The sequence below is a fragment of the Equus caballus genome, chromosome X, assembly GCF_041296265.1.
Source record: "Equus caballus isolate H_3958 breed thoroughbred chromosome X, TB-T2T, whole genome shotgun sequence".
NCBI classification, from domain to species: Eukaryota; Metazoa; Chordata; class Mammalia; order Perissodactyla; family Equidae; genus Equus; species Equus caballus.
In genome coordinates this window covers 76,057,148-76,345,505 of record NC_091715.1, presented here as the reverse complement: position 1 = coordinate 76,345,505, position 288,358 = coordinate 76,057,148, and the positions used below count along the sequence as shown (strand labels likewise).

Sequence of the window (288,358 nt, the reverse complement as noted above, 5' to 3'; positions counted from 1 at the left end):
CCTTCCTCCTGCCTAAAGCTAATCCTTCCATACCTATCTCTGATTGTATATCCTCCCAAATGTCTAGACATTGCTCTATCAGGTAACTCCTTTTCCCCTCACATATTCAACCTCTCCTCTTCTACTGCTTCTTCAGCTATAAATTTATCTATCTCCCATCTTATAATCCTCGTCTGTTGACACTATGTCTTTTTCTGGTAAGTACTTCTAAAGACTACGTTTAGCTATTCCTTTCTTCTCATCTTAATATATTTGATTCTTGTTATTACCACTTTTGCATCATCATAGTTAATTCCAATTTGCTTCCATCCCCATCACTCCATTCACCAAAGTCACTAATGAATACTTGTCAATGAAATAGTTACTTTTTGCATGTTATCTTTCTGGATGTTTTCCAGCATTTGGCTCTGTAAATAAAGCACTAAATACTGAAACTCTCTTTTCCTGATTTTCATGACATCAGACTCTCCTGGATCTCCAATTCTTTCTGACAACTACTCTTCAGCCTCTTTCATAGGCAAGACTTGCATAAATATTATACTTTAAATGGAATTGTTCCTAAAAAGGACATAAATCAAATTGAAACATTTCCCAATGGCCAAAAATAGAGCAATTTGAGCTAAAAAATAACAATAGTATGGGATTATAATCCAAAGAATAAAATGTTTTCAAGTATATAGTGTAAATAAGTGATTGAATAAATGAATAATAAGTAAGAAAATATAGAAAAATTCTAAATAATAAATGTAAAATGAATGAATTAGAAAAATGCCATTAGGACATGGCAATAATTGTTACTGCAGGCAAGATCCATTGATGGATGCTAAAACTTGTAAGTAAAATTTTAATAAATTTTCATAGCCTCAAAGTACTTCCCTCAAAATATTTACTAATTACTGGATGGTTTTAACATATGTCCGTGAATTATTTGATTCTCCTCCCTCTAGGAGGTAAAGCTTAGTTACTCTCCCCTTGAGTGTAGAATAAATTTAGTTAGTTGTTTCCAGAGAATAAAATATAGAAAAGGAAAATAATTTTACAGTGGCGAAACTTGAGAAATGTTACCTTAAAAAATGAACAATGTTAATATCATCAGTCATAAGTCATGTTAATATCATGTAATTCTTGATATTACATGTTAAGAAAACAGTACACATATGTGGTATTTTTCCCAAAAATCTCTAACCCCAATATAATCATGAAAGAACATCAAGCAAAGTGAAACTGAGGAATACTGTACAAAGTACTTTTCAAAGTTGTCAAGAACATGATAAATAAGGAAAGACAGAGAAATTATCACAGATCAAAGGAGACTAAGTAGATATGAATAATAAATTAATGTGGGAAATATCTTGGATTATATCTTGGAACAAAAAAAATAGTATAAAAAACAATTGAAATTCAAATCACGTCAGTAGCTTTGTTACTAGTATTTTACCAATATTAATTTCTTAGTTTTGATAAATGTATCATCGTTATGTAAGATTTAACAAACAAAACAAAGAAGGAGTAATTATTCTCCAATGTTTTATCTTCTACCTACAGCTGTTATCATTCTTCATGTTCTACTTGGGCAATATCGTTCAATACAATGATTTTAAATATCATTTATGTGCTGATGAAACCCAAATCTCTGTTTTCAGTCCAGAACTTTAGTCTGGGTTTCCAAATTTAATAAAATGTCTTGACTAAATAAACAAATTAATAAGTGGCTGAATAAAATTTCAAAGGCTTAACCGAGAGGTTCTTAAAGAAAACTAAGAGAAGCAACATTTTATAGTAAAAATTGTCAGGATTTAGAGCAAGACACTAGAGTTTTGCATTTTATATCCATTTATCTCTGTGTTAGTTGGGCAAACTGTATCAAATCTATAATCTTCTGTATCCTTATTTCAAAAATGGTGATGATAAAACAACTCACCTCACAAATTTTTTATAAAAATCAAATAAGTCAATGTGTTTAGAAGCACTCTGTGGTGATGTTTTTCGTAAATTCTGCCTATCATTCTTGTCAATCTGCAGTTTGCTCCAATTTAGTCATAAAGAAGCCCATTTCACTTTAAAATTTTGGACCAGGAAAATTTTTTTAAAGCATGTCATGTTTATGGCTATAATTATTGGTGTATAGGACTAATTGCACCCATGAGTGGTTAACAGCATCTGCTAGGGGCTTTGAGAGCAAAATTGCCCACTTGTACCTTATTTTAAAGGTGCAATTAACTGCCTTCAAACTAATTGAGGGCATAAAAAGAGAGAAAAATTGAGCTCAGTTAAAGCTTCAATGCCTTCACTCTAATCTCCTTTGCATTGGAAAATGGAGCCTTCAAATGGGCACTTGCCTTCACTCTAATCTCTTTTGCATTGGAGAACAGAGCCTTCAAATGGGCCGTCTTGATTCTACACACTGCTTAGAAAGAACGTGATTGATTCACCAGCTGCCATTTCCCAAATACAACAAATGTCTTTAAGGAGACTTCAAGAAACTTGAATGTACAGAAGCTCCAGTCACAAGATATACGAAATGCCTTGTGTCAAATGTGCCTGACCTCAGAAAGCCTTCCTCAGCTCCCTAAAAATATCACATTATAATCATTAAAAATGACAATATAAACAAAAGTAAAATTGAAGTAAAAAAATTGTTTCAATCTTAGTTCCACTACCTCTTTTCTGAGTAATCTTGGGCATGTGTTTTACCGCATGAGCATTAATTTCCTCCTGTGTAAACTAATCTCGCTGAATTGTTGTAAAGATGGGAAAATATGAAAATATTTTTTGTAAACAAATATCACTGTGTGAGCAGACTGTCCCTACACAGGGTCTTTCCTATCCTAATGTTGTTGTTTTTTTTAAGCAAGCCCTCTAAAGAGGCAGTTATTTTCTTCATACCCAAAACCCAGACCTTGGAGCGATTCATTCCAGAATTCCAATTATGAAACAATAGTTCTGAACCTAAACAAGATGGTAATGAGAATATGGGGTCAGATCCAAAGCATCTAATACTTCATAGCATTAAAAATCTTCCCTACACCTCAGAACACCATGCAGATACTTCTGTGCCTGATACACCATACGTTCATTAGACAATAGATTTCTCAATTTTCACTCTATGATAGGCAGATGTACTCTATATGTTCTTCAAGTTGTTTCAATGCTAAACTAGACTTTATATATCATGTTATTTATCACTTATTTTCAAGATAGAAAATCTGGGCTCTAGACAGGTTAAATGGCTTTCTCAAGGCTGAATTTTCTCTTAGAGCTGGGATCAAAATGCATATCCCTTGATGCCCTTTCAGAAGCTCCTTCAATACAATAAGATCTGCTCAGTGTATTAAAATTGCCTTATTCTAGGACCTTTACCTCTAGAAAGGAAAACATGTCTGCTATCTTAGTTTATTCCAAGACTGGAAAAATGCTCTGCTGATTGTTGTCTTTCCTGGAAAATCATGTTTTTGGATAATTTGACAGTGATATCACCTCAAGACAAGAAGAGGTGTATGAAAGTATTTTATAAACTATATAAAGCCGTTATTACTACTACTGCTAATAATAAACCACTTATTGAGCATTTTTGTCCTAGGCACTATGCAACTCATTTTAATGAAAGACCTCATTTAATTCTCACAAAAGCACAATGAGGCAGATACTATTTTTATCCCAATTAAATAGAAAGGGAAATTGTGACTCATAGATATTAAATAACTTACCTAAGAACCTATAAAAAAGTAGAGGATTCAAACTCTTTCTTATTAAAGACTTAATAATATTAATCAAGTGGATAGATGGGTGAATGTGTGGATGGATACATGGATTGGCAGAAGGATGGACGGATGGGTGAGTGGGTGGATGCACAGAAAGTGTACCTATAGTTGCTGTCTTTAATAAACATCCATAAATTTTTATACTGTTGATTGTGGGATAGACTTCAGTTATTAATGGACTCAGAGAGGAGAGATGAAGCAGAGTTTTCTCTTCTTCCTATATAATTGAGAATCAGCAGGAGTATATCCCTATTCTGCATCCTCCATAGGGCCAAACATATACACAAGGTGAAGTAACAGTTACATATAGTGTAATTCGGAGTTAAAATTAATTGCTAAAAAATTTCACTCTCCTCTCTCATTCTTTAAGTCTATCCTCAGATGTGATATTAAAAATATTATCAACAGGTAATAAGCAGATATTTAACAAAAATAAAGAGTCTGACATTGGCTATAGAACTGGAAATGGATCCTGGAAAACTCTCAACTTGTAACACATTTACTCTTTTTCTGCTGGATCCTGGGAAGTTCCAGTGGCCCAGGAGAAGGGCCTAAGTTGACCTGGACAGCACTGGGGAACTCAGAGAACTGGGTTTTTACAATTAGTACAGAAATATTTCAAATTTTTTTAGCAATTGATATAGCTGTACTGACATGTACTGGACGAATATCATCACTGGCTATGCACAAGTCAGGACCTTCACGTTGAGAATCTAGGCTTAGAATGTCAACAAGAGTGACTTTGACATTGAGGGGAGAAATGAACTTAGAGCTTTTCCTGGGAGAAGTTTTGGGAAGGGATGAGGTACTAGAGGGAAAAAAAACAGCATTAGATATAATTTTTTTTTTTTTTTTTAAAAAGGCCCAGAAAGGGAAGATGTAAAGAGCAAAGACAAATATGTTATCTCAATTACAGTTTTTCCAGAAGCAGATCTTGTTCATTTCTTTCCTCCTCGTCATGAGTTCGAAAGCCCCTAGAGCTTACAAATAAGAAAGGGAGATGAAAGGAGTTGGTGATGCAAGCATAATACTCCCTGAAAAGTCACTCTTTGAGGAGTCCTCTTCGGACATATTACAGTGTTTCAAGGAAGGCAATGAGGAACGTTTCTCTTCCTCAGTTTCTTCTCCGACGTTCTCAGGAAATGGCATCAAGAATCAGAGTATTGCTGCTTCCAGTCCTTTGCAGAAAGTGACAGGATATTTTTTATAAATGTTTTATATACTGAAAAGAAAACTAATTCAGAAACCATTTAGTCGAACACTTTCCTTTTTCAGATGAATAAACTGTTCTAGGAATAAAGGGAAATATCTAAATTATACAATTTATAATTGGCAGAACCAAGACGTCTTCAATCCTAATCTATTTTGCTTTCTTACCGGTCTATGTAATTTCTCTCTGATTGAAACTTCAAAGATGTCAGTTGCAATTTATTAACTGTTATTCCCATTCTCAAGGTTCTTCGTGGTAATGGACTATGCTACCCTTTAGTCCAACAGCCCAACTCCTTACGTTTTAAGGTATTTTTGGTAAATGTAGCCCTGGTTCTAAGACAATTTGTAAAGGTGACCTCTAATATGCTAACACAATTCCACAGTCCCCTGGGCAAACTCTTGAATGATTTGTGCTCATTTTCATATATTAAGGCAGCATGTCTTTCTAGCCTGGAAAACAAGCATTTTAAGTTTAAATTTGATTGATGATTTTCATAGTTTATGTAAACACACCTGTACGTTGGGTAATGAACTGTAAAATTGGAGGTCATGAAGACAACGAGGCTTGGTAAATGATAAACAAGTGCCACAATTTATAGTGTTACTAATGGATACCCTTTGTTAACACTACAGTAGCCACCTAATCTATACCATGGAAAATAAATGATACTTTTCTGTGTTGTCTGTCAGAATTTTACCAATCTCAGAGATCTGCAATTTCTATGAAAATTTACTGCACTATTGTGAGTATTATAGAGTATTTTATGTCTTTTGTTACCCTATTCATTACCGAATGGTTGGCTTGAAGTTAAAATCTTAGTCACAACAGTTTTTCACCTTAACCCCTCATCTCAAACTTAAGGCAATAGTGACACACATGCTAAAGTGCTTATGCTCAAATTAACCACTTCTTTTTGAGTGTTTTATATGACTATAATAATAGCAAGCACTTGCATATTTATAATTCATTAAAGTTACAAAAATTGGATTTCATATACATTATTTCCAAAATCCCATATTTTTAAAAAATTTAAAGTATATTACCCTATAATTCACATATATTAAAATTCACTCATAAACTGTACAATTTAGTGGATATTAGTATATTCATATAGTTGTGCAACTATCACCAATAATTCCAGAACATTTTCCTCATCCCAAAAATAAATTCCATACCCATTAGCAGTCACTCTAAACAGGCCTCTTCCCCCAGCACCTGGCAACCACTGATCTACTTCCTGGCTCTATGAATTTAACTGTTATGTACATTTCATATAAATGTAATTACACAATATCTAGGCTTTTCATATGGCTTCCTTTGCTTAGAATAATGTTTTCAATGTTCATCTATGTTATAGCATGCATCATTACTTCATGTCTTTTTAGTATCAAATAATATTCCATTGTATGGACATACCACAGTTTTTAATCCATTCATCTGTTCATGGACTTTTTGTCTATTATGAATAATAGCTATGCTATGAAAACTCATGTACAAGTTTTTTTTATGGGCATATATTTTCATTTCTGTTGAGTGTACATATAGAGGAGAATTGCTTTGTCATATGGTAACTCTATGTTAAACATTTTAAGGAACCACCAAATTGTTTTTCAAAAGGGCTACAACATTTTATATTCCCACCACCAGTGTATAAAGATTCCAATTTCTCCACATCCTTGTCAACATTTGTTATATCTGTAGATATATAGATATATAAAATATAGTAAAATATATAGCTATTATAGCTTAGTGTGGAGTAGTATCTTATGGTTTTGATTTGCCTTTCCCTAATAACTAGTGATAGTGAGCATCTTTTTATTTGTTCATTTTTTTTCTAGGTTCCTTTTTTTTAAAAAAAAATTGGCATCTGTACTAGCATCTATTGCCAATCTTTTCTTTTTTATTCTCCCCAAAGCCCCCCAGTACATAGTTGTATACTGTAGTTGTGAGTGCCTGTGATTGTGTTACATGGGACGCCAGCTCAACATGACCTAATGAGCCGTGCCATATCCACACCCAGGTTGCAAATAAGTGAAACCTTGTGCCGCCGAAGCAGAACATGCAAACTTAACCACTCAGCCATGGGTCGGTCCCCTATTTGTTCATTTTTAATTGGATAATTTCTCTTTTTATTTTTGAATTGTAAAAGTTCTTTATATATTCTAGATACTAGATACTTATCAGATAAATAATTTGCAAATACTTTCTCCCATTCTGTGGGTTCCTTTTCACTTTTGATGGTGTCCTTTGGAGAACAAAAAGTTTTAATTGTGATGAAGTGTGTTTTTTATATATTTGTGCTTTTTGAGTCACATCTAAGAACCATGGCATTATCCAAAGTTACAATGATTAACACCTATATATTCTTCTAAAATATTTAAAGTTTTAGCTCCTATATTGAGGTCTATAACTATTTTTGATTTAATTTTCGTATATGATGTATGGAAGAAGTTCAATTTCATTCTTATGCATATAGATATACAGTTGTTCCAGCACAATTTGCTGAAAAAACTATTTCCCCTCATTGAATTGACTTGACAACTTTGTTAAAAATCAGTTGACCATAAATGTGAGGGTTTATTTCTGCACTCTCAATTCTAATCCATTGCTCCACATGTCTGTAATTATGCTGGTACCACACTGTCTGGATGTCTGGAGATTTGTAGTAAATTTTGAGAACAAGAAGCACAAATCCTTCCAATTTGTTCTTCCTGTTCAAGGTTTTTTCATCTATCCTGGGTCCCTTGCATTTCTATATGAATTTTAAGATTACCTTATCAAGTTCTACAAATAAGACAGGTGTGATTTTGACAGGAATTACATTGAATGCAGAAGTAAATTGGGAGAGTATTGCCATTTAACTTCACTAAACCTTCAGATCTATAAAAATTGGTAAAAATTTAAAAAAATGGGATAAAATTTTCACTTAAAGACCTTTTTAACTTCTTTACCCAATTTTTTTTTTAGTTTTCAAAGTATAAATACCAAATGTCTTTTTTTCGTTTGAAGTATGCTTTTTTAATTAATTTATTTATTTTGGTGAGGAAGATTGTACCTGAGCTAACATCTGTTGCAATTCTTACCCCCCTTTTTTTTCCCCAAAGCCCAAGTATGTTGCTGTATATCCTAGTTGTAAGTCATTTTAGTTCTTCAATGTTGGATGCTGCCACAGCATGGCTTGTTGAGTAGTGCAAAGGTCTGCACCCAGGAACCAAACCAGTGAACCCTGGGCTGCCAAAGTGGAGTATAAGAAATTAACTACTTGGCCATGGGGCCGGCCTCCACATTTCTTTGTTTTACAATTTATGTCTCTTTGATGCTATTGTAAACAGAATTGTTTTTACATTCAGTTTTACATTGTTCATTGCCATTGTTTAGAAACACAATAGATTTTTGTATACTGATGTTGTACTCTGAACATTTTCTAGCTTATTTGTTATACTTTTGTGTGTGTGTATTTCTCAGGTTTTTCTGTATACAAGATCATGTTATCTGCAAATAGAAATAGCTTAAAAGCTTTACTTCTTTCTTTAACTGATGCCTTTTATTTATTTTTCTTACTTCTAGTACAATGCTGAATAGAAGGTGAAAGCAGAAATTCTGCTCTGGCTCCTCATCATAGGAGTCTTTCAACCTTGATTATGACATTAGCTATTAGTTTTTAATAGATGTTCTTTACCAGATTGAGGGAATTCTCTTCTAGTACTAGTTCACTAAGTATTTTTATTATGAAAGTTATTGGATTTTGTAAACTCCTTTTTCTTTGTCTGTTGTGATGATCACGCAGTGTTGTCTTTTATTCTACTAATAAGATATAGTACATTAATTGATTTTCATCTGTTAAAACAGGCTTGCATTCCATGAGTAAATAGCTCTTCACTATGGGGTAAAATTCTTTTTTAATGTCTTATTGAGTTATAATTTTGCTAATATTTTGTTAAAGATTTTTCCAACTATATTCATAAGGCTTGTCAGTATATGGTCTTCATTTATAATTTAATTTGTTAAAAATAAAAAAAGAAAAACAGTTTACCCAGTTCTGCCATCCCCTATCTCCTGCCTCTGGCAACTGTCAATCTGTTTTCTGTATTTATGAGCTTAATATATGTGTGTGTGTGTATACATACACATTGAGATTCCACGTATAAGAGAGATCATATGGTATTTGTTCTTCCTTATATGATTTATTTGACTTAGCATAATTCCCTTGAGGTCCATTCATGTTGTTGCAAATGGCAAACCTTTATTCTTTTTTATGGCTGAATAATATTCTGCTGCATACATTTATATCACAATTTCTTTATCTATCCATACATTGACAGACACCTAGGTTTCTTCCATATCTTGACTATTATAAATATTGCTGCAGTGAACGTGGGTTTCATATATCTTTAGAAATTAGTGGTTTTGTTTTCTTCAGATAAATACCCAGAAGTGGAATCGATGGATCATACAGTAATTCCAAGATAGTATTGGAAATCTTACAGGGAGCAATGAAGCAAGAAAAAGAAATAAAAGGCATCTAAATTGGAAAAGAAGAAGTAAAACTGTCATCTTTCATGGATGATACGCTGAAGGAGCTGGAATTGCATGTAAGTGAAACTAATAGAAAAGCTAATTACATCAATGAAAAAGACCTTCCCTAAGGCATATATAAGTAAAATGACAAAAGTCAATGACAAAGAAAAAATATTGAGGGCATCAAGGCAGAAGAAAATAACCTACAAAGGAGCCACTATCGTGCCTTCTGTTGGTTCCTCAGAAGAAAGTTTACAGGCTAAGAGAGAGTGGAATAACATATTCAAAATGCTGAAAAACAAAAGTTTTCAGACAAGAATACTCTATCAGGCAAAACTATTGTTCAGGTACAATGGAGAAATAAAAATTACTCAGGTAATCAAAAGTCAAAGGAGTTCATTGCCACGAGACTCCTCTAGAAGAAATGATCAAGAAGACCCTCACACCTGAAAAGCAAAGAAAGACTTTACTGAGCCTTGAACAAAGAGGTAAGCAGACAGAAATATCAGAAAATTGCAGCTCTCTACCAGAACAGGTTAGCAAACAATTATAATATTGAAGATAAAGGGAATGAAAGCGTGAAAAATAACTATAATCAGTTTATTTTAATCACAAACTCACAAAACAAAATGTGACAAGTTGTGACAACAATCACTGAGCCAGGGGAGAGGAAAGGAAGGAAACTTCTTAGGATCAGGAGATAAGAGACTATCAGAAAATGGACTATCTCATCTACCAGATCTTTTATACAAACTTCATAGTAATCACTAAATGAAAAAATAGAACAGACACGCAAATGATTAATAAAGAGAAAACTGAGAATGTCATCATAGAAAATCAACAGATTGAGTTGACAGTTAGAAATACATGGGATGAGAAACAAGAGAAATACAGAACAACCAGAAAACAAGAGATAAAATGGCATTATTAAGGCCTCATGTATCAATAATCACTCTAAAAGTAAATGGTTTGGATTCTCCAATAAAAAGATAGAATAACTGGATGGGTTAAAAAACAAGACCCAACAATATGCTGTCTTCAGGAAACACATCTCAGCTCTAAAGACAAACAGAGGCTGAGACTGAAGGGATGGAAGATGATACTCCAATCTAATGACAAATGAAAGAAAGCAAGTGTTTCCATAATTATGTCACATAAAGTAGACTTCAAGATTAAAAAAACAAAGAGACAAAGAGGGGCAGTATGAAATGATAAAAGGGACACTTCACCAAGAGGACATGGCACTTATAAATATATAAGTACCTAACACAGGAGCACCAAAGTACATAAAGCAACTATTAACAGAACTAAAAGGAGAAACAGCAACCCAATAATAGTAGGAGATTTCAACACCCCACTTACATCAATGGGTAGATCATACAGACAGAAAGCCAAAAGGAAATAGTGGAATTAAACAAAAAACTAGACCAGATGATATTGGTCACTCTCCTAGCTTTTTTCTAGGGTTGATATCTAGTTTCACATATATTATGGCTGGAAAAGTTACTTGATATGGTCTCAATCTTCTTAAATTTATTAAGGCTTGTCTTGTTTCCCAGCATATGGTCTACATTTGAGAATGTTCCATGTGTACTTGAGAAGAATGTGTAACCTGCTGTTTTTGGATGGAGTGTTCTATATATATCTAAAAAATCTTCAAAGAGGATTTAATATTTATCCTTCTCAAACTATTCCAAAAAGTTTAAGAGGATGGAATGCTTCCTAACATATTCTAGGAGGCCAACATCACCCAGATATGAAAACCAGCAAAGGACAATGCAAAGAAGGAAAATTACAGGCCAATATCACTGATGAACATAGATGCAAAAATCTTCAACAAAATATTGGCAAACAAAATACAGCAACACATTAAAAGGATCATACATCATTATCAAGTGGGATTTATACCAGGGATGCAGTGATGGTTCAATATCCTCAAATCAGTCAATCTGATACACCACATTTACCAAATGAGGAATAAATATCACATGACCATCTCAATAGATGCAGAGAAGCATTTGAAAAGATCCAACATCCATTTATGGTAAAAACCCTCAACAAAATGAGTATAGAAGGAAAGTACCTCAACATAATAAAGGCCATATATGATCAAGCCACAGCTAAAATCATACTCAATGATGAAAAATTGGAAGGTATCCCTCTAAGAACAGAAACAAGACAAGGATGTCTGCTTTTCTCACATTTATTCAACATGGTGTTGGAAGTCCTAGTCAGAGAAATTAGGCAAGAAAAAGAAATAAAAAGTATCCAAATTGGAAAGGAGGAAATGAAACTCTTATAGTTTACAGACAACGTGATTTTATGTGTAGGAAACCCTAAAGAATCCATCAAAAAACTATTATAAATAATGAACAACTACAGCAAAGTTGTAGGGTGCAACATCAACTTATAAAATTCAGTTACATTTCTCTAATAACAAACTAACAGAGAACTAAAAAATACAATGCATTTACAATAGTAAGAAAAAGAATAGAATATCTAGAATAAATTTAACCAACGAGGTGAAAAACTTATACAATGAAATCTATAAGACATAATTTAATGAAATTGATGATGACAAAGAAATGGAAAGATATTCCATGCACATGGATTGGAAGAATAAGCATAGTTAAGATGCCCATGTTGCCTAAAGCAATCTACAGATTCAATATAATCTCAATCAGAACCCCAATGACATTCTTCATGGAAGTGGAACAAAGAATCCTAAAATTCATATGGGCTAACAAAAGACCTTGAATAGCTAAAGCAATCCTGATAAAAAAGAAGAAAGCTGAAGGCATTAGAATCCCTGAATTCAAAATATACTACAAAGCTATAGTAATAAAAACAGCATGGCACTGGTACAAAAACAGACACACACATAAATGGAACAGAATTGAAAGCCAAGAAATAAAACCACATATCTATAGACAGCTGATCTTCAAGAAAGGAGCCAAGAACTTACAATGGAGAAAAGAATGTCTCTTCAACAAATGATGTTGGGAAAACTGGCATCCCATGCACAAGAATGAAAGTAGACCATTATCCTATGCCATACACAAAATTTAACTCAAAATTGATCAACGACTTGAAGGTAAGACCTGAAACCATAAGACTTGTAGAAGAAAATATAAGCAGTGCACTCTTTGACATTGTTCTTAGAAACATCTTTTCGAATATCATGTCTACTTAGGCAAGGGAAACAAAAGAAAAAATAAATAGGGCTACATGAGACTAGAGAGCTTCTGCAAGGCAAAGGAAGCCAGTATCAAAACAAAAAGACAGCACTCTCACTGGGAGAATATGTTTTCAAGTCATATATCTAGCAAGGGATTAATCTCCCTAATATATAAAGAATTCATACAACTCAACAATAAAATACAACCTGATCAAAAAGTGGGTAAAGGATATGATCAGACATTTTTCCAAAGAAGATATACAGATGGTCAACAGACACATGAAAAGATGTTCATCACTAATCATTAGAGAAATGCAAATCAAAACTATGATGAGCTATCACATTACACCTGTTAGAAAGGTTATCATTACCAAGAAAAAAAATAACAAATGTTGGAGAGGATGTGGAGAAAAGGGAATCCTCACACATTACTAGTGGGAATGCAAACTGGTGCAGCCACTATGGAAAACAGTATGGGGATTTCTCAAAAAATTAAAAACAGAAATACCATATGACCCAGCTATCCCACTACTGGTTATTTATCCAAAGAATTTGAAATCAACAATTCAGAGAGACTTATGTATCCTTATGTTAATTTCAGCATTATTCACAATAGCCAAGATGTGGAAGCAACCCAAGTGCCTATCACTTGTTGAATGGATAAAGAAGATGTATTATATATATACAATGTAATACTACTTAGCCATAAAAAGGACAAAATTGTCTCTTTGCAGAAACATGGATGGACCTTGAAGGTATTATGTTAAACAAAATAAACCAGACAAAGACAAATACCATGTGATTTCACTCATATGTGGAAGATAAACAAACACATGGACAAAGAGAACAGAATAGTGGTTACCAGAGGAGCAGGGTGTTGGGGGTTGGGCATAAGATGTAAAGGGGCATATGTATGAGGTGTCTGAGAAAAAATAATGTACACCTGAAATTTCACAATATTATAAACTATTATGACTTCAATAAAATAAATTTTAAAAGAAGAATCAGTACCAAGGAATAAATTTAGCCAAGGAGGTAAAAGACCTGTATATTAAAAACTACAAGAAATTAATGAAAGAAATTGAAGAACACACAAATAAATGGAAAGATATTTCCTGATCATGGATTTTAAGTACTAATATTATTAAACATCCATACAACCCAAAGCAAGATACAGATTAAATGCAACCCCTATCAAAATTCCAATGCTTTTCTTTTTGCAATGTATTCATCCCATTCTTGATACCAGTTCTCAACTCTTCTGATTTCAGAAAAAAAAAATTAATACTATTGGTGTTATTTTTTTCTTAAATATATGGTAGAATATATCAGTGAAGCCATGCAGACCTGGATTTTTCTCTGTGGGAAGTTTGTAAATTTACTAGTTCAATCTATTCATTTTCATAGATTTGTCCATATTTTCTATTTTTTCTTGAATCAATTTTGGTAGTTCATATCTCTTTGGAAATTTATGAATTTAACCTAGGTTATCTAATTTGTTTACAAGAATTGTTCATATTATTCCCATATAACACCATTTTATTTCTGTAAGGTTGGTCGTGATATCTACTTTTTTATTCCTAGTTTTATTTTGTAAAATCACTCTTTCATTTTTTTTCTTGGCCAATCCAATGAAAGATTTGTCAATTTTGTTGAAAAATTATGATAACCAATGTTTCATTTGTTAATGTTCTTATTTGTTTCTTATTTTCTATTTCATTTCATTTTTCTCTAATATTTACTATTTCCTTCCATCTGATTGATTAGGTTTAGTTTACTTTTTCCAGTGTTGGAAGGTGGAAGGTTAAGTTATTGATTTGAAATCTGCATCTTTCTTAATATAGGCATTTGTAACTATAAATTTTACTCTAAGCACTGATTTAGCAGCATATTTTTAGTATTCGTATGTTGCCTTTCATTTTCATTCATCTCAAAGTACTATCAAAATTCCTTTGTGATTTACTTCTGGATCCATTGGTTATTTAGGACTGTGTTGCTTAAATTCCAAAATTTGTGTAGTTTGTACATTTCTTTTTGTTATTTATTTCTAATCTCATTACACTGCAGTAGGTAAACATATTTTGTTGTATTTAAATTATTTTAAATCAGTGATAGTAGATTCCTGCATTCCAGAATTTCCTGAAGTTCTAATTAAATGGGTAATTCATTTTCTAAGTGTGTTTCCTTGTTTATAAAGTAAAAATTGATAATATTATCAGCCTCACAGATTTGTTAAAGAGATTAAATGAGATATCATGGCACCATAAGATGCTCCCTGTGTCTCTCCCCTTCAATCTCCAATGAGTAAAACATCCATAACTAAACAAAAGGCTACACCACCTGACACACCAGGACACAAACAGGTACACATATCAGTACCTATGATGGTGGGTGGATTGGAGCACATAGAGGAGATGAACTGGAGGAAGATCAGAGACAGTCCCTAAGAGCCTGACCCCTTGTCTGTGGCAGCTAATCCAGCCGCCCTCAGTCCCAGAGAACCTGGTAAGCAGCACTGGAAGCATGCATGCAACACTGGTCTCCTGGCTTCAGTGGGATGTGTGGCCACAGGGAATGAAGCAATAGTGAAGGTGGAGCACCATGACCCCAAACTCTTGGCCATGGCTCAGAACCTGGTAGCAGCAGAAGAGGCATGCAAACAACTCAGGACTCCCAATTGCACTGGGGTCTATGGCCATAAGAAAAGAGATGCTGTTTCCTGTGAACCCAGCTCCCTCCCCCACCTTCCTGATCCCCCTACCATGGCAGAGTTACTTGCAAGCCAGGTGATCCTGAATATGCCAAAGGCATCCGCCATCCCTGTATCCCTGGTGGCAAAACTAGTGACCACAGTGACACCAGCAACAACAAGGCATCAGTGACCCCTGGAGGAACAGGCAGCAATGACAGGCGTACCTACAATAGCCCTAAAAGAGACAATGGAAGGTGGAAAGTGTTGATCACTAGATACAACCAGAGGTAGCACAGGTAAGAGAAGCCATAAATTGGTGCCATAGCACCACCTCATGGAAAACAAAAGAATGGTCTCCAATCTCCAACTGATTGAATAGTTAGATTCAAAATAAACAAATATATACCTTAATAAGAAAAAAAAAGCATGCTGTGATAAATGTGCTGGTAAAGGAATAATTCACTAATTATAAAGAGAAGCCATGGCAACAGGGCATCACAAAAGGAAAATGACAGTTCTCCAGAAACCAAACATAAAGTCATGGAACTCAGTATGCTACAAGCAAACTTAGAAAGGCGATTTAATGAGCTCAGGAATAAAATTAATGAACAGAAGGAATACTCTACTACAGAGACTGAAACTTTAAAAAAGAACCAAAATGAAATTCTGGAGCTGAAGAACTTAATAAATGAGAGGAAGAATGCATTAGAAAGCATTAGACATAGAGCAGACAATATGGAAGAGAGAATTAGTGAACTTGAAGATAGAGACCTAGAAATGGTACAGGTAGAGGATGAGAGATAACCAAGAATTTTTTTAAATACAGAAATTCTACAAGAATTATCTAACTCTATTAGAAAATACAATATATTGGGTATCCTACAAGGAGAAGACAGAGAAGGGACTAGAGAGGTTATTTAAAGAAATAATACCTGAGAATGTCCCAAACCTGGGGAAGAAACTGGACATACAATCCATGAAGCTAATAGAACACCAAATTATCTCAATGCAAAAAGACCTTCTCCAAGACATCAGGTAATAAAACTGTCAAAAGTCAATGAGAAAGAAATAATATTCAGGCAGCTAGGGGGAAAAAAAGATAACATACAAGGGGACCCCCATGTTGTTATCAGTAAATGTCTCAGCAAAAATTTTACAGACTAAGAAAGAGTCGAATGTTTGGTTCAAAATACAGTATGGCACTGCTTAAAAACTAGGTTACGTTCTGAGAAATATGTCATCAAGAAATTTTGTCTTTGTGTGAACATTGTAGAGTGTATTTACACAAACTTGATGGTATAGCCGACTACATACCTAGACTATGTGTAACTAATGTTATGGGACCACCATTGCATATGTGGTTCATAGTTGACTAAAACATTATTACTCAGTACATGAGTGTATTGAAAGATAAAAATAACCAGTCAAGAATGCTCTATTCAACAAAGTTATCTTTCAGATATGGAAGAAAAATAAATGATTTCCCAAAAAAAAGCTGAAAGAGTTCACCACCACTAGACCTACCTTATAAAAAATGTTGAAAGTAGTTCTCCTATCTGAAACAAAAAGGCAAAGCTATACAAAACTTTGAGCAAGGTGATAAATAGACAGGAATCAGAGAATTCCAACTATATTTCAGAATAAGTTAGTAGACAATTATAAAAGTTAAAGGGAAGGGAAGCATTAAAAGTAACTATAATCACTGTAATTTGGTAAGGAACTCACAATATCAAAAAGGATAACTTATGACAATAAAAATATAGAAGTGGAAATGGGAAAGGATGGAAACTATACAGAAATGAAGATAAGATGCTATTATATAAGAAAAATTACTGTCTTTCAAATGAAGTCTTTTATACAAAGCTCATTGCAACTACAAAACAAAACTTCAGAGCAGAGTCAGGAAACATAAAAAAAGAGAAAACTGAGAAATACATCACAGAAAACCACCAAACTTAAATGGTAGACAGAAACACATGGGAAAAAATGAATGGAAATATACAGTAATCAGAAAACAAAAGATAACATTGCAGTATTAATTCTTCCAATATCAATAATCACCCTAAATAAAAATGGATTGAATTCTCCAATCAAAAGATACAGAATGGCTGGATGGATTGAAAAACAAGACCAAACAATATGCTGCTTCCAGAAGATCTATGTCAGCTCTAAAGTCAAACACAGGCTCAACATCAAGGGATGAAAGATGATACCCCAACCATTTAAATGTCAAGGAAAAGAAAGCAGATGTAGTTATACTTATATCAGACAAAATAGACTTCACGACAAAAATTATGAGACAACAAAAGACAGTATATAATGATAAAGGGGATAAGCACTTAAGAAGACATAACATTTGTTAACCTATATGCACCTAACATAGGAGCACAAAAATATATAAGGTAGTTATTAACAGACCTAAAAGGAGATATTAAAAGCAATGCAATAAAAGTATGAGGACCTTAATATTTCACTTATGCCATTGAATAGATCTTCCAGATAGAAAGTCAACAAGGAAACAGTGGCCATAAATGAAAAACTAGACCAGGTGGACTTAATAGATATATACTGAACATTCCATCCAAAAGAAGCAGAATACACATTCTTCTCAAATGCACATGGAATATTCTCAAGGAAAAATCACCTGTTGGAAAACACAACAACTCATAATCAATTTAAGAAGATTGAAATTATATCAAGCAACATTTCTGACCAGAGTGATATGAAACTTAAAATCAACTATAAGAAGAAAGCTTGAAAAGTCACAAATATGCTAAAAATAAACAACATGCTACTGAACAAGTATTGGATCAATGAAGAAATCAATCAAAAGTTCAAAATATACCTGGAGACAAATGAAAATGAAAACATAAAATACAAAAACTTATGGGATGCAGCAAAAGCAGTACTAAGAGGGAACTTTATAGCAATACAGGCCTATGTCAAGAAATGAGAAAAGTCTCAAATAAAAAACCTGACACTACACCTAAAGGAACTAGAAAAAGCAGAACAAATGAAGCCCAAAGTCAATAAAAGTAAAGAAATTGATGTAGAGATAAATGAAATAGAAACTAAAAAGACAACAGAAAGGATCAATGAAACTAAGACCTGGTTCTTTGAAAAGACAGACAAAATTGAAAACCTTTACCTAGGCTAACACTGAAAAAGATAAAAAAGAAAAGACAGAAAAGACGAACAAGAAAAGAAGACACAAAAGAAGGAAGACATATAAATAAAATCAGAAAGGAAAAAGGAGAAATTACAACAGATACCACAGAATTACAAACGGTTATAAAAGAATGCTATGAACAATTGTATGCCAGCAAATTGAATAACCTAGAAGAAAGGCCAAATATTTAGAATCACATAACTATCCAAAACTCAATCAAGAAGAGACAAGAATCTGAATAGACTAATCACCCATAAGGAGTTTGAAACAGTATTCAAAAACCTCCCAATAATTGAAAGTCTAGGACCAGATGGATTCCCTGCTGAACTCTACAAAACGTTTAAAGAATATTTAATATCCGTCTTTCTCAAACTCTTCCAAAACATTGAAGAAGAAGGAACACTTGATAAATCATTTTACCATGCCAAAATTAACCTGATACCAAAATTAGACAAAGACAACACAAAAAAAGAAATTTCCAAGCTAATATCACTGATAAATTATAGACACAAAAGTCTTCAACAAAATATTGGCAAACCAAATGCAAAAATAAAGTAAAAGGATCATACACCACAATCAAGGGGATTTATTCCAGGGATATAGGGTTGGTTCAACATCTGCAAATCACTGAATGTGAAGCATCACATTAACAAAATGAAGAATAAAAATCACATGATCATCTCAATAGATGCAGAGAAAGCATTTGACAAGATACAGCATCCATTTTTTTTATAAAAACTCAAAATGGGTGTAGAAGGAAAATACTTCAACATAATAAAGGCCATATATGACAAACCCACAGGTAATATCATTCTTAATGGAGGAAAACATAAAACTATCCCTCGAAGAACAGGAACCAGAAAAAGATGCCCACTTTCACCAGTCTTATTTAACATAGTGTTGGAAGTCTTATCCAGAGCAACAAGGCAAAGAACAAATAAAAGATATCAAATTTGGAAAAGAAGAATTGAAACTGTCACCATTTGCAAATGACATGATTTTATATACTGAAACCCCTAAAGAATCCACTAAAAAACTTTCAGAAATAATAAAGGAAAGCAGTCAAGTCACAGGATAACAAATCAACAAACAAAAATCAGTTGCGTTTCTATACACTATCAATGAACTAGCAGGAAATTAATAATACAATCCCATTTATAATTGCAACAAAAAGAGTAAAATATCTTGGAATAAACTTAACCAAAGAGGTGAAAGATCTGTACACCAAAAACTATAAAACATTGTTGAAAGAAATCAAAGAAGACACACAGAAATGGAGATATTCAGTGCTCTTGGATTAGAAGAATTAACACAGAATATCCATACTTCCTAAAGCAATCTATAGATTCAGTACAATCCCTATGGAAGTTCCATCAACAATTTTCACAGAAATAGAACAAAAAATCCTAAAATTTAGATGGAACAACAAAAGAGCCCGAATAGCCAAAGGATTCCTGAGAAGAAGAAACAAAGCTGGAGGTATCACACTTCCTGATTTCAAAATATACTACAAAGCCATAGTAACTCAAACAGCATGGTACTGACACAAAAACAGACACACAGATCAATGAAATAGAAGAGAGAGCCCAGAAATAAACCCACACATTTATGGGCAGTTAGGGTTTGACAAGGGAACCAAGTGCATACAATGGATAAGGAGAGGCTCTTCAATAAATGTCTTGGGAAAACTGGACAGCCACATGCAAAAGAAGGAAAGTAGCCCATTATCTTACACCATGAACAAAAATCAACTCAAAATGTATTAAAGACTTGAATTTATGACCTGAAACCATTAAACTTCTAGGAGAAAACATAGACAGATGCTCTTTGACATCGACCTTAGCAGTATTATTTGCAAGTACCATGTCTGACCTGGCAAGAGAAAAAAAGAAAAAATAGACAACTGGGACCACGTCAAACTAAAAAGCTTCTGCACAGCAGAGGAAACCACCAACAAAATGAAAAGACAATTTAACAATTGGGAGAAGATATTTGCAAACCATATATCTGACAAGGGGTTAATATCCAAAATATACAAAGAACTCATAGGTCTAAACAACAAAAAAAACCAACAACCGAATTAAAATAGACAAAAGACCTGAACAGAGGTTTCTCCAAAGAAGATATACGAGTGGCTAACAGACACATGAAAAGATGTTCAACATCATCATCTATCAGGGAAATGCAAATCAAAACTACAATGAGATATCACCTCACTCCTGTCAGAATGGTGATAATTAACAAGAGAGGAAACAACAAATGTTAGAGAGGATGTGGAGAGAAGGGAACCCTTGTTCACTGCTGGTGGGAGCACAAACTAGTGCAGCCACTATGGAAAGCAGTATGGAGTATATCCAGCTATCCCACTGCTGGGTATTTATCCAAAGAACATGAAAACACGAATGCATAAAGATACCTGCACCCCTATGTCCATTGCAGCATTATTCACAATAGCCAAGACTTGGAAGCAACCTAGGTGCCCATCAAGGGACGAATGGATAAAGAAGATGTGGTGTATATATATACAATGGAATACTACTCAGCCATAAGAAATGATGAAATCTGGCCATTTGTGACAACATGGATGGAACTCGAGGTGTTATGCTGAGTGAAATAAGTCAGAGGGACAAAGTCAAATACCATATGATTCTCACTCATAAGCAGAAGATGAAAACAACGACAAACAAACACATAGCAACAGAGATTGTATTTGTGGTTACCAGAGGGGAAGGAAGGAAGGGAGAGAGCAAAAGGGGTGATTAGGCACACATATGTGGTGATGGATTATAATTTGTCTTTGGGTGGTGAACATGATGTAATCTGCATAGAATTCAAAATATATTATGATGTACATCTGAAAGTTATTTAATGTTATAATCCAATGTTACTGCAGTAAAACAAATAAATAAAGGAACAACTTAAAAACATAGAAAAATGAAGAATCCCAGTTATGTTCCTCTAAGGTGAATGTTTCAGTTTCAATGGTCAGTTGAATTTCAGGAAAGCCTTTGAAAGAAAAATAATTTTATTTTCTTCATACGTTTGGAAAGAAGGCATTTGATTACTAATATAAAATCATATAAATTTAATTAAAAAATTAAACTGAGGACTAAAAGCACAATGATAGCTATTGATTCAAACACACTTCTCAACCAGTTTCCTCAACTATGTTCAATAGATCAAAAATGTCCCAAGTTGGGAGCTTGGCCTACTTCTGCTAACAGTTTTATATTGTCCTTCATTATTTTTAGTTCTTGTGTTATTTTTTCTGACTTATTAACATAACACCAACATTCTTTACCAAGTAGGGCACAGGTTCTCACCTGCTGAGTAGTGAGGAGATTTAGGGCTCTGTGGTTTTTTTTTTTTTTTAGGACTGCTTCTGCAAGGCTATCTATTCAGATTTGTTAATATTTAAAATCTTGGACAAAACCATTGAAAGTGGCTCACACAACTATAGATATTTGTGAACTGCTTTTTTAAGGTTTACTACTCAAACCCAAGGAAAAAAAATCTTTGGCAAAAGCATGTTCAAAACCCTTTCTATCTACTCTGGGGTAGTCATCCATCCAAATTTATAACCTTCCCACTTTCAACGTGTCCTTTTAAGGTGATAGGAGAAAGATTCCAGATTAGGCATTATATAGCTTATAATAGTAGAGGGAAGAGTTTTTCTAATTTTGCCATTAGAGGTGAGGCCAACAATCTCACAATATCCCTTCCAATTAAGGTAAAGTGTAGAATATATGTTTCTCCCACATAAAAGAAATACCCAACGTCTTTTAAGGATAACGCATAGTTGAGTCTCCTTGTCCAGATTTTTCTCCCTGGAATGAAAGAGGGGATATAACGACCAGAAATATAATCATTTATACAGAACACTTGGTAATCTGATTTACTAGCATTCTGGGAATGGTTATATGAGCACCACAAATTTCTATAGATCTGATATAACAAATGAGCTGATCCAGTATGTTAGATTTTGATGCAAGTCTGGAATATCTCTAGGGAAAATGTAAGTTGAAGTTATTTTCCACCATTAACCATTTTTGGTCAATTTTCAATGAAGTACCATTAAGTGGGAGCACATCAGCTTCCCACTTTCCAGTGTTATGGTTTTCCTTGCCTCACCATAGAGAAACATTAATGGAGGAGACAGTATACTCTTCTGGATTCCAATGGGGAGTGAATTCATGTTCATCTGGGTCATGTAAAATAGCACAGTTACAAATATTTAATGAGAGATATCCTAGAGCTTTGCTATTCCTATCATTGTTTTTGAAATATAAATAAAGATTTTGAATATGAGTCCAGACCTGGGTTAGGAGTATCCCCTTATGAGTGGGTGTACCCGATGGAGAGCAATAATATTTGGTGCCAATCTTGTGGAAGGGGTGACACGCGTGGTTTCAAAGCTACCAAAGCAAAATCCTACATCTTTATGAGATAGGTTTTACCATCCTTCTAAAGATAGTTGCCAGGCCACCAATTCAGGTTCACCATGAGTATTATTTGCTGTGGCACAAACCCAACAACCAGTTTAGCAGGATCAGAGAGTGTTTGTAAGGTGGGTAGGAAATGATATGTTACAGCTAAATAAATGATCGTAGGAAAATAAGAATTGAAGGCCTGAATGGCACGATTTAACTAAACATAGAATGAGAAGAGAAAAAGGAAAAATTAAACAGGCCTTGTCTGAATATCTTGGGTAAACTGATCACTTCAGATGTTGTCTACTTCCCCTCCTAGAAATTTTCAGTTTCGGGTCACCAGTTAGTGTCCAGGTCCATTCAGGTTTTTGGGCTTTCTTTTTGACACATGAATCCAGGAATCTATTCCTTGAAATTTGGCTGCACAGGAGTTAGTTAACAGCACCTAGTAGAGATTTTTCCAGCAAGATTGAAGAGTCTTTTTGGAGATGTATTTTCCAATAGGCAAAATCTCCAGGCCGTAAGGTATGATGTTCAATGCTTTTATCTCCCAGGAGCACTCTGTGGAAAGAGTGTTTTATCAGAGCATGATTATTTTCTATGGACTTGATGAGGCTTTTGTGAAATTGAAGTACATCCCTCTTTATTAGTTGTGAGTCAAAAGAAGTCAGGGCAAAGTGCATTGGTCATCCTGTAATTATTTCAAAAGGCAAAAGTTTATGTATCTCAAAGGGAGCAGATCTAATGTTTAGAAGAACCAATGGTAATGCTTTGGGCCAGGATATTTGGAGGGTTTCGACTAACTTAGCTAATTAAGTCTTAATAATTCCACTTGTATGTCAGACCAGTCCTGAAGACTGAGGATGATAAACACAATAAAAGTGTTGCAGAACTGGCCAGACAGCACAGACGTGTAAAAGTATTTGACCAATAAAGTGGGTTCTCTGATCATTATGAAGTTGAAGGGTGGTTATCCAAGTGGGAATAATCTTTTCTAATAAGATTTTAGCTACAGAAGAGTCAGTCGCCTGTCTATATGGGAAAGTTCTGTCCAATATGAAAATATGAAAACCATTACTAGAACATACTTATATCCATGAGATGAGAACAATTGTATGAAATCCATTTGCCAAACCTTGAATGGTCCTTTGGGTAAATCTGTCCAAGGGTGGTACAGATAAGCTTCCTTGTGTTAAATTTAGGACAGATGGAAAAAACAAGCTAAGTTTGAAGCCTTTATAATGTTTCCCAACCAATATTGATTCATTATTGTTATCATTTTATCAGTTGACCAATGATTTAAGTTATATATGGTAGTTAATAATGAAAATTTTAGATTTTATGGCAGGCCTGGTTTGTTACTGCATCTGAAACAGAATTTCTTGTCTTCATAATACCAATAACCTTTAGATCTACAATTTTGTTTTTCCTTTCCAAGGGCCAATTGTTGTATTTCCCTGATTAGTTCTCTTAGGTTATCACCAGGGGAAGCAGTTTTTTGGACCGTGACAGAAGTTTGGAGTATGGATCCCATAAAAGCAACATCTTTTGTAGAGAAATCAGTAAGGTGGGTTCCTTAGCTCCAGAGTGTCAAACTTAGAATGCCCTGAGATCTTAATAATAGCCAGAACTGCTGGCAGGAGTATAACATCTAAGAATATTGGACATAAAGACCATTTAAAACTTTATCTCCACTGGAAGTAAGGAAACCCTGCTGTTTCCACAGCATTCCAAAACTATGGGCTACTCAAAAAGCATATCAACTATCAGTGTAGATGTTTTCAGTTTTATCTTTCACTAGAATATATGCTCAAGGAAGAGTGGGCTGAAGTGGCCAAAGATAAGGATGAAGCCTTAATGAATTCAAAAGGAGTTGATATTGGATATCCAGCACAATATTTACCATTTTCATACAATAGCCATCAGTAAACCATGAGAAATAAACATTTGTCGAGGGAGTTTCCTGTAGGTCATCATGAGGAGTTTATAGGTGATTCATCAAAGTCAAACAGTCGGGGGTTGTTGTCCATGGAAGAGGAAAAAGGGTAGCAGGGTTGAGATTATCACAATGAATGAGAGTAAAATCAGGGGTGATTAGCGAGAGAATTTCATAAGGGGTAAGATGGCTTGCTGAAAGGTATTAGGTATGGTGTGAGTTCAAGAGAGCTTAGACAGCATGAGGTACAAAGATGGTCAAAGAGGATCCCATGACTATTTCTTGAGTGACCTTTGCCAGAAGGGAAGTCTCAATGATAGCCATAATGTATAGGAAGTAATCTAGAGCCGTGAGATCTAATTGTTGGCTGTAGTAAGCTAAAGGCTGTTGGTAGCTCCCATGTTTTGGGGTAAGTATCCTGATGGCATTTCCCTCTTTTTCACATACAAAAAGGGTAGTTGATAGTTCAGATATCCAAGGACAGGTGGATTTATTAATCTTCCCTTCAAAGTTTTAAAGGCCAAATAATCTTGATTTCCCCAGATAATGGGGTCAGATTAAGCAGTTTTTAGTAAGATAAATAAGGTCTGGGTCATTAAGGAGAAGTTTGGAATCCAATTGTAACAATAACCAGGTAGCCCAAGAGGATCCTGTAATTGTCATTTGGTTTTAGGTTTTGAGAAGCTCAAGAAGCCATGAAACCTATCAGGACCTAGGTGTAATTCTGGTTCTGAGACTAAATATCCTACATATTGGACTTGAGTTTGAGAAAATTCTAATTTTTTCTTTGAGATCTCGTGTCCCTTTAGCAGCTAACTGTTTTAATAGGTGACTGCTGTCTTCTTGTGAGGAGACTTGGGTAGGTGGGCAGAGAAGTAAATCATGTACATATTGTAGTAAGGTGAAGCCTCCAGAAAATTTTATATCATCTAGGTCGTGTTTTAAAATTTGTGAGAAAAAAGAAGGACTTTCAGTAAAACCCTGGGACAATTACTATCCAGTTATATTGTTGTTCTTTCCAGGAAAAGATAAAAATATGTTGGCCAGCCTTATCAACTAAAATGCTAAAGAATGCCCTGCACAGATCAATCACAGTGAATGATTTGTTTTGGTAGGAATGGGTGTTAATAATGTATGGGGATTAGGAACAACAGGATGGAGGGGAATAACAATGCTATTTATTGCTTGAAGATCTTGGAAAAATCTCAATCCTTGACCATTAGATTTTCTTATGGGTAAAAAAAGGATATTACAAGGATTGGCACAAGGGGTAATAAGTCTCTGTGCTTTAAAGTCTTCTATGATATGTCGTAAGCCCTGTAAATCTTCTTTGTCTATATGCATTGATTAATTCTGGGCAGAGGTTTTGAGGGATCGATTTGAATCTTAATGGGGGAGGTACTATGAATTCTGCCTGTGTCCATGGGAGATTTTGCCCATAGAGTAGGAGACACTGAATCTAATAGTGAGGATGAATCTGAAGTTTGATCTTCCCTGGTTTGTAAAGTATATGTGAAAGAAAAAGATTTTAGATTTTCTTCAGGATTAGATTCAAGGGATTTAAATTCAGAAGATCTGAACTCAAGTTATCTTTCCCTTTCAAGACAAAGAAATAGCAGCATAATATTTTTCTTGTCTTAATAAGTGGACAGGAGCTCATTCACTGAGGAGAAATAGATGTTTATCTTAAAAGGTCCCAAGCAAAAGGGTATATGTTTAGAAATAGGGACACATTGAGATCTATTTCAACTCCTATGATTTAAATAAATGTATTGCTCCAAGGAAAGGACTGTTTAATTGCAGTAAGGTTGATCACCAATAGAATAGCTCTTGTGTCAATTAATATTGTAAGGGATTTGTCCCCTGTCTGGAGAGTAGTTCCTCCAGCTTATTTAATGGTAGAATGGGAAAAATTCTCTGTGTATCCTAAGAACCACATCATTGGGATGAGTTTGACTCTTGGCTCCTGGAAAGCTGTAATTCTCCAGACATTTTTTCATTTCTAGCAGTCCTTTTTCCAATAGCCAGGTTTTTTACAATGATGACAAAGTCCAGTAGAGTGAGTTTGCTTGGGAGATTTCATCTGTTGAAGTTGCAGATTTAAAATTTTAGTTGCTCTTCTTTTGGAATCATCCTCTAGGGTGCAAGCTAACCGATTAGCTAGATCAGCAAGATCAGGGGTGGACATTATTTCCTATTCTATGTGGGTTCTCTTGACTAATAGAGATAGATCTCTGTTTAAAACATTTATAAACATTAAATTAAAGACCACCCTGGTGGATTCAACATTTATAGGGAGACCAGAGTTTTAGAAAAAAAACAATTTGGAGTCTACTCTAGTAATCATGAACAGATTTGACAAGCTTTGGGGTGCAAGATTTGGCAAGCTTTGGGGTGCAAGCTTAAATTTAGTTTCAGACGTCTGGTTTAGGGAAGGCCCTTGGGGTGGTAAAATGGAGCCTTTTGTCTATGGCATGAGCTTGATCATATAAAAGAGCTGGTGGTTGACTTACTTGGAATTCTAAAGATTGTTTGTGGCTTTCTCAATTAGCAATTTTCATTCAATATTGGACTTGACCTTCTTCACCAAGCATGTGGGCTAACTGATAAAGATCAGAGAAGCCAGGTTGATAAGTTTTAATTACAATATTGAATTCTTCAGGGGCACAGCAGTTAAGAGTGCATGTTCTGCTTCAGTGGCCCAGGGTTCACTGGTTCGGATCCCACGTGCAGACATGGCACTGCTTAGCAAGTCATGCTGTGGTAGGCATCCCACACATAAAATAGAGGAAGATGAGCATGGATGTTAGCTCAGGGCCAGTCTTCCTCAGCAGAAAGAGGAAGATTGGCAGCAGATGTTAGCTCAGAGCTAATCTTCCTCAAAAAATTAAAATAAAATAAAAATGAATTCTTCAGCAAATCTATGAGGATCCTCAGTTACCTTCATAAAATCTTTTACTGTAGCTATAAGTTCAGGTTTGGTCAATGGGATGTATAAAATTAACGGTTTAGCAGAATCTCAGAAGTCCTAATTTTAAAAAGGAGAATTTTAACAAGTTCAATTGGTAAAGTTTCAGCTCTAGAAAAGATGTGTTCAGATTAAAAACAAGGTTAAAAGAGGGCAAAGGTGGACATAGAGAAGGTAGAGCATAGAGTTAGGGGAAACTTTGGTTAGTGCTGCTGAGGAAGAGGCTTCGATGCTTTTATATCTCCTTTCAGTTGCTTATTTGCTTCAGTCAATTTAGAAATGGTATTTTGTAAAGAAGCAATTTTAAAATACTAAATACATTGAGAAGCTCTAGGTCCCAATTCAAATAGTTATTCTACTCAGAATAGTTCTATTTAGTTCTATTGTCGTGGTCTTCTAATTTAATCTGGAGAAAATAAGTTTGGGGAGATCAAAAATTTCCCATAATGACCACTGAAGTTCTAAATTATCTTTAGTGGCAAATTCACATGAGGAGAGACCATAAATTTTGAACATAAAACCAGCTGGGGTCCCTGAAGGAGGGCCACCCTTAGAGCATTTACATGGCTGAGATTCCATATATCAGAGGTTTTCTAGAGAGCAAAAGAAAAAATCCTAAATAACCTGATGGTTGTCCTTTCAGGGTTTGGGAGTTGTGTTTTGTTTTACAGTGTGAATTTCACAGGACACCTTTTGTTCCTGGCAGACAGCCTTTGCCCTACTTATCTGACCCATGATCAGGTGTTCCTAGTTACACAAAAATCAGCTTTCAGTTGGCAGGTGGCCTAATGTCAAATTGCCCTGTCCACAACCAACTTATCCTCTCACAGGAGTCTTTTGTTACTGGAGACCAAAGTCTCTCACAAGGAGAGGGCAAGTATTCTAGTGATATTTATTTTCTCAACCTGTGCCCATTGATATTACTTTTAATTTTTGCTCTCAAGAATTCCAAAGGAATTTTACCAAAATTCTAGTGCTCTTCCTATAAGAAAACAAATGAGTACTCACCAAAAAGGATAATGTCTTTAAACAAATCCCAAACAAATTTGAAGAGCTCAACCAAAGTGAGGGATCTTGGAATCTGAGAGGAGACTTGCCAAACCAAAAGTAGATGGAGACTCACAGAAGCGATGAGTGCAAGCGTCTTAGGCAGGTACCTCCCTTGATTCTGAGGGTTGTTGTCCTTCAGGAGTTTCCCTCTTCAGATCCCACTTCTGACACCAAGGAATATCAACATAAATAAAAAGGTGAAGTGAGGCAAGTTTAAAATTGCCAAACAGATGAGTTTATTCAGGAATAGCAGTGGAATTGCAATTTGGGACACACAAACTTAGCAAGCAACAGGCAAATCCATTGTGATTTTTGGTGTAGGCTGTATTTATGGGCAGAGAATGTAAAGAGGGGAGAGTTTAGTTAGATTCTGTTAATATCAATAACAAACAGAGGCCAGCTTTGAAAATTCCCTGAGCAGACAAATAGTCTAGTCATAGAAACAAAGCTCAAGTCAGCTTATTTTGTGAGACCAACTTGACCTGTGTCATTTTTTTTTTTTTTTTTGAGGAAGATTAGCCCTGAGCCAACATCTGCTGCCAATCCTCCTCTTTTTGCTAAAGAAGACTGGCTCTGAGCTAACATTTGTGCCCATCTTCCTCTACTTTATTTGTGGGACGCCTGCCACAGCATGGCTTGACAAGTGGTGTGTAGGTCCCCATCCAGGATCAGAAACAGCGAATCCCGGGCTGCTGAAGCAGAATGTGCAAACTCAACCATTGTGCCACTGGGCTGGCCCTGACCTGGGTCATTTTTTGTTCATGTGTCTGGAAACCATAAGGAAAATTTTCCAACGTTGATGTGAGGCAACCCCTGACCAACTCTCTTATCATTTAAAAAAATTTCAATATTAGCAGTTTTTCTGTAAGTAAGGCATATTTGGGAAATTAGCCTTTCAGTCCCTATGTCTTGTTTTCCTGAGGACAAATGCATGAGATTTTCTATTTTATATCTTGCTATTCTATTTTAGATTAAAATTATTTCACAATAGAGAGCTCAGAAATAAATCCAAACATAGATGATCATCTAATATTTGACAAGGGAACCAAGAATATTCAATGGGAAAGGGATAATCCCTTTAATAAACAATACTGGAAAAACTGCATAACCAATGTAGAAAATATGAAATTAAACTCTTATTTTACACCACTCACAGAAATTAACTTGAAATATAAGACTTAAATCTAAGATCCAAAACTATAAAACTAGGAGAAAACATAGGAAAAAAACTCCTTGACGTTGCTTTTGGCAATGATATTTTTGTGTATGATACAAATAGCACAGCCAAGAAAAGCAAAAATAAACAGGTGGGACTACATCAAAAGAAAAAAGCTTCTGCACTGAAAAGAAACTATCAACAAATTGAAAAGTCAATCTACAAAATGGAAGAAAATATTTAAACAATTATCTAATGAGTCAATATTCAAAGTGTATAAGGAACTCATGCAATTCAATAGCAAAAAATAATCCCAAATAGTCTGATTAAAAAATGAGCAGAGCGGGGCTGGCCCGGTGGCACAGCGGTTAAGTTCGCACGTTCCGCTTCTCGGCGGCCCGGGGTTCGCTGCTTCGGATCCCGGGTGCGGACATGGCACTGCTTGGCAGCCATGCTGTGGTAGGCGTCCCACGTATAAGCTAGAGGAAGATGGGCACGGATGTTGGCTCAGAGCCAGGCTTCCTCGGCAAAAAGAGGAGGACTGGCAGTAGTTAGCTGAGGGCTAATCTTCCTCCAAAAAAAAAAAAAAAAAAAATGAGCAGAGGACCTGAATAGACATTTTTCCAGAGAAGACATGCAAATGGCCAACAGTTACATGAAGAGATGTTAAACACCACTAATCATGGAATTGCAAATCAAAACCACAATGAGATAACACCTCACAACTGTTAGGATGTCTATTATAGGATAAACAATGATAGCAAGTGTTAGCAAGGATATAGAGAAATTGAAAAGCTTTTGCATTTTTGGGGGGAATGTAAAATGGTGCAGCCACTATGGAAAATAGTATGGAGGTTACTCAAAAAATTAAAATTAGAACTACTATATGATCCAGCAATCCCACTTCTGGCGACATATCAGAAGGAAATGAAATCACTATCTCGAAGAGATATCTGTACCTCTATGTTTATTGCAACATTATTCACAACGGACAAGACATGGAAACAACCTAAGTATCCATCAATTGATGAATGGATAAAATATAAATATAAATATATATATATATGATGTATAATGTAATATTATTGATATATAATAAAAGAAGTAAATTCTGCCATTTGCAACAACATAGATGGATCTTGATGGCATTATACTAAGTGAAATAAGTCAGACAGAGAAAGATAAATTGTGCATTATATCACTTATATGAGCAATCTCAAAAAGAACTCATACAGAAGGTAGAATGATGGTTGCCAGGGACTAAGGGGTGGTGGAAATAGGGAGATGTTTGTCAAAGTGTATAAACTTCCAGCTATAAAATAAGTTCTGGTGATCTAATGTACAGTGTGTTGACTATAGTTTACATTTTTTGTATTATATGCTTGAAAGTTACTAATAAAGTAGATCTTAAATGCTATCAACACAAAAAGAAGGTAATTACATGTGGTTATGGAGATGGTAACTAACCTATTATAGTCATTATTTTGCAATATACACATGTATCAAATCATCATTTTGTACACCTTAAACTTACATATGCTATATAAATCAATTATATCTCAATAAAGCTGGGTAAAATAATTGTGTAAGAATAATATAATTCTTGATTTTAAAGCATATCTTATTCATAGAAAAGTTAAAGTTATGAATCTCCAGAGACATTTTGGGTATGTTTTCCTTAAGATTGACATTCTTTCAAACAAAATATAGTCTTGGGAAAAATCAAGTAGAAAGAGCTACTGTATCCACTGGAAAACCCACTAACTGTGTTATGGAATTTTTTCTAGAAGCTACTTGGTTGCTTCTGACCAAATTTGAGAAAGAACAACATGATAAGTTTAATTTTTGGAATTATTAATCTTAATGTATTTAGTCAGGATGGCACTTGTGAAAATGAAGATCCTGGAGGTGAATTAAAGTTTGGAAACTATTATTAACAATCAAGAATTGAGGTGAAAAAAAATATACATGTTTTCATTTTCTCAATTTTATTTAAATGTTTATCAATATATTACATAAAAGCTCATTTTGCTCATGCCTTTCTCTTACTAGATTGTGAGCCCTTAGGAGAGAAGTATTGTGTCTTTTCACCCTTGCAGTCAATATTACTTGAAAGAATGAGTATGTAATAACACTTTTTGCCTCTTCTATCCTTATTTTGAGTGAGAAAATTGCTAGAGGACTTATACACCTCTCTTCATGGAATGGAAAGAACAGCACAAGAAATCCGCAAAGGCTATTTCTCCAAGTTAGACAAATACAAATTCAAATTCATTTAGTCAGTATCTCAATATCCCAATTATGAAATACTTTATAGAGGCATAGGAGCAATTATTTTTGATAAGTATTAGAGGCAATCTGCATGAAATCAAAGGTCACATCTCAATTTATTCCCTCAAACCAAAACCCTTAAATAAATGCTCTACATTTATCTTATCTATTCAGTAAAGCAAAAGAAGTTTCTCCTTCAATATGCGATACATATCTGATTCATCACCAAAAATTTAATTTTTTCAATATTTGTTTATCTAGAGTCTAATTATGCTTCCACCTCAATAGAGATCACAAAGTAAGTCTACTATTATCACAAATTCTTTTTGCAAAGAAACTTTACAATGTTCATGTAATTGTGAGGCACTTTGATGAATTTAAATAGTAAGAATTAGCAACTTTTGACCAAATTTAAGTGTGTTTTTCCATAACCACTGTATATATTATCTCATAGTTTAACATGATCTGAAGCAGAACATAAAGTAAAATTTAAAGAGTTTTATTGATATCTGACAAAGAAATTTAAAAATTACTTTTTGAATGTCAATGCGCGATTTAATAGTTAGAAATCAGGCAGAATAATAATTTGAAATAGCAACTATTTCCCCCCATAATATGATCTTGTACACTTTGCTTCATCTTTCATCTATCCAGCTAGAATCTTATTTAATTGCCAAATAATGGGATAGCAGCATAACAGAACAAACGAACAATTTTTTGTCTTATTATTTTCAAAATCTTCAGTGGGAAAACTGAAAGAATTCAGAATTTTGAGACTTCCTGTGGATTAATAAGACCCTAACTGCCTGATTTCAAGCTACTTAAAGGTCCCGCTGAAAGAGAGAGAGAGCCAAATGAAAGGAAAAAAAAGCATAGACATTGAAAGTCCCTGAGAAAGGGGATTTATATGTCATGCCATGATACATGCCCTAGATAAACCCTGTTAGGGATGCTGGTGGTAGTATTGATAACACATTACTCTGATAAATTTAGGAAATCTAAAAACAGAGAAGACCAATTCTTCTATTTCTGGGTGAAGCCTCAGGGAGGTTTTAAACCCTCAGAGAAAAATTGTCTGTAGGTTATATCTAGGCAGAAAGGATTGTAAACAAGATTCATAGAGTTTGCCATTGCCCAACAGGGCAAACTAATAGCAGAATGTTACACACACACACACACACACACACACACACACACACACACACACACCTGTTGATTATGGGAAAGGCTAAAAGAGAACCAGACCCAAGGATGTATTGTTTCATGTAATCGCAGCCAACGATTCAATCCCAGAATTTAGATGCAAACCTTGGGAAATAAAAGAGACTGCAAATTGACTAAGATATCATTTCTACTGTTAAGAAGAGCTATTCAAAACGTTAAAAGTAAAGCCAAAAGATAAGTTTGTGCTCTTTCAATAACATACTTGACCAGTGCTACTCAAAGTGCAGGTCTATAATAAAATAAGGATCTTCACTAGAATGCAAACTTGCATATTGTTCCTTCACTGAGAGTCTTGCTAAAAAATAAAACGCCAGCCCAACTAAATAATGTGCTTAGTAGCATAATTAATTTACATACTGGCAAAAGCTTCTCATTCTCTTGCAGACAGTAACAAACAGTTCATGGATTCGCAGCTAATTCACATACCACACTTCATGCAGTGCTGTACTAGATCACTGTCTAACAACTTAGCCAAAGGACTTCTGTTAATTCTTAAGGCCTGCAACTTTGTTCGACTTACTCTGGCCTATTGAGTAAAGCCTAGATTGTAAAGTTAACTTATAGAAGATTGATATTTGGAAGTTACGTTTTGTGGTAGAAATGAAATTTATTTCTGTACAACCTTTTTTTTTTAAATCCGCAGTGCTTTGTTACGTCACCATCATGGTGGCATAAGTCATTCTTCTTTTCTCTCCCCCTTTTTAAACAATTAATTAGACATCCATAACTGGAAAAAACTACCTGTGCACCTTAAAATAAGGGACCTGGGAAGATTCTTTCCCATCTGTGCATCCAAAAATAAACAAACAAGACCTTGTTAAGGGCTGAAGATTCAAGAGAGTTGGTCAACCTGCCCTACCCTAACTCACTGGGATCAGAGGAAATAACCTGGCTACTGTAAACCTGGGCAGATACCCACAGGTGTGATAAAATTTGCAGAAGTCTAGCCTCACTGAAGGGAGATTCCAGCATGCCCTTAGAGCAAGGTATACGTGAATCTGGACACAGAGGAGAGGGACTCACTAGAGCTATCACCCCCCCCCAGGGAAACACTGTAAGGGGTTAAATTGTTTGGCGGCAGCAGCAGCAACCTCTCCCACAGAGAAGGTGGAAAGCAAAAGTGGTGAGTGACTGCGAGGTTAATCCAGTTGTGTGGATTGCTTCTAAATAAATTTGTTTCTCTCCAGAAGCACCCAGATTTCTGTAAAGGGACCTCCATGACTGGGGGAAAGGAGGGGAAAAGTAAGGAAGCAGATAAGAATATCAAACGGTATTAAAGGAATGTTGTTCCTGTTATCTACTTCAGGACTTCAGGAAGAAATCTGCCCATAAGCCTCTAGGAGTACCTCACATGAGGATGAGCATCTCCCCACCAGGCTTTTGGGTACCTCCAAAGCCCCAAGGGCTAAACCCACACATTCCCCTACTCTATTGCTGGCTCCTTGTGCATGCTCCTGAGTCCATCTGAAAAATTGAGCTCCAGTAGACACAGAGAGTACTCAGATAGTAGGCCAAGGTCAGTGGGCAAAGGAAAAATCAAAAATTTGAACAATAGTGCCATATTCTGAAATACAAAAGCAAAATTTCTAATAGTGAGCCATTGAATTGTAAGAACCAAAGAACACATAAAATCTTACTTAAAGAGGTATATGATACTTCAAATGTGAAAGCAGAAGTGCATACATAAAAACACTATGAAAAATCAAGGAACTATGGTATCGTATAAAGAAATTCTTAGCAACCAAACTCAAATGCATGGATATTACAATCCAATTGATAAAGAATTCAAAACAGCTGTTAATAAGAAATTCAATGAGCCACAAGAAAACTGAGAAAGGCAATTGAATGAACTCAGGAACAAAATTAATGAAAAGAAGGAGTTCTTCATAAAAGAGATTGAAATTTTAAAAAAGAGCCAAACATAAATTCTGGAGCTGAAGAATTCAATGATTGAGATAAAGAATGCAATAGAGAGCATCTGTAGCATGGTAAATCAGATGGAAGAAATAATAAATGACTTAGAGCATAGAAATATAAAAATAATACAATTAAAAGAGGAGAGAGAACTAAGATTTTAAAAGAGTGAAAAAACCCTACGAGATTTGCTGAATTTGATCAGAAAGGAAAATATAAGAATAACTGGTGTACCAGAAGGAGAAGAGAAAGAGAATGAGGCAGAGAGTTTATTTAAAGAAATAATTGCCAAGAACTTCCCCAACTAGTGGGAAGACTTGGACATACAAAGCTATGAAGCTGATACAACATTTTTTAATCTCAATGCAAAAATACCTTCTCCAAAACACATTATAAGAAAATTGTCAAAAACCAATGATAAAGAAAGAATCTTATAGGCATCCAGGGAAGAAAGAAAAAGAAAAAATCAGTAACTAACACAGGAACCCCCATTTGACTATCAGCAGATTTCTCAGCAGAAACTCTACAGTCCATAAGAGAGTGGAATGACATATTCAAAATGTTGAAAGATAAAAATTACCAAGAATACTTTATTTGTAAAAGTTATCCTTCAAATATGAAGGATAAATAAAGGCTTTCCCAGACAAATAAAAGCTACAGGAGTTCACCATAATTTGATATGCCTTGAAAAAAATGCTGAAAAGTTTTTCAATCTGAAATGAAAAGATACTAACTAGTGACATGAAAACACATAAAAGTACACAACACTCTGGTAAAGGTGAAAAATAGTCAGAATTAAAACACTATATTTCTATATTAGAATGGTGTGTTAGCTTACCTAGGGTATAAATGTTAAAGGAAATGAGTACTAAAAATAACTATAGTTACTATAATTTATTAATGAGTATGTTTCATAAAAAGAGGTAAATGGTGACATCACAAATACAAAACAGGAGGAGTAAAAGAGTAGAGTCTTTATAGGTGAACAAGGAAACTTTCTATGAGTACAAAATGGGCTGTTTCATCTATGGGATGTTTTATGTAAGCCTCATGGTTACCACAAAGTAAAAATATAAAGTAGATTCACAAAATAGAAAAAAAAGAGGATTCAGAGCATACCACTTTGGAAAACCATCTCTTTACAAAGGTAGGCAGAAACAGGGAAAAAGAAACAATAAAGATGCAAAACAACCAGAAGGCAAACAAGAAGATGGCAGTAGTAAATCCTTATACAACAATAATTACTCTATACGGAAATGAAGTCAATTCACCAATCTAAAGGCACAGACTGGCTGGATGGATTAAAAAAAACAAGGCCCCACTATATGCTGCCTGCAGAAGACTCATTTTAGCTCTAAAGAAACACAGGCTCACAGTTAAGGGATAGAAGAAGATATTCCATGCAAGTGGAACCAAAAGAAAGTGAGCATAGCCATACTTACATAGACAAAATAGACTTTAAGCCAAAAATGACAACAAGAGACAAAGTCATTATATAATGATAAAGGGATCAATATGTCAAGAAGATATAACAATCATACATAGATATGTACCCAATATTGGATCACCTAAGCATATTAAGCAATAACTAACAGATATGAGGGGAGCAATAGAAAACCATACAATAATAGTAGAAGACTTCAATAACCCACTTTCATCAATGGCTAGACCATCCAGACAGAAAATCAACAAGAAAACAATGGAATTGAACCATACTTTAGATCAAATGGACTTAACAGACATATAGAACACTCCATCTAACAGCAGCAAAATCCACATTCTCTTCAAGTGCACACAGAATATTCTCCAGAATAGTTCATATGATAGGACACAAAACAAATCGTAGCAAGTTTAAGAAGATTAAATCATACCAACTATCTATTCTGACCATAAAGGTATGAAATCAGAAATCAAAAAGAGACAACTGCATAACCTAACGCATTAGCTAACAGAGAAGGAATGGATAATTTTTTAGAAACACTCAACCAACCAGTACTGAATCAGGAAGAAATAGAAAATCTGTACAGACCAATAATGAATAAAGAGGTCAAAACAGTAATCAAAAACCTGCCAACAGAGAAAACCCCAGAACCAGACAGCTTCACTGGGAAATTCTTCTGAACACTAGAGGATGAATTAACACCAATATTTCTCAAATTCTTCCAAAAAATTGGGGAGGGGGAAGACTTCCAAAGTTATTTTATGAGGACAGCATGACTCTGATAACAAAGCCACATAATAACACTACAGTAAAAAAAAAAAGACCAATATTTCTGATGAATATAGACGTAAAAATTATCAACAAAATATTAGCAAACCAAATTCAACAGCACATTAAAAGGATTATGCACCATGATAAAGGGGGATTAATTGTTAGGATGCAAGGGTGGTTCAATATATGCAAACCAATAAATGTAATATATCACATTAATAGAATGAAAGATAAAAATCACCCGATTATTGCAATAGATGAAGAAAAAGTATTTGACAATACAACAACCTTTCAAGATAAAAATCCTCAGCAGATTGAGTAGAGAAGATTCATACCTCAGCATAATAAACACCATATTTGACAAATACACAGCTAGCATTAAACTCAGTGGCGAAAAATTGAAATCTTTTCTTTTAAGATCAGAAATAAGAAAAGGTTGCCCACTCTCACCACTCTTATTCAGTTTAGTACTAGAAGTCTTAGGAAGTAACTAAGCATGACAAAGAAATAAAAGACATCCAATGGGAAAGAAAAAAATGAAAATTGCCATTATTTGCAGATGATAGAATTTTGTATATAGAAAGTTCCAAAGAATCATCCAAAAAGAAAAAAAACTGTTGGAACTAATCAACACATTCAGTAAAGCTATGGGATATAAAGTCAACTTACACAAATAAGTTGTATTTCTATAGTAATAAACATTCAAACAAGAAATGAACCATACCATTCATATTAACATTAAAAACAATAAAATAGAAATAAATTTAACCAAGGAATTGAAATATCTGTACAAGAAAAACGATAAGGCTTTGTTGAAAGAATTGAAAAAGACACAAATGGAAAACATCCCATGTTCATGGGTCAGAAGAATCAATATTGTTAAAATATCCACACTACCTGAAGCCATCTATAGATTCAATGAAATCCCTATCAAAATTCCATGGCATTCCTCACAGATACAGAAAAAACAATCCCAAGCTTTATACATAACCACAAAAGACTCTGAATAGCCAAAGCAACACTGAAAAAGAAAAAAACCAGAAGCATTACACTTCCTTATTTCAAACTGTACTACAAAGCTATAATAATTAAAACAGAATTTTACTGGCTTATAAATAGGTACATAGACCAATGGAATAGAATAGAGAGCCTAAAATTAAATCTTGTCATATACTGTCAACTAATATTCAATAAGGAAGCCAAGAACACCCAATGAGGATAGGATAGTGTCTTTAACAAATGGTGTTTTGAGAACTGGGTAAACACACGCAGAAAAATGAAATTGGACCCCGATCTTACAGCACTTACAATAGTCAACTTGAAAAGGATCAAAGACATACGTGAGACCTGATACCATAAAATTGCTAGGAAATTATGTAGGGAAGAAACTCCTCTACATTGCTCTTGGCAAAGATTTTTTTAGATATAACAGCAAAAGCACAAACAATAAAAGCAAAAAATAACAAATGGGACTACATCAAACTCAAAAGCTCCTGCACAGCAAAATGAACAATCGACAAAATGAGAAGGCAATCTACAGAACAAAAGAAAAATTTTACAAACTGTATATTGGATAAGAGGTTAACATCCAAAATATATATAGAACTCATACAACTCAATAATGACAACAAAAAATCCAATTAAAAAATGTGCAGGTAAACTAAATAGATATTTTTCCAAAGAAGGTATCCACATGGCCAACAGGTACATGAAAGGATGCTCAGCATCGCTAATCACCAGGGAAATGAAAATCAAAACCCCAATGAGATATCACCTCACACCTGTTAGAACAGCTATCATTAAGAAGAAAAGAGGTAACAAATGTCGGCAATGAAGTGGAGAAAATGAACACTTGTAAAGTGTTGGTGAAAATGTTAATTGATTCAGCCAGTGTGAAAAAAAATAGAAAGGTTTCTCAAAAAATTAAAAATAGATCTATTATATGATCCAACATTGCCACTTCTCAGTATATACCTAAAGGAAATGAAAAGAGGTTATCAAAGATATGTCTGCACTCTTATGTTTATTGCAGCATTATTCACAAAAGCCAAGATACGGAAACAATCTAAGTGCCTATCAATGGATGAACAGAGAAAGAAAACGTGATATATATATATGTATATAGACTATTATTCAGCCATGAGAAAGAAGGACATCCTGCCATTTGTGACAACATGGATGAAACTTGAGGGCATTATGCTAAGTGATATGTCAGACAGAGAGAAAAAATACTGTAAGGTATCATATATGGAATCTAAAAAAGTCAAACTTGTGAAAACACAGAGTACAACGTGGTTACCAGGGGCTGGGGTTTGAGGGATAGGAGAGATGTTGTTTAAGGGTACAAATTTGCAGCAAGTAGTTAAATAAATCTTGGAAATTTAATGCATAGCATAGTGAATATAGACAATATTGTATGATAATCATCAAACTTGCTAAGTGACTATACCTTAATTATTGCAACCACTATAAAGAAATGATTATGTGACATGATAGAGGTGTTAATTATTGCTACAATGGTAATCATATTATAATATATAAATGTATCAAATCAATATGGAGTACACTTTAAAGTTACACAATATTATGTGTCAAATATTTTCATTAATTAAAATTTCCAAAGCTTATGGCTTTATTGTCCTGTAGGACATCAAGCAGTTTTGTATCTAACAGTTTTATTCCAGATATTTTCTTTTCTACTGATTATATATATAATCATTAAGAATCATAAAAAATCATACATATGATTTTCAGTGAAATTGTATTAATAGAGAGAGCATAGACACTGTCAAGTAGAATATGGCTGGAATTCAGGTAAGGACACCAAGTTTACACATTACAGACAGTATCAAAGAACAAAACTGTATTTTGGCAGTAGTTGCCTTTGAGCCCCTGAATACTGGTGACCATCTTTAGTCATTTAGAACTTATGTCTTTTCATGGAATTTTGGATAGTGACGTTAATTTATAATGAAACTATAGGGGTAGTAATTACACTTATTCATTAATCAAGTATGCTGGCCCTAGATAACTATGTTCTGTATGGAATAAAACCCTAGTTACACATAATTGGACCAAGGGTAGTTAGTGATTACATAAGAAGTCCAAGTAATCTATGAATTGGCATGGTGAAAAAACTACGACTAATTAGAGATGATAGTCAGTAACTGAGCCCACTTGTTTTTTATCTCTACTACAGCCATGCCTTGTTTTATTGCACTTCACTTTATTGTGTTTAGCAGATATCATGGTTATTACAAGACCCTCCACCAGCAAAAAGATTATGATTCACTGAAGGCTCAGATGATGGTTAACATTTTTTATCAATGAAGTATTTTTATTAAGATATGTGTATTTTTTAATAACTTTTTTCCTGAGGAAGACCAGCCCTAAGCTAACAGCCACTGCCAATCCTCCTCTTTTTGCTGAGGAAGATTTGCCCTGAGCTAAAATCTGTATCCATCTTCCTCTGTTTCATATGTAGGACGCCTGTGACAGCATGCCTTGATAAGTAGTGCGTTCATCCATGCCCAGGATCCAAACTGGTGAACCTTAGGCCACCAAAGGGGAGCAAGTGAACTTAGCTGCTGCACCACTGGGCAGGCCCTAAGATATATGTATTTTTAAGACATAATGCTATTGCACACTTAATAGACTACTGTAAACCTAACTTGTATATGCACTTGGAAACCAAAATTCATGTGACTCACTTTATTGCAATCTTTGCTTCATTGCAGTGGTCTAGAAGTGAACCGGCAATATCTCCAAGGTATGCCTGTATTCAGAACTGGAAGTACAGAGATAAAGTCAATCATTTGACTGTAACAAAAAAAAAGAGAACCTTAAACCAAGGAATAGTGGATCATGTTTATGACAGATGGCTAAAGTGGAAATCAGTAGTACCATACAATAATCTGATGCCTAGCACTGACTTTACTCTTGAAAGACCTTCCTGGTCTAGTCTCTTGGAATACTGGCTATATTAGTGTTCCTCTTTTTTAATGAGGTTCATAAGTACCTGTGTGATTTCCTGTCTCTCTTACTTCCTTGTGTCCTAAGATACTATTGTGCAAAACTTCCATTTATCCCAAGAAACTTCTTTTGAAGCTCCCTTGTGTTACAAAATACCCCACGCACAAGCTAGCTTGTGTCAAAAGGTACCCTTGTCATGTACCACCTCTATATCCAAGGAAACGCTGACCACAGAAAACAGACAGTTCTCAGTAAAAGAAATCTCGAGCCCACCACAGATAAAGATATTTCTTGTAAAAATACTCTATCCTCTTGCTCAATTTACTAAACTAATTCCATGTGAGTGTATGAAAGAACTTTTGTAACTCCAATATATCAAAAAGACTGGGGAGTTCAGACATATCTATTTCCTTCTCCCATCTACTCTTCCTGCATGAAGATTAACAGCAAAAATCAGATTTTCTAGAATTATTTTGAGTTCATGGTATTTGTTTCCACAACAATTTAGTCTTGGTAGGATTTTGAGCAAGAGCAATCTGAAGTAGAGAAAATAGATGTTTACAAGATATGGCTCATATATTACCTTTAGTTTCTCCTTTTGTACTTCCCTTTGATGCATGGGATTCAGAAAGCTTTGTCTTTTTTAGGTATCATAAATTGATGCGTGGGATTCAGAAAGCTTTGTCTTTTTTATGTATCATAAATTGATCTTGTTTGTATTTCTGTCTTCTGTATCATTTCTTATCTCCACTTATATATTTCCCATAAAACCTTGTAAGATTGGATATATTCTCTTTACCCCTAATGGGGAACAATCTTCTATGTGTTCTCCTCAGTCTAAGCATCTAAAAGAGAGCCTTACACCTGCTCAGTGTGTGTTGGACCATTATGCTTCCTAGTTTGTAAACTACAGTGGCTTAGACCAGTTTCCCATTAAGACCCCAAGAAACTTATGCCTGTGCAAGTGATTTAGTAAGAAAGCACTCTCAAGATAAATTGATAACAGAGTAGAGGAAACCAGGAGAGGAAAGAAAGAGAAGGCAAGCAAAGTTATTATTTCAGGCAAAGTCTCAAACTCAGTCAGCCTCACTCTGTAGGCTCACTCAAGCATAAATTACACATCAAAATTTGTGCCCCTGTATCAACTAGGATTTCACAGTCTTACTCCAATCAATTGTTTGCAATGCGCTGCTCCAGATGGGTGAGAATTTCTAGCCACTCACTTCTGGCTCTTTGCTGTATGCTGACGAAACAACTTCAGATGCCCAAAGGTGGTCTTCTAAAGAGAGTTCTCGTAGATGCAAGTCATTGGATCCAAAGTACATAGAACTAGAGAATGGGTTCACAGGACTAATAAGGAGATCTGGTGTAGGCATAGATGGTCTCCCTAAGGTACATAAAAAAGTAGAATAGATATACCAGAGATGGCCCAAAGTTTTAATTTTCATTCAATGGATCCGTGGACTATGATTTCTCAAAGGAACTAAGGTAAGATATGGAAGACTCTTATCTTGGACAGATAGATTCATTATGTGTTGGAATATGAAGTTTACCACACAAAACCCAGAAGACACTGCAGAAACATGTTAAAGACCTCAGGGGAAAATTCAGAGAGAAGTCTTCTCAAGTACCTTTAAAAAGCCTTCTGCAATGTGTACTCCCCAATGTCCTGCCTGAATATGACCCCCAAGAGAATACTACAGTGTCCTCATCTGAATAGCACTCTAAGATCTTTTAGATGATTAGATTTCTCCTCATATTTGGCCACTGAAATCACCTAAATCCATCAGATTAATGAATCACCACAAACTTGATGAGTCTGTACTCTTGAGATGTCAGGAACCACTTTTTAAGATTGCTTGGATATATGATTAAACCCTCAAGAGGATATTACTGAAGCACTAAAGCTCTGTAGGATGACATGTCTGGAAATAATGGACTGACAAAAGAAGGACCAAAATTAACCTGATTTTAAAGGCAAAGTATTTGAACAAATAGGAAATAATCAAATGGATTACTTGAACCTCATAGTCAACCTAGACCATAAAAATCTGGAGGACAGAGGAATTGTTTGACTTTAAACTAAAACTCTTAGTTTATCAAAAGGCATTGAGGAAAACAAAGAAAATAATATAATGTTTGATAGGGAACAAGGTATTTACAAGTAGATATGTGGAAGATTTGTGACTGAATCTTTTGCTGCAATGTGTACTATTTTATCTTTGGATATGGGTAAAATTATAAGGTTCATACTCTTTGTAATGTAATAATTAGTCTTAAAAGAAAATTAAACTTTGGGGCTTATAAGAACTGTCTGCAGGCCAAAAATCAAGGAAAAGACTTAATGACTAAACCTAAAGTATTTGGGGTGAAAGTATCAGAGTTTGAAATCCTGGCATATATAAAAGCCTTAGTTTTAAGTAAGAAAAATGTAGGATGCAAACTCACTTTGTGATATGATCTTACTGGCTACAGAATAAGTTTCCATCATTTCTTGGGTTCTAGATTTTTTGCTTGTGATGATTTCCCCCATATCCTTTCATATGATTTGTTTATGAGCCCCACTAAAATATTCTTTATAACGTATAATTATTTTCCATATCTTTGTGTCTCGGCAAATGTCTTCTCCACCCACTGGAATGCTTTTTGTTCCCACTTTTCATTTGAGTAGCAGAAAAACAGCAGTGTCCTATTCCATGGTAAGGAAGTTGAGGAGACTTGGGGAAAGGGGAGAAAGAAGCATTAGGTAATGCTGGGAGCGTATCTCTACTGCAATAATTTCCCTACTAAATATTGCTATTCTTACTAACAGTGTATGATTCTGGTATTGAAATGATCCCTTATCTGTAATAGCAAACCACTTCCAGAAACATAACAAAACCAGTTTGGGAGAGAGTAAATAGACCTGTGTTCTCAATTTGGATTTTTTTTTGAGTGAGATTGCACTATGGTTGGTTTTTGGCAAAGACCCAACTAGTAATTTGGAAAGTGTGCTACCGGCGTTGCTAATAATCCTTGAGTATAGAAGCATTTCAACTCCTCCGGATATAACTTTATGAAAAGAAAGGCTTAAGCAGGTGCCCTCTTCCTACACTCTGCATGTTGGCAAGACACCATGAGTAATAAACAAGGGAATGGATTAGTTTTCTCTATTCTTTTATAGTACTGAATAAGCCATCAAGGAAAGAGCCAGGCGATGTATGGTCAGAGGCCCATGTTGCATATTCTACCTGCATCCAAGCTCTTCAGGTAAGGGATCACTTATATTCACCTGATTTAAAATGAAGAATGCTAGCAAACAGATGCTGTTTTCAAGTGATACATTTTGTAATCCTAAAAACTTTGCTAAGGCGTTTTTAAAAATCTCTTTAAGTGATAGACTGAATGAGAAACTGCCAGAGAGAGTAACACCGCCTGGCATTGTAGGCAAAACTCTTTCACTTATTGAATGTCAATTTGTTCATGTAGAAAAGTTAACAGTTAGATATAGTGCTGTGCAATAGAAAGCGCTGGAGCTTTCAAGTCAGAGGATTCAAGCTCCAAGTTCCAGCTCTAAAAGTTTGGAAACTATATGTCCATTATTACGGAGCTAATTAAATAAATTAGTTATAATATATACATTTTATTTCATAGAAAAAAAACACGTGGCAGCCTTTAAAAGGAATACTGCATGTATGTAAATAGCTATATAGATGCTGATATAAAATATTTCTCCAAATATAATGTCAAGTGGTATAGTATGTGGGTGAAGAGGGTTATAGTTTGATTTCTGGTTTAATTTATCTATGATCTGCATAGATATAGAGTATTTCTGAAATGATACCGAACAAAATCTTAACCCAAGTTTCTTCAAAGGAAAGGGACTAAAAGTCTGAGGTACTATGGCAGCTCACTTCATATGTTATTACATCTTTTACAGTTCATATTTTTCTGTGGGCATGAATTATTGTTTCAGTTTTAAAAAAACAGCTATGTTATTTACTGTGTAACTTTAGGTGAGTACATTCATCCCTCTGGGATTTAATCCCCTAATCTATAAATTGAGAAAAATTATTGTACTGATCAGGTGCAACAGTTATAGCTTCCTTGTAAGAAAAAATATCTTGTTCATAACATTCTGCAGTGGTATATGACCCTATACCGCTCCTTGAACAGGGAGAGAAGTGTCCTCCTGTACAACACAAATCACCTAACCACAATCAAATTGGCTAGAAGTAGGCAAGTGTCACATGAGTACCAAATCCCCTTTTTGACCAGCAATTTATGGCTTAAAAAACCTACAAATATGGTGAAAAATGGTGGTGAAGGGCTTCTCCCCTCCCTTTGCTTAAAACATTTTCCTTATTTGCTATTATCCTATGATTCAATTTAAGGTACTGTGCCTATAAAATAATCTTGTTAAAATGCAAATATATTGTTTGGTAACGAGAAATATCATTGGTTTACTTTGTAGACATTTTCAAATCTTGATATCAAGTAAACTTTTATCAGTGTCTTCCACCTCCGACTTTGACAATAAATGAATGTTTGATGTGTGTTAACCAAATATCCAGAAGTTCCTAATATATAGAATTCATAAAGTAAATTGCTAAATAAGTTACAACAATTTGGTAACAAGTGAACAGATGCCCCATCTAAAAAGACTTAAGTTAAAGGAAATTTATTGGCCCATGTAACTAAAAAATCTGGGAGTCAGTGTTAGTTTCAGGTACGGCTTGATATAGAGCATCAAATAATGTCAAAGAATCCAGTTTCTTTTGTTTTTACTTTGATAAGTTTATATATTATAGTATGATTGCCATTGCAGCAATATTTATCACATTACATGATTATAGCAAAATATTATTTCTATAATCATTATACCGTGCATTAGATCGCTATGACTTATCTACTACTTGTTGCAAGTTTGTGCCCTTAAATAACATCAATCTTATCCCCCATCCCTCATAACCTAATAACCACGATTTCAACCTTTTTTTACAAGTCTGACTTTTTTAGCTTTCACATATAAGTGATATCATACAGTACTTGTCTTTCTCTATCTGACTTGCCTCACTTAGCATAATGTGCTCAAGGTCCATCCATGTTATTGCAAATGACAGATACCTTCCTTTCTCCTGGCTGAATAATATTCCATTTTGTATTGATATATATGTATAAATGTATCAATATATACGTATATACATGTATATGTGATATACATATATATCACATTTTTAAATCCATTGATGCACATTTAGGTTATTTCCATATCTTGGCTGCCATGACTCATGCTGCAATAAACATGGGAGTGCTGATATCTCTTTGAAATTCTGTTTTCCTTTTCTTTGGGTATATACTCAGAAGTGGAATTGCTGGATCACATAGTAGATCTCATCTCCAACCTCTCATCTCCTGATAACCTCCATCTTATTCTCTGTTTTTTACAGGTTTGATTTTTTTAGATTGCACATGCAAGTGATATCATACAGTACTTGCCTTCCTATCTGACTTATCTTGCTTAGCATAACGTGTTCAAGATCCATCCATGTTGTTGCAAATAGCAGGATATTCTTTCTCATGGCTGAGTAACATTCCATTGTGTATATATGCCACATCGTTTTTATCCACTCAGCCTTGATGGGTATTTGGATTGTTTCCATATTTCGGCTAATGTGAATAATGCTGCACTAAATATAGGAGTGCATATATCTCATTGAAATCCTTTCTTTTCCTTTGAGTATATAGCTAGAGGTAGAATTTCTGAGTTGTATGGTAGTTCTATATTTAATAGTTTATTTTAATAATAATTTAATAATAATTAATTCTGAGAAACTTCCATATTGTTTCCCACAGTGGTTGGGAAAATTTACATTCCCACCAACAGTGTATAGGGGTTCCCTTTTCACCACACCCATGCCAACACTTGTTGTCTTTTGTCTTCTTGATTATAGCCATTCTAATATGTGTAAAGTGATATCTCATTGTGGTTTTAATTGGCATTTCCCTGATCACTAGTGATGTTTAGCATCTTTTCATATGTCTGTTGTCCATTTTTATGTCCTCTTTGGAAAAAATATCTTAGTTCTTCTGCCCACTTTTTAATTGAATTGTTTGGGTTTTTTTGTTATTAACTTGTACATGTTCTTTACATATTTTAGATATTAATCCTTTATCTGATATATGGTTTGCAAAAATTTTCCCCCATTCTGTAGGCTTCCTTTTCATTTTGTTGTTTCTTTTGCTTTGCAGATGCTTTTGAGTTTGATGTAGTCTCATTTGTTAATTTTTATTTTTATTGTTTGTGCTTTTGGTTTCATGTCCTAATAAACATTGCCAAGACCCATATTCATTAGCTGCTTCTCCACATTTTCTTCTAATAGTTTTATGGTATCAGTTCTTTTAAGTCTTTGATCCAATTCAAGTTAATTTTTGTGAGTATTGTGAGATAGGGGTCCAATTTCATTGTTCTGCATGTGTTTCTGCAGTTTTCCAAGCACCATTTGTTCAAGAGACTCTCCTTTCCCTATTGGGTGTTCTTTGCTTCCTTGTCTAATATTATTTGATCATATATGCTGAGATTTATTTCCAGGCTCTCTATCCCATTCTATTGGTCTATGTGTCCATTTTTGTGCCAGTGTCATAGTGTATTTATTACTATGACTTTGCCATGTAGTTTGAATTCAGGAATTGTGTTACCACTGGCTTCCTTACTTTTCTGGACTGCTTTGGCTAATTGGGGTTGTTTGGGTTCCACACAAATTTTGAGATTGATTTTCTATTTCTGTGAAGAATGCCTTTAGTATTTTGATGGGAATTTTATTGACTCTGCAGTTGGCTTTGGGTTGTATGTCCATTTTAACAATATTAATTCTTCTGATCAATGAACACTGGATGTCTTTCCATTTGTGTGTGTCCTCTTCGATTATTTTCAGCAAAGTCTTGTAATTTTTATTGTAAAAATCTTTCACTTTTTTGGTTAAATTAATATCTAAGTATTTTATTGTTTTTGATACTATTGTAAATGAGATAGTTTTCTTTATATCTTTTTCAGATGCTTCAACATTAGTGTAAAGGAATGTAACTGATTTCTGTGTGTTGATTTTGTATCCTGCCACTTTACTGAAATTGTTGATTAATTCTGTTTTTTGATTGACTTTTCAGAGTTTTACATATATAAGATCATATCAAAAAACAATTACAATTTTACTTCTTCCTTACCAATGCAGATGCCTTTTATTTCTTTGTTTAGCCTAATTACTCTAGCCGGGACTTCCAATACTATTTTGAATAAGAGCAGTGAGAGTGAGCATCCTTGTCTTGTTCCTGATCTTAGAGGAAAAGCTTTTAATTTTTCTCCATTGAGTATAATGTTAGCTGTAGGATTGTCTTATATGGACTTTATTATGTTGAGTTATGCTCCTTCAATCTTTTAAGGGTTTTTATCATGAAAGGATGTTATATTTTATCAAATGCTTTTTCTGTGCCTATTAAGATGATCATGTGATTTTTTATCTTTCATTTTTTTATGTGATGTATTACATTTACTGTTTCACATCTATTGAAACATCCTTGCATTCCAAGGATAAATTCCATTTGATCCTGGTGTATAATACTTCTAATGTGTTCTTGAATTTAGTTTATTAATAATTTGGTGAGAATTTTTGCATCTATATTCATCAGGGGTATTTGTCTATAGATTTGTTTTCTTGTGGTATCCTTATCTGGCTTTGGTATCAAGGTAATATTTGCTTTGTAGAATGAACTTGGAATTGTTCCCTCTTTCTCAATATTTTGGAAGAGTTTGAAGATGACAGTATTAATTCTTCTTCAAATGTTTGGTAGAAATCACGAGTGAATTCGTCTGCTTCTGGAGTTTTATGTGTTGAGAATTTGTTAATTACAGTTTCAATCTCTTTACTCATTATTGGTCTGCTCAGATTTTCTATTTCTTCCTGATTCAGTCTTGGTAGGTTGTATGCTTCTAGAAATGTACCCATATATTCTAAGTTATGTAATTTATTGGCATATAATTGTTCATAGTAGTCTCTTATGATCCTGTGTATTTCTGTAGTACCAGTTGTAATGTCTCCTCTTTCATTTTTAATTTTATTTGAGTCTTCTCTCTTTTTTCCCTAGTTAGTCTAGCAAAGGTTTGCCAATTTTTAAAAATATTTTTAAAGAATATGTTCTTAGTTTTGCTGGTCTTTTCTATTTATTTTCTGGTCTCCCTTTGATTTATTTCCTCCCTGATCTTTATTATTTCCTTCCTTATGCTAACTTTGGACTTAATCTGTTCTTGTTTTTCTAGTTTCTTGAGGTGTAAACTTAGGTTGTTTACTTGAAATCTTTTAAAAATTTCTTAATATAAACCTTCATTGCTATAAACTTTCTTCTTAGAGCTGCTTTGGTTGCATTTCACAAGGTTTTATATGTTGTAGCCATTTCCATTTTATTTAGATCATTTTTATTTCTACCTTGGTTTCTTCTTTGATCATTGGTTGTTTAAAACTATGTTGTTTAGGTTTTACATATCTGTAGACCTTCTCACTTTCCTCTTGTTGATTTTTTGTTTCATATTATTGAGGTCAGAAAAGATACTATGATTTTAATCTTCTTAAACTGAATAAGATTTGCTTTGTGTTCTTTTATATGCTCTGTCCTGGGGAATGTTCCATGTGCATTTGAGAAGAATATGTATTCAGCTGCTGTTAAATGGAATGTCCTGTATACGTCTGTTAAGTCCATTTGATCAAAAGTATGGTTCAATTCCAAATTTCCTTGTTGATTTTCTGTCTGGACGATCTAGCCATTGCTGATAGTCAGGTGTTGAAGTCCTCTACTGTTATTGTATTGTCTATTTCTCCCTTAAGATGTGTTAGTATCTGCTTAACACATTCTTGTGCTAGGTTGTGGGAAGTGTATATATTTATGATTGTTTTGTCTTCTGGATGTATTTACCCCTTTATCATTATATATTGACCTTCTTTGCCTCGTTATAATTTTGTCACTCAGTCCATTTTATCTGACATAACTATGGCTTTGCCTACTTTCTTTTGATTTCTACTTGCTTGCAGTATCATCTTCCATACCTTCACTTTGAACCTGTGTGCCTTTGGAGTTGAAACAAGTCTCCTGTAAGCAGTATATAATTGGGTATTGCTTTTTTTTTCTCAATCTATCCAGCTACTCTTTGCCTTTTAATTGGTGAGTTAAATCCATTTGCATATAGGGCGGTTGTTGATATGTAAGGACTTACTATTGTCATTTTATCTTTTGCCTTCTGGTTATTTTTGTCTTCACCATGTTTCTTTATTCATTAGTTTCTGTTTACCTTTGTAAGTTGTTGGTTTTCCATGGTGAACTGCTCAGTCCTCCCTTTTTTATATTTTGTATCTCTGTTCTATATTACTTTGCAGTTAACATGAGGTTTACATAGAGCATCTCATAGACAAAACAGTCCATTTTCTGCTGATAGAAGTTTATCTTCATTTGTTTTTAAAGATTACATACTTTTCCTCCTCCCCTTTTATATTTTTGATATCACAACTTATCTTTCATGTTGCGATTTCATTATCAAATTGTAGTAGCTATAGTTATTTTTAATGCTTTTTTGCTTTCACCTTTATGATATAATTAAGTGTTTAGTTACTGTTCTAAAATAGAGTTACAGTTTTCTGACTATCACATTAATCAGAGTTTTGTGTACTTTTGTCTTTTCAGCTTGGGGATCTTCTTTCAGCATTTCTTGTAAGGCATGTCTAGCAGTGATGAACTCCCTCAACTTTTATTTGTCTGAAGGATAACTTTGCCAGATAGAGTACTCTTGGCTGGCAATTTTTGCCTTTGAATGTGTCATTCCACTCGCTCCTGATCTGCAGAGATTTAGCTGAGAAATCTGCTAATAGCAGTGGGAGTTCTTTTGTAGGCAATTGTCTTTTCCCCTGGCTGCCTTTAGAATTCTTTCTTTATCATTGACTATTGATAGTTTTATTAGACTGTGTCTTGGAGATGATCTTTTGATTGAGATAATAAAGTGTTATATTAGCTTTGTGGACTTGTATATCCAGTTCCTTCCCAAGATTTAGGAAGTTCTCTGCTATTATTTCTTTAAATAAATGTTCTATTCCCTTCTCCCCTCTTCTCCTTCTCTTATTCTCTTCAATCTTCTCTTGGCTTTTCTAATGGAGTCAGGTAATTCTCACAAGATTTCTTTACCTTTTTAAAATCTCATTTTTCTTTCCTCTTCCACCTGAATCATTTCTAAATTCTTATTCTCAAGCTCTCTTGTTCTCCCTTCCGTTTGATCTGCTCTATTTCCAATGCTTTCTAAAGCATTTTTCATCTCATTTGTTGAGTTCTTCAGCTCCAGATTTTGGTGTTTTTGGTTTTTTTTAGAATTTCAATCTCTTTGATAAAATACTCCTTTTATTCTTTAGTTTCCTTCCTGAGTTCATTGATTTGCTTTTCTGAGTTTTCTTGTAGTTTGTTGAATTTCTTCATAACAGCTATTTTGAATTCTTTATCAGTTAGATTGCAATATTCCATGTCTTTGTGTGTGATTGCTGAAGAATTGTCATTTTCTTTTTGTGATATCATATTGCCATGTTTTTCATAGTGTTTGATGAAATGTGTCTCTGCTGCCACATATGAAGTAATAAACACCTTTCTTATTTTGGTAAGACTTTGTTTACTTTGATTTTAACAATTCAACAGGTTGACAGATGCTTTTCTTCTGCTTTCCAGAAGGTTGCACTATAGTACAATTTTTCCTTTCTCTAACCAGAGTTGAGTTGCTGCTAAATTTGAAAACGTGTATATAGAAAAGCTGGTGAAAAAAAAATAGCTGGCAGCAGAGTGGAAGAAGGTGTGTACTTAGCACTTGGGGCTTTGGGTGTTCCCACATCCTGGTAGGGGAATCCTCGATTGAGGCAGCTTCAGAGATCTGTGGGCAGATCTCTTGCAGGAATCCCAGAGCAGATAGTAGGAAACATGTTTCTTTAGTTCTCTTTGTCTGCCTTCTTCCCTTTCCCTCCCTTCACCTCAGTCATGGAGGTTTCTCCTCAGAAATTCAGGTTTTGCTGTAGAACAATGGGACCCTCCACCAGTAGCCAGGAAGACTTTCACTCACTCCTTTCACTTTTCACCTCCTCTGCTAGAGAGGTCAGCACCGACTTTGGTGCTGTTGTCACCATGTCACAGGTGACACTGCTACTGCTGCTGTGACTCCCTTGGCTTCATAGTCTTCTCCAAGATCAAATCCAGCCACTTTCAGATGCACAGATTGATAGACATCTTGGGCATCCTGATGTGTTATATAGAGGTGCTTTTGTTTGGTTGTGGATGTCCAATTTGTTGTAAATCAAAAGAGAGAGAAAAAAAAAGAATGACTTATGCCACCAAGATACTGATGTCACTCCAAATCCAGTTTGTATATGTCTCTTCGCTCCACTTTCTCTGGGCTAGTTTCTATCTCATACAGGTTTTTTATTCATAATGATAAGACGAGTATGTTAACTCTAGATGAATTCCAGTGTAAAGAAAACGTCTGATTTCCTGATTGTGCTAACAAAAGTCCGTTAATTGAGTTTCATTGTTTCTAATTGGCCTAACATAGGTCATGGACTCAGTCCTGAACCAAGGACCCTAGACAAGATGATGGAAGGTAATGATTATTATAAGCCTAGGTCATTAGTTGCATCCTTAGAGCTGTATTGGAGTAAGTTTCACCTGAATTCTATGGTTTGAGAGTAAAATCATGGTATCTCAAGAAAGCAGGATATCTGGGTGGCAAAAATCAAGCAATTGTCCACTACAAGATGTGCAGTCTAATTGTTTCAAACTCATGTCAGTTTTTATAACACGAAAGCCTTTCTGATACTTTGAGATTTATTAATTAAATAAAAATGATGTTATAACTTTGTTGGCTTATCATGTACACAAACTGAGCACTCATTTTGGATTTCCATAAGCTCTCACATCTATCTGATTGTATTTTCAGTGTTAATAAAAATACCACATACCAAATGTTGTTTTTCCTCACAGGCTATTTACATGTATATGGTGTTTTAATTAACCAGACTATCTTTCATGGGAAGCTTCCGGTAGTGTTTTCAACAAGTATCTCCCTTTGTCTCATCCAGGCTTCAGAATCCCGACATTGAATCTTTCAATCCACCCATATTTTCCAGTCATAGACTTAAACCTGTAAGTATTGCTGGAGAAAATCATACAACAATGCTCAAAATATTATCCATATCACTAAAATCATGCAAATATGGGAAACATGTATACTTTTGAGTACCTCTATGATAGACTTTATCCAAAAAATTGGATCAAGACTTCTTCCAAAATTTCTAACAGAATAGCATTCAATTTGGCATCTTAAGGGCTCCAGGGCCTGTGCTGTAGTTGAAGGATATGGTTTTTATAAAAGATGCTGAAGAAACCCAGTTCATGACCAAAAGAAGAGAGAGATGTAGGAATCGTCACAATGCAAAGAAAATATTCAAAATCACATAAAAAGCTTAATTATGAAGACGTTCTCTGAGAATACCAAAGATCCTAAGAAGGTGTTTTACATTGACTTAGGTACTATGTGAATTGGTAAGAACAAAAGCCAGTAGAATTTGAGTTATTATTAACATTAGTTTACAAATTGGTGAGCTTAAGGAAGACTGGCTTATTTTCATGTCCGTTCTTTCATTCTCAGAGAAAAATGTGACACTTTTTCTCCATTAGGGTCATATCTTTTGTCAATAATCTTGATATGATTCTTATCCTTGAATCCATCAAAAAATTTTTTTATATCTTCAACCTCTCCCTCTCTATTAGTACTTTCCCCCTAACAAATTAGTCTAGTCAAGTATGTTCTAATCTCTTTCATTAAAAGAAAACAAAATATAATGAAAAAAAAAAACTTCTATTACCCTGCGTTCTTCTTTAGCTCCTACCTCACTTACTGAAATACGACTTCGGTTTACTTGCCAACTACTCCACTGAGACCATTCCCGCAAATATAAGTGCCCTCCAAGTTGATACATGTAATTATTTAGTTCTAGTATTCTTGATCTCCTTCTATTTGATGTGCATTTTGTATAAAGCCCTCTTCTTCATTTACTTCAAAGAGAAAAATCACTACTGGTTCTCCTCCTCTCTCCCCATTCCTTGTTTCCTCATCTATCTTCTTTTGTCCATTTATTAAATTCTGAGATTTCCCCAAGTTCTATATTTGATCCTATTCTCTCTTCATTCCATATGCTTCTCTAGGGGATCTCATTCACTTTAACGATTTCAATCATACTTTACATTTTGATGATTTTTAAATGTCTCTAGCATAAAATTGCTTCTTGAGCTCTTGACCTATGTTCAGTTGCATACTAGGCATATCTACCTGGGCTCCTACAGGAATCTCAAATGCAACGTGTCAAAATTTACATTTTCCATCAAGTTCACTCCTCCTGTGTGTCATATTTTCCTCAAAGCACATAACACTATCAACAACCACTGAGTCCTCATACCAGAAATCTGAAAATGAAACATCATGTTCCTTAAACATCCACATTCAGTTTCTTACTAGTTCCATTAGGTTCTACTGTAATTTCTTGACTCTACCTTCTGTACTACATCATCATTGCTAGCAATAATGCATATAGGGACTGTTACACACACTTTGTTTCAATGTTATTTCTAATTCCATTTTAGTCAGACCCTCACTATCTCTCAACTGAAATTATTGCAATAGTTTTTTAACTGGACTCTTATCCTTAGACTTAGCTCCTCTACAATTCATTTTCTATACTATTTCCATATTTGATGTTCTAAAAAGTTAAATCTAATTGTATTATACATCAGCTTTAGACCATACAATGGATCACTAACATAAAAAGGTTAAAGTCCACTATCTTTAGCTTGGTTTATTAAAGTCTCTCATTTCCTGGATCATGATTATTTTCCCAGTCTCATCCCTCACCACCTTTGCATACTTTTTTCTCCAGCTGTATTATATAAGTTAGTTTATTTCCCAGAATGTACTTGCAGTATATATAGAATGTGATAATTACTCAATAGATGTTTGGTGGATGATTAAATACTATCAAGTTGTGAACACATAATATTATCTGCAACAATAATGATCTTAAATCAACATTAAGCCTTTGTTAAAAATAGGCAATGTGTTTTCCTCCTTTTGACCTCTGGTGCCAATTTGAATTCATAAGCGCTGCTTTGTAATACATCCTTATTATTGGTCCATGTGTGGCCCTCTTTTATTTGTTTGTTTTTTATTCATGCAGTGAATGCCTGAGAATTCACTACTCAGCACAGGAACTAGAAAAGTGATAATAATTTATACTGTAATTAAATTATTTCCCCCCACTTTACATCAACATGCATTTATTTAATCAATGTTTTCAGTGTATCTTTATACAAATTGACTTCTGTTTGAAGTGTGTATTTTTAATGTGGCAAAAACCATCCACTTTAATCAGTAGCCATAATATTGTTCCATGAGGTTATTGAGAAGAAATAAATAATTGTGAAAATGTGATTAGACAAAAGATACTTCTCTTCCACTTCACAATAGAACTGGATGTTTTCAAGGCTAAGAGCAAGGAATGGTCGTTAGCTTATACATGACATCTTAGCGTTTGTGATGTCATTTCTGAAATCTCCTCCTCTTCTAATAATGAAAGCATAAATTTTGCATACAGGTGTTTTTTATGTGGTGATACTACTATTTACATTCTTCACCATTCAAAAGCAAGCATCAATTTCTCCAGCATGCTTAGGGAATTGGAGAGTTTGGCTAATCAATATTTGTATTCTAGACCATCTCTACTTAAATAGAGTCATAAATTCTAAATTTTAAAAAAATTATAAATTTTAAATGTGAATCTAATTGAAATAGAAAATTCTATAACTTTAAAAGTCACTCTGAAATTTATACTGCACTTTGTGAGCAACCATCTCACTTACTATTTCCCCCATTTTGTTGGTGAGAAATTTGAGGCTCAGAGAGAGTAAATGATTTGCCCAAAGAAAGCCATTTGGCTCATTAGTGCCAGATCTGGGACTCAAAGTTCATCACCTCTATAAGTATAATTTACTTTTTGATAATTAAGAAGACAAGTTTATTCAGGGCTTTATTCATTGATTGATTCTTTTATATATAGTATATATTTATTTATTCAATACATATTGACAGAGTGTTTTATATGCATCAGGCACAGTGTAAACTCTATATGTACTATTAGCAAAATAGACATTGTGTCATGTCTGATGAAGAAGTAGAGGAATCAAGTAGAAGGGGTAGCAAATTAGCACTTGGGTAATATCTTGCCAAAACTGAAATCTAAATGTGAAAAAAAGTCTGTTATGTGAAGCTAAGTGTGGATGGGTGGATAGAGATGTGTATCTTAGATTTGAAAGGGACTACAGGGGTTATCTACTCCAAATCTCCTCTCAATTTAACAATTCTCTTTATAGAAGTCCAGCTTGTGCTTCAAAACCTTCAGAAAAGGAAAGCTCACTATTTCACTATCTTGTTGGACTGATGGTTGGGAAATTCACTTATGTTTCATACTAGTTCTTACTTTATAAAACTAAAGATGTTGAAAGAAGTAATTATAAACATCCTCTGAATGGAGTTCCAGCTTTTATACTTAATGACTGTGAGACTTCAGGAAGTTAGTAAATATCTTTAAGTCACATATTTGTGAAGTGGAATTACAGTGTCATGGTTAGTTTGAAAATTACATGAAGCTTTATACTATAAGCATCTCCCCATAAACACACAAATACACTTAACACAGTGAACACTCAATAAGTATTAGCTATTATTCTGGAGGTAAGAAAGCTGAATCTCTATGGACTATATGTCATATCAAAAGATGATTTTTGAAATACATCTCTGAAAATTGCTTTATCACTACATATTTTCTAGCACAATATAACAACAATATTTAAAAAGTTAATTATTTGTATTCTTTTTGGTTGATTCCAGAAAATTTAGTTTCCCATGTTAAACATATTAATTTCTCATAATTCCTGAACATATTATAAAGTAAATAGACATAATTTACTAGAATATATGCTCCAAGATTGCATCAATCTTATTTTCCACTGTATCCCTGGAATTTGAAACAGAAGGTACTCTAAAAACTTGTTTAATGAACAAATGACTTTCAGAAATATACAATATAGACTAAGAACATAGATCTGAGTAAGACTTGAGCAAAGAAGCAAATATGTAGTGTGAAATATTACACTGTCATTCATCAGCAGACCCAAAATATCCCAGTGTTTGAATTTAGCACAAAAAAGTAAACTGGTGATGAGAAAATGTAGGTTCTACAACTGTGGCTCTCCTTGTGTTCATTGTCACAGTTGTAATCATATCATTATAGCAACAAGTATTGAGCATTTTTTATCTGCCAGACAGAGTGATAAGTGCTTTTCATGTATTAAATCATTTAATTCTCACAATTCCCTGATGAGATAGGTATATTATTATTATTGACTCCATTATATAGATATGAGGCCTTGAGAAACTAAGTTGTGCGAGGTCACATGTATAGAAAATTGCAGAATTGGGTCTCAAATGCATGCTGTCTTTGATTCCAAATCTGACCCTCTAAACCACTATTCTTATTACCTCGCATGGGCAAATCATTTCCTATTTCTATGCCAAAATATCTCTCTCTGAAAAAATCAGAGGTTGAGCTTTTTCTAGACGATGTCTCCTACTCTGATATTATGGCTTTACATCCCAAAGTGTTTCTTTTTATAGATCATGATCCAGCTTTGAAAATATAGTCTTGAGAAAAAGTATGCACTACATATGCAATCTAGAGGTTTAACATTTTGAAAGTAATATCTGAATTTATTCTAGTACCAAAAAAGTATTACTGAAAAATGAGACAAACCAGTCATGTCGTACAACACTTGATCACTTAAAGAACAAGTGAAATTTAGAGATCCATAAAGGAGAATGAAGAATTATCCCGAGAATTTACCTCTAATTCATTTCTGTCATCCAGGAAACCAGAGAGATGGTAATGCTAGCATAAATTAGGAGGATATATGCCAATGACTACCTTTTATTTCTTGAGGCCACTCAATAAAGATGGCTATTTGATAAGACAATTACTAAGGGACAACCTCCTTGAAATGGGTTTCCCTGGTTAACAGCATGAAAGAACTAGTTGCTGTGTGCCATAAATTCTGTCCATTCAACAGTCAAATATGATTACCCCATTACACAGCTGGAAACTGCAGCTAAGAAAGTTCAAGTGATTCACTAAAGGCCATGCACCTAAAAGTGGCAGACAGAATTCATATCCACCTTTCCATAATATAAATCCCATGCTCTTTTTCCCTTCCTAGTTTCTTCTGAAGCATTGGGCAGGCAGTCATCTCAACTTCAGCCAAAACACCTCCTGTACTTACAAATGATTATATTCCAATTTTCCACTTGTAGGCCGATTGCACTAGGACTCACAGTGCATCTTACCATACACACTGTATTATGGCAGTTAGATCCCTAGGCTAGCCCACAAAAGCTTAATTAAGCCTCATGTAGCTGAATTAAATCATTTGAAAACCTAACCACCACCACTTCTTTAATTCAAATCTCAAAATATTTTGTTTATGCCAGTTATGTGGTATTTAACAGTGTCCTGTCCTGTATTATAGTTATGATTACATCTGAAAGCAGGAACCATGTTTTATAATATCTCTCTTCCTGATTGTACGTAGCACAGTACGTTGCGTGTAGAAGTCATTCAATATTGGTTGAATTGACCAATAGAGGCTGGAGAAGGAATGATTTACTTTCTTGCCTCAAAAGCACCATTGTTCAGTGAACTTTGTAGTCAGACAGAGCTGGACTTGAATCCCAGTCTTAGAACTTTTTGAGTAATAGCCAGCAAGTTCTTCAAGCTTTTCCATCCTTCTGAATTGAAGTTTTCTTATATTTAAAAGTGGGAGTAATATATGGATTAAACAAGATCCTTTAGTGAAAATTCTTTGCACAGTACCTAGTGCATTGTAGCTTATTAATAAATATTAATTTATCAAAAGAACATATACATAAATTTATGTATACTTGCATGTGTATATATGTTATATATTTATTTAATTTTAATTAAACGGATTGAATATTTTATGTGAAACGTTCCATAGAGTTCACTCAGGGACACCAGGCACTTGTCTGTCCTTGCTGCATAACACTTCTTTCATTCTCAGAGCTTGCATTTGTGGGAGAGAACACTCGTTTAGCTATCCAGCCCTTTCTTCTTTTTCATATAAAATCTACAACAAAACAAGGGAATAATAACAGCTACTATTTATGGAGTGACTACCATGTGTCAGTATAGTGCAAAGCACTTTGCACCCATTATATCATTTAATCTACACTAAAACTCTTACAAGGGAGATGGCATTAACTCCATTTTACAGAAAAGAGAATAGATTATGAAAGCAATTATAAAATTTCCCGATGTCAGAGAGATTGTTTGTGGCAGAATCTAGGTTTAAACTAAGTTTATTAGATTGTGAAGCTTCATGATCTTTCCACTACATCCATTGACATATTCATGGGCAATAATCATTATATGCCTAAATAAATAAAGATTAATTTACACTTTAAAAACAAAATCCATACTCATAGTTAGCTACCTATTCTTGACATTTTATACCAAGGAATAGGGGATAAGCTGAGGTATGAGGATAAGGATTCTCTAAGTAGAGACATGTGGTAAGTTTCTGGGGCAAAGGCTTGATATAAAACAAGCTAGTAACAATGGTAGAAGAAGAGGAGAGAGTCTTTTGGGTTCCCCCCCGATTTTAATTTCCAGGAGCTACCCTGCCATGGAAAAATATGTCTAAGATTTAGGACTGGAGCATAAGGTTGCAGGTTCAGACAAAAAGGAAAAAGAGGGAAAGAGGACTAGGAGACACAAACTTCAACTTCTGAAAACAAAAGAGGAATGGGAGCTCCTGGAAGATAATATAGTATTTAAGTACGAGTACTTTGGAATCATGTAGACTCAGTTGTAATCTTTGGTTTGTTACTTTTTAGTTAAACGACTTTGGGGAAATTACTTTATTTCTCCAAATCCAATTTTCTCATCTGTAAGATATCATAAATAATAGTACCCACAGCATTAGATTATTGTGAGGATTAAATTAGATAGTGAATACAAATAATTTAGACAGAACCTTGTACAGAATAAACACAATAAATGTTAGCCATGATGATGATGATGATGGTGATTACTGTTATTGTTATTACTACTACTCTTTTAAAATGGCATCCCAGGATTTGTGGAAGTCATTTATATGGAAGGGACACAAATCTAGCATAGGCAATACTTGAATGAAGCCTTTATATAAGATTTTCTATGTTTACATTCTCTGAGTATCCATAAAGCCGGGAAAAGTACAAAAGAAACCAGGAGGAAAGCTAAAATGAGACCCTAAATTTGTCCATGGAGATTCCATAAAGTCAATAATTACTTGTTGGAGAATTCACGAGCTAACTACAGTATTAAGATCAAATTTCCTAAAAAAGTAAGAAAAAAAAGCTCTAAATCTTTCAAAGTACCGAATATTCCATATTGCCCAAAGATGCAGTGATAGGAGAGGTGCAGCTATTTGAATGAACTACAAGCTCACAGAAGATAATGTCATGAGATGAATTTTATCACTGCAAGTGTGTAGTAACTTATTTGCGTCTTACGTCAGGTATAAACACATTCTGACATCCAGCTCTTGATAGAAATTGCAATATAATCTTGTAATAACTTTCATGAATTATGCTGTAATCATAGTTTCATTAATATGAGGAGTGACATTTGAGGTTGCTTAGTGTCTAACACAAATGATAGACAAAGTCAAGGAAAATAAGTCACTTAGAGGGCTTACATATTCAAGCTGCCCATCATCTCTTAAATTTAGTGAACTTGTCACTCAGCCCTACTCTAAAGGGATACTTTTTGGAACAGGGGAGGGAAATAGGGAGAATGAGACTCCCTGATACTGTCCACACATTGCTGCAAAATTACAGTTATTGTTTCCCCTCCACACACACAAACACTTCACACAGCTTTATAGAGTCCATGCCACAAAACATACCAAGCAAACAACTGACACATTAGTTAAGAGGCCTTCCATTTTACTTTGACAGTTCATGATAATGGAATTTAATTGTAGAAAAGCAGAATAATTTCAGCTGAATGTCATTTGGTTCATTCAAACTGGGAACCAGGGACATTTTTAACAAAGGTTTTGAAACTTCTTTTGAAATCAGGAAGCTGCTATGCACAGATAAGAGGAGAGGTTTGAGGATTCTCTATCAGAAATTTCAAGGTTTTTTTCATCTGCTTTTTCACATTAACTGGTAATTATCCAGAAAGGCACATAATAGTGCAGAAATGACAGAAGCCAACAAAGGTTTTCCTAAGATATGTAAATTGTCAGTGATCGGCAAGGTGAAATAGAAAGGCTTTCTACAGCACAATTATTTATGCCAGTTCAGTTTGCTTTTAGGTAACTGTGATGGTCTGCTACAGAGCAGCTCCTTATCATGGGTCCTGCACATTAGCTTCTACCAGTCACTAAGAAAATGTGGCAAAAAGGTTGCTTAAAAGGCTGGTGGTTGTCCCTTATTTAGAAATTGTTTTCTGAAAAACAGCATTTTGATGACAAGCCTGTCACATTAAACAGTAAAAGTTTCATTTAATTTTCCAGCATGGCATAACGATTAGAGACTTTCTAGTCAATATATACGTATGAGTTTGATCACACTATGAATGTGAAACTTATCAGGACCCTATAGATAATCAAACCACGTATCCCACGGGTAAACCATGAAGGATTTGGGGGACTTCTTTAGTGTACACCGAAGTTTGTCTTCTTTACAGAACCTCTCCTGGCCCATAGAGATTTCCCAGGGCCCCATAACAGGCTCGATAAATCTGACTTATCCAGAACCCTGGCTTGATTGACTTCATACTTGTTCTGGTCTCTTACCAGTGCCAAAGGGTTGGCAAATTTTCTTATATACAGAAAGAGCCCAACAAGTAATATCAATAATATGTAGAATAAAAATAGTAATATTATTATTTACAACTATCATATATTGTTTATTAAAAGCCAAGATATTAACTCATTCCATCCTCAAAACAACCCTGTGAGATGTTTATTCTCCCAAATTTACAGATGAAGAAAGAGACTCAGAAAAGCTCATTAACTCGTCCAAGAACACACCTTGCAGATAACAAATGAGAGTTTAGATTTTAGGTCTGTTTTGTTTCTGAGGTCTATTCTCTTAATCATTAGATGATATTTCTACAATGATTATTGGTTGAATGAATAAATAAATGATGACAATCCCTATCACTTACCACTCTCCAGAAGTCCCTTATTTCTACCTCTGCTTGTTCTCCATTTGACTACCACATTTGTTTACTCTCTACTCCCAGCCTTAACTCTATCTCACAGTTCTGGATCTCTCCTCAGCAAAATGATTCTATGGTCAGCCTTCCAGATAAAACCTCAAACTTGAGATGACCCTTGAAGTCTCTCCTCTTGAATCCTGTCCACATAGGTTGCCACATGGCATTCCCAACTCTTGTATGTAGAGTACACATATTTACTGAAAATATATCTGTTTCCCAAGATAAATGTTTTGAATTTATATTTTCCATAAAAAAAATATTGTGGGCCTGCCTGGTGGTGTAGTGGTTAAGTTCACGTGCTGTGCTTCAGTGGCTTGGGGTTCACAGGTTAGGATCTGGGGTACGAACCTATGCCCAGCACATCAAGTCATGCCAGGTGGCATCCCAGATAGAAAATAGAGGAAGATTGGCATAGATGTTAGCTCAGCAACAATCTTTCTCAAGCAAAAAGAGGAATGTTGGCAATAGATGTTAGCTCAGGGCTAATCTTTCTCACAAAAAAGAAAAAAACAGAATAAAAGAAAAAAACTGAGCAAACTGAACTCTTCTGCATTGCCCCTCCTAGGAGGTAACCCTTAATATACAAACGTTTATCTTCAGTTGAAAACACTTATGTAATAGTTTCGCAGTTTGCTCTGCCAGGACAAGATATTGCCACAAAAATTGATGTACTTTTTGTTTCTTCTCCCTCGTTTCCTCAAATATCACCAGCTCTAAGGATATCTCAAATGTTTCTAGGGGGAGAAACCAAAGAATTAAGCGTCAGGGTAAACTAAAGTCAGCTACACATACGGTTCCTCCCTAATGGAGTAGTATTTGAGGATCTCCCTTCCTGCCCAAAACTCTCTCCATTTTTATGGTACATTTGGCCCTCCCGAAATATTTGAGTTGAAAGGATAATAATTATCAACTCCAGTTCATTTAAACTTTTACAGATGAGGTAAGTGAATTCAATATAGGCAAAGCAGCACAGGTCATCAGTGGCTTAAAGAGGAATGATGTCCAGAGCATGTCAGTTATAGTATTTGACATGCCTGAAAATTACATCTACCTGCAATTGCCCTACTCAGATTTTCTTCCAAAGGAGGCAATGCTAGGCTGCTGTTTTTGTATTGTGCTTGGTTGTACAAGGATGACCACAGATGGAGCCAGAAGTGGTTACGTGAACCGAGAGAACATAAACTATCTGGTAAACCATGAAGTAATCTGACAAAGGGAGATTCGACAAATTAGAGTAATGGCATTTAAGCCAATTATATTAAATGTGTCAAATTCCTGAACTGAGACTGCAGAATATAAATAGGATTGTTGAGTTGCAAGTGATCGAATAGAGCAAACAGATAAAAAAAGGATTTTATGACAAAAGTAGCAATGCTGTGAAACCGACTACAACAGGAGAGAGAGAGAAAGAGAGAGAGATATTGAGAGATCTAGAGGCTGAGAGAGAGAAGGAGAAGGAGGAAACGGGGAGAAGGAGACTTAAAGGTGGAGGTCAGGAGGAAGGGAGGGAGAGAGAGAGGTGGAACAAACAGTAATGCATAGTCATTCTGCTTTGGAATCTGAAGGCTTTTTATTTCCAGTGAGATTCATATGGATTTTGATAGCAAATTCAGTTTCTTAAGTTGATGTCAGTGACTTTCTTGGATCTCAATGGGTTTAGGAAGCGCATATGCAAAGCAAGATCACATAATTTTGTGGATATAAAAAGATGAAACTTCCTAGGATTTCTAATACCACGTTAAATAATATTGGTGATAGTGAGTACACTTGTCTTGTTCCTGATCTTAGAGGAAAAGCTTTCATTTTTTTCACCAATGAATACGAGGTTAGCTGTGGGTTGGTTGTATGTGGCCTTTACATATTGAGGTATGTCCCTTTTACAGAGTGTTTTTATCATGAAAGGATGTTGTATTTTGTCAAATGCTTTTTTGCACCTATTGAGATGAGAATATGATTTTTATCTTTTATTCTATTAATGTGTTTTTTCACATTTATTGGTTTGTATATGTTGATCCATCCTTGCATACCACGGATGAATCCTAGGGCTCATTCCAGGGATGATCCTTTAAAGTACTATTGATTTCAATCTGAAAATATTTTGTTGAGAATTTTACCATATTCCTCAGGATATTGGTATATAGATTTCTTTCTTTGTAGTGACTTTATCTGGTTTTGGTATCAAGGTAATGCTGACTTCAAAAGTGATTTTAGGACCATTCTCTCCTCTTCAGTTTTTGGAGGAGTGTGAGAATTGTCATTAATTCTTCTTTAAGTGGTTGGTAGAATTCACTAGTGAAACGTTCGATCTTGGGCTGTTCTGTTGGGAGGTTTTTGATTACTGATTCAATCTCCTTATTATTGGTCCGTTCCGATTTCTATTTCTTCATGACTCAGTCTTGGTAAGTGACGTGTTTCAAGCTTTTATCGATTTCTTCTAAATTATCCAATTTGTTGGCACATAATGGTTCAAATAGTTTCTTATGATTCTTTGTATTCTCTGATGTCAGTTGTAATGCTCCTCTTCCATTTTTGAGTTAATTTTTCAGTCTTCTTTCTTTTGTTCGTTAGTTACTCTAGCCAGAGGTTTGTTAATTTTATGTTTTCAACAAACCATCTCTTAGATTCATTGATATGTTCTATTGTATTTTTGGTCTCTATTTTATTTATGTCTGCTCTTGGCTTTGTTATTTACTTCATTTTGCTAACCTTTGAGTTACTTTCTTCTTTTTCTAGCATCTTGAGGTGTAAAGTTAGGTTGTTTATTTAAGATCTTTTTTTTTTTTTTAAGAGTGGCACCTGAGCTAACAGCTGTGGCCAATCTTTTTGTTTTTAAAGATTGGCACCTGAGCTAACAATTGTTGCCAATCTTTTTTTTTTTATGCTCTATCTCCCCAAATACCCCTGGTACATAGTTGTATATCTTAGTTGCAGGTCCTTCTAGTTGCGGCACGTGGGACGCTGCCTCAACATGGCCTGACGAGCAGTGCCATGTCCGTGCCCAGGATCCGAACCAGCAAAATCCTGGGCCGCCGCAGCGGAGTGTGCAAGCTCAACCACTCGGCCACAGGGCCGGCCCCAGATCTTTCTATATTAATATACATTTATTGCTATAATATTCCATGTAAGAATTGATTTTGCAGCATCCCATAAATATCGATATGTTATGTTTCCATTTTTATTTACTTCAAGATATTTTTTTGATTTTCCTCTTGATTTCTTCTTTGACTCATGTGTTGTTCAGGAGTGTGTTGTTTAGTTGTGACATGTTTGTATATGTTCCAGCTTTCTTCTTGTTGTTCATTTCTAGTTTCATATCATTGTGGCCAGAAAAGATATTTGGTATGATTTTAGTCTTCTGAAATCCCTAGTTAGAGCAATAATGTAGATAAAGAAATAAACATCATCCAAATGAGAAAAAAGAAATAAAATTGTCTTTATTTGTGTATGATGTGATCTTTTATATATAAAATCCTAAAGACTCGATCAAAAAAAGATAGAACTAATAAACAAATTCATTAAAGTTTCAGGATATAAATCAACATAAAGAAACAAATTGCGTTTCTATAAATAACAATGAAATATCTGAAAAATAAATGAAGAAAACAATCCCATTAACAATAGCATCAAAAACAATAAAAACTTAGGAAGAAATTTAACCAAGGAAGTGAAAGATCTATACAATGGTAAACAAGATTTTGATAAACAAAACTGAAGAAAATACAAACAAATAAAAAAATCCTGTGTTCATGGATCAGAATAATTAATATGGTCAAAATGTCCATACTACCCAAAGCTGTCTATAGATTCAATAAAATCCCTGTGAAAATTCCAATGACATTTTTCAAAGAAATAGAAAAAAATATTTTAAAATTTTTATGGAATCTCAAAATACCCTGAATAGCCAAAACAATCCTAAGAAAGATGAACAAAGCTAGAGGCATCATACTTGTTGATTTCAAACAATATTACAAAGCCATAGTAATCAAAACAGTACAGTACTGGCATAAAAACAGACACTTAAACAAATGAAACAGAATAGGAAGCATAGAAATAAACTGAAGCATAGACAATCAACTAATATTTCACAAGGGAGTCAAGAATACTCAATGGAGAAAGAATAGTCTCTTTAATAAATGGTCTTGGGAAAACTGGATAACCACATGCAGAAAAAATAAAATTGGACTCCTATCTCACACTACTCAAAAAATTAACTCAAATTGCATTAAAGACCTAAGCATATTACCTAAAACTGTAAAACTCAGAAAGAAACAGGGAAAAAGCTTATTGACAATAGTCTTATCAATGATTTTTTGGATATGATACTAAAAGTACAGGCAACAAATGCAAAAATCATCAATGAGACTACATTTGACTTACAAAGTTTCTGCACAGCTACAGAAACAATCAGGAAAACAAAAAAGCAACCTACAGAATGGGAGAAAATATTTTCACACCATATGTCAGATAAAGGGTTAATATCCAGAATATACAAAGAACTCATATAACTCAATAACAAAACAAGCAAACAATCTGATTAAAAAATGGGCAGAGGAATTGAAATTTTTCCGAAGAAGACATCCAAATGGCCAGCAAGTAATAAAAAGTTGCTTAACATCAGTAATCATCAGGGAAACACAAATCAAAACCACAATGTGATATCGTATCACATCTGTTAGACTGGCTATCATCAAAAAGACAAGAGATAAGTGTTGACAAGGATGTGGAGAAGAGGGAACCCTTGTGCACTGTTGAAGGGAATGTAAATTGGTTTTGCCACTATTGAAAACAGTATGGAAGTCCTCAAAAATGTTTAAATAGAACTACCATATGATCCAGCAATCCTACTACTGAGTATATATCCAAAGAAAATGAAACAGAATATTGAAAAGATGTCTACACACCCATGTTTCTTGCAGGATTATTCACAATAATCAAGATATGGAAACAGTTTGTGTCCATCAATAGATAAATAAAGAAAGAAAATGTGGTGTGTGTGTGTGTGTGTGTGTGTGTGTGTATTAGAATGGAATATGAATCAACCATGAAAAAGAAGGAAATGCTGTCATTGGGGAAAAAATGGATGGGCCTTAAGGGCATTATGCTGAGATATGTCAGATAGGAAAACAAATACTGTGTGATATCGTATGTGGAATCTAAAAAAATGAACTTCTAGAAATGGAGAGTAAAATGGTAGTTACTAGGAGCTGGCAGACGGTGAAATTGAGGAGATGTTGGTCAAAGTGTACAAACAAAACTGGAAAGTAAATGTTTGGAGATCTAATGCATAGCATTGTGATTGTAGCTAACAGTATGGTATTATATACTTCAAAGTTGCTAAGAGACTAGATCTTAAATGTTCTTACCGCAGAAAAAGAAATAATAATTATGTTATGTAACGGAGGTGTTAGCTGAGGCTATAGTGGTAATTATATTGCAATATATAAATGTATCAAATCAACATGTTGTACACCTTAAACTTACATGGTGTTATACATGAATTATATCTTCATTTATTTAAAAGTGGTAAAAACAAAAACAGAGCTTGCTTCCAGTGGTTTCAGAAAAAAAAGTATGAAACTTGTTCTATCTTAAAACTGATATATACTGACCTTTGTTTTGTCACAGTGTATCTTTTATTTTTACAGCCTATGATTATAATCAAAGTCTTCCTTTACCCACAGCCTGTACTCTGAAAGTGGTAATGGTAGTATATCAAAGCCATATATTTGATATGATTACTGTAACACAGAGAAAACAAATAAGACAAAATTATTTTAAAAATTATCTTAGCCAAAAGTAGGCTAAGTCTAAGTTGTTTTTTGTAGGGTAAGCAATGACAAAATTGGCAAAACAAATTAGAAATGATGATTTTTGCCAAGGCCTGTAAAATAAAATTTCAAGGACACATGAATTTGTGGAATATGAACTTTAAAATGACTGGAGTAAAGGATTTTGTTATAGGAGAAAGAGTAGTCTTGAGTTTTTCAACTATTATGTATACAATTCCAATGAAGTTATGCTTACATCATATAGATTCTTTTAGTACTTTCTAGGAAAATGACACTTTGTATTTCTATGGGACTTTCATTTCAAAGCAACTTCACTTGAATGTCTCTTTGAATACAAAACAGAACTAAATAAAATAAACCCATATTATTAGTATCTTAGGATCTAGGTAATGATTCAGATTACCTCATTTAACCAGAACTCTTAATGAACCTGAGTTCAAACTCCTCATATTCCAGTGCAAATATTATGTCTCGCCTTTTGATTTCTTCGTTTGTGCTTTAATAGTGATATATTTACTCTTCTCTTGAGAAATTACTATATCAAATCTATTAATAGTTATAACTCCTAGTAGGTGTTAAGCTCCTTAAAAGCTAAAAATTAGTTATCAATATGTGTATCTGTCCTGGAAACTACCACGACAATTATCAATGTTGTTTCAATGAACTTAATTGGTCAGCAAAAATATTAAATATGTATTTTTAAAATAAAAAAATAACACATATACACTGTTAACATGTTGAAGTTTCTTGGGTGTGTCAAATGGTATTATAAAATATTCATAACAAATATATACCTGGGGATAAGGACATCCAGAATGGCTGTGTGAGGAGCTTAGTAAGTCTTCTTTTAACAGACAATAATGAAGCTGGACAAAATAGTAGAAAATAACAATTTAAAGTCTCTAGATATTGACCAAAGGACATATGACAAATTGAGAAGTATTTATTCAAGATACCTGTTGAATGTCAGTAAGAACAGCAAAAGTCTGTAGCATGTTTTTCAAGGAGATGCTCCAACACATCCTTCAGTTTCTGTGATGTGGAAGTATGACCCCGAGCCAGGGCAAGTATTACTGCTGAAACACAGGGGACAAACTTTATTGGAAGCAAATCAGGAAAGAATCTAAGCTTAGGAACATTGTTGAAAAAAATCAAGATCTCACATGCACAGAATCATAAAATGGTAATATCATAACAGCAATATTTGAGACAATCAATAGAACAGCAGACCAGATAGAAATTTAACAGAGGGATCCAAGAAAAGTGAGAGTCAAAGATGGGTCTGATAAGATCACGCTTACCTCTGGTCATCTAGAAGGCTGTGCCAATGTGCAAGGCTGTTTCTGCTCCAGAGATACTGGAAAGGACCTTTGCAAGCTACTAGTTCCTAGATGAATACAGAGTGGACTTGTAAACTCCTTGAACTTTGAAATAATTCCCCAAGTCACAAACAGATCTGACAGCAAAGGTGAAAAACTTGACTGGTTCAATGTGTTTAAGAATTATCTCTGAACAACCAGTGACTAACCACTATGAGATGCTAAACCAGGGGTGCTCCCTAAGAAGCCAATCTAAAGTTAAATACAAAGAAAAACTGAGCAATGACATCAGAGACTCACAGTGGGAGAAACGGAATCAACAGAATTAGTCCAGGTAAGTCACTAAATGAATGAACAGGTGAACAGAAAACAACAAAAACAAAAACAGCTATAAAGATAAGCCCCAGAGGGAGGGAAATCAGAATCTAGAGTTGCTATGATACATTATATAAAATTTTCAGTTTTCAAAAAGACATTAAGAGAAATATAAAGAAACAGGAATGTGAAACTACACTGCTGAAAAAGCATGCAATAGAAACTGGCTATGAGAGGGGCGATGACTACAAATCAGGAGCTTCCTTTACCCTCAGAGCCCATCTCAGGGCTATGTTTTCAACGCAGGAGAGGTTGTTGGCATTTCTCATTTTTCTCAGCTCCAGGCTGAAGAAGCTCTATTCTGGACAGCGCTCCTGAGAGCACTGGAGGTCCTTTCTTCCACACAGTCCTAATACATATGGTAGAAGTTCTACCCTAGGTATGGCAAGCCAAATATACTGGGATTCCAAATGCTGTAGCCTTACCTTGATTGTAGGCTGGCTATTCATGCCAGAAGGGGCAAGCCAAGACCAGGAGATATTCTCTTATGTTTCCACTAGCAAAGCATATTTATCAATCTAAAATAAGTAGTTCGGTGTCTCTGTTCCCAGCTCCTGTGAAGCGGCATAAAAATTCAGCCTAGGGGTAGAGCTAGGCTTTAAGGATGAAGAGCTCTGGAGCTTTGTCTGAAGGAACTGATTTATTTGGTATAGAATGTGAAAAATTTGTGACCAAAGCATCGTTAAAACAGTGGAGATCTTGGTATACAATAATTAAGTCAGAGCGTCTGGTAGCTCCATGATACTTGGAACAATAAGAGAAATGATAGATCAGCTAGAAATTTATCAGAGAGTACTTGGGAGGGATATAATCTGAAACATACTTCAAGAATCACACTCAGTCTTGCAGGTTAGAAAGTCGGTGTGCAGGTATTAGGTAGTACCCACTCAGGAGCAATTAGAGCAGTACTTAAGAAAATCTTTTATAAATCTTTCAAGTTATACACAGTACCATCAACAAAGGATATAAGCCTTACCACCACAAAGGGCTTTATTACAAATTCTGACCAAACACTGCCTGAACAATAAACTATTTTGACCTGGAGATGATTTTTAGAAAGTCAAGATCAAAAATGAAATTACACTCAACCCTCTTTTTCTTGACAATGGTACACTTACCCAACACAACGCCCTCTCAGGAATGATCACAAAGGGAGACTCCAAGGTAATAGTCATGGCTTAACATGGGGAAAAGTCATAAACTTTTAGAACTGTGAAGAAGCCTACAAGTGCACACACATTTAATGGCAAAAAAGTAAAATTCTAGCTAGCTAAGGAAGCTTTGGCAAACATTTTGGCCAACAAGTGGATAGGTTGAACCATGGGCAAAAGCAAAGCATCCAGGATTGAGGAATTAAAAAATGAAAAATACCAGAGTGAGTGCACTGGAAACTGCTTAGGTACAATTCACCCAAGTTACTAAACAAATAAATCATTAATCAAGAAAACAACAACATATCCTGGAAGAGGGTTAGATTAGCACCCAAATTTGCTACAATATATTATTTAAAATATCCAGGTTTCAACAATTATGAGATATGCAAAGAAATAGAAACATGTAACCCAAAAAAGGAAAAAAGCAAGCAATAGAGACTGCCTTTGAAAGAGACCAAATGCTGGACTAAGAAGACAAAGTACCTGCTGTAAATATGTTCAAAGAATCAAAGGAAGCACTGTCAAAAAATTAAAGGACAGTATTATGAAAATATCTCAACAAATAGAGATTATCAATAAAGTGGAATAAATTATAAAACAGAAAAAATAGAAATTTAAAAAAATTGCTAGAGGGGCTTAACAGTAGTAGATTTAAGCTGACAGAAGAAATAATCAAGAAATTTGATGATATACAAATACAGACTATTCATTCTGAAGAATAGGGAGTAAAAAGAATGAAGAAAAATAAAAAAGTCCCCAGGAAAATGTGGGACACTACTAAGTGCACAAATGTATGACTAACACAAAGACCAGAAGAGGAGAACGAAAAGATCTGAAAACATATTTGAAATAAAATGGCTAAAAACTTCTCAAATTTGATGAAAAATATTAATCTACATACTCAAGAATTCAAAAAACTCCAATTAGGATAAGCTCAAAGAGATTCGAACACAGAAATATCATAGTTAAAATGGTGAAAGTTAAAGACAACGAGAAAATCTTGAAAGCAGCAAAAGCAAAACAACTCACCATGTGTAGAAGACAATGAATAAGATTGCAGTTGATTTCATCAGAAATATTAGAGGCCAGGAGGGACATCATCGTAACAGTGATATAGGAGTTTTCTACCATCTTCTCCATAAAGAACAAAAATTTTGACAATTACCCACAGATGAAAGTGTTTTTGTGGAAGTCTGGAAATCCATCAGCGAGGTCCCAGGACACTGTTGGAGAACAAAGCATACCTGAGATTTGATGCATTCAAGAGAGTAAGGGGAATATTTTCACTTTAGCTATGTCACCCCTCTCCCAAAGTGGCACAGCTCAGCGCCAAGAGACATTTTTAGCTTGTGATTTTTCCCACAGGGAAAAGTCAGAACATATGAGTGAGCATCCAATTTCCCCAGCTGTACAGAATGCTGCCAAAGAGTCCCACTTCTTTCTCACCCATCCAGAAAATTGAGGTGTGTTCCATGACTAGCAGGCAGGGAGCAGCTGGAAAAACAACAGTAGAGCTATTGAAAGCCATCAAAGGGGCTCAAATCTTATTATCTGATAAACAAACTCCATCTGGAAGCCCATCCACAAGATGCTGGGGACACCTTGCCTACAAATACTCCCAAGTGGCCCACTGGTACTCCCAATACTCTATATCCTCACCCACACAAGTGAAAATGGAAGCAAAACATACCCAAACTTATGGGATACAGCAAAAGCGGTACTGAGATCGAAGCCTATAGTGATAAACACCTACATTAAGTAAAAGAAAGATGACAAATAAACAATCTAACTTTATATCACAATGAACTAGGGGAAAAAATCTAAGCCCAAGGTCACCAGAAGGAAAGAAATAACAAAGAGAAGAGAAAATAAATGATATGGAGACCAGAAAATCAATAGAGAAGATCAAAGACACTAAAAGATAGTTTTTTGAAAACATAAACAAAATACACAAAATTTTAGTGAGACAAACAGAAGACAGTCCCAAATTAAAATAAAAATAAAAAATGAAAGAACACACAGTAATACAAAGAATCATGAGAAACTACTAGGAGCAATTATACACCAACAAACTGGATAACCTAGAAGAAATGGATAAATTCTTAAAACTATACAACCTACCAAGACTGAATTATCAAGATAGAAAATCTGAACAGATCAATAACAAATAAAGAAAACTGAATCACTCATCAAAAACCTCCCACCAAAGAAAAGCATACGACTGGATGGTTTCACAGGTAAATTATACCAAACTTTTAAAGAAGAATTAATGTGAATTCTCTTAAGCTATTTCAGATAATCGAAGAGTAATGAACACTCACAAACTTATTTTATGAGGCCAGCGGTACCCTTATATCAAAGCCAGATAAGTACACTACCAGAAAATAAAACTAAAAAACAATATCCCTGATAAATATAAAAGTGAAATTTCTCATCAAAATACTAGCAAACTAATTTCAACAGCATATGAAAAGGAACATAAACCATGATGAGTTCAGATTTATCACTGGGATGCAAAGATCTTTCAAGATATGCAAATCTATAAACATGATAAACCACATTAATAGAATTAAAGATAAAAATCACATGATCCCCTCAGTAGATGCAAAGAAAGAATTTGACAAAATTGAACTTTCTTCCCTTATAAAAGATCTCAAGAAGGAATGTACTTAAATATGTAGATCAAATATTAACAGACCCAAAGGGAGAAATAGCAGTACAATAATAGTAGGGGGCTTTAATATCCTAGTTACATCAATGGATATCATCTAGACAGAAAATCAATACAGAAACATTTGTCTTAAATGACATGTTAGGCCAGATGGATTTAACAGATATTTATGGAAAATTCCATCCAAAGCAACAGAACACACATTCCTGTAAGTGCACATGGAACATTCTCCAGGATAGATCATATGTTAGGCCACAATGTGAGTCTTAATAAATTTAAGAGGATTGAAATCATGTCACGTATCTTTTCTGACAGTAATGATACAAAACTAGAAACCGATTATAAGAGGAAAATTGAAAAATTCACATATATGTGGAAATTATCATGTTACTAAACAACCTGTGGGTCAAAGAATAAATTTTTAAAATCCAAAAATACCTTGAGACAAACAAAAATGGAAATACAGCATACCAAAAGTTATAGAATGTAGCAAAAGCCTTTCTAAGAGGAAAGTTTACAATGATAAATGCCTAAATCAAGCAACATGAAAAATCTCAAATAAACAACCTAACTTTACACCTCAAGGAACTAAAAAAAGAAGAAGAAACAAAGCCAAAATTTAGTAGGAGAAAGGAAACAACACAGATCAGAGCAGAAATAAATGAAATAGAAACAAAAAAATAGAATAGGGCAACAAAACTTAGAGCTGGTTCTTTGAAAAGATGAACAAAATTGAGAAATATTTAGACAGACTCACAAAGAAAAAAGATAGAGGACTCAAATAAAATCAGAAATAAAAGAGGACATGTTACCACAGATATCACAGAAATAGAAAAGATCATAAGAGACTACTATGAACAATGATATTCCAAAAAATTTGACAACCTGGAAGAAATAGATAAATTCCTGAAACATACAACCTGTCAAGACCGAGTCATGAAGTAGTAGAAAATCTGGACAGATTGATTACTAATAAGCAGATTTAATTAGTAATCAAAAAACCTCCCATGGAACAAAAGTTCAGGACCAGGTGGATTCACTGGTTAATTGTACCAAGCTTTCAAAGAAGAGTTAATACCAATCCAAGACTCATAACCCATAAACTCTTAACAATAAACCAAACCAAAACTGATAAGCAATAAATCCAATCTCAAAAAAGAGAAGAAGAGAAATTTCTAAAAATTATACATGCTTCCAAGCTCATTTTATGAGGCCAGCATTACCCTCATACCCAAACCAGACAAGGATGCCACAAGGAAAAAAAATTACAGGCCAATATCCCTGATGAACATTGGTGCAAAAATCCTCAACAAAACGTTAGCAAACTGAATTCAAATATATATTGAAAGGATCATACATCACAATCAAGAGGGATCTATTCCAGGGATGCAAAGATAGTTCAACATCTACAAATCAATCAATTAGATGCACCACATTAACAACATGAAGGATAAAATCATATGATAATCTCAATTGATGCAGAAAATGCATTTGACAGAGTTTAACATCCATTTATGATAGAAAATCTCAACAAAGTGGATATAGAGGGAACGCACCTTAACAAAATAGAAACCATATATGACAAACCCAAAGCTAACATCATACTCAATGGTGAAAAGCTAAAAGCAGTTTATTTAAGATCAGGAATAAGGCAAAGATACCTACTCTCTTCACTTTAATTCAATATAGTATTGGAAGTCCTAGCCAGAGAAATTAGGCAAGACAAAGAAAGAAAGTCATCTAAATTGGAAAGAAATAAGTAAAACTGCTACTATTTGTAGTTGACATAATATTATGTGTAGAAAACCATAAAGACTTCACCAAAATCTGTTAGGACTAATAAATAAGTTCAATAAAGTTGTAGGATACAAATTCAATACACAAAAATGTGTTGTGTTTCTACACACTAATAACAAACTATTAGAAGGAGAGATTTAGAAAACAATCCCGTTTAGAATTTCATAAAAAAGAAAAAAATAACTAGGAATAAATTTAATCAAGGAGGTAAAAGACCTGTACACTGAAAATTGCAAGACATTAATAAAAGAAATTGAATAAAATATAAATAAATGGAAAGCTATTCTGTGCTCATGAATAAGAAGAATTAATATTCTTAAAATATCCATACTACCCAGAGCAATGTACAGATTCAATGCAATCACTATCAAAATTCCAGTGACATTTTTTTTTCACAAAATAGAGGAAATAATCCTAAAATTTGTATGGAAACACAAAAGACCCCAAATACCTAAAGAAATCTTGAGAAAGTAAAACAAAGCTGAAGGCATTATGCTCCTTGATTTCAAATTGCATTAAAAAGCTATAGTAATGAAAACAGTATGGTATTCACATAAAAACGGACATATAGATCAATAGAACAGAATAGAGAGCCCAGAAATAAATCCACAGTTATATGGTCAATTAATTTATGACAAAGGAGCCAAGAATACACAATGGAGAAAGGATAGTTTCTTCCGTAAATGGTGTTGGGAAAACTGGACAGCCGCTTGCAGAAGAGTGAAACTGGACCACTGTCTTACACCATACACAAAAATTAGCTCAAGATGGATTAAGGACTTGAATGTAAGACCTGAAACCATAAAATTCCTAGAAGAAAACCTAGCTGGTAAGCTCCATGTCACAGGTCTCAGAAACGACTTTTTGAATCTAACACCATAAGCCAAAGCAACAAAAGCAAAATTAAACAGGTGGGAATACATTAAATTTAAAAGATTCTGCACATCAAAAGTAATCACCAGCAGAATGAAAAAATAACTTACTGAAAGGGAGAAAATATTTTCAAATTATATATCTGATAAGAGTTTAATACCCAAATTATATAAAGAACTGATACAACTCAATACCAAAAAAACAAACAACCCAGTTTCAAAATGTGCAGAGAATCTGAACAGACATTTCTCCAAAGAAGACACATACATAACCAACAGGTATATGAAAAGATGCTCAACATCACTAATCATCAAGAAAATATAAATCAAAAGCATAATGAGATATCACCTCACATCTGTTAAAACGACTATTATCAAAAAGACAAGTGATAGTAAGTGTTGGCGAGGATTTAGAGAAAGAGGAACCCTTGTGCACTGTTGGTGCAAATGTAAACTGGTGCAGCAACTATGGAAAACAGTATGGAGGTTCCCTCAACAATTAAAAATAAAAGTTTTGTATGATTCAGAAGTTCCACTTCTGAATATTTATCTGAAGAGAATGAAAACACTAATTCAAAAAGATCTAAGTTCTCCCATGTTCGTTGCAGCATTGTTTACAATAGCCAAGATATTGAAACTACCTAAGCATCCGTCAATGGATGAATGGATAAGGAATATGTGGTATATATATATGCAGTAGAATATTATTTAACAATAAAATTAAGCCAGGTAGAGAAAGACAAATACCATATAATTTTACTTACATGTGGAATCTAAAAAAAAAAAAACCTACCAAGCTCATAAATACAGAAAACATATTGGTGGTTGCCAGAGGCACGGGTTAAGGGGTGGGAGAAATGAGTGAAGAGGATCAAAAGTTACAAACTTCCATTTACAAAATAAATGTCATGCTTATATAATGTACAGCAGGGTGACTACAGTTAATCATACTATATTGCATATTTGAAACTTGCTAGCAAGTAGATCTTAAAAGTTTTCATTACAGGAAAAAAAGTTTTGTAACTCCACATAGTGATGGACATCAACTTACTGTCATGATCATTTCAAAATATATACAAATACTGAATCATTAAGTTTTACACCTGAAACTAATATAATCTTGTATATCAACTATACCTTTATAAAAATACTACAGCAAAAATTAAGGTGAACAAAATGTAAAAATAAGCATTAAAAAATTAATACTGTACTGCATATTAGAAAGTTGTTAAGAGTGTAGGTCTTAAAAGTCTTCATCTAAAGAAAACATTTTTAAGTATGTACGGTGAAAGGTGTCAACTAGACTTATTGTGCAGATTATTTCACAGTGTATCCAAATATTGAATCATTATGTTGAGAGGAAAAAGCACCACCAACCAGGAATTCTGTACCCTGCAAAATTATCCTTCAAAAGTAAATGGGAAATAAACTTTCTCAGACAGACAAAAATTCAGGGAAATTGTTGCCTTACAAAAATGTTAAAAGAGAGAAGAAATAGGAATATTTTGTTATTATAAGCAACTTACACTACCCATGGAATAATATAGTGATATTTGAAAATTGACATGGATGAGTTGCAAAAGTACATTGCAAACTCTAAGGCAACAACTAAAAAATAAGTAAAAAGGGGGCTGGCCCAGTGGCGCAGCGGTTACGTTTACATGTTCCGCTTTTCAGTGGCCCGGGGTTGGCCGGTTCAGATCCTGGGTGCGGACACGGCACTGCTTGTCAAGCCAAGCTGTAGTAGGCATCCCACATATAAAGTAGAGGAACATGGGCACAGATGTTAGCTCAGGGCCAGGCCTCCTCAGCAAAAAGAGGAGGACTGGCAGTAGTTAGCTCAGGGCTAATCTTCCTCAAAAAGAAAAAAGAAAAATATAATACTGATATGCTAAGAATAGAGAGAAAATGGAGTTATATAAAATGCTCAACTAAAACCACAAAAAAAGAGAATTAGGGCCAGCCCTGTGGCCGAGTGGTTAAGTTTGCACGCTCCACTGCAGGCGGCCCAGGGTTTTGCCAGTTTGAATTGGGGGCGTGGACATGGCACTGCTCATCAAGCCATGCTGAGGCGGCATCCCACATGTCACAACTAGAAGGACCCACAACTAAAAAAATACACAACTATGTACGGGGGGCCTTTGGGGTGTAAAAGGAAAAAAAATTAAAAATCTTAAAATAAAAATAGAATTATAGTGGAGGGTAAAAATAAGGAAAAAGTATTAAGTCAACAAAAACAGTTGCAAAGATAGTAAATATTAATTCAACTATATTAATAATCACTTTAAACCTCAATGGTCTAAATGCACTGATTAAACACAGAGACATTCAGAGTGGCTCAAAAATAAGACCCATTATGTGTTGTTTTTACTAAATCCAATTTAAATATAAAGATACATATAGATTAAAAGTAAAGGGATGAAAAAAGATATATCATGCTAACACTAACAAAAAGAAAGTTGTAGTAACTATATTAACTTCTGACAGAGTAGAATTCATAAGAAGGAATATTTTCAGGGATAAAGAAGGGTAATGCATAATGATAAAAAGTTCAGTTCCCCAGAAGACACAGCGGTATTTAATGTGTATACACCTTATAGCAGAGCATCAAAATACGTGACTCAAAAACTGATAGGAGAAATAGATGAATTTACTGTTATAGTTTGAAACATAAACTCTCCTCTTTCAGAAATGGACAGACCCACTAGGCGGGAAACCAGTAAGAATATAGATGAACTGACCAATCTCTTGAAAGACACAATCTGCCAAAACTCACACCAGAATAAATAGACAATCTGAATAAGCATATATATGAAATATATATATATATATTAAAAATTGAATCAATAATAGCATTCCAAAAGAGAAACATCAGGCCAAGATTGATTTACTGCTGAATTCTACCAAACATTTAATTAAAAAATTATACCAATTCTCTACAATCTCCTCCAGAAGATATAAGCAGAGGGAATAATTCTTAACTTATTCCTTGAGGCCAACATCACTTTAATACCAAAACCAGAAAAAGATATTACAAGAAAAAAAATTATACAGCAACATCCCTTATGAACATAGGTACAAAAATCTCCGACAAAATATTAGCAAATTGAATCCAACATTGTATAAAAATAATTATACACCAGAACTAAGTGGGATTTATCCCAGCTATACAAAGCTGATTTAACACTTGAAAATCAATTACTGTAATCCATCACATCAGCAGGCTAAAGGAAAAAATATCATTATATCTTATGCATAAAATCTATTTCACAAAATCCAACACCCATTCAAGACAAAAACTCTTAAAAATTAGGAATAGAAGAACTTCCTCAACTCAATAAAGAACATATTAAAAAACTAATTAACATCATACTTAATAGTGAGAAAGTAGAAGCTTTGCCACTAAGATCAGGAATAAGGCAAGGATGTCCCTTGTCACCAGTTCTTTTCAGAATTGTACTGGAAGTCCTAGCTAAGACAATAAGAGAAAAAAAAGAAAAGAAAAGTAATACAGATTGAGAAGGAAGAAGTAAAATTGCCTTTGTTCACATATGACATGATTCTCTATATAGACTATCTGAAAAAATTACAAATTATTCCTGGAATTAGTAGGCAATTTCATCAAGGTTCCAGATGCAAGGTTATATACAAAAGTTAATCACTTTCCTATATACCAATAAATAGAAAAATAATTTTTAAATTAAAAATACAATACCACTTAAATTAGAACCTCAAAAATGAAATACTTAGGTATATATTTAACAAAATATGTACAAGATTTATATGAGGAACACTCCAAAACTCTGATGAAAGAAATCAAAGAAGAAACAAATAAATCAAGAGATATTCCATGTTCCTGGATAGGAAATCTCAATATTTTCAAGATGTGAGTTTTTACCTACTTGATATGTAGATTTAATGCAACCACAATCAAAATCCCAGCAAGTTATTTTGTGGCTATCAACAAATTGTTTCTGAAACTTATATGGAAAGGCGAAAGACCCAGAATAGTCAACTCAATATTGAAGGAGAAGAACAAAGTCAGGATTGACATGACCAAACCTCAAGAATTACTACCGCAATCAAGACAGTGTGATATCGGTGAAAGAATAAACAAATGGATCAATGGAAAAGAATAGAAAGCCCAAAAGTAGACTCACATAAATATAGTCAACCGATCTTTATCAAAGAAACAAAGGAAATAAAATAGAGCAAAGATAGTCTTTCAACAAATGATGCTGGAATAACTGGACATCCACACAGAAAAAAAAAGTGAATCTAGATACAGACTTTACAAACTTCACATAAATTATTTCAAAATTGATCAAAGATCTTAATACAAAATGCAAAACTATAAAACTCCTAGAAGATAATATAAGAGAAAATCTGGTTGACTTTGTCTATGATGATAACTTTTTAGATGCAACACGAAAGGCATGATCTATGAAAAAACTAATTGATGAGGTGAACTTCAACAATATTAAAAATGTCTGCCTTGTGAAAGACACTGTCAAGAGAATGAGAAGACAAACCCAAGACAGGGAGAATATATTTGCAAAAGACATATCTAATAAAGGACTGTTATCCAAAATGTAAAGGAACGCTTAAAATTCCACTATAAGAAGATAAACAACTCAATTAACAAATTGGCAAAATATATGAACACCAAACCTCACCAAAGATGTACAGATGGAAAAGAAGCATATGAAAAGATGCCCAATATCACCTGCTATTACGGAAGTGCAAATTAAAACAAAAACATGCCATATACATCTATTAGAATGGAGAAAACCCAAAATGCTGACGACAACAAATAGTGGAGAGGATATGAAGCAAGAGGAACTCTAATTGCTGGTGGGAATGGAAAATAGTACAGGCACTTTGGAAGACAGTGTTCCAGTTTCTTAGAACTGAAAATACTTTTACCATATGATGCAGCAGTCATTTTCCTTGGTATTTAATCAAATAAATTGAAAACTGATGTCCACACAAAAACCTGTACTTGGACTTTATCGCAACTTTATTCATTGATGCCAAAACTTTGAAGGAAAGAAGGTGTCCTTCAGGAGGTGAATGGAAAAATCAATTGTGGTACAACCAGACAATGGAATAACATTCAGCACTAAAAAGAAATGCGCTGTTAAGCCCATTCTCTTGAGGGAGAAACTTAAATGCATATTATTAAATGAAAGAAGCCAATATGAAAAGGCTACACACTCTGATTCCAACTATATTGCATTTTGTAAAAGACAAAACTATTGAAGCAAGATCAGTGGCTGTCAGAGGCTAGAGGGGAAGGAGGGATAAATAGGCAGAGCACAGAGGATTTGGGGGGCAGTGAAACTATTCTGTATGATACTATAATGGTGGATACATATCATTATACTTTTGTATACACCCATAGAATATACAAGATCAATTGTGAACCTTCATGTAAACTGTGAACTTTGAGTGGTAATTATTTGTTCATTCAGGTTGATCCATTTTGACAAATGTACCACTCTAGTGTGGGATACTTATAATGGGGGAGTCTGTGCATGTGTGAGTGCAGGGGGTATTTAGGAACTCTCTATACTGTCTGTTCAATTTTACTCTGAATCTGAAACTAGTCTGAAAATAAAATTTGAGTTTGATGCTGGTAGGTTTTTGAGCTAACATGTCTCAGACTGCAGTGAATAAACAACCTAGGGGCCAATATATAGAGCTCATCTTTGCTTCATTTAAATAGTGTCTTTGTTAGATTTAGTCATTAGTATTTGTCTTGATGCTACTATAAGTAAGATCATCTTTCAAATTATATTTAATAAATGTTTCCTGCTAGTGTAAAAAATATGTTTTTGTTTTGAATTTTTATACAGTAATTTTTATAAATTAACTTAACTGTCATTATTTATCTCTAGACATTTTTAAATTCTCTATGCACATAATTTTGTTGTCAGTGAATATTTCTTTCTTTCTTTTTAAGTTTTATATATATATTTTTCCCTTTCCTTGTCTCATTGCTCTACCCCGGAACTTCATTAAAAAGGTGAATAGAAGTTGTAAGAGTACTAAAAGTTACCTTAATTTTTAATCCCAGAATGAAATCCCAGTATAATATCAAAGCACATTCTAATTAGAAGTACTTTCTCCCTTATGAGACTTTAAATTATTTACCCATGTTTTCTTTTCACACTATTATGAAGACATTTTTACATTTAAACTATTGACCCATTTGATATTTACCCTGATGCACAGTGTGAAGATAAATTCAAAATCTCCTTTTGCAGGTGGCTATATTGATTATCTAACAATATGTGCTTAAAAGCACATCTTTACAATAGCTTTTATCAAAAAGATAAGAAATGACAAGCGTCGGAGAGGATGTGGAGAAAAGAGAACACTTCTGCACTGTTATTGGGAATGTAAACTGGTGAAGCCACTAGGGAAAACAATATGGAGATTACTCAAAAATTTAAAATTAGAATGATGAGGGGCCAGCCCCATGGCCGAGTGGTTGAAGTTCTGGGTGCTCCGCTTCAGTGACAGGGGGTTCGTGGGTTCAGATTCCGGGTGCGGACTTGCTCCACACGTCAGCTATACTGTGGAGGCATCCCACATATAAGGTAGAGGAAGATTGGCACAGATGTTAGCTCAGGGCAAATCTTCCTCAAAAAAAAAAAAAAAATAGGATGATGATATGATCCGGTAATTCCACTTCTTGGTATTTAGTCAAAGAATATGAAAACACTAACTCGAAAAGATATATGTACCTCTATGTTCATTGCAGCCTTATTTACAACAGCCAAGATATGAAAACCTAAGTGTCCATCAATGGATGGATAAGGAAAATGTGAGATGTATGTGTGGGTGTGTGTGTGTGTATATATACGGGAGTACTAGTGAGCCAGAAAAAATATGAAATCTTGCCATTTGTGACAACATGCATGAAACTTGAGGGCACTGCGCTAGGCGCAATAAGTCAGACAGAGAAAGAAAGACACTGCATGATCTCACTTATACGTGGAACCTAAAAAAAAACCAAGTTCATAGATACAGAGAACAGACTGGTGGTTGCCAGAGGTGGGGGTGGGGAGTGGGCAAAATGGCTGAAGGGAGTCAAAAGGTACAAAATTCTAGTTATAAAATAAATGTCATGTTGATGTTATGTACAGCATGGCCACTGTAGTTAATAATAACATATATTGCATATTTGAACGTTGCTAAGCAAATAAATCTTAAAAGTTCTCACTACAAGAAAAAATTATGTATCTATATGTGATAATGGATGTTAATAGACTTAATGTGGTGATCATTTTGCAATATGTGCAAATAGTAAATCATTATTTTCGTACACCTGCAACTACTATAGTTGCATGTCAATTATACCTCAATAAAAAAGTACATTTTTACCTCATGATTTGAAAACCCACTTTTATGATATACTCCATCTCCAAATATGTACAGACCTATCTCTGGACTTTCTATTCTTTACCAATTCTCCATAAGACTTTGTATCCATCTGAGTCTAATAAGAAAATAGGAACTGTTCAACTATCTAAACAGTGGAAACAATATAAACAATTATTCAACTATGATAAAATACTAAGTATAAGATATAAAAGAACCCTACCAGGTACCCTAGAGCTGAGGGAGAATACTCAAGAAAAGTCAAACTTGGAAGTGGACTCCTTTCCCGAGGCAGGTTCAGATCTTGTTCAAGAAAGTGTAGTAGTAGCCCACTGGATAACAAGGTTCACTGGATTATCCAGGCCAGAGATATCTAGGCTATATCTCTGCAGTTTCCGAGAAAGCAGAGAACAAATTTCTAGGATGCAAGCAACCACAATCCATGGCTGGCATAAGGACATGCACAGAGAATGAGGCTGCCAGTGTGAGAAAAAGGCCTGAAGCGCATAGTATTCCTGTCAGGAGAATGCCCTCATGGCATAAAGAGGGTCATTGGAAAGAAATCTCAAGGGAGGAAGTTGATAAAAGGTTGTTGAGACCTAGTGGAGGTGGGATATCTAGTGCATAAAGTATTCTTTTCAGAAAGCCATAAGAAGGTGATCATCAGGCTAGGCCAGGGCTGCAAGGTCAAGGGATCATATAGTCTGAGTGCACAGCAGGGGGAAAGCGCCGCCAGATGTCCTCACATCCACAACACTGACTGATGTGCAGCCACCAAAACAGGTAGAAGACTCCCACCATTTTCAATCTTCCTCTACTGGTGTTTACTGAGAAAGCTTAACATTATGCTTACTGTAAAGTAGATATGCTTAAAGGAATTGCATACATTATTATCAAGAAGATATTGAAAAGTAAATTGGAGTGGAGAGGCAATAAGTTGGTAACTGGCACAGTACATGTCTTTGGTTGCTCAGTTTCCATATGCACTTTTTACACACGTTTGAACTGCTTTACATCAAAACAAGTTTATATTTCTACCTAAAAATTGCAGCTACCCTTCTTACAAGTGAAGTTCCCACTATTCCCCAAAAGAAGAAGATGCAAAATCTTAAGAGTCATTGTGCCCATCACTAGCTACATTAACTTTTCCACAAATTTTGTCACATTTCTACTCAATATTTTGTTAGTTATAGATTAATTTGGAAATTTAACCTCCAATAACTTTGTTATAAAATAAAAATGGAAAGAAAGAGAGAAAAGAAGCAAAAGGTTAATATATTCAAATATACGTATGCATATACCAAGAACAGAGAAATCATGCAAAATTTTTGTTATGGGCTAAATTGTGCTCCCCCAAAATTCATATATCAAACCCCTAACCCCTGGTACCTCAAAATGTTTGGAGATAGGGTTTGGAGATAGAGCCTTTAAGGAAGTAAATAAATGAGGTCTTTAAGGTGGGCTCTAATTCAATCTGACTGGTGTCCTTATAAGAGGAGAAAATTCAGGCACATAGAGAGAAATGCAAATGATATACATACACAGAGGAAAGGCCATGTGAAAACACAGGGAGAAAGTGGCTATTTGCAAGCCAATGAGAGAGACTTCAGGAGAAATCAAACAAGCTGACTCCTTGATCCTGGAACTTATGCCTCCAGAACTGAGAGAAAATAAATTTCTATTGATAAGCCATCCAGTCTTTGGTAGTCTGTGGTATTTTGTTGCGGCAGCCCTAGCAAACTAATACACTTTTATGATCACCATTTCTTAAATTGACAATGAAGTTATCGTTGGTATCTATGGCTTTCTTTTTCAAATACTCATTTCCTATTTCCTTTCTCATCAGCAAGAACCTCAGTTGATGTGGTTTCTTTACCTGGGAGAGTGACTCAAACCTTCCTTCCCAAAGGATCTGAGTTCTCATTTGCCAGCTTTATTTTGTTTCCTGTAGCTTTCCATTAATCTTTAGTATTGGTCAAAGTACATAAAGAGACCCTGAAGAATCCTCCGGGTTCCATTCATAGACTTTCTTGCCTCCATTGTGTAGCAGCAAACAAATTTCCTCTTAGTGATCATGATCAATTACACCTACTAGTAGTTTAATTCCTTTTTCTGTTAATTGATTCAATGGCATAAATAGCCCATAATGGCCAGGTGATAGTCTCATTTTCCCATTCAATAAAACCATTATGTCCGTTGGTGGAAGTTTATCCTCATTTTGGACCAAGTTCCCCAAGCCGGTGGAGATGAAAGTTGCTTAGAAAGGAAGAAATAAATCTTTGAATGGGTTGTTAGCTAGTGAGAACAGCCACTAGCACTTCCACCTATGGATTCCTGGACCCACGTATTCAGGCTATGGAGGACAGAGCACCTTATAATTGTCTCTGATTCAAAGCATAAACTGCATCGTGTGAGAGAACTCTATTCTTTCACAGCACTATCTGTTAGTTGGCACCATAACTGAGTCTTCAGTAAGCTATCTCACTTTTCCATTAAGCCAGCTATTTTCAGGAGATGAGGTATATAGATATATATCTGCAGAAGAGGCTTTATATTTGCTCCAAAATTCCAAAACTCTCCACTAATTCCCCAATTGGTGCTTGCCAGAGGCTCCATATAGCACCTTTATTTACCAGGGGCACTTCAAGTTATCATTGGATTTGATGGATCATAAGGACCAAAGTGATAGAGTTGTTTATAGTGCAGCCTGAACTTGATAGAGAGCCTTCTCTTGCTCTGGCCCCCACTCAAAACTGGAAGTCTTATAGGTGACTTTGCAAATGAATTCAAGTAACGCATTCAAATAAATATGTTTCTTCTACAATCCAAAAAAGCCTATGAAGTGTTGTGCTTCTATTTAGGTGATGTGAGATGCAGCAACTTGTCTTTCACATTGGAGGGGATATCTTGCCATGCTCCATACCACTGAATGTCCTGAAAATTTCCTGATATGAAGGGTTTATACAAGCTACTTTCAGGCTCAGAATGGATTGTGCATTCAAAGCTGTCAATTTCATCTGCATCCAACCATTCCAATTTTCACGATCTCATTCTTTCCCAGTCTATACCTTAATACTCACATGAATAACTTGACAAGACTGTGAATCCAACCGTCATTGTAAAATAACAACCCGCAAAATTAGATCTGTTTGGTTTTCAGCAGTAACAAGAAATAAGACATTCTTTTAGTGCTGTCATAGAAGGTCTCTAGTTTTCAGAAAATTAATTGAGCTGTGAATTATCAGGTTTGAGCCTGACATTTTTTTTTTTCTCTATAGGTATTTAAGTGCATCCAAAGAATCCATTGTACAACCTCATCCTTATAGTCATCAATACTACCATAATTGTTAAGTGCATCAGCCAGTTGAACCCACAAGGTTGGAATTCCATCATATTCAATCCAGCCGTTCTCGTACAAGAGCAATTTTGACTCATTCACCCAAAGGACATCAGGCAAGGCCTGAAGACATTTTTAGTTGTCAAAATTTGGTGGGGGTGCTACTGGCATCTAGTGGGCAAAGATCAGGGATGCTCCTAAACATACTTCAAGGCACACAATAGCCCCCCACAACAAACAATTATCTGCCCCATAATGGCAATAGTGTCAAGATTGAGAAATGTTACCAACTACAGATGACAACTGATTTTGTGATGACGCTGCATATCATAGGTTGCTAACATTGTACTTCCTGTTGTCAAGGAACTCAGCATGGCACTTAAGTCCAACAAAACAACCCCCAACTCTCATCTTAAGTGGAATATCTCTTGAGACAACTTCAGGTACTAATTCTGTATTGCTTTAGTTCCTATCAGGATACAAGAATTTCTCAGTTATCCAAACATGCAGAAATTTCTTATAGAGAATTATTAAGCTATAATAAAATAGTAACTAGGAGATGTGACAGGACTCTATAGGATACATTACAGCTGAGGAACAATGTCCAAGGAAGGAGAAATTTCAATAGGAAACCCCTTCCCCAAGGGTGTTGTTCAGATTTCACAGCATAAAGTGTAGTTTCACCCCACTGGATAGCAGAGAAGTTTGCTAATTTTTCCAGGCAAGAGTTGTTCTACAATCACTGAGCTGAAACAACTCTCTGTGGTGCAGGTGAGCTGAAGTGAGTGGCCAGGCAGGGAGGCATGTAGAGGGAGTGAGGGTGCCAGTATGGGAGGGAGTCCCAGAGCATTCAGTGTCTATGTTGGGGGGACTACTGCCTTGGAAGGGCCTTTTGAAACTACCTCCAGAAGACAGGTGATCAGAATGTGTCAATGTGCCAGCGCCAGCAGGATGCCTAGAGTGTGTAATGTCCATGTAGTTCACAAGAAGGTGATCAACTTCCCTGGCCAGAGATCAATGGCAACCAAGAGACCACCCCTTCTGGACATGAGGTTGGGTAGAGTAGCACTGGATATCCTCTTGCCTATACTGCTGACTCACAGTGCAGCAACCAGAACCAGAAAGAGAGGTTCTTCATCCTGTAATGTCCCTCTAGTGCTGTCCACTGAGACAGCTTAACATTTTCCGCACTGTAAAGGAAAACTACTTAAAAGAATTTCTTCCATTCTAACAGAGCAGGTATTGCAGGGCAAATTTGGAGCTATGAAGAAATACATTGATTACTGGCACAGATTTCTACAATCTTAGTTATTTAAGCTGTACATTTTGTGTCTATGGTAGACACACACACGCACACTGCTCTTCTCTTTTACTGGATTATCAGTTTTTCCACATGAACTTTTTAATTAATTTATCTGATTCCAGAAATAAAGTTTTTATTTTTATTGAGATTATATTACAATGTAAACTGAGATAAGAGATATGTCCTTAGGAAAAAATGACACCTAATTTTGGTCCTTTCAGAAATGTTTTATAATTTTCCTCATTAGGTCTTTAACATTTTTCTTTTGTATTCATGCCTTTGTTTTTTGTTTATTTTTGCTATTATAATTGGGTTTTCTATTTTGCTATATCTTTTAATTGGTTTTCATTTTTATACATAAAATCTTATTTCCCTGTAAGAATTTTTTATCCTGCTAGTTCACAACATTTTCTTAACATTTCAGGCACTTTTTCTACCTAAACTTACGGTTTCCTCAATATATAATGATATAGTCTCTAAGTAGAAATGGCTTTATCTTCATTTTTCAATTCTTATGCTTCTAATTACACTAACTAATACCTCCACTATAATGTTAAACAGTAATAGTGATAGTCTACTATATTCTAATTAAATATGACATTCTTTGGTTAATATTTTAGTGTCAATACTGATATATTTTGTATTAAATCTATCAAAGTCCATCTCTGTTTTCTATTAATCTCCCTTTTCATACATATCTTTCTTCTCTTCTTTTGTACTGCCTTTTGGATCAATTTAATATTTTTATCATTCATTTTTTATTTAAGTATGGATACCATATTATCTGGTTCTGTTATTATATTGCTTACCATAGAAATACAGTACTATTATGATTATGAATATAAATCTTTGTATAACAAAATGTCTTTAAAGGAAATGTAGAATACTGAATAAAGAGTTTTCAGAGAAAATTATAGAGTTTAAATAACAAATAAAAATACATGTATGAAACTAAGTAAATCAACACACAGTAAACCAAAAGAAAGAAAAAGGACAAATCAAATTAAGATAAATGCAGACATTAAATTGTCCTGTAGACTTATCTAATGGTTCTTTCTTGCTCATTGCATTCTTATGATATATTTACCATATACATATCCTTTTTATTTACATTAAATTGGTAGTTGTATCAGGGGGCTTAATTTGATTTAGATTCAAACTTTTTGGAAGACTATTTCAAAAGTGGTGTAGTAATCTTTGATTTCATCTATGTGATAAGTTGCACACTCATTTATCATTTTTATCAACAAAATATGTAACTTTGATCTGCATTTACTCTTTTTCTTAATAGTATTTACTCACTCATGCAGAAAAAACTAATAAATGAATACCAACACTCTTTTAAAAACAACATATTAGATAAATTATTAGCCATCTTTATTTTTAAAAAATGAAACCAAGAAGAAGAACAGAACATTAAAAATTATGATGAGAAAAAGTATTGAAATAGAAATTTAAAATCAGAAGAGATTATTTGGAGAAATGCATGCAAATAAATTTTAAGATTGATATTAAAATATAAATTTCTGCATTATACAGCTTACCAAAATTGACCACAATACAGACAGAATATCTAAACAGACAAAAGATTATAGAAAAAAATTAAGTAATTTAGGAGATTCAACATAAAAAAGTATAAGGTACACATAGTTTTACAGAGGAATTATTCCAAACCTTTCAAGATCAGACAATCTTAGTCCTATCTAAACTATTTTAGAGAATAGGAAAAAAGGGAAAATTTATAAAGCCATTTTATACAATGCATATAACATTCATCCCAAAAGATGACAAAATTTGTACCAAAATTGAAAACTACAAATCATAATCATTTGCAAATAAATTAAAAATATAAGCAAAAAGAATGGAAGATCACATTAGAAATTAATACATCATATACTGAATACTAGGAAGTAGTTTGTGTAAGAACAATATTTTTTATGAGAACAAGAAAGGTTTTAAAATTTAAAAACCTTCTTCTTAATAGAATCATAAAGATGCTGCAACTATAAGAAACAGAGTGTTAATATCCTGGAGAATGGATAACCTTAGAAAAGTGAGCCAATTTCTGGAGCATATTTCTCTCCCTGGAGTTATTTGTCAATTCTGGGAATTCCAAGAAGCCAATAATCCAGGATTTGCCAAGTTACAAGGCCAATTCTGGGAGACATAGAAACAAGCAGAGATTTTGGAACTCTCACATGGGTGAAATTACAAAATTGGATACTAGAGAGGCTTCAAACACATGGTTACTTTCTATACAATACATTTGCCAAATTTTGAAGCTTTATGGGGAATGAAGTTAAAAAAGTGAGAATAAAGCCAGTAAAAGGGAAAATGTTTTATATAGACTTGTACCCAGAGAGGAGAAATATTAGAGTCCAAGAATCAGTAGAGATAAAATCCACAATTAACACCTCTAACTCACAGCTAAAAAGCCCTGGAGGATTATTCTTTAGAAATAGAGAGTGATAGTAGGAGAAAATTTACAAGGAATCGGTTTACCAAGTTCCAGCCTCAAAGCAGCTCAGTTTCCCCCTGGTTTGAGGAAGAGCCCCCACTCTGTCTACTTAGCAGAGAAAAGGGACATTCTTCTCTAGAGGAATATAATGTCATACAAGCCATTTACAGTCTTTATCTGTTATGCTTAGCATTCTCACGAGTAAATTGGCATGCCAAACAAAGGTCCAAATGACTAAAATACAAAATAGTTAAATGAAAAAGACCCAAAGTTATGCAGATCTTGACGTTAAAAGACAAGGATTTTAGGATAATTGTGATTAATATGTTAGATAAAATAGAGGAACAGATGGAAAATTTCACCAGAGATTTGAAATATTTTGTTAAAAAGTCAAAATCTTGTAGTGGTTGTTGCATAAGTCTACAAATATACATAAAAGGCACTGAATTGTACCCTTTAAATGGGTAAAACTATCTCAATAAAGCACTTTTAAAAAGAATCAAGTAGAAATTCTGGAAGTGAAAAAAAAAATTAGGAGGTTGGTGTCAAGATGGCAGTGTAGGCAGAATCTAAACTCACCTCATCCCATGAACACAACCAAGTTACAGCTATCCTTGGAACAATTACCCCTGAGAAAGAACTGAAAACTTGGTAAAAAGAACCCCTGAAAAAATAGACATCCCTGACTGTGGTGGAACAGGCTTAAATTCCTTTCTGAAGAGAAAAAAGTCACCTTCACAAACCACTGCACTTCACAGCCAGCCAGGAAGAATTGTAAGGTATGCAGCCTTCCCTGGAGGAGTGGGGGACCTGAGTGGGGGAATGTTACCACTATAAACATCCTTCAGACTCAGCACAACTGAAATGAGTGTCATAATATGTGACTTTGCTGGCTATTAACTACAACAGAGAATACCCCTAGAAAATTTATCAAACATAAGCAGAAAAAAACAACTCTTAAAGAGCCCATGCACAGGTTCAGCCATTTTGGAAAGCAACCTAAAATCACCAGAAAAAAATGTAGGTGATCCTTTGGTGAAAAGAGACTCACTTGATAAGCTATGAGTTCATCTCAGTGAGAAATGAGACCTCTCCAGGGACTAAGACATTGACAGCAGCCAATATTGTGACCTAGTACAGGCATGCTGACACAGACGCTGGCAGATGATATTGGAGTACTTCTCATAGGCTGTTAGCCCAGGGTCTGCCCCACCCAGTAGAGCACTGATGTAATACAGCTCAGCTAGGGCAGGTGGGTTGCCCTAGGGACTAGGCCCACCCATTAGCAAGCCCTCAGGCAAATTTTTGGATAGCATAGACTGGGTGCCTAGATCCTCTGCAGGCAGATGAGCTCTCCACTTTTGCAGGGCAGGGCATGCATGAGAAGCAGGTGGAGTGGGTGGGGCATTGGGATGTTGGTGGAGTGTGTGGGGGCCTCTGCAGTGAACAACTGGGTATGCTCCAGGGGTTTGGGACATGTGCATGGGCCAGGACTGTGTTGAAGGTGTGTGTAGACCTGTGGGCCATGGAACTTCTCAGTGACAGAAGACCTGTGCTTCTCAAAAGCCACACGGGGGATTGGTCCCACGTTACAAAGCCTGAAACAATTGGGTGTTCCCATGCCTGGAGTCAGCCCCACTCAGCTGAAATCCTGAGAGAGCTGACAATAGCCTTTCATTCCTGAGGCCTATAGTGATTGTAAGCCCTTGAGCCTAGCAAACAGCCACACTGGGGTCTTACTCACTTAAGAGAAAAACTACAACAGGAATGTACTGTTAGACTTTGCAGCCAACTATGCTGGGGCTCCCCAAACACAATAAAGTGACTGAAAGATCCATAGTAGGCACACGCAGCTGAGCATTACAGCCAGCTAGTCAGGGGAACAGCCTAGACTCCCTAGGAACCTGCAGCAACAGAAACCCTGCCACAACAGAAAAACATGTGTAGACCACACAGGGGTCATTCCTTGAACATTTGGAACTGGTGACAAGAGGGAAGCACATTGCTGGGCCTCAAAATGCATCTCTTACATAAGGTTACTTCTCCAAGATCAGGAGACATAGCTGACCCATCTAATACATAGATATAAGCACAGAGAAAGAGGCAAAATGAGGAGGCAAAGGAATATGTTCCAAGCAAGGGAACAGGACAAAACCCCAGAAAAAGAACTAAATGAAACAGAAATAAATAATCTACTTGACAAAGAGTTGAAACAAAAACTCATAAGGATAGTCACTAAACTTGGGAGAAGAAGGGATGAACACAGAGAAAACATCAACAAAGAATGGGAAAATATACAAAAGAACCAATCAGAAATGAAGAATACAATACTGGAAATGAAAAATTCTCTAGAGTGACTCAATAGCAGAATAGATGATATAGTAGAATAGATCAGCAAGCTTGATGAAAGACTAGAGGAAATTATCCAAGATGAGCAAATAAAATACAAAAAGAATTAAAAAGAATGAAAATAGTCTAACGGACCACTGGGACAACATCAAATACACTAAGGTTCATATTATAGGTGTTCCAGAAGGAGAAGAGCGAGACAAAGGGGTAGAGAATCTATTTGAAGAAATAATAGCTGAAAACTTTCCTAACCTAAGAAGGAAACAGACGTCCAAGTACAGGAAACAAAGAGAGCACCAAACAAGATAAATGCAGAGGCCAACACCAAGACACATTATAATTAAAATGACAAGAATTAAAGATAGAGAATCCTAAAAGCTTCAAGAGAAAGGCAACAAGTGACATATAAAGGAAACTCCATAGGCTATCAGCTGACTTACCATATATGTGCTGCATATGAGACATTCACAAACTGAAAGTGAAAGGATGGAAAGAGATACTACATGTAAATGGCAAAGAAAAGAAAGCTGGCAGAGTAATACTTGTATCAGACAAAATAGACTTTAAAACAAAAACTGTAACAAGAGACAAAGAAGGGCAGTACATAATGGTAAAGGGAACAATCCAACAAGAGAATTTAACACTTGTAAATATCTATGAACCCAACATGGGAGCATCTAAATATACAAAGCAATTATTAGCAGACATAAAAGGAGAAATAGACAGTAACAAAATAATAGTAGGGGACTTTAACACTCCACTTACACCAGTGGATAGATCATCCAAACAGAAGATCATTAGGGAAACCTTGGCCTTAAATGATACATTAGACCAGATGGACTTAGTAGATATGCATAGAACATTCCATCCAAAAACCACAGAATACGTATTCTTTTTGAATGCACATGGAACATTCTCCAGGAGTGATCACAACATATGTCTCTATAAATTTAAGATTGAAATAATACCAAGCTGAACAACAGTTGGGTCAGTGGAGAAGTCAAAGGAGAAATCAAAAAAATGTGGAGACAAATGAAAATGAAAATACAACATTCCAAAATCTATGAGATACAGCAAAAGTGGTCCTAAGAGCAAAGTTTAAAGCAATTCAGGCCTACCTCAACAAACAAGAATAATCCCCAAAAAAACTAACAATGCAAATAAAGGAATTGGAAAAAGAAGAACAAACAAATCCCAAAATCAGTAAAAGGAAGGAAATAATAATCAGAGCAGAACTAAATGAAATTGAGACTAAAAAATACAAAAGAAGAAATCAATGAAACCAAGAGCTCATTCATTGAAAAGTTAAACAAAATTAACATTTAGTTAGACTCCCCAAGAAAAAGGAGAGAAGGCTCAAATCAACAAAATCAGAAATGAAAGAGGAGAAATTACAAAGGACACCTCAGAAATGCAAAAGATTATAAAAAATATTATGAAAAGCTATATGCCAACAAATTGGATAATCTAGAAGAAATAGATAAATTCTTATAATCAAGCAACCTTCCAAGTTTGAATCAAGAAGAAATAGAGAATGTAAATAGACAAGCCACCTGTAAGGAGATCGAAACAGTAATCAAAAACTTCCCAAAAAAATAATCCAGGACCAGAGGGCTTCCCTGACAAATTCTACCAAAAATTCAAAGTCTTAATACCTATCCTTCTCACACTCTTCCAAAAAGTTGAAGAGGAGAGGAAGCTTCCTAATTAATTATACCAAGCCAACAGTGCTCTGATATCAAAACCAGTCAAGGACATCACAAAAAAAGAAAATTATAGGCCAATGTCAGTGATGAACATCAGTGCAAAAGTCCTCAAGAAAAACTAGAAAATCGAGTACAACAATACATTAAAAAGATCATACACCATGAGAAAGTGGGATTTATTCCAGGGATGCAGGATGATTCACCATCCACAAATCAATCAACATGATACACCACATTAACAAAATGAAGAATAAAAATCACATGATCATCTCAATGGATGCAGAGACAGCATTTGACAGGACACAGCATCCATTTATGATAAAAACTGAATAAAATGGGTGTAGAAGGAAAGTACTTCAACATAATAAAGGCCATAGATGACAGATCCACAGTTAAAATCATTCTTAATGGAGAAAAACTGAAATCTATCCCTCTAAGAACAGGAAGCAGACAAATATGCCCACTTTCACTGCTATTATTTAAAATAGTGTTGAAAGTTCTAGCCAGAGCAATCAGACAAGGAAAAGAAATAAAAGGGATCCAAATTGGAAAGGAAGAAGTGAAACTGTCACTATTTGCAGATGCCAAGATTTTACATATATAAAACCATAAAGAATCCACTAAAAACTTTTAGAAATAATAAATGAATATGGTAAAGTTGCAAGATACAAAATCAACATACAAAAATCAGTTGCATTTCTGTACACTAAGAACAAAGTAGCAGAAAGAGAAATTAAGAATACAATCCCATTTACAATTGCAACAAAAAGAATAAAACATCTAAGAATAAACTTAGCCAAAACGTGAAATATCTGTACACTGAAAACTAAAAAACGTTGTTGAAATAAATTGAAGAAGATACAAAGAAATGGAAAGATATTCCATGCTCTTGGATTGGAAGAATGAACATAGTTAAAATGTCCATACTTCCCAAAGCAACCTACAGGTTCAATGCAATCAAAAGCAGAACTCAAATGGCATTTGTCATAGAAATAGAACAAAGAATCTTAAAATGTATATGGAGTAATAAAAAAGACCCCAAATAGACAAAAGAATCCTGAGACAAAAGAACGAAGCTAGTGTCACACTCCCTGATTTCAAAATATACTGCAAAGCTATAGTAACAAAAACAGCTTGGTACTGTCACAAAAACAGACACACAGATCAACGGAACAGGAGTGAAAGCCCAGAAATAAAATCACACAACTACGAAAAGCAAATTTCGACAAGGGAGCCAAAAACATGCAATGGAGGAAGGACAAATCTCTTCAATAAATGGTGTTGGGAAAACTGGATGGCCACACGCAAAACAATGAAAGTAGACCATGATCTTACACAATGCACAAAAATTAACTCAAAATGGATTAAAGACTTTAATGCAAGACCTGGAACCATTAAACTTCTAGAAGAAAATATAGGCTGTACATTCTTTGGCATTGGTCTTAGTAGCGTATTTTCAAGTATCATGTCTGACTGGGAAAGGGAAACAATAGAAAAAATAAACAAATGGGACTACATCAATCTAAAAAGCTTCTGCACAGCAAAAGAAACCATCAACAAGATGAAAATACAACCTAACAACTGGGAGAAGATATTTTGAAACCACATATCTGATAAGGGGTTAATATCCAAATTATACAAAGAACTCATACATCTCAACAAGAAAAAATATAACAACCCAATTAAAACATGGGCAAAAGATCTAAACAGACACTTTTCTAAAGAAGATATACAGATGGCCAATAGGCACATGAAAAGATGTTCAACATCATCACCTATCAAGGAAATGCAAATCAAAATTACAATGAGATATCACCTGACTCCGGTCAGAATGTCTATAATTAACAAGACAGGAAACAGCAAGTATTGGACAGGATGTGGAGAGAAGGGAACCCTCATACACTGCTGGTGGGAGTGCAAACTGGTGCACCCACTATGGAAAACACTATGGAGATTCCTCAAAAAACTAAGTATATATCTCCCATATGATCCAGTATTCCACTGCTGGGTATTTATCCAAAGAACATGAAAACAACAATGCGTAAAGATACATACTCCACTATGTTCATCACAGCATTATTCACAGTAGCCAAGACTTGGAAGCGACCTAGGTACCCATCAAGGGATGAACAGATAAATAAGATATGGTATATATGCACAACTGAATACTATTCAGCCATAAGAAATGAAATCTGGTCATTTGTGACAACATGGATGAAACTTGAAGATATATTAAGCAAAATAAGTCAGAGGGAGAAAGTCATATACTGTATTATCTCACTCATAAGTAGAGGATAAAAATGACAAACAAACACATAGAAACAGAGATTAGATTGGTGGTTACCAGAGGGGAAGGGAGGAGGGAGGAAGGGCAAAGGAGTGATCAGGCGTGTGTGTGGTGATGGATTGTAATTAGTCTTTTGGTGGTGAACATGACGTAATCTACACAATCGATTAGAAATCCATTAGAATGGCTATAATTAACTAGACAGGAAACAACAAGTGTTGGAAAGGGTGTGGAGGGAAGGGAACCCTCATACACTGCTGGTGGGAGTGCAAACTGGTGCAACCACTATGGAAAGCAGTATGGATTATCCTCTGAAAATTAAGAATAGATCTACCATATGATCCAGCTATTCCACTGCTGGGGATTTATCCAAAGAACTTGAAAACGCAGAGGCATAAAGATACATGTATCCCTATGTTCATCTCTGCATTATCCACAATAGCCAAGACTCGGAAGCAACCTAGGTGCCCATCAAGGGACGAATGGATAAAGAAGATGTGGTATACATACACAATGAAATACTACTCAGCCATAAGAAATGATGAAATCTGGCGATTTGTGACAACATGAATGGTCCTTGAGGGTATTATGCTGAGTGAAATTAGTCAGAGGGAGAAATTCAAATACCATATGACCTCACTCATAAGTAGAAGATAAAAACAACGACAAACACATAGCAATGGAGATTGGACTGGTGGTTACCATAGGAGAAGGGCTGAGGGCAAAAGGGGTGATTAGGCTCACATGTGAGAGGATGGACTATAATTAGTTTTTGGGTGGTGAACATGATGTAATGTACACAGAATTCAAAATATATTACGATGTACATCTGAAAGCTATATAATGTTATAATCCAATGTTACTGCAATTAAAAAAATGAAAATTTAATGAAAAAGAAATTGATTAGAAATCAAAATAGGTAATGATGTACACTTGAAATTTACATAATGTTGCAAACAAATTTTACCACAATAAAATAAATAAATAAATAGAATGATAAAGGTTGAAAATCATCCTTCTGAAGGAGTAAAGAACAGCAAGCTGAAGTTAAAAACATTGTAAAAGAAATTAAAATTTTGATTATTAGCATAAGCAGAAATTAATGTAATGGAAAATAAAAATTAGTGGAAATCCATGCCAAAATGTGGTTATTTGAAAATATTATTAAAATCTATCAGTATTAACAGGACAATGAAAAATACAAAAGAAAAAAGAATGAATATAGCAGTATCAGAAATGAAAAAAAGGAGACCTCACTAAAAATCCACAACATTGGAAAGATAAGAGGATATGATAAACAACTCTAGGCCAAAAAGTTTGAAACTTTAGGTAAAATGGAGAACTTCCTAGACATATACACCTTATCAGAACAGAGACAAAGAATTGTTTAAAATCTGAATAAAGGTGTATTAAAGGGATTGCCTCTGTAATTTGAAATGTTCACTCAAAGAAACGTCTAGGCCTAGTTGGCTTTGTTGGTGAATTCTTCCAAATGCTTAAGGAAAAAATAATATCAATCATAGACAAAATCTTGTATCGAATATGAAATAGAGGAACAGTTCTCAATTTATCTTATGAGCGCAGGTTAACATCAATACAATGACATTGTAGTCTCTTACATGGACATAGATAAAAAACCGTAAAGAAAATATTTGCAAATTAAATTCACTGATATATGTAAAGCATAATATATCATGACCAAGTTTATTCTATGAATGCAATGTAGGTTTTATACCTGAAAACATTTCGCATTAACAGAATAAAGGAAAATAGTAATGATGTTCTCGACATATGGTAAACTTTTTTAAATAAAAACTCAGCACCTTTTCATGACAAAATGCAGAGGATACCAGGAACATAATAACACCTTCTTCTATTTATTTCTCGATCTCACAGAGAATATCTTAGAAAACCTAAAGAACAGATCATAATTAATAGTAAATTATAGAAAACTTTCATGCTGAGTAGGAAAAAATACAAAGATGTCCACTATCACCACTTCTATTCATCATTATACTGAAAGTACCAGACAGTGTTATAAAGGAAGTAAATATAAATAGAAGTCATAAAAATTGTAAAAGTATAAGTAAAATCATCATTAACCACAGACGATATGTTTGTGTACATAGAAAATCCAAGAGGTTCTACAGAACAGTTATTAGAATTAATAAATTAATTTAGTAAGGTTGTTAGATATAGGGGCCATATTTTAAAATCAAATAAACTTCTATATCTTAGAAATAAATAATTATAAAATGATATTTCAAAAAATAATATTTGTAATTACATTATAAAACATCAAGTATAGCTACATTTTAATTGCTTAGACTACAACTCAGTTCCCAAAATATTTAAAAATTTAATATCTATAAGTTCTATTTTCTGTTCTCACTGTTATTGTTGTTTATATCATTTTAAAACTATATGGAAAGAAGGAAATTCAATCAAATTGTTTCTAGGTTATTTTTGAAATTATATAACTTAGTTTATCTATAGTAATAGTTGTAGGATAACTCTGATGCACTTCTACATGGAAAGTAATGTGTATGACGTTGGGTTTTTTTTTTTTTTTTGAGGAAGATTAGCCCTGAGCTAACTGCTGCCAATCCTCCTCTTTTTGCTGAAGAAGACTGGCCCTGTGCTAACATCCATGCCCATCTTCCTCTACTTTATATGTGGGACGCCTACCGCAGCATGGCGTGCCAAGCAGTACCATGTTCGCACCCAGGATCTGAACCGGCAAACCCCGGGCCGCCGAAGTGGAACGTGTGCACTGACCCGCTGCGCCACTGGGCCGGCCGTGACTTTGTTTATTTATTGACCAATAATAACTAGAAAATGCTATTCCATAACACTATCTTTTTAAACAGAAAAAAAACTAAGATGTAATAAAAGATGTGAAATTCACATATATACAAAATTATACTTCATTATTGCAGTAAAGGAGATTGAAATAAATGGAGGAAAATATGCTCATGAATTGGTAGTTTCAGTATTGGAAAGATGTCAATTATTCATAAATTAGTCTGCAGATTCTCATAATCTCAATCAATATCCGAGAATATCTTTTGTAATAATTAACAAATTTAATCCTAACTTTGCATGAAATTCAAAGGTCCAAGACTAGCCAAGACAAACTTGAAGAATGGATATCAAGTGTTCTACAGTGACTTTAAAATAGAATGGTATTGGGACAGGGAAAGATGGTTAAATTAACCAATGGAAAACAATGAGCCTAAAAGAGAGGGCAAGCTGTTGCAGGCCTTTGCAATCATTGTGCCCCCTGTTTAGAATGCTCTTTTCCCAGATTGCTAGTTTCTTCACTTTCTTCATTTCTTTCATTCAAATGTCGTGCTCAGTGAGGATTCCCTAAACTACTCAAATATTGTAAGTCCCCCAACATTTCATATTCCTTTTCCCTGCTTTTCCTTCTTTAGCACTTACTGCTATCTAACATGATATATGTTTTACAGATTTACTATGTTTATTTCCTATCTCCTCCATTAGAATATTAGATCCATGAAGTCAGGGATCTTTGTCTATTTTGTTCACTGATGAACAAGGTCTCAAGTACAGTAGGCTGTCAATAATTATTTGATGAATGAATTAATTAATTCTTTTAAGCTTCAGACCTCCCAATGTGGGATTCACATTAAATACATTGAAACATGTTATCAGGTGACTTATGGATGGAACTCATCTTATGCAAAATCGTGAATTAATATTTGTCATTTCAAAGAAATGATGTTTTTGTGTTTCCCCTCAGATGTCCAGAGCCCCAGACTAAGCGACTCACTGGAGTCTATTCTACAACTCTTTCTGCATACTCTTCACTTATTCTTTATCCACTATCAAAACTGACCGGTCCTAAAATCCATTTACTGTTTGTTTTTTTTTTCCTAAAGAATCTTTTTTTTTTTAATCCTATGACTTAATTTATTTTATAACTGGAAGTTTGTAGCTTTTGACTCACTTCACCCATTTTGCCCACCCTCCACTCTCTGTCTCTGGCAAACATCTATCTGTTCTCTATATCTATGAGCTTGTTTTTTTTTAGAGTCCAGATAGAAGTGAGATCATAAGGTATTTGTCTTTCTCTGTCTGAAATATTTCACTCAGCATAATGCCCTCAAGGTCCATCCACATTGTGGCAAATGGCAGAATTTAATTCTTTTTTATGGCCAAATAACATTCCATTGTATATATACACCATATTTTCTTTATCCGTTCATCCATTGATGGAAACTTAGGTTGTTTCCATATCTTGGCTATTGTAAATAATGCTCCAATGAACATAAAGGTGCATATACCTTTTTGAGTTAGTGCTTTCATTTGCTTAAGATAACTACCTAGAAGTAAAATTGCTTGATTATATGGTGGTTTTAATTTTAATTTTTAGAGGAACCTCCATACTGTTTTACATAGGGTCTGCATCAATTTACATTCCCACCAACAGTGCACAAGGGTTCCCTATTATCCAAATCCTCACCAACATTTGTTATTTCTTGTCTTTTTAACAATAGCCATTCTAACAGGTATGAGGTCCTAAAGAATTTTTAAAACTAATTTTGTAATGTCATTCATAAAACAGATTTGCATGTTAGTGATCTTCTGGAGACACGGCCTTAATCATAAAAGAGAGATTAGTTGTGACAATATTTAGGGATCGACATGTGCATTCATTGTCTCTCAAATCATGTAATGCTTTCAAAATTCCATCTATGTTTGTCTCCCCAAGTATCCCTTGTAAATTTCTATTTTCTCTTCATAGAACTTATCACAATTTTGTGTATATGGTCAATAGTGTTATTATTTATAAAATATCTGTCATCCCACTGATCTATAAGATTCTGAGAGTCAATAAGTGTGTCTGTCTTGACCACTGCTATATCTGCAGTGCCTGATAAAAAATTCTTTAATTAATTCATTCATTATTCCATGGACTCGAGTCTGAGTCCCATAATGAAAGGGAAGAAAGCGTTATGACTAAAAACTGAAAAAGCTGTCAACTTCAAACTCTGGAAACACTTAGGAATAAACACTGCCTTGCTAACCATTTGGAAAAATATAACACTGAAGAAGGCAGAGACAGATAAATGACAAATACCCCTACCCAGGCTTTTGAGTGGAATATGGTGCTTTTTGATCTACCCGGGGCTCCAAAGAACACAATGTTACTTTCAATCCTTGGTATCTTTAGCTATCAACACTGGCAGTACCCAGCAGAAGCATTGGTGTGGTCCTGTGGGAGCAGAAGTACCTGGAAAGATGCAGCAATAATAATTAGAGAAAGGCTGATATAGGAAAGCATCCTTTAAAATATAGATTATTACGGTATCTAAACACATGTGCTATATAGCCCCCCAAAATTTGTGGATGAGTGGATAACTTTTCAGGGGAATAGTGCAAGCTTCTATGATAGAATATGAATGCAACAGTCTGTGAAGAATGTTAAGTACTATTTTGAGCTATTCCTGGTGCTTTAACATCGGTTATCTCATTTAATCCTCACAACAACACTGCAAAATAGACATTTGTATCTCATTAAAGACAAGGATTGTGTCATATTTACTCCACAGCACTTAGTCCAGTGACTGGTGCATAGTAAATAAATGTTTATCAAATTAAAATGACTAGAATTCTACAAAGAATAGGGGGATCCTCATTTGAATCAAGGAAAGGAGATAAAAACAGACTCTGCGACTCCAAATGTAATGTTTGATAATCTCACAATTTTACCACAGGCTTCTTTGATGGCAACCAGGAATTGGCCTCCAATGCTGTTAGATCTCAGAAACTCTGCCCATGAAATTAGCCTGAATCTGTGAGATAGCTTCTTCTTCTGGTTAAAATCACATTTTTAATTTTCTCAGTCTCAGCATCTCCTTGTGAGTCTTTTCATGTGCTCTCCTACTATCGAATTATTGATTGATAAGGTATTTCCAAGCTCAAATGTGTGACTGAGAAAAATCTGATTCGTAAAAAAAATCCATATTATCCCCATGTGAGTGAAGTTTTTGATAACATGTTTCATATAGATTGGTGAGCTTTGGATAAGTTGCACACATCTGGTTAAACCAGCTGTGTCTGGAAGCTGAGGTGGAGATCAAACTTATCCACACCCTCCCCTTGTGATAGAGGAGTCACATAATAAAAAAGCAGAAGTCTTTGCTCAATGTACCCATGATACTATCAGGGTACTAAAAAGAGTATTCAATAATGCAAAAGGGAATTTGCAAAACTATAAGGAAAACATGAAATAGCTCCCTGGTACAGCAGTTTTTCTCACATTTTGTGACACTATGGATAATTAATTTATGTGTTTACAATAAATACACAGATACACAGTGGAGCATAATTTAAAATTGGCATGATTTTTTAAAAAGTGAAACAAGAGTTTCCAAAGAAAAATAACTCTCTTAGATGAGTAGCCCCCACTCTCAAGGAATATATATTCACTTCCCTCTGACATTTGAAGCACTTCAGTGGGAGAATTCACTAAATATAACAATAACTAAAAATAATAGTTCTCATGTACTGAGAGCTTAATATACTTTATATGCATTATTTCATTTGGTCCTGTTTACAGGTGAGGACACTGATGCTTAATAATGTAAACTAGTCTGCACAAAGTTACACAATTATTAAGGGGTGGAAACAGTATGCAAACCAATTCAGTAGGACTTTGGAACTCATAGTCTGTTTTTATTTAATTAAATTTTTATTGAAGTAACATTAGTTTATAACATTATATAAGTTTCAGGTGTACATCATTATTCTTAATCAACCCGTATTCTTAATCACTATCCTATACAACTTTAACTTGTATTACCTTGTAAATATTCAGGTGTCATTCACTGACATAGCAACATCTGCCCCTACAAACAGGTGAAAGAGGCAATAACTATATAAACACATAGCGCTCAATCTTAGCTTCACATTAATATCACCTGGGGAACTTAAAAAAATCAATAATCCAGTCTCTTGGTCTCTTAAAATTATGTGTGATATCAATATTGATATTATTAAGTGATCATTATTAAATATTGATGTCATTAAAATATTAATCCTCTAGATCCTTTCTGCTCAAGGTATGTTCCCTGGACCAGCAGCATCAGCATCACCTGGAAGTTTGTTGGAAATGCAGAATCCTACCCTGGACCTTCTGTATGAGAATCTGCATTTTAAGAAGATTCTATGACAATTTATGTCACATTAACATTTAAGAAGCACTAACACAAAGCAGTGCTTCACAAACCTCGGTGCATGTGACAACCACCTGGATACATTATGAAAATATGAATTCCTGGGACACGTAGAAGTCCTACTAAATTAGGATATTCAAATCAGTGTACCAAGCTGGCCTTCATTCCAAAAGTACCTCCAACAGACTCCATGTAGCACTACCATCACCACCATGGGCCTACCTGCTGTTAGATGGTCCCACCATCAAAGACCATTTATTTTATTTAAAAGAAGAAAAAATAATAAAATGCCAGGAAAAGTAATACACGATGAGCAAGTCGACCTCAAAATTATTTGTTTCCCAGCACAGATGAAAGATCTCTGGGGATGAAACGCATAAAGAACCGTTTCAATGGGTAATAAAGAAGGGAAGGGAAATAGCAGAAAAAGACATCTCCTGAGAATGGAACATTGCCTCAAGACTAAATAGCCAGAATGAGAGAGTAGTCTTTGTGGGAAGGAGTAGCTGAAAGGAGAAATTAGAGACTAAAGACAACTTGTCTTCCATTACAATTTTGCCAGGAACTGATGTTTTGAAGTGGAATTATTATCAAGACCATTTGGCAGAGCTTTCTGGAAAGGCACAGCTTAGTCAGACTGCTCATGCCCATCTTCAGTTACTTTCTGAGATCCTAGGACTTTGGGAAATGGCCCTTGAAATGGGAGTGTCCAATGTACCAATAGGCACTCATTTTAGTTGCTAAAATTGTAGCATATCTTTTTCAATCAAGCCCTGGAATAAGAAGGTTGTGCACTGAGCTAAAGAGAAATTTCATTATTGATAAGACTGAATAGATAACTTTTCATTACCTCATGAAATAATGATCTTTACTGTGAGAATTGTACATTTTAATGTGATAGGCATCATCTCTAACTTATAAAACATGATTTTCCTTATCTAAATAATTGTACAGTGGAACCCATTCTGATGATTAATACTGCTAATTTAGCAGGTCTTTTATACAGTTTGAAAGGTTTTCTACCCTTTCCATACATAGAAATACCAGCTTCCAAACAATGGCTCTATTTCCACGTCAGCTAAATCATACTTACTGTATGTGGCAGCTTTTGGTTTGTGGCATGAAAGAACAAGCAAGTTTTCCCACAGATACATGTTATAGAAGAGAAGGCATTCATCTGAGTATGTAGTATTCCCCCAGCGTTCATATTCATCTAACTTATATGAATATTATTCAAAATTATACCTAACCTGAAGAAGAATATGAAGGGTTGCGTGAAAAAGTAGTCAAAATACAGCAAACAGGCCTTGGGGGCTTTGGAAGCATGTAATGGGGTGTCAGTGGCTTGTTTGACTAAAAAGAATCTCTAAGAGTTAATACAGTTTTAATAAAAGTATGAGAAATTAGATGTAGCATTTGTATGGTCTCTTTATCATTAAAGAGAATCAATGAATTGCATGTCAGTTTGGAATAAATACTGAATATTTCCTATTTCAACTTGCCCTACCAATAAGATGATTGAATCCTTGCTTAACATCCCCACTGATTAGTTGTCTAGCCTATAAAGTTTCTCCCACCTGAGACAGTTCAGTCTCCTGTCAGCTGTGCCTCTTTCTTCCTTAATTTACAGCCACGAATCTCCCTCCCTTTATCTTCCACCCACTAGCCCTCATTCTACCCATCCTAGAAACCTAATCTTTCATCCCCCTGAACTTTTGAATAAAGTTATCATGAACATTATTAGCTTTACCTTTTCCAGTCCACAGATCCCTAGTTTGTCCAACTAATTTTTCATATTGTAAAGTTTCAAATCCTTACTCAGTCTTAATCATTCTCCTGTGAGTATGCTCCTACTTGGCCCTCTTAATCTCAAAATCTGAAGATAGTACAGCAATTCATACCTCACTTATGTCATGACAATATTAAAGCAGAAAAGATAACTTTTTGAAAATGTAGGGATTGATGTCACCCCTTTTTTGTTGCCAACTGGTGGACAGCATAGTGATATGAACAACCTACTACTTTTAAATGGCCACTAACTATACTCAATACATTATGGCAAACAGATCCTAGCCGGTATTAAATGACTATATGACGATAGCTCTTGAAACTGTTTCTTTGCAGGTGACCATGGGAAAGTCAGAAAGAAAAAATGATAGAAACTCATCCTCAAAGGAAACAGAATTTTTTTTAGAAGACCTCATTCCACAATGTTTTCCAACTTCCAGGTGTTTACTGATCACTTGAGTGCTCAACACTGTGCAAGATACCATTGGGATATACAACTATTCATTGTCCTAGCTCTAAAGGCAACTATGGCCTATATGTGGGGTTGGATACATGTCCATGTTTGCCCAAGACAGTACCTTAAATAAGTAACTGCCAACTGTCTCAGCATAATTAATAGCATCCCTTTTAAGAAAAGTATCCTATTTTGGACAACAAATTATACAATCACCTTACTTGTCTGAAAAACAATACAGAGGAAACACATATTTCTGTATAACAAGGTATGGTAGTCAATATTGCAAGAGTCCCAAGTGGAGAATTTATTTCCCCCAAGGAAGAGAGTGAAGCAGAGCTTCACTAGTTGTTTACCAGATGTTTCTCTTCTGTTCCTGAACCAACAGCTGAACTACATTTCCTAGCTTCCCTTGACGTCAGGTGCAATCTTTATCACTGAGTTCGTGGCAATAAAATATGGATGAAAGTAATATATACCACTTCTAGACCTAACTAATAAAGGCCTCTCACACAATACCCCATGTTCTCTCTCTTTACTAAGCCAGGTGAATGGAGAGTACTCTTGGAATCTAGAAAAGAATGGAATCACAAGTTGGAAAAATGATTGTTCCCTGGATGACTGTGCTGGGAATATGCCCCACCAAACCCACTGAATCACATGAGCATATAACATGAAAATTGAACATTTATTGTATTAAGCCAGTGAGACTGAGAATTGTTTGTTACAGTAGTTAGCCTACTGTGATGAAGACAGGCAGCATGAATGTTAGTTCTTGATGAATATTTCCTTATTATTGGACATCTTCCTAGTCTAATACTTTCAAGTTGGCTAAGACAAAAAGAACATGAATTGGGAAACGAATATGTTCCCTGAGTAATACTTCCATTCATGAACATTAAGAGGGAGATTAAATTTAAGCCTTAGGGATTTGTGAACTCCTTATAGGGCCAAGTATGACTATAGTAACATAAGAGGCCAATTGCTTGTTCCTTAAGCTACAGAGAGTATACAAAGACCACTTAGAAGACCCAGTTCACTTTCTCAAATTGTTGGCTCTTCCTTCCCAGAGAACTTACAGGTTTGTCCATCTTTGTTTGACGTTGAACGTGCTATTCTTAATTTTCATTTTGTAAAATTTCTTGTAACTTTTTAAGTTGCTAAGTATCTCTTTGGAAAGAGGTAGTGAAGGAAAGAAAGAGGGAAAAAGCTTTCATTTTCATTTGTTGATCTGTCTCACAGTAGGTATTCTTCTAGGTTCATCACTTGTTTGGATCCACCACCAGCATTGGATTGTAATGAATGGGTTCTCATTATGTTTTGAGATCTTTCCTTCAAGGCAAATTCATGAAATAATTGTAAAGTTTTAACTCACTTAGGAATTGATGTCTTTAAAATATATATGTATAACTTTAGCTGCTTCTGGTCAGTCTTTCCTACAAACAGGTAAATTAAAAGAATAGTATATAGTATCACCAAAGTTGAAGAGACAAAAGGAAATTATAAATTGTTTATTAAATGACAGTCAAATGGAAATATCTTTATGTTGCAACCCAATTTTTTAAATCTCAAAATACACTCAATCCACTTCCCTGCCTCAGTAATTTTGGTCTACAAATCATTATCATATTTTTTCTTTGATAACTGAATCATTCACAGGTACCCAGGGTCATTATTCTCTACATTAGATTTGTGTATGGAGATTGAGATTATTAGGCAGTTAGGTTGACTGTGTCCTGAATCTGGATAGCTGTATTTTTAACTAAATCACAGATATGAGCTCCTTTTTATAAAATTATTTTATACTAAAAACAGATACAGCTCAAATTTATATTAAGCAAGGGTTTGATTTGTCTAGGCTCTAGTTAACCTTTCATCTACATTCCTAATCCACCTCAAAACCCCTTGAAGCCCAGCAATAGTCCGACAAAACTGAATTACTACTCTCTCATTTTCTAGCTATATCACCTGACAGTTCTGCCACTTTGGAAAACTGAGTCTGAATAAAAAACAATTTAGCTCATAATTTGTTTTTTAGCTAGTATATGCTGTATGGCCCAAGAGAAATAAGGCACAGTATAGGATTGACATGTTAGTACCAGACTGGTTTCAACTAGAATATATTACATTTTACTGTATATTTTAATAGAAATATATGTCAAGTCATGAGTTTTCTAAAAAAGCAAATGTTTTAAACTATTACTAGTCTTAAATCAGGTATAGAATGACTAAATCTCTAATGATGGCTCTTTCTCATGCCATGAATACCTGATTGAGGTAAAAATTCCATAAATGTTTTGATAGTTAGTGTAACTTTTTAAAACGAAATGATGGGGAAAAATAATCAACATATTGTCTAAGAGAGAATTCACTTTCATAGTTACAATTTCAGGCCCTAGTTACTAATTGTTTTGGATATCAATAAGCCATAGACTTCAGGTTGCTTTCCGTTGCTTCTGGGCCCTGTTTTCCTTTTGGAGATACCGTTTCTACATGCTCAAGTTGTTTTATGGGAAGAATGAGAGGTAAGGGACTAAATCTTGACCTCTTCTGCTTCTAAATTATATACTTTTATTCTATTTAATCATACAATTTCATCTCTATATTTAACAGCTAATTAAATGACAAAAATATTATCCAAAGAGACAATTTATGGGAAAGAATTACAATTTGGAGTGCCAATGGAACATAAGTATAATCTAAGAGGTGTCATTTAAAAACATGTAAAACTGGGCTTAAATAAAACCTTTGAATATGAGTGTATTTCAAAGTGTCAAATGACTTAGTTTTCAGTGCTTTTGAGAGAGAGGGGATTCTATTGTTATATGTACAGTCTTGGTGGGCCCTCCACTGGGTGCAATTGGTAAGTCTAAAGTGTACTTAGTCTTTCTGTAGAAGGATAAATAAACAGTGGTGGCTGTCATTTTAAAACCCACTACCAAGAATGTAATACAAAAATAAAGTGTATGCTTCATTGCAACAATCACTGATTTGTCATTTAAAAATTTCACAGATGATCTTCACTAAAAGAGAAGTAATTCTAAGCTCCAAATCCTCATTCTACATACAGCATCACCTACCCTATTTAACTCCCCACTTCTCTCTTCTATATTTATCCCTATGTCTCTACCCCAATCACCAGTCTGTTTTAAACATTAATAATGAAAAATAAAATGCTTTGAAATTCCAATATACAATGCGGCAAAAGTGTAGATATTAATTTTGATAAAATTCATCAGTAATAGGATCTTCAAATCTCATCCTCTCAACTTTTATAGTCAAAGCTACTCCTGCTAAATCACTGAATTTAAAATGTGTATCAGTGAAATGTCAATGAATGTAAAATGTTTACTACTAACTCTCTTTCAGTTCCAAACATTTATGCACATTTCCTTTCCCCAGAAAACCACATTTATCTACAAACAAAAGCAAAGATGCACTTTGTCCAGAATTGGCAGAAATAAGTGGTCTCAATCAAAAATAAAGGGAGTCACCTTATCGGCCCTTTCACTCTATGTTCATGACCAAAATGTGGCACTGGAGATCTTACCAATCCAAAGTTCAAAAGCTACATACAACATTAATTCAAGGAGAAGACCAGCAGCAGCAGCACATGCTGGAATTCCTCCAGGATGAAAGATGTAGAAGGAAAGAGAGACACTTGTGTAAAGAGAAAAGAAACATGACCTGACTTTAAAACTTGCCTTTCTCCTTTTCTTCTCCACATTCTCAAGATAAGAGGAATAGTGCCAAGGATACACATTCACAAGATAATAGGAGATTAATGTATTTAGGAGGAGGTGTGCTATTCTCCCTTATTCACAAACTCTGCTCCTTCTTCCCACTACCTTCCATGGTACAAACACACAGCACCATCTACTTCTGAACCTTAAAATAGTCCCAAAGCTATGAGCAGATCAGGTGAGAAGAATCGTTTGGTAAGCTCATTCAGTATTTCTTGAGTATTTTATAAATTATAGAGTAGGAAGATTAACTATGGATAATTTGGAGACATTATTAAGTCTGTTTACCCTAAAAATCTGGTCAGCTAAGAATGAATTATGCCCTCTCTGAGTTCCTCTAAGATGTAGCTATCCCACTTATGAGGAATGGCTTAGCTCAAGTCATGGGCATCCTCATTCTCCCTCTATACAACCGATATATCTTAACAAGAGCCTGTTGATCCACTGAAAAGTGAAAACTTCCCTGCAAATTGTGAAATTTAGGCTTGTTGTCCTACACACTATTTAGTTGCCACTGGCTTGATTCACATGGAAATCAATTGACATTCTAAACTTCAAAAGAGAATAGAATTTTGTAGTATAAGCCCTGACAGTTGTTGCTGTTTTTTTTTTTCTTTTTTGTAATGCAAGTGCCTGACTTAAGCTTTGATTGCCAAGGCATCTACTTCAAAGAGGCATCCACTTCAAAGAGGGCTATCTCAAAGGAACACATGGCCAGGGACACAATTAGATAAAGAGCCAGGCCACCTCCTCCCCACTGAGTCTCCTTTGTTTTAGAGATCTTGGTTAATTTTAATAACTGACCACTTGGGCCGCTTATTTTTTCTCTTTCCATGCTTTAAATTCCCACTCTTATGTTTTAAATTCAGCAATAAAGAGTGAGCCTGCAAAACCCTAGGCCCCTACCCTCAATTTCAATAAAAGGAGAACTTCAGGCTTATGCACCCTCTCTCTATATATACATATACCTGCGAACTCACTGTGTGGCCCCAGGTGTACTGTGCAATTTCCAGGTCTTGTAAATAATAAACCCTTACTTTTTCAAAGTTTCCTGATAGCTACTGTTGCAGTGTGTCTTGCAATCATCATAAGAGCCACAAGGGCCAGTCAAACCACGAGATTGCTTATTGATAGGCTGAGACTGGAACAAAACAAATTTGAGTTTCCAGGTCTGATAGTCATATATACATGTCTACGCAAGACACTTCATCTCTCAGGGCCTCAGTTTTTTTCATGTGTAATACTGAGGGGTCATGACTAGATGATCTTTAAGATCCATTCACTTTGAAGACATGTTACACTTTTTACTCCCTTTCAGAATTTCTGCCTTACCTGTGAAAGAGATCATATATGTGCAACAAATATACCAACTGATACACCAAGTGTTCATAGTTTAACATGCATTTTATTAGTAAAATTTTAAAGTGTACAAATCCAATAAAATAAACAAAAGGTATCATTTGGTACAGATAATTGGACAATTCTAAAGTATTATCCATAGTAATTTGGATCATACTAAATAAAATTCATGTAAATCTTACGTAATAATGATTGAATACGTACCAGTAACCACAGCATGGAAGGAAAATTAGCAGTTACTGGAGCTTTTATTCTGGTAGCATAAGTATTAGAACTATCTCAGAATATTGACTGAGTCCGGGTCACTACAAATGCGCTCAAACCTTAGGAAATTAAAACATATCAGTGATACATTTTCATTAATAGTGACCACTCAAGTAGTTCCCCTTATGAAGTTCACAGCCTGACCAGAGCCCGTAAGAATCCTCAAAAAGACCTATAGGCTGGCTTTTACCCTATTAATGATTTCAATGTGTGAGTCTATATTTTTATTTTAGATTTTGGTACAAATTAATAATTAATCTAGGAGAATTTTGCCCCCATGGATGTCCCCTTAAATTATCTCCAGGTTTTTCATTAACTCTGTTCAGATTTTTTTAAATGATAAATAGCAATGGTTAAAGAGCACGTGGATGTGGTTTAAATTGTGAAGTATTTTGAGTTAACAATACAGGTGAAAACAGGATCCAATTAATGAATATGTTAACTATTTTTCCTCATTACTACAGTTTAACACAGTTGACTTTTTAACAAAGGTGAACAAAATTATTCACAGAAATAGATTCATACTTTCCTATCCTCCAGGCTAGAACTAACTTTCTCTGGATGCAAGTCATCCTCTTGCTATGATAGAACTGTTTTTCCTTTTGAAACTATGATCTTTAATTGCATTTATTCAAATGGAGCATTCTAAGTTTTTAATATTTTTATAAATCTCCTGCTCAAGTACAGATCTCTTTGTGTTGGAAGGATACAAATAAGGGACATGAAGATATAAAAACACTTTTCCTTTCAGATGTAGCTGTTTCCTGTTCAGCCCATTAAAATATGCATGTATAACTCAGTGTCCACTGTTTAAAGTCTGTCAGCTGAGGGAAATGAGGCAAAAAATGATCTGTATGTCTCCTGGCAGATTCATGAGCTTTAAATTGAGAAATAATAGTTTCTGGTCAGGTATGTTAGTTATGGTTAATCAGTTATTTAAAAAAAAAATGGACTCGACCAATTGCAGAAAAGAAACACCTTACTGTGAATTAGATCAGCTTTGGAAAGACTGAAAATGAAATCATGGTACCAAAGTTTGAAGTCACTCTCTTGCTGACTATTTATAAATGCATGAAGGAAACCAGAGCTAGTCTTTTTGTCTCTGTAAACTGAGACCAAATTAACTCATTCTAGTCACCTTTGAAATGACTTTTCTTAAGTGTTCTTTTACTGTTATAGCACCACTCTTCAAATTTCATTCATTTGGCAATAACATGTAATCAATATTTACTCATCAGTAAATAAGTAATGCTCTGAGCACTTGACAAAGGTCAAAACCTGAGATTTTCTTCACCTTTATTCAAGTGTCCATCAGTGATATGCCCAGAGAATTTCACTATGGTCTTTTGGCATTTTATTTTGTTCACTTATGAAATTCATCAAGCTCCCGACCAATGAAATGAAACATAATCCCTGACATGAACACAAAGGGAGTACCAAAAGCAGCAAACATGAATGACCATCCATACTGCACATCAATGAAGACGTTCTCTGGGACACACCTGTTGCTCCTTTCTATAGATATGTATTTTGGGAAGTCAACAGCATATTCCTTCCATAGTACAAATAGGCTGAGGATCAGGCTAAACAGGGCCCCTGCAAAATAAAGGCAAATAACTTTTAATTCCTATACAAAGGTAGAATCTTAAACTCATTTCCACAAACACAGAAAAAATTTTGACAGAATATTAACCTGGCCATTTATTTCATAAATATAGAAACACCTCTTATAAACACCTCTGAAATCAACAAACTCAATAGTATCAAATGTCTAATGTTGTCTGCATGGACAAGGTCAACTTTTACTTTGAAATAGAAAGGTTTGCCTTCTCCCTATAGAGCAGCATTTTAATGTCCATTATCATCCCAAATTGAACTAGACTTAGGCCCCATCAAAGCCAGAACTAGTAAAATGGTTAGATAATCTTTCTTTTGTACTCACTCTCTTTCCCAGCAGCCCAAATGTTCATAATTTATTCAATCAATACTTACAGTTATCAAATGCTTACTCCATATATCCATACGCATTTTAATATGACTAAAAATAGCTCACCAGTTAAATTAATGCTTCCCAAAATCTTCAAAAAAATGAATTCAAAGGAAAGATGCCATGTGCAGCTATAGCTGCCACAGACCCTTGTTCACTGCTATATGCTGTTAAGGTAACTCAGAATACAATGTGATAGCACAGACTTCCAGCATAGCCTAACAATATTCTATACTACATAGGTACTAAAAATATTCAATGACTTCAAATGAGTTTTTATTAATTTTAATTGATCTATTAATGTAGGAATAGATTATCCTTATAAACATTACAACCATTAAAGAAAGGTAGAGAATCCCCACTGATTAAAAGCCCCAAACTTTGTACTGTACCATTGTTATCAGGTTGATATGTACCCTTTCACACCATTTTAATTGAAGTTAAAAAAGAATCCCATATAGCTGACACAAGCCAAAAGCCTGTACCCTTAACAACAGAATCCTAGACACTTATGGAGTATTCTTTTGGGATATAAAAGAATACCAGACATGGGAATGCAAACTTGTACAGCCACTATGGAAAACATTATGGAGATTTCTCAAAAAACTAAAAATAGAAATACCATATGACCCAGCCATCCCACTACTGGGTATCTATCCAAAGAACTTGAAATCAGCAATTGCAAAAGTCTCATGCACCCCTATGTTCATTGCAGCATTATTTACAATAGCCAGGGCTTGGAAGCAACCTAAATGCCCATAAACTGATGATTGGATAAATAAGATATGGTATATATATGTGTGTATACATATATATATGTATATATATATACACACACACACACACACACACACACACACATATATAGATATACAATGGAATACTACTCAGCCATAAAAAAGGATAAAATCGTCCCATTCATAACAACATGGATGAACCTTGAGGGTATTAAGTGAAATAAGCCAGATAGAGAAAGACAATCTCTGTATGACTTCACTCATATGTGGAAGTTAAACATGTAGACAAAGAGAATAGATGAGTGGTTACCAGGGGAAAAGGGTGGTGGGGAGTGGGCACAAAGGGTGAAGTGGTGCACCTCGCCTACAACATCACCTACAACAAGACTGACAAACAGTAATGTACACCTGAAACTTCAGAAGGTTGTAAACTATCATAATCTCAATAAAAAGTAAAAAAAAAAAAAAAGAATACCAGACAGAAATTTCTCTCAAATTTTATTGAGATATTGGCTCTAGGACAAAGATTTCTGAACGTCTATTGAGAAGCCACATCCATAAGGACATCTACAACTTCAGGTAAACAATATCAATCTCATTAAATAGATCACTACCATTTCAGGCCTGGCACTTTCAGAACTCCTTTTTTACTTATCCATTACTTTATTAGATATAGTTACATATTAAGTAGCATACCATTCAAAGGGAATTTTGTTTTGATTTTTTCCTTTTGTATTTAATGAATCCCTATCCTATCTGATCATTAAGTTGCTTTTAATATCAAGACTGAGATAGTATACGTAAAAGACTGAAAAATATTAAGTATTGTACAAAATCACAAGGCTTGTATTATTAATAATAGAATTCAAAAATCATTATTTATCTAAAATCATAAGAGTTTAGAAGGGTATGTAAAATTAAATAAAATGTTCAGAGATCCTAAATATATTTAAACTACTTGGAAGTTCTAGGCATGTAGTAGTCATTCAACTCATGGTAGCTATCACCAGCATCATAATTACATTTGCATATTGCAGCCCAATGAATTGAGTTGGGCCATATATATATATATATATATATATATATATACACACACACACACATACACACACACGTTATATTAGCCTAAAAGAAAGAAATTCTGTCATTTGCAGCAACATGGAGGGCATTTTGCTGAATAAAATAAGCCAGACAAAGTCAAATACTGCATGGTTTCACTTACATGTGGAATCTAAACAGAGAAAAAAGGTCAAACTGATAAAACAGAGTGTAGAAAATTAGTTTCCAGGGTCCTGGATGATGAAGGAAGAGGGAGAGGCTAATAAAAGGGTACAAACTTTCAGTTGTAAGAGCAACAAAGTCTGAGAATCTACTATATAACATGATGACTATAGTTGATGACATTGTATCATAAAATTGAAATTTGCTAATAGAGTAAAACTTAAATGTTCTGATCACAAAAAAGGTAAATATGTGAGATGATGAATGTGTTAATTAACTTCATGGAGGAATCCTATCACAATGTATATGTATATCAAATTATCATGTTGTACACTTTAAATATCTTACAATACCATTTGCTAATTTTAACAAAATAAAGCTGGGGGAAAAAGAAAAAATTCACTTTGTGGGCAAAACCCATTAGCTATAAAGTTATTATTTGAAAAATATTTTTATTTGAAAAGATAAACAAAATTGAAAAACCTTTAGCTACTCTAACCAAGGGAAAAAGAGAGAGGACCCAGATCAACAAAATTACAAATGAAAGAGGAGAGATATCATCAAGATGGCGGTGTAGGCAGGCTCTGAATTCATCTCCTCCCATGAACACAACCAGGTTACAATTATTTTTGGAAAAATTACCCTGGATAGGCAAATGAAAACAGGATAAAAATAACCCCCACAACAAGGGACAGTCATGACTAAGGCAGAAGAGGTAGAAATTCCTTCTGGAGAGAAAAAAGGCCACCTTCAAGAGCAGCAGAATTTCTCAGCTTGCCAAGCAGGAGCCACCATAAGGTATGCAGACCTTCCTGGAGGAGTGAGGTGCTGAGTAGGGGCCTGATACTGCTGTAAACATCCTTCAGACTCGGCACAACTGAGAAGAGGGTCTTACTATCTGGCTTTGCTGGCTATTAACTGCAAGAGGGAATACAGCCAGAAAAGCCATCAGATCAAAGTCAGAAAAATCTTGGTCTTAAAGGGTCCATGCACAAACTCATCCGAATCAGAGAGCAACCTAAAATCACCAGAAAGAAGTGTGACAGTCCTTTGGTGAAAAGAGACTCACCTGGTAGGCTCTGGGTGCATCTCAGTGAGAGGAGAGACCTCTCCAGAGACTGAGACATTGGTTGTAGCCATTGTTGTCAACTAGTCCAGGCAGGCTGAGATAGACCCCAGCAGACGCCATTGAAGTTCTTCCCCTGGCCTGTTAACCCAGGGGTCTGTCACATCCACTAGAGTGCAGATTTAATCTACTTCAGCCAGGGCAGGCAGCCCACTTTAGGGACTGGAAATGTTCAACAACAAGCCCTCAGGCTACTGTTTGGCCTGCATTGACTGGGTGCCTTGATCATCTACAGGCAGGCAAGTGTGTCCACCTCTGTGGGTCAGGGCCTGTGTGAGGACCAGGTGAACTGTCAGGGGCATTGGTGGAGAGGTGGGGGCCTCTGCAGTGGGGCATTGGGGTATTCTCCAGGGGGTTGGGAAGGGTGCGTGGACCAGGATTGTGTTGACAGTGTGTGTGGTCCTGTGGGGGGTGAAGCTTATCAATGGCAGAAGACCTGTGCTTCACAAGTAGCCATAAAAAGAATCAGCACCACCTTCCAAAGTTTGAAACAAATGAGTACTCCCATACTTAGGGCCAGCACCACACAGCTGCACCCCTAAGAGAACTGAAAACAGCCTTGTAGGCCTGAAGCCTATAGCAAGTGTAAGCCACACTGGGTACCTACCCAATTACTGGGAAAGCTGCATTAGGAGTGTACTGTTAGACCTTGTAGCCAATGGTGCTGAGGCTCCCCAAACCAGATTTACAAAGAGCTGGCCAGGCAAGGAAAGACTAGACTTCCTGGGTACCTGCATTAAGAGCAACCCTGACACAGCAGAAGGACACAAGTAGCCCACAAAGCGGTCACTCCTGGATCATTTGGACTAGTGACGAGAGGGAAGCATACTGCTGGGCATCAAAAGGCATCTGTTACATGAGGCTACTTCTCCAAGATCAGGAGACGTAGCCAACTCACCTAATACATAGAAATAAGCACAGAGAAAGAAGCACAGTGACGAGACAAAAGAATACATTCCAAACAATGGAACAGGACAAAACCCCAGAAAAAGGACTAAATGAAACAGAAACAAGCGACCTACCTGACAAAGAGTTCAAACAAAAACTCATAAGGATGCTCACAGATATTGGGAGAAGACAGGATGAACACAGTGATCTCATCAACAAAGAACTGGAAAATATAAAAAAGAAGCAATCAGAAATGAAGAATACCGTACTGGAAATGAAAAATTCACTAGAGGGACTCAATACCAGAGTAGTTGATACAGAAGAACTGATCAGCGAGCTAGATGAAAGACTAGAGGAAATCACACAAGCTGAACAGGTAAAAGAAAAAAGAATTAGACAGCATAAGAACAGTCTAAGGGAACTCTGGGACAATATCAAGCACACTAACATTTGTATTATAGGTGTCCCAGAAGAAGAGAGAGATAAAGGGGCAGAAAACCTATTTGAAGAAATAATAGCTGAAAATTTTCCTAATCTAAGGAAGGAAAGAGACATCCACATACAGGAAGCACAGAGAGCTCCAAAAAAGGTAAGCCCAAAGAGGCTCACACCAAGACACATTATAATTAAAATGTCCAAAATTAAAGATAGAGAATCCTGAAAGTGGCAAGAGAAAGGCAACAAGTGAGATACAAAGACTATCCCATAATATTATCAGCAGACTTCTCAGCTGAAACCCTACAGGTGAGAAGAGAATAGCATGACATATTTAAAGTGCTAAAAGGAAAAAATCTACAGCCAAGAAGACTCTATCCAGCAAGGCTAACATTCAGAATGGAAGGAGAGATAAAGAGCTTCCCAGACAAGCAAAAATTAAAGGAGTTTATCACCAAGAAACCGGTTCTACAAGAGATTCTGAAAGGGACTTATTTAAGTGGGAAAAAGATGACCCCAATTAGGGCTAAAAATATTATCAAACACCAAGAAAAAAAAACCAGGCAATAAAATCACTGGTAAAGGTAAAAATATAGGAAAGGTAGCATATCAACCACCTATGAAGACAATATGAAGCTTAAAAGACAAAACTACTAAAATTACCTATTTCAATGATAAGCGGGTAATGCATAGGAACACAAAAAACAAGAGATTAAATACGATTTCAAAAACAAAGTATGGGAGGAGGGAAGTGAAAAATTAGAGCCTTTGTTAAGAGGTCAAGTTAAAGACTCTATCAACTCAATATAGACTTCAATATACATAGAATATTATATAGGATCCTCAATATAATCACAAACCAAAAACCTATAAGTAAGCAAAGAAATAAGACAAAAGAAATCAAACATGTTACTAAAGAAAATCACCAAACCACAAAGGAAAGCGCAAGAGAAAAGAAAGGAACAGAGAATAACTACTAAAACACCCAGAACAAAAAGTAACAAAATGGCAATAAAAACATATTTACCAACAGCTACTTTAAATGTCAATGGAATAAATGCTCCAATCAAAAGACATAGGGTGGCCAACTGGATAAAAAAACAAGACCCATATACATGCTTCATACTGGAGACCACACTTCAGACCTAAAGACACTCACAAATTGAAAGTGAAAGGATGGAGAAAGATATTCCATAAAATGTGAGAAAAAAAGAAAGTGGGGATATCAATATTTATATCAGACAAAACAGACTTTAAAAGAAAAATTGTAACAAGAGACAAATAAGAGCACTACATAATGATAATGGGAGAAATCCAACAAGAAGATATAACACTTGTAAATATCTATGCACCCAACATAGGAGCACCTAAACATACAAAGCAATTATTAACAGACATAAAAGGAGAACTACTCAGTAACACAATAATAGTAGGGAACTTTAACACTCCCCTTACACCAATGGATAGATAATCCAAACAGAAGACCAATAAGGAAACACTGGCTTTAAACAACTCATTTGACCAGATGGACTTAGTAGATACACATAGAACATTCCATCCAAAAACCACAGAATACACCTTCTTTTCAAATGCACGTGAAACATTCCCAGGATTGATCACATATTAGGCCACAAAACAATTCTCAATAAATTTAAAAAGATCAAAATAATACCATGTATCTTTTCTGACCACAGTTATGAAACTAGAAATCAACTACAGGAAGAAAATCAGAAAAGCCACAAAAATGTGGAAATTAAACAAAATGCTACTGAACAACGATTGAGTCATTGAGGAAATCAAAGTAGAAATCAAAAATTCCTGGATGCAAATGAAAATGAAAATACTTCATGCCAAAATCTGTGGGATACAGCAAAAGTGGTGCTAAGAGGGAAGTTTACAGCAATTCAGGCCTACATCAACAAAGAAGAAAAATCCCAAATAAACAGTCTAACAGTGAGTCAAAAGGAACTGGAAAAAGAAGAACAAAGCCCCAATCAGCAGAAGGAAGGAAATAATAAAAATCAGAGCAGAAATAAATGAAATAGAGACTAAAAAAAAATAGAAAAAAATGATGAACCCAACAGCTGGTTCTTTGAAAAGATAAACAAAATTGACAAACCTTTAGCGAGACCCACCAAAAAAAAAAGAGAGAAGGCTCAAGTAAATAAAATCAGAAATGAAAGCAGGGAAAATAAAACAGACAACCCATAAACACAAAAGATAAGCGAATACTATGAAAAGCTATACGCCAACAAATTGGATAATCTAGAAGTAATGGATAAATTCTTAGAACCATCAACCTATCAAAACTGGACCAAGAAGAAGTAGAGAATTTGAATAGACCAAGCACCAGTAAGGAGATCAAAACAGCAATCAAAAATCTCCGAAAAATAAAAGTCCAGGACCAGATGGCCTCCCTGGTGAATTCTACCAAACATTCAAAGAAGCCTTATTACCTATCCTTCTCAAAATCTTTCAAAAAGTTGAAGAAGAGAGTAGGCTTCCTAACTCCTTCTACGAAGACAATATTATCCTGATACCAAAAACAGACAAGGATAATACAAAACAAGAAAATTACAGGACAATGTCACTGATGAATATTGATGCAAATATCCTCAACAAAATACTAGCAAATCGAATCCAACAACATATTAAAAAAGCCATACATCTTGATCAAGTGGATTTCATTCCAGGGATGTAGGGATGGTTCAACATCTGAAAATACGTCAATGTGATACACCACATTAACAAAACGAAGAATTAAAATCACATGATCATCTCAATAGATACAGAGAAAGCAATTCACAAGATACAGCATCCATTTATAATAAAAACTCTAAATAAAATGGGTATAGAAGGAAAATACCTCAAGATAATAAAGGCCATATATGACAAACCCACAGCAAATATCATTGTCGATGGAGAAAAATTGACAGCTATCCCTCTAAGAAGAAGAACCAGACAAGGATACCCACTGTCACCACTCTTATTTAACATAGTATTGGAAGTCCTAGCCAGAGAAATCAGTCAAGGAAAAGAAATAAAAGCGACCCATATTGGAAAAGAAGACGTGAAACTGTCACTCTTTCCAGGTGACATGATTTTATATAGAAACTCTAAAGAATCTGCTAAAAAAACTTTTAGAAATAATAAATGAATACAGTTAAGTCGCAGGATACAAAATCAACATACAAAAATCAGTTGCATTTCTATACACTAACAACAAAGTAGCACAAAGAGAAATTAAGAATACAATCCCATTTACAATTGCAACAAAAAGAATAAAATGCCCGGGAATAAATTTAACCAAAGAGGTGAGAGATCTGTACACTGAAAACTATAAAACATTGTTGAAGGAAATTAAGAAGACACAAAAAAATGGAAAGATATTCCATGCTCTTGGATTGGAAGAATTAACATCGTTAAAATGTCCATACTTCCTAAAGCAATCTATAGATTCAATGCAATCCCTATCAAAGATCCAACAACATTTTTCACAGAAATAGAACAAAGAATCCTAAAATTTAGATGGAACAACAAAAGACCCCGAATAGCCAGAGGATTCCTGAGAAAAAAGAACAAAGCTGGAGGTATCACACTCCCTGGTTTCACAATACACTACAAAGCCATAGTAACCGAAACAGCATGGTACTAACACAAAAACACAGACACAGATCAATGGAATGGGAGAGGGAGCCCCGAAATAAACCCAAAGATTTAGGGACAGCTAATATTCAACAAGTGAGCCAAGAGCATACAATGGAGAAAGGAAAGTCTCTTCAATAAATAGTGTTTGGAAAACTGAACAACCACATGTAAAAGAATGAAAGTAGATGATTATCTTACACCATGCACAAAAATCAACTCATAATGGATCAAAGAATTGAATGTCAGACCTGAAACCGTGAAACTTCTAGAATAAAACATAGGCAGTACACTCTTTGACATCGCTCTGAGCAGCATAATTTCAAGTACTATGTCTGACTGGGAAAGGGCAACAAAAGAAAAAATGAACAAATGGGACTACATCAAACTAAAAAGCTTCTGCACAGCAAAGAAAACCATCAACAAAACGAAAAGGCAACCTAACAATTGGGAGAAGATATTTGCAAACCATATATCAGATAGGGGGTTAATATTCAAAATATACAAAGAACTCATACATCTCAACCACAGGAAAACCAACAACCCAATTAAAAAATGGGCAAAATATCTGAACAGAGATTTCTCCAAAGAAGATATATGGATGGCCAACAGGCACATGAAAAGATGTTCAACATCATCATCTATCATGGAAATGCAAATCAAAACTACAATGAGATGTCACCTCACTCCAGTCAGATGGCTATAACTGACGAGACAGGGAACAACAAGTATTGGAAAGGCTGTGGAGAGAAGGGAACCCTCGTACACTGCTGGTGGGAGTGCAGACTGGTGCAGCCACTATAGAAAGCATTATTGAGTATCCTCTGAAAATTAAAAATAGATCTACCATATGATCCAGCTATTCCACTGCTGGGTATTTATTCAAAGAACTTGAAAACACAAATGCATAAAGTTATATGCACCCCTATGTTCATTGCAGCATTATTCACAAGAGCCAAGACTTGGAAGCAACCTAGGTGCCCATCAAGGGATGAATGGATAAAGAATATGTGGTATATATACACAAAGGAATACTACTCAGCCGTAAGAAATGATGAAATCCTGTCACTTGTGACAACTTGGACGGGCGTTGAGGGTATTATGTGAAGTGAAAGAAGTCAGAGGGAGAAAGTCAAATATCACTCATATGTAGAAGATAAAAACAATGACAAACAAACACATAGCAACAGAGATTGGATTGGTCCTTACCATAGCAGAACTGGGGAGAGCGGAGGACAAAAGGGGTGATTAGGCTCACATGTGTGGTGATGGACTATAATTAGTTTTTGGGTGGTGAACATGATGTAATCTACACAGAATTCAAAATATGATGTACATCTGAAAGCTATATAATGTTATAATCCAATGTTAATGCAATAAGAAGAATATACAAAAACAAAGAAATTAAAGAGGAGATATTACAAATAATATTATAGAAATGCAGAGGATCATGAAAAGCTCTGAACAACTATATACTAATAAACTGTACAACCTAGAAGAGTTGAAAAATTCTTATAAACATGCAATCTACCAAGATTGAATCAGGACAAAATAGACCAATTACTAGTAAGGACATTGAATCAGTAATCAAATATTTCCCAGTGAAGAAAAGCCCTGAACTAGATGGCTTTACCAAACATTTGTGAATTGTACCAAACATTTAAAGAAGAATAAATGTCAATCCTTCCCAAACTTTTCCAAAAAATCAAAAAGAAAGGAACACTCCTCAACTCATTTTACAAAGCCAGCATTACCTTGATAACAAAGCCATAAAAAGGTACTACAAGAGAAAAAAACTATAGGCCAATATTCTTAATAAATATGGAGGCAAAAATTCTCAATAAAATACTAGAAACCCAGATTCAGCAGCACATTAACAGAATCATGCAACATGATCAAGTAGGATTTATCCCTGAGATGCAAGGATAGTTCAACATATGCAAATCCATAAATGTGATACTCCACATTAATAGAGTGAAAGATAAAAATCGTATGATCATCCCAATAGATGCAAAAAAGCATTTGACAAAATTCAACATTTGTTCATGATAAAAACTCTTAAATTAGGTATATAAGAAATGTACCTTACCATAATTAAAGGCATATATGACAAGCCCACAGCTAACATTATACTCAATGGTGAAAAGTTGAAATCTTTTCCACTAAGATCAGGAACAAGACAAGAGTCCTCACTCTCACCACTCCTTTTCAACACAATATTGGAAGTCCTAGCTAGAGAAATCAGCCAGGAAAGGTAATAAACGCATCAGAATTGGAAAGGAAGAAGTAAAATTGCCTCTATTTGCAAATGACATGATTTACATAGAGAAAATCCTAACGACTCCTCAAAAAAACTGTTAGATCTAACCAATGCATTCAATAAAGTAGCAGGATCCAAATTTACATACAAAATCAGTAGTGCTTCTATACACTAACAATGAATTATCTGAAAAATAAATTTAAAATGATTTTATTTACAATAGCATCAAAAACAATAAAATATTTAGGAATAAATTTAACCAAGGATGTGAAAACTACACTGAAAACTATTAGACATTGATGAAATAAATCAAAGAAGACACAAATAAATGGAAAGGTATTCCCTGTCACAGATTGGAAGAATTAATATTGTTAAAATGTCCATACTACCCCAAAACATCTATAGATTCAATGCAATCTCTATCAAGATTCCAATGGCATTTTTGCAGAAGTAGAAAAAACAATCCTACAATTCACATGGAACACAAAAGACCCCAAATGGCCAAAGCAATCTTGAGAAAGAAGAACAAAGCAGAAAGTACCACACTTCCTAAGTTCAAGCTATATTTTAAAGCTTTAGTAATCAAAAAAGTATGGTACTAGCATAAAAACAGATACATAGGCCAATGGAACAATATTGAAAGCCCGGAAGTAAATCCATGCATATAAAATCAATTAATATTTGACAAGGGACCAAGACTACTCAATGGAGAAAAGACAGTCTCTTCAATAAATGGTATTGGCAAAATTGGATATTCATATGTAAAAGAATAAAACTAAATCCCTATTTTACACCATTCGCAAAAGTTAACTTGAAATGGGTTAAACACTTAAATGTAAGACAAGAAACCATAAAACTAGAAGAAAATATAGGATAAACCTCCTTGACATGGGTCTTGGCAATAAATTTTAGGTATGATGCCTAAAACACAAGTAACAAAATAAAAAATAAACAAGTGCAACTATACCAAACTAAAGAGTTTCTACATAGCAAAAAAAATGATCAACAAAATGAAAAGACAACCTACAGAATCGGAGAAAATATTTGCAAATCATATATCTGATAAGGGGTAAATATCCAAAATGCATAAATAATTTATACAACTCAATAACAAAAAAAAAAACCCACAAATAATCCAATTTAAAAATGGGCAAAGGACCTAAAGAGACATTCTTCTAAAGAAGAGATAGAAATGGGCAACAAGTACACAAAAAGGTGCTTAAAATCACTAATCATTAAGGAAATGCAAATCAAAACCACAATGAGATATCGCCTCATGCCTGTTAGAATGGCTATCATAAAAAAAAAAAAAAAACAGGAGATAAATGCTGGTGAGGATGTGGAGAAAGAGAACCCTCATGCACGATTTGTGGGATTGTAAATTGATACATCTACTACAAAAAACAGTACAGAGTTTCTTCAAAATATTAAAAGTAGAACTACCATAGGATCCTAAAATTATGCTTCTGGGAATGTATCTGAAGGAAATGCAAACACTATGTCAAAGAGATATCTGCACGCCCATTTTCATAGCATCATTATCTATAATAGCTAAGACATGGAAACAAGTTATGTGTCCATCAACAAAAGAACAGATAAATAAATGGTGGAATATTATTCAGCCATGAAAAGAAGGAAATTCTGCCATTTTAACAGGGATGGACCTTGAAGGCACTCCACTAAGTGAAATAAGTCAGACAGAGAAAGAGAAATGCTGTATGATATTACTTATATGTGGAATCTAAAAAAGAAGTCACACTCATTGAAAAAGAGATAAAATGTGTGGTTAAGAGGTATGGCATGGGTGCTTGGGGAATTTAACGAAAGTGGTCAAAAGATACAAATTTTCAGTTATAAGATAAATAAGTACTGAGGACATAATATACAACCTGATGACCATAACTAGCACTGCTGTATGGTATATTTGAAAGTTATTAAGAGGGTAGATCCGAAGAGTTTTCATCAAAAGAAGAAAAATCTTTTTAAAATTTTTTTGTATCCATATGAGAAGATAGATGTTAAAATTATCATGGTAATCCTTTCACAATATATATACATATATGTAAAATCATTATGCTTTACACATTAGATATAACAGTGCTGTATGTCAATTATACCTCAATAAAACTGGAAAAAATGTTTAGAAAAAGAAATATAATCACCAAGAACTAATTTACTAAATTTATTCATTTAAAAAATTTCCTCTTAATCATTTACAATAGTACAACAATTCATACTAGATGAAATAGTTTTAACAGTGTTTGAATAAGTCTTCAAAGTTTTAATTGACCAAGGGCAGGGAGAACAGAAATAAAGAAGCAGAAAGTCTGAAGGCCTCAGAATTCTGGATTTTTGGTGTCCCACAGGCCTTTTTCAAACCAACCTTCATAAATTCTATGCATGTCTTAAATAATAAAAAAGAAACAATTTCTAAAATATATATAAGAAAACTTATTAAATTACCTGGATTACTCCTTGGATAAATTATTTCTTCAGTGAATGGTTTTTCAACAAATCTGCTTCAGGAAATCTTATCTAGAAACTTATGGCTACCCTCTCTCCAAATCTCCCATTTTACTAGGTCATTATTTATTAAAGAATAAATGTGGTATTAATGCAGTAAAAATGGTCATTCATTGTATATTTAACTGGAAAATAATTCATAAGTTAGCCTGAAGAAAGATTTTGCTAAAAAAGTGGAAAACTTCATGCATCCTTGTCTTGTTGATGTTGGGAAGAAACATTAAATATATATTCACACATGTATGTACATATAAATGTATTTATAGATTTATTTGTTATGTGCATGTGCATATATGTGTCTTTATGTATGTGTAATATTTTGTTTGGTCTCATATGGCAAAGAAAACTCCATCTTCATCTCCTGACCCTGCATTTGGAACAAATGTGCCATGGAAGAAAAGAGGAGAGAAACTAACACTGTAATTGAAGAGACTGAATTTATACACATTGGATAACTTCCGTCAGAAAATAGATGGTCTAATCGAGAACTAATTGATTTAATGGAGACGTCAAATGAAGATAAGAGAGAGCTCAACTTGGGCCAAATATTTGGGAATAGATGGTGAGAATTGAAGGACGTATAGGACTTGGTCTGGCTCTGGAGGATAGGAAAGTGTGTTTCTGTAGCAGAGGAATCTGCTTATATCATCCAGAAGTTTCTTTGGTTGAGAGCAACACTTTAAATTAAATAAGACTAGCAACAGATATATAAGACAGCAATTGGGGGGGTGGGGAATACTTTTATTGCATTCTTGTAATTACACTGTGTAATTTTGCCTATCTATGGGGGAAATACTGACATACCAAAGGCAGACCATAACAAATTCAGATTTGAAAAGAGCCTAATTAAAATTGTAAAATGATGGTACATATCACTGCACTGAACAAGATATTCAGAGATGCCCAATATATTTTATAAAAAGAATCAAGAAACTGAGTTTGTACACATTCATCAAACACTTACTCTTTATATGAGTAAATAAAGTAACTATAATTTGATAAAATCAGGGCATGACTAGAATCAGTTGCTATATTATAGGGAAATTCCAAGTCACACTCTCTGTAGATGAATCATGGGCTCATGGAACTAACATTTTGTATTCATGGAAAAAGAGAAACTAAGTTTGATGAATGTCTACTATGTGTAAGGCCTTTTATTTCAAAAGTTATATCATTTAATCTTCAGAAAACACTTGTAAGATAGCTTTAATTGTATCATTTTAAATATTAGAAAACTAAAACACAAAGAAGTTAAATAATATTCCTAATATGACACAAACATACTGATGCTTAGATTTGAATCAAGATTTGTCTAACTTAAAAGTCTACATTTCTTCTACTACACATTAAATATTGGCAATTAACAAAATTCAGCCCTAATTTTCTATTCTCCTTACTATTCCAAGGTATGTGTATTGTTCAAGGGCCAAGAAAAGCCCCCTCATTCCACTGAAACCACCCCTTGACCACAAGAGTTCACATTGATCTTTCCCACCTCTTAATTTCTATAGCATTTAGAATTCACGTTGTTCATTTATAACCTGATGCAAATTATTTTATATGGTTCTTTAAATGTTTTCTCCATTTGCTCTTACTAGATGGAAGTTTCACTAAAAGCATGACATTTGCAGCACATATTTTCTCTTCCCACCACTCCACCTCCAGTCGATCCTAGCATACATATGGGCACTTGTTAGATTCTCAGTACATATACCATAGCTGATCTCTTTAATATATTTGTGTAAACATAAATTTGAAAATGTACTACCTAAGATTAAGTAAAATCTAAATGAGAACTTCTACTTCTAGCAGTGACTTAGTACTAGGCAACACATGTCTGTCCCAATGAGAAACACATAAAAGATAAAAGACAGAAATATATGAAACAATGCTTTCCAAGACATTCGGCATCAGGCAACAAAGGATAGTGACCTCTGATAAACTTGAAACAAATAAAATAAATTTAAAAATTGTCTCAGCTTACTTCCTTGAGTTTCCAGGTCATGATGCAAGAATGAAAACTGAGAAGGAGTTTGATGAACTCATTGAGTTAAAGACATAGAGCTGAAAATCAGGCAAGACCAAAGTGATGAGCAAGCACAGAACAAAGTACTAAAGAGGAGATAACCACACAAAGAGAGAAATTTAAGAGATCTACAGAGGGTCCTGATCAAATATTCAGGAGAGCAATAATCAACACATGAATGTGAAGAAACTACACAAGACTGAGGACAGAACTAAATTAGAGTATTGCAGGTAGCAATGCCTAGCATTCAAACAGGGTCAGAAATACTACGCATTCTCACCAGGCAGAGTAAAAAACTTCATTATTTGGGAGCATTTGATGTAGTATTCAGGAGAGTTTTGTCTCTGTAGTGGAAAATGCTTAGTACTAGAAAAAAAGATGGCTTTGTTTCCACCTAATAAATTTTGAAAAAACATGGAACAGTTTAAAAGTTGTTTAACTATATCTTAAAGAAAGCTCAGTAATACAAGAACACAAAATATTGAGCATCCACAAGGATAAAAATCACAGTATCTCGCATCTAATCAAAAAGTACAAAGTGAGCAAGATGGCAGATTAAGAAGCTCCAGACCCTTGTATCTCCATAAAAATATCAACTATACAACAGCAGACTGATCAAAATAGCTTTCTGAGAGCTCTGGAAATCAGTCAAGAATCTATAGCAACAAAGTGAAAGACCAATGAAGAAAAAGGCATACTCAAAGTTGCAGGAAACTTTGAGTATTTTTGCTTGCCTTTGCCCCACACTCTCTAAAGCATGCCATGGCATGGAGAGAAGGAGCCACTCAATTCTTTGTCCCTCTATTAGGAGAGAATGGAAAGAGACTTGCTTACAATATTCTGTCTTTCCTTGAGGATTCATGAGGGATTGGATTTTGTCTAATCTGACTTGGAGTGTTGATGGGAATGGTGGCATACTTTGGATATGAGGATGGAGGACACTACAGGCAATGGAGGGTACATTGGCGTGTGAAAACTATGGGAGAACTTTATACCTGCAGAGAATGCCTTGAGAAGAAGCAGGGTCTAGACTCTTAGGGAAATTAAAGCGTTTAAAAACAACTGTGTATACAAGGGAATTGGGAAAAAAAGCCCATGAACAGGCTCAAGGAAAATGCATGCCAAGAAAATGCCTGAGGAGACTTTAAGCTATGAGGCCAGGCTGATTAGTAAAAAGAAAATTTTAGCTATACTGACTAAGAAAAAAAAGAAAAGACTCAAATAACTGGAATCACAAATGAAGAGGGGACATTTCTACCAATTTTACAAAAATAAAAGGAATATAAGAGAGTATTATGAACAATTGTATACCAACAAACTAAATAACTTAGATGAAATGGACATATTCCTAGAAATACACACCTACCAAGGTTGAATCATGAAGAAATAAAAAATCTGAACAGACATATAACTGCAAAATACATTGAATCAATAACCAAAAACCTTCCAACAAGGAAAAGCCCAGGACCAGACGGCTTCACTGGAGAATTTAACCAAACATTTAAAGAAAAAAAATAATATCAATCCTCCTCAAACTCTTCCCAAAAAAGAGGAGAGAACCCTTCCAAACTCATTCTATGAAGCCAACATAACCCTAATACCAAAGCCAGGCAAAGATACTGGAAAAGAAAACTACAGATTCATATCCCTGATGGATAATGTAAAAATCCTCCACAAAATACTAGCACAGTGAACTCCACAGCACATTAAAAAGATTATACACTGTGACCAAGTGGGATTTATTCCTGAAATACAAGGATGGTTCAACTTATAAAAATCAAACAATGTAATACACCACATTAACACAATAAATGAGACCAAAGTGGCAAACTAGAGGAACCCAACCTCCACCCCCAACAAAATTCAACAATTAAACAGCTATCTGCAAACAAGAAAAGCTCTGGGAGAACTCTAGCGTCCACTTAAGATTTTCTTTATCAAAACTGTGAAACAAAAATTCTGTGAATAACCACACAAGAAGTAAAGGAAGACAGCTTAATTTTACCTGCATCATTCCACCCCTTAAGCCAGCACTGCTCAGTATCAAGAGGGAACTTCCCAGATAGAAAGAGTTCTCCTCTCCAGGAAAGTAAGAGTGAGGTGAATGATCAGCTTCCCTGGCCTTGTAGGGCACCACATGAAGGCCCCACTTTGGGTTCACTCCACCCAGAACAGCAAAGCAGAGACACACAAAGATGGCTAGGAACAAGGAAGAAAAGCAGAGGATATCAATAGCAGCCATGCAGGGAGAGAAATCATGGTTCACAGTGACCTGCTATGCAAACAAACCCAGCACATTTTACCCCTGCTGAAAGAAACCTCCAACTCAGCTGCTGCAGACCCCCTGCATATTACACCAGATTTCCCCCCAGGGATATTCACATTAACTGATGCCAGTCACCCAAGGCCCTTCTTGCTTCCTCCACCCTTCTGCCCCCACTGGAGCCAAGGAATTGAAATGACAACTGACTCAGACCTCTTCAGCTGTGGGAATACAAGATGCCAGCCTAGAATTTGCAGCTGACCCCCACTACTGTGCACACACTTGGGACTAGCCCCTCTAGCTGTGCACTTGCACACCCCAGGTCTGACATCTATCCCCAGCTTCCACTGCAGTGTGCATGCCTGGAGGGAGACTGTGCAGACACAGATGAGTACATCAACAGCAAGGGACGCTGAAGCTCCTTAAGGTCCCAGGTCAGGCCCTGTCTTCTGTCACTGCCTGCACCATCATGCTCACTTGCAGCTAGCCCCTCCATCTGTGCACCTTGTGTATCCTCAGCACAACCCCTATCACTGGCCCCATTTCAGTGCACACAACCAGAAGGAGTCTGGGTAGCACGAGAGAGTACAACAAAGCCAGGGCACCCACAGCTGCCAGTGAGTCTACAGTTGGCCCCAACCCTTGCTGCCTGTCTTGAGCCTCACAAATACGTGTATGTCTGCAACTGACCTCTGATGCAGAGACAACATAGGCACCTGCAGCTGTCCCCCACAACCAGGTGTGTGCACATTGTTAGCTCTGGCCACCAATGCTGTCTGCCATGGTCTGTAGCCACTGGGCCAAGAAGCACCCTCTGAGGATCCCAACAGCCCTTGATGACACTGGAGACCCGCTGAACTTCTCACCAAGGACTACACAGATGTCAATGCTGTGGACCCCAGCAGCCTGATCTGAAAGACATCACACACACCCAGAACTGGTGCCAAAACATACCTTTACATTTGACATGCTGCACTACTAGATGCAGGGTCACAGCACTCTCCAGAGTGCCCCTACCCACAGGCAAAGTATTCCCTTGCTGAAACCAGTTCATAAAGTCTGGAAGAGGTGACTGCTTGTTGAAAGGCACAGATACCTATGCAGGGTCACAGGGATCACAAAGAATCAGGGAAGCATGACTCTACTAATACAGTAAACCTCCAGTAAACTGGCCCCAAAGAAATGGAAATCCAGGAATTGCCTGACAAGGAATTCAAAATAACTGTTTTAAAGATGCTCAGAAAGCCATAAGAGAGCACACATAAACAACATAAAGGTATCAGGAAAACAATAAAAGAACAAAATGAGAAGTTCAACAAAAAGAAAACATAAAAAAAAAACTAAAAAATGTTGGAGCTAAAGAATACAATGTAGAACTGAAGTATTCAATAAAAACCTTCAACAGCACACTTGAACAAGCAGAAGACCGAATCAGTAAGCAAGAAGACATCAATTGAAGTTATCCAATCAGAAGACCAGGAAAAAAAAGAAAAGAAAAGGAACAAAGAAAACCTATGAGATGCATGGGAAGTCCATCAAAAGAAAACATATACTCATCATCAGAGTCACAGAAGGAAGAGAGAGGAAAAGTGTCAAAATATTATTTAAAGAAATAATTGTTGACAACTTCTCAAAACTGGGGAAAGACTTGGAAACACAAGTACACAAAGCTATTAGGTCAAAACAAAATTTCAATCCAAAACAATGTTTTCCAAGGCACATTATAATAAAACTTTCTAAAATCAAAGACAGAGAGAATTTTAAAATCTGCAAGAAAAGTATTATCTCATTCAAAGAAACCCCGATAAAGCTGGCAGAGGATTTCTCAGCAGAGTCCTTTTAAGGATAAGAAAGCATGGAATATATATTCAAAGTTCTGAAAGAAAGAAATTGCCAACAAAGAATACTACACCCAGCAAAGTTGTCCTTCACAAATGAAGATGAGATAAAGACTTTCCTTAATGAACAAAAGCTGACAGAATTCATCACCACTAAGCCTGCCTCCCAAGGAAACTTCAAAGGAGTTCTTCAAGCTGAAATGAAAGAACACATATTAGTGACATGAAAACACTTGAAAATATAAAACACACAGGTAAATGTAAGCATATATTCAGATTCAGAATACACAAATTCTGTAATATGATGGAGTGTTAACTTCCTTAAGTCTAATATAAAGATTAAAAGGCAAAAGTATTAAAAATAGCTATAATTATAATGATTTGTTAATGGAAACACTATAAAAAGATGTACATTGTGACATCAAAAACATAAAAAGAAGGTTAAAGGGTAAAGTTTTGGTATGTCAGTGAAGTTAAATGGTAATTAGTGTAAAATAGATCGTTATATATATGAGATGTTTACATAAGCCTCATAATTTCCACAAAGCAAAATCCTAGAGTAGATTAAAAAAATATAAAGAGGGAGGAATCAAAGCTTACCAACACAGAAAATCATCAATTCACAATGGAAGGCAACAAATGGGGAAGAAAGGATCAAGGAAAATACAAAACAGCCATAAAACAATGAAGAAGATGGCATAAGTAAGTTCTTAACTGCCAATAATTACTCTAAATGTAAATGGATTAAATTATCCAATCAAAAGACATAGAGTAGCTGTATGGATAAAAGAAAAAAAAAACCAAGATCCTCTAGCTCATTTTAGTTAGCATAATGTCCTCAAGATCCATCAATGTTGTTGCAAAAACAAGATTTCTCGATTTTTTTTGCAGAGGAAGATCTGTCCTGGGCTAACATTCACGGCCAACCCTCCTCTTTTTTAGCTTGAGGAAGATTAGCCCTGAGCTAACATCTGTGCCAATTTTTACTCTTTTGAATGTGGGCTACTGCCGTAGCATTGCTGGTGAGTTGAGTAGGTCTGCATGCAGGATCTGAACCCATGAACCCAGGCCACAGAAGGAGAGCATGCAGAACTTTACCACTCGGCCACAGGGCCAGGCTCAAGATTTAATTTTTTATGATTGAATAATATTCCATGGGATATACATATCAAATTATCCATTCATCCATTGATTAACATTTATGTTGTTTCCATATCTTGACTATTCTAAATAATGCAGCACTAAACATAGGCATGCATATATGTTTTCAAGTTAGTGTTTTCATTTCCTTTGTATATAATTTCAGAAACAATGAACAAATCAAGAAAGTGAAAAGGTAACCTAGAGAATGGGAGAAAATATTTTCAAACTATATAACTGAAAATATTTTGTTAAAATCCAAAAAGATATAAAGTACTCATACAACTCAATAGCAAAATAATAATAATCTAATGATAAAATGGGCAGAGGTCATGAATAGACATTTTTCTAAAGAAATGTACAATGACCAAGAGGTACATAAGAAGATGCTCAACATCATTAATAAACTGGGAAATGAAACTCAAAATAACAATAAAATATTACCTCACATCTGTTAGAATGACTATCACCAAAAAGTTAAGAGATAACAAGTATTAGTGAGGATATGGAGAAAAAGGAACGTTTGCATGCTGTTAGTGGAAATATAAACTGATAAAGCCACTATGGAAAACACTATGGAGGTTCCTCAAAAAATTAAAAATAGACACATTTATCTGGAAAAGTTCCTACAGGGAGGAGCTCCGTGGGGTTTTACTTTGAAAGGTGGCCTGGAGCATGGAGAAACATTAATCATATCTGAGGAATAAAAGGTGCTAATTACTGACCATCACAGCAGAGACTACTCTCCCCTTAAACTCTCCCCTGTAAGATACAATGAAAAAGACATTTATATACAAATAGAGGATATCCACACAACACAAAAGACATCTGAGAGCCCCATTTCTGAAAGCAGAGGTGCGTGACCCAAGGATGAAGTGAAAAGAGGTAACAAAATCTCCTCTATGTCCTGAATTTGACGTTGGGACTGCGCACAGCTCAGAGAGGAAAGTGGGGAAGGGGAGGCCCTCAGTGGGAACACTATCACTCTCTGAGGTCCCTCATAGACTTAGGGAAAGACCCATACATAGGTAACTAGCTATCATGGAGGTGTCAGCAAGCTAGTGCCCCAGGAGAGCACACAAAAAGGGCAGAGTGAGAAGTCCCAGAGATCATGCAGGCAAAAGAAAGCACCCCTCCACCCATCCTTTGCCCCAGATGAGCTGATCCAGAAAAGCAGCAGCTGTGAGCCAAGCCACAGACTACTCCAGGCTCAGAATACGCAGCTCTTGACTGCTTCCCAGTGGCAGCAGGTTGAAGCTGCAACTACATATTACCACTATGTTGAGGCATAAATACATGCCATCCAGTAATATGAAAAAATATATTAAATCTTCAGACCAGAATGAAAACAAGTATGCAAAAATTAATCCCAAAGACACAGAAACCTATAATCTAAATAACTGATAATTCAAAAGAGCTATCATAAAAAATTTCAATGATTTACAAGAAAATACAGATAGTTCAATGAAATCAGGAACTTCTTCACAAAAGAGATTGAAGCTATAAGGAAGAACCAATCAGAATATTGGAGATGAAACACAGTAGATGTGATTAAGAAAAATAAGGACTCCCTGAACAATAGAGCTGATATTATGGAGGAATACCTCAGCAATTTTGAGGACAGAAATATAGAAATGCTTCAGATGGAAGAGGAGAGAAAACTAAGATTAAAAAGAAATGAAGAAATTCTCTGAGAAATGTCTGACTCAATGAGGAAATGCACCATAAGGATTATAGGTATTAAAGAGTGAGAAGAGAATAAGAATGGAGCAGAAAGCTTCTTCAAAGGAATAAAAGCTGAGAACTGCCCAAACCTTGGGAAGAAACTGGAAATAAAAGTGAAAGAAGCCAATATGTCTCCTAACGATATCAATATACAAAGACCTTTTCCAAGGAATATAGTAGTAAAGCTGGTAAAAGTCAATGACAAAGAAAAAAATTAAGGGCAGCAAGGAAGAAGAAAATAACTTACAAATGAATGCCTATCAGGTTTTCAGTGGATTTCTCAGCAGATACCTTACAGGCTAGGAGACAGTGGAATGAAACACTGAAAATTCTGAAAGACAAAAATGTACAAGCAAGAATACTCTATCCAGTGAAAATATCCTTCAGATATTATGGAGAAATAAAAAGCTTTCCCAGATAAACAAAAGGTAAGGGAGTTCATCACCACAAGACCCCCACAAAAAAGAAATGTTCAAGAAGGCCCTAATACCTGAAAAAAAAGAAAGCAGTTACAAAGCCCTGAGCAAAGAGATAAATAGGTAGACAAAATTTGAAAGTTGCAGCTCTCCATCAGAAGAGGTTAGCAAAAATTTAATTATAACATTAAAGATAAAGAGAAGGAAAACACCAAAAAAAGTCTTGTCATTTTAACTAGAAACTCACAACACAAGATGGAATAAGATGTGACATTATAAACTAAGAAGGGGTAGAGGAAAGGGATGGAATCGGCTTAGTCTGAGAAAATAATAGGCTATCATAAAATGGACTATCTCATCTACAAGAATTTTTTTACAAATTTCATGGTAACCACTAAATAAATAATTAGAACAGAAATACAAATGATAAATAAGGAGAAGACTATGAAAACAATCACCGAAAAGTACCTAACAGAATGGGTAGTCCAAAATACACAAGACGAGAAACAAAGGAAATGCAGCAGAGCCAGAAAATGAGTGATAAAATGGCAGCATTAAGCCCTCATATATCAATAACCACTCTAAATGTAAATAGATTGAATTCTTGAATCAAAAGACACCGAATGGTGGGATAGATTAAAAAACAAGATCCAACAATATGCTGCCTCCAGGAAGCACAGCTCCAAAGACAAACACAGACTCAGAGTGCATGGGTGGAAAATGATACTCCAAGTGAATGGCAAACAAAAGAAAGCAGGTGTTGCCATACTTATATCAGACAAAGTAGACTTCAAGATAAAACAGGTAAAGAGTGACAAAGAAGGGCAGTATATAATGATGGAAGGGACACTCCAACAAGAAGACATCACACAGAAATACATATGCACCCAACTCAGCAGCACCAAAGTACATAAAACAACTATTAACATACCTTAAAGGAGATATTAACAACAACACAATAATAGTAGGGGACCTGTACACTGTGCTTACATCAAGGGATAGATCATGTATACAGAAAGTCAACAGGGAAATAGTGGAATTAAAAAAAAACTAGACCAGATGGACATAACAGATATATATAGAACAGTCCATCCAAAACCAGCAGAATACACATTCTTCTCAAGTGCAAGTGGAACATTCTCAAGGATAGACCATACATTGGGAAAGAGGGCAAGCATCAATAAACTTAAGAAGATTGAAATAACATCAAGCATCTTTCTGACCATAATGCAATGAAGCTAGAAATCAACTATAAGATAAAAGCTGCGAAAGAGACAAAGATGTGGAGAATAAACAATGTGCTACTGAACAACCAATGAATCATTGAAGAAATTAAAGGAGAAATAAAAAATGTCAGGAGACAAATGAAAATGAAAACACACTATAGCAATTCATATGAGATGCAGCAAAAGTGGTCCTAAGAGGGAAATTCATTGCAATACAGGACTACCTTCACAAACAAGAGAAATCTCAAAAAAGCAATCTCAAACTACACCTAACAGAATTAGAAAAACAGGAACAAACAAAGCTCAAAGTCAGTAGAAAGAGAGAAATAATAAAAATTAGGGCAGAAATAAAAGAAATTGAAACAAGAAAGACCTTAGAAAGGATCAATGGAACAAAGAGCTGGTTCTTTGAGAAGATAAAATTGACAAGCTCTTAGCCACACTCACTAAGAAAAAAAGAGAGGAGGATCAAACAAATAGAATTAGAAATGAAAAAGGAGAAATTACTATGGATACCACAGAAATACAGAAGATTATAAGAGAATACTATGCAAAACTATATGCCAAAAAACTGGACAATCTAGAAGAAATGGATAAATTCTTAGACTCTTCCAATTTCCCAAAAGTGAATCAAGAAGAAATAGAGAGTCTGAATGGAACAATCACAAGCAAAGAGGTTGAAACAGTAATCAAAAACCTTGAAAAAAATAAAAGTCCAGGACCAGACAGCTTGTCTGAAGACTTCTGCCACACATTCAAAGAAGATTTACTACCTACTCTTTCTCAATCTATTCCAAAAAATAGAGGAAGATAGAACACGTCCTAGCGGATTCTATGATGCCAACATCACTCTGATACCAAAGCCAGACAATGACAGCACAAAGGAAGAAAATTACAGGCCAACATCACTGATGAACATAGATGCAAATGTCCTCAACAAATTATTGGCAAACCAAATACATTAAAAAGATCACACACCATGATCAAGTGGGATTTACACCAGGGACACAGGAATAGTTCAACATCTACAAACAAATCAATATGATACACCACATTAACAGAATGAGGAATAAAACCCAGATAATCATCTCAACAGACACAGAGAAAGCCTTTGACAAGATCGAACATCCATTCATGATAAAAACTCTCAATAAAATCGGTATAGAAGGAAAATACCTCAACATAATAAAGGCCATATATGACAAACCCACAGCCAACATCATACTCAATGGGGAAAACCTGAAATCCATCCACCTGAGAACATGAACAAGACGAGCACGCTTACTCTCACCACTCTTATTCAACATAGTATTGGAAGTTTTGGCTGGAGCACTTAAGCAAGAAAAAGAAATAAAAGGAAGCTAAATGGGTAATGAAGAAGTGAAACTCTCACTCTTTGCAGATGACATTATTCTAAATATAGAAAACCCTAAAGAATCCATCTGAAAACTACTGGAAATAATCAACAACTACAGCAAAGTTACAGGGTACAAAATCAACTCTACAAAAGTCAGTTGCACTTATAGAGTCTAACAACGAACTAACAGAAGGAGAACTCAAAAATACAATCCCATTTACAATTGCAACAAAAAGAGTAAAATATCTAGGGATAAATTTAGCCAAGGAGGTGAAAGACCTATATAATGAAAACTATAAGACATTACCGAAAGAAATAGATGATGACATAAAGAAATGGAAAGATATTCCATGCACGTGGATTGGAAGAATAAACATACTTAAAATGTCCGTACTACCTAAAGCAATCTACTGATTCAATGCAATCTCAATCAGAATCCCAATGGCATTCTTCACGGAAATAAAACAAAGGATCCTAAAATTCATATGGGGCAACAAAAGACCCTGAATAGCTAAAGCAATCCTGAGAAAAAACAAAGCTGGAGGCATCACAATCCTTAAATTCAAAATATACTACAAAGCTATAGTAATAAAAGCAGCATGGTACTGGCACAAAAACAGACACACAGAACAATGGAACAGAATTGAAAGCCCAGAAATAAAACCACACATCTAAGGAGAGCTAATCTTTAACAAAGGTGCTAAGAACATACAATGGAGAAAGGAAAGTCTCTTCAAGAAATGGTGTTGGAAAAACTGGACAGCCACATGCGAAAGAATGAAAGTCAACCATTGTCTTTTGTCATACAGAAAAATAAACTCAAATGGATCAAAGACTTGAAGGTAAGATGTGAAACCATTAAACTTCCAGAAGAAAATATAGGCAGTACACTCTTTTACATTAGTCTTAAAAAGATTTTTTCAAATAGCATGTCTACACAGACAAGGGAAACAAAAGGAAAAATAAACAGTGGGACGCCATCAGACTGAAGAGCTTCTGCAAGGCGAAGGAAACCAGGATCAAAATGAAAAGACAACCAACCAATCTGGAGGAAATATTTGCAAAGCATATATCCAACAAGGGGTTAATCTCCATAATAATACAAAGAACTCACACAACTGAACAACAACAAAAAGAAGCAACTGGATCTAACATGGGCAGAGGATATGAACAGACATTTCCCCAAAGGAGATATACAGATAACCAATAGGCACATGAAAAGATGTTCAACATCATCAAATATCAGGGAAATGCAAATCAAAACTACACTAAGATATCAGCTTACACCCGTTAGAATGGCTATAACCACCAAGACAAAAATAACAAATGTTGGAGAGGATGTGGAGAAAAGGGAAACTTAAGATCTCCTTTCCTGTTGCTTCCACTCTTCTTTCCTCCTTTTACCACCCTGATCTTCTCTCTTTTCCCTTGAATCCTTTGATATGTCGACCTTCAAACCCCTACCTCTTACATCTCTCTGTTTGTATGTCCACCTCTGCCAGGCTTTTACCTTCCCACTGCAGCTTAGAACAATCACTTGAACTTCAGGCCTCTTTCCACCATTGGAGGTTCTCAAGGGAGACAGGGTCCCCCCAAATCAACTACCTAAGGCTGAAAAAGTCTAATGGAAATGGACTGAATCTTTATGGGTCTTGGAGACATCCAAATAGCCACCAGAGGTATCCTTAGCCAAAAAATATGTAGTCCATAGCTTCCATAAGATTACACATCAGGGCAAAAGAAAAATCTTAAAAGTCTTCTCCACAAATATTAATTCTCAAAAAGCTACACTATTGAGTAGTTAACTTTAATCTGTCCCACTTTTTCAGAAGCACAATTTGAATAAAAATATCAAAGATGAGAGTGTCTTAAAATTTTACAATGTAATCTATACAATCTCTACATGTGTTTGTATATTTATGCATGTATATTTATGTATGTGTGTTATGTATATGTGATATTATTCTCCCTCCGGATAGTATTACCAAATTAATTTAGAAAATCCCTAAAAGGAGTTGTATTCAAAGTGGATTAGAGATAAGCAGGCACTTATGTAAATTAAATCTTACTAAAAGCCCCCAAAATACACAAACTACCACAAATGTTTTCCACGTTTATGCAATTTGAGTAAATATTTTAAGAACAGTTTAATATTGTTGGATTAACAAAAACAGCTATGTCTTCTGAGTTACCAGCTTCAAGTATGTGTAAGTGTACATTTTTATTATACCTGGGTTTACTAGTGAAATAAGGTTAAAAATACTTAGGAAAATAAATCGAGATGATGGCTCACCTTTTTTGGTGTTATAATATGTCTGCCTAAAAATAGTATCCAAAATTTTTCTGGTAACTTGAAACCTTTGAGTTATGCTAAATTAAATTAAGTAATAAGTATTCACTAAATGTCCAGACCATTTCCAAGCAATATAGACTACTGAAACACTAATTACTGAACCTAACTTTAAATTTATATACTTTTTGAATCTTTTCTTTATATGATATAGAGAAGCTAAATATATTTGGGTTTGTTAATAAATATGAAAATTATTCAGTAAGGAAGTGTATGCCTCTAGAAATTGTGAAATGGTATATTCATAAATTTCTTACTCTGCTCATAAGGAATCCTGGTATGTGACAGACAAGTCACAATTGTCTACTTCCTAGGTTTCTTTGTGAAAGAAAGGTTATTACTGCTAAAATACCTGTAATCCATATATGTAACTAAAAATACTAGAAATAGTGAGGGTGATAAGAAACAACTTTGTATGCAAAGTATGCAAGGAAAGTAGGATATGTTTTTGATAAGTAAAAATATACATGGTATGAGGGATATGTTTTTAAGGGAAAAAGAGAGTGACTTTGTCCTATAGTAACCTGACTCACTCCAGAATGAGAAAGAAGAAAAGCATAGGACAAAAGATTGAATGGATATAAGAAAGTTATAAAAAAGTTTGCAGAAAAGAGATCCTATCTCATGCAGTCAAGCTAAGATTTCAGCAGATTTATAAGTTTAAAAAATATGAGCCTTAATATGGAAAGTACACTGATGCAAAATTAGAATTTGGTTTTCTCTTTGTTAAAACAACAGTTTTCTTGGATTATTGGCCAGCTTTTAATGAGAGACTGTAAAAGGTTTTCCTTTACCTTTTGAGAAATCTGCCTAGGAAACCAAGATTCTTTCTCTTATCATGATAATTTCTGTGCTTTATATCATGTCCTTAATCGTTTAAGAGAACTGAGACTTCTTGCTTTTAAAAGAGATAAAGTTTCTTTACATTTTTGACAATTTGCCTCATAAATTCAAATGCAAAATGAAATATTCTTGTGCTCAAACTGACCTTGAAACTTCCCAGAGTGCCCCTGGAAAATCAGAAGATTTTTTCTTTACCTCATAAAGAGAAATTTCAAAAATAATTGTTTATCTGAAATAATAAATTGGATAAAAATATTGTTAAGTAAGAAGAGGAACTTAAATTTCCTTATGTTACATTTGTATGGATAAATATTATTAATATAGATATTTCGTAAATTGTATGGAGTTCCTAGAAATTTATCAATCCCCTTGCTGTCCATATTCCCTGGTGTCATGCTATCAGTCATAATTTTGTTATTTTTTCTTGCTGTATGTCAGAGAAATAATAAAAGTCCCTTGTCAAATGAATGCTCATATCTTTGACCATGACCATTTTAAGTTCTTTATTTTGTCATCCACAGATACTTTTCATTTTACTCCAATGCTTTCCTAAAAATGCTTATAAACAAAAGTGAAACATTTATCTTTTCTTCTTGCCTGATCCCTCTAGAATTTGGAAACTCTTATTGAGTATTCTTGTTTTCATGGAAACATCATTATTTGCATAAGTTCAAAAAGAATCTGTTCTCCTTATAGCAGGACACAATTGCATAACCCATTGGTTGCATAATTGAGGCTTTAACTGACATGTCTTATTTTCAAATATGACTAGGCAGTTTTAAGGAACTAAGGTTGACTTTATGGAGCCAGTGCTTACAAAGCCCCATTTGAGAAACTGGTTTATAGAGTTCCTAGCCTTACAAATGAGTGACAAAGGTCACTTCCTGGAAGGCCCAAGAACCTTGGGATACTTTGGGAACATTGAGAAGACAGGAATTCATCCAAATCTATAGGTATTGCAGGCAAAACATGGCAGTGAGTTCCTTGTTTGACTTCCTAGCCTCAAAAGGCTATTAAAAGTTTGATCTGAGATTGCTTAAAAAAAATCCCAGCAAAGCAACTCAAAAATGCCTATGTGGTCAATTACCATTTTTGTTGCACTTATGCAAATAATCAGGCCACATCTAATGAGGCCAGACTTTTTCATAAACAAGAATCAAGGGGACTGACTGTAAAAGAGGAATTTTATTTCAGTGTAAAACAATAGTACCCATATGGATTTTCAAGTCTACTTTCCTTGAGTATCTGGCTACAAATCTTCAAATTAATGTTTTCAATTTCTCACCCACCCACCTGACTTGGCATCACTGAGAACTAAAATTGCCTTTTTCTCAAAGCCCTGCAAATCAAAGCTGGATAACATGACATACATTTCAAAGAAATCACAAAGATCATGCATGGGCAAACTTTGTGCCTGCTACTGTGTTTTCCATTGAGAAAATTCACCAGAAAACCTAATGCTATCACCAAAGACGGTCACACTCCAAGCCAGGAAATTTTTCAGATTGCCACAATCCTTATTTCACTATCCTCAGTCCACCATCTATGTATGCTTTGAGCTGAAGTCTAGAAATCTTCTCAGTTGGCTACCCTCTGGACTGAGAAATTGTGTTTCCCACCGTTAGTGTTTGTTTTTATTTTATTTTCATAGTAATTCCATGTATTAAATGCTTGACTGCTCACATCATCCAGCAAGTATCCTCTACTACCAAGTCCCAAAAGATGGTTCAAGTCATCCTTAACGAACAAAAGGCAACCAAACAAGAAATAGATGTATATTGTTCAAAGGAAAAAGTAATGTCTCTTCTTTCCTTGAACAAGACAGGAGACTGACAAAAAGTGTCTCCTTGAACAAACTTTAGACAAGTTTCTCCAAACTATCTTCTTAATGAGGCCCTGATTTGGGGGCTTTCTTTGTTTATCTCTACATTGTCCAATTTCAGCAAGAACCTTGCTAAGTCAGTGTAGTCAAAATCCCCCACCCTCGATATCTGATCATTCTTGATATCTGATGAGGTTCCTCTTCCTCCACCACCCCCCAGGGTGTCTGATCACCCTGACATGCTTTCAGCAAGAATCCTGTTAGGTCAGAGTAGCCAGAATCCCCCCATACACCAGATGTTTTCTATGTATAATTTTTCATTCACTGTCCCCCAACATGCTCCTTGGCTATAAATTTCCACTTATCCTTGTGGTCTTTGGAGTTGAGCCTGATGTCTCTTTGCTACTACAAAACCACTTTGTATTATCCCCCTTGAAAGTTAAGACATGCCCATGCAACAGCTAAGGAACAAAGTAGCCTATAATTAGTAATTTATTAACATGAGGAAATAACTTTGTACCACGGTCAGTTTAATCTCGGGCAGAACCAATCAGTCGTAATGAGCCATGCTAAGAAATAATCAACAAAACATCTGCTACAACAGTAATCCAGATAACTGAAGCAGAGGTCAAGTATTGTTTTCTTAAGGGGTTTCCTAAGAGAAAGAAAGAAAAGTTAAATTCAGCTCAGTATTTTAAAAATTATAGCCCAAAAATCATAAAAATCAGAAATCAAAATGATTGTGACCCTTTGATACTTGATATTAGACCAAGAAATAACCAAACCAGTTATTTCAAAGACACTTAATGTAAAAGATTAACGACAGATTTTGCATCCATGTGCTATCCACATTCAAAATTCTATACTCAGATCTCTAAAATTCAGCTCCCTGGGGGCTGGCTCCGTGGCCAAGTGGTTAAGTTCGCATGCTCCATCCTCGGTGGCCCAGGGTTTCACTGGTTCGAATCCTGAGCGTGGACATGGCACTGCTCATCAGGCTATGCTGAGGTGGCATCCCACATGCCACAACTAGAAGGCCTCACAACTAAAAATATACAATATGTACCGGTGGGCTTTGGGGAGAAAAAGGAAAAACAAAATCTTTAAAATTCAGCTCTCTCTAATGTACTGTTTCCTTTAATGCCAGTAGAATCTCCCATAGAAAAAACTATCTACATTAGAATCCAAAATAAAGATCTGAGAGAACATAGACAAAATCATAGTTAAGAAACTTAAGAAGTTCTTGTACACTTTAAACATCAGTAACAAGTAATGTTTGTTATAGCTATGATAAAAAAGTAAATAATTAAAAAATCTAATTGATTAAAGTGTTAGGTAAACCACATTAGACAATTTACCAAATAAAATTTTTATTTCCTATCTGCTGATAAGTGGTAATAAACAATGTTCTGTAGTCACACAACTGAGATCTGTATCAGCTGCAAAAAGAAAATTCAATTTGCCTTTAAATGTCATTTTCAGATTGTTTCTGTTATGTCTGCATCCTATTATTAAAGTTTAAAAGTCTTTAAAACTATAAAATGACTTCATAAAGACCATTTTGTATGTTGAAACTTCAATTAATCATAACCCATGGGGGCTGGAAATTCTGATCACTTATCTATTTCAGATTTGTTATTGAGAATCTGTATAAAATCATACCATGATAGATTTGGAAGGAAGCTTAGAAGTTATCTAGTACAGTGGTTCTCAAACCTGGACAAACATCAGAATCACCTGGGAATCTTGTTTAAAATAGAGATCTCCAGATCATAGTTTATAGAAATATTAATTTCGTAGGCTGGGGTGGAATCTGAGAATCTGTAGTTTTTAAAGCTGATAGAATCTAATTTCCTACCCATAACAGAATCCTTTTTTATTACATCCTGGACAAGTGATTCATTAACCCTGTTGAAAGCAAAAGTGTTGTGCACCTCAAATGGAAGAAATTGTATTTTTTCTTTAAAGAAACCTGGCTATGCAGTGCTATGCTAGAGATCTCTGAAACAGTGATATAAATATGAAAAATCTTCCTTATTTGAAAATTTAATTTTTTCAGTAATATGGATTAGAATGAAAATTTCCATAAATTTTAAAGAAAAGATACTGGAATTCAAAGACATTTATGCTAATAGCAGTCTGCTTCAAGTTAAGCTGTCAGAACTTCCAGAAAAATTATTTACTTCCCTCTGCCTTTAGGTGTACTTTAGTGGAAAAAAAAATTGATAAGCATTACTCAGTAAAAAATGTACCTACCTTTTCCACAAGGCCTATTTATTCTTTTATCATTATAAGAAATTAATTGTTTTCACCCTGCTTTAGTAAGTAGATTAATTGAATTTTGCTCTATTTAAGTAAGCATCTTGTGGAAACTGAAGTTATCTTTAAACTTACAAATTTTCAAAATTTAGCCCCAAATACTGAGGTATAGAAGCTATAGGATATCAGTTCTAGTACATTAGAAGTTGCTTTATGTCAATCAGCATTATTGTCCTGATATGGTTTGAGTTTGTTTTCACTTTTTGCTGAAAGTCAAGTATAGAAAAAATAAAAATGAAGGAAAGAATGAAGAAAGGGAAGGAAAGAGGGAGGCAAGGAAGGAAAAAGGAAAAGAGAGGAAAGGAAAAGAAAGAAAAGGTAAAAAGAAAACACTTCTGTTAGCTAGGATTTAACAGGTAGTGAGGTTCTAGTTAATTAATGTTGCCCTGTTTAAGAATTTTCTGAAGCACCCTATCATGCAGGTTAAAGAAAACAGGTCCTTAATACCATTTTTCGTTTCCATATTTTTTTTGTTATTCTCCTTTCCATTAGAAGGAGACAATCAATGAGAATGAATAAATTGACTCTCGCTGTAGCTGATAATGTGAGTGCTGCTCTTTTTAGATATGGCCAATAGGGTCTTAGTGGCAATCCCATCCAGTCTTATAATTATATAATAATAAAAATTCACAGTTAAAAATCACCTCTGAGTACCCAATCTTCTGTTTGATGCAACAACCCCCTCCACATTATCCCTAACAAGCTGCCATTTAATCTGTTTAAACACTTTCACTGGCGGAGTTCACTATCTCAAAAAAGAGAACAGTCTGCTGTTTTACATTTTTAACAGGATATTCTTCCTTAACTTGTGTGAAATCAGCCTCCTTATAATTCCCACATATGTGTCTTACGTTTGACCTCTACATCTAACGGGTATTCTGCAGAATAGTAGGCTTATGAGATGCTTTGGGGAAAAAAATGAGAAGTCTTGCAGTTTAATATATTTATACTGTGCTATATTCTTCACCCCAACTTTGGTAATTGAAAATAATCAGTATATTAAAGCCTCTGTGAAATCATATGGTAAAGATACCAACTTAACTTTGTTTAAGCTAGCATTTCTCAAACTTAATTGACTATGGGATCCTTTTATTCTAGAGATACATATTAGCATATTTTGGAACTATGGTTCCTTGGAACACATTTTGGGGAATACCACTTCACAAAAAATAGAACAAATCCATTCCTTTGTCCTTGTGATGGCTTTAAAACAAGAATCATAACCTTGGCAAGTCAATTAACATTTTGTCTAGACTTTTTCCTCCTCTATTATAGGATATAGATCTAGTATTCTTTTAGTAACATGGTTTTGAGCCAACTTTACCATCCCAGTTGTTCCTTTCTGGATGTACTCCAGTTTACCTACCTAGTTCTTAAATTTAGGAGGTGCCCACAGTAGCCTGTAACATCTTGAAAGGTAAATTATGTTGAAATTCAACTAAGTTCTTTGTTTATACTTCCGTTTATTGATAGGATTTGGGGTAAACTCTTATCTTAAATCCCAGTAGATCTGCTAATTTGGTCAATACATTTATTCATTCACAAATATTTATTGTGCCAGGCACTAATCCAGGTGCTTGGAATATAACAGTGGAAAAAAATGAACTAATATCCTTGCCCTCATAGAGCCAATGTTCTAGCAGGAGGAGGCAAACAATAAAAAATAAACAAAATAAATCATTTATATAGTATACTAGAAGATGACAAGTGCTATGTAATAAAGAAAAAGTAGGGTAGAATATAAGTTATTGGTAGTCATGGGTGGTGATGGGGAACACTGCAATTTTAAAAAGTTGGTCAGGTTTGAAGGCTACATTTGAGAAAAAGATTTAGAGATGATGAAGTATTTCCTCAGAGTACTGGGAAGAGTATTCTAGGCAGAGGATACAGCCAGTGCAAAGACCCTAAAGTAGGAGCCTGTCTGTTGTGTTCAAGCAACAACAAGGAGGCCACTATAGCTGGAGCTGAGTGAGCAAGGGGTAGTTGTACGAAACAAGGTTAAAAAGGTAATGAGGGGAAAGGCATTAGGGTGGCAGATTATGCAGGGTCTTGTAGTTTATTCTAAGGACATTAGCTCCTTTTCTCTGAGTAAAATTGGAAGCCATTTAAATGTTTGAAAAGAGGAGTGATGTGATTTCAGTAGGTTATTGTGTAAAAGTGTCAAACAAACAGGCAGCTGAATATATGAGTCTGCAGATCAAGAGGGTGATCGTACCAAGATGTATAAATCTCTGAGTCTTCAGCATAGAGATGATCTTTAAATTCATGAGACAGAATGAGATCATGAAGGAAGTGAGTGGTGAGTCTACCTAGAAAAGAGGCCTATCTAAGGATGAACTCTTGGGCATGATAAAATTTAGTGGTCTAGAAAAGGAGAAACAAATAAAACCGAGAGGAATCTTCTATATTTCCTTTATTACATTTTAATGATAGATATATAGGGTAAAAACCTGAATGAAAAACATGGACTCAGTCTGCTGTTCCAAAAAATGGTAAAAATATTACTTATATGTCATTTGTGATACTGACATTGAATTAATATTCTCTTACCCTTATCAAAACCTGCTCTCCAGTTTTTTTGTGATAAACATAAATATAAATGATAATCTAAAATACGACTTTTCATGGTAGGTTGTCACTTTTATTTTTTTATTTTTTCCACATACACAAATACATGTATCACACATAACTTGCACATTTTTTTGCTTTATTTATTTTATTGAGGTCATATTGGCCTATATTATTACATTTCACATTCTCTGTAGACTGCATCGTGTTCACTCCCAATAGTCCAGATTTTGTCTGTCACCATACATATAGGCTCCTTTACTCCATTTGCTCAACCCCCTCTCCTTCTGTTCTGGTAACCATCAATCTATTTTTCTTATCTGTGCGTTTGTTTGTTTGTCTTCCACATATGAGTGGAATCATACAGTCTTTCTCTTTCTCTGGCTTATTTTGCTTAGCATAATAGCCTCAAGGTCCATAAACAAATGAATGGATAAAGAAGACGTGGTATACACAATGGAATACTACTTAACCATAAAATAACACTTGTTATTTATTGTCTTGTTAATTATAGCCATTCAGATATGCATAAGTTGATATCTCAATGTAGTTTTGATTTGCATTTCCCAAATAATTACTGATGCTGAATATCAAAAATTTCATGTGCCTGTTGTCCATCAGTACACCTTTTTTGGAAAAATGTTCATATCCTGTGCCCATTTTTTGATCCAATTGTTGAATTTTTGTTGTTGACATGCATGAGTTCTTTATATGTTTTGGAAATTAAGCCTTTGTTGGATCTACTAATTGCAAATACTTTCTCCCAGTTGGTGGGTTGTCTTTTCTTTTTGTTGACAGTTTCCTTTGCTGTGCAGAAGGTTTTTAGTCTAATGTAGTCCTATTTGTTTATTCTTTTCTTTTGTCTCCCTTGCTTGAATAGACGCGGTATTAAAAAAGATACTGTTAAGACTAATGTTAAAGAACGTACTGTCTATGTTTTCTTCTAGAAGTTTTATGGTTTCAGGTCTTACATTCAAGTATCTAATCCATTTTGAGTTAACTTGTGTATGGTGTAAGATAATAGTCTACTTTTATTCTTGTGCATGTGGCTGTCCACTTTCCATAGCACTATTCGTTGAAGAGACTCCTTTCTCCATTGTATGTTCCAGACTACTTCATCAAAGATTAGCTGTCCATAGATGCATTATTTTATTTGTGGGCTCTGAGTTCAGTTCCATTGATCCATTTGTCTGTTTTTGTGCCACTGACATGCTGTTTTGATTACTGTAGGCTTGTAGTATATTTTAGAGTCTGCTAGTGTGATACTTCCAGCTTTGTTCTTTTTTCTCATAACTTGTTGTTGCATATAAATTTCAAGACTCTGTTCTATTTCCATGAGGAATATCATTGGGATTCTGATTTGGATTGCATTGAATATGTAGATTGATTTGGGTAATATGGGACTTTTTAATTATGTTTATTCTTCTAATCCATGAGCACAGAATATCCTTCCATTTCCTTGTGTCTTCTTCAATTTCTTTTAATAATGTCTTATAGTTTTCAATGTATAGGTCTTTCACCTCCTTGGTAAAATTTATTCCTAGACATTCAAATCTTTTTGCTGTGATTGTAAATGGGCTTGTATTCTCGATTTCTCTTTCTGCTAGTTCATTATTAATGTATAGAAATCCAACTAATATTTGTATGTTGATTTTTTACCCTGTAATTTTACTCTATCTGTTAATTATTTGTAGTATTTTTCTGGTGCATTCTTTAGAGTTTTATATACATAGAATCATGTCATCTGCAAATAGTGAGAGTTTTACTTCTTCCTTTCCAATTAGGATCCCTTTTATTTCATTTTCTTGCTTAATTGATCTGGTTGAAACTTCCGGTACTATGTGGAATAAGAGTGGAGAAAGTGGGCATCCTTGTCATGTTCCTGTTCTCAGAGGAATAGCTTTCAGTTTTTCACCATTGAGTACGATGTTGGATGTGAGTTTGTCATATATGGCCTTTATTATGTTAAGGTAATTTTCTTCTATATCCATTTTGTTGAGAGTTTTTTATCATACATTGATGTTGAATCTTGTCAATTGCTTTCGCTGTATCTATTAGGTTGATCATGTGATTTTTATTCTTCATTTTGTCAATGTGGTATATCATATTGATTGATTTGTGAATGTTGAACCATCCCTGCATCAATGGAGTAAATCTCACTTGATCATGGTTTATGGTACTTTTAATGCATTGTCATATTTAATTTGCTAGTATTCTGTTGAGGATTTTTAGATTGATGTTCAACAGTAATATTGGCCTGTTAATTTTCCTTTTTGTGTTGTCCATGTCTGGTTTTGGTATCAGGGTAATGTTTGCCTCATAAAATGAGTTAGCATTCTCTCCTCTTCAATTTTCTGGAAGGGTTTGAGAAGGATAGGTATTAAATCTTCTTTGAATGTTTGGTAGAATTCACCAGAGAAGCCATCTGGTCCTGGGCTTTTCTCTTTTGGGAGGCTTTTGATTAGCATTTCAATCTCTTTACCTGTGATTGGTCTATCCAGATTCTCCATTTTTTCTTGTTTCAGTTTTGGGAGGTTGTGTGATTCTAGGAATTTATCCACTTCTCCTAGGTTATCCAATTTGTTGATATACGGCCTTGGTAGTATTCTGTTATAATATTTTATATTTCTGTGGTGTTTGTTGTAATTTCTCCTCTTTAATTTCTGATTTTATTTATTTAAGTCTTCTCTCTTTTTGTCTTAATGAGTCTGGCTAAGGGTTTGTCATTTTTTTCTGTCTTCTCAAAGAACCAGCTCTTAGTTTCACTGATCCTTTCTACAGTTTTTTATTCTCTATTTTGTTTATTTCTGCTCTGATGTTTATTATTTCCTTCCTTCTACTGACTTTTGCCTTTGTTTGTTCTTCTTTTTCTAGTTATTTTGAGTGCAATTTTAGATTGTTTATTTGAGATTTTTCTTGCTTTTAGAGGTATGCCTTTGTTACTATACACTTCCTTCTTACTACTGCTTTCACTGCATCCCATAAGTTTTGGTATGTAGTGCTTTCATTTTCACTTGTCTCCAGGTATCTTTTGATTTCTCCTTCGATTTCTTTATTCATCTAATAGTTGTTCAGTGGCATGTTGTTTAGTATCCACATACTTGTGACTTTTCCAGCTTTCTTCTTGTAGTTGATTTCTAGTTTCACACAACCATGGTTAGAAAATACACTTGGTATGATTTCAATCTTAAATTTATTGAGGCTTATTTTGTTTGCCAATATATGATCTTCTTTTGATAATGTTCCATATATGCACTTGAGAAGAATGTGTATTATGCTGCTTTTGGATGGAATATTCAATATGTATCTATTAAGTCCATCTGGTCTAGTGTTTCATTTAAGGCTACTGTTTCCTTGTTGACATTCTGTCTGAATGATTTATCCATTGATGTAAGTGTGGTTTTATTTTTTTTATTTTATTATTTTAAAGATTGGCACCTGAACTAACAACTGTTGCCAATCTTTTTTCTTTTTTCTTTCTCCTTTTTCTCCCCAAATCCCCCCAGTATATGGTTGTATATTATAGTGGTGGGTCCTTCCAGTTATAATACGTGGGACACCACCTCAACGTGGCCTGACAAATGGTGCCATGTCTGCACCCAGGATCCAAACCAGAGAAACCCTGAGCCGCTGTAGCAGAGCCTACGAACTTAACCACTCAGCCACGGGGTTGGCCCCCCGTAAGTGTGATTTTAAAGTCCCCTGCTGTTATTATGTTACTGACAATTTCTCCCTTCAGGTCTGTAATAGTTGCATTATATATATTTTTTGCATCTGTGTTAGGTGCATATATACTAATAACTGCAATGTCTTCTTGGTAGAATGTCCATTTTATCATTATATAATGTCCATCTTGGTCCTTTGTTATCTTTTTTTGAATTATGATCTATTTTGTGTGATATAATATAGCTACACTTGCTTTATTTTAGTTGCCATTTGCTTAGAGTATCATATTCTATCCTTTCACTGTGAGCCTTTGTTTGTCTTTAGAGCTGAGATAAGTCTCCTGGAGGCAGCATATTGTTTGATCTTGTTGTTTAATCCATCCAGCCACTCTCTGACTTTTGACTGTGAATTCAGTCCATGCCCATTTAGAGTAATTTTTGATATATGGATGCTTAACACTACCATGTTATTGCTTTTTCTGGTTGTTGTACATTTCCATTATTTCTTTCCCCTTGTATTTCTGTCTGACATTTCAGTGTGGTGGTTTTCTGTGATGTTTTTCTCCGTTTTTTTCTTTATTTATGGTTTGTGAGTCTGCTCTGATATTTTATTTGTGGTTAACATGAGGTTTGTATAAAATATCTCATAAATGAGATAGTGTTTCCTTTTATGAGGAAGATTAGCCCTGAGCTAACTGCTGCCAATCCTCCTCTTTTTGCTGAGCAAGACTGGCCCTGAGCTATCACCTGTGCCCATCTTCCTCTACTTTATATATGGGGCGCCTACCACAGCATGGCTTGCAAAGTGGTGTCATGTCTGCACCCCGGATATGAACCTGTGAACCCCGGGCCACCGAAGTGGAATGTGCACATTTAACCATTGTGCCACCAGGACGGCCCCTGACATATTGTTTTTTCTGACAGTCTCCTATCTCCATTAGCCTATGTAGGTTCTGTCCTTTTCCTCTTCCCCTTCTATGTTTTTGCTATCACAAACTATTCTTTCTTGTGTTGTAAGATTGTGACTAAATTGAAGTGTTTTCTAGTTATTTTTGATGATTTCTTTCCCTTTATCCTTTGTTCTAATTGTTTGCTAACTTATTCTGATAGAGAGTTACAATTTTCTGATTCTGTCTGCTTATCACCTTGCTCAAAGCTTTGTAAATCTTTACCTCTTTGTTTCAGGTACAAGGGCTCCTTTGAACATTTCTTGTAAAGGAGGCCTAGTGGTGATGAACTCCATAAGCTTTTGTTTGTCTGGGAAAGCTTTTATTTCTCTATCTTATCTGAAGGATAATTTTTCTGGATAGAGTATTCTTCACTGATAGTTTTTGTCTTTCAGTATTTTGAACATATCATTCCACTTTCTCCTAGCCTGTCAGGTTTCTGCTGAGAAATCTGCTGAAAGAGTGATAAAGGTTCCTTTGTAGGTTATTTTCCTCTGTCTTGCTGCCTGTAATATTCTTTCTTTGTCATTGACTTTAGATAGTTTTAATATTATATGCTTTGGAGTAGGTCTTTTTACATAGAGGTAATTAGGAGTTCTATTAACTTCATGTACTTGCAGTTCTTTCCCTAGGTCTGGGAGGTTCTCAGCTATGATTTCTTTGAATAACTGCTCTGCTCCTTTCTCCCACTCTTCTCCTTCTGGGACACCTATTGCCCTTATGTTACTTTTCCTAATTGAGTTGGCTATTTCTTGTAGAATTTCTTCATTTTTTAAAAATCTTAGTTTTCTCTCCTTTCCACCTGAATCTTTTCTAGACTTCTATCTTCAAGCTCACTAATTCTCTTTTCCATATGGTCTGCTTTATTTTTAATTCATTCTACTTTATTTTTCATGTCATTAATTGTGTTCTTTGTCTCAAGAATTTCTAGGGTTTTTTTTTTTGTTTAGTGTTTCAATCTCTTTGGTGAAGTACTCCTTCTGTTCATTAATTTTATTCCTGAGCTCATTGAACTGTTTTCTGAGTTTACTTGTAACTCGTTGAGTTTCTTCATGACAGCTATTTTGAATTTTCTGTCAGTTAGAATGTAATCTTTTGTGACTTCGAGTTTGTTTTTGTAGAGTTGGCATTCTCTTCCTGTTCTGCCAGGTTACTGTGGTTCTTCAGAGTGCCTGATGAATTGATCTTCTGCCAGCACATTTGTGGTAGTAACCAGCTTTCTTATTTGTGTATGGCTTTGTTTACTTTGGTTCTTAGCTGCTTCTGGTTTTATTTGAGAGCCTACCCTTTCCTCCCTCCACTGCCTCTGCTAGATGCATCATGAGGGCCCTCCTTGTGCTGCTTGTGCCTCTGAGGTTGCTGATGCCTTGCTACTTACAATATTGCTACAGTCTCAGGTGTCACTACTGGGGTCACCATGCTGTGAGCACTTCTGCTGCTTCTTGGGTCACCTGGATCTAGTCTTCCTCCACCGGCTCTCTGCAGGCTCTCCATAGCCTTGGGTACCACTGCCCCAAGGACAACCAGTGCTGATGCTCCTGGGTAATGTGGGGGCAATGGCAGTACCACTGGTAGAGGTCCTGGTTCATGGATGTCACTGTTGCTGCCAGGGGCCTGGGTTCTTGTATACAGCCCCCACTGTTGGTTGAGCTGGTGTCAGGGGTGCCATCACAGGGGCTTGATCATGGGTTCTGTTGTGGTTCCTGAAGACTCAGTTCACAAGCACCACCTGCCACTGCTTGGGAGGGGCAGGGGCTAAGTCACAAGTGTTGTTGCTAGTCCTGCAGCCTCTGGTCACTGGCACATGCCAGTGTGTTTTTTGAGACCTCGGGTCAGGACATCCTGCTACTGCTGGAGAAATTTGCATTTTGGTTGCTCTCCCCACTGGTGGAAAGACCAGTGCCACTGCCAGGGGAAGAAAGAGGGGCTGAGTTGCCAGCACCACTCTGTGTCTTGAAGCTTCAGGATGTAGTCACTATCTGCCACTACTGTGAGGGCAGGGGCTAAGCCATGAGTGAGTGTCATTGCTGCTTGTAAAGCCTCTGGTTGCTGGTGTGTGCAGTTGTCCTCTGAAACCTCAGGTCAGGGCACCTCCCCCTACCAAGGAAATTCACAGTTTGGATGCTGTCCCCATTGCTGGAAAAACTAGCACCACTACTATGGGAGGGGGAGAGAGCTGGGTCACCGGCTTCATGCTGTGTCCTGAAGCTTCAGGATGTGTGTGTCACCCACCACTCCATGGGGGACAGAGGCCAAACCGCAAGTGCCATGTTTGCCCTCGCAGCCTGTGGTCACTGGCATGCACGCTGGTATGAGAATCCACATTTTAGATCACCACCTCTGGAAGAGGGGGAGAGAGCTGCTCCCCTAGTTTCAATGCCTCCCAGAGATCCAGTCCACCCACCTTCAGACGTATAGATGCATGGATCACTCAGGCATTCTGGTGTGCTGTGCTGGGACTCCTTTGTTGGTGAATGGATGTCTGACTAGTTGTAACTTAGGGGGAGAGACAAAGGGAACAACTCACTCTGCCATGCTGCTGACATCACTCCAGTTGTCACTTTTAATGGGCTACAACATGATATACTAAAGGAGTAAAATCCCTTTAGGTGAATAGCAGTAAACCGATGTGGGAAAGCATATTTTTGGTCCAGAAAGTTTTCTTAAATGGTTAACTACTCCCCATAAGCAAAAGGTCCAGTCTAGATGATTTCATCTTATTTGGAAATAGAGTAAAATATTCATTTAGACTCAGCTAATTTAGAATTTATGATAAAGCCCCTAAGTTAGTTAACAAAGGTAAAAAAATAGTTTTATGTAGGCTTTGCCTATGTTATGACCCCAGGAGCCAGAACCAGTAGCAAGAATGGCCAGTCTGAGATAAAACTGTAAGCACAGAACAATATGGGTCTGAAATCAGGTGTCTAATTGAAGACAGACTCAGAAAGCAAGGTGCTTTAAAAATATCAAGGCCAAAAGTACAGTGGAGAGCAAGAACTGAATGCAAAACAACGGATAAGCAATGTTGGTCAGGCAGGTGAAAAATCAACATAGAGATTTCTCTTTTCCTATGCCGTATGTGTAGAAATGGCTTTATTAAGTAAATCTCACAGTATACTAAGGTATCTTTAGCTTCCTTGAGAGAACAAAATTAGTTAAGCCCACATTTTCTGACAAATAACTGGCATTGCAATTACATGTTTATCTATTCATTGAAGTAGCTTTCCTGCTTGGTAATGCTGTATCGCCCCACTAATGTATTGTGTATAAATAACGCTACCTCTTTAAAAAACACATCCTGCCACTCAGGCTTGCATTTTTCCCAAATTAGTTTAAATTAATGAGATTTTGCTATAAATTCAACTTAGTCTTGGTTCAAGTGATATAGTCCTTTACCTTCTGAAGAGAGAAAAGTGCATAATTGTAGAAGAACACAATTGAAACTCTCCTTGGAAACTAAATTCATTTCACATAATTTTTTAATGATGGGAATGCAAATGAGTGACTACTAGACACTCATTCTCCCTTGCAACTTGTTGCCTATTATAGACATTAACAACAAAGAAATGAAATACTGACTTTCAGCACCCTCTCATATGTGGTTCCTCTGGACAATTTACATCAAAGGAAAGAAAATTATTCTATAGACACTATAATTATCTAGTGACTTCTTATTTTGGTCAAAAATCAAAAGGTCCATAATTGTGATTCCTTTGGTTTAGACTCATGGTGTATTTTACTCTCATTTTCCCCTATCCCATTCACAATTTTTTTTTTCAAAAAAGATGTAACTGCACGTCAGTTATTCCTTTTATAACATTGTTCCTTTCTCTGAAGAATTGTAGACTTAGCAAACCATCCCACTATCTATATATATATATTCTTGCCTTAGTAATATTGTTCATATGCTAGTCAGATTGAAGGCATGATTAACATTGAAATAAAAGTTAAGACAGTTGGACTTGTTAGTAATTCTCACCCTCAATGCCAATATCACTTCAGAGGAAACTACCAGATGAGTTAGCATCCCAGAGGTTTTGAGAACCTATGAAATGAAGAAAGGGAGGCTAGTTGTTCAACACAACAGCTGTCCTAAAGGCAAAAACCTCAAATTGAAATAGCAGAAAATGCTGAACATTTAGTGGAGCTACAATCTTGATCATTTGAGCCAAATCAGCTGACTGTTTAGATAAATTGTCCACCATACTTCCAACTTATAATAATAGTGCCATAGTATCCCAGTCCCAGCCCCTCTGTAAAGTGATTTCTTATAGGAATTTTGATTCAAATTAAACAGGGATTTTACTTCAGAACTTATGGTCCTGGGCTTTTGGAAGTGGCATCAGAGGAATGAAAATGACAAAAAATATTTCCCCTGGAATGCATTGTAATTATCCATTTTGATTTTAAATGCACTGATGTGTGCCAAAGTGAATAGTATAGAGGTGGAAACCTCAGTCTCAATACCACCATAATCTTTCATGTAAAGCACAAAAATAAATTTTTTGGAACACCTCCAAATGTTTGCTCAAAGTATTTGATGAGTCCTTTTGGAAAGAAATAGTAGACTGTCTTCTTTTCACTATAACTAAAAAATGCTTAAGAATGTATTTCTTAGGGAAAGGAAACTTCATGCATGGAGTCAATAGAGGTTGTTATTCTGGCTAACCCTTCAGGAGACCCCCTCAAACTGTCAATAGTAAGCTAAAACCAAATCATGACAACACCAGGAAATGAAATCATTGCAAGTTAAGAAGACTGAAAGTTGAAAACTTAGACCTGCACTCAAAACAACAGCCATTATAAAGTTGTACTTTCCAACTATTTTCTGCTTAGAGTAAACCACAAAGAGGTAGGAAGTAGCAGTCATAAGAGTAAGAAAAAGACCTTTTATTTATTTAAAAATTAGGATGCTTACCCATTAGAATGGCAAAAATAACCAAAACAAAACTTAACAAATGTAGGAAAGGTTGTGGAGAAAAAGGAACCCTCATACACTGCTGGTGGGAATGCAAACTGGTGCAGCCACTATGGAAAACAGTATGGAGATTTCTCAAAAATTTAAAAATAGAAATACCATATGACTCAGCCATCCCACTACTGGGTATCTATCCAAAGAACTTGAAATCGGCAATTCCAAAAGTCCCATGCACCCCTATGTTCATTGCAGCATTATTTACAATAGCCAAGACGTGGAAGCAACCTAAGTGCCCATCAACTGATGATTGGATAAAGAAGATATGGTACATAAATATACCGTGGAATACTACTCAGTCATAAAAAAGGATAAAATTGTCCCATTCACAACAACATGGATGGACTTTGAGGGTTTTATGTTAAGTGAAATAAGACAGATAGAGAAAGGCAATCTCTGTATGATTCCACTCATATGTGGAAGTTAAACATGTAGACAAAGAGAACAGATTATTGGCTACCAGGGGAAATGGGGTGGGGGTGGGCAAAAAGGGTGAAGTGATGCACCTACAACACGACTGACAAATAATAGTGTACAACTGAAATTTCACAAGGTTGTAAAATATCATAATGTCAATAAAAAGTTAAAAACAATTAGGATGCTTAACCAAGCAAAGTAATCGTAGACTAGACACTAAATAGATATTTTGGCAGGGTCAGATTAGGTGTCTGAAACTAAATGTCCAAGAAATAAATACAGTAGGATCAGCTCAGTTTATTTGTAAGTAAAAAAGAAGTCAAGTTTCTTCCAAGTCTCTTTTTAGTCGCTCTCACTTCAGAGCCACCCTCAATTCCAATTACCCTTTCCATTCCAATTTAGTCAGCCACATACCCAGTCACAAGTTTAAATGTTGACATCACGTCTAATTGCTCCGTGACCAATATTTTAAACTCTGAAATTCCTTCTCTGGTTTTCATCTAAACTTAATCTATCAAGTTTTTATTACCTATTAATATGTACTAGTATGAGGATTTTTAAAAGTAATTAGTAAATAATTCCTTTCCTCTTTAATATTATCATAATTACTAGTCTTAAACACATACAAACACATATAACTATACTATAAGTATTATCTCTATTTATACATCTTACTCTTTTCCTTACTTCTAAATTTTTTCTTTGCCAACTTTATTACCTTTTGTGCTTCTATCCACTCCGTATTCATGAGAGGGCTATTGTATATTGTTTCCAGGGCAGGTTCAGGAATCAAACTGCTTGGTTTTGAAGTTTGGCTTCACCGTATGCCAGCTGTATAACTTTGGACAAGTTACATATCCTCTCTATGCCTCAGTTTCTTCATCTATAAAGTGGAGATAACTTTATGCTGTAAAGTTTCTATGCAATAATACTTGTAAAACACTTAGAAAAATGCCTGGTACAAAGCAGGTGCTCAATAAACGTTAGTTATTATCACCAATATTCTTCAAAGGCTACCTTCCCTTACATCCCTTATCTAAACACACAGCTAATTTTGGAAGGTCCTTAGTTGCAACTTAAAATCCCTCAAACCTTTCATCTTCAACTGAAACTGTCTTTCAATCCCAAAAATATGGCAAGTTCCATTATTTAATTTCTCCATTACTCTCTTGCACTATAAATATTGAGAAAAAATCATGAAAGCCTTTCTAGTTTTCTTTCTACCTTTCTGCATTCCCACCTGGGCTTTGCTGGCCTCCTTGTCTATAATTTACTCTCTTTTCTTGTCATGTCTCTAAATCCTCATCCAAAATTTAACCTCCACCATAATGCTTTCCCTGCCCATGCTAACTTACACTGATCCTTCACTCCAACAACATCTGGTGGTATTTCTGTTTCTACCCATAACTCCTCAATTATTTACTGTTTTGTGCTTTCTGTAATATACAATATATATCAGCTCCTCAAAAATATAATTGTTGAATAGGGGACTACTCTAGGTATGTACTTTAAGAACATGCATTAATAAATTGCAAGGTCTTATTTCATCTCTTCATAAAACCAATATTCTAAGATAAAATATAACTGTGAATTCAGAGAAGCCAAATTTCAGCAAGGCAACCAATAATTAATTAACAAGTATTATTTGAACTCGGCATTGTATTAGATTGTACAGCAGATATATAAGCATAACACCAGGCATCTACCCTAAAGGAACTTAAAATTTCATTGGGGAAATAATGTTCCATGAAAGGAGACGAGATTTACCACAAATCTTGAGAAATATAGAGATTTTGTGAAGGCAGAGAGATGAGCGAACACTGTTTTAGGCAGAGTAACTATCATGTACTAAGCGTGAAGAGAGATGAAAATTAATTCATATATATATGTATAAACTATCTGCTATTATTTTGGTAACTTTGGACAGTCATAAACTAATGTTTTTAAATGCTAAGATTTCAGGAAATGTCATTCACTTCTTGTGGGAAAATAAATTAGTACGTATGTTAGGTGAGACAAATTCGATGATATGTGTCAAGAGCTTTAACATATACATTTTCATCTAGAAATCTTTTAAAACAAAATAATCAGCAAGATGCACAAAATCTTGTACTCTCATGATTCTGCCTCCCCCACATCTCACAAGACGTATATGTATGTGTGTGTATGAATGTAATTTGCACATATAGTTTACACATCATATCTTAAAACTATTTATTTTCTTTCTCCATTGCCACTCTCTAGTCTGAGCCACCATAACCTTTCCCCTAGACCACTCTAATAGTTTCCTAGCAGTTTTTTCTGCTTTTTCTCTATCTTCCGTCAATTCACTACACAGTAGCAGGAGAAATCTTTTTACAATCTAAATCAGATGATGTTCCTCTTCTTATTAAAACTCTCCAATGGTTTTTCATTGCACTAGGAAAAAAATGCAAACCCCTCACCACAACCTATAAAAAAGTCCTCTTGATCTAGCTTTTGCATACCTCGTGAATGTTATTTCATGTTGCTCTCCCCACAGATACTTAAGCTCTAATCATACAGTATGTCTTTGAGTCTTTCAAACATACAGGCTCTTTACCACCTTAAGGTCTTTACATATGCTACTTTCTCCTTGCAACACTTTTGTCCACACACCAACCACTGTGTCCCCACTCCTCCTTCAAACACACACACACACACACACACATTGTTCCTATGTCTGGCTCCTTCTCATCGTTCAAATCTAGATGTAAATATTATCTCCTCAAAAATGCCTTCCCCAACCACCTTATCTAAAGTAGTCTCTACTACCAGTCTTGGTCTGTATCTTTCTGTTCATTTTTTTTATAAGACTCATTACAATTTTCAGTTATCCACTTATTTATTTACTTATTTATTGTCTATCCTTTCACTAAATTATTCATTCTCTGCAGCAGTGACCTTGCTTGATTTGTTTATCAGTATGTACCTATGGCTTGCACAGTTCCTTGTGCAAAGTAAGCACTTAATAAGCACTTGTCGCATGAAATAATATACAAGAACATTTATTGTAGCATTTAGCATAGCAAAAGAAAATGGAAGCAAACTAAATTCCTAGCAATAAGGGAACAGTTTAATGAATTATGGTATAAATATATGGTAGACTATATGCAGCTATTAAACATTATGTGGCAAAGATCAATAATAATATCGGGCACAAATCATGACATGAGGTTTAAGTTTTCAAAAAAACACAAAACTATTAATACATGGCATGATATCCAAACGTTTTTCATAAAATAAGTATACATATAGGGAAAATGCTCAACAGATAGAGACCGAGATAATAACATTGATTATATCTTTTTGTGTTGAGTTTATGGGTGACATTTATTTTCCTATCTTGATAATTTTCTCTATTTTACAAGTAAAAAATAATAATTGTTTAAAATTAAAACGCCAGGGATTCACCAACCAAATGTAAGCAGCAGGGAATTTCATTAAGATGCAAAGGCTGTTTAACATTTTGAGGTTTTGGGCTATAAAGTGGGTTGAATTTAAGATCAAGTCAAATTGGTTTATATATAAACTAATCATATGTTCTCTAACTGTATAATTAAAGTATAGGCTGGCTTACTTTTATATTATGGTAAGAAGCATATAGGAGAGTATATCCAGCTATTCAAGAGTCAATATGCACTGTAAATTTTGTTTTATATATATATAACACTTTTTCTGATCTATACATTCTATTTTTACCCAGAATAACGTCAGCATAAAATACAACACTCACACACTGAGCCGTCTTGTCAATAAAAGAATGAGGGAAGCTATAAATGTTTATATCTGTCACCTAACCATTTAGAGGAAAAAATCAACAACTAAGATTTTAGAAATAAATACAAAAATTGTTAAATATTGTCTTTTACAGCTCAGTTTAGGGAAACGTTCACATATATATGATAAGAAAGTGTTTATGCAGTTCGTATCAAAGGCACATGCCCAATTCACCAGTATTCATTCATTTACATTTTATTCCCTTTGAGTACAGTTTCTTTTCTTGTAAAAAGTATATAAACACAAATATGCACACACCTACTTGTGCACATGCATGTGTGCAGACACACACATACACAGAGAGCTTTCTAATTACTAATATGTCTCCATAAGGTGATATGACAACTTACCCGATATCATCAAGAAGCCACCTCCAACTTTATAACATCCAGCACTGGCAAAGGGCATGCCACACACCAGCAGAAATCCCCCAGCCAGACCAGAACCAACACTTAATACAATAAATATTGTCCAGAAGCTTCTGTACACTAGAGAGTGAGAAGGAAAATACATATGTTAAAAAGTAGTCTATAAAATTAGTACTAAACCTTAAAATCAGTGTATCATTAGCAATGGATACTGTTTTTTTTCTTTTGGTTTTCCAGCTTTATAGTTAATGAATAAGCGTCTGAAACACTTTTTTCCATTTCTTTGCCTAACTCTCTTCTATACATCTTTCAAAACACAACTCAGATAATATCTCTTACTAGAAGCATTTTCTTACTACTGTAGTCTGGGTTAGAGGCTCCTTCAATATGCTATCGCAGTGCCCTTTGCTTATCTTTATAAGGAAATCTACTATTCTTCAAACAAACTGTTGTTTGTTTTCTTGTCTATATCTTTCAATAGGCTGAGAACTCCTTGATGGCAAAATTCTTTTTTATTCATCCCCAGTACCGACAAATGTTTGGCACATAGTAGGCCTCAAAAGGTATTTGTTACACTGAATCATTTACATTCACTAAGTCCTGAAAGGATAAACACAGGATGTTTTTCCATTTGTAGGGGACTTCTTGGCTCTAAGTTCTCTGACTATGAGCACTCAATAAAACTCGTGACTATGATTTCCCACATGTGCAAAAAATCATAAAGTAGGACTCCAAGTTGTGATTAAAAAGCAATATTCCTGACTCCTAATCCATTACCCATGCCTTGTACCTCCCTTCCTTCCCACACAAAATTTATCAGAATCTGCCAGTGTCTGTTTAACTTAAACGTGTGCTTCCTAACAACCCATCCTTCTCCTGACATGCAACTGTTCTTTTTCCTTCCACTAGTCTTTGTGAGTGGTTGTATTCCTGTGCAGGAGGGGTGAGTGAGCAGACTGAATTTCCCTCACAAGTATTTCTTATAAGTAAGCGTATTCTAAAAATGCGAGATGAGCTATCCTTTAATTTCCAGAAACTCTAAAGCAAAAGACCATGGAGTTCAGCATTGCATCTGTTTTACCCTTGCTATAGAGGCTCTTACGGATCGTCTGAGAGAAAAATACTATATGGTTATTCCTAATATATACACAGTAAAGTGGAGTATTGAAAGCAATTATCTGAATTGTGAAATAAATCAAGTAACAACTTTTTTGAAGGGTCTGGGTCATTCAACAAAAAAGTAAAATGTGGTACCTAAATTCTCCAGAAAGTCTTTCAATTCTTTGTTTACACCATATTTAAAATTTTTTAAATATATTCTGTCTCTTTGGTTTTGGTTTTTCACTGTAGAGCTGAAATAACTTTCAGATGCTCTCTTTTATTTTTACAAATCCTAGTAACTGGAAGGTTAGAAGTGTGTTTTAAATCAAAAGATGCCAGCCAGAGAAAGCTACCTTCAGGTAGATCAGGGAGTGGAACTGGCACGTGAAAACTGAGAATAATCACTCTTCCTCGCACCTGTTAGAACCTTTAACCTCTTTGAAGGAATTTGCACAGTCCAGCCTCCACTCTTTTTGAAAGAAGTACTTTGAGGTGTTTGATATTATGGAACCTGGGTCCATATTAAAGGCTGCACTCAGCTATTTGCTTGAATGTAAGTGACAGCAGTGTCTCCATTTTGAAGTATGAAGCTGTCCTGGAGACAGAAATATCATCAGCAACAGAAAGGAGCAGCACTCTCCTTCAAACATTCTAACTAAGAAGTAAGTATTTCTTTTAATTTTCCGTTAAGAGGCATTGATAAAGCCTAGGGAAAAGGTCAACATGTTTGCTTATTCGCCTTCTTAAGGTTCCCAAAATGAAAGACAAACTATTTAAATTCATCAATTAATATGAAACAAACATCCAAACAATTCAAATATTAATCCAAATAAGAGAACACTATAGAAGAGCAAACACTATGTAAAATTTCTTATATGTGAGGATATAATTCTCATAAAAATTATTTACATGTGTTGCTTTTATTTGTGGCCACGATGTCTTTTGTGAATTTTCTGATATGCATCTGAAAATGCAATATTCTCCAAGCTAAGAGGCCTGTGATAATTTACTTAGTCTTTCTGAGTCTCAGTTTTCCCAGAAGTAAAAAGAGACAATAATAACTCAGGGTAATTGTGATGATGGAATAAGTTTTATGTTTGTTAGAACATAGAGTATTTAATAAAGGATAGCTAATTATTGTTATTATCATTATTATTTCAATCATAATACCATCTTATGTCATTTTCTTTGGGGCATAAATCCACAAAGTTTCAAAAAAAACCCAGTGGAATCAAATTGTCCCTTTCATTTTTCTCTAGCTTAGGCTGTTAAAAAAATGGAAAAGTGGAAAGAGTATTTTGTTAGGATAAATAGACCTCTATGTTAGTGCTGGCTCTAACTTATACTTGCCTGTGGCCCTGAGCTAATCTCTTCATACCAGTGTGCCTCATTTTCCATCCCTGGTCAAATATAGATAATAAATCTTTCTTATCCTTACCACACAAGGTAAAGCAGGACATTTTGTAGCAGGTGGTTTTATGGTCATTTTTTCAGCATGAGGATTAAATGCATTTATATATGTATATCATTTAAGTTGATGCCTGGCACAAAGAAAGTGCTCGATATGTATTAGCTGCCATGATCATCTTTGGTTGGACATTGAAGTTTTACTTGGAATGTAGACATTTTAGATGCAGTCATAAAACCACCATGCCAAAATGCAAAATTTCACATTTTTGTTTTTATTACTAAATAATGTGTGAAATAATTCATCCATAGACTTGCCTCACCATCTCCTCCCAATCCTTATATAGAATATGGAATTAGGAGAAAGGTGATGGGGTAAGACTCAGGAATGGGGAGGTATTCAAACAGTAAAAACGTACATTTTGAATATTACTCAGAAAAAGTTTTAAGTAACTTGGGTTGCTTGCATTTTAGCCCATGTAATAATGCCCTATATAAAAACAAAATGCGGTGTTTGTATTTTAGTCCATGTAACAATGCCCTATGTCAAAAGAGTATATAAACAACTACTCCAAAATGTCCATATTAAAATGATCATATCAAAATTTAATATACCCACAGAGCTCCTTTAGGGTGTCTTCTGATGGCCAAATTAAATAATGGATGTGAAAGTGCTTTGCTAGATTATTATTAGTGATGGAGTAGATATCTTATGTGCTTCTTTTTTCATTGAGGTAAAATTACTATATAACATTATATAAGTTTCAGGTGTACAACATTATAATTCAACATCTGCATACACTACAAAGTGATCATCACCAAAAGTCTAGTTACCATCAAGCAACATGCAATAGAACCCCTTTACCCATTTCGCTCACCGCCCAACCTCCTTCCCCTCTGGAAACCACGAATCCATTTCTATTAATTTTTGTTTTGTTTTGTTTGCTTGTTTATTTTGTTTTTTTAGATTCTACATTTGAGTGAAGTCATACCATATTTGTCTTTCTCCATCTGATTTACTTCACGTAGCACAATACCTTCAAGGTCCAACCAAGTTGTTGCAAATGGAAAGATTTCATTTTTTCTGGCTGAATAATATTCAATTGTGTATATATACTACATCTTCTTTATCCATTCATCCTTTGATGGGCACTTAGGTTGTTTCCACATCTTGGCTATTGTAAATACTGCTGCAGTGAACATAGTGGTGCATATATCTTTTCAAATTACTGTTTTTGTGTTCTTTGGATAAATACTCAGAAGTGGAATAGCTGGATCATATCGTAGTTCTAGTCTTAACTTTTTGTGGAATCTCAATACTGTATTTTATAGGGGCTGCATCAATTTCCATTCCCACCAACAGTGTATGATGTTCCCTTTTCTCCATGCCCTCTCCAACACTTGTTATTTCTTGTCTTTTTGTTAATAGCCATTTTAACAGGTGTGAGGTGATATCTCATTGTAGTTTTGATTTGCATTTACCTAATAATTAGTGAAGTTGAACATCTTATGTACCTATTGGTGATTTGCATGTCTCCTTTGGAAAAATGCATACTAAGTTCCTCTGCCAATTTTTTATTCAGGCTGTTTTATTGTTATTGTTGAGTTATGTGAGTTCTTTATATATTTTCGATATTAACCCCTTATTGGATATATAATTTGCAAATACCCTCTCCCATTAAGTAGGTTTACTTTTTGTTTTAATGATGGATTCCTTCACTGTGCAGAAGCTTTTTAGTTTTCTGTATTTTTATTTGTTTATTTTTGCTTTTATTTCCATTGCCTTTGGAGTCAGATCCACAAAGGTATCGCTAAGACCAACATCAAGGAGTTTACTGCCTATATTTTCTTCTAGAAATTTTATGGTTTCAGGTCTTCAAGTCTTTAATCCATTTTGAGCTACTTTTTGTGTATGGTATAATATAAGTTGTCTAATTTCATTCTTTTAGATGTGGTTGTCCAGTTTTCCAAACACCGTTTATTGAAGAAACTGTCCTTTCTCCTTTGTATGTTGTGCCTCCTTTGTCATAAATTAATTGTCCACTTATGTGTGGATTTAGTTCGGGGCTCTCAATTCTGCTCCATTGATCTGTGTCTGTTTTTATGCCAATATCATGCTGTTTAATTACTATAGCTTTGTAGTATAGTTTGAAATCAGGGAGCATGATACCTCCAGTTTTGTTTTTCTTTCTCAGGATTGCTTTGGCTATTTGGGTTGTTTTGTGGTTCCATACAAATTTTAGAATTATGTATTCTAGTCTGGGAAAAATGCCATTGGAATTTTGATAAGGAGTTCACTGAATGTGTAGACTGCTTTGGCTTGAATGGACATTTTAACAATATGAATTTTTCCAATCCATGAGCACAGAAAATCTTTCCATTTATTTGTATCTTCTTCAGTTTCTTTCATTAGTGTCCTATAATTAACAGAGTACAGGTTTTTGACTTCCTTGGTTAAATTTATCCCTAAGCATTTTAATTTTTATGAAATTATAAATGGGATTATTTTCTTATTTTCTCTTTTTGATGGTTTGCTTTTAGTGTATAAAAATTCCACAGATTTCTGTATATTGATGCTGTTTCCTGCAGCTTTACCGAATTCATTTATTAGTTCTAACAGTTTTCTAGTGGAGTGTTTTGGGTTTTCTGTATATAGTATGTCATCTGCAAATGTTGACAGTTTTACCTCTTCCTTTCCAATTTGGATGTATTTTATTTCTTTTTCTTGCCTAATTGTTGTGGCTAGGAATTTCAATACTATGTTGAATAAAAGTGGCAAGAGTGGGCTACCTTATCTTGTTCCTGATCTCAGAGGAAACACTTTCAGCTTTTCACCATTGAGTATGATGTTAACTATGGGCCTGTCATATGCAGTCTTTATTATGTTGAGTTACATTCCTTTTATACCCACTTTGTTGAAACTTTTTATCATAAATGAATGTTGAATTTTGTCAAATGTTTTCTCCATCTACTGAAATGATCCTATGATTTTTAATATTAATTTTGTTAATGTAGTGTATCACATTGATTGATTTGCACTTATTGGGCCATCCTTACATCCCTGGAATAAATCCCGCTTGATCATATGTATGATACTTTTAATGTACTGTTGCTTGCATCCAATTTGCTAGTATTTTGTTGAGGATTTTTTCATCTATGTTCATCATAAATATTGGCCTGTAATTTTATTTTATTGTGGTGTTCTTGTCAGGTTTTGGTATCAGGGTAATGCTGTCCTTGAAAATGAGTTTGGAAGCACTCCCTGCACTTCAACTTTTTAGAAGAATTTGGGGAGGATAAGTATTAAATCTTCTTTGAATATTTGGTACAATTCACCAGTGAGGCCATTTGGTCCTGGACTTTTGGATTTGGGGAGGTTTTTGATTATTGATTCAATCTCCTTACTAGTAATCACTCTATTCAGGTTTTCTATTTCTTCATGATTCAGTCTTGGAAGATTGTATGTTTCTAAAAATTTACCCATTTCTTCTAGATTGTCCAATTTGTTGGAGTATAATTGTTCATAGTAGTCTCTTAGGATTCTTTGCATTTCTGTGGTATCAGTTGTAATTTTCCTCTTTCATTTCCAGTTTTGCTTTTTAGAGACTTCTCCCTTTATTTTTTTTGATTAATCTAGCTGAAGTTTTGTCAATTTTGTTTATCTTTTCAAGAACCAGCTCTTAGTTTCATTGATCTTTTCTATTGTCTTTTTAGTCTCTATTTTGTTTATTTCTGCTCTGATCTTTATTATTTTTTTTTCTTTTACTGACTTCGGGCTTCATTTGTTCTTCTCTAGCTCCTTTAGGTAGAAAGTTTGTTTATTTGAGATTATTCTTGTTTCTTGATGTAGATCTGTATTGCTCTGAACTTGCTTCTTAGGACTGCTTTTGCTACATCCCAAAGATTTTGGTATGTTGTATTTCCTGTTTTCATTTGTTTCTATGTATTTTCTGATTTCTTCTTTGATTTCTTCAATGACTCATTGGTTGTCCTGTAGCACGTTTAATTTTCATGTTTTGTGATTTTTCTAGTTTTCTTCTTGTTATTGATTTCTAGTTACATACCCTTGTGGTTGGAGAAGATACTTGCTATTATTTCAGTCTTCCTGAACTTACTGAGACTTGTTTTGTGCCTAACGTGTGATCTATCTTGGAGAATATTCCAAGTGCACCTGAGAAAAATGGAAATTCTGTTGCTTTCAGATGGAATGTTCTGTATATATCTGTTAAGTTTTTCTGGTCTAGGGTCTCATTTAATGCTGATATTTCCCTTTTAATTCTTCATTTCGATGATCTATCCATTGATGTAAGTGGGGTGTTAAAGTCCCCTACTATTGAATTGCTATCAAATTCTCTCTTTAGGTTCATTAATATTTGTTTTATGTATCTAATTGCTCCTGTGTTGGGAACATGTATATTTATAAATGTTATGCTTTCCTACTGGATTGATCCCTTTCTCATTAAGTAATTCCCATCTTTGCCTATTATTATAGTCTTTGTTCTAAAGTCTATTTCATCTGTTTTGAGTATAGCTACAGCAGTTTTCTTTTTAGTTCCATCTGCATGGAATATCTTTCTTAATCCCTTATTTTTCTGTCTTTGTGTGTCCTTACTTCTGAAGTGAGTCTTTCATAGGCAGCATACAGATGGGTCTTGTTTTTTTATCCATTCAGCCACTCTTTGTCTTTTGATTTGAGTTTAGTCGATTTACATTTAAAGTAAGTGTTGATAGTATGTACTTATTGCCATTTTGTTAATTGTTGTCTAGCTGTTTTTGTAGTTCCTCTCTGTTCCCTTCTTCTCTTTCTCTCTTCCTCTATAGTATAATGGCTTTCTTTAGTGTTATGTTTAGATTACTTTCTCACTTTCTTTCATGCATTTACTATGAGTTTTTCCTTTACGGTTACTGTGCAATTCCTCTATAAGTTCCTGTGTATATAATAGTCCTTTTTTAGTTGAGAGCAACTTAAATTAGAACATATTTCAAAACTTTACGTTTTTTTCTCCCCCTTACTTCCCACATTTTTTATCTTTTTATTTTATACATCCTTTAACTAATTATTGTAGTTCTAGTTAATTTTATTCTTTTTATCTTTCAACCTTCATACTTGCTTTATTGGAACATTTTCCTTTGTCTCATTTTGCCTGACTCTCTGTGTTTGTTTCCATGTAACAGGCATGTCAACTACTTCTCCCAGTCTTGAAAGAGTGGTCTGTGTAAGAGATATCACTTGGGGTCCAGAAGCACAATTCCCTCTGACTACCAAAGCTAAGAGCTCAAAGGTCATCCCCTGGGTGGGCTCCAATTGCCCATTGGCTCTGACAGTGTCTTGCAGATGGCATGTGGGAGCAGAGCTACTTGTTCATCATGTCTGTCAGGGCCTAAAGAGCAACATGTGTGGGCAGGGCTGCTTACCCTCCACATCTGTCAGTGCCACATGCAAGTGTCATGGGACCAAGAGGCTAGGCTGCTTGCCCTCCTCATCTGTTGGTGCCATGAATGAACTTATGTTTTTTGAATGCTCTTTAGTTTGTTTGCAACCCAATCTAAGTACAGTAATTGTGGATGAAATAATGTGATGTCTTGGATTTGATTTAAAATACTTCCCCCACAAAAAAAGGGGGAGAGGAATAATTGAAACAATAGACGAAAACAGTGTTAAAAGGCTGATAATTTTTAAATCTGGGTGCTGGTTCCATGTGGAATTATAATGCTATGTAATATACCATTCTATTTATTCTGGTGCATGTTCAAATATTCCAAATTAAGAGTTTAAAAAAATTAAATTTACTCTATTCCAAATAGGAAGATGATTCTACCTAACCTCCAATGCTAGCTAATGGAAATGGAATATGTTTCTGAATTTTGTATGGAAAAATTTGCATGGAAATCTTTGAATCTCTTGTTCACTTCCATCTTGGATCAGTGTAGTTTAAGGATCAAGATTATAGGTTTTGCAATAAAAAAAATACTTGATTCTTAATTTTAGTTCTACAACTTCTAACCTCCCTGAGCATCAGTTTCCTCATTTATAAAATGGGATTAGTAATATCTAACTTATAGGCTCATGCTAAGAAGAAATTAGATTTGTTTTTATGCTTAGCACCTAGCAGATTTTCAAATTTTGATTCCTTGCTTTTTTCACTTCACTTGCATCAAGTGTCACCCATTGATAAGGTGGCTTGGTTAAATATATTTTGTGGCTGGAGAATATATGCAGAGAAAACCATCTTAGACCAAAATCTAGCACAAAATATTGATGTCATTAATACTAAGTAAGCTTTTGTTAAGTATATATCTTGGCAATATATATCAAGAATCCTGGGGATATGTTTCAAAACTCACCTGTAGTTGCATCAAAGGAAGGATGTGGAAAAGGTCCAACAGCAATTGGCATGGGAAAGAGATACCCAGGAATACAGCGCTTTGGATGAGGCTGATTCACTGCAAAAGAACAAGTATAATTTATTTTGAATTTGAAGACCTTGGAAACTAAACTCTGACCGTTTATGCAACAGATAGGTCAATAAAATATTATAATCAAAGACTGAATAAATAACGAGATGAAAATATCTCATCTTGTGAATAAGGCTGTTGGGGCACAGAGAAGGGGAAATGACTCACCCAAGGTCTGGCACAGAAAAATGGGGACGAGAATCTTTGTATGCTAGCTGTAATTCAACATCATTTTCCAAAAGCCCTATCTCCTCTTATATTTTTTGCACATTCAACTTACTCAGCATCTACTTTGTAATAAAAAGAACTGACAGGTGCTGTGGAGATTAAGTCTTCAGCTTCAAAGAGATTGCAACCAAGTGGCAGAAATAAATATACATCCAAGAAACCTTTATTAATTGTAGTCTGTTTCAATGGATATAAAACGTACTAAGGATATTGCTCTAGGTGACTAAGGGGAGTAATAAATTAATTCTAACTGGGAAGTACCAAGGAGTTATTCTAACAGTTATAGAATTTGACTTTGGCCTTGAAGGATGAGTGTTATTTTAACAAGTGAAAGTGGTTTGAAGGTCATACTAGATAGAGAATAGGGCACAGGAAGAGGCAGTGACATAGGAAAGTACAAAGCATATTTGGGGCAAGGACACAGATTTCAGCAATGGAAGAGAAGTAAAAAGATTTCCACTTTCTAAAAGATCTTAGAGATTTATAGGGACAAAACATAGCTACATATTTGGCACTACAGCACAGTGTTACTGGTTACATTTTATTTTCCAACTAAGAAACAACATAAGTTACCACCTTACAAATTATACTACGCAACAATATGACATAGGACAAAACATCTGGAAGTAAATTAACTGTTTACATGTCAGGAGCCTATAGTCATGGTAGCCAACATACTGGAAGACAGAATCAAGGTGCAAAAAGATCTCAACAGTGGGTTGAACTTAGCATAATTGAATTTAACATGGATAAATGTAAAGTATTGTACTTAATCTCAAATTCCATTTGTAGCATACAGATGGAAACATATGGATAAGCAGAAAATAATGCAAAAGATAATATAGGCCAGTGGGATTTGCTATAAACTAAATATAAGTTATTGCGCATTAGGCTTTCCAAAAAGGAAATGCTACTTTAGGCTGTATGAATAGAAGTAGAGTATTCAAAGAAATAAGTAATATGCCACATCTGGAGTAATTCGTGAATAGTGAGTGCCTCATTTTAAGAGGGCTATGAGAAAATTGGAGCACACTCAATGAAGAGTTATTAAATTGGTGACAGAACAAGAAAATATATCCTGTTAGAAACAATCGAATGAAATTAGGATATTTAAGCATAAAAATGTGTGGTAGGGGTGAGGATGAGAAGGCACAAATGATAATGCTCATTAGTCACTTGAGGAGCTATCACAGATAGAGGTCCTCGGTTTGTTCTGTGTGGCTCCAGAGGACAGAATCAGAGCCCGTGGTCAGAAGTTTCAGAAAGACTAATTATTTTTCCAGTAAAAAAAAAAGAAATGTGTAACAATTACAGCTGTCAGATATTACAAGAGGGTGCCTGATGAAGGAATTTAAGCCTCCTTCAATGGAGGTTTTTAAGAATAGACTGATAGCTACTTGTCAACTTTTTTAGAGGGGATTCATACGTTAATCAGGTAGGGAATTGGACTAGATATCCTCTAATGTTTCCTTTATTAGTAATGTTCTCTGATTCTATAAGTCTATGCAAAAGCGTGTCATCACAATGGAAGTACTATTATATCAATATTAATACCAGTGTCTTGTCATGATTAATGATAGACCAAGAATGTTAAATGCATTAATGGAGTGACGCTTACTTTAAAATGTTTTCTATTTAGCAGTAACACTTCAAGATAAGTGCACATTTGTCTCCACTTAAATTACTAAAGAAGTCCCATTGAATTGATTATTACTGCTGTATGAATACCAAATTAATTTACTATAATAAATACTTTTACCAATAATGTCAAAGCATTAAGATTTGCCTATGCTCTAAAAATGCGGGTTATTAATGACAAGTAACTTTGATATTTATTCCTTCACATGTCTATTCCAACTCCATTTAACATACTTTATCTTCACCAGGTTTAATTCATTTAATTCAGTCTGACATGTCAAGGCTATCAATTTGGATTATGTATCTAAGTGCTATAAAGTGGTTCACAAACATTGATGAGGTATAGTCTACTACGAAGAATAAATATCTAAAGGAAAAAAATCAGTGGGAAAGAAACAGTTATATATACAAATATGTTTATAAGCATTAGCACATACGTGATGAGGAAACAGAACAATCAAAATGGCTGACAATAGATGAAAATCAAACAATGATAAAAACTATGAAGGTACGTTGGGTTGTTAGAAAATGACAGTGTTATGGACTATACCAATTTGACACCTGGATATGAAGTAGTGATAGGCAGAAAAATTGCACCTCAAATAGCAGAGGCTACCTACAACTAGATAAAACCCATACATGTGTATGGTGATGTGGATGGAAATTTTCTTTCTCACACAAAAATTCAATAAGCATTGTAAAATAATAGGAAAAATAGATAAGTTTTTTAAAAATTCAGTAACGTAAATTCTATAACCTGGACTACTAGCATTTTGGATTACCTTATTCAAATATAATTCACTTACTATATAACTCACCTATTAAGTGCTCAATTCAATGGTATTTCAAGTATGAACAAAGTTGTGAAACCATCACCATAATCTCATTTTTGAACATTTTCATCACCCTTAAATCAAATTCCTCACCTGTTAGCAGTCATTCTTCACCCACCCCACCTCAATGTAAAGCAATCACTAATCTGCTTTTTGTCCCTATAGATTTGCTTTTCAGGACATTTCATATAAATGGAAGCATACAATATGTGGTCTTTTGTAAACGGCATTTTTCATTTAGCATAATGTTTTCAAGTTTCAACCATGTTGTAGCTGCTTCAAAATTTCATTTTTTAATTGTCAGATAATATTCCATTGTACAGGTATATCATATTTTTTATCTGTTCATAAGTAAATGAACATTTGAATTGTTCTACATTTTGGATATTATGAATAATACTGCTTTGCATATTAATGTACAAGTTTTTGTATGAACACTTTTTCATTAAGCATATTCCTAGAGTAGAATTGCTGTGGCAATTGGTAACTCTATTTAACCTGTTGAGGAACTGTCATACTGTTTTCCAGAGCGGCTGCAACATTTTACCTTGCCACCAGTAGTGTCTAAAAGTTCCAATTTCTCCACATCTTCCCCAAACTTATCATCTGTCTTTTGTTTATAGCCATCTTTGTGGGTGTAAAGTGGTATCACGTTGTGGTTTTGATTTTCATTTTCCAGATTGCTAATGATGTTGTGCTTCTTTTATGTCCTTATTGGTCATTTGCATATCATCTTTGGAGAAATGTCTATTCAAATTTTTTTTTACAATTTGTTTTGCTGAGGAAGGCTGGCCCTGAGCTAACATCCATACCCATCTTCCTCTACTTTATACGTGGGACACCTACCACAGCATGGTATGACAAGCGGTGCCATGTCTGCAACCGGGATCCCAACCGGCAAATCCCTGGCCATCAAAGTGGAACATGTGCACTTAACCACAGTGCCACCGGGTCGGTCCCTACAATTTTTAATTGGGTTGTCTTTTCATTATTGAGTTTTAAGAGCTATTTATTTATTCTGGATAAAAATCCCTCAAGAGATACATGATTTGCAAATATTTTCTTTCATTATCATTATGTTAATTGTTCGTTTTCTTGATGGAATTATAAGCAGCACAAAAAATTTCACATTTTAATGAAGTTCAATTTATGTATTTTTTGACTCATATTTTTAATGTTATATCTAAGACACTATCACCTATTCCAAAAGTCCTGAAGATCGCTTTATTCTTTATTGTAAGAATGTTATGGATTTAGCTCTTATACTTAGGCCTATGATTCATTTTGAGTGAATTTTTGTGTATGATATGAGATAGGAGTTCAATCCATTTTTTTGTATGTGGATAACTCAGTGTCTCAGAACTATTTGTTGAAAGATTATTCTTTCCATTTTTGAATTCTGCTTGCACCCTTGTCTAAGGTCAATTAACCCTAAATGTAAGGGTCTGTTATTAGACTCTAATTCTTCCATTGATCTATATGTTTATCCTTGTGACAGTACCACACTGATTTGATGACTGTAGTTTTGCAGTAAATTTTAAAATGTGTGAGTTCTCTAACTTTGTTCTTTTTCAGTATTGTATTTGCTGTTCTGGGTATCTTGTATTTCCATAAGGATTTTAGAATCAGGGTAGCAATTTCTGAGGAAAAAAAAAGAGCTATAACTATGATAGAGATAACATTGAATTTGTAGATTGATTTAAGGAGTATTACCATCTTAATAATCTTGTTTCCAATCCAGGAACATGAGATGTCTTTCCATTTATTCAGATCTCTGTTAATTTCTTTCAACAATATTTTGTATATTTCAGTGTACAAGTGTTACACTTCTTTTGCTTAATTTATTCCTAAATATTTTATATTTATACTGTTGTAAATGGAATGGTTTTATAAACTTCATTTTGTAATGTTTATTGCCATTGAAATCCCATTGACTTTTGTATATAAATCTTCTGTCCTGAAACTTTGCCGAACATTTTTATTAGTTTTAAAAGATTTCTTAGTGGATTACTTAGGATTTTCTATATATAAGATCATATCATTTTCAAATAGAGATAATTTTACTTTTTAATTTCCAATTTTTTCTTTGAGGGAAATATTTTATTAATAATTCTCTCTTTACTTATTATGGATCTATTAAGATTCTCTATTTTATTCTTGAGTCACTTTCTGTAGTTTGTGTATTTTTGGGAATTTATTCACTTCATCTAGCTTATCTAATTTGTTAGCATACAGGTGTTCATAGTGTTTCCCTATAATTCTTTTTTTAAAAAAATTAAAATTTTTCTATTTAGATTCATAAATTACATCATTGTGAAATTTCAGTCGTAAATTATTTCTTGTCTATCATGACACAAGTGCTCCCCTTCACCCCCTATGCCCACCCCTTACCCCCCTTCCCCTGGTAACCACTGAACTGTTTTCTTTGTCCATGTGTTTGTTTATATTTCACATATGAGTGAAATCATCTGGTGTTTGTTTTTCTCAGTCTGACTTATTTCACTGAGCATAATACCCTCCAGCTCTATCCATGTTGTTGCAAATGGGATGATTTTGTCATTTTTATGGCTGAGTAGTATCCCATTGTATATATACATATATACCACATCTTCTTTATTCAATCATCACTTGATGGGCATTTGGGGTGTTTCCATGTCTTGGCTATTGTGAATAGTGCTGCAATGAACATAGGGGTACATATGTTACTTTGAATTGTTGATTTCAAGTTGTTTGGGTAGACACCCAGTTGTGGGATAGCTGGGTCATATGATATTTCTATGTTTATTACTCCTTTCCATAGTGGCTGCACCAGTTTGTGCTTCCACCAGCAGTGTATGAGTGTTCCCTTTTCTCCACATCCTCTCCAACATTTGTTGTTTTTTGTCTTGGTAGTTATAGTCATTCTGACCAGTGTAAGATGATATCTCATCGTAGTTTTGATTTTCATTTCCCAAATGATTAGAGATGTAGAGCATCTTTTCATGTGTCTGTTGGCCCACTGTATATATTCCTTGGACAAATGTCTGTTCATATCTTCTGCCCATTTTTTATCAGGTTTTTTGGGGTTTTGTTGTTGTTGTTGTTGAGTTGTGTGAGTTCTTTATATACCTTGGAGATCCCTTGTCTGATAAGTGATTTGCAAATATTTTCTCCCAGTTGGTGGGTTGTCTTTCCATTTTGCTGATGGTTTCCTTTGCTTTGCAGAAGATTTTTAGTCTGATGTAGTATCCTTTGTTAACTTTTTCTTTCGTTTTGCTTACCTAAGTAGACATGGTGTTAGAAAAGATGTGGCTAAGACCAATGTCAAATTGGGTACTGGCTATATTTTCTTTTAGAATTTTTATGGTTTCAGTTCTTACATACAAATCCTTAATCCATTTAGAGTTAATTTTTGTGTATGGTGCATGATAATGGTCTACTTTCATTCTTTTGCATGTAGCTGCCCAGTTTTCCCAACACCATTTATTGAAGAGACTTTCCTTTCTCCATTGTATGTTCTTTGCTCCTTCGTCAAAGATTAACTGTCCATAGATGTGTGGTTTTATTTCTGGGCTTTCAATTCTGATCCATTGATCTATCTGTCTGTTTTTATGCCAGTACTATGCTGTTTTGATTACTATAGCTTTGTAGTATGTTTTGAAGTCAGGGATTGTGATGCCACCAGTATGTTGTTTCTTCACAGGATTGCTTTGGCTATTCGGGGTCTTTTGTTGTTCCATATAAATTTTTGGATTCTTTGTTCAATTTCTGTGAAGAATTTCATTGGGATTTTGATTGGGATTGCATTGAATCTGTAGATTGCTTTAAGTAGTATGGTCATTTTCACTATGTTTATTCTTCCAACCCATGAACATGGAATAGCTTTCCATTTCTTTATGTCTTCAGTTTCTTTCAATAATGTCTTATAGTTTTAGGTGTACAGATCTTTCACCTCTTTGGTTAAATTTATTCCTAGGTATTTTATTTTTGTTGTGGCAACTGTAAATGGGATTTTAGTCTTGATTTCTTTTTCTGCTAGTTCATTTTAGTGTATAGGAATGCAACTGATTTTTTTTAATTGCTTTTGTACCCTGAAATTTTGCTGTAGTTGTTGCTTATTTCTAATAGTTTTCTGGTGGATTCTTTAGGGTTTTCTATATACAGAATCATATCATCTGCAAATAGTGAAAGTTTCATTTCTTCCTTTCCAAGTGGGATTCCTTTTATTTCTTTTTCTTGCCTAATTGCTCTGGCCAATACCTCCAGTACTATGTTGAATAGGAGTGGCAGGATTGGGCATGCTTGTCTTGTTCCTGTTCTGAGAAGGATGGCTTTCCATTTTTCATGTTGGCTTTGGGTTTGTTGTATATGGCTTTTATTATGTTGAGGCACTTTCCTTCAATACCCATGTTATTGAGAGTTTTTATCATAAATGGATGCTGGATCTTGTCAAATGCTTTCTATGCATCTATTGAGATTATCATGTGATTTTTATTCCTCATTTTATTAATGTGGTGTATCGCATTTATTGATTAGCAATGTTGAACCATCCCTGCATCCCTGGAATGAATCCCACTTGATTGTGGTATGATTCTTTTAATCTATTGCTGTATTTGGTTTGCCAATATTTTGCTGAGGGTTTTTCCATCAAAGATCATCAGTAATATTGGCCTATATTTTTCCTCCTTCGTGTTGTCCTTGTCTGGTTTTGGTATCAGGGTAATGTTGGCCTCATAGACTGTGTTAGGAAGGGTTTCATCTTTGATTCTTTGAAATAGTTTGAGAAGGACAGGTAATCAATTTTTGAATGTTTGGTAGAATTCTCCAGAGAAGTCATCTGGTCCCAGAATTTTGTTTTTTCAGAGGTTTTTTATGACTGTTTCAATCTCTGTACTTGTTATTTGTCTATTCAGATTCTCTATTTCTTCTTTATTCAGTTTTGGGAGGTGGTGTGAGTCTAGGAATTCATCCATTTCTTCTAGGTTTTTGTGAGCATATAATTTTTCATAATATTCTCTTATAATACTTTGTATTTCTGCAGTATCTGTTATACTTTCTCCTCTTTCATTTCTTATTTTATTTATTGGAGACTTCTCTCTTTTTATCTTGGTGAGTCTGGCTAAAGGTTTGTCAATTTTGTTTATCTTCTCAAAGAACCAGCTCTTAGTTTCATTAATCCTTTCTACTGTTTTTTTAGTTTCTGTTTCATTTATTTCTGCTTTGAGTTTTATTATTTCCATCCTTATACTGACTTTGGACTTTATCTGTTCTTCTTTTTCTAGTTCTGTTAGGTGCATTTTAAGATTACTTATTTGAGATTTTTCCTGCTTGTTGAGATGGGCATATATTGCTATGAATTTCCCTCTTGTGATGACTTTTGCTGCCTCTCATAAGAGTTGGTATGTTGTATTTTCATTTTTGTTTGTCTCCAGGTATTTTTTACTTCCTCTTTGATTTCTTCATTGACTCAATGGTTGTTCAATAGTTGTTTAGTCTCCACATATATCTGGCTTTCCCAGTTTTGTTCTTGTGGTTGACTTCTAGCTTCACAGTCTTGTGGTCAGAAAATATGGTTGGGATGATTTCAATCTTCTTGAATTTATTAAGGCTTACCTTGTTACCCAGCATACGGTCTATCTTTGAGAAGGTTCCATGGGCACTTGAGAAGAATGCATATTCTGATGTTTTTGGATGGAATGCTCTCTATATATCTATTAAGTCCATCTGGTCAAGTGTTTCAGTTAAATCTACTCTTTCCTTCTTGAATTTTTGTCTGGATGATCTGTCCATTGAGGTAAGTTGGGTGTTGAGGTCCCCTACTATTATTGTGTTGCTGTTAATTTCTCCCTTTAGGTCTGTTAATAATTGCTTTATGTACTTTGGTGCCCCTGTGGCAGGTGCATATATATTATTCAGTGTTATGTCCTCTTGGTGGAATGTCCCTTTTGTCATTAAATACTGCCCCTCTTTGTCTCTCATTGTCTTTTTTAACTTGAAGTCTGCTTTGTCTGATAAAAGTATGGCAACATCTGCTTTCTTTTCTTGGCCATTAGCTTGGAGTATCATCTTCCATCCCTTCACTCTAAGCCTATGTTTGTCTTTGGAGCTGAAGTGCGGTTCCTGGAGGCAGTATACTGTTGGGTCTTGTTTTTTAATCCATCCAGTTACTCTGTGTCTTTTGATTGGAGAATTCAATCCATTTACATTTAGAGAGATTATTGTTGTAGGAGGGCTTAATGCTGCCATTTTATCTCTTGTTCTCTGGTTGTCCTATGTTTCCACTCTTTCTCTATCTTTGTGTTTCAGACCGCCATTTCATTTTCTTGGTTTTCTGAGAGGGATTTCTCAGTTTTCTCCATTTTTGTGAATTCAAGCTCTGCTCTGATGTTTTGTTTAGTGGTTACTGTGAGGATTGTATGAAAGATACTGGAGATGAGATATTCCATTTTCTTATAAGCTCTTATCTCCCTTAACCTAAGTGGGTTCCTTTCCTTTCCTCTCCTCTTCTGAATAATTGCTGTTACACATTGTTCCATTTTTAACTTTGTGGATTTGTGGCTAAGTTGACGTGTTTACCTTTATTTGTGATGCTTTCTTTCCCTTTCTCTTTTATGTTGTAATTGAGTCTTTGCCTTCCTGTTCTGGGAGAGAGCTGCAGGTTTCTGATCTTGTCTGTCTGTTTATCTCCTTCCTCAGAACTTGGTAGACCTTTGCTTTTTTGTTGCCGGTGTGAAGGCATCTTTAATTATTTCTTGTAGGTGAGGTCTAATGGCAATGAACTCCCTCAGCTTTTATTTATCTGGGAAAGCTTTTATTTCTCCATCATATGTGAAGCAAAGTTTCACTGGATAGTGTATTCTTGGCTGAAAGTTTTCGTCTTTCAGTATTTTGAATATATCATTCCATCCTCTCCTAGCCTGTACAGTTTCTGCCAAGAAATCCACTGAAAGCCTGAGAGGATTTCCTACGTAGATTATTTTCTTCTGCCTTGCTGCTCCTAACATGTTCTCTTTATCACAAACTTTTGCCATTTTTACTATTATATGCCTTGAATAAAGTCTTTTAGCTTTGCTGAAGTTGGGCATTTGATTAGTTTCATTTATCTATAAATCTGAAATCATCCCCAGGTTTGGGAAGTTCTCAGCAATTATTTCTTTGAACAAGTTTTCCGCTACTTGCTCCATCCCTTCTCCCTCTGAAATATCTATTATCCTTATGTTGCTTTTCCTAATTAAGTCAGACATTTTTCAAAGAATTCCTTCATTTTTAAAAAAATCTTAGTTCTGTCTCCTCCTCCACCTGTAGAGTTTCTACATTTTTATCCTCAAGAAGACTAATTCTTTCCTCCATAAAATCAATTCTATTTCTTAATGATTCTAGATTACTTTTTATTTCATTAATTGTTTTTCATATCCAAAATTTCAGCTTGAGTTTTTTATAGTTTCAATCTCTTTGGTGAAGAGATTCATCTTATTGCTGAGCTCCTTGAGTTGTCTTTCTGTGTTTTCTTGTAAGTCGTTGAGTTTCCTTGTGATGGCTATTTTGAATTCTCTGTCATTTAGGTTTTATATTTCTGTGTCTTCAGCATTGGTTTCTGGGGATTGTCATTTTCCTTCTGGTCTGAGTTGTTGCTTCAGTTTCTCATGGTGTTTGATGAACTAATATTTTGTCAGGGCATTTGTGGTATTCTTAGGACACAGATTCCCCCTGTTACCACTAAGAGGAAGCAGGAGCAGAGATTCTTGCCCCACCCCATCTGCTGGGAGCTGTGGGGGTTTTATGTGTGGTTGCCCCAGCCTGGGGTGCATTCAGGCAGCACTTATGTGGACTGTCCTTGTTGGCCAGGGCTTCCTCACTGGTCTAGGGCCACTCTTTGCTGCCTCAGGGACACTCTGAGCTCCCCCTCCCCACCAGGAAAGTGAACCCAAGTGGGCTCAAAGCTGCTGTGCCTATTCCTGCAGGCTCCCAAGACCCTTCCCTTCTTGGGGGCTGGGCAGCACTGTGAGCACTCATGTGTGTGCCTGGAAAGTGTTTGCCCCAGCACGGAGAGCTGCTGAGGTCTCTGTTTACAGTTCAAAGCCCTTGGGGCCACTCTGCTTGGTGGGTGGGGCTTCCTTGCTGGGACTTGAGCTGTGGCTGCTCCCTGGTGGCACAGGGGCACAGTGGGCTCCTTCCCCACCAGGAAAGTGACCACAAACATGGGCTAAGATTTAACACTGCCTCCTCCTATGGTCACACAGGTGTGTGTTCCCACTTCCCGTGTGCTTGCACCAGGTTAGAAAGTGTTTTTGTGCACAGGGCTATGGGGGTAAAGCAGGTCATGCTCATCTGTCTCTGCAACTTCCTGGGGGGCCAGTCCATCCACCCTTGGATGTACAGCTGCATGTGTCTATCAGGCATCCTGTTGTGCTGTTTGGGCTTCCTCTGTTGGTCAGTGAACGCCCATTAAGTTGCAGTTCAAAAGAGGGAGAGATGAAGGGAACTCCTCACTCTGCCATGTGCTGACATCACTCACTCTCCCTATAATTCTTTTTATTTCTATACTGTCAGTAGTGATGTCCCCTTTTTCTTTCCTGAATTTAGCAATTTGAATCTTTATTTTTTTTTGGTCAGTCCTGCTAAAACTTCATCAATTTTGTTGACTTTTCAAAACACCAACTTTAATTTCATCAATTTTTGTATTATTTTTCTGTTTTCTATTTTGTTTGTTTCCATTTAAATTTCCTTATTTTATTTATTTATTTATTTTGCTTTGCTTGATTTGGTATTAGTTTCCTCTTATTCTTCCAGTTTCTTAAGGTGGGAAATTCTTTTGTTTATTTAAGATTTTCCCCTTTAAAAAAGAGGCATTTACAGCTATAAATTTACCTCCAGCACTGTTCTAGCCATATTCCATAAACTGTGGTATATAGTGTCTTCATTTTCATTTCTCTCAAAGTAATATCTAATTTTCCTTGTGATTTCTTCTTTAACCAATTGGTCATTAAGATGTGTGCTGTTTAATTTCCCTTATTTGTGAGTTTCCAAAATTAAATATCATTATTGATATTGTTGGGTTTATATCTGTCATTTTATGTTTAACTTTTTACATTTTTATGTCTTCTCTATCCTTCTATTTCTCCTTTATTAACTTATTTTGTATTAAGTGGATATTATTTGTGTAACATTTTTATCCTTCTAATAGTTTTCTTAACCTTAATTTTTAAGTTATTTTTTAGTGCTTGCTTGGGGGCATACAATTTACATCTTTACTTATCAGAATATACTTCACATTTATACTGACAATTTGAGTAATATATAGAAATTTTTTTCTATACATCTCTATTTTCTCTCTAAATTTTTTTATTGAGTTATTGATAGGTTACAATCTTGTGAAATTTCAGTTGTACATTAATGTTTGTCAGTCATGTTGTAGGTGCATCCTTTCACCCTTTGTGCCCATCCCCCACCCCACCTTTCCCCTGGTATCCACTGAACTGTTCTTAGTCCATAATTTTAAATTCCTCATATGAGTGGAGTCATACACAGATTATCCTTCTCTCGCTGGCTTATTTCACTTAACATAATTCTCTCAAGGTCCATCCATGTTGTTGCAAATGGAATGATTTTGTTCTGTTTTGCAGCTGAGTAGTATTCCATTGTATATATGTACCACATCTTCTTTATCCATTCGTCTGTTGCTGGACACTTAGGTTGCTTCCACGTCTTGGCTATTGTAAACAGTGCTGCAATAAACATTGGGGTGCATAGGACTTTTGGGATTGCTGACTTCAAGCTCTTTGGATAAATACTCAGTAGTGGGATGGCTGGATCGTATGGTAGTTCTATTTTTAATCTTTTGAGGAATCTCCATACTGTTTTCCATAGTGGCTGCACCAGTTTGCATTCCCACCAGCAGTGTATGAGGGTTCCTTTTTCTCCGAAACCTCTCCAACATTTGTTGCTATTAGTTTTAGATATTTTTGTCATTCTAACGGGTGTAAGGTGATATCTTAGTGTAGTTTTGATTTGCATTTCCCTGATGATCAGCGATGATGAGCATCTTTTCATGTGCCTATTGGCCATCAGTATATCTTCTTTGGAGAAATGTCTGTTCATGTCTCTTGCCCATTTTTTGATTGGGTTGTTTGATGTTTTGTGGTTGAGTTGCGAGAGTTCTTTATATATTATGGATATTAAGCCTTTGGCAGATATATGACTTGCAAATATTTTTTCCCAGTTAGTGGGTTGTTTTTTTGTTTCAATCCTGTTTTCATTTGCCTTGAAGAAGCTCTTTAATGTGATGAAGTCCCATTTGTTTATTCTTTCTATTGTTTCCCTTCTCTGAGAAGGCATGGTGTCCGAAAAGATCCTTTTAATACTGATGTCAAAGAGTGTACTGCCTACGTTTTCTTCCAGAAGCCTTATGGTTTCAGGTCTCACCTTTAGGTCTTTGATCCATTTTGAGTTTATTTTGGTGAATGGTGAAAAAGAATGGTCAATTTTCATTCTTTTACATGTGGCTTTCCAGTTTTCCCAGCACCATTTGTTGAAAAGACTTTCTTTTCTCCATTGTATGCCCTCAGCTCCTTTGTCAAAGATAAGCTGTCCATAGATGTGTGGTTTTATTTCTGGGCTTTCAATTTTGTTCCATTGATCTGTGCACCTGTTTTTGTACCAGTACCATGCTGTTTTGATTACTGTAGCTTTGTAGTATGTTTTGAAGTCAGGGATTGTGATGCCTCCCGTTTTGTTCTTTTTTCTCAGGATTGCTTTAGAAATTCGGGGTCTTTTGTTGCCCCATATGAATTTTAGGATTCTTTGTTCTAATTCTGTAAAGAATGTCATTGGAATTCTGATTGGGATGGCGTTGAATCTGTAGATTGCTTTAGGTAGAACGGACATTTTAACTATGTTTATTCTTCCAATCCATGTACATGGAATGTCTTTCCATCTCCTTATGTCGTCATCCAATTCTCTCAGAAAGGCCTTGTAATCTTCATTATATAGGTCCTTCACTTCCTTGGTTAAATTTACCCCAAGGTATTTTATTCTTTTTGTTGTGATTGTGAATGGTATTGTATTCTTGAGTTCTTTTTCTGTTGGTTCATTACTGGAGTATAGAAATGCTACTGATTTATGCAAATTGATTTTATACCCTGCAACTTTGCTGTAGTTGTTGATTACTTCTAACAGTTTTCCAATGGATTCTTTGGGGTTTTCTATATATAAGATCATGTCGTCTGCAAATAGCGAGAGTTTCACTTCTTCCCTCCCTATTTGGATTCCTTTTATTCCTTTTTCTTGCCTGATTGCTCTGGCCAGGACCTCCAGTACTATGTTAAATAAGAGTGGTGATAGAGGGCATCCTTGTCTCATTCCTGTTTTCAGGGGGATGGCGTTCAGTTTTTGCCATTGAGTATGATGTTGGCTATGGGTTTGTCATATATGGCCTTTATTATGTTGAGGTAGTTTCCTTCTATGCCCATTTTGTTCAGAGTTTTTATCATAAAAGGCTGTTGGATCTTGTCAAATGCCTTCTCTGCATCTATTGAGATGATAATGTGGTTTTCATTCCTCAGTTTGTTGATGTGGTGTATCACGTTGATTGATTTGCGGATGTTGAACCATCCCTGTGTCCCTGGTATGAATCCCACCTGATCCTGATGTATGATTCTTTTGATGAATTGCTGAATTCTGGTTGCCAAAATTTTGTTTAGAATTTTTGCATCTATGTTCATCAGTGATATTGGCCTGTAGTTCTTTTTTCGTGATGTCCTTGTCAGGTTTTGGTATCAGCGTGATGTTGGCCTCATAGAATGTGTTAGGAAGTGTTCCATCTTCCCTAATTTTTTGACATAGCTTGAAAACGATAGGTATTAAATCCTCTCTGAAAGTTTGGTAGAATTCCCCAGGAAAGCCATCTGGTCCTGGGGTTTTATTCTTTGGGATGTTTTTGATTGCTGTTTCAATCTCTTTCCTTGTGATTGGTCTGTTCAAATTGTCTGCCTTTTCTTGAGTGAGCTTTGGGAGATTGTAGGAGTCCAAGAATTTATCCATTTCCTCTAGGTTATCCATTCTGTTGGCATATAGTTTTTTGTAGTATTCTCTTATAATCTGTTGTATTTCTGCAGAGTCTGTTGTTATTTCTCCTCGCTCATTTCTGATTTTGTTTATTTGAGCTTTCTCCCTTTTTTTCTTTGTAAGTCTGGCTAGCGGTTTGTCAATTTTATTTATCTTCTCAAAAAACCAGCTCTTTGTCTCATTGATCCTTTCTACTGCCTTTTTCATTTCAATAGTATTTATTTCTGCTCTGATTTTTATTATTTCTCTCCTTCTGCTGACTTTGGGCTTCATTTGTTCTTTTTTCTCTAGTTCAGTTAGGTGTGCTTTAAGGTTGCTTATTTGGGATTTTTCTTGTTTGTTAAGATGTGCCTGTATTGCGATGAATTTTCCTCTTAATACAGCTTTTGCTGTATCCCATATGAGTTGGTATGGCATGCTATCATTTTCATTTGTTTCCAGGTATTTTTTGATTTCTTCTTTAATTTCTTCAATGATCCATTGCTTGTTCAGTAGTGTGTTCTTTAGTCTCCACATCTTTGTGCCTTTCTCAGCTTTTTTCTTGTAATTAATTTCTAGCCTTATAGCACTATGATCTGAGAAGATGCTTGTTATTATTTCAATTTTTTTAAATTTGTAGAGGCTTGCCTTGTTTCCCAACATATGGTCTATCCTAGAGAATGTTCCATGTGCACTTGAGAAGAATGTGTATTCAGCTCTTTCAGGGTGAAGTGATCTATATATGTCTATTAAGTCCAATTGTTTTAGTTTTTCATTTAGCTCCACTATTTCCTTGTTGATTTTCTGTCTGGATGATCTTTCCATTGATGTGAGTGGGGTGTTGAGGTCCCCTACTATTATTGTGTTGTTTTTAACATCTTCCTTTAGGTCTGTTAATAGTTGCTTTATGAATCTTGGTGCTCCTGTGTTGGGTGCATAGATATTTATAAGCGTTATTTCTTCTTGATGAAGTGTCCCTTTGATCATTATATATTGTCCCTCTGTGTCTCTCTTTACCTGTCTTATTTTGAAATCCACTTGGTCTGATATGAGAATTGCAACACCTGCCTTTTTTTCCTTGCTATTTGCTTGAAGTATTGTCCTCCACCCCTTCACCCTGAGTCTGTGTTTGTCCTTGGGGCTGAGGTGTGTTTCCTGGAGGCAACAAATTGTTGGATCGTGTTCTTCAATCCATTTTGCCACTCTGTGTCTTTTTATTGGAGAGTTCAATCCGTTCACATTGACAGTGATTATTGTTGCATGTGGACTTAGTGCTGTTAATCTGTCGCTCATTATCTTGTTTTCCTGCGTTTCTTTTCCTGTTTGCTTTAGACTACCCATTTAATACTGCAATTTCTTATGCTGGGTTTCTTAGATTTTTCCTCATTTATGATTTGTGACTCTGTTCTGTACTTTATTTTAGTGTCTACCTTGAAGTTTGTATTTAGAATCTCGTGTATAATATAGTCTATTCTCCGGTGGTCTCTTACTTACTCGACCAATACTGATTTAGACCCTTTGCTCTTCCCCTCCTAAATAATTATTTTCATTTTTTTATTCCAACTCATCTTATTAATTGGTACTTAGAGTGCTAAGATTGTCCTTGTTTTGGTAGTTTCCTTACCTTTACCGTAATGCTATAATTGAATATTTGCTATCCTGTTCTGGTTCTATCCATCGGTCTCCCTAGTCTGTGGATTGTGTCCCCTTTCTCCCTTTTTTCTTTTTTCAGGTATGAGAGCCTTCTTGAGGATTTCTTGTAGTGGAGGGCTTTTAGTTACAAATTCCCTTAACGTTTGTTTTTCTGGAAAAGATTTAATTTCTCCCTCATATCTGAAGGAAATTCTTGCTGGATAGAGTATTCTTGGCTGAAGATTTTTATCCTTTAAAGCTTTGAATATGTCACTCCATTCTCTCCTAGCTTGTAGGGTTTCTGTAGAGAAATCCGCTGATAGTCTGATAGGGGCTCCTTTATAGGGTATTCTCTTTTTTTTCCTTACTTCCCTGAGTATTCTTTCCTTATCATTCCTTTTTGCCAACTTTACTACTATGTGCCTTGGGGTAGCTCTTTTTACATTGACAAATCTAGGAGATCTAAAACCCTCCTCTACACACATTTCTCCATCGATCCCTAGATTTGGGAAGTTCTCTTCAATAATTTCCTTAAGCACACTTTCTGCTCCATTTTCCTTTTCCATATTCTCGGGAATTCCTATGATCCTTATGTTCTTACTCCTCATTGAATCGATTATCTCTTGGAGATTTTCCTCATTTTTTTTAATTCTTAGTTCTCTTTCTTCCTCTGTCTGGCGCCATTCAGCCTGTCTATCTTCAATTATGCTAATTTTCTCCTCTATGTTGTCTACATGGGCATTCAGGTAATCCGTATTCTGTTTTATCTGGTCCATTGTGTTTTTCATCTCAAGTAATTCTGTTTGATTTTTCTTTATGATTTCAATCTCTTTTGTGAAGTAACTCCAGAACTCGGCTTGTTTCTCTATCTTTCTCTCTACCTCATTGAGTTTTTTGATTATAGCTGCTCTGAACTCATTATCACTTAGTTTACCTAATTCCAAGTCCTCTGGACTTAATTCTATGTTTTTATTGTTTTCCTTCTGGTCTGGGGCTTTTATAAATTGCTGGATGGTAGAGGAGTGGTTTTTTCACATGGTGGTAGAATTCAGTTGCAGTTACAGCCTGTCGCCACTAGATGGGGGGTCAAGAGCCGCGAATTATGAGCTCTCCGCCTTGGGGCAAGATGGCTGCGCCCACTGGCTTTGCCGTGGGGGGAGGGCTGTTACTCACACACGCTGGTCTGGGTTCAGATCAGTTCTGTTCTCTGGTCTCCCAAGGCCCTTGATTTATGGGGTCCCTGCAGATGGAAGCTTTCCCCCCATCAGCGGGTCTCCACTGAATCAGCAGCAGGAGTCCAGGATGATCCCCCGGTCGCACGGCCCCTCCCCCGCTCCTTCCCGACCCGCACCGCAGCGATCACAGACTCTAGGGGAGGGAGCGATGTTCTCTCCTACCGTTCCAGCGCCTCCGAGGGTGTGAGCAAAGTTTATGATCGCCGCCTTCTTGGTATTGTAGGTCTCTAACGAGCTGGCATTATGTTTATTCTCTGAAATTCAGTTCTTCCAATCTTTTGTTGTATTTTGGAGGGGAGAGAATCCCAGGTCAGCTCACCCCGCCATTTTGCTCCGCCCCTTCTCCTCTCCCTAAATTTTTTGGCTATAACTCACATACAGTTCTTGCATCTAAGTATGTTAAAAACTATAAATTCATAGTTATAATTATTACCTCGTATAGTTTTATGTTTTTGAAAAGCTGATAGAAAAATAAAGAGCTGGTACATATGTATATTTATAAAATGTGTTGTATTAATCTTTTTTTAACATTTCTGGTTCTCTCTTCATTTTTTCCTTCAGGTTTGAGTTGCCATCTGGTGTCATTTCCTTACTCCAATACAACTATGTTTCTACCCTTCTTTGTGCTATTATTATCAAATATACTAAATTTCTATTATAGCCCCAACAGTAAGATTATACTATATTTTGTAATTACCTACATAGTTGCCTTTACTGAATGCACTTCGTTTTTTTGTGTGGATGTAAATTACTGTGTAAGGTCACTTCCTTTCAGCCTGAAAATCTTCCTCTAGTATTTATTGTAATGCAGGCCTAGTAGTAATGAATTCTCTCCATTTCATTAACCTGGGAATGTCATTTTGCCTTTATTTTTGAAAGATGATTTTGATGAATATAAAACTCTTTGTTGACAGTTGCTCTTTTCCTTTTTCTTTTTTTTTCTTAACTGTCAACATTTTGACATATCATTCAATTATATTCTGGCCTCCATTGTTTCTGAACAGAAGTTAGCTATTAATCTTATTTGGTGTTGCTTTGTACATGGTGAATTGATTTTCTCTTGCTTCTTCAAAGATTTCATCTTTCACTTTAAACATTTTGACTATGATGTGTCTGGGTGCAGATCTCTTTGTGTTTATCCTTCTTGGAATTTGTTGAACTGCCTGATATGTAAGTTAAAGTTTCTCGTCAAATTTTGGAAATTTTCTGCCTTTATTTCTTCAAATATTTTTTTAGTCCCTTTCTCTCTTTGTCTTCTGGCACTCCTATTACATATATGTTGCTGCGCTTCATAATGCCCACATTTCTCTGACACTTGGTTTCTTTTTCTTCATTCTTCCTTCTCTCTGTTCTTCATATTTTATCATCTCTATAGAACTTTCTTAAATTTTGATTTTTTTCTTCTGCTATGTCAAGTGTACTATTGAGCCCCTGTAGTAAATTTTTCAGTGTGATTATCCAACTTTCAACTCCAAAATCATGATTTATTAAAATAATTTCTTTTTATTGATGTTCACAATTTGATGAGACATTGTCATAATGCATCCCTTTAATCCTTTAATCATGATTTACTTAATGTATTTTTGTCCCACGTCCATCCAAGCACTAGTAGTTTGGAGATTCCTTCTCTGATAACTCCTAAGAGAGTGCAGGCTTGGGCATGTACACAGACTTCTAGGATTTCTAGGATGTATGTGATATTATTTTTAAGCCTAGATTCCTAAGAGTTGACCCTGGGTCAGAGTAGCTTATTGTCTAGTCAGCGTTTGATCATAGATTGTGTTTAAACCCCTTATGCCAGTCAGGCTTCAGTTCTGTGTTGATGTATGTATTGGGAAATGCTACCACATCTGCCCTACACATCTTGCTCTGATTCCTTATGAGTGGCTACAGCTTAGCACATGTGTACAGTTTTCCCAACCCCTGGAATTGACAGTACTCCCAAGAGTACTCTTTTTGGTTGTCTTTCTTAGGTCTACCTATTAATCTGCTGTCTGCTTTATTGTTTTGTTTGCACCACATTGCTAACAGCCTCTTCTTAATTTCTCTCCAGAAAGATCTCCATGTTTTTGATAACACTCTTGGACAAGGAGTTCTCCAATCTCTGTTCGAAATTAGTCAGTTCTTCAGGCAGAGTTGCAGGGCTATTTGATCTTATGGCCTGTATCTCTTGCCTAACTTTCCCCCTGGGCAGAACCCTGCACTTTTTCAGCAAAATTGGGGACAAGAGACCCAAATGATGCCTTCATGCTATGAATGCATGATGGGGGTCAGGTGGCAGCCTCTAGTCATTTCAGCTTGCTCTCTCCAATGTGGACTCTCTACCCAATGAGCAAATTTGCACAGAGACCATAAGGACTACTAGCATTTTTGGATATAAGTTTTCTGATATTTTCAAATATCTTCATTTTTATTGTAAGATTATTCAAATACAATGGAATTTTTAAAAATGTGGTAGGGTTTACACAGCATATTAATGGAAAGTATTTTAATTGAGTCATTATATAACCAGATTTGTGGTTTGCCACTGTTGTTTATTTATTCTTCTTCACAGTCTGGCCCAAATATACTTTCAGATCTGATATCCAACCACACCCCTCCATGAACTCTCAGTGACAGAGTGATCTACCCACTGTCTTAAAAGTGTGAAGCTTTTTTCCTATCTCTTTATCTTTATTCATACTCGTCAGTATACTCTACCTTTCTAAGTCTCTGCCCAAATATTTCCTACCATTCAGGACTTAATTTAACTTCTGTCTCCAACAATAAACCATCCCTGACAACCATAGTTCTTAAATCCCTCTCTTTCCTTTGACCTTTTAAATATTTAATGCCTATACTTATGGTATATAGCTTATACTGCCTTGTGACATCAACTACATCCTTGTCTTTTTTGTGGTATTTGTGGATGTGTTTATGTCTGACATCAATTAGTGAACAAACTCTTGAAGGAGATGGATTGCATCCAATGACGTCCTAGCTTAGCACAGTACTGTAAATATATGATGTTCTTGATAAATATTTCTTTGAGTAAATCTGAATGCTGATGAGTTCTGAAAGAGGACTCTACTTGTATCGACATTATAATTACTTTACTGATTGATAGAAACAAAAGCCTCTTAAGCACACTTGCAAATAAGATCCCTAAATTATTGGATTATTAAAAAACAAACAGCATTTGCTCTTTGATACACACATTCTAGTATTACAACAGTGACCAGGAGTACTTGAAGGAGTAGTGTGTTAGAGTTCTTAATCATATTCTTTATTTGTATTTAGATTCTTCTTATTAATTTAATATATTATTTTAAGAACCATTATGTGCTAAAATCAGCTAGTTAAATAGATATGATCCATGACCATGTTTTAACTTTTTAATTTTACTCAAACCTAAATTCATTGATTGCCATTAATTTGATTTGCAGCTTGATGGAGAGACAGACTATCCAGAAAAAGACAGGGCTGAATTTTTTTATTAACCTCATTAGTGCTACATATTAACATTGATAAACATGTTGGAAATAGCCATGTTTTAAAAATAAGCAAAGAGAGGTTAAGCAATTTGCCAATGGTCACACAATTAGAAAGTGATAAAGCAAGGATTAGAAGACCTGTCTCTAGTGCATAAAATTATTTCAGCAGGTAGGTGAAACCCTGGTCAGTTGTTAAAAAGAATGTAATTTTTAAAATAATTAAGCATAAATTAAATGAAGCCCCTATATTTTGAAGCTTTATGTTGCCACATTTTTAACTTTAATTACATCTTAGCAACTTACAATTATATAGAAAGGCATAAGTAACCAGCTAAGACAACTATCTAATCTTAGAAGAAAACATCGACGATTTTGTGTCTGACTCTATGGCAAGTAGGATCTTACTCAGATGGCTTCAAATTAACCAGTTGCCTTCTAGGCCGCCAACTAATGAAAACAGAAGGTGTTCCCCTCCAATCTTGGGCTTTTAATATTGAATATACATCTCGATATATATCCCCTTCAATTCCTGTATAAGATATTATTTTTGAAGCTGAGGCCATACGTTTAAAATATCACATGGTAATATCTCATACTCACTAAACCAGTATCTCCAGACTGAAGTTTGTGGATCATCTCCAAAGAACCAGCACCTCCAGAAGAAGCCTTCATGATGGTATATAAAGGACATTTCCTCATGGTCTCTCACATCTTCATCATTCTATAAAAACAAATATTCAACCTTTTGAAAATTTGGCTCCACAAATGAAATCTCATTTTGCATGGAATTCTATAACATACTATTTATCTGCAGGGTAGGAAGTGCATTATAGGAAGTGCCATCTGGCATTTGCTTTGTACATGTGCTTCTCAAATTTTAATTTGTATGAAAATAGACTAGAGATCTTGTTAAGATGTACATTCTGATTTATCTCATCTGAAAGAGGCCTAAAATTCCACATTTCCAAGAAGCTCCCAAGTGGTGCCATTGCTGCTGTTAGTGTAATTTAATCTGAATAGGGAGGCTTTACATTGCTCAAAAAAAATAGTTTTGAAGTCTGGTGTAGGTAGATAAATGATCATTATACTATTCCCTCTATTATTGTGTTTTTAAATTTCTTTGTAATGAAAAGTTTTAAATGTCAAAAATTTAAAAATTAAGAATAAGGGTATTAGATGCACGTATCGGGCCTAGAATGGGCTCAATTCATGTCTTTGGTTGACTGACTGCCTAATTAACAGCAATTTAAATGGAGAGCATAGGTTTCACAAACTCCTTAATTATAGAAGGACTTGAGAAAGAGTCCGTTGATTCTGTGCAGTGCGATTGAGAGATTAGCGCTCTCATAAAAAAATATCAAACATTTGCCTCACTAAGATACACATAAATATACTCTAAAATTTTTGTTTTCCTTAAAGATTATATATTTTTCCTATGCATCCCCCTAAATAATAACTTAGAGAACCATTACACTATAACTTTGACTTAACAATCATAGCAGGCCCTCTTTCCATGGTCACAGCCAATGAGTTGAGATCCTGAAGTGGCACCATTTGTGTTGCTAATTTGCACTAATCTGACTGGGCAAAATGTCTCTAAGGAAAAAAGATGCATTGAAAAATATTGTAACCATGGTATCTCCAGTGTTAAAAATTTTCAAAGTGTTGTGACTAGGAATATGCCGAAGAGTACAAGGTACTCTTATTGACTAGTAGAAAGTCTAGGCTAAAAGATGTATTTTAATAAATCTAGTTTTATTACTTCCAAGTACATAGTTATTTAAACTAGACTTTAAAAGTGCATTGTTTACTAGCAGTCCTTAGGGAGCTCAACTTAACTAATAGGTATCTTTTCTAACGTAAATTTGTGTTTCTAAATGTTTGAGGAGGATTCAACAGTTTATTCTCTTAAGCCATCTAAATATAATTTCTGAATACTTGTGTAATCTTTTAATTTTAAATAGCTGTAAAGAAAATTATATTTAAAAACATGGAAAATGCAGTACGCTTCCAAGTGAACTATATTAGTGAAAACCAAAGGAATGTGACTATTTCATATGATTAATGTATTTGGTTAATGTAAAGATAGCTTTCAATACTTCTCTCAATCTCTAGACTATATATTGGGTATGTTCTCTAACCTTCAGTTTCCATATAATTATTCTTGCCATATAGTATAGAAGAGCATGGTTAAGATCCAAATGTTAAAACTGTGGATTATTAGACTTAGACTTATTGACTCAAACTCTCTGAGCAGTGAAGGCCAGGAAATCACATTAAAAAGAAATCTCCCCAGGTAATTCTAGCACACAGTAGTTTGAGAATTCTTAAGTTCAACAGTGGCTGACTAGGAAAGAAGCTACAGGTGTAATTTTTCAATTGTTCCATTTGCTAGCAGCAATGATTAGGTGTGTATTATGAGAAGAATGTGGGTGGGAATTGACAACCAACATAAGATAAGAGATTAGCTGTGGATCTTTTTCTTTTTCTCTCTCTGTTCCTCTATTATTATTGCTCAACAAGACTATGTTATATGCTGCTGACAAGCAAAAGCTAATATGTACAGGGGCTGGACTGGTGGCATAGTGGTTAAGCTCTAGTGCTCCACTTCAGGGGCCCAAGACTTGCAGGTTGAGAATTAACACCACTCATTAAGCCATGCTGTGGTGGCATCCCACATAAAATAGAAGGAGATCAGCACAGATGTTAGCTCAGCGACAATCTTCTTCAAGCGAACAGAGGAAGATTGGCGACAGATCTTAGCTCAGGGCCAGTCTTCCTCACACAAAAGAAAAGCTAATATGTACATTATGTTTTCATATTATTCTCTGCTTTCTCCACGTAAGTGTAATACTAGATTCTTATACTATGAAATTCTTTATTAGAAAACAGAAATAAATGCATTAAATAAACACTATTTGAGATCTTCTGATTCATTATTTTTATCAATTTTTTATTTCCAGCAAGTGCCATTCTAAATAGTATTCTTAATGTAGAAACAGTATAGAGATAGTCCAGAATAATAATTACTACCATCATCAATAAGGTTTCTTTTTACACTTCCATAATTAAAACATTTGCTAGCTTAAATAATATTTTTATGCCTTGCTGACAATTATCATTATGGAAAAAGTTTTCTATGAGTGTAAGTGATTGTTAGGAAGTACATGTCTATGAAATTTACAAATACAAACTCATTTTCTCTGCTACTGCTAAGCACCATATACTCTTGGTGACTTGGAGACATCTTTATTCAAACATATTAATTATTATAGTGACAACAGAAATGTTAAATAATTAATTGACTTGTTAATTATTTCCTATTTATAAGACATCAGCTCCAGATATGATATTTGCTTCTTACATACATACAGGAAATATGAAATATATCCTGAAGTAATAAAATTATCAGCAAACTTGAGTAAGTCACTTCTCCTTTTTGAACATTAATTTCCTTGTCTGTATAATTCATTCAGTAAATGTGAACTGAGAGTCAAATGTGTGTTAGTCAATGTACTGGTTGCTTTAGATTCTATTTTTGTAAGCAATGCCATCAACTTAGTGTAATGAAAATAGCACTGGTTGCAGAATGAGGTGACTGGTGCTTATTACAGCTTTGAGCAGATGATTTGTAAGGTCACTTCCAGTTCTAACATTCTAGGATTCTATTTGTTGTCTGAAAGTGCTGTTCATAGACATCTAGTACTATTCCCTGGGGAGAACTGACAGTTCCTATCTAAGACTTCTAACTAATCACGGATGCACATGGAGTACATGGCAGCCTAAGTAATATGGTATCACAGATGCCAAAAGATATCCCCTTAGAAAATCTCCCTGCTGCCAAGATTAAGTTTCCCTGAATCTACTATTAGAAATGCATTCATTTCATCTCTTTAGAATACAAATACTCCTGGGAGTGGTAGTACTTTAACATTAACCCATCATCTATGGATAAATAAGTAAATCAGAGCTTTAGCTGGCAGCAGGTTTTCATTAATGCTGGGTGAAGAGCATGGAGTACTTTAGGAACTGCAGAAATGGAAGCCCATCTGAAAGGAAAAATGGGATACAAAACAAAGAATAATGGCATGAGAGAAAACTTTAGTCAACCTCTGAATTTTCTGAGAACGAAGACATCAGCATTTCCACATTCCTCACACAGAGCAATCCAGAGAAGTTTGGTTCAGGCTGCCATGTAGCACTGTGGTACTGACTCTTTAAGAGGAGCAATGGCTTTTCTTCTTTACTGGAGAATCACTTCAGAGATTATATTTTTCCAGAAGAAAACATTGCAAGAACAATTACAATTGTTTAACAATGAATGATGTGTATTATTGTAATGTGATTATATTTGAGTTTCCTGACTTTGATCTTTGAAAAAAGGTTTTGGTTCATAAGTAAACTTTTCCATAAAATAGCCTTTCTTATTGGACTAAAGTTATAACAAAACAACAGCAAATTGCAGAAGTCTTGAAAGAGAAAATATTTTTTTCTCAAGAGAGTTCATCTAGACAAACATAATATTGCAAGTTTTTTAAACATTTTGAATCAATTTAATGATTAGGTAGAAATATTTGCTTTTATTTCCCCTCCCAAGTCTTGAATTTAGCTTTGTCGATCCAACTGTTAAAAATTTGTATTTTTGGAAAATCCAGTCCTTAGTTTTAATCAAAAAAATAACTAAAAATAAAATCACAACCATAAGAACATTTTTCAAACTAATAATCCAGATTGCTAGGTTTTATTATGAGAATAATATTCTTGACGTTATAAACATGCAACAAAATGTATTCAAGCTATCTGTCATATATCCCACTTAATATGCCAATCTTTCCTATAAGGATAATCCTGTGTTCCATATCTCCAATCTACAAATCAATCCTAGAAACTATTTACAAAATTTAAAAAGAGCATCTATTAAAATTAAAATCCAAAGAATCATCTTACAATGCTAGCATGTTAATTTTTAAAACACGTTTTCTTTCTGTGTAATTATTTGAAATTCCATAATTATTTAGAGTACATTCATTAGATTTCTGTTTACCTCTTCTTCAATGTCTAAAGTTCCATTCTTAGAGTCAAAACTTTCACAGGTCTCCGTTGCAAGTAACCAATATTCTGTTCCAAATGCTACAAGAAACAGGATAATGCCAAGAGCACCAATAATTCCTGCTATGAGAGCAGCAATTCCAATCTTCATGATAGAACTAGCAGATTTATCGCTTAAAATTGTATGCAAAAGAAGTAATGAAATGACCAGTTGCTAAGGCACAGCCTGTGGGTCCCAACAGAAGGCACTATTTTAAGACCAGGATTAACATCTTTTGTGACGGGTCTAGGTTTCACTGGGCTGTGGGAGAAGAGCTATTAAAAGCAAATGACTTGATTCAATTAAGCCATTGGACTATCCACAAACATGCTCCAAAGTTTCCCATAGAAAAACAAGCCCCCTGTTCCACCATCTGCACACACACACACACACACCCCTTCATCAATTTCACAAAGTACCTAGAAAATGGAGAGTGAAAAATATATAACAGTAGATTCTGTCTTCCATGTAAATTTAGTTAGTGATATCTACAATGGATATAGTGGCTACCTAGAATGAAGATAACAAATTATTGTGATTATTATTAAAACATTTACAATAAACATTATCAATTAAGAAGAGTGTGTGCAAAACCCTCCACAAAACATAAGATTGAATACATCTTTTCCAAACTAGTTTTTAAGGCTCAGCAGAGAGGCTATAAGCACTCCATTTTACAAAGGATATAGAACCTTAAATTTCACAATTAGAAAAAAAAGACTGTCATTTCTCTTGTCATAGATATCACGCTCTAACTACAGGTTGGTGGCAAGAATTGGGCTAGATGGGCATCAAGAAATACAGATATGACAGAAATTACGATTTATTTTAGGCACATGTAGAGAAGGGTGACTTCATAGAAAGCCAATGGGTTTAGTGATGCCTGATTTTAAAGAGGATGGAAAAGTGAGTGGTGGTATATTTTTGCGTTAACTGAAAAATCTTTACAGTTAGCTTGGGTTTGAATTTCAGTTATTTTGTTTAATAGCTTATAACTTTGAACAAGCCTCTAAACTTCTATTTCTTCACCATTAAAATAGCGATGATAATATTACTTAAAAGTTTGTTAAGATATAACACACATAAAACATATAATACCTGGCACATTGTAAGCAAACAAACCATCTTTTTTGAATACACTCTTTGTAAACAGTCTTATCTAAGACTTCTGCATATAACAAAGAAGCGTTGCCATTAAAGAACTAGTTATTGATTAGGAACATAAGATATACACATATGGGTCAAATAAAAATAATACAGGAAATACAATCAAGTGCTAAAAATTATTAGTTGAGAGAATAGATCTTTGAATACACTATTTGCTAAGTATTGATGATATTTTTGTGGAGAATAGCATGTTATATAACCTCTGGACATTCTCCATATTAGGGAAGCTAGTCTTAGCAGGGATTATTACTCTCTCACACACAAGCAAAATGTGATATGTAGTTCAAAGAATGTAATACATTCTCAGAGAAACAAGGAACATGAAGAATTTGGACAGGTGGTAGACATAGCAGTGGCAGAAGGGACTTGGAGATGCTGTTCCAGGAAGATAGACTTTGTCCAACTGTCCTGTAAGGCTTTCTACACAGCCTGGATCCCTCACATCGTATAAATAAAAGAATGCAACATCTCTCCAAAACCTTCAGGCTGGCTGGCTGAAGGCATTATTCTTTAACTGAGTGAAAGGCAGCTGGGAAAGCCACTCACACAAAAAGAGAGTCCAAATATCTTTCATTTGGCAAAACTCCTGCTGGTACCAGGCCAAAAGAACAAGTTGGAATGAGATTTTGCACTTATTTTTCAAGAAGGTTATCACTGTCAGCATTAAAGGAAAAGACTGCTATGAACATTTTTCTTGAATGAAGATTATAATCATCTTAATTCTCAAGCATATCTTCAAGCTTTAAGTTTCAGTACCCCTGGGTAAGACTAATTTACTTAGTGGTACAGAGGTTCATAAATCAACTGTGGACTAGAATCTTCTGTAGGTGACCACGTGCTGTCACATGAAAGTTATCCATCGGTTTTTATAAAAAGAAGTCGTATCTGTGACAAAGAGCTGGTAAATAAAACAAAAGAATTGGGAGTAAGTAACTGGCAGTATGTGAAGAATTATATAGTGTGATGTGATTTCTCTCTTCTCTTAGAAGCCGAGGACTGTGTTTGCTGTTAAAAGTTGAAACAGTAACAGTTATTTTGACCACTAAATATTTAGAAAGTTAAGCACCTAACTAAACTATGGATTATACATTCTGGTTCCCATTTACACTACTGAAAAGGGGATGGCTACCTCTTATCAAAATTCATTTTACAACCCATAACCTCTCTCAGTTGCTACATATCTTCAAAATTGATAATGTTGCATAAGGATTCCTCATGTGAAAGGAGAGTCAATCAATCTTTAAAGAAACATGAGAGAGTATCTTGTCTAATTAGACACCAACATATTGCAAGTAAACGCTTTCTTAAGATTAAATGGAATGCTGTTCTTCATTAGCTATATGTGTAATACATGGTTACTAAGCAACCATATTGTAAACCATCATTTTAACTACTTCAGCTCAATCAATATATCTGGTATACTTTTTAGAAAGAATCGTTTCTAAATTTATTATCATTTTGACATCATTAGAAGATAAATATAAAGCAAAATATTATTTTGTTATTGACATTATTTTCTAAGTGATAAATTAATAAAGTTATCCAAATGTGAAGCTAACATTCACGTGAATTATATGTGGTTAATGAAACTTGATTGACCTTTTTCCTTTAGTACAACGTTGAGATCAATTTGAAACTGTTTAACTTGTCTGTTTTGTCTTCACCTTCGAAAAATTACTAGAGATCAGTTTTAAATATTGATGCTAAATCCCAATATATAATGCACCCTTGGTAAAAATGAGTGCTACTCACATTGATTAACAATTGATTATTTTCTTATTAAATTCTAAGTATTAAATGTAAGACAATGTTTTCCTAAATTTACAAGAGAGGAAAGGTTCGGTATGCTTCATTTTTTAGATGCAATGTGTATAATTTTAGTCAAGATTCAGCACTGTTTTTATTATCTTTGCTATGTGTTATATAGATTTTTAAACAGAGATTCTCCTATACAGTTTCACTATCTGACTGGAAACACAATGGTATGTGTAGAGATGAAATATTGTAGGTGCAAGCAACTACTACCAGCTAGATTCTTTTGCATAAATTTACAATAACACACTTTCAGTATGTACTATGAGAAACGGAATTATACTGTCAAACTTTTCTTTTCAATTCATTATCTTACCATTCTTGACAATGTCCTCTGTCAAAACATTAATAACTGACATTCTACATTTTCCTGAATGTTACCAAATATTCTATCATATTTTACTATAAACACTCAAATATCACTTATTGCTAAAATAATTTTTTTGCTTTAGATAGAGTTGAAGAATATTTTATTGATACGTCTCACCAGGAACTGCTGAGTTTTGCATTTCTCTGTTAAAAAATATCTGGAAAAAAATTATTCCATTTTCAGTTATGTTGGTGCCAAATAGATACATTATTTCTTAGTGTAGGTAGAGAGAAAAATCATACCTTTGTAAATAAAATCCCTATCTTTACAGTGAGTTTTTCTCTTCAAAAGCAGCTATCATAAGACATTTACCAAAAGGAGCTGGGTCAGTCAGTGGCCAACTGGAAATCTGATTCATGTAACACAACAAAAACGGCTAGAGAGGTCAACAAAATTAATCTCCTGGTTCATAACCAATTGGACAAAGGAATATGGGATAGAGAATCTAAATCACGACACCATAACTAAAATTAACTTAAGTAAAACTCTTTTTTAAAAGGTAGGTACTAGCTGACAGAGAATATATTACCTTTTAAGAGCAATATTTTTTTATTATAAGGAATAACATGAAAGTGACATGGAGCAAGATGGTAGAAAAGAAAATCCCAGCCTTCATTCCCCCATAGAAGCACCTGTTTAACAATGATATATGGGCCAAATTACACTTATGAGTGGTCCAGAAACCAGCTAAGAAGTTGAAGTAATCCAGATGAGCACAAAACTGAGAACAGTGCCTTTAAACCAGTTAGAAGAGTTTTACTTTTACTTAGACCCTCCCTCAAGCCAAAAGAGCTTGGCATCAAGAGAGATCACCTAGGCCTGTGACTTTTCCCTCAGAAGGAGAGAGTGGAGCATGCTTCCAATGTCCCAGATTTTTAGTGTGCCCAAGTAACTAATTATTGTCTGGCCTCACATGAAGCACTGAAAACTGGCATACTTCATATGCTAGGGGTAAATCAAGCAAAAAGGAAAAGGAGAGGGAGCCTTGCTAAGGCTGGCACAGCTCTGCAAAATTGAAAGAAGGTACAGAAAGTGAGGCTTCTCCACAGGGAAGGACGGAGAAGATTTGAGCATGCCTACAATCTACTTAGTCTACTAAGAAAAAAAGAGAGAAGAATTAAATAAATGAGAACAGAAATAAAAGGAGAAATAGCAACTGATGCCACAGAAATAAGATGGGTCACAAGAGAATATTGTGAAAAATTATATGCCAACAAATTTGATAACCTAAAAGAAATGGATAAGTTCCTAGAAATATACAACCTACCAAGACTGAATCATGAAGAAACAGAAAATCTAAACAGACCTATAAGGAATAAAGAGATTGAATCAGCAATGAAAAGCCTCCCAACAACAATAAACAGCCTATGATCAGATGGCCTCACTGGTGGATAGTACAAAACTTCTAAAGAAAAATCAACACAAATCCTTCTTAAACTCTTCCAACCTATTAAACAAAAAAGAACACCTCCAAACTCATTTGATGAGGCAAAAATTGCCCTGATACCAAAGACAGACAAAGATACTATATGAAAAGAAAACCATAGGTCAGTATCTCTAATGAACATAAATGCAAAAGTCATAAATAAAATACTAGCAACAAAATACCAAATTCAATAGCATATTAAAAGGAATATAGGAGTGACATAAGCATCATGGCAGCATAAGATAACCTTCATTTTTGTCCCTCCCAGCAACAACAAAAATCTGGCTCCATCCACGAATAGAATTGCCCCTGTGGGAATTGTGGGAACCAACACCATACACCAAGAGACCTGGGGGAGTCTCACTCACTAGTGCATCATGTAATAGGCAGATCGACTTCAATTCCAGCTATGGAACCTACAAGAGACTGTGAACCAGTCCTGGCCCCTCTCAGCCCTGGTCTGGGAGTCCCTGCAGAACACTGACTTGGGCTGTCACCTACAGATAAGAGAGCCTTTGTGGAGGTCCATGTTTCCAGAGTTGAAGTTACAGCACTCCAATGGGTAAAAAATATATATATATGAGTCTAGATGCATTGGAGAAGGTAAGAGGAACAACATGAATTGCCAAAATTACCTTTCCCCCAAGGTGGCACAGCTAAAGGTTAAACTATATGGTCTGTGATTTCTCTGGCAAGGGAAAGGGAAAGCTGGTGAGTAAACACCTGGCTTCCCAGCTGTGCAAGATGCTGCCCAAAAGACTCATTTCTCTCTTGCAGCATTCAGAGCATTAAAGTGGGGAGCTCCATAACTGGGAAGAGAGATTAGATTGGAAGAGCAGCATATAAGATTCCCAAGGGTCATTAAAGGGATGCAGTTCTTGCTAACTGCATTCTGAACTCCAACAGGAAGCCAGCTTATGAGCCATGGGGAAAAATTTCACCCATGGATCCCCTCAACTGACCCACAGGCACTCCCAGTGCATTGCATGCCAAATCCACCTACCTCCCCATTCTTCAAACTGCTCCCAGTGGAAGTTCCTGAGGGTGCTGGTGAGAGCAAACCCTGGTAAACAGGGAGCACAGAAAGCAGGCCAGAGTCTTGGGACAATGAAGAAATGAGAAACTTGAGCTGTAGTGCCATCTTTGGGGAAACTAAAGAGAGGCTCTCAGCAGGTGGCTTGGTGCCTTGTAGATGGAGAGAAGGCATGCAAGCCTAAATTCTGCCACAAGAGGGAGCAAGAAGCATGAGGCTGGTGTACCCATACAAAGTCTGAGAAAGTCTCTGATCTATAGCAGAACTGATGAAAGGTATTTCTACCATGAAGTCTGTTGATAAAAATTGGGGATGATTGCTACTTCAAATTCAAAAACAGCAATGCAAAAATCCAAAGAACACGAAAAATCAAGGGAGCATTACAACACCAAAAGATCATAATAATCTTACAGTAACTGAACCCAAAGACATGGAGATGTATGACTTACCCAACAAAGAATTCAAAATGGCTGTTTTAAGGATACTCAATGAGCTACAAGAGAACACAGAAATACAATTCAATGACATCAGAAAAACAATACACAATCAAAATGAGAAATTTAGCAAAGAGGTAGAAATCATTAAAAAGAACTAAACATAAACTCTGGAGCTGAAGAATTCAATAAATGAAATAAAAAATGCAATAGAGGGCGCCAATAGCAGAGTAGACCAAATAGGAGAATCAGTGAAACAGAGGAAAAGAACTTTGAAATAATCCAGTTTGAGGAGAAAATAAAAAAATGGATGACAAAGAGTGAAGAAAACCTATGTGACCTATGGGATGCCATTTAAAAAAAAAACAATACTTGCATCATTGAAGTTCCAAAAAAAGGAGAGAAGGAGAAGTGGGCAAAAAGGTTATTTAAAGAAATAATGGCTGAGAACTTCCCAAACCTAGGAAGAGATTTGGACATCCAAGTGTAAGAAGTTAATAGATCATCCCATTATTTAAATTCAAAAAGACATTCTCTAAGATACAATAAAATAAAATTATCAAAAAACAAAGACAAAGAATCCTAAAGGCAGCAAGAGAAAATAAGATTGTATCCTACAAAGGAACCCCCTTTAGGCTATCAGCAGATTTCCTAGCAGAAAAATTAAAAGGCAAGGAGAGAGTGGAATGATATAATCAAAGTGATGAAAAAAATGCCAATCAAGAATACTCTGTCTGGAAAAGTTATTTTTCAGAAATGAAGGGAAAATAAAGATATTCCTAGACAAAAACAGCTGAGGGAATTCATCACCGTTAAACCTTGCTTACAAGAAATGCTTCAAGTAGTTCTTCAAGCTGAAATAAAAGGACACTACTAGTAATATAAAAATATTATACAAATTTACATACTACTTCAATAGGGTAATATGATGGTGTGTTAACCGCCTTCAGAGTAAAACTATAGTATAAAGGTTAAAGGACAAGAGTATCAAAAATAACTATAGCTACTAAATTTGTTAATGAATACATTATATAAAAGGAGACAAATTGTGAAATTAAAAAATAAAAGGGGGGAGTAAAAAATTAGAATTTTTGCATGTGTTTGAAATTAAGTTGCTATCAGCATAAAACAGACATATCTATAAGATGTTTTACCTATGCCTCATGGTAACCACAAAGCAAAAACATATAGTGGATTCACAAAGGGTAAAGACAAGGGAATCAGAGCATGCCACTATGGAAAATTATCAATTCACAAAGAAACACTGCAAGAGAGACAACGGGAACAAGGGAATTAAAAAAAAGACAGTAAAGAATAAGATGCCAATAATAAGTCCTTACACATCAATAATTTATCTAAGTCTAAATAGATTGAATTCTCCAATCAAATGCACAGAATGGATGGGTGGATAAAAAAACAAGACCCACTATATTCTGCCTACAAGAGACTAACTTCAGCTGTAAAAACACACATAGGAAAAAAGTGAAGGTATGGACAAAGATATTCCATGCAAGTAAAAACCAAAAGAGAGAAGGGGTATCTATACTTATAGCAGACAAAACAGACTTTAAGCCAAAAAGCTGGTAATAGGAGACAAAGGTTATTATATAATGATAAAGGTGTCAACTCATCAAGAAGACATAACCGTAGTAAATATATACATACCCAACATCAAAGAACCTAAATATATGAAACAAATACAAACAGATCTGCAGGGAGAAACAGACAATGATACAATAATAGTAGAAGATTCAACACTCCACTTCCAGCAGTGGATACATCATCCAGAAAGAAAGTTAACAAGGAAACGTTTGATTGAATCATACTTTGGACCAAATGGACCTAACTGATTTATATAGGGCATTCTATCCATGACAACAGAATACACATTCTTCACAGGGAAACACAGAACATTATCCAGGATAGATTACATGATGGGATACATAACAAGACTTAGAAAATTTGAAAAGATTTAAATCATAGCAAGTATCTTTGTTGACCACAATGGTATGAAACTAGAAATCAACAAGAGGAAAACTGGAAAATCTACAAATGTATGGAGACTAAGCAACATACTTCTGAACAATGAATGGATCAAAGAACAAATCAGACGGGAAATTAAAAAGATATCTTGAAACAAATGAAAATAAAAACACAACATACCAAAACATAAGGGATGCTATAAGAGCAATTCTAAGAGAGAAGTTTACAGGGCTAAATGCCTATATTAAGAAAAAAGAAAGATCTCAAGTAAGTAACCTTACTTCTCAAATAACTACGAAAAGAGCAAACTAAGCCCAAATTAATCAGGAGGAAGGAAATAACACAAACTACTGCAGAAAGTAATGAAATAGAGACCATAAAAACAAAACAAAAGCTCAACAAAACTGAGAGCTGTTTTGAAAAGATAAGCAAAATTTACAAATACTTAGCTATAGTAGGAAAAAAGAGAAAGGACTGAAGTAAAATCATAAATGAAAAAGTACACATTATAATTAACACTGCAGAAATACACAGGATCATCAGAAACTACTATTAACAATTATATGCCAACAAATAGGATAACCTAACAGAAATGAGTAAATTCCTTGAAACAGACAACAAGACTGAATCAGGAAGAGCTAGAAAATATAAACAGACCAACAATAAGTAAAGAGATTGAATAAGTATTCAAAAACCTGCCAATAAAGAAAAACCAGGACCAGATGGCTTCACAGGTAAATTCTACCAAACACTTAAAGAAGAGTTAGTGCCACTCTTTCTCAAACTCTTCCAAAAACATTGAAGAGGAGGAAACACTTCCAAACTTATTCTAGATGCCAGCATTACCTTGATACCAAAGTCAGATAGTGACACTATAAGAAATCTACAGATCAATATTCCTGATGAATATAGATCCAAAAAATCTCAACAAAATATTAGCAGGCCAAATTCCATAACACATTAAAAAGATCATATACCATGATGAAGTAAGGTTTATCTCTGGGATGCAAAGATGGTTCAACATACACAAATCAATAAATGTGATACACTAGATTAATAGAATAAAAGATAAGAATCATATGATTATCTCAATAGATGCAGAAAGGCATTGAACAAGCAACAATATCTCTTCATGATAAAAATTCTTAAATAATTGGAAATAAAAGAAACATGCCTCAACATAATAAAGGTCATATGTGACAAACCCATAGCCAACATCATCCTTTATTATTGAGATATAACTGATACATAACATTATATTAATTACAGTTATACAACACAATGATTCAACACTTGAATGTATTGTGAAATCATCACCACAATAAATCTAGCTAATATCCATCACCACACAGTTACAATATTTTTCTTGCAATGAGAACTTTTAAGATCTACTCTCTCAGCAACTTTCAAATGAAAAATACAGTATTATTAACTATAGTTACCAGGCTGTACATTATATCCCATGACACTTATTTTATAACTGGAAGTTTTACCTTTTGACATCCTTCACCCATTTTGTCCACCCCTTACCTCTCACCTCTGGAAACTACCAATCTGTTCTCTGTAAGTTCATTTTTCTTTTAGATTTCACAAAAGTGAGATCATACGATATTTGACTTTTTATGTCTGACTTATTTCACTGAGCATAATGCCCTCAAGCTCTATTCATGTTGTCACAGATGGCAAGATTGCTTTATTTTTTATGGTGGAGTAATATACCATTTACTACATTTTCCTTATTTATCCATCAATGGACATTTAGGTTGCTCCCATGTCTTGGCTATTGTAAATAATGCTTCAATGGACATGGGATGTATATATCTTTTTTGAGTTAGTGTTTGTGTTTCCTTTAAATAAATACACAGAAATGTAATTGCAGGATCTAGGGGATTTCTATTTTTAATTTATTTTAATTATTATTATTATTTTTTTTTGGTGAGGAAGATTCACCCTGAGTTAACATCTGTTGCCAATCTTCTTTTTGCTTGAGGAAGATTTGCCTTGAACTAACATCTGTGCCAGTCTTCCTCTATTTTGTATGTGGATGGCTGCCACAGCATGACTGCCAACAAGTGGTGTAGGTCTGCACCCAGGAACAGAACCCAGGCTGCAGAAGCAGAGTGCACCAAACTTAACCATTAGGCCATGGAGCTGGCCCCCTATTTTTAATGTTTTGAGGAATCTCCATATTGTTTTCCATAGTGGCTACACCAATTTACATTCTAATAAACATTTCATTTTGTTAATCATTTTCTTTGCAGTGCAAAAGCTTGTTAGCTTGATGCAATCCCACTTGTTTGTTTTTGCTTTTGTTGTCTGTGCTTTTGGTGTCACTCTCAAAAATAATTGCCCAGATCCATGCCAAGGAGCTTACCACCTATGATTTCTCCCAGGAGTTTTATGGTTTATTCAAGCCTTTAATCCATTTTGAGCTGATTTTTGTGTATGGTATAAGACAGTAACCCAATTTCATTTTTATGCATGAGGCTGTCCAGTTTGCCCAAAGTCATTTATTGAAGAGACTATCCTTTCCCCATTCTATGTTCTTGGCACCTTTGTTGTAAATTAATTGAGCATACATGCATTGGTTTATTTCTGGGCTCTCTGTTCTGTTCTGTTGATCTATGTGTCTGTTTTATGACAATACCATGTTCTTTTGATTACTATAGCTTTGTAATATAGTTTGAAATCAGGAAGCATGATGTCTCCAGCTTTGTTCTTCTTTCTCAATACGGCTTTGGCTATTCAGGGTCTTTCATAATTTTGTACAAATTTTAATATTGTTTTTTCTATTTCTGTGAAAAATGCCATTCAAATTTTGATAAATATTGCATTAAATCTGTAACTTGCTTTGGGTAGTAAGGACATTTTAGCAATACTAATTCTGCCAATCTATGAGCATGGAAGATCTTTCCATTTATTTGTGTCTTCTTCAATTTCTTTCATCAATGACTTGTAGTTTTCAGTGTACCATTCTTTCACTTGCTTGGTTAAATTTACTCTTAGGTATTTTATTATTTTTTATGCAGTTGAGATGGGATTTTTTTCAACATCATAACTTAATGGTAAAAAGTTGAAACCTTTTCTTCCATGATCAGGAACAGGACAAGAGTGTCTGCTTTCACAACATAGTAATGGCAGTTCTAACTAGAGAAATCAGGCAAGATAAAGAAATAAAAGGTATCTGCATAGAAAAGGAAGAAGTAAACTTCTCTTTATTTTTAGATGATATAATATTATATATCATATCATCATGGAAATGCACGCCTGTTAAAATGGCTATTATCAAAAGCACAAGAGCTAAGTGTTGGCAAGGATGTGAATAAAAGTGAACCCTGGTGCACTGTTAGTGGGAATGTACATTGGTACAGCCACTGTGGAAAAAAATATGGAGAGTCCTTAAAAAATTAAAAATAGAACCACCATATGATTCTACTTCTCAGTAAATATCCAGAGGAAATTAAAACAGTATGTCAAAGAGATCTCAGCCCTCCCATGTCTATTGCAATAGTCAAGATATGGAAACAACCTGAGTTTCCAACAACAGATGAATGGGTAAAATGATGTGAGATATATATATACATAGGATTATTATTCAGCCATGAGAAATAAGTTAATCTTGCTATTTGTAACAATATGGTTGGTCGTTGGCACTATGCTAAGTGAAATAAATGAGAAAGAAAGACAAATACTGTAGGCTATCACTTATATGTGGAATCTGAAAAAGCTGAACTCTCAGAGAGTAGAATAGTAGTTACCAGGGGCTGAGGGTAGGGGAAATGGGGAGATGTTGGTCAAAGTGTACAGACTACCAGTTAGAAGATGAATATGTTCTAGAGATGTAGTGCACAGTTTTGTGATTACAGATAACAATACATTACTATATATTTGAAGTTTTCTAAGATATTAGATCTTAAATGTTCTTATCATGTAAAAGAAAAGTAATTATTTGAGTTGATGGAGATGTTAGCTAACACTATAGTGGTAATCATATTGCAATACATACATGCATCAAATCAACATGTTGTATACCTTAAATTTACACAATGTTTATATCAATTATATCTCAATAAGATTTGAAAAAAAATTTAAAAAAAGGATTATACACCACAACCAAGTGGGATTTAGCCCTGGGAAGCAAATTAACTAATGTCATATACCACATTAACACAATGAAAGATAAAGTAACATGATTTTCTCAATAGATGTAGAAGAAGCATTTGACAAAATTCAACATTCTTCCATGATAAAAACTCTAAAACACTATGTGTAAAAGGAATTTGTCTCAATATAATAATGGCCATATATGAAAAGCTCACAGTTAACATCATATTCAATGGTGAAAAATCAAATGCCTGAGGCTGGGCCTGTGGCCGAGTGGTTAAGTTCATGCACTCCTCTTGGCTGGCCCTGGGTTCACTGGTTTGGATCCTGGGCGCAGACCTACACACCACTCATCAAGCCATGCTGTGACAGCATCCCACATAGAAGAACTAGAATGACTTATGACTAAGATATACAACTATGCACTGGGGCATTGGGGAGAACAAATAAAAGAGGAAGTTTGGCAACAGATGTTAGCTCAGGGCCAATCTTCCTCACCAAAAACAAAAGTAATTTAAACTAAATGCTTGTCTTCTAAATCAAGAACAAGGCAAGGATGCCCAGTCTCACAACTTTTATTGAACATGGTAGTGGAAGTCCCAGGTAGAGCAATTAGACAAGAAAAAGAAACAAAAAGCATCCAAACCAGAAAAAAAGAAAGAAAATTTTCTCTGTTTGCCAATAGCATTATCCTATATGTAACATACCCTAAAGATTCCACAAAAACACTGTTAGAATAAACAAAATCAGCATACAAAAATTAGCTGCATTTCTATACACTAACAATGACCAATTTGAAAAGGAAATTAAGAAAACAATTCAATTTACAATAGCACCAAAAATAATTAAATATTTATGAATAAACTTAACCAAGGAGGCAAAAGACTTGTACACTGAAAACTATAAAACCTTGATGAAGAAAATTAAAGAATACAGAAATCAGTGGGAAGACATCTCATGTTGATGGAATGGAAAACTTAATATTACTAAAATGTCCATCTTACCCAAAGTGATCTACAGATTCAGTACAGTCTGAATCCATATCTTGATACCATGTTTTTTACAGAAAAAAACTATCCTGAAATTCATATAGAACCACAAAAAAAACCTGAGTAACCAAAGCAATCTTGAGCAAGAAGAACAAAGCTGGAGGCATCACAATTCCTGATTTCAAAATACATTGTGAAGGTATAATAATTAAATGAGTTTGGTACTTGCATAAAAACAGGCAAATAAACCAATGGAGCAGAATGAAGAGGCTGGAAATGAACTGTTTTGCGCTGCTTTCAGCCTATAAATAATCAGTGTTGTGACTGAACCAGCCCTGGTGATTTTTATTATGATTCCAAACATTCTCAGCAATAACCATCAGAAAACATTGAAAAAGACAAGGTTTACTACTTACAAGTCCTGGAAATTATAGGGAACACCTGCAGCCTCACAGAGTGGCATGGCTAGAGAGAGAGGCAGAAAGCAAGCCTAGGATTCTGCTTTTATAGGGTTTCACGAGTTCACTCTTTATTGTGGGATTTAAAACATGAGTGGGAGTCTAAAACACAGTAAGAGAAAAAAACAGTGTGCCAAAATGTCCTTTATCTAAATCAACCAGGATCTCTAAAACAAAGGAGCCTCAGGTGAGGGGGTGGGGCTGGCTCATTGTTCAGCCATTTGGCTGGCAATGTGTTTATTTGAGATAACCATCTTTGAAGTGAATGCCTCTTTGAAGTAGATGACTCAGCAATCAAAGGTTAAGTCAGGCACTTGCATTACAAAAAAGAAAACCAACTGTCAGGGCTTACTCTACGTAAATCCACCCATGTACTGATCCTCAACAAGGATGCCAAGAATACTCAATGGAGGAAGATAGTCTCTTCAATACATGGTGTTGGGAAAAGTGGATATTCTCATGCAAAAGAAAGAAATTGAACTCTTACACCATACACAAAAATCAACTCAAAATGATTTAAGTTTAAGATTTATAAATAAGACCTGGAACTGTAAAACTCTTAGAAAAGAACATAATGGAAAAGCTTCAGGACATTGGTCTTGGCAATTGTTTCTTGGAAATGGTACCAGTAATACAAGCAACAAAAGTAAAAACAGATAATTGCGACTAAGTTAAACTAAAAAGCTTCTGCACAGCAAAGGAAACAACAGAGTGAAAAGGCATTCTATGAGAGGGAAAAAATATTTGCAAACCATATACTATCTGATAAGGGGTTAATATCCAAAATATATAATAAGAACTGCTACAATTCAATTGCAGAAAAAGAAATAACCCAATTAAAAATGGTCAAAGAATTTAAAAAGACATTTCTCCAAAGAAGGCATACAAGTGGCTGACAGGTATATGAAAAAGTGTTCCACAGCGCTAATCATCAGGAAAATACAAAGCAAAACCACAATGAGATATCATCTCACATCTTTTAGGGTGGCTATTATCAAAAAACCCAAAAAGCTAAGTATTGGCAAAGATGTGGAGAAATTGGAGCACTTGTACACTGTTGGTGTGGATGCAAAATGATGTAGCCACTATGGAAAACAGTATGGAAGTTCCTCAGAAAAAAACTAAAAACAGAACTACCATATGATCCAGCAATTCCACTTCTGGACATATATTGAAGGGAAATTAAATTAGTATCTCAAGAAAGCATCTGTACTCTCATGTTCATTGAAGCAATATTCAGAATCACCAAGATATGAAAACAACAGAAATGTCAACTGATGGATGAATGGATAAAGACAATGTGGTATATACATACCATTTTATATTGCTTGGTTTTTAAAAAGAAGAAATCCAGCCTTATGAGACAACATGGATGAACTTGGAAGACATTATGCTAAGTGAAACAAGCCAGTCACAAGACAAATACTAATACTACATGATTCCATTTATGTGAAGTATCAAGTCAAACTTATAGAAATAAAGAGTAGAATCATGGTTTTCAGGGGCTCTGGGAGGGGTAAATTGGGGACTCACTATTCAACAGATATAAAGTTTCAGCTATGCACGACGAATGTGTTCTAGAGATCTACTGTACAACACTGTGCGTATGGTTATAGGGCCTATGCTATATTGTACACTTAAAAATCTAAGAGGGTGGGTCTCATGTTAAGTGTTCTTACTACAATGAAAAAAGAAAAAGGGAAAAATGATAACATGATTACATTTATTAAATTATTTAAAACCAAAATAGTTATCAGGACAAGTCTGGTTATTTCATTCCAGTATAGTCTCCAATATGAAACATGAATTAAAAAAATCAAAAGCAGCCAATGCTAAGGACAGTTTTTTCATTCCAGCTAAGACTGCTTGTAGATTAGCTGTACTAATACAATGATTTCAGGATGAAACTGACAGAATTCCATGCTCTGCACACAATTAGTGCATGTTTAACAGACGTAAACCATATTAATAATGGTGAGGCTTTTGTAACTATAGACATAGTAATGCTCTTTTCGCCTTCAATGAATAATACTAATATTTCAACATGGCAAGTAAAATATATAAACACCTACAAAACAATTGTTTTTTCCAGAAATAATGACACTGTCCTTTCAAAGCATCATAGAACATTCCAGCTGAGTGTAAATTTTTCACATGGGCAGATACATTTCCTTGCTATCACAAGTATAAATTAGGAAATGTCTCCAATGAATATTTTATTTTGGGGTTTGGCTGTATGTTTGGTTTCATAATAGTCAGACTTTGACTGAAAATATCCCAAACAAAGCACTATCTTTTTAAATTAGCTTTTGACAAATGTTAGCATATCTTTTAACAGCATGTTGTCGATATGAGAAAATCCACTCTCAAGCTGAAGATACCTAAAGAGGGTGTACATTGTACACTCCAGACGGTAAGAAGTAGGGTCTCCTTTTAAATTCCAAAGAACAGCTAAAAGTGACTAACATTGAATATTCATTCAATAAATATCCACTTATGATTAACAACCTGGGGTGTCTCACTGCATATCAGCTAATAGCATTTGCTATGTAAATTGATTTACAAGTTGTCTATCTTTAGACACATGTATGCCATTCATGAAAGGTAAATCAGAAAACAGTTACAAATAATTCTAAATCCAAAAAGTGGGTTTTTCTGTTGGGATACTGCTTTTGCCACTATTGCCTTACATTTAAGAAAAAGAAAAAAAACTTTTCTTTTGACTTTTAACCACTCTTTCAACTCTGCCCACATTTTGGCATTAATCAAAAGTTTTAGTTCAGAACCAAGGAGTAAACTGTAGAAAAGGAATAGAGTCTTTCCACCTAATTTCAAGTGAACAGTTTCGCTGGATTTGCAACTGTGAAACACAGGTAAAATAAAATTATATTTTTAAAATAAATTTAAACTTCCTTGCAGTGAATTAGAGGCTTGTTCTATATTCTCACTATATGATGATTATTAAAACTCAGGGAGTTAATGGCAATATGTACATTTTGCATTGTTAATTATATGGTTTTAATTTCTTCCGTTTTTTCAGTGAGCAGATATTACTTTCCAAAGCTACTCTCTAAATTCAAACATAGATTTTTTTAAAGTCTTACAGAAGTTATAATTAAAACCAAAGTAAATATTTAAGCATAAATGTCTGCATTTGTTCCTCCATGGACGGGAAAATAAAAAGGGAAATGAGTTCCCCAATAATAAACAGAACTTTATATAACACACTCTAAAAAGTCCAACTGATTACAAATGTCATTAATGTTTTATTCCCTATTTGTCAACTACCCTTCTTCCTCTAAATGAATATTGTAACTCCATATTTTTAAATATCTTTATCAGAATCTTCTTTCTGATTGATACAATATTTGTTGAGAATAACTTCCCTTGATTTCAAAGTGTATATCTACATCTTTTCAGATGTGTATTTACTTCCCTTTATTGTTGATTTTCTTATTTATTTTTATGTTTTACTTTTAATTGTGGTAAAATCACAAAAAATTTACCATCCTAGCCATTTTAAAGTGTATAGCTCAGTAGTGTTAAAGGTATTCACATTGTTGTGTAATGGATCTCCAGACCTTTTCTATCTTGCAAAACAGAAACTCTGTATCCATTAAACAACTCCCCATTTCCCCCTTCTCCCAACCCCTGGGAACCACCACTCTACATTTGTTCTATGAATTTGATTGCATTAGATACTTAATATAAGTGGAATCATAGAGTATTTGTTTTGTCTTTTTGTGACTGGCTAATTTCATTTAGCATAATGTCCTCAAGATTCATCCACGCGTGTAACAGGATTTCATTATTTTTAAAGCTAAATAATATTTCATTGTATGTGTACGCCACATTTTGTTTATCCATTGAATTGTGGATGGACATTTGTGTTGTTTCCACCTATTGGGTACTGTGAATAGTGCTGCTATGAACATGAGTGTGTGACTATCTCTTTGAGACCTTGCTTTCAATTCTTTGGGATATATAACCAGAAGTGGAATTGCTGGATCATGTGATGATTCTAGTTTTAATTTTTGGAGGAACTGCCATACTGTATCCCATAGAGGCTACACTATTTGCATTCCCACCAACAGTGCACAGGGGTTCCAGTTTCTCCACAATCACATCAATACTCGTTGTTTAAGTTTATTTTTTATTATTTCGGCCACTCTAATGGGTGTGAGGTAGATTGAATGTGGTTTTGATTTGCATTTCTCTAATTATTAGTGATGTTGAGCATCTTTTCCTATGCTTTTGGCCATTTATATATCATTTTTGGAGAAATGTCTATTAAAGTACTCTGCTCATTTCTTTAAACAGATTGTTGTTTTATGGTTGTTGTTGAGTTGAAATGTCCATTACATGTTCTAGATATTAACCCCTTATCAGATAAAGGACTTGCAAATATTTTCTCTTATTCCATGGGTTACCTTGTCACTGTGTCGATTGTGTCTTTTGATGCACAGAAATTTTGAAGTTTAATGTAGTCTCATTTCTCTATTTTTCCTTTTGTTGCCTGTGCTTTTGGTGCCCTATCCAAGAAATCATTGCCAAGCCCAATGTCATGAAGCTTTCCCCCAGTGCTTTCTTCTAGGAGTTTTGTAGTTTTAGGTCTTATGTTTAGGTCTTTAATAAATTTTGAATTAATTTTTGTATATAATGTGAACTTCATTCTTTGGCATGAGGATATCTATTTGTCCCAACAACATTTGCTGAAGAGACTGTCCTTTCCTCATTGACTCGTCTTAGAACCTCATTGAAAATCATCTGACCATATACACGGGGGTTAATTTATGGACTCTGTATTCTATTCCATTGGTCTATTATGTTGGTCTTTCTGCCAATACTACACTGTTTGGATTATTGTAGCTTTGTAATATGTTTTGAAATCAGGAAGTATTAAATATGAACATTCCAACTTTGATCTTATTTTTCAAGATTGTTTGGTGAATCAGGGTCCCTTGAGATCCCAAATGAATTCTTGGATAGATTTTTCTATTTTTGCACAGTATCTGTAGATTGCTTTGAATAGCATTAACATCTTAACAATATCAAGTCTTCCAATATATGAAAACAGGATGCCTTTTTATTTACTTGTGTCCTCTTTAATTTCTTTCAGCAGTGTGTTTATTTTTATTTTTTGTTTTTGGTATACAAGTCTTTCCCCTCTCTGGCTAAGTTTATTCCTGTTTTTCTCATTATTTTTGGTGCTACCATAAATGGAATGTTTTAAAATTTCCTTTTCAGATTGTTTGTTAGTGTAAAGAAATGCAACTGGCTTTTTAAAAAATGAGTTTGATGTGTTTTATTCAAGGGAAAGCAATTCATGGATTGGGGGAGTGCAGTGCCTCACAAGCAGTAGAGCCCTGTTTCTGAGGGATTTGGGGCAAGAACAAATTTTAAAGTGTGTTAGAAGGGACGATGCAGAAATAGGGCATGATTGGCTAGGAGATTGGGATTTCTTTAGAAGGCTAGGTGGTCTTATTTTCTAGTGTAAGGTAAGATAGCTAAAGCTGACCTGGAGGATTCTGATTGGTATATATTAGGTTTCCTTGACAGGTGTTTCCTGTAAGTTCAGGCTGACTTTGATTTACATTTGTAACATGAGCCAGGCCATGGTGTCGGCCTCCATTTTGTGAGTCCTGATATACAAATTAACTTTATCAATTTTCACCTTTTGATCAAATTCTCAGTTGTACTGAGAGAATTGATCAAAAATTAAGGTATTGACATCACTCTGAGATACCACTTTTTAAAGATATTGGAGTCAGGATGGATGTCTGACTGGAATTCATAAGTTAGGATATTGAGGTCTGTCCTTTAGTTGGCCGTTTTATTCATTCCATTTATGTCATTATAGGCAAAGAGATAGCATTTTCCTGGTAACCAGTCATTCTACACATGTTTTTAAAGCTTTTGAGAGAATAAGCATGCGAGGGAGACCATTAGAATGACTATAAGCAGAATGATACCCAACATTTAGAGGGTGCTCTGAAGCTAAAGCTACAGTTCCCATGACCCAAACAAACATAGATCAAAGAAGGTCCCCATTGAAGGAGTCACTTTCTTAAGCCAGGTGGCTTGTTTATGTATTTCATGTAACTGTCTTCATGTTCCCAGAAGTGTTTATCAAGCAAGCCTGTTAAAGAGAAACTGAAGCATTGGAAATCAGAGAGAAGTTTATGGTGAGTGAAAAGAACTATAGAATTACTAGCATCATAACAAATAAGACAGTCACTTGGAAGTTGGAATACCCTCTTTTGTAATAGCTTGAGATATATGAACAGTGGCATTATTTTTCTAGGTTAAGGTAAAGTAATAGATGGATGAAAAAATCATAAAGACCTTCATCGTGTAAGAATTAGGAAAAGGATGGTCAGAGAGGAAAGAAGAAATAGAAAGAAATGTTCTTGAGGGAGTGATGTCAGCATCATGGTGGAGTGAGTTGCTCCATTTGTCTCTCCCCTCTAAGTTACAACATGAAGGACATCCACTGACCAACAAAGGACTCTCGGCACCACACACCACAACACCTGAGAGACCAATACATCTATACATCTGAAGGTGGGTGGACTGGACCTCCTGGATGCAATGGAACTAGGGGAGCAGTTGTGGCAGCTAACAAGACCAGAGATTCCATGATCTGTGGCCACACCTACAGACAGAGGCCCAAGGAACTGAGGTAATGCCCATGAACAGAGGCCCCAAGAATTTAGGCATCCCAAGCTTCTGAAGGTACCAGGAATCAATGTGGGCCCATGACTAGAGACTCTGTAAACAACAAGATACCTGTGACACAGCCCCCTCCCACTCCTCCAGTGGCAGTGCCTCTAACACTGGTCCTCCCAGCAGCAGGGGCAGCACCCAAGATGTTCATACTCCTGGCAGTGGTGGTGGGTGCCCCTGACCTGAGGTTTCCAAAAGCACTTTGGCACCAGAGACCAGAGGCTGCAGGAGTAACAACAGCACTTCTGGTTCAGCCTTTATCCCTCCCCCAGCAGAAGCAGGTGGTATATAAGACCTGAGGCTTCAGGAAATGCAGCAGTGTTGGGGACTCAGCACTCTCCTCTCCCCTAGCTTTGTCCCCTAGATAAGTCTGACATCTGCCCTCCCAGCACCAGGGGCTGCACTCAAGACATGCATACCTCTGGAAGTGGTGGCAGGTGCCCCTGACATGAGATTTCAAAAAACAAATCAGTGACTGAGACCAGAGGTTGCAGGAGCAGCAGCAGCACTCACAGTTCGGCCCATACCCTCTTCCCCAGCAGTGGAGAGTGGCAACTACAATTTCACACATCAAAAGCCATGAAAGTACCTGTGACCCTGCCCTGCTTATATATATATGTGTATATATATGTATATATATGTGTGTGTGTATATAATTGGACACATATATTATATATACAAGATAACATATACTATATTATAGAACATATATATTATAGACATATATATTATAGAACATATATATTATAGAATATATAGATTATATATTGTCCTTATATATATATTATAGAACACATATATATTATAGAACACATATATATTATAGAATATATAGAATATAGAACATTCCATCCAAAAGCAACAGAATACACATTCTTCTCAAAGGCACATGGAACATCATCGAAGATAGATCATATGCTGGGAAAGAAAACCAGTCTCAATACATTTAAGAATATTGAAACCATATTAGACATCTTTTTTGAACAAAATGGTATGAAATTAAAAATCAACAACAAGAAAAAAGTGGCAAAGACACAAATATGTGGAGACTAAATAACATGCTACTGAATAACTATTGGATCAATGAAGAAATCAAAGGAAAACTAAAAAAAATACCTCGAGAAAAGTGGAAATAAAAACACAACATAAAACTTATGGGTCACAATAAAAGCAGTATTTAGAGGGAAATATATAGCAATACAGGCTTACCTCAAGAAACAAGAAATATCAAATAAAACAAAATCTCAAATAAACAATCTAACACTACAGAAGAATTTTAAAAAGAAGAAGACAAGTCCAAAGTTAGTAGAAGGAAAGAAATAATAAAAATCACAGCAGAAAAAAATGAAATAGAGACTAAAAAGACAATAGAAAGGATCAATGAATCTAAGACATGGTTCTTTGAAAAGAAAAATAAAATTGGCTCACCTTAGCTAGAGTCACTAATAAAAAAAGACAGAGGCACAAATAAAATAAAAAAACGAAAGAAGAGAAATTAAAACAGACACCACAGAAATATGAAAGATTATAAGAGAATACTATGAAAAACTATATGCCAACATTGGATAGCATAGAAGAAATGGATACATTCTTAGAATCGCACAACCTCCTCAAACCAAAACAAGAAGAAATAGAGAATCTGCAGAGACCAATCACAGGTAAAGAGATTGAAGCACTAATCGAAAACCTCCCAAAAAACAAAAGTCCAGAACCAGATGGCTTCTCTGGAGAATTCTACCAAATATTCAAAGAAGATTTAATACCTATCCTTCTCAAACTCTTCCAAAAAAATTGAAGAGGGTAGGATACTTCCTAACTCATTTTATCAGGCAAACATTACCCCAATACCAAAACCATACAAGGACAACACAAAAATGGAAAATTGCAGGCCAATATAACTGGTGAATATAAATACAAAAATTCTCAACAAAATATTAGCAAATCGAATACAACAATGTGTTACAAGGATCATAAACCATGATCAAGTGGGATTTGTTCCAGGGATGCAGGGTTCAACATTTGCAAGTCAATCAGTGTGACATAAAACATTAACAAAATGAAGAGTAACGCTTGTAACATCATCTCAATAGATGCAGAGAAAGCATCTGATAAGATTCAACATCCATTTATGATAAAAACTCTTAATAAAATGAGTACAGAAGGAAAGTACTTCAATATAATAAAGGCCATATATGACAAACCCACAGCCAACATCATACTCAATGGTGAAAAACTGAAAGCTCTTCCTCTGAGAACAGGAATAAGACAAGGATGCCCACTCTCACCACTTCTATTCAACATAGTATTGGGAGTCCTAGCCAGAGCAATTAGGTAAGAAAAATAAATAAAATTTATCTACACTGAATAGGAAGAATTAAAACTGTCACTATTTGCAGATGACATAATGCTCAATATATAAAAGCTTAAGAATCCACCAAAAAACTATTAGGAATATTAACAAATACAGTAAAGTTTCAGGGTACCAAAATCAACATGCAAAAATAAGTTGCATTTCTGTGCATTAACAACACGTTAGCAGAAAGTGAAATCAAGAATTCAATCCTATTTAAAAATAACTAGGAATAAATTTAACCAAGGACATGATAGACCTATACACTGAAAATTATAAAACATTGTTGAATGAAATTGAAGAAGACATAAAGAAATGGAAATATATTCCATGCTCATGGATTGGAAGAATAAACATAGCTAAAATGTCTGTGTTACCTAAAGCAAACAATAGATTCAATACAATCCCAATGAGAGTTTCAAAGACATTTTTAATGGAAATATAACAAAGAATCTTATTTATACGGAACAATTTATATGGAACTGTCTATAATTTATACAGAACAACAAAAGACCCTGAATAGATAAAGCAATCTTGAGAAAAAAGAACAAAGTAGGAGGTATCACACTTCTTGATTTCAAAATATACTACAAAGCTATAGTAATCAAAACAGTATGGTACTCGCAGGAAAATAGACACACAGGTCAATGGAACAGAATTGAGAACCTAGAAACAAAACCACACATCTATGGACAGTTAATCTTTCATGAAGGAACCAAGAAGCCACAATGGAGAAAAGAAAGTCTCTTCAATAAATGGTGCTGGGAAAACTGGACAGCCACATCCAAAGGAATGAAAGGAGACCATTATGTTAGACCATATGCAAAAGTTAACTCAAAATGGATTAAAGACTTAAATCTAAGACCTGAAACCATAAAACTTCTAGAAGAAAACATACTCTTTGACATTGGTCTTAGCATTGTTTTTGAATATCACGTCTCCTCAGGCAAGGGAAACAAAAGAAAACTATGCAAAGGGCACTACACCCAACTAAAATGCTTCTGCCTGGCAAAAGAAACCATCAACAAAATGAAAAGAAAATCCACCAACTGAGAGAAAATATTTGCAAATCATATATACAATATTAAAAATATATAAAGAACTCATACAAGTCAACAACAAGAAAATGATGTAACCAAAAATGGCTAGAGAAGGGGCTGGCCCAGTGGTGCAGTGGTTAATTTCGGATATTCCACTTTGGCAGCCTGGGGTTCACTGGTTCGGCTCCTGGGTGCAGACCTACGCACCACTTGTTAAGCCATGCTGTGTCAGGCATCGCCCATATAAAGTAGAGGAAGATGGGCACGGATGTTAGCTCAGGGCTAATCTTCCTCAAAAAAAAGAAAGAGCAGAGAATATAAACAGATATTTTTCCAAAGAAGATATGCAGATGAACAGCAGACACATGAAAATTTGTTAAATATCATTAATTATTAGGGAAATGCAAGTCAAAACCACAATGAAATATCACCTCACACCTGTCAGAATGGCTATTATTAAAAATAAAAGAAACAACAAATATTGGAAAGGATATGGAGAAAAAGGGACCCTAATACACTGCTAGTGAGAATGTAAATTGGTTCAGCCACTAGGGAAAATAGTACAGAGGTTTCTCAAAAATTAAAAAAGAAATCCCATATGATCCAGCTATTCCACTTCTGATTATTTATCCAAAGAGCATGAAACACTAATTCAAAAAGATATATGCACTCCTATGTTCACTAAAACATTATTTACAATAGCCAACACTTACAAGCAACCTAAATGGCCTTCAACAGATGAATGGATAAGAACATGTGGTATATATATACAATTGAATACTACTCAAGCATAAAAAAATGAAATCTTGCCATTCGCAATAACATGGATGGATCTTGAGAGTATTATGCTAGGCAAAACAAGTCAGACAGAAAAAGGCAATTACCATATGATTTCACTCATATGGGGAAGACAAACAGATATGGAGAACAGATTGGGGGTTATCAGAGGAGAAGAGGTATAGGGAGGGTAAAGGGATACATGTTTATGGTGATGGATGGCAACTAGACTCAGTGGTGAACACAATGCAGTATATATAGATGTCAAAATATAATGATGTACACTTGAAATTTAGATGTTATAAGCCAATGTGACCTCAATAAAAAAATAATATTCTTGATATGACATCTTGAGAGGAAGCAGTCTATCTCAATATCAGCTTCTTCTCTTCCTAGTCAATTTGATTTTGAGGTCTTTAGCATTTTCACAGGACGAGATGTCACTTGGAGCCTTCTTCAGTTGTGAAAAATGCACCCAAAGTTTGACATCATGTATTTGGCAGTGGTGTTAGTGGTCTAGTGTACTTGGTAGAGTCCTTTCCATGAATCTTACTTTTTCAAAAGCCTCAGAGTAAAACAATAACTGTCTATAAATGACAAAAGACTGACAAATGGCTATGATTAAAGATATGATGAGAGTTAATTTGGTAAGGAAATGTAGTTATTTCTGTGGCATACAGTAATTTATATATAATATAGTAATATTATATATAGAATATATAATATATATATATAACATCATAATTAGACAATGAAAGTATTGACAAATTTCTAGAAACTTTAAAACAATTTCCAAAATATCTATACTTGTAAGATAATATCTATTCATATATAACCTATCAAGGTTTATTATCACTCCTGATTTGACAATGTTTCCCACAAAATTTGACATACCAATTAAACTTAATTAGTTTAACAACTCTCTTTTACAAAGTGAAAGATGAATCTTTTGAGATTTCCAGGGACCCTCTGGGAGATCTCAAAATTATTTTATGGTAAAAAAGAGTCCATTTAGAATCTGATTTTGAGAAAATGTCAAAAGGTTCGAACATTTGATTAAATAGGATCACATATCATTATGAAATAAGGCTTTATTATCTGTTTAACCAAAGTGATAACAGAGGATCTTACAGGCATCTTCTTTTAATATTGAGAAGACTAGGTTTTCTTATGTAATCAAACACCTGATAAAGACAACATGAAACACAGTAAGTTATTTTGCTAAGAAATAAAATCTTTGCTGTCCAGACAGATTACTTAAAAGGTAAAGAATATCTTTTGTTTGCAATTTCTTATTAAGAGCAGACCAATCATCCAAGAAAACTTTTTCCCTTTAACAAAGAGAAAACTAAATTCTAATTTTGTACCAGTATACTTTTGATATTAAAATTCATTTAAAAATAATAAATCTATTTCATCTTAGCCAGTTTGACAATACATAAAATGCTTTTCCAAAGATTCCTTTTCCACAAACCTACAACTGTTTTTTATCCATTCAGAGTTTGTCCTATGTGTTTTTTTTCTCTTTGTCATTCTGGAGGAATCACTTTACTTTCCTTACTTAGTTTTCATACACAGTTGTTTCCTTTCATTCTTATTATTTCTAAGTAGTTTTTAATTACATATATTGATTAGAATTTTTAACCCTTAGAATCCTTAATTCCTGGTGAAAACTAAGTAAGCAATTGTGGATTGTTTGCACTAGCATTCTGTGGATTGGCAAATTTATAAATACATGTCATAATTCCTGGAGGTATATTCTTCCTCATACTAAATTTTTCAATATGGTGCAAAGCATGTTTACCAATAGACCCAAATATCTTTAGTTCCTTGTAATAGGTCAAGATAGACAAAATTGAGTTCAATAATTAATATTTCAGTATTTTATCTTATTTGGAAGACATCTGGATATTCAGTGAATATCTATCATTTAATTTTCTCAGCATAAATTTAAGGTTTCAAGTTACCAAAAAGAGTCTGGAAATTTTTTAAGTAGACATATTATAAAGTATAATTATTACTGAAATGTCCATTTAAATACTTTTATCTTACATACATCTATTTAATTTACTTGCTCTTAACAATTATGTTTAGATTACTCATGAAAATTTCATGAGATGTTAAACAGCTAACCATTAACTTATCTTTCTTGAGAGATCTTACAGCCTTCTTTTAAAAATTTTAGCCATGAGACCAGTCTGATAATGCTAAACTCACTAGTTTATAAAAGAACAGCTAGATCCAAATTGTGTTTCTGGCAGATGGAATAAGTTAAGGTTACCTGCTCAGATGACTTGATCTTTTTACTAATATTTGTGGTGAAGATTTTTAAGATTTTTCATTTGCCTAGATTCAAAATAAGCTTTTCCCCTTTTTTCTTCTGATAAGAATTACCTCCCTGAAGTATGCATTTCAAAGAGATGGCCTAGGTAAGAGTTCAGGGAAGAGACCTGGTGAAACGTTTACACCCCAAAGGCACAATGAAAGAATGCAGTTCCTCTGAGAAGGACTTTTGTTTCCAAAATCTAGAATTTTATAATACCTACAAGCCTTTTGAGATGAATAGGAGAGGCTTAGGGATTGGTAAAATGGATAGGTGGGCTTTTTCTGTTCCTATAAAAACTCACTTTGTAAGACAAATACAGTTGTTTTTAATTCCTCAAAGATTTAGATTGAAATCTCATTGACGTTGAAGGCCTGACCTGTGAATCTAACTACGTTTTCTTCAATTTGCTTTTTTATTTCAGGGAGAAGATTATCAACTAAGATGGAAATCAAAAGATTCCTGTGTTCTAGATTTGCAGCTGTATGTCTTTGCAATGTTTTTCTTTACATCTGGGTGCATGTAACTTAGGGTAGAAGGCCTAAAAGAATGTTTCATCAGGGGCTGGCCCCGTGGCTGAGTGGTTAAGTTCTCACACTCCACTTCCGCAGCCCAGGGTTTTGCTGGTTCAGATCATGGGTGCCGACATGGCATCACTCATCAGACCATGCTGAGGTGGCATCCCACATGGCACAACCTGAGGCACTCACAACTAGAATACATAACTATATACTGGGGTCTTTGGGGAGAAAAAAAAAGATTGGCAACAGTTTTCAGCTCAGGTGTCAATCTTTAAAAAAAAAAAAGTTTTATCAGGTTCTGAATACCATCTTCCAACTTTGGCTAACTTCTGACCATAGAGCTATTTAAAAAATTCCTTCAGATATCTTGTCAGTTTTCAGCAGGAAAAATAGTAAATATTCTTAGCAGTATTGAACAAAATCATGGACCCAAGAGGTGTCCCCTAAGAGGGTAGACACTATCCTCCCAAGATCCTGAGCCACTCACTCTCAAAGATGGCCAAAGAAAGAAAGACTTAGACAATTCCTCGAAGAGCTGGCAACAGCCAGTAGGGACCCAGCCACAAATGGAGTGAAACCCACATTTCTGCCCAGCCATAATTTGGAGCCCTTAGCCTGATGGTTTCCAAGCCAAGTTCTCAGGGCACAAAATGAGAAAAATAAGAGGCAATAGCTGTACCCCGGAGAGAAAGAATCAGCAACCAATGGGTATGGGTTTGGAAAGGAAGGAATGACGTGAAAACTTACCTTCTTCTCTTGACTAGATACTATGTACAGACACCCTGGAGAGCTGACTCTGGTAAGAATTCTCACCCTTCACAGGCTTCTGCCAGTGTTCTCAGAATCTCATCTGCAGTCTCCAGAGTGAGTGGGGCTTAAAGTAGATATTGTAGCTCAGGTATCTACCAGAATTTGGCAAGGTTTTCCGTTAATTTTAATTTTTGTTTTCCCTTGTCTGTTTAAAGAAATAACTGGTAGCAATTTACCAGAGGATCCCTTGGAATTCCATTAACCCTGACAGGGGCCCATATAGGGCTCTCCTTTGAGGGTAAATATGGGGGCAACAGTAAGCTCTCTAACTTGGTGGGATTTTGTTTACAGTCTTACAATCTCTTCAGAGTGGAAAGAAAATTCAGATAGAAGATTAGTAGACTATGAGTATTGATGTAAAGGAGGATAGAGGGGAGTAGAAGGAATCACATCAGTCTTATAATATTTTTTTTTTAGGTACCTCTTGTGTCCTTAATTTTCCATTAGTCTTTCGCAGTTAATTCTTCAGTGAAGCTATTTGGGAATCTTGAAGCCTTTTGGAGACTTCTGCATGCTGAATAAAATAGGTATCCCATTCTGTTTGCTTGATTTGGGGACACTTACTTTCAATTGCACTTCTTAAATAAATGATCTTGTCCAATTAGAATGTTTTCTATAAAGGCCACTGTAATTCTAAATTGATCTAGTAAGATTTTGCCATTTTTGTACATACCTACACCTTCCAGGACCACAGTTCTTAGACATAAGATAAGCAGGCATGCCAGAACGTGACATGCTTGATTCTTTGAAACTTGAGGATCTCATTTCTTTAGCTAAGCTTTGGGACTTTCAAAGCCAAATTAATATCTAGGAAGGATGTGCCACGAGCTCGAGATTTTGTGTTGTTTTGCAGTGTACCTCATTGCATGGAAATTTTCTAGAGGTTAACATGTTACCTAGTGCCAATCTAACCTGCTTCATGACCAACTTATCCTAGCATGGGAATCTTAGAGTTAGTTGGTAAGCACTCTAATAGCTATTAAGTGCTCAGCCCATGCCCATAAATTTTGTGGCTTTGGCTTCTGAGATTCCTACTAACAATAGGTTATTCCTTTCATGAGAAGATTCTTTATAGTGGCAGATGCCCTAATAGCTTTTAATAGTCCATTTTGTGCCTACTTAGATTTTGATGTGCTGCTGGTCAAAAAAGTTCATGGTTTTTGTCTTTATTTCTCCAATTCCCCAGTGGTTTATGCTTTGGACTTATCTCAAGGCTTTGTGAGTCCGCTAATGGCTGCCATCTTGCTTTCTTTAGATTGAGGAGTACCCATTCTTTTCCCTTGAAAAAAATCCTCCCTAATTCAACCAGACTTACTGTTTCTGGCTGCCCATGCTCAGTTCTTAAGACCCATCAGGACTTCCTGAAAGTACTTACCTTGCAAATGAGGTTGGCCACAAACCTCAATGTTGTGGCTCACTAAGTCTCACTGAAAATCTGGAGTTTCTCAAGCCCAAATTTCCACCTTGTGAAAATCTAGAGATTCTCACATCCCAATTTTCCACCCAGAAGGACTAGCACAACCAAACTTGAAGGGTTAGGAATACAAGATAAGCAGAGCTCAGTCTGAGACAAGCTTACTAAAGATCCCAGATAGCAGCCCAAAGAGGCAACAAAACAAAAAGGCTCTGTGGGTATCTTCATCTTCATCTGGGAGCCGTCCCCAGAAATTTAAGCAGCTGTCTTCAGGTACCATCTCATCAAAAAAACTGTCAAATAGCAAAAATAAAACAATTTATTTTAGAAGTTAGAGGTCTATTATTTAAGGGAAAACAATTCATGGACTGGAGGAACATAGTGCTTCCCAAGCAGTGGAGCACTATTCCCTGCTAATGACTTTTGAGTGATGATTTTCTATCCTACAACTTTGCTGAATTCATTTATTAGTTTTAACACTTCTTTGTGAAATCTATAGGATGTTCTACATATAAGATCATGTCATCTACAATCAGTAATTTTTCTTCTTTATTTCCAATTTGGATTCTTAATTACTTTTTCTTGCCTAATTGCTCTGGCTAGGACTTCCAATTCTATATTAAATAAAAGTGGCAAAAGCATACATCTTTGTTTTGTTCCTGATCACAGGGGAAAATTTTCATTCTTTCACCGTTGAGTATGATGTTAATTGTGAACTTTTCGTAAATGACCTTTATTATGATTAGGTGGTTTCCTCCTATTCAGAATTTAATATTTTTATCATAAAAGGATATTAAATTGATTTAAAATGCTTTTTCTGAATAAACTGAGATAATTATGTGGTTTTTGTCTTTCATTCTGTTAATGTGATACAGTAGTATATTGATTTGATTTTCATATATTGACCCATCTTTGCTTTCCAGAAGTAAATCTCACTTGGTTATGGTGCATAATCTCTTTAATGTGCTATTGAATTTTGTTTGCTAGCATTGTGTTGAGACTATCATGACAGTATTCATCAGAGATATTGGTCTGTAGTTGTTTTCCTTCTAGTGGTGTCTTTCTCTGCTTTTTGTATTAGTGTAGTACTGGCTTCGTAGAATGAGTTTGGGAGTGTTCCTTCCACTTTAATTTTTTGGAAGAGTGCCAGGAGTATCGGTATTTATTCTTCTTTAAATGTTTGATAAAGTTCTCCGGTGAAGCCTTTTGGTCCTGGGCTTTTCTTTGTTGGGAGGGTTTTGATTACCAATTCAATCTCCTTACTAGTTATATGTTTGTTGAGATTTTTCTTCTCCTCATGATTTAGTCTTGGTAGGTAGTGTGTTTCTAGAAATTTATCCATTTCTTTTAGGTTACCCATTTTGTTGGCATGTAATTATGCATAGTATTTTCTCCTAATTTTTTTTGCCATGAGTTGTAATGGCTCCCATTTTCATTTCTGATTTTAGTTATTTGAACCTTCTCTCTTTTTTCTTAATCAAGTTAACACTTCATCAATTTTGTTCATCTTTTCAAAAAACCAACTCTTCCATTGATATTTTTCTATTCATCTTTCAATGATCTTTATGTTAATCCTCATTGTTTGCTTCCTTCTGCTACTTTTGGGGTTAATTTGTTCTTTTTCTAGCTTTTTGAGATACAATATAGGTCGTTTATTTGAAATCTTCCTTCTTTTTTACGATAACTTTTTACAGCCATAAACATCACTTTTTGCATTTCATTTGCCTATCCTATAAGTTTTGGTACATTACATTTTCATCTGAATATGACCTTTAATTCCCCTTGTGATTTTTTCTTTGACCTATTGGTTGTTTAAGAGTGTGGTGTTTAATTTCCTCATACATGTAGATTTTCCAGTTTTTCTTCTGCTATTGATTTCTAGTGTTATACCACTGTGATTGGAAAAGATAATTTGTATGACTTCAGTATTTTAAAACTTGTTAAAGCTTCTTTTGTTACCTAACATATGGTATATTCTGGACAATGTTCTATGTGCACTAGAGAAGAATGTGTTTTCTGCCATCGTTAAATGAAATGTTTTGTATATGTCTGGTCCAACTAGTATATAGTGTTGTTCAAGTCTTCTATTTCCTTATTAAGCTTCTCTCTGTCTTTTCTACCCATTATTGAAAGTGGAGTTTTGAAGTCTGATTATTGCGGTCTATTTATCGCTTCACTTCTGCCAATATTTACTTCTTATATTTAAGAAATATGATGTTTGGTGCATATATATTTATAACTGTTATATCTTATTCATAAATTGATCCTTTTATTGTTATATAATGGTTTTCTTTGTGTCTCTGACAGGTTTTGGCTTAAAACGTATTTTCTCTGATATGAATACAGACATTCCTGCTTTCTTTTGGTTAGCATTTACATGAAACATATTTTTCCATCCTTTTACTTTCAGCTTACATGTGTCCTTGGATGAAATCTGAGTTTCTTGTAGACATAGTATCATTTGACTCTGTTTTTAATTCGTTTTGCTAATCAATGTCTTTTCATTGGGAATTTAGGTCATTTACATTTAAAGTAGTTATTAAGGAAGAACATAAGATTGCCATCTATGAATTGTTGTCTATGTATGTTGTACCGTTTTTGTCCCTCATTTCCCCCTTACAATTTTCCTTTGTGTTTTGTTATTTATAGCAATATGCTTCTGTTCCCTTCTCATTTCCTTTTATATATCTTATGCAGATATTTCCTTTGCAGTTATCATGAGAATTATAAGATATCTGAAAGTTATAACACTCTTTTTTAAAATGATAACAACTTAACTTCAACTGCATACAAATACCCTATTTCTTTATAGCTCCACCCCAACACTTTAAGTTATTGAAGTTAATATTTTATCTTTATATATTATACATCTATTAACATAGTTTTACAGATATTTTATGCTTTTGTCTTTTAAATTATATACAAGAACTAAAAGTGGACTTACTTACATATCAAAATGACAATAATATAGTATTCTATATTTGCCCATATATTTACTCCTATCAGAAAACTTATGCTTTCATATGGCTTTGTGTTGCTGTCTAGTGCCATTTTGACTTTATTCTTTTTAGCATTTTTTGTAGGGTAGGTCTAGTAGTGATAAACTCTCTCAGGTTTTGTTTACCTGGGAAAGGTTTTATCTCACTTTCACTTTTGAATAACAACTTTTCTGGGTACAATATTCTTGGTTGGCAATATTTTTCTTTCAGAACTTTTAATTTATCATCCTACTGCCTTCTGTCCTGCATAGTTTCTGCTGAGAAATCTGCTTTTTATAGAAACTCCTCTGTATCTGACAAGCAGCTTTTTTCTGGCTACTTTTAAGTCTTTCTTTGTCTTTGACTTTTCACAGTTTGATTATACTGTGTTTTGATGTAGCTCTCTTTGATTCAACCTTGCTTGAGTTCTTTTAGCTTTTTAAAAAATTTTTGCATTTATTTTTTCCTCAATTTATTTTTTAGCCATTATTTCTTCAAACAAGCTCTCTGCACCTTTCTCTCTCTTTTCTCCTGCTAATATTCCCATGGTTCATATAAGCATCCTCTTGAAAGTGTCTTATAAGTCTCTAAGGCTCTCTTAGCTTTTCTTTATTTTTTTCTTTTGACTCCTCTGAAAAATTAATTTCAACTTGTTTGTCTTTAGGTCCCTTGATTATTCTCTGCTTAATCAAATCTTCTGTCATCAGATAATGTAAATCAAGACAACAATGTGATACCATTACACACTTACTAGAATGGCCCAAATCCAAAACACTGACAACACCAAATGCTGACAAGGATGTGAAGCAACAGAATCTCTCATTCATTGCTGGTGGGCATTTAAAATGCTATAGCATCTTTGCTAGACAGTTTGGCAATTTCTTACAAAATTCAACATACCTTAACAGATGATTCAGCAATCACAATACTTGATATTTACAAAAGGAACTAAAAGCTTGCATTCACCCAAAAACTCACATGCATCTCTTTAAAACAGCTTTACTCATAATTGTCAAAATTTGGAAGTAACTAAGATGTCCTTCAGTAAATGAATCGATAAATAACTGTCATACATACAAACAATAAAATATTATTCAGCACTAAAAAGAAATGAGATATTGAACCATACAAGGACATGTAGGAAAGCTAAATACATATTACTATGTGAAAGAAGCCAATCTGAAGCTGCTACATACTGTATAATTCAAATTATATGACATTCTTGAAAAGTTGAAACTATAGAGACAGCAAAAAGATCAGTAGTTGTCAGGGATTGACAGGAAGAAGGATGAATAGGCAGAGCACAGAAGATTTTTAGGGCAGTGAAAATACTCTGTATGATACCATAATGATAAATACATTTCATCATACTTTTCCCAAAACCATAGATTATACAATACAAAGAGTGAACTGTAACACCTGTAGAATACATAACACCAAGAGCGTAAACCATGCACTTTTGGTTATTATGATATCTCAATATATGTTAATCAGTTGTAACAATGTACCACTCTGGTGGGGAATGTTGATAATGTGAGAGGCATCTCTAGGGACAGGGGAAATCTCTGTACCTTTCCCTCTATTTTGCTGTGAATATAAAATTGCTCTAAAAAACAAAGTCTTAATAAAAGATAAAAATGTTTAAAAGAAGGGGGCCTTCTCAGTGGTGCAGCAGTTAAGTTCACACGTTCCAATTCAGTGGCCTTAGGGTCACTGCTTCGGATCCTGGATACAAAACTATGCACTGCTTGTCAAATCATGCTGTGGCAGGCATCCCACATATAAAATAGAGGAAGATGGGCACCGATGTTAGCTCAGGACCAACCTTCTTCAGAAAAATGAGGAGGATTTGTGGTAGATGTTAGCTCAGGGCTAATCTTCCTCAAAAAAAAATTAAAATAAATAAATAAATAAATAAATAAAAAGGAAGAATTAACACCAATTACACACAACCTTTTCCCAAAAAATAGAAGAGGGATACTTTCAAGTCATTTACTGAAGCCAGCACTACCTTGATACCAACATCAGACTAAGACTGTATAAAAATAGAATATTAAAGGCCAATAGCTCTCATGAATTTAAATAAAAATATCCTCAAGAAAAATTAGCAAATTGAATCCAACAATGTAAAAAAGGTGGTATACATTATGAGAAAATGACATTTATTCCAGGTATGCAAAGCAGGTTAGCATTTGAAAATCAGTGTAATCCACAATATCAAAGGGCTAAAGAATAAAAATCATATCACCATATCAATTTACAAAGAAAAATCATTTGAAAAGCTCCAAATACATTTCAAGATAAATAAAAACTTCAGCCTGTTATGAACAGAGTGTTATTACCACAACTCAACAAGAATCATCTTTAAAAATTGGCAACTAATAACATATTAATGGTGAAAGACTGAATGATTTCCCCTGAGTTCCCCTGAGTTCAGGAACAAGACAACAATGTCTGCTCTCAACACTTGTATTCAATATAGTAATGAAAGCTCTAGCTGGTGCAAAACACCTCAAAAATAAATAAATAAGTAAAAAGCAGACAGGTTGGCAAGGAAGAGTAAAATGGTCCCTATTTGCAAATGCATGACTGTTTATCTAGAAAATCCTAAGCAACGTGCCAAAACAAAACAAGAAAGATCTTCCACAACTTAGTGAGTTCAGCAAGTTTTCAGGATACAAAATCAAAACACAAAGGCAATAATATTTCTATATAATAATAATGAAAACGTGGAAACCAAAATTTAAAATGCAATACCCATTACAATAATTTAAAAAAATAGAATATTTTGGTATACAATTAACAAAATGTGTACAGTATCTGTACACTGAAAAGTACAAATTCTGATGAAAAAGATTTTTAAAAAAGGACAAATAAATGGAGACGCATTCATGGATTGGGAGAATCAAGATAGTAAAGATGAAATTCTCCCCAAATTGATCAATAGGTTTAATGAAATTCCTATTAAAAATCACAGCAAGATTTTTTGTAGACACAGACAAACTCATCTTACAAATTGTTTGGAAAGTAATGGGACATAGAATCACTAAAAAAAATTTAAAAGGAAGAACAAAGTGCAAGGAATCACTCTACCCAATATTAAGATCTAGTATACACTTAGAGGAAACAAGAGAGTGTGGTATTGCTAGAAGGATAGAAAAATATATCAATGTAAATAAAAATAAAATTCAGAAAAATAACCACACAAATATGCCCAAGTAATTTTTGACAAAGGTAATTCAATGGAGAAAGGACAGTCTTTTCAAGGAATAGTGCTTTAGCAATTGGATATACATGGGAGGAAAAATGAGGCTCAACCAAACCATCACATATTGTGCAAAAATCAACTCAAAATGGATTGGGTTAATTTTACTACAAATTATAAAACTTTTAGAATACAACATATGAGAAAATCTTCAGGACCTATGTCTTGGAAAAGACTTCTTGGACTTGATACCAAAAACATGATCCATAAAAAGAAAAATTGATAATATTTCATCAAAATTTAAAACTTTTACTCTGTTAAGAGGTTAAAAAGACAAGCTGAGGTGGGGAGGGATGAATAGGCAAAGCACAGAGGATTTTCAGGGTAGGGAAAATATTCTGTATGATACTATAATTATGGATACATGTCACTGAACATTTGCCCAAACTCATAGAATGTACAATACAAAAAGTGAACCAGAGTGTACTATGGACTTTGGGTAATTGTCATGTGTCAATTAAGGTTCATTAATTGTAAAAATGTACCACCCTGTTGAGGGATGTAAATAATGGGGGAGGCTATGCATGTGTGGGAGCAAGGCGTCTATGGGAAATCTCTGTATCTTCCTCTCAATTTTCCTGTTAATATAAAATATCTCCAAAAAATAAACTCTTACAAAACAAAAGCAGACAAGTTAAAGACTTGAATAAAATGTTTGTAATACATCTATTTTACAAGATACTAGTATCTAGAATATATAATGATCTGTTAAACTCTACAGTAAAAAAAGTAAACAATGCAAATAAAAATAGTAAAAACACGTGAAGAAACATTTCACCAAAGATGATATATGGATGGCAAATAAGTACATAGAAAGATTTTTAACATCATTAGTCATTAAGGAAATGCAAATTTAAACAACAAAGAGATATCACTACATACCTATCAGAAGTCAATAATAAAAAAGTGACAATATCAAATACTGAGGATACAAAGCAGTTAAGTCACTCATGCATTGCTTGTGGAAATATAAAATGATATAGCCACTCTGGAAAATAATTTGACATTTTCTTACAAAACTAAATATAAAACTATCATATAACCCAGAAATTTCACTCTTGGATTATTTTGCATTATTTTATGAGATAGTCAGTGAGGTATAGCCACAAGAGGAGGCAGAGGAGAGGCTCAGGAAAACAAAATTTATTGTACTCACAGATCCTAGAGCCAAGAGGCATGGCATATCATACAGAGCCACAGAGGACACATACACCAGGGTGTTCAAGAGACAGAATACAAGAGCAAAAAGAAAACACTAAGACACAGCCTTTATTAAGGTTTCCGCAGGAAAAGCAAGGCAGAGCAATGTAAACAGTTTAAGACTGGTTCGTTTGAATAATTTCAGTAGGTCTTTGAGTTGGGTTGGTCTACAGTTGCCTGTTACCTGATCCTGAGATGATGATGGAATATTGCTTCTTGGAGTATATGGGCCAGAGTAAAGGGATATAGCTCTGGTTTGTTTAGTTTGCATACAAAGGGATGCTCCCATCTGAGTCCTTTGCTATTGCTAAGAATTAGCTAACCTAGGGAGAGGCAGTCTCTCCTCAGACAGAAAGAATATTCAAGATGTAAAAACACCATAATGGAATGAAGTGATGTCAGCCTCATGGTGGAGTGAGTTATTCCATTTGTCTCTCCCCTCTAAGTTACAACCAATTGGATGTCCATTGACCAACAAAGGACTCCCTACACATCACAACAGAATGTCTAAGAGATCCATGCATCTATACACTTGAGGGTGAGTGGGCTAGACCTCTAGGAGGCAGTGGAATTAGGGGTAACCTCTCATTCCCCAGCAACAACAATCCAAAACATGGATCCTCACATCAGCACATATACCTGCAAACAGCAGCTACAGGGGCAGAGAGGGCACTTGTGGCTTGGCCCCTGCCCCACCAACACTGACAGGTGGTACACACATCCAGAGGATGCCAGATACAGAGTGGAACTAGTGAACCAGCACACTCCATCTACCCTGGCAGTGGCCTGGTTTTTCCAAGAGTAATGACAGTATACAAAGCATAGATCATCTAGCAAGAGCAGGGTCTCTCTACCTGAGATTTCAAAACACAGCAACTCATGCCAGTGACCAGGGGCTGCATGAGCTGGCAGCAATGTCACTCATTCCATGCTTACCCCTTACCCCCCACAACAGTGGCAGGTGGAACCAGTGAACTGTGGCTTCATGAACCACAACAGAACCTGTAACCCAGCCTCCAGTGGCAGCATCCCCTACACAGGTTTTTACCAGCACTGAGGGCTTCATAAAAGTCCCCGGACCCTCAAGCCCCTGGTAGTGACAGCAACACCCATGAAACCAGTGCCCCTGGCAGCAGTGTTGCCATCAGCCCCAGACAACTCAGGAGCACTAGCACAGATGGTGCACAGGGCAGCAGCGTCCAAGCCCATGGATAGTCTATTGAGAGCCAGCGGGGAACACAAGCCTGAAGTAACCCAGGAAACAGCAGAAGTGTTTTCAGCCTGGTGAGTCAGGTGGAAATACCTGAGACTGTAGTGACATCATAAGCAGAAAGGCACCAGCAATCTCAGAGTCACAAGGAGCACAGGAAAGTCATCGATGATGCCTCTTACAGAGGATGAAAGTGCCTCTAGCAAAAGGGGAAAGTGCAGGCTCTCAAATACAACAAGAAGCAGCTCAGAAACAAAGTAACCAAAGCCTTACCCAAATAAGAAAGGTGGTTACAACATAAAATGCACCAGCAGAAGACTAACTCATCAAGTACCATGAAGAACTACAGTAACACTGTAAAACAGAAAGAGAAGAACAACTCTTCATACACCGAGCTTGAAATCACAAAAGATTACAATCTAACTGACTGATAATTCGAAATAGCTGTAGTGAAGAAACTCAATGAGTTACAAGAAAACTCATAAAGACAGTTCAATGAGCTCAGGAAAAAAATTAATGAAGAGAAAGAGTACCTCCCCAAAGATATTGAAACTCTAAAAACAATCCACAAATTCTGGAGATGAAGAGCAAAATTAAATGAGATGAAAAATAATGTAGAAAGCATTAAAATAGAGCAGACTATGTGGAAGAGAGAATTAGTTAAGTTGAAGATGGAAATCTAGAAATGATTCAGGTGGAAGAGGAGATTCAAATAAGATTTTTTTAAATGAAGAAATTCTATGAGAAATATATGACTCAATTAGGAAAAGTAATATAAGGGTAATAGGTATCCAAAAAGGAGAAGAGTGGGAGAAAGAAGCAGAGAACTTATTGAAAGAAATATAGCTGAGAACATACAAACCTGGGGAAAGAAATAGATATACAAGTACAGGAAACTAACAAAATTCCTAATTATCTCAATGAAAAAGACCTTCTACAAGACATATAATATTAGAATTCTCAAAAATCAATGACAAAGAAAGAATATTAAGGGAAGCTAGAGAGAAGAACATAACTTACAAAGGTACCTCCATCAGGCTTTCAGCAGGTCTCTCAGCAGAAACTCTACAGGCTAGGAGAGTGTGGAATGATATATTAAAAATATTGAAAGACAAAAGCTAATGACCAAGAATACTCTTTCCAGTAAAGTTATCCTTCAGATATGAAGGAAAAATAAAAGCTTTCCCAGACAAACAAAAGGTGAAGGAGTTCATTGCCACTAGGTCTGCCTTACAAAAACTGTCGAATGAAGCCGTCCCATCTGAAACAAAAAGGCAAAGGTTTACAAAGCTTTGAAAAAGGTGACAGACAGACGGAATCAGAAAAGTGCAACTCTATATCAGAATAGGTTAGTAAACAATTATAGCATAAAGGATAAAGGGAAAGAAAACATCTAAAATAACTATAACCACTTCAGTTGGTCACAAACTCACAACACAAAAAAGAGTAATTTTTGACAACAAAAACATTGAAGAGGAAAAGGATGGAATCTGCATAGGCTAATGGAAAAAGGATGCTATCAGCAGAAAAAGACTATCTTTTCTATGAGATCTTTTACTCAAACCTCATAGTAGCTACAAAACAAAAAAATGAGAGCAGAATCACAAATCATTAATAAACACAAAACTGAGAAGTACATCACAGAAAACCACCAAACTAAAATGGCAGCAAGATATTCAAGGAAAAAGACACAACAGACATATGGAACAACCAGAAAACAAAAGATAAAATGGCAGTATTAAGTGTTAGTATATCAATAATCTATATAAATGCAAATGGATTGAATTAATCAGTCAAAAGGAAAAACAAGACCCAACAATATGCTGCCTCCATGAAACAGTTCTAAAGACAGACAAAGGCTCAGAGTGAGAGGAGGACAGATAATACTCCATGCAAATGGCAAACAAAAGAAAGTAGACATATCCAGACTTACATCAGACAGGAAGTCTTCAAGACAAAAATTATAATGAGACAAAGATGGACATAATATAAGACAAAAGGGATATTCCACCAAGAAGACATATCACTTATTAATATATATGCACCTAACATAGAAGCACCAAAGTATATAAAGCATCCATTAACAGATGTAAAGGTGAAATTGGCAGCAACACAGCAATAGTAGAGGACTTTAACACCCCACTTACAGTGATAGGTAGATTGTCCAGACAGAAAGCTGACAAGGAACAGTGGCCTTAAATGAAATACTAGACCAGATGGACTTAATAGATTTAACAGAGAACATAGCATCCAAAAGCAGCAGAATATGCATTCTTCTCAAGTCCACATGGAACATTCTCAAAGACAGACCAAATGTCGGGAAACAAAGAAAATCTCAATAAATTTAAGAAGATTGAAATCATATCAAACACCTTCTCTGACCATAACGATAAGAAACTAGAAATCAACTACTAGGAGAAAGATGGAAAAGTAACAAACATTGGAGACTAAACAGTATACTACTGAATAACTGTTGGATCAATGAAGAAATCAAAAGAGAAATCCAAAAATACCTTAAGACAAATGAAAATGAACCAAACCACAACATACCTTATGGATATAACAATATCTTATGGATATTGTTACAATAACATAACAAATCTTATGGATGCAGCAAAAGCAGTATTAAGAGCGATGTTTAAAGTGACACAGCCTACATCAACAAACAAGAAAAATCTCAAACAATGTAAAATCATCCCCAAAAGAACTCAAAAAAGAAGAATAAAGAAAGCCCAAAGTCTATAGAAGAAAGGATATAATAGAAATCAGAGCTGAAATAAATGCAATAGAGACTAAAAAACAATAGAAAGGATCAACTAAATTAAGTGCTGGTTCTTTGACAAGATAAAATTGACAATCCCTTAGCCAGATTCACCAAGGAAAAAAGAGAGAAGGCTCAAATAAATAAAATCAGAAATGAAAGAGGGAAAATTACAGCAAACAGCACAGAAACACAAAGGATTATAAGAGAACAGTATTAAAGGCTATACACCAACAAATTGGATAACCTAAAAGAATTGGATAAATTCTTAGAATTACACAACCTAAAACTGAACTGAAGAAATAGAGAAAACTCTATTTCTAAAACTGAAACAAGAAGAAATAGAGAATCTGAGTAGAGCAATCACAAGAAAAGAGATCGAAACACTAATCAAATACCTCCCCCAAAACAAAAAAGTCCAAGACCAGATGGCTTCTCTGGTGAATTTTACAAAATATTCAAAGAAGATTTAATATCCATCCTTCTCAGACACTTCCAAAATATTCTAGAGGACAGGACATTTTTAAACTCATTTTACATGGCCAATATTACACTGATACCAAAAGCAGACAAAGACAGCACAAAAAAATAAAATAATAAGTCAACGTCACTGGTCAATATAGATGCAAAAGTTCTCAACAAAATATTAGCAAATTGAATGCAACAATACATTAAATATGACTCAATCAAGTGGGATTTAGTCCAAGGATCCAGGGATGGTTCAGCATCCACAAATCAATCAATGTGATGCACTACTTTAACAAAATGAAAAATAAAAACTACAGGATCATCTCCACAGATGCAGAGAAAGCATTTGACAAGATCCAACATCCATTTATGATAAAAAATCTCAATAAAATGGTAATGAAAATACCTTGACATAATAAAGGCCATATATGACAAACCCAGAGCCAACATCATACTCAGTGGTGAAAAACTGAAAGCTATCCCCCTAAAAAGAGGACAAGACAAGGGAGCCCACTTTTGCCACTCTTATTCACTATAGTATTGGAAGTTTTAGCCTATAAATTAGGCAAGAAAAAAGAAATAAAAGGCACCAAAATTGAAAAGGAAGTAACACTGTCACTATTTGTGGGACATGATTCTATATATAGAAAACCCTACATAATTCAGCAAAAAACTATTCGAAATAACTAACAAATACAGTAAAGTTGCAGGGTACAAAATTAACATACAAAAATCAGTTGCATTTCTATACGTTAATAACAAACTAACAGAAAGAGAACTCAGGAATACAATTCCGAGTCAGTGGCGTAGAGGCTAAGTTTGCATACTCTGTTTTGGTGGCCCAGGCTTTGCAGGTTCAGATCCCAGGCACAGAACTAGTACCGCTCCTCAAGCCATGCTCTAGTGACATCCCACATAAAATAGAGGAAGATTGGCACAGATGTTACCTCAGGGGCAACCTTCCTCACACACACACACAAAAAGAATATAATCCTATTTAGAATCACAACAAAAATGATAAAATACCTTGAAATAAATTTAACCAAAGAGGTGAAAGACTGTACACTTAAAACTATAAGACGTTATTGATAGAAAATTAAGAAGACATAAAAAAATAGAAAGATATTCCAGGTTCATGGATTGGAAGAATCAACATAGCTAAAATGTCCATATTACCTAAATCAATCTACAGATTTAATGCAATCCCCAAAAGAATACCAATGACATTTTCCATGGATAGAACAAAGAATCCCAAAATTTATGTGGAACAAGAAAAGACCTGAAAAGATGAAGCAATCCTTAGAAAAAAAGAGCAAAGCCAGAGGAGTCACACTCCCTGAATTCAAAATAAACAAAAAAGCTAAAGTAATCAATATAGCGTGGTACTGGCAGAAAAACAGACGCATAGATGAATGGAACAGAATAAAGAGCCCAGAAATAAAAACACACATCTATGGACAGGTAATCTTTGACAAAGGAGCCAAGAACATACAACAGAGAAAGGAAAGTCCATTCAATAAATGATGTTGGGAAAATTGGACAGCCACATGCAAAAGAATGAATGTGGAACATTACTATAAACTATACACAAAAATCAACTCAGAATGGATTAAATATGAATGTAAGACCTGAAACCATAAAACTCCTAGAAGAAAACATAAGCAGTATGCTCTTTGATGTTGATCTTAGTAGCATCTGTTTGAATACCACGTATATTCAGGCAAGGGAAACAAAAGAAAAGAATAGACAAATGGGTCTTCATCAGGCTAAAACACTTCCACAAGGCAAGGGAAATCATGAAAAAAATGAAAAAACAACCCACCAACTAGGAGAAGATATTTGCAAATCATATATCCGAAAAGGGGTTAATTTCAAAATATATAAAGAACTCATACAACTCAGCAATAAAAAAAACAAACAGCCAGATCAAAAAATGGGCAGAGGATATGAACAAACTTTTTTCCAAAGAAGATACACAGGCGGCCATCAGGCACATGAAAAGATACTCAACATCACTAATTACTAGGGAGATGTAAATGACAACTACAATGAGATATCACCTTACACCTGTCAGAATGGCTATAATTAACAAGACAAAAAACAACAAACGGTGGAGAAGATGTGGAGAACAGGGAACCTTCATGCACTGCTGGTGAAAATGCCACCTGGTGCAGCCACTATGGAAAGCAGTATAGACATTTCTCAAAAAATTAAAAATAGAAATATCCTATAATCCAGTTATCCCACTGCTGGGTATTTAGCCAAAGAATTTGAAATCAACAATTCAAAGAGATTTATGCACCCCTGTGTTTATTGCAGCATTATTCACAATAGCCAAGATGTGGAAGCAACACAAGTGCCCTTCAACTGATGAATGGATAAGGAAGCTGTGGTATACATATACAATGGAATACTACTCAGTGATAAAAAAGACAAAATCTTCCCATTTGCAACAACACAGATGGGCCTTAAGGATACCATGTTAAGCAAAATAAGCTAGACAAAGACAAACACTGCACGATTTCACTCATATGTGAGAGATAAACAAACACATGGTTAAAGAGAACAGATTAGTGGTTACCAGAGAGGAATGGGGTTGGGGTTGGTGAAAGTGGTAAAGGGGCACATACACATGGTGACAGACAAAAATTAGACTATTGGTGGTCAGCATAAAGCAGTCTATACATAAACTGATAAATAATAATTTGCAACTGAAATTGCACAATGTTAAAAACCATTATGACCTCAACAAATTAATTGAAAAAAATAAAAGAAAAATAACCTACCTTTACACATAATAGAATTAGAAAAAGAGTTATGTCCAATGTTAGAACAAGGGAGGAAATAGCAAAGATCAGAGCAGAAATAAATGATATTGAGACCACAAAAACAAAGAAAAAAATCAGAGAAACTGAGTCGGATTTTTGAAAAAAAAATTAAAAATTGTAAATCTTTAGCTAGACTAAGGAAAAAGAGAGAAGACCCAAATAAATAAAAACTGAGAGAGGAAATATTAAACTAGTACAACAGAAATACGAAGGATCATGAGAGCCTACTATGAACAATTATACACAAACTGAATAACTATAGGAAATGGATAAATTCCTAGAAACATACAGCCTACCAAGACTAAATCACGAAGAAATAGAAAATTTGAATGGACTAATTACTAGTAAAAAGATTGATTTTGTAATGAAAAAAACCTCACAACAAACAGAATTCCAGGGCAAGATGATTTAATTGTTGAAGTCTACCAACGATTTAAAGAAGAACTAGTGCTAGTCCTCCTCAAAGTCTTCCAAAAAACTGCAGAGAACACTCCAAAACTCTTTAGAAAGCCAGCATTACCCTGACTTCAAAGCCAGATAAGGATACTACAAGAAAAAGACTACACACATATCATCTCTGATGAATATAGATGCAAAAATTCTCAACAAAATCCTTGCAAAATTAATTCAACAGCACATTAAAAGGATCTTACACCATAATCTTTTGGATTTATCCCTAGGATGCAAGGATGGTTCAACATATGCAAATCAATAAATATGATACACCACATTAATAGCATGAAAGATAAAAATCATATGATCATCCCAATAGATGCAGAAAAAGCATTTGACAAAATACAATATCCTTTCAGGATAAAACTCGACAAATTGGGTATAGAAGGAATGTAACTCAACATAATAAAAGCCATATAAAACAAGTCCACAGCTAACATCATACCAAAGAGTGAAAGGTAGAAACCTTTCCTCTCATTTCAGGAATAAGACAACTGTACCTACTTCTACCAGTCCTATGAAACACACTATTGGAAGTCCTAATCACAGTCATTAGGCAAGAAAAAGAAACAAAACGTTTCCAAATTAGAAAGAAGGAAAATTTTCTCTGTTTGCAGATGATATAATTTTATATATAGAAAATCCTAAAGACTCCACCAAAAAACTGTTGTAACTAATTAACAAATTCAGTAAAGTTGCAGGATATAAAATAAAACCACCTGCGTTTCTATACACTAACAATGAAATATCTGAGAAAGAAATAAAGCGTACAATCTCAATTATGATAGCATCTAAAACAATAAAATACTTAGCAATAAATTTAACCAAGGAGGTGGAAGATTTGTATATTGAAAATTATAAGATTTAGGCAAAACAAATCAAAGAAGACACAAAGAATGGGAAAGATATCCTGTGTCCATGAATTGGAAGAATTAGTATTATTAAAATGTTCATACTGCCCACAGCCATCTATAGATTCAATGCAATCCCTATCAAAATTCCAGTGGCATTTTTTACAAAAATAGAAAAAAGTCTTAAAATTTGTATGGAATCACAGAAGGCCCCAAATGTCCCATAAAAAAAAAAGAACAAAGCTGGAGGCATCACACTTCTCGATTTCAAACTAAATTACAAAACTGTAAAATCCAAACAGTATGGTACTGGCATAAAAACAGACACATAGACAAATGGAACAAAATCTAAACCCTCACATATATGATCAACTAATATTTTACAAGGGAGGCAAAAATACTCAGTAGGTTAAAGGTAATGCTGGGAATAATAAATGATGCTGGGGAAAGTGGATAACTACACGAAAAGAATAAAATTGGGTTATAACTATATTACACTATTTAGAAAAATTAATTCTAACTGTAGTAAAGACTTAAATATAAGACCTGAAATCATGAAAGTCTTTGAAGAAAATATAGGGAAAAAGCTCCTTGACATTGATGTTAGTGATGATGTTTTGGATTGACACAAACTGCACAAATAACAAAGGCAGAAATGAACAAGTGAAACTACATCAAACCAAAAAGCTTCTGCACAGCAAAGGAAATCAACAAAATGAAAAGGTAACCTACAGAATGGGAGTAAGTATTTGCAAACTATATATCTGATAAAGGGTTAACATTCAAAATATATAAGTAACTCATATAACTCAATAGACAGAAACAAAAAATCTGATTAAAAAAGGGCAGAGGTTCTGAATATACTGTTTTCAAAAGAAAATATACAAATGGCTAACAGGTACAGGAAAAGATGCTCAACTTCACCAATCATCATGGAAATGCAAATAAAACCACCATAAGTTATCATCTCACACCTGTTAGAATGGCTATTATCAAAATGACAAGAGACTACAAGTGTTGGTGCAGATGTGGAGAAAAAGGAACCCTTGTGCACTGTTGGTAGGAATGTAAATTGGTATAGCCCTATGGAAAACAGTATGAAGATTCCTCACAAAATTAAAAATGTAACTACCATATGACCCAGATACCCTGCCTCTGTGTATATTACTAAAAGAAACAAAATCACTGTCTCAAAAAGATATCTACACTCCCATGTTCATTGCAGCATCATTCACAATAGCCAAAACACAGAAACAACCTAAGTGTCCATCAATGGATGAATGAAAAAAGACAATGGAATATTATTCAGCCATAAAAAAGAAAATCCTGCCAATTGTGACCTTGAAGGTATTATGCCAAGTAAAATTAGTCAGAGCAAGACAAATTCTGTATGATTACTCTTATATGTGGGATCTAAAAAACCCAAACACATACAAATAGAGAGTAGAAGGGTGGATGCCGGGGGCTGGGTGATGAGGGAAATGTTATGTTGTAAAATTGTACAAACTTCTAGTTATAAGATAAATAAGTTCTTGAGATCTAATGTACAGCATTGTGACTACAGTTAACAATACTGTACTATATACTTGAAAGTTGCTGAGAGTAAATCTTAAATGATCTTACCACAATAAATGGTAATTATGTGAAGTCATAGAGGTGATAAATAACCCTATTGTTGTAATCACTTTGCAATATATATGTGTACCAAATCCCCATGTTATACACCTTAAACATACAGAATGTTGTATGCCAATTATATCTCAATAAAATTGGGGGCAAAAAGAAATAAAGAAGGATATCTGTTAGTACCAATTCTCTAGAACTTTGTATTAGAGTTCATATCAAGTGAAATAAGGCAGGAAAAAGAAACTAAGAAAAAAGGATTAAAAATTAAAACATAAAATTTCATTATTCACAGATAAGTTTGTATACTTTAAAAATTCAAAATGTTCTGTGAACTATTAAAATTAATATGTCAATTTAGCCTGGTTGTTGGATACAAGGTCAATTTATAAAACCAGTTGTATTTTCATGAATATTATAATTAGTCAATTAACATCTTATCTGATTCTTTGGTAAATTTTGTCACACCTTCCTCATTATGGTATGTCTTGTACCTTTCCTGTAGTATTTGATCATAGATATCTTTTAAGTATATTTTTATTATTTATTCATTAATCAAGTGAGATCTATCAAGACTTGATGATTGTCCAAAAATAGAGCATATTGATTTTTTCTGGTTCCTTTCTGTCATATGGGTCATGGTTTAATTCTCTTTTTAAAGCTACAAGTGGAGGGCAGGTGTATGCACAAAACTCCCAGCTCATTTTCTAGTTTTTAGCTTTGCAAATCGCCTCTATTAAGGTCTTAATTTCTCCTACCCCAACAACCTGGTTTTCTGATACTATGAAATGATGGTGCATATCAAAAGCACAATTCCTTGAAATCACCACTAAAAAAAATATCTCAGGCTTTACCCTGGGCTAGAACACTTATCTTGTGAGTACTGTATTTTTAAAGGTACAATACGAATATCAATATACCACACACACACACACACACTAGCACACTTTTGGTCCAGTTTTTGTTATTTTTTTTATGGCAGTAAAATTAGATTATAACATTATATAGCTTTCAGATGTACATCATAATATATTTCCAATTCTATGTAGATTACATCATGTTCACCACCCAAAAACTAATTATAGTCCATCACCACACATGTGAGCCTAATCACCCCTTTTGTCCTCCGCCCTCCCCCTTTCCCCTATGGTAAGGACAAATACAATCTCTGTTGCTATGTGTTTGCTTGTCGTTGTTTTTATCTTCTAATTATGAGTGAAATCATGTGGTATTTGACTTTCTCCCTCTGACTTATTTCACTTAGCATACTACCCTCAAGGTCCATCCATTTTGTCACAAGTGGCTGCATTTCATCATTTATTATGGCTGAGTAGTTTCCATTGTGTATATATACCACATCTTCTTTATCCATTCGTCCCTTGATGGGCACTGAAGTTGCTTCCAAGTCTTGGCTATTGTCAATAATGCTGCAATGAACATAGAGGTGCATGTATCTTTATGCATTTGTGTTTTCAAATTCTTTGGAAAAATATCCAGCAGTGGAATAGCTGGATCATATAGTAGATCTATTCTTAATTTTCTGAGGGTACTTCCTACTGCTTTCCAGAGTGGCTGCAGCAGTTTGCACTCCCACTAGCAGTGTACAAGAGTTCCCTTCTTTCCACATCCTGTCCAACATTTGTTGTTTCCTGTCTTGTTAATTATAGCCATTCTGACTGGGTGAAGTGATACCTCACTGTAGTTTTGATTTGCATTTCCCTGATAGCTAATGATGTTGAACATCTTTTCATATGCCTCTTGGCCCTCCATATATCTTCTTTGGAGAGATCTCTGTTCAGATCTTTTGCCCATTTTTTAATTGGGTTGTTGGTTTTTCTGTGGTTGACATGTGTGTGTTCTTTGTATATTTTGGTTATTAACCCCTTATCTGATATATGGTTTGCAAATATCTTCTCCCAATTGTTAGGTTGTCTTTTCATTTTGTTGAAGATTTCCTTTCCTGTGCAGAAGCTTTTTAGTTTGATGTAGTCCCATTTGTTCATTTTTTCTTTTTGTTTCCCTTGCCCTGTCAGACAGGGGACTTGAAAATATACTGCTCAGACTGATGTCAAAAAGCATACTGCCTATGATTTTTTCTAGAAGTTTCATGGTTTTGGGTCTTACATTCAAGTCTTGAATCCATTTTGAGTTGATTTTTGTGCATAGTGTAAGGCAATGGTCTACTTTCATTCTTTTGCATGTGGCTGTCCAGTTTTTCCAACACCATTTATTGAAGAGACTCTCCTTTCTCCATGGTATGCTCTTGGCTCACTTGTTGAATATTAGCTGTCCATAAATGTGTGTGTTTATTTACGGGCTCTCGATTCTGTTCCATTGATCTGTGTGTCTGTTTTTGTGCCAGTACCATACTGTTTTGGTTACTATGGCTTTGCAGTATAATTTGAAATCAGGGAGTGTGATACCTCCAGGTTTGTTCTTTTCTCTCAGGAATCCTTTTGGCTGGCTGAGAAACTCCACTGCTCCTGAAAGTGGCTTCTTTTTCTCTCCAGAAGGAATTTCTGCCTCTTCCACCTTAGTCAGGACTGTCTCTCGTTGTGGGGGTTCTTTTTATCCAGTTTTGGGTTTTCTATCCAGGGTAATTTTTCCAAAAATAGTTGTAACTTGGTTGTGTTCATGGGAGGAGCTGAGTTCAGAGTCTGCCTACACCATCATCTCCTTCTCTACTCTTTCTGGGATTTTTTGTCTTTTAATAGATGTAGAAATGTGATGGAGGAAGGTAAAGGTGAATAGTAGTCATGTCTCTTTAAACATCTGACTCAACATGCTCTGTGTTGAAATCACTGGAAAGACAGTAGGAGAGGTTCAGTTTTTCTTCCTTACTATTATTTCGGAAGCCTATATTTTATGATCCTAATCTTATATATGTCATGAGGTAACATATTGTTTCATCCTTATCTTATCCACATTCTGATATTATTTGTCAGTGTTAATTTTTGGTGATGTTGTGAACTTTTATTGTATCCTATTAGTAATTCATTGGGAAATTTTGAGAGGATGCATTAAAGAAGCTAGACAGCTGCCATTTTCAATCAAAAGTGACTTCTCCAGTGCTTAAAATAAGATTTTTAAAGCAATGAAGTGATACTACTTTCCCCATACAAGCGTCCATATCCTTCATTCCATCTTCAGGCTTAACCGAGTCAAATAAATTGACAACTAATGGTATTCTTACATAACCTTGATTCTTATCCCTGGTTAAAGCAAATTAAGTACCTTTGGTGCTAATTTGAGTCATCCTATCATCAAATTATTTCATCATGAAAAGAAAACTTTGGTCCACCTTGTCTCTTCCCTCTTCCCATAGAAATTTAATAAATCCAAAGGAAATTAAGCTCTATCTTTTTCCTCTGTAAGTGAGAAGTGTTAGATTCAGAGTTTAATGGCAATAGTATGATTAGTTTTTCTAAAACTTGAAGGACAATAAATGACTTAAATGTATTCTCTGGAAATCTTCCTTAACTACATTGCCCTCTATGACAGTCAAATAAATATGAATAACAGTCAGGTAGATTCCATCAGCATGGCATATTTTATAAACCTAAAAGTCAAAATGAACCCTATTTTTCTTTTGATGAGGTAACTGTACATCAAAAGAGAAAAGTCACTCATACATATAAGCCTGATAAAGCTCGTGTACTGACTGGCACTGGTGATTCTGGTATTTCATTGAAGGTTTTTAATTAAAGGAGCATGAAATGAATAAATAATACTATGCTAAATTGGGATCATGAAGCATTTTTATAATTTTAGTATTTTTTAACCATCATCAAAGTGTCATTTCTATATCATTTTTCACAGTTTTCCACTTCCCCTGATCATTCTGCTTTCTTTCCCCCAATTCCTGCATTCAAATACATTGTTGCTCAAACACCCTCCACATTTTCCTCCCACCATATCTTTGTTTGTATTGTTCTCCAGGGAGAGCTAAACACTTCTCAGTGCACTTAAAATTGCATTTACTATTTACCTTTTGTAATTATGTTTACATTTCTACCTCTCTTACTCAAATGTGAACTCATCAAATGATTTTAATTTTGACAAAGGGAAGAAAGTTGAGTCTTTGTTGAGAATTAAATGACTCTACACCAATTTGCTGATTAACAAGCAATGTGCAAGCTAGTCTATGTTAAGCAGGGGGAAATGCAATATTTTATTGACTTGAATCCTAAAGCCAATGGTTAGACAAATTCCTGGAGGCTGTTTTCTTAAATAAGCACACACACTGTTCAATTATAATGCAATCAGTTTCTCAACCAAATTGTCAATGATTTACTTCCTACTGTAACTAAGATAAGTACTTTTCTTTTTAGTTATTAGGCAAACATTCCATGCAGGTAATAATTCACTAAATACTCCCCCACACCACCCTGACCCAAAGCCCCTTCCAAACTATTGAATATTTTCATGGAGTAAAATGTACACTTGGGGAATCTAGTATAATTCACATGTGGAATATAGTACAGCAGCTGTTGAAAACTTCACTCAATTTCTCAGCTGTTCATTCTTCTCCAGAATTACATGAGGGCATGGTGTCCCCCTCCTGGAATTCACATGGCCTTACATCCCAGGAATTTTTGGTTTTGTAAATAAAATGACCCTTCCAATGAAGATCGCTAAAGAGACAAAACAGAAAAAGATATTCAAAATAATTTCTTCCCTGAAAAAGGACTGCTGGAAAAAATGTTTTTATTCAAATTCTCCAACGGTAACATTTTTTATTTTGAATTCTCCAACCATAACTTCTCCTATTGCTCAGGTTTTTCTTTCATTCAGTTTTTTATGTTTTTGTGTTCTCACTCCTCCTCCTTGCAAATTCTAATTGCTATATCTTCCAATTACTGCTAATACATCAACATTAAAGGGGCATCTAATGGAAGAAAAGTGTTAGGACTACTGAATTTGCAAATTTACATGAATTCAACTGGGTAAAAAGTTTCCCTTCATTTTACTGGGTCCCTTATCATAAGCAATGACTTTTGAATTCCTGGTAGTGGGAACTGTATCAGAATCTTGCCAGAAGTTTTTAGGTCTTTACAATTCACAACCGAAACTCCTCCTCTCCTAAGATTGGATTTGTCTTGGTAGAAGGATGCTTAAATATGCAAAAGAAAAAGAAAGAAGTCAAGCGAGAAAAAGAGCAAGAAGAGAAAGAGAAAGAAGAAAAGGGAGAAAAGTTGAAAAGAAACAAAGAGTGAAAGAAAAGAAGAGGAAAAAACCTCTTTAGGGTATTTGTTTGAACTGTTTATTAGAATAAAACTATTAAAATATATTTCCATGAAAACTTGCAGTGTACGATGACAGCATAAAACAACATTTTAAGCAGTTTTAAAAAACTAAACCTCTGCGAAGAATTCATTATCCACGCTAAAACTCAAGTATTTAACAGTTTTCCACTCAGCCATAGAGTTTCAATGGCACCAACAATGGGTTCTATAAAAATAAACAAGGAAATATAGTTGAAATTGCTATTTAGAATTGTTTTAGAGCCATAGAGCAAGTAGAAAATACTTCATGAAGTTGCTGGCTTGGCTGAAGTACTTTGCAAAAAAAAATTATTTCTTTGTTTTTCTATCAAACATAACTTTTGGAAGATTAATTTTAGGGCCAAATGAAGCATTGGGAAACTATGTCCAGAAAAATATCTGTTTTGCGGATTCAGGCAACACTAATATCTTTGAAATAGTCTGAATACAATATTCTGTGTATATGTGTGTGCAATAGGTAACAAATTTATAAAAAACAATGACATATTTTGATAAAAAAAGAGTAGGAAAATTTGATAGATCCATTAATATATTCAAAACCTAAAAATTTGGCAAAATAATACCAAAGTCCAATGTAAGGAAAGATTATAAGCCTTAGTTAATGGTCCACTTATTTTATATTATATTCAATAAAATTCTGGGAAAATGAAGTCGTCTAAGCCATTCCTTGGAGTTCATTTTATTGAGATTTAACTCAGTTTAAATTCTGGAAGAGTTCCTCAATGTTCTACAGTATAACGTATAAATTTTATATTATATGAATGTGTGCGTTTTGTTTTAGATTTTACAATGTATTTTCATTTATTGTCTGATGTTCTTTTCAAATTCTTGGGAGATAAACAGGTAAAAATCGTGGCTTAGTAAGATAAAATGACTTAGCCAATGTTAGAAAAGCAAAGCTTAAACTACGATCCAGCTCTCTTGACTTCTAGTTCAATGTTCTTTCTATTGTTCCTCTGCTTCCTCTAATGAATATGAGGAAATAGAGCACTGGTGACTCTCACCTAAGTAAATTTTTTATGCAATAATTTATATTTAAGTCAATATTACCCACTCACATGAGAACTATATGGCAAATGCCATGCACAAGGATTTAAATTGGCAGCTGCTTATTTGAGTATAGAAAACAATCATTAAGTAATACACCAAAGGAAACATTCACATACACACCATCCAATTCAAGTTTGCTTCTTTGCATCTCCATGAGCCAGAAGTTGGACTTGTTCCCCTCCTTTGAGCCCCTGTTTAAGTCACACGCCTCCCCCCGCCAAAATCAAATGAACTACTTTCTGCCACATTATATTCATTCCCTTAAAGTAAGTCATTATTTATGGCAAGATTTTTTTACTCCAGTCATTTCTCAGACCTCTGGCACTGCACCCATATCACTTTTATGTATTCATATTTTACAGTGGATTAGAGTTATTTGCATATATACATTTCTCTCAATAGACTGTATGCTTTGGGGCCGGCCTGGTGGTGCAGCGATTAAGTTTGCACATTCCGCTTCTCAGCAGCCCGGGGTTCGCCTGTCCGGATCCCGGGTGCGGACATGGCACCCCTTGGCACGCCATGCTGTGGTAGGGGTCCCACATATGAAGTAGAGGAAGATGGGCACGGATGTTAGCTCAGAGCCAGGCTTCCTCAGAAAAAAGAGGAAGACTGGCAGTAGTTAGCTCAGGGCTAATCTTCCTCAAAAAAAAAAAAAAAATAGACTGTATGCTAAATGATAGTTCATTAATCATTCAGATAAACCCCAGCAATCAGTACAGCCCTTGCATATAATAAAATAATAAGTATTTCTTTTCTAAAAATCTCAGACTTATTACCCTCAAAGATCATTTTAAAATATTTATTTTAAATATTTTATCATTAGATGAATATCCTTCTTCTTGGCCTTACAAGTCTTTTGAGAAAAGAAGACATTTACCTTCTACCATATATCTCCATAACATACAGAAGCCATCCATGGGAACTCAGAAAATACACTTGGCAACTATTGTGGGCCATGAGATGTACTGCACGGTAAGATCGAGTTTTTTATCTTGCAATTTTTTTCTGTGATTTTCTTATAAATGGAGTATAAATTTGCATGACTGAAGTGTTATTTTCACTTGGCTATTGATCAACCTCTTTCTACTCAATCAGTCAGATTTTCTTTTTCTTCAACACATTTCTTCACAAGTGGAAACATTTCAAAGTTAGCTATTAGTGTATGAGATGGGAAACAATTCATTCCAATGGGGGAAAAAAAGGATGTCTCAAAATCTTAAAAACACAGTAAGCCCCTGGATAGAAGTATCTACAGATACAGAAAATTTTAATTCTCAATTATCAGTATTATATAGCCAAGTACATAGAAAAACTCACCAATGGGGCCGGCACTCTGGCCGAGTGGCGAAGTTCCCATGCTCCGCTTTGCTGGCATGGAGTTCATATGTTCAGATCCTGAGCACGGACCTTCATAATCTTTGATTTTGGTCTGTTTCATCTTCATTTACCCATTCCACACTACTAGTCTTCAGAGAAGTAATAGAGCATTCTGACTTGGAACGACTGTATTTCACACCAGTATGAGCTGCGGAATCACCTGCTGGAAAGGAGAGAAAAGTGAAGAATAGTCAAGATTATCAGAATTATGCAAAGACTGTAATGAAAAGAAAATAATGGAGGAAAAGTTGTGAGTTATATACAGTTACCCAATAACCTAGTGTCATCTCATTTTCTCCATATACACATAAATCAGGTCAGGGAGATAAAAAATGGGGAAATAAGTCTAGGTAAAAATTCAAATTCTGAATTCAAAGAAAAGCCTATATCAACCCTGTACGTCAAGAAAGCCTATATGTTTATCCCCTCCATTCAGAGTTGCACCTCTCAAACTTCCACCTACTCCTCTTCCCTTCTTCTAGAATGGTACTGGTATAGCTAATGAAGTAATGTTTAGAATGAAATTTGAGTTCCAAGACAACAATCACATTTGAAATGAAATGAAATTCCAAATAATTTTCAAAGAAGCTTTTTAAATAGCCAGGCAATAACAATCCAGAAAAAGAAAACTGGTTATCTGGGCTTTTTAATGCCAGTGCTATTTGTAAAAACTGAAATACATTATTCTTCAGGAAGTGGTAATTGTTTTGCTTATATTCCCTGGCAACCAATGAAGACTGCATATTAGAAAACCATCATCCACCATACCATGGACAGTCATTGATTCTTTCTCTGACAACATAATGTGATGTAGATAATAAGCTATTACATAGAGGAGGTACTGACTGCCTGAATAAAATTATAACTTCTCCCGTTTAAATGAAATAAAAGGAACAAAGAATACTCCCTTGATCTGCCACCCATTGCATCTTCATTGATTTCTCCAGGGACTATATATTATTTACAGCCCAGAAACTCAATTGGAAATCTTGTCATTCTATACACAAAACTTCCAAAAATTGTCTTTCAAATGTTGGAAATGGAGGGCTCCTGAAAAGTATTAGAACATTTTGCTCCATATTTTTGGCACTAATGGATGTCCTTTCCAATCTTAGTCATCAGAAGAGAATCCCCTTCAGATAATATGCCAAGAGGCAGAAATAAAAAACAATCAGCTGACGAAGAAGTAGAATTTTCTGAGTCTCCTCATATAGGGGGTGAGGAGAACAAGTTTATGGGCCACGATTTCCTTTTTGTTCCCTCTTGTTTAACGGATGGTTTGAAGAGAAAAAGAATAGCAAATATCATAAGCCATTTATTTTCAATTCACCAGGATTTCTGAGATTTCTAATATTAGAGGAACAGATTTCAACTCTTTAAGTGACCAGATAGCAAGAAATAATTCTTTTTCTCAGTGAAGGTTATATAAAATTGATCAGACTAACATTTTTATATCTTGTTTTTCTTTTTTCCCATCATTATCCATTCCCAAAGAAAAATAATTCGGCAATTGAAGAAAAATAAAATGACAAAAAATTGCCGAATTTTGCAATTGAGAACTACTCATGAGTCAAAATTTGCCTTTATTTGCTAGATTTAACTCTTCTCAGAAGGAGTTTATCTGGAAAAAAATTTAAGACCCCTTATTTTGCCTCACAAAGAGCAGAAAGACCCCAATGTGAGCATATAGCTAAACTCACTTAAAATAGATTCAGAATGCACATTGAATTTCATTTTTAAATATTTATATGCTCTTCCTCTGAAAAAATCATACCATTTTATTTAATGATATCACATGAAGTTTACTGTATCCGCATTCCCAGCATAACAAAAGACTTAATGTATTCCATCATTTCAGCGTTTGGGAGGTACTTCTTTAATCAGCTCACCCATATGATAAAGTACTTAGATTACTTCAGTCAACTAATACATGCTAAATCTATCAAATCACTATACTTCAAAACTATCATAGGCCAAGTCAAATTTATATTACTGGAAGCATCCTGGGCCCCATTCTTTGAGGCACTTTTGCTTGTATAATTCTTTCTGAAAGAAATCAACAATAGGATTTGGACAACTGGAAAAAAATTCATATATTACAAAAATTCTCTAACCTTCTTACAGTTGAATGAACTTTAGCAGACTCTATTGTGCCTCCCTCTACATTTTGTGCAATAATTCATAATTACTTTTTAAAAATGTTGTGGTAAAATACATATAACATAAAATATACCATCTTTACCATTTTTAATTGTGCAGTTCAGTAGTGTTAAGTATATTCACATCACTGTGCAACTAATCTCCAAAACTTTTTTATCTTGCAAAACTGGCACTCTATACACCATAAACAAAAACTTCCAATTACCCCCTCTTCCCAGACCAACAACTACCATTCTAGTCTCTGTTTCTATGAATTTGACTACTCTAAGTATCTCTTAAAAGTAGAGTATACAGCATTTGTCTTTTGTGACTAGCTTATTTCACCTAGCATGTCCTCAAGTTGTCATTCCTGTAGTAACGTGTCATAATTTCCTTCTTTTATAAGCCTGATATTCCACGATGTGTATATACCATATTTTGTTTATCCATTCATCCATTGATGGAGACCGGGGATGCTTCTACCTTTTAGCTATTATGAATAATGCTACTATGAACATAATTGTGCAAATATCTCTTTGAGACCTTACTTTCAATTCTTTTTGATGTATACCCAGAATTGGAATTGCTGGATCATATAGTGATTTTATTTTCAATTTTTGATGAATAACTATACTGTTTTCCATACTGGATGCACCATTTTACATCCCTACCAACAGTTCACAAGATTTCCAATTTATGTATATCCTTGCAAAACACTTATCATTTTCTTGTTTTTTTCTTGGTGGTAACCATCCTAATGGATGTGAGGTGGTATCTCATTGTGGTTTTGATTTGCATTTACTGAATGATTAGTGCAATTGAGCATCTTTTCATGATTGTTAGTCATTTGTATATCTTCTTTGGAGAAATGTTTATTCAAGTCCTTTGCCCATTTATTTAATTGGGTTATGTTTTTGTTGTTGTTAAGTTGTAAGAGTTCTTTATATATTCTGGATATTAACCCCCTACCAGATATATGATATACAAATATTTTCTCCCATTTCATAGGTTGCTTTTACACTCTGTTGATTACATCCTTTAATGCACAAAATTTTTAATTTTGATTCAATCTGATTTATCTATTTTTACTTTTTTTGCCTGTGCCTTTGGTGTCATGTCCAAGAAGTCATTGCCAACTCCAATATCATGAAGCTTTTCCCCTGTGTTTTATTCCAAGAGTTTTACAGTTTTAGCTCTTACATTTAGGTTCTTAATTCATTTTGAGTTAATTTTTGTATATGGTGTAAAGTAAGGGTCCATCTTCTTTCTTTTGCATGTAGATATCCAGTTTTCACATCACCATTTGTTGAAGAGACTGTCTTTTCCCCCACTGAATGGTCTTGGCATCCTTGTCAAAAATCATTAAACCATATATATGTAAGGGTTTATTTCTGGGCTTTCCATTTTATTCATAATTACTTTCTTATTACCCCACAGTTTGCTTGCTAAACAGCATCATGTTCCACATCTTGTCTTTCTGCATTCCTAACCCAAAATCTATCACTTGTGCTATAGAATGAATGCATGTGTTCCTCCATCATTCATATGTTGAAACACTAATCCCCAGTGGAATGGTATTTGGAGACAGGGGCTTCAGGAGGTAATTAGGTCATAAGGGTGGATCCTTCACAAAGGGATCAATGCCCTTATAAAAAGAGACATGAGAGAGCTAGCTTCCTCTCTCTCTCTGCTTTCTGCCATGTGAGGATATAGCAAGAAGATGGCAATCTGTAAACCAGGAAAAGGGCCTTCACCAAGGACTCGGCCATACTGACACCCTGATCTTGGATTTTCAGCTTCCAGAACTATGAGAAATAAAGGATTGCTGTTTATGACACCCAGTCTATGATATTCTGTTATGGTAGCCTGAACTGAGTAAGACAACTTGCCATAGGTCCCCTGATTCCTTGAGATTATTCTAAATTGTGCTGTAGCTGCCCTTTAATTTCAATGTTTCTCCTAAAATTTATATACATCATAAAAATTATTCCTCATGTATTATGATCAGAAAGCACATTTACATCAAATTTTACTATTTTTTTTCCTATGGACAGGCCAAATGTGGGTTTTGTATTAATTCACAGAATAAGAAAGTAGATCTCAGGCCATTAAAGTTACTTACCCAAGATCACATAGTAATTAAACAAACTAAGACTGGACCCATAATTTCTTATTTCTGGTTTTGTGTTCTCACTACTATGTTGCCTTCTGGCCACATAGAATATTTTTTGTTGTTTGACTGATTGTTTAAACTTGAATTTTTACTCAAAAAAGTACCCTATGAATCCAATAATCCCTGAAAAATAATTGCCTATGAGATTCTCCATAACTCTCAGTTGATATTCATAAACCATTAATTTACTCTACCCATTACAGGTTAACTCAAACTTAGGCTTGATACAGGTGAACAGGAACTTCTTTAAACACAATAGAAGAATTCCAATATAGTGATAAGGAACAAATTGCACACACCATAACTAAATGCACAAAAATAAATATTTTCTTAGGATTTGCAAGCAAATATTTTTTTAATTAGAAAAAAATGAAGAAGGAAGGAAAGGAGAGAAGGAGAAAAAATGAGAAGGGATGAGGGAGGGAGGAAAAAGTAAAGAAAAAGAAAGAGAGAGATGGAGAGTGAGAAGAAGAGAGAGTGAAATGAACCCATATGGAGAATTTTGCACAATCCTCAAAAGAATGTGCAACATAAAATTGCAATAGATAGTTCTGTTTCCTGTGAAAATATTGTTCAAAATAATCATATATGATCTACTAAGAGCAAAGTGTGTATGCCTTATGCTTATCTTGACTAGTTATTTAAAAATGGCAACCCATTTGGAACTTCAGAATCTGAAATAATTAACATTCTCTCACTACCAAGACAGCTGCATGGTAAGTCATTTCTGTTACGTCTTCTCTCTGTAACCAATGAAACCACCCAGTCATGGATACTCAAACCGGTAGTTAGAAAGAAGATATTAAAATTATTACTGCATCTCTAAGACGTAACAGAGGTTAAAAGCAGGGCTCACTACATATGCTGCAACCATCAGCATTGCAATTTTTTCTTCACACAAATGGTCTTTATTAAATCTAATTAAGAAGAGTAGAGATGTAGATGCAGGGTGTGCAGGGAGGAGGAAAATAATAGATTACGAGCATGAAGGTAATGTTGATGGAACTTCTAGTATGCTTCACTACAATATCTAGGTTAGATAATTAGAGTAGCACATTAAAGAATGCAGCTGTGATGATAGAGCAAAGTAGAAGATTAGTGTAACTGTGTAGTTAGTTGTAACGCTTACTAGTATGTGGCTCCCCTGGATAAAAGGGCTGAAATCAGTGCTCACCTGAGTTTTGGATAAATAAGTAGCTTAAGAAGATAAGAAATGTAGGAATCTAAAATCAGACTCTGCCCAGAGAGATGTCAATATAAAAACTAATAAATAAAAGTGTATTCATTGTTATAGATCTAAAACTGGTGAAAGAAAACACTTGAAAACAAAATATCAATATCTTTAAGCTAATTTTTGAAGTAACCAGGAAAGAGAAAGCTAATTGTAAAAGAATTAGTATTTTATACTCACTTGCGTAAGTATGCGATCCCCTTTCCCCCTTCTGATCACTTAGTTCAGACAGTTAGTTATTTCCTCTTTCCTCTCCGACATCCAGCTGGTGTTGGCTTTTCCCCAGCAGTGTCAGAGAAGAGGTTGCAAACATTAGGTCAGGAACAATTTCTGAGCCAAAGAAATGTTGGCTCAGAGATTGTTCCCAGACTAGTGGGAATCTGATGTATTAAAGATAGCCAAAATTCGGGCCAGCCCCGTGGCACAGCGGTTAAGTTCGCACATTCCGCTTTGGCGGCCCAGGGTTTGCCGGTTCAGATCCCGGGTGCAGACATGGCACTGCCTGGCATGTCATGCTGTGGTAGGCTTCCCACATATAAAGTAGAGGAAGATGGGCATGGATGTTAGCTCAGGGCCAGTCTTCCTCAGCAAAAAGAAGAGGATTGGCAGCAGTTAACTCAGGGTTAATCTCCCTCAAAAAAAGTAAATAAATAAAATAAAAAAGATAGCCAAAATTCTATTACTATAGTGAAATAAACATTTCATGCATGCATGTGTGTGTGTGTGTGCACGCATGGGTATATTATTATTGCGGACTGTATATGTAACATTATTGAGACCTGAACATAAAATTATGTTTAGGATCATGATCTGAAAGCTTGGAATTTAAAGCTTCATTTGCAAATAAAGGTTTTAAGTTTTCAGGATATTGCTTTATCTTACAGTTGTGGATTGTTTGATTACTAGAAAAGTTTGCTCAATATTTCATTATAAAAATATTTTTGATATAACAACAATCAGGGAAAAATAATGCCTATGCATAGAAATAAAAAAGGCTGATAGGAACTATATCAAATTATTAAAAGCAGTGATATTCAGTTGGTGAAATTTGGATGACTGCTTCTTCCTACTTTGTCTATATTTTCTAAAGTTTCTCTAGTATGCTTTATTTTTCTGATAAGAAAACACATTTTAAAGGTCAGTATGTAAAGGAAGTGTTTCTTTTGTGTCTATTATGACATAGGGAGCAAAGGGAGAAAGGAAAATAGTGAAGGACATGTTGGGTATGCATAGGAGCACAATGATGACATTTGTGGACAATAATAAAATGGAAGGTCAACATGCAAGATGCTGGAAAGAACTTTGGGCCTTATATGTGTATGTTGGTATAGAGAGGAGTCTCCTCTATTTGGGGTTCTTAAGCCATTATGACTTAACCTGAAAATCTTACCCCTCTCAGCTCATCAAAGCAAGCCCTAACACTCATAGCTAGTAGTCTCAGTAGTCATGTGAGGCTCTCGCATTCCAGGTCTATGCCCAACTCACATGAAATATCACCTTGATCTTCGACTCTTAGCTATTTTTCAGATTCATTAATTCATTGAGTATCTAGTATGAGTTAGGCACTGTATAAATAAATGAAGATGATAAACTGGACAGACACAAACACAATCTCCACTTTCATATTGCTTTCAATTAGAAAAGCCAGATATAAAACAAACATTTCTACAATTATTGAATCACAAATCTGGTAAGTACTGCAAAAGAGAACTATAGGATAATTTAGCACATAATAGAGGGATCTAACTTAGTCCAGGGAGTAAGAAAAGGTTTCGTTACATATTCTAAGTAGTAGGTATTGGAAGAATGAAATAACTGATTGAACTAAAATAAGGGGAAGAAGTTGCAAGGACAGGGGAATGCTAGGTTCAAAGGGTTTGAGATATGGCAAAACAAAGTACAAAGCAAAGTACCTCTGAAAAACTGAGAACAGGCCAATGTTTGAGGTCCAGTGGCTGGACTTTAGCAAGAGAAAAGTTGATGTATGGTAAGGTAGGGGTCAGACCATGCTGATCTTGGTTAAAGATTTTTGGCTTTTATCCTCAACACAATGGGAAGCCATTAAAGAGTTTTAACAGTCAGGTATTTTTAAAAGTCCACGCTGGCTGTTGTATGGAGAACACATTACAATAGGCTATTGCCATAGTCCAGGTGACACACAATGGTGACTTAGTAGAAACAGAGACAGAGAGAAATCGAGTAATTCCAGAGATTTGTAGGCAAAGGGTGAGAGAGAGGGAAGGTTTAAATGTGTCTAAGTTTCTGGTTTGCTTAACCAGTTGAATATATATGTGATAGGGGACACGAGGAGAAGAATTAATTCAGAGGGAAAATTAAAGCATGAATTCCATCTTGGACAATTTTATTTGAGGTGCTTGTGAGGCATTTAAGTGAAGATATCAGACAAACAGTTGTATATAAGGTTACAAAATCACAGGCAGGATCTTGTCAGGGAATGTAAATTTGGGATTCATCGGCACACAGAGAGAAGTTTAAGCCATTTAAATTTCAATATCTGTCTCTGGTTCTCCTGTTTCTTGGACCTTAGCATTCATACTATTTAACTTTTCTCACTTTTTTGTGCGCTTCAGATAACTTCTCAAATCTGAAATCACACCCACAGGCTAACTCTTGGCCTCTAGGAGAAAGGTGAGGAGGAAGATTTGGACACTTTTCCTAGAATCTACCATATTCCCATCATCCACTTGGGTATGTAATCAATGAAATCACAATCACTTCTCACTGGAGATTTTGGGAAATGTATACTACTAAGGACAACATTCTAGGGTGCTACCTGACCCAACCTTGCTTTTCCCCTTATGAGAGATTAAGAAAATCTTAACAACATATTAGACTTTGTCCTGTTATTAGAGCTATATCTAGATATATGGAAACCTGGTTTGTTTGGAGGCTTTTACTAATATCTTACTTTCTGTATCAATTTCACAAGCCAATTTTAATAAGGCTGAATCTCTGAGATGCATACCACTTTGTCTGAATCATAAAAGAGGACAGAGGAAAGCCAGAGTTACAAACATACTTCGTAAACTGAATATAGATTGATGTTATTTGTTATCTGCAATACTCCCACTGTCTTCCAATGGCTCATGAACAAGATCTTGTACAGCTTTCAAGACTGTAATACAATCATTTGCTTGCATAATTCCGCTTTTATTCACTGAAGTTGGAATCCCACAAACCCCTAGCCTTGGGAAGTTTCACAAATAACAGCCACATCACCTCTGCACCGATCCTGAGAAATATGCATTGCAGAGTCTTGCAGTGGAGTTCCTAGACCACATCCTAGCTGACCAAGACATTGATATGACACTAAATGAAGCATCCATGAACTTGGATTGAGAGACCCTTAATTAATAGGTCTTAATAGTTCCAAGAGTTCACAATGTAGTACCAATACCTCATCTCTCATTTCTCTACTGGCTCCAATAACTAACCTTTTCAAAAAAGGGAGTCCTATCCACACCATACCTATAGCATTCCAGGAGTTTAAAAATTATTCATTTTTATCTTAATTCTGGTCTATCAAGAGAAATCCAACTTTCAATGTAACAGAAGCCTCCATAAACTATGATTGGGCCAACTTGTCACAAATGACCCCTGCATGAGCAATTTCTACCCTCTGTGCTATTTGTTAAGAATGTGGCTACTGAGCGATGTGACCTATGGTTTGCAGGACATGTTACTATTGGGGTCATAGTCATCTTTGAAATATGAGGGCAAGACATGAAAAAGGGCAAAGACCCAGTGATGATACAGTCTAATTATTACAGCCTAGAGAAAATGAGACACATGCTGAACTTCAGTGCTAGGTAAAGGCAAGTTTCTTTGAATGCTTTGACTTTTCATTTCTCGTTTTACTTGTAACAATTTTTGCCAATGCTCTTTCTTGAAATACTCTCTTCACTTCTGTGATATTACTTCCACATGGCTTGCTTTCTATATTTCTAGTGTCTCATTCTCATTCCCTTGTGCTGGCTCCTCTTCTACTTGACTTCTAAATATTAGTTTCATTTAGGTCTCAGTCTTAAACCCTCTTTCACCTCTTTCTACACTCTCACTCTAGGTAATCTCATCCAAACATTTAAATTTCATCAATATGCCGATGATTCCCAATATATACATACAACTTTAATTTCTTCCTCAAACTCTGAACTTATGTAGTTAACTATCTGCTTGCTATCTCCACTTGAATGTCACATGGGCATCTCAATACATCTAAAACAATCTTTATTCCCACCCTTACCTTACAAAGACACATGAAACTTGCTCCCCTGCCCCAAATCAATAAATGAAACACTGCATTACAGCCAATGGAACCACAATACACTCATTACCTCTCCCCCAACCTTCCCATAACAGATTCATCATAAATCTTATTTGGTCTACCACCAAAATAAATATTTAGTCAATTCATTTCTCTCTATCCTTTTCACCACCAACCAAGCCAAAACCCTCTTTCCTGGATTGTGGCAATGACCTCTTTCTGTTGAGTTGTTTTTGTTGTTTGTAGGTATATGCAATTGTATTTTAATATAAACTTTATAATTGCATTTTTATTAGTCTAAACAGTACATAAGGATATTAAATGAAAAGCAACTATCTCCATCCCTTCATCTGCCTCTTCCCCATTCCAGCACCCAAAGGCAATCATTGTCAAGAATTTTTGCGCTTCCATTTAGAAAAAAATGTGTACTTCAGGAGTAACCACTCTCACTGGTGTCACTTTTGCTTCCCTACAGTCTTAAAAAATATTAAAATAATCTTTTAAAAGCTGATATATGACCATGTCACCACCCTGCTTAAAGCCCTCAATCACTTACCGTTGCCCTGGAAATAGAATTTAAACTTACAAATCCTACATGATCTTGCCTAAGACTGCTTCTCCTAACTCATTTCACACCACTCTCCACTTTACTGCCAGCTACATCAGCCTTTATTTAAGTTCTTCAAGAGAAGTTCTGAACCTACTCAGGGTGTTGAAAATGCTCTTCCCTCTGTTAGGCGTCTCTTACACAACTCTTGTGTAGCTATCTCCTTATCCTCCTTCAGGTCTCGGTTTATTGCTACCTATTCAGACAAGCCATCACTGACCACTAGATTTAAAATAAGTCATCTCATTCCATGCTATTATCTGTTCTTCATTCTTTTCCTCTCATTCATAGTAGTTACCCCAATTTGTAATATTATGCTTTTGTTTACTTGTTGATTTTTTGCCTCCTGCGCTAGTCATGTGATGACAACTTTTACAATCTCCTCTCTTAGCAACTTTCAAACGTACAATACAATATTATTAACTATAGTCACCATGCTGTACATTACATCCCCATGACTTATTTACTTTATAATAGGAAGTTTGCACATTTGAGCCTTTTCACCCATTTTGCCCATCTCCCACCCTCTACTTCTGGCAACCATCAATCTGTCCTTTGTATCTGTGAATTTTGGATTTTTTAAATTCCAAATATAAGTGAGATTATACAGTATTTGTTTTTCTCTGTCTGATTTAATTTACTTAGTATAACATCTTCAAGGTCCATCCATGTTGTTGCAAACGACAAGATTTCCTTCTTTTTTATGGCTGAACAATACTCCATTGTGTATATATATACCACATTTTCTTTATCCACTCATTCATTGGTGGACACATAGATTGTTTCCACATCTTAGTTATTGTAAATAATACTGCAATGAACATGGGGCCGCATATATCCTATCAAGTTAGTGTTTTCATTTCCTTTGGATAATAAATATCCAGAAGTGGAATTGCTGGATCATATAGTAATTCTATTTTAAAATTTTTAAGGAACCTCCATACTGTTTGCCCACAATGGGTCCACCAATTTACATTCCCACCAACAGTGCAAAAACGTTCCCTTTTCTCCACCTCTTTTCCCATTATTTCTTATCTTTTGATAATAGTCATTCTAACAGGTGTGAGGTGACATCTCATTGTGGTGTTGATCTGCATTTACCTCATGAATAGTGTTGTTGAGCGTCGTTCCATGTACCTGTTGGCCATCTATATGTCTTCTTTGGAAAAATGTCTATTTGGGCCCTTTGTCCATTTTTTAATTAGGTTGCTTGTTTTTTGCTATTGAGTTCTATGAGTTCTTTACGTATTTTAGATATTACCCTTTAGCAGGTCTATGATTTGAAAATATTTTCTTTCATTTGGTAGGTTGCTTTCTACTTTGTTGCCGGTTTCCTTTGCTGTGTAAAAGCTTTATAATTTGATGTAGCTCCACTTTTTAATTTTTACTTTTGTTGCCTTAGCTTTGGTGTCAAATTCAAAAAACCATTACCAAGACCAATCTCTAGGAGCTTACCACCTGTTTTCACCTAGGAGTTTCATAGTTTCAGGGCTTACATTCAAGTTTTTAATCCATTTTGAGTTAATTTTTGTGTATGGTGTAAGATAATGGTCCAGTTTCATTCTTTTGCATGTGGCTGTCCAGTTTTCCCAGCACCATTATTGAAGATATTATTACATACTCTTGGCTCCTTTGTTGTAAATTAATTGCCCATAAAAATGAGGGTTTATTTTTAGGTTCTTAATTCTGTTCTGTTGTCCTATATGTCTGTTTTTGTGCCAATACCATACAGTTTTGATTTCTATAGTTTCACAATACAGTTTGAAATCAGGAAGTGTGATGCCTCCTGCTATGTTCTTCTTTGTCAGGATTGCTTTGGCTATTTGGGGTCTTTTGTGGTTCCATATCAATATTAGGATTGTTTGTCCTAGTTCTGTGAAAAATGCCCTTGAACTTTTGATAGGAATTGCATTGAATCCATAGATCGCTTTGGGTAGTAAGGACAATTTACCAATATTAATTCTTCCAATCCATGAGCATGGCATATCTTTCTATTTATTTGTGTCTTCTTCAATTCCTTTCATTGTCTTATACTTTTCAGTGTACAGGTCATTCACCTCCTTGGTTAATTTTATTCCTAGGTAGTTTGTTCTTTTTGATGCTATTGGAAATGGAATTGCTTTCTTAGTTTATCTTTCTGATATGTTGTTATTAGTGTATAAAAACACAATATATTTTTTTGTATTGATTTTGTATTCTGCAACTTTCCTGAATTCATTTATTAATTCTAAAGGTGTTTTGCTGGAGTCTTCAGGGTTTTCTATATGTAATATCGTGTCATCTGCAAATGGTGACAATTTTACTTCTTCTTTTCTGATTTGGATTCCTTTTATTTATTTTTCTTGCCTAATGGCTCTGGCTAGTAATTCAAATATATATTGATTAACAGTGATGAGAGTGGGCATTCTTGTCTTGTTCCTGATCTTATAGGAAAAGTTTTCAGCTTTTCACCATTGAGTATGATGTTAGCTATGAGCTCACCATGTATGGCCTTTATTATGTTAAGGTATGCTCCCTTTATACCCACTTTGTTGAGAGCTTTTATCATAAATTGATGTTGAATTTTGTCAAATGCTTTTTCTGCATCTATTGAGATGATCTTAGGATTTTTATCCTTCATTTTGTTAATGCAGTGTATTACATCAATCGATTTGCAGATGCTGAACCATCCCTCCATCTTTAGAATAAATCCCATTTGGTCATGGTGTATGATCCTTTTAATGTATCCTTGAAGTGAGTTTCCTAATATTTTGTTGAGGATTTTTGCATCTATGTTCATCAGGGATATTGGCCTGTAATTTTCTTTTTTTGTGGTATTCTTGTCTGGTTTTGGTATCAGGGTAATGCTGGCTTCATAAAATGAGTTTGGAAATGTTCTGTCCTGTTCTATTTTGGGAAAATCTTGAAGGCTTGATATTCACTCTTTAAATGTATGGTAGACTTTACCAGTGAAGCCATCTGGTTCTGGAATTTTGTTTTTTGTTATGTCATTTTTATTACTGATTCAATCTGTTTACTAGTACTAGTTGATTTTTGTTTATGATGAAGAGTCCAATTTCATTATTTTGTATGTGGATATCCAGTTTTACCCGCACCATTGGTTGAAGCACCATCCTGTATTCTCAGCACCCTAATGAAAGATCAGTTGACCATAAATATATGGATTTATTTTTGGGCTGTCTATTGTATTCCATAAATCTATATATCTGTCTTTATACCAGGACTATACAGTTTTAATTAATGTGGGTTTATAATATATTTTGAAATCAGGAAGTGTGATGCATTAAGCTTTGTTCTTCTTGCTCAAAATTGCTCTCGTGATTCCATACAAATTATATATTTTAATGTTTTTCTGCATACAATTCAGTGGCATTAAGTTCTTTAACAACATTGTGCAACTGTCACCACTATCTGCTTCCAAAACTTTTTCATCATCCCAAACAGAAACTTTTAACCATTAAGCAATAACTCTCCCCTCACCCTCAACCCCTGGTAACTACTAAGCAACTTTCTGTCTATATGAATTTGCTTATTCTAGATATTTTCCCTTCATTTCCTCAGTAAGATGTTGCTCATTTGTTAAGAGTGCTGTTAGCAACTTGAGAGGACTGGCCACAGGTAAACCAAGGAGTAGAAAATTATCTATACTAGCCAGAATAGTAATGAAAAGCAGTTCAGTGACTCAGATATTATTCAATAGATATTTCTGAGCACTGTGAAAATCTAGAGTTAAAACATTCTATCTAAAGGTTGCAGTGACTTCTCAACTCCACCAATTGCTGCCATTAAGTAATTAGAAATCCAGTGCTGTCAGATATTCTCTTTTTAAAGAGAACTTGGGCATTTGGACTGTCAGGCAAAATCTCCCAAATTTAAAAAGTCTGTACACTAAATCTGGCCTTCACATCACTAGCTTATGGACTTTATTATAAACACAATTCTTATATTATGGCAGGAAAATCCCACCATATGTTAAATGACGTGCATTTTTAATGGACCAAAGATGGAAGCTTTGTGACTTTTTCCTCCAACTTTGAGGAACTCAGGTATAGAAGTGGAAAGTGAGCATTATCCAAGGATGAGGAATAGAAAGGGGGAATTAGCAGGTCAAGGAGTCAATGGATTATAGGGTGGTAAGTTAATTCTTTGTGCTTTTTAAAAATATCACCTTGCAATTGATAAACAATAAATATTTGTCTCATGAATTTGTTTGATGAAGTAACATAAAAAAGGAGAAAATACCAATTAGTATAATATTATTGGACCGTTAGATTTAATAGTGCCTTCATTAAAGTCATAAAAAGGATTTTAACTTCCCAAACATTTGGAAGAGGCAGCTTTTAAGCTTTCCTGAATTCTCCTAATAAAATTGTTGATAAATCACTGGGTTCTATTTTGTGAGCAAGTTTTAAGGCTTTTCTCTTTTAGCTATCAGGATAATCAAATGTAAAATAAAAAACACGACTACAAAGATCCCTCTTGTGAGACTGGCAATAAGTGAGTCCTAATTTTTGAAACATAGTCAATATTTACTTTAACCACTTTATATAGAATCACATTAATCTCTTGTAAAAGTATATTCCCTGAAAAACATTTATGCTCTTGCTTTGGGGCAAGGAGTATAGACCTAAAATGTGGAAAGTATGAGCCCTTTTTTTCTGTTCCAAGCAATGCATAATTTCTCATTCAATATTTGTTTGAATAGAATTGAAAATTGTATCAATTCTCACAGCCTTGGCTTTAAGTTATTTTATTGTTCTTGTTCTTTATGATTTGAATTCTGATGGTTCCATCTTGTGGTGAAAATTAGAATATGTTCTGCGTAGTTGTGTTTTTGTTTTGTTTTGTCTGTAAAAAGTCTGAATAAAATCTCCTATAAAAATCAAAATTTAGAAACTTACTTATTTCAGAAGTGTTTGAATATATCTTCTTTGCCCTCAAGAAGTTCATAGTCTAGTAGAAAAGAAAGTCTCATAGGAAGATATTTCAGTATAGTATGATTGTTACTAAAAGAGAGATTTGCACAAGGGTCAGTAGTGGCACAAGGAAGTGTCTGGTTCTTTTCACCTCTTGGGAAGGTCAGGTAGAAAATAGCCCTGTTTGGTTGATCCTTCAGGGCTTATGTCAGGACGTTAAACTATGGTTAAATGAGAAGAGAAGCCAAATGTCAATTCTTTTGGGGGCAGAATGACAAGCCCTTAAAACTGAGGTCAGAGGCAGGGGACAGAGACAAATACCAGGTATCAAAATTGAGATCTAAATAAGGATCAGATATCCAGAGATGATGCTAGAGAGGAGTAATAGGTAGAGACAGGCAAAAAAGGAAGTGGTGTGGAAATTTTCTAAAGATAATAAGGAGCTGGTGTAATAGGAGTGTGAAGGCAGAGCAGAGGCCTTAGACTTCTAATTAACATGACATTTTAAGTTAATTCTTTGAAAGACCATTTTAGACCAAACATATAATAATGTTAGGTAATATATAAATAGTGAAAATCAATGACACACTCAGGCCAAAAAAAAGAAAACATGCTATATGATTCCTAAATTTAAAGAAAGATACAGCAATGGGTAAGCTAAAGTCACAATCTGCTCCTCTCTGAGCCTAAAATCAGCCATTGGATCTAGAAATGAGTCTCCCAAAGAGTCCTGGGAGTTTAAAGTGCTTCATGTCACAAATGGCTGGATTTCATAATTTCTTATGGCTGAGTAGTATTCCACCATGTATAAATACCACATCTTCTTTATCAATTCATCCCTAGATGGGCACCTAGGCTGCTTCCAACTCTTGGCTATTGTGTAAAATGCTGCAATGAACATAGGGGTGCAAGTATCTTTATGCCTTTGCGTTTTCATGGATAGACCTTGAGGGTATCATGCTGAGTGAAATAGGTCACAGGGAGAAAGTCAAATACTGTATGATCTCACTCATAAGTAGAAGATAAAAACAATGACAAACAAACACATAGCATTTGAGATTGGATTGGTGGTTACCATAGGGGAAGGGGGGAGGGGGGAGCAAAAGGGGTGATTAGGCTCACATGTGAGGGGATGGTCTATAATTAGTTTTAGGGTGGTGAACATGATGTAATCTACACATAATTCGAAAGATATTATGATGTACATCCTAACAAAAAACTTAGAAAAAGAAAATACAGAAAAAAATATTATTTTAAACAATAAAAAAAATAAAGTGCTTCATGTAAGTTTGACAACTAGGATTAGGCTTACTGATTAAAACCCAGATTTGGAATTGAATCCTCCCACTCATGAAAGAAGGTTGAAATAAGCTGCTAACAATCTCTGCTTAAGGCAGCTTATGTGAAGCAACACACTTTGAGAGGCTCAAGAACATAAGCCACAGAATCATGAACAGAAACTGAATAAAGCTCCTGTAGGCTGAGTGACTGACTCTGAAATTTGTCCAACATGACTGTGAGACAGCAATCCTGAACCATCAATATATCCTATATACTAGACACTATCAGTGCCCCACACTAATCTGACTTCCAAATGCAAAACCTGTATTTCCTTTCCTGCAGGTTTTCTCGAGCACTTAAAACCCCCATTTGTCACCCACGCAACAAACCAGAAGTGCCAAGGAATTAATGTCTCCCAGAGTAGCCCTAAACCAACGCTTGATGAAAAGTGATGGCTAAATACACTAGCCCACTCATTCCTTCAGGAGGATAAGTCTGAGGTAGCTATTTTACGCTAGACCCCATCACTCCCCAGAAGAATAAAGCTTCATTTATCCACAGTGGCAATTTCCATAATAACAAACCCTTTTGGGTATCTTCCCTTTCCATCTCAATTCTTCGTTACCTTTACAGTAATTCTTTGAATCAACTCTAAAGTAAATTAGTTAAACTGGAATCATCATTTCAGATTCTGATTCTGGGGTAACCCAAACTAAGACATACTAATTTTTTCTTTTTTAGGAAGATTGTTGCTGAGCTAACATCTGTCGCCAACCTTCCTCGTTTTGCTGAGGAAGATTGTTGCTGTGCTAATATCTGTGCCAATCTTCCTCTATTTTATGTGGATGCCTCCACAGTGTGGCTTGATGAGTGGTGCTAGGTCTGTGCCTGGGATCCGAACATGTGAACCCCGGGCTGCTGAAGCAGAGCGCACAAACTTAACCACTACACCACGGGCCAGCTCAAAGACATACTAATTTTGGACTGAAGATATAAGGGGACTGGGTAGAGGTAAGAGCAAAACTGCTAGAAAGGCAGAGGTTAAGAGAAATTGAAGGAGAGAAAGCATCTCTATTTCAAAAAGCAAATGATAATAATAATACAACAGTCTTAAAAGACTTTAAAATAAGTGTCTTTAGGATACTCATAGAGATAAATAAATAAATAAAATTTATAATAATAACAAAAGAAAAACAGACAGAAAAAAATAAGATGGGATATGAATACTAATCTACTAGAAACTTATAAAGAAACATTTTAGTAGTTGAAATAAAAGTATTAATGGATAGTATAAACTTTTGACTAGACTTTGAAGAATGAGAAAATGAGAACTGAGGAATTCACCCACAATGCAGCACAGAGAAAAAAGTTATAAGATACATGAAAAGGTGGTTTGAAAAAGATAATAGACTGAAGGTTGCCAGTACACATTTAATAGTAATTCCAGAATAAGAAAATATTGGAATGATGAAAAAGTGATATTTGAAAGGGTAAGAGTTAAATTGTTTGAGAATTAAAGAAACCTGAATTATCAGAGTTAGATCAGACTCTATATACTAAGCAACGTAAAGATAAATCTACATGCAGATGCATCAGATACATGACAGCTGAGGAAACAATCTTAAAAGCTAATAGAATAGACAAAGTAGAACGTAACGCAAATTAGCAATAATAATGATAGTGCATAACAATTAAAGGAAAATCTATGAAGAAGTCAAATCAACCAATAATTTTTATACAACTAATAATAGAGCCTCAAAATATAAAAAGATAAAACTAATCGAATAAAAATTTGAAATTGACATCTCTATGACCACGGTGGAATATTTTTAAGTACCTCCACCAAAAATCAATAGGTCAAGAAGACCAAAAATTAACTAGGATGTAAAAGATTTGAATGTAAAAAATAACAAACCGGATTCAATGAAGGATCATCTTCTTGGAAAAGCCTCAGACTCCAGAACATTGAGAGAAAATTTTGACCAGATAAAGGTCGTGTACTTGACTTAAATTTGCCTGTTATATGGATCTTGCATTGCATTCTTGATCAAGAGTGGATTTTCATTAGTCCCTCACCTTTCTCCATCACTGGCTAGGAGTAGCCCAAAGAAAACATGCCTTCAGCATTCATGCAGATGGCATAAACATTTCATGTATCTTCTAAAAGATTGTATGTTCTCTACTTGTTAGATGCAGATATTTTCAGACACAGAAATACTAAGCAAATTCATCACCAGGCAACAAAAAACCCTAATAAAAATAAGTGGTACCTGTTCATCTAATTTATGTGGAAGCAGAAGTGACCCAAAGTAAGAATATATACATATTTCTAAGCAATGGCCAATAACCTACCCAGCTAGACTGAAAAGAAAAGGACTGGAAGATGGAAGACAAGTAAGTCTGAAGTAGAGGCATATGGATGGGTGGATGGGAGTAAGCACTAAGTGGAAAGATTTTGGGATCATATGTCAATGCATAGCAGAAAGCATCCACGTGGAAGATAGACCAAACAAACATAGACAAAATAACTTGGGCAGTTGGCATTAGTCAGACTTAGCTTTTCGGCCACCCCAAACCTAGCAGTATGGGCACATTTATAGAATGGTAAGGTAGCAGAGACAGAGACTATGTGTGGGCCCAACAGCATAGACTCCACTGTATTGAGATCCATTTTGCTACTGCTGCCTTTCAATATCCAACCTGCTGGAAACAAAATCAATGCTCAGTATCCAATAATATGCTATTATTCAAAGAGACCAATCTGCCACTTGGTAGTAAGTTGACTATATTGAACCCCTTCTGTCTTGGAAGGGTCAGTTATTCATCCTCACAAGGAGAGATGCCTATTCTTGGTATTGGTTTACCTTTTCCCACCCACAGGGCCTCAGCCAGCAACACTATTTGAGGGCTTAAAGAATATCTGATGTGAGGTATGGGAGTGGGTCCATGACCATGGGAGCCACTGGTCACATCACACATTACACAATCTAGAATCAGCCGGTACTGCAGAATATTAGAATGACCAACTTAAGGTACAGGTAAAGTGACAGTTTGAAGGCAATGCTCTACAAAGATAAGATTCTATACTTCAGGATGAAGTATAAGCATTACGCCAGAGACCTCTATTTGGTACAATGTCCCCAGTAGGAATGAAACATGGTTCTAGGAACAAAGGACTGGAAGCAAAAGTGGCCCCACTTGCCGTCACTCCAAGTCACCCACTAGAGGACTTTGTATTTATGTTCCCACAACTCTGGGATCTGCAGGATTAGATGTCCTTGTCCCTAATGAATTTTTCCTGGGATTATAGAAATGGTCCTGCTGAACTAGAAGATACAATTGCCACCTGGATTCTTTGGGCTCCTTGAATCCAAGCACCAGCAGATGAGAAGTCAACAGTGTGGCGAGGGTTATTGACCTTGATCAGCAGGAGGAGATTGGGCTCTTTTTACACAATGGTGGCAGACAATAAAATGTATGGAACTTAGGTGATACATTTGATCATCTTTTTATAGTTCCATGCCCGATTAGACACCTGCAGCAGTGACAGCCTGAGGAGAGAATTAAGGGCTCAGTCACCTTAAGAATAAAGTTTCAGGTCACATGACCAAGCAAGCTATCAAGACCTACTGAGATTATATCTGAGGTGGGAGATGAGTACCAGTTGTGACCTGACACCAAATACAGTGATAAAAGCAGTAATTTGTCCTACTAATTTCCCTCTTCTAAGTTCCTCCACAGGAACTAAGGCCCACAGGAACCTTGGGGGAGATGCTTCATGAACATATGTGTAAAAACAGAAATGTGCAGCACATGAGGTATAATATGGTGGAGATGTGCTACTCAGATTGCTTTCAAAAGACCCTGAAGCAAAGATCATAGTTTCCACTGCTTACCCCATGAATTCTAAGACCACATTTACCCACAGCTGCTCCCAGTCAATGAAGAAGTACCGTGGGGGTACCTGTGTTGTCCCATTCCTTCCCTTGGGACCTTCATATAGCCCTGCTAAAACTTTATTGGAACTTCTCTGTGATCTGAAGATCTTCTTACCTAATCCTTTCTTCCCTCTCTTCTTTTACAGGTTCGTAAGACTTAAATCACAGTTGAAACTCTCTCTGCTTACTCATGCTCCCTCCCCATTATTCGTAGATGTTTCACAAATAAGTTTCTTGCATAGCTAATACTTTCTTGACATCTGCTCCTCAGAAGATGAGAACTGACATACAGGCCATGAAAATTACTCTTCTATCTATGGAGAATAAATTTCTATCAGATTAACCCTTCTGCTAAGAAATAGAAAGGACTAATACTGTTTAAAAACTTTATAGAAAGGAATCAAAGACCTATCAGGAATATGATCCTGGACATAAGGTAAACACTGATAGGTAAGCCTCCCATTCACACTACTTGACATCTCAAGACATTTTTCAACTCATAAGTGATGGCTAAGAGTTTGAGAAGCTGAAAAGAGATTTCAGATATCTCAAGGAACTGGTGAAGCAAAAACTACAGCTTGGAGCCAAGTAATGTGGAGAGTAATGCCCTAGGTTTGAATTGGGTGCTCCATATGAATAGACCCAAGGTTAGGAACAAAAAGTAGTACTAAACAAGCCTTTAAAAAGATTAAAAGCCAGACATCATTCAACACAATCACTGATTGGATTAAGATGGTAGGCTTCCACTAGGAGAAGCAAAAGCTAATCCACTCCAAAGAAGATATAATAATCAACAGCCTCAGATTATCTCCACAACTTTTTTTTTAGGAAGATTAGCCCTGAGCTAACTACTGCCAGCCCTCCTCTTTTTTTTTTTTTTTTAAAGATGTTTTAATTTTTTTCCTTTTTCTCCCCAAAGCCCCCGGTACATAGTTGTATATTCTTCGTTGTGGGTTCTTCTAGTTGTGGTATGTGGGACGCTGCCTCAGCGTGGTCTGATGAGCAGTGCCATGTCCGCACCCAGGATTCGAACCAACGAAACACTGGGCCGCCTGCAGCGGAGCGCATGAACTTAACCACTCGGCCACGGGGCCAGCCCCCCAGCCCTCCTCTTTTTTGCTGAGGAAGCCTGGCCCTGAGCTAACATCCATGCCCATCTTCCTCTACTTTATATGTGGGATGCCTACCACAGCATGACGTGCCAAGCAGTGCCATGTCCGCACCCAGGATCCGAACCAGTGAACCCCGGGCCACTGAGATGCGGAATGTGCGAACTTAACCACTGTGCCACGGGGCCGGCCCCTCTCCACAACTTTTCAAATACAATATATAGGATTCAAAAACACAAATTGTAAGATATAACGGATTTTTTCAATGATCAAAAGGTAAGAGAAAAATATTTGGAAGGAACAGATCCACATGAGTTCCAGATAATGGAGTTATCAGAAAGAAACTTTAAAATAACTATGAATAATGTGTATATAACTACAGCAGAGAACTAGAATCAATAGAAAAGAATCAAATGCAAATTTTAGAACTGAGGAAGAATTAAGAATTAGGAATTTAGTGGATGTGTTTACCAGTAGTGAGTGAAAAAGATGACTAGTGAAATGGAAGGGAAGTCACAGAAAATATACAGACCAAAGCAAAGGAGGAAAAAAGATAAAAAATACAAACAAAGAGAAAGAGAGAATAGGAGATATATAGGATATCATGAAAAGATATATTTTTAATTGATGTCCTAAATGGAAAAGAGAGAGTGGGGCAGAAGCAATATTTTAAGAGATAATGCAAGAGATAACAGACTATAATTTCCCTAAAATGAGGAAAAATGTCATGCCACAGATTCAAGATCTATTAAGGATTTCAAACAGGGTGCATACAAGTAAAACCACATCTAGGTATGTTCATGGTAAAGTGCTGAAAATAAAATTCAAAGACAAAAATTTAAAAATTGTCAGAGAAAAAATACATTACCTTTGAAGGGAATCAAGGGAAGCCAGAAGATGATAACATAAAGTTTTCAAAACACTGAAAGGAAATAACTGACCAAAATTTCAGCAATCAATGAATTTATTCTTTTTAAATGAAAGCAAAATAAAGACATTTCAGGCAAAGAAAACCTGAGAGAACTCATCGCCAGCCAACACAAGAACCTAACCAATAGAAATAATAAATGAATTTCTTCAGGCAGAAGACAAATATGTCAGACGGAAACTAAAGAACAAAACAAAGAGGGAAATCATATGAGTAAACCTAAATGAATATTGACTTTACAAGTAATTATGATAATGTCTTTTGAGGCTTAAAATATTTGAAGAATTAAAGTACAGATAGGAATGGAACAAAAGGCTGGAGAAAATAAAGATAGTTTTCCAGGGTTCTTGGATTATACGTATATTAGAAACACATTAATTTACACAACATTTTACTCATTTGAGAATTTGCATTGTCATCTCTAGGATAAAAGAAATAAAACAGATATTCTACGTCAAGATGGCAATTGTTGACGAAAATAATCCATAATCAATCTATAAATGAAAATTTGGGTGAGTTTATTCTGAGCTGAAATCTGAGGACCATGGCCTGGGGCCTTTCTTCCCGAGGGAAGAAAGGGCACCAAAGAGGTGACATATACAGAGTGGTTATATACCCCCAAACAGGAAGTTTCACATATGATTGAAATGTCCCTCCCACAATAGTCACAAGATTGCCCTGCCGGCACAGCACTTGATGGACACAGCAGGTAGTGGGTCTGCTATCTCAGAGGGCGTAGCAGGAGGCAAGTCTATTGTCTGGAGCTGGGTGGTCACAGGTGAGTGCAGTAATCAGTTCCTATCCTAAGGAAAGATGCTTAATCCTTAAGGGAATGCCAACGTTGGGAGGGGGAAGGAAGTTGCACCTTTATCTCAAGGGCCTTTGTTCTTGCCATAGGGAATATCTAAAGCAGATATACAATGCAGGCTCAACGGCCGTGGTCAGTCCCTTTTGGAAAGACAAGCTCAGGCCGAATTAGGTTTACACAAAATGGCTTCCTCATATACTCCAATATATCCTATTACTTGCCATTTTTATTTGTCACAATATAGGAAGATCCTGAGTTCACCTTCTCCCACAGACACATTGAATGTACAGCTACATATGGAAAAATTTTCTCTGGGGAAAAAGGCCCCAATATTAGCTGGACAACTCCTACACATTAGGTAAATAAGAAAAAACTCACATCAAAGCAAGCAGAAGAAGCACAGATGTGAAACACAACCTCACCACAAACCCCGCTCTTAGAGCAGTGATCCACAGTCAAGAAGGAGGTCAAAATCCCGAGCTTCTCCCTGAGGAGTAAAGTCTTTAAACCCCACATAGGGCACTCCAACTTTTAAGACTTGTACATGAGAGATGAGCCTCTAAAACATGTAACTTTGAATGCCAATGGGGATTGTATCCATGTGACCCACAAGGCAATAGCAAAATGAGAAACATTCTTAATGGACTCATGCAGACTCACCTGCCCCAGGGCCCAATACAGAGGGAGCTGACTGAGAAGGGCCCAGACTTTCTGTGAAAGGTTTATTTGCTTATCTTAAAGCATTGGCCTGAGGGGCAGGCATCTAAATTAATACACTTCTAGTGGCCTTCTCCAGGGATAGAGGTCCAGCTGGTGCCATCTTTGCACTCTTCCTCTGTCTCATCCCTGCTCCCTGATATCTCCCAGAAAGGAGCTTGTGCCTTTATCCAGCATCCTGATTTTTGCACCTGCCACCCAGGGAACACCTCTAGATCACCTCGTTCTGGTGGTCAGTGGGGCATATGCTCCCAGGTCCCAGGGGACTACAACAAAAGGAAAAGTGTTCTTAACCAGCTACTGCCCCCAGAACAAAGCAGAGAGGCAACAGTCTGAGGTGTTCAGTCTTTCTGTGAAAAAGGCCTATTAGCTTATCTTCATAGCTGCATCCTGAGAGGCTGGTGTCTAATTAAACACTCATCTAAGGACCAAATATAATCCTCTCCAGAGACTTAGGAGGGTGATGTTATCTTCAAGCTTTCCCTCTACTGCACAGTATCTCCTGGAGGAGAGCTCGTGTAAGTGTCTGGTGCATCCGTTTTTAAGTCTAGTACCCCAGGTTTGTGGCTGCTGCCCAAGGGGCACCCCTTGATTGCCTGGCTCTGATGGCCACTGGGGCTTGCATTTCTGGGTCCCATGGGACTGTAACAATTGGAGAGATGGTTCTTGACTGGTTACCACCACCAGGGCATTACACAGACAGCAGACTGAACCCACTTCCAGTCTTTCTGTGAAAGAGACTTATTTATTTGTCCTGGAGCTTTGGGCCAAGGAGCAGGCTTCTAATATGGCACACATCTAGGGTCCTACTTAGGTGCTCTCAGGGGATGGAGTGCAGTGGATGTCGTCTTTGCATTCTCCTTCTGCCTTGCTTCAGCTCACTGGAATGAAAATGTGTTCCTCCAGAAAGGAGTTTGTACCCTTGTCTAGAGCCCTGATTTTTGCGGCTGCCAGCCAGAGGACACTTCTACATCACCTGGCTCTGGTGGCCAATGGGGCTTACATTTGTAGGTCCCACAGGACTGTATGTATTTGCATACTTTAAAGGCTGCTGCCTGAGGATCTGGCTCCCAATCAGCCTGAATCTGGGTGATGACTGAGATCCTTACCTTTGGGATACTGACAGGTCTAGGCACATCCTCAACTATTGAGACCTATTAAAAATAAAATAGGCTACTTGGACAATCATAAAGGTTTGAAAGATAGCCAAGAGTTAGGGTAGGGTTGAGTGATAAGTCTCATCTCTTACATGAGGCCACTCCTTTAAGTCTGAGAGAGGTGGCTGTTTCATCTGTTGCATAGAAATCAACACAGAGTGTCAAGGAAAATGAAGAAACAAAGGAATATGTTCCAAACAAAAGAAAAAAATAAAACCTCAGAAAATGACCTTAACGAAACAGAGATAAATAATTGACCTGATAAAGAGTTCAAAGTAATGGTCATAAAGATGCTCACCAAGTTTAGGAGAAAAATGGATGAACAAAGTGAGATCTTCAACCGAAAGAGAGAAAATATAAGAAAGTACCAAGTTATAAGTCATAGAGCTGAAGAATACTATAAATTGAAAAATACACTAGAGGGGTTAAACAGCAGACTACATGAAGCAGAAGAAAGGATCAGTCAACTTGAAGACAAGGCAGTGGAACTCACCCAATTGGAGAAGCAAAAAGGAAAAAGAATGAAAAAAAATGAAGTTAGCTTAAGGGACTTATGGGGCCACATCAAGCAGACTAACACATTGTAGGAGGTCTAGAAGGAAAACAGAGAGAGAAAAGGGCAGAAAACTTATTTGAAGAAATAATGTTTAAAACTCATTCCTGATAAGAGTTATTAGCAAACTAGGAATAGAAGAAAGCTTTTCTTACTCTTATAAAGAGTGTCTAAAAAATTCCTCTAGCCAACATCATATTCACCAGTGTATTCAAAGCATTCTCCTTGAGAGTGGGAATAAGGCAAGGATACACCTGATCAAAATTTTTATTCAACACGATGCTGGAGGTTTTAAAATAAAATAAAGAATAGAAATAAACAATAAAAGGATTAGAAGACAAGAAACAAAACTGTTATTATGAAGAGACACCATGATTGTGTATATAGAAAAGCAAAAGGAATCTGCAGGTAAACAATTAGAATTATTAACTGAATTTAGCAAGTTCACTGGATAAAAGTAACAATTAGAAAATAATGTTTTATATGATCCAGCTATTCCACTGCTGGGTATTTATCCAAAGAACTTGAAAACACAAAGGTATAAAGATACTTGCACCCCTATGTTCATTGCGGCATTATACACAATAGCCAAGACTTGGAAGCAACCTAGGTGCCCATCAAGGGATGAATGGATAAAGAAGATGTGGTATTTATACACGATGAACTACTACTCAGCCATAAGAAATTACGAAATCCGGACATTTGTGACAACATGGATGGACCTTGAGGGTATTATGCTGAGTGAAATAAGTCAGAGGGAGAAAGTCAAATACCATATGATCTCAGTCATAAGTAGAAGATAAAAACGACAAAAAAAAAACCACATAGCATTGGAGATTGGACTGGTGGTTACCATTGGGGAAGGGGGAAGGGGGGAGGGCAAAACGGGTGATTAGGGTCACATGTGAGGGGATGCACTATAATTAGTGTTCGGGTGGTGAACATGCAGAATTCGAAATATGATGTACATCCAAAAAAAATAAAAATTAAAAAAAAAGAAAATAATGTTTTAGATTTTAAACACAGCACCTTTTGCAAAACATTGAATAACTAAGAACAAACAACAAAAGATATACAAGACTTATGCATAGAAAACTACAAAATGTTACTGAAAGAAATTAAAGAGGACATAAATAAATGGAAACATACAGTATGTTCATGGAAAAAGACTCATATTATAAAAAATTCAATCAGATTACTAGTTTCAAGGGAATCTCAATTAAAATCCCAGAAGTTTTCTTTCCTGGAAATTGAGTAAGTGATTCTAAAAATTATTTGGAAATTCAAAGAGCCAGGAAAGACCAAGGCAACATTGAAAAATAAGAACAAAATTGGGAGACTCATACTACCAGAATACCAGACTTACTATAAGGCTCAACCAAATAAAATAGTTTGGCTGTAATACAAATAAGGAAAAATAGTCCAATAGAATAGTGAGTTCAGAAAGACACCCATACACACATAGTTCACTGATTTACCATAAAGGTGCCCTACACTACACCACTGATGGTTCCTTATTTTCTTTCCCTTTTTGTTTTGATAATTATGACTAAAGCTGATCATGTTTTTGGAATTTCATTTTTAAAAAGTCTTTGTACCTGGAATGAAAATGTGTTGCTCTTGAGAGGATTTACATTTTCTTCTCACAGTTGAGTGGGGGAAATTATCCATCTGGGATAACTTTAAATTAAATTCTCCACTTGAATTTATAATGCAGTGGGGGAAATGTCTCTTTACAATAAATGGTGCTGTAACAAATAGAAATTCCTATGGAAAATTGAATATTGTCACTAGGTAGAAAAAGTAGTTTGAAATGAATCATAGACCTAAATTTGAAAGGCAAATGATAGAGTTTTTAAAAGATACAAAAGAATGTCTTCATAGTCTTTGAGAGAGGAAAAAATATTCTTCAATTGGACACAAAAAGTACTAACTATAAAGGAAAAGATTGATAAATTAGACTTCATTAAAATTAAAACCCTTATTCATCAAATGACTCTATTAAGAGATCAAAAAGAAAGTCACAGAGCTAGAGGATATATTTTCAATACATATATATGACAAGGACTCCATATTCAGAATAAAGAATTCTTACAAGTAAATAAAAAAAGACAGACGGCTCAAAGAAAAATGAGCAAGAGATTTGAACAAATATTTCAGAAAAGAGGATATCAACATAGCCATTAAGCATACAAAAAAGTAATCAAGTTCATTAGTCATCAGGGAGATGTAAATTAAAACTACGATGAAATACTACAACAAACCCACCAGAAATACTAAAATTCAAATGATTGGTGATACTAGGTGTTGTCGAGAATACTGAGAGACAAGTAATCTTCACTCGTGTACAATTCATAAATTAGCTTAAGCCTTTGTTTAAATAACTCCACATTTACGATATTGTGTAGAGAATGTACAGAATTTTGTACATTTGTGTACCAAAAGATACATACAAGAATGTTTATAATGGCATTTTTCATAATAACCAAATATTGGGAGCCATTCAAATAGATTAATACATTGTGAAATCTTTATAAAAAGAAATACTTTACAGAAGTAAAAATTAAGAACTAAAGCTATTTCCAAAATGTGGATGAATCTTGCAAACATAATATTAAGCAAAAGAAAGCATATACAAAAGAGTACATCCAAAAAAGTATGATGCTAGAAATCAGGAAAGTGGTTTTCTTTGATGAAGAGGGAGATTAGTAATGGGGAAGCGCAAGAGGAAAACTGCTAGGGTGTCAAAAGCGTTTTATTTCTTGATGTGGATGGTTGTCATATGGGAGTATTTACTTTGTGAAAATTTATTAAACTAAACAATTATGGCTTTGGCACATTTTCTGTAAGCATGTTATACTTCAATAAAACAAATATTTTCAAACATATCATAAATTAAGTCAAGATAGTAGTTGTCTTGTTGCAAAATAGAATAGTGTTTCTGAGGTGCTTTGTAGTCTTCTATTTCCTAATTTAGGCACTTGTTACATAGGCATGTTCAGTTTGTGGAAATTTATTGTGTTTTAAACATTAAAAAGAGTTACAAATATGCTGTATCATACAGATAATATTCTCTAACTATAGTAAATATCAATTATGAAGCAAAAATTAATTTCCTTAGGATACTAAAAAACTTCGTTCCTAAGTAATTCAGATTTAAGATAATATCATAATGGAAATTATAAAATATTTATAACCAAAAATAATTGTCTTTGACAATTCATAAATATAACAATACCTCACATGTGTTTCTGGTACAAATTTACAATACCTTTCTGGTCAGAAAAATCCCAAGTGTAGAATTTAATTCAAAGTTGTCTCAGACTTGTAGCCCCCATCCACCAGTCAGAACAAAACGCAAATCTTTCAGGAATAACACATTTTCAGTCAAGCCCAGATGAAATTTCCAAAAATGAAATTCCAAGGAAAAGGTGCAGCTAATATTTTAAAATATCAAAACAAACAAATAAATGAGGCACCATAAGCTTTTTCAGCTGAGAGCCAGCTGAAAAAAATAATAAACTTAGAACAAAAATGATTTTAGATTTTGGATCAATTAGATCAGAATATAAAAAACTATGATTACTAACTTTAAATAGATGAAAGGAAAGCTTGAAGATATAAACAATGAATGACCAAGAGAAGTTGAAAAGGAACAAAATAAAATATGTAGACATAGAAAGTATAAACGGTGAAATTTAAAATTCAGTCAGTGGGTTAAACAGTAAGTTATGCACATCTACAGGATAATTAGTGAACTGTAAAATAGTTCCTAAGAAATTATCTCAAATATAATCCACAGATACAAAGAAGTGGAAAATATAAAAGAGAGGTGAAAAGACGTGAAGAATAGAGTGAGTCTAATTTATATCTAATCTGAATTCTAGGAGACTGAAGTAAGAATCAGGAAAGTGAAATATATAAAAAGATAATGGCTGAGAACTTTTCAAAATTGTTCAAGATAACAAGTCCTTAGATCAAAGTAGCCCAAGAAATCCCAATAAAAGTAAACAAATATTATAAGCAATTTTATGCCTAAAATTTTTAAAAACCTAGATGGTAGAAAAATAAAACCTTCTAAAAATGACTCAAGAGGAAATACCTAAATAATCCTATAACCATGAAAAGCTTGAATCAGGTATTTAAAGTCTGCCTGTAATAAAAATAGTACTTCCAGGTGGATTTACAGGTGCTATATTCATTAAATGGAATATTATACTGCAGTAAAAAATAAATGAACTAGAGTTATGTGCAACAATATAGATGAATTTTTACAAACATCATGTTAAATAAATGAAGCAAGATGGAAAAATATGTATGATATCATTCCCTTTACATGAAGTTCAAAAGCAGGCAAAACTGGGGCCAGCCCCATGGTTGAGTGGTTAAGTTCCTGCACTCTGCTTTAGCATCCCAGGGTTCATGGGTTCAGATCCTGGGCGCAGACCTACACACCACTCATCAAGCCATGCTGTGGTGGCATCCCACATAGAAGAACTAGAATGACTTACAACTAGGACATACAACTGCTTACTGGGGTTTTGGGAAGGAAAAAAAAAAGAGGAAGATTGGCAACAGATGTTAGCTCAAGGCCAATCTTCCTCACCAAAAAAAAAAAAAAAGCAGGCAAAACTAAACAATGTATTGTTCAAGGAAATTGAGGCTATAGCTGTATAGAGAAGCAGGAGAGAAATATCAACACAAAATTAAGAGTGCTTATTCTATCTAGGAGGGAATGAAGCAGTTTTAATTAGATAGAAGCCTATGAGAGACTATTAGAAACTGTTAATATTCCATTTCTTAAATAGATAGTAGGTAAATATTGTTTCTTTTATTATGATTCTTTATCTTTTGTGTTTAAAAAGTATTTCACAATATTTTTAAAAGAACAAAAATATATTAAGTATACCTAATATTCTTAAATATATATTTAAGTATATTTTAAGTATATGTTAAGTATATTAAAGTATGTATAAGTATATTTTATATATAAGTATATATATATAAAGTATATGTAAGTATAATTTAAGTATATATTAAGTATATTAAAACCATACACTCATCATGGCCAACACCAGGCTTCACTCTTAGATTAAGAATGTAAAAGGGTCCTTTATTGTTTATCGGATCAAGTTGATAAATCTTTACCCTGGTATTCAATGCCCTCAGTAAATTTTTTCTACTTTCCTATCATCTTTCCCTCTCTCTTTCCCTTTCCTCCCTCTCTCTTTCCCTCCCTCTACTTATACGCTTCTCGCTCCTATTGTGTGAGAAAAGTCCTGTGGCCAAATCACATCAGACTTCTTGCTACCCCACACGCATGCCACATCTTTCTCGTCTCTATGTCTTTGTTCAGGCCATTTCTCTCATAATCCTGCTCTAACATGCCCAGCATTCTGCTTTTCTTTACCACAAATCCAAATCCTACCTTTACAAGAAAAACCAGCCCAAACATCACAGCATACTGTGAAGAAACATGGCAAGCTACCTCAACTTGTCTAATGAAACAGAAAAAAACAACTCTATGAAGAGATACAAACTGAATCAAGTACAAAGGTGTTTTACCAGCTTCTGTTTGGATATTTCTTTTAGGCTGGCTTAGTCTACAGACTGTAAATTCTGTCTCATTTTGGAAGTAAAATTATACGAATGGGTGGGGTGACAAGGATGGGGGTAAAAAATTGTTATTGCACTGTCACTAGTATTTAGCCTCTAGTGACTAGTTTGGGTTTTATCTCCTGAAAGTGATTAACGTACAAAAGGAGATTACTCCATGGGCACAACAGCTATCCGTTCGATCTATCCTGATCCTCTAATTTTACCTGTGAGCTTTGTTCACGTTTTTGATTTGGACCTCACAAATTGGTGTCACCCACAACTCCTATGTTCTAAATCAATTGGCTAGCACCTGACCAACCTCTTTGTTAGCAGTTTTATAAGTGGTTGTTTCACCAGAGTGTTGGGCACACCAGCATGAGACACCCATTTAAATTACCCACATACACAAGCTTAGGGTTGGGTCAAGACAGCAGCTGAGCTTACTGGATCAGGAGTTGGTTTAAAAAGATGCCTGATTCTTCCACATATTCCATGGCCAGACCCAAACACGGGCATCTGCTGCCATTAGTTTTATGCAGTCATATACCACCTTCACTCGTGCTCTTCCCCCTCCATTTGGAACTAAGTTATAATTGAGCTTGGTGTTTACTGTTTATACCTGCACATGGCTGAGAATCTCAAAGTGACCACACCACCAACGGTGGTAGTTCTCTCTGTAGGACAGGCCACATTAGTTGCTCCATCTAGGCAACATTATCCCTACTGCTCTAAAACCACCTGATCTGTTAATAAAAGAAAATCTGGATAAATATCTCCTGTACTCTCATTGCACCCTAGGCTTCAACTTCATGGCAAAAGGAACAATTGACCTTTGTCTCCAGGGTGATAAGTCCATATCATGGTATATTCAGGGATATCAGGTAGTTTTATAAATCAAGTCTAGCTTCAGGATGCCCAGTGGCTCATGTTACTCACTCCAATGCTGGTATAGAATGTAACTTTGTAAATCACTCCATTCATTCACACATTCATGTTTTCATCATACAATTTTTCAGCACCTACACTAAATGTATTTGAATTCTGATTCTTGAGGCTAGTTATTTAATTTTCCTTATTCCTTAGTTTCTTCATCCATAAAATGGGCATAATAATAGCTACATCAAAGAGAATTGTGAGGATTACATGAGAAAATGTGAAATGTTTAAAATGGTTACTGAATAGATTGTAAAAATTCAATAAATGTTACTTATTATTATAGCACCATCGTTGTTATTCATTACTATGTGCTAGGCACTATTGCCAGGTGCTGAAGATAGAGTGGTAAACAAGACAATCATAGTCCACTACTTTATCGAATTTAAAACCTAGTCCACATATACTACACATTGAAGCCAATCACAAACTGCCTAACTTTTCCCCTGATACTCACCTTCTACTAGCAGCCTGATCTTTACTTAGAAAATGCAAACCTTGAAATTTACCTCCATGTTTTTCCACTAGCATTGCCTGAGAGACATTCAGTCTCCCTCTCTACCTATCCTCCTCCTCTATGCCCATCCTAAATCAATATGGTAAATATGGTAGCTAACAGATAGTGGTTTTAGATGAGGAGAGAGAAAATATAGCCCTATACCAAGAGTACTAATGAGTTATCTATTAGGTATCCAGATCCCAAGGCCCTGCTATATGGTAATATTTAATCCTAATGTTTGAAATTGAGGTCTTCCAGAGGTATATCAATAACAATTTGTGACAAGTGTCAATCAGACCTTCCATTTTGCCTGTTAAGGCATACCTACTAAGAAGCTGTTAAAAAAAATTCAGGCAATCCTATTTGCATTTCACCAGAGCTCTATTTCCAATACAAGGGAGGGAAGTTGCCAAATAAAAGCTAATTACAACAGAACAACCAGAAAAAAGAAGAAACAATTTTAACCAAAAATATACCTTCCTTTGAAACTGATCAGAGTCACTTCAAGAAAGACTCAATCACAGGCTGAGAGCAACATAAAAGTGATTTATCACAGACAAGGGGATCACGGTAAGAGTGTATATGTTTTTCTCAGCAGAAATCTTGCAAACCAGGAGAGAGTGGGATGAAAGGAAAAAGTAATGAAAGGAAAAAACTTCCAAATAAGAACACTATAACTGGCAAAACTGTTCTCCAAGTAAAGGGGAAGAGATAGATAAAGACCTTTCCAAAATAAACAAAAATTGAGAGAGTTTGTCACTATCAGACCTGCTCTACAAGAAGTGCTAAAGGGAATTCTTCAAGTTGAAATGAACAGACACTAAATAGCTAAATGAAAGCATATGAAAGTACAAATCTCACTGGTAAAGGTAAATGCATAGACAAGCACAGGATACCATAACACTGCCATGGTGGTGTGTAAATCACTTTCAATACTACTATAACATTAAAATGCAAAAGTATCAGGAATAACTACAACTACAAAAATTTGCTAATGGATACACCATATAAAAAGAAGTAAACTCTAACATCAATAATATAAAGTGCGGAGGGGAGAGTAAAACTTAGAGCTTTTTATGAGTCTGAAGTTGAGTTTCTATCAGCTTAAATTAGATAATTATAACTATAAGATATCTAATATAAGCTTTATGGTAATAACAAAGAAAAATCTATATTAGATACACAAAAAATAAAAAGAATCAAAGCATATCCCTATAAAAAATTGTCAAACCATAAAGACAGCAGAAGAAGAAGAGAGAAACAAGAGAACTACAAAGCAGATTGAAAGATAATCAACAAAATGGCAATAGTAAGTCCTTACCTATCAATAATTATTTTAAATGTAAATGGGTTAAAGTCACAAATCAAAAGACTGAATGCATTAAGAAAACAAGACCCAAACATGTTGTCTACAAGAGATTCACCTTAGATTTAAGGACACACATAGGCTGGAAGTGAAGGAGTGGAAAAATATATCCCATGCAAATAATAACAAAAGGAGATATGAGGTTGCTTTACATATATCAGACAATATAAACTTTAAGTCAAAAACTGTCACAGACACAAAGAAGCCCACTACATAATGACAAAAGGGTCAATTCAACAGGAAGATATAACAATTATAAATTTATAAGTACTCAACATCAAAAAACCTATATATAGCAAATATTGACAAA

The 288,358-nt window shown here is 35.0% G+C and overlaps 1 protein-coding gene and 1 long non-coding RNA gene across 6 annotated transcripts; both read right to left on the bottom strand.

The window, feature by feature from the left end:
• Positions 1 to 21,823: 21,823 nt before the first annotated feature.
• LOC138921931 (uncharacterized) lies at positions 21,824 to 29,079 on the bottom strand. Its single transcript, XR_011434944.1, has 2 exons — positions 28,874 to 29,079; positions 21,824 to 23,522 (listed from the first exon to the last, which is right to left on the bottom strand). It is a non-coding gene; the product is annotated as an uncharacterized lncRNA (long non-coding RNA).
• Positions 29,080 to 68,713: 39,634 nt separating this feature from the next.
• Positions 68,714 to 212,565, bottom strand: LOC102149944 (transmembrane protein 182-like). Of its 5 annotated transcripts, XM_070257921.1 has the most exons (10): positions 198,677 to 198,918; positions 194,233 to 194,353; positions 172,462 to 172,560; positions 163,591 to 163,728; positions 114,226 to 114,319; positions 72,771 to 72,964; positions 70,195 to 70,280; positions 69,850 to 69,969; positions 69,688 to 69,759; positions 68,714 to 68,842 (listed from the first exon to the last, which is right to left on the bottom strand). In XM_070257921.1, exons 1-6 carry the CDS (start codon positions 198,830 to 198,832, stop codon positions 72,946 to 72,948), a joined length of 627 nt encoding a protein of 208 aa, XP_070114022.1. In that variant the 5' UTR covers positions 198,833 to 198,918; the 3' UTR covers positions 68,714 to 68,842; positions 69,688 to 69,759; positions 69,850 to 69,969; positions 70,195 to 70,280; positions 72,771 to 72,945. The 5 variants fall into 5 exon arrangements, with proteins under 5 accessions (XP_070114022.1, XP_070114023.1, XP_070114024.1 ...); XM_070257922.1 differs by lacking the exons at positions 68,714 to 68,842; positions 69,688 to 69,759; positions 69,850 to 69,969; ... (1 more) ...; positions 72,771 to 72,964; positions 198,677 to 198,918 and adding exons at positions 204,979 to 205,022; positions 212,456 to 212,565 and having other exon boundaries at positions 112,486 to 114,319; XM_070257923.1 differs by lacking the exons at positions 68,714 to 68,842; positions 69,688 to 69,759; positions 69,850 to 69,969; positions 70,195 to 70,280; positions 72,771 to 72,964 and adding an exon at positions 118,817 to 118,905 and having other exon boundaries at positions 112,486 to 114,319; positions 198,677 to 198,909.
• Between the last annotated feature and the right edge of the window lie 75,793 nt (positions 212,566 to 288,358).

Coding starts and splice junctions, on each gene's coding strand:
- LOC102149944 (XM_070257920.1), bottom strand. CDS start 198,832: ATGAAGATTGGAATTGCTGCTCTCATAGCAGGAATTATTGGTGCTCTT. Junction 172,561..194,232: donor AGTCTGGAGATACTGGTTTA/GTGAGTATGAGA, acceptor GTTCTTTTGCAG/TGAATCAGCCTCATCCAAAG. Junction 163,729..172,461: donor TTCCTTTGATGCAACTACAG/GTGAGTTTTGAA, acceptor CTCACTCTCTAG/TGTACAGAAGCTTCTGGACA.